This window comes from Petromyzon marinus, chromosome 39 (assembly GCF_048934315.1).
Source record: "Petromyzon marinus isolate PM22_M1 ecotype Great Lakes invasive population chromosome 39, UKy_Petmar_22M1.pri1.0, whole genome shotgun sequence".
Lineage (NCBI taxonomy): Eukaryota > Metazoa > Chordata > Hyperoartia > Petromyzontiformes > Petromyzontidae > Petromyzon > Petromyzon marinus.
The window spans coordinates 5,292,160-5,535,952 of NC_133705.1; the positions used below are offsets into that span (position 1 = coordinate 5,292,160).

At 51.9% G+C, this 243,793-nt stretch overlaps 6 protein-coding genes across 14 annotated transcripts; 3 read left to right on the forward strand and 3 right to left on the reverse strand.

Moving 5' to 3' along the window:
• Positions 1-19,824: 19,824 nt before the first annotated feature.
• On the forward strand, positions 19,825-53,905 carry LOC116950548 (procollagen-lysine,2-oxoglutarate 5-dioxygenase 1-like). The gene is made up of 19 exons (XM_032968416.2): positions 19,825-20,930; positions 22,989-23,089; positions 24,254-24,381; positions 25,039-25,220; positions 25,851-25,969; positions 26,648-26,711; positions 27,914-28,011; positions 28,461-28,565; positions 36,525-36,656; positions 36,902-37,023; positions 41,433-41,537; positions 44,142-44,267; positions 45,384-45,531; positions 45,963-46,076; positions 47,834-47,902; positions 50,706-50,810; positions 51,089-51,232; positions 52,050-52,175; positions 52,553-53,905. Exons 1-19 carry the CDS (start codon positions 20,816-20,818, stop codon positions 52,706-52,708), a joined length of 2,259 nt encoding a protein of 752 aa, XP_032824307.2. The 5' UTR covers positions 19,825-20,815; the 3' UTR covers positions 52,709-53,905.
• A 655-nt stretch (positions 53,906-54,560) lies between these two features.
• Positions 54,561-111,985, reverse strand: LOC116950549 (guanine nucleotide-binding protein G(I)/G(S)/G(T) subunit beta-1-like). Of its 7 annotated transcripts, none has more exons than XM_032968420.2 (10): positions 111,788-111,985; positions 80,020-80,150; positions 78,560-78,598; positions 76,098-76,204; positions 74,125-74,188; positions 70,180-70,342; positions 69,083-69,149; positions 67,839-68,040; positions 63,848-64,064; positions 54,561-62,856 (listed from the first exon to the last, which is right to left on the reverse strand). In XM_032968420.2, exons 2-10 carry the CDS (start codon positions 80,074-80,076, stop codon positions 62,750-62,752), a joined length of 1,023 nt encoding a protein of 340 aa, XP_032824311.1. In that variant the 5' UTR covers positions 80,077-80,150; positions 111,788-111,985; the 3' UTR covers positions 54,561-62,749. The 7 variants fall into 7 exon arrangements, with proteins under 7 accessions (XP_032824311.1, XP_032824308.1, XP_075928956.1 ...); XM_032968417.2 differs by lacking the exon at positions 74,125-74,188 and adding an exon at positions 72,816-72,879 and having other exon boundaries at positions 111,788-111,984; XM_076072841.1 differs by lacking the exons at positions 74,125-74,188; positions 111,788-111,985 and adding exons at positions 72,816-72,879; positions 106,667-106,877.
• Positions 111,986-123,035: 11,050 nt separating this feature from the next.
• LOC116950545 (actin-like protein 6A) lies at positions 123,036-138,798 on the forward strand. Its single transcript, XM_032968411.2, has 14 exons — positions 123,036-123,446; positions 124,942-125,018; positions 126,654-126,849; positions 127,979-128,079; positions 128,943-129,040; positions 129,822-129,916; positions 130,703-130,809; positions 131,474-131,563; positions 132,768-132,829; positions 133,018-133,132; positions 133,872-133,952; positions 134,745-134,840; positions 135,575-135,661; positions 136,489-138,798. Exons 1-14 carry the CDS (start codon positions 123,422-123,424, stop codon positions 136,567-136,569), a joined length of 1,311 nt encoding a protein of 436 aa, XP_032824302.1. The 5' UTR covers positions 123,036-123,421; the 3' UTR covers positions 136,570-138,798.
• Positions 138,799-139,277: 479 nt separating this feature from the next.
• On the reverse strand, positions 139,278-155,239 carry LOC116950547 (uncharacterized). Of its 2 annotated transcripts, none has more exons than XM_032968412.2 (8): positions 154,933-155,239; positions 148,642-148,866; positions 147,907-148,120; positions 147,217-147,288; positions 146,243-146,435; positions 144,288-144,373; positions 141,690-141,880; positions 139,278-140,361 (listed from the first exon to the last, which is right to left on the reverse strand). In XM_032968412.2, the coding sequence occupies exons 2-8, from the start codon at positions 148,777-148,779 to the stop codon at positions 140,245-140,247; spliced, it is 1,011 nt and encodes a 336-aa protein (XP_032824303.1). In that variant the 5' UTR covers positions 148,780-148,866; positions 154,933-155,239; the 3' UTR covers positions 139,278-140,244. The 2 variants fall into 2 exon arrangements, with proteins under 2 accessions (XP_032824303.1, XP_032824305.1); XM_032968414.2 differs by having other exon boundaries at positions 146,243-146,390; positions 154,933-155,234.
• A 9,700-nt stretch (positions 155,240-164,939) lies between these two features.
• TNK2 (tyrosine kinase non receptor 2) lies at positions 164,940-205,444 on the forward strand. Of its 2 annotated transcripts, XM_032968121.2 has the most exons (18): positions 164,940-165,518; positions 180,239-180,403; positions 181,167-181,237; positions 183,141-183,347; positions 184,195-184,347; positions 184,831-185,108; positions 186,893-187,019; positions 187,242-187,388; positions 187,526-187,620; positions 190,784-190,829; positions 191,738-191,886; positions 192,343-192,425; positions 194,048-194,092; positions 195,117-196,429; positions 196,689-197,105; positions 197,786-197,881; positions 199,427-199,554; positions 200,130-205,444. In XM_032968121.2, exons 1-18 carry the CDS (start codon positions 165,248-165,250, stop codon positions 200,134-200,136), a joined length of 3,798 nt encoding a protein of 1,265 aa, XP_032824012.1. In that variant the 5' UTR covers positions 164,940-165,247; the 3' UTR covers positions 200,137-205,444. The 2 variants fall into 2 exon arrangements, with proteins under 2 accessions (XP_032824012.1, XP_075928957.1); XM_076072842.1 differs by lacking the exon at positions 194,048-194,092.
• Positions 205,445-205,576: 132 nt separating this feature from the next.
• LOC116950544 (transient receptor potential cation channel subfamily V member 5-like) lies at positions 205,577-235,869 on the reverse strand. The gene is made up of 15 exons (XM_032968410.2): positions 234,722-235,869; positions 234,263-234,360; positions 232,096-232,218; positions 230,244-230,384; positions 229,885-229,983; positions 227,127-227,302; positions 224,784-224,930; positions 224,016-224,228; positions 220,461-220,547; positions 218,787-218,863; positions 217,230-217,395; positions 216,460-216,526; positions 215,094-215,362; positions 209,045-209,151; positions 205,577-208,505 (listed from the first exon to the last, which is right to left on the reverse strand). Exons 1-15 carry the CDS (start codon positions 234,928-234,930, stop codon positions 208,187-208,189), a joined length of 2,298 nt encoding a protein of 765 aa, XP_032824301.1. The 5' UTR covers positions 234,931-235,869; the 3' UTR covers positions 205,577-208,186.
• Between the last annotated feature and the right edge of the window lie 7,924 nt (positions 235,870-243,793).

The window sequence follows — 243,793 nt, forward strand, 5'->3', positions numbered from 1 at the left end:
TGCCTGCCGGAGGAACTCATCGATGGGACTTTGTCCAGATCTTTCAAGGATTTGTGAGCTCCTCACACAATCCAGCCTGGTTAAACCCAGGATTGCAGGCCAGCCTCAATGTTTCTGTTTTAAGCTCCTAAAGTTGGCTTAAAATTGTATGGGCGCAGAAAGCAAAGGTTCCCTGGGCCAACCGCAATGAGTTTGCAACATTGTGGGGAGGACGGAGGGTGGAAAATTAAGCAAGCAAAATCACAAGAGCCCTTCCAGACAATGGGCAACGAGGGACAATGGGTGGCCGGGGCCGCCGCCGCGGCACTTGTGGAAGGAGGCGGTGACAAGGGGGGCGGTAACCACAGGTAGGCGCACGATTGGTCGCGCGGGACAAATAGCCATCCCGGCCCTTTGAAGTGAGGGGATTAGGCCATGGCAGAAAGCAGGGACGTGCGGTCAGGGGAGGCAGGGGAGGCAGAGCCTCACCTGTCATGCTCCAATGAAAATAGCCGTTATGAAAAGTAAAAAAAAGATTAAATAAAATAAATATTAAGATTTTCCCACTGATCTTTGTTATGAATGTCATTTCTGTACGATTCCAATCATTTTTATTGTCAAAATCGCCAAATTTGCGGAGCTCCGCTGCAAATACAGGAAGAGACGAGAGGTGAGGCAGCGACGAGCTCAGCCTCCCCTCTGATTGCGCAACCCCTCAGTGACTGGATGGAGAGTGGGCAATAAGCGCGTGCCTGTTACTATCTCAGTATGTCACCAATGTAATGTTTCTAGACCCCTTCATTTCATATCCTTGCCTTCCATACTCCAGTTTACTTATTTCACGTATTATGTGTATAAAGATATTTAGGCTCGCTGGTCTCGTCATGAAACTGCAATGAAAAAGCACCGGGGGAGGCAGCTATCACATCTGCCTCACTGAGGGGGATGTGTCTAACACGCCCCCCTGCGTTAGGACACGCCCCCTCCGTGAGGCCACGCCCCCTCTGTGAGGCAACGCCCCCCTCAGTGTGTGAATCTGGCTCTGACACTAGCCAGTGCCTCCCCAGCCATTAACCTCACCGCACGTCACTGGCAGAAAGGAGGAAACAAGAGTGTGAGGGCGCAGGTAAGCGCACGATTGGCTGCGTGGTATGACGTCACCTGGGCCTTTGAAGTTCAGAGAATAAAAAGGGGGGCTCCGGACGATTTTCGGTCAGTTGTCTGCAACCTCCAGGCCGTCAAAACCCACTCCCTGCCGTCCCGCCTCCTCGAGCCGCTCGCAGCATCCGTGTGATGCCAGCGAGTGCTGCTACGAGGCAGTGATGGGTGAAGTTTTCTCGCGTCCTCCTCCCTCCGACTCTCGCAGCGTCCGTGCGATGCCGCGAGTCCGGCTTCGAGGTACGTGGTAGGACGTTCGTGTGACTGGGTTCATAGGCAGAGTTAGGCTAGGCTCTCCTCGCGAAATATGTAACCTCCAGGTAGTGTGTATTTGCGCCGTTAATAAACTTTAGTTCAGAGTATCGGTGCGGTGTGATTTCTGTGTGTGTGGGTAGAACCTCGGCGTGGTGTCTGCGATTTGTGTGTGGTGCGACTGCGCGGGGAGGCGGTGTGCGTGAGAGAGCGAGCGCGGGGCTGCAGCGTCGGCGCGGTGTTGGTAATTTGAGCGCGTGTGTGAGGCGCGCGTGTATTAAAACATACACGGCCGCCGACGCTCGCGCGTGTTGACGCGCGCGCGTGTGCAAAACGCGCGCCTGCAGTGTGCCGCGTGAGTAGATATGGCGGGGTGCGATAAACCCGCTCGCTCGGCGTTTACACAGCGTGTTTACACAGCGGCAATGGCATTAACGGCTAGGCACGCACGTGTATTCGTACAGCCCTTTAGCATTAGCCTTTGTGTGCTAGCAGATTAGGGCTTAACCACCCGGAGGGGCGCGCGCATATTCATACTGCCGCCGTTTCTTTTGATTAGCGCCGGCCTTTGTGTAAAACACGCGCCTGCAGGGGCGCGCGCGTGCACGCCACCGCGTTCGTTTTTGTGGTGGTGTACGTGGGCGTGTGGGAGATAACCCCGGGCGGTGGTGAGCCAGCCGAGTAGCGATATCCCTCAGAGAGGGCGCTGGCGCGGGGGTGGCCGATCACCCGATTGGCGGGGGCCCTGCGAGAGGCAGCCAACGAGGGGGAGTGGAGGGGGTGGACGTCGCGCCCCGCCCGCTCGCAGGGAGCAGGGAGGCGGGCGTCGGCACCCACACAGCCTCGCCTGCCGGAGGAGCTCATCAATGGGACTTTGTCCAGATCTTTCAAGGATTTGTGAGCTCCTCAAACAATCTGTCCTGGATAAACCCAGCACAGATCATAGGCAGGCCATCCTCAATGCTTCTAACCGGCGCAGATGTTCAATTAGGGGGGGGGGGGTCCACGTTTTACAAAGCGTAGAGAAGGGAGGGCATGTGACCGTAACCGAGAAGACCCGAAGCTTCGTGTGGAGTGAAAAACCGGGTAGCTTCCACACAGCAGTGTTACGCAGCCAAAGATAATGCCGCTCCACTGATTCGGAGTGAGACCTCTGCTGTCAAACCGGAGTCAGTTTAACACGTAGGCTTTCGCGACCAATATCCATAATACAGGTGTTTTGGGGGGTTAGAGCTGGTCATAAGCACACTGCCCACGTATACGACAGGATGCTAATGGGGATTTTTATGAAAGGCTTAGAATTGCTATATTTTTTTATTTATAATGTAACTTTGAATACGAAGGAGCATATGTAGAAATACTTTTTTTTTCATTAAAGTTAGTCGCAGTATTGAAGGGTTTGTATGTTTCTCAATAGCTTGCCTATTCATATGCCAATTAGGATCAATGGTATAATGATCAATGGTGTCAATTGGGGGTCAGTCTACCGACCGTTAATATTCACTCCATCTCTGTCTACATGCTATGAAGAAGGGCCGTTTCCCGAAACGTCACCTACTATTTACTTCTCATGTGTGAAAGGCCACACACACACACACCACTGCCAACGCAGCAACAGCAGCGCCACCAGATAATTCATTAGATGGTTTGTGGCCGGGCAAGGGGTTAATGGGCGTTTAGATTTCATAGAGTGGTTAGGCTATGCAAACTGGGCATTGCTTCTGCAGCCATTGGTTTTGTTAACATGGTTAGGGGGCTACGGTGGTTGGGTCCTCATGAGTCAGGCGCTGAGATTTGGTAAAGCGCACTGGCTATTGAATAAAGGGGGGGGGGGTGGTTCGTGGTTGAATGCACGCTTTGATTTTCTACAGCGGTTAGGTAATATTCTTTGTGTGTATTGCGCGTGTTGTAGTGGGGGGGGGGGCGGTGGTGCAGCGGTTAGCGCTACGCTGCGCTCACGAACCCGGCCACCCGAGTTCGATTCCCGCTCACGGCCACCAACGCCCGTGGCGATTGTCTGAACCGGTCTTGGGCCTCCCATAGGTCGACTCAGCCTCAAAACGAGTACCTGGTGCGGTGTGGAAAAACATCGCCACCGGGGAGACAAAGGTGGCCGGGCGTGGTTCTGACCCACCTACCCCCTCGTGTGCCGTGCCGGCCTTCATAGGTGCTCGCTAACAGCACTTGCCCCAACAGTCTGTTACAGGCTACACGAGGGATCTTTGTTAAGTTTGTTGTACTGTACTGCCCCCCCCCTCGCAACCTCCGATTAGCACGGTTGGTGGCTACGTACGGTGCGAAAGAAGTTCAGCACGTGTACGGTAAAGCACGGTAACAATCTTCTTTGGTTCTTTCGGTAAAGTCACGTAGAATGAGAATAAAATAATAAATTGATAAAATAAAATAACACAATAATATTCTCACGACGTTTCGGCCACAACACAAGCGGCCTTCATCAGGTGAAGGGGACGAGACTGTCTGGAGGACAGTGCTGGAGTGAGAAAGCCACGCTGAGATCACGACCTTTAAGCTGTGTGAGAAGAAACAAAGCGCCTTAGGTCGTGATCTCAGCGTGGCTTTCTCACTCCAGCGCTGTCCTCCAGACAGTCTCGTCCCCTTCACCTGATGAAGGCCGCTTGTGTTGTGGCCGAAACGTCGTGAGAATATTATTGTGTTATTTTATGTTATCAATTTATTGTTTTATTCTCATTCTACGTGACTTTACCGAAAGAACCAAAGAAGATGAATCCTTGCAGTCACGAAAGCATTAAATCCACGGTAACAATGTTGAACTAAATGCCCAATTTCTCGATCTGCTGTCCACGATGAGAGGGGCTTCAGCAGAGAGGCTGATGTCGTTTGTTGTTGCTGTTCTTCTGTTGGAGGAGCTCAGACCCCCCTGGGGGTTACATTCTGCGGTCCCTTGGCGCCGGCGAGATGGAACAGGGCGAAGTGCGGCGTTCGAACGGAATGAATCATCTGGCGGTGATGCCGCTGCCGCTACTGCTGTAACGATTGGCCACGTACGGTGCGAAAGAAGTTCAGCACACGTACGACAACGGGGCCGTCCATAAATGACGTCACGTGATTTTGGACGATTTTTTACCCCCTCCCCCCCCCTAGTCACACGGCGTCACAAAAAGTCAGACCCCCCCCCTCAAATATGACGTCACAAAGCTCTGCCCCCCCCCCCCAAAAAATATAAAACATGCTTCAAATCGATTTGAACTATTGTCATTGTAGTGCTATTTAATGTGCCGCTGCACTCGATGTTGTAGGAGAAAACATTTATTAAAAAGTCTATTGAATCAAGTAGAACGTGTTGTCTATATTTATTTAAAGTTGCGCATTTTGATGTGACGTCACATTTCTCAAACACCCCCCCCCTCGTCACACATCGTCACAAATGTGTGACCCCCCCCCCAGGTGCGTGACGTCATTATTTATGGACGGCCCCATAGGCACAATTCACAGAACAACTTAACGCAATCGGAAATAGCAGTCCGCGTGTGTGTGTGACCTTAGAATGAAACGTATATAACAGTTGACGTTTCAGGCGAAGTCCCTTCTTCATGGCACACAAGTTAAAACCGGTGTTTATTTACACATCCTGTCAGCTCCTCTAGAAGTGCATAATTTCAGTATTGGTTCAACACAAGCAAATTCTGGATTGGTTTCGACATGCAGTGTCTCATCAGCAGTCAAGTTTGATAGCACAGATTCTCGTGAACTATCAGATGTTTATTATTATTATAGGCAAGGACACTGATAGATACGGGTCCGATAACCCAAGACTCTACCCCCAACACACTCACCCTATGCCCATGACACTCATCATGTATCCCTGTGCCCCTAACACTCACCATGTGACCTTAACTAATTGTTTTAATAACTATTTTTGAACTAGCCTGCAATACACCCGTCTAATTTGACGGGTGTATTGCAGTGAAAATCAGACCGCGACGTGATATATTCATTGCATAAATGTGTGTGCAATTTGTAAGGCACAGAGATTTCATTTTCAGGTTATAATCCATTGTGCTTCATGACATCCTTTTTACTTTGATCTCAACAACGTCACGGAGATCACGTGACGTGGGGGTTCTGCCTTGAGGGTTGTCAGTTGACGCCGAGGGGAGGGGGGAGGAGGCGCCTCGCCCCCACCCCATGTGGAGTGACGTCACCAGTTTATGATTATTAATGAGGGGGGCTGTTGGATGTGGAGAGATGTCACCTGCTCATGATTATTAATGAGGGGGGAGGGTGCTCCATGTGGAGTGACGTCACATGCTCATGATTATTAATGAGGGGGGAGGGTGCTCCATATGGAGTGACGTCACATCCTCATGATTATTAATGAAGGGAGCTGAGCCGACGTGGAGTGACGTCACGCAAATTCGCTCTAAGTTTGAGGTTTTTTTATTGAAAGTGAGTCTAATAAATAATTTTACGCAGCAACAAAGTGGATTTGGTGTCTTTATTTAGTTCGTCAGCACTTGAGACAAGAAGTAAGCCTCATTTATGCTTCTACAATATGGTAAATTAGACATCTCTCGGTGATTTTCCAGATATTCCAATTTATTTCAACCCCAGCGACCGAAATCAGAAGAAAATAAACTGTCAGAGCAGTGAAATTGAACAAATTGAAGGTCAGTTATATATACAGTGCTAAAGTGACGTGAAGTGAAGAGTTTGATGACGTACTTTAGTGCAATATTCACTGACATTAAATTTCCACAAGATACAATTATACTCTGCGTATTTTTTTCATAAATATAACAGCTTCCGTCTGAGGATGGGAAAACAAGCTTGTACTCTATCAACTGGCTTGTCATTCACCCTATATGCCCCTAAAACTCACCCTATAACCCTACCACTCACGCTATAACCCTGCCACTCACCCTATAACCCTACCACTCACCCTATACCCCTAAACCTCACCCTATACCCCTAACACTCACCCTATAACCCTACCACTCATCCTATAACCCTACCACTCACCCTATAACCCTAACACTCACCCTATAACCCTACCACTCACCCTATAACCCTACCACTCACCCTATAATCCTACCACTCACCCTATAGCCCTAACAATCACCCTATAACCCTACCACTCACCCTATAGCCCTAACACCCTATAACCCTACCACTCACCCTATAACCCTACCACTCACCCTATAACCCTACCACTCACCCTATAACCCTAACACTCACCCTATAACCCTACCACTCACCCTATAACCCTACCACTCACCCTATACCCCTATCACTCACCCTATAGCCCTAACACCCTATAACCCTACCACTCACCCTATAACCCTACCACTCACCCTATAACCCTACCACTCACCCTATAACCCTACCACTCACCCTATAACCCTAACACTCACCCGATAACCCAACCACTCACCCTATAACCCTACCACTCACCCTATAACCCTACCACTCACCCTATACCCCTACCACTCAATCTAAACCCCACCACTCACCCTATAACCCTACCACTTACCCAATACCCCTACCACTCACCCTATAACTCCACCACTCACCCTATAACCCTACCACTCACCCTATACCCCTACCAGCCACCCTATAACCCCACCACTCACCCTATAACCCTACCACTCACCCTATAACCCTACCACTCCCCCTATAACCCTACCACTCACCCTATAACCCTACCACTCACCCTATAACCCTACCACTCACCCTATAACCCTACCACTCAGCCTATACCCCTACCACTCCCCCTATAACCCTACCACTCACCCTATAACCCTACCACTCACCCTATAACTCTACCACTCACCCTATAGCCCTAACACTCACCCTATACCCCTACCACTCACTCTATAACCCCACCACCCACCCTGTAACCCCACCATACACCCTATAACCCTACAACTCACCCTATAACCCTACCACTCAGCCTATACCCCTTCCACTCCCCCTATAACCCTACCACTCACCCTATAACCCTACCACTCACCCTATAACCCTACCACTCACCCTATAACACTACCACTCAGCCTATACCCCTACCACTCACCCTATAACCCTACCACTCACCCTAAAACCCTACCACTCCCCCTATAACCCTACCACTCACCCTATAACACTAACACTCACCCTATAACCCTACCCTCACCCTATAACCCCACCACTCACACTATAACCCTACCACTCACCCTATAACACTAACACTCACCCTATAACCCTACCACTCACCCTATAACCCCACCACTCACCCTATAACCCTGCCACTCACCCTATACCCCTACCACTCACCCTATAACCCTACCACTCCCCCTATACCCCTACCACTCACCCTATAACCCCACCATTCACCCTATAACCCTACCACTCAGCCTATACCCTTACCACCCACCCTATACCCCTACCACTCACCCAATACCCCTACCACTCACCCTATACCCCTACCACTCACCATATACCCCTACCACTCACCCTTTACATCTACCTCTCACCCTATAACCTTACCACCCACCCTATACCCCTACCACTCACCCTATACCCTACCACTCACCCTATACCCCTACCACTCTCCCTATACCCCTACCACTCACCCTATAACCCTACCACTTACCCTATAACCCTACCACTCACCCTATACCCCTACCATTCACCCTATAACCCTACCACTCACTCGATAACCCTACCACTCACCCTATAACCCTACCACTCAGCCTATACCCCTACCACTCCCCCTATAACCCTACCACTCACCCTATAACCCTACCACTCAGCCTATACCCCTACCACTTCCCCTATAACCCTACCACTCACCCTATAACCCTACCACTCACCCTATAACCCTACCACTTACCCTATAGCCCTAACACTCACCCTATACCCCTACCACTCACTCTATAACCCCACCACTCACCCTGTAACCCCACCATACACCCTATAACCCTACCACTCACCCTATACCCCTACCAGCCACCCTATAACCCTACCACTCACCCAATCCCCCTACCACTCACCATATAACCCCACCACTCACCCTATAACCCTATCACTCACCCTATACACCTAACACTAACCCTATAACCCTACCACTCACCCTATAACCCTACCACTCACCCTAAAACCCTACCACTCCCCCTATAACCCTACCACTCACCCTATAACACTAACACTCACCCAATAACCCTACCACTCACCCTATAACCCCACCACTCACCCTATAACCCTACCACTCACCCTATAACACTAACACTCACCCTATAACCTACCACTCACCCTATAACCCCACCACTCACCCTATAACCCTGCCACTCACCCTATACCCCTACCACTCACCCTATAACCCTACCACTCACCCCTACCACTCCCCCTATACCCCTACCACTCACCCTATAACCCCACCACTCCCCCTATACCCCTACCACTCACCCTATAACCCTACCACTCAGCCTCTACCCTTACCACCCACCCTATACCCCTACCACTCGCCCTATACCCCTACCACTCACCCTATACCCCTACCACTCACCCTATACCCCTACCACTCACCATATACCCCTACCACTCACCCTTTACCCCTACCTCTCACCCTATACCCTTACCACCCACCCTATACCCCTACCACTCACCCTATACCCCTACCACTCACCCTATACCCCTACCACTCACCCTATACCCCTACCACTCACCCTATAACCCTACCACTCACCCTATAACCCTACCACTCACCCTATACCCCTACCAGCCACCCTATAACCCTACCACTCACCCAATCCCCCTACCACTCACCCTATAACCCCACCACGCACCCTATCACTCACCCTATAACCCTGCCACTCACCCTATAACCCTACCACTCACCCTATACCCCTAACACTAACCCTATAACCCTACCACTCACCCTATAACCCTACCACTCATCCTAAAACCCTACCACTCCCCCTATAACCCTACCACTCACCCTATAACACTAACACTCACCCTATAACCCTACCACTCACCCTATAACCCCACCACTCACCCTATAACACTACCACTCACCCTATAACACTAACACTCAACCTATAACCCTAACACTCACCCTATAACCCCACCACTCACCCTATAACCCCACCACTCACCCTATAACACTACCACTCACCCTATAACACTAACACTCAACCTATAACCCTAACACTCACCCTATAACCCTACCACTCACCCTATAACCCTACCACTCACCCTATACACCTAACACTAACCCTATAACCCTACCACTCACCCTATAACCCTACCACTCACCCTAAAACCCTACCACTCCCCCTATAACCCTACCACTCACCCTATAACACTAACACTCACCCAATAACCCTACCACTCACCCTATAACCCCACCACTCACGCTATAACCCTACCACTCACCCTATAACACTAACACTCACCCTATAACCTACCACTCACCCTATAACCCCACCACTCACCCTATAACCCTGCCACTCACCCTATACCCCTACCACTCACCCTATAACCCTACCACTCACCCCTACCACTCCCCCTATACCCCTACCACTCACCCTATAACCCCACCACTCCCCCTATACCCCTACCACTCACCCTATAACCCTACCACTCAGCCTCTACCCTTACCACCCACCCTATACCCCTACCACTCGCCCTATACCCCTACCACTCACCCTATACCCCTACCACTCACCCTATACCCCTACCACTCACCATATACCCCTACCACTCACCCTTTACCCCTACCTCTCACCCTATACCCTTACCACCCACCCTATACCCCTACCACTCACCCTATACCCCTACCACTCACCCTATACCCTTACCACCCACCCTATACCCCTACCACTCACCCTATAACCCTACCACTCACCCTATAACCCTACCACTCACCCTATACCCCTACCAGCCACCCTATAACCCTACCACTCACCCAATCCCCCTACCACTCACCCTATAACCCCACCACGCACCCTATCACTCACCCTATAACCCTGCCACTCACCCTATAACCCTACCACTCACCCTATACCCCTAACACTAACCCTATAACCCTACCACTCACCCTATAACCCTACCACTCATCCTAAAACCCTACCACTCCCCCTATAACCCTACCACTCACCCTATAACACTAACACTCACCCTATAACCCTACCACTCACCCTATAACCCCACCACTCACCCTATAACACTACCACTCACTCTATAACACTAACACTCAACCTATAACCCTACCACTCACCCTATAACCCCCCCACTCACCCTATAACCCTACCTCTCACCCTATACCCCTACCACTCACCCTATAACCCTACCACTCAACCTATACCCCAACCACTCAGCCTATAACCCTACCACTCACCCTATACCCTACCACTCACCCTGTAACCCTACTACTCACCCTATAACCCTACCACTCACCCTATAACCCTACCACTCACCCTATAACCCTACCACTCCCCCTATAACCCTACCACTCACCCTATAACCCTACCACTCACCCGATAACCTTACCACTCACCCGATAAACCTACCACTCAGCCTATACCCCTACCACTCCCCCTATAACCCGACCACTCACCCTATAACCCTACCACTCACCCTATAACCCTACAACTCACCCTATAGCCCTAACACTCACCCTATACCCCTACCAGCCACCCTATAACCACTCACCCTATACCCCTACCAGCCACACTATAACCCTACCACTCACCCAATCCCCCTACCACTCACCCTATAACCCCGCCACTCACCCTATAACCCTATCGCTCACCCTATAACCCTGCCACTCACCCTATAAACCTACCACTCACCCTATACCCCTAACACTAACCCTATAACCCTACCACTCACCCTATACCCCTAGCACTCAGCCCATACCCCTTCCACTCCCCCTATAACCCTACCACTCACCCTATAACCCTACCACTCCCCCTATACCCCTACCACTCACCCTATAACCCCACCACTCACCCTATAACCCTACCACTCACCCAATACCCCTACCACTCACCCTACAACCCCACCATTCACCCTATAACCCTATCACTCACCCTATAACGCTGCCACTCACCCTATAACCCCACCACTCACCCAATAAAACTAACACTCACCCTATAACCATACCACCTACCCTATAACCCTAACACTCCCCCTATACCCCTACCACTCACCCTATAACCCCACCACTCACCCTATAACCCGACAACTCAGCCTATACCCTTACCACCCACCCTATACCCCTACCACTCACCCTATAACCCTACCACTCACCCTATAACCCTACCACTCACCCTATAACCCAACCACTCACCCTATAACCCTACCACTCACCCTATAACCCTACCACTCACCCTATATCCCCACCACTCACCCTATAACCCTACCACTCACCCTATACCCCTACCAGCCACCCTATAACCCTACCACTCACCCTATAACCCTACCACTCATTCTATAACCATACCACTCAGCCAATACCCCTACCACTCACCCTATAACCCTACCACTCACCCTATACCCCTACCACTCACCCTATAACCCTACCACTCACTCTATGCCCCTACCACTCACCCTATAACCCTACCACTTACCCTATAACCCTACCACTCACCCTATAACCCTACCACTCAGCCTATACCCCTTCCACTCCCCCTATAACCTTACCACTCACCCTATAACCCTACCACTCACCCTATAACCCTACCACTCACCTTATAACCCTACCACTCAGCCTATACCCCTACCACTCCCCCTATAACCCTACCACTCACCCTATAACCCTACCACTCTCACTATAACCCTACCACTCACCCTATAGCCCTAACACTCACCCTATACCCCTACCACTCACTCTATAACCCCACCACTCACCCTGTAACCCCACCATACACCCTATAACCCTACCACTCACCCTATACCCCTACCAGCCACCCTATAACCCTACCACTCACCCAATCCCCCTACCACTCACCCTATAACCCTGCCACTCACCCTATAACCCTACCACTCACCCTATACCCCTAACACTAACCCTATAACCCTACCACTCACCCTATAACCCTACCACTCACCCTAAAACCCTACCACTCCCCCTATAACCCTACCACTCACCCTATAACACTAACACTCACCCTATAACCCTACCACTCACCCTATAACCCCACCACTCACCCTATAACCCTACCACTCACCCTATAACACTATCACTCACCCTATAACCCTACCACTCACCCTATAACCCCACCACTCACCCAATAACCCTGCCACTCACCCTATACCCCTACCACTCACCCTATAACCCTACCACTCCCCCTATACCCCTACCACTCACCCTATAACTCCACCATTCACCCTATAACCCTACCACTCAGCCTATACCCTTACCACCCACCCTATACCCCTACCACTCACCCTATACCCCTACCACTCACCCTATACCCCTACCACTCACCATATACCCCTACCACTCACCTTTTACCCCTACCTCTCACCCTATACCCTTACCACCCACCCTATACCCCTACCACTCACCCTATACCCTACCACTCACCCTATACCCCTACCACTCTCCCTATACCCCTACCACTCACCCTATAACCCTACCACTCACCCTATAACCCTACCACTCACCCTATACCCCCTACTAGCCACCCTAGAACCCTACCACTCACCCGATAACCCTACCACTCACCCTATAACCCTACCACTCAGCCTATACCCTACCACTCCCCCTATAACCCTACCACTCACCCTATAACCCTACCACTCAGCCTATACCCCTACCACTTCCCCTATAACCCTACCACTCACCCTATAACCCTACCACTCACCCTATAACCCTACCACTTACCCTATAGCCCTAACACTCACCCTATACCCCTACCACTCACTCTATACCCCACCACTCACCCTATAACCCCCACTCACCCTATAACCCTATCACTCAACCTATAACCCTGCCACTCACCCTATAACCCTACCACTCACCCTATACCCCTAACACTAACCCTATAACCCTACCACTCACCCTTTAACCCTACCACTCACCCTAAAACCCTACCACTCCCCCTATAACCCTACCACTCACCCTATAACACAACACTCACCCTATAACACTAACACTCACCCTATAACCCTACCACTCACCCTATAAACCCCACCACTCACCCTATAACCCTGCCACTCACCCTATACCCCTACCACTCACCCTATAACCCTACCACTCACCCCTACCACTCCCCCTATACCCTACCACTCACCCTATAACCCCACCACTCCCCCTATACCCCTACCACTCACCCTATAACCCTACCACTCAGCCTCTACCCTTACCACCCACCCTATACCCCTACCACTCACCCTATACCCCTACCACTCACCCTATAACCCCTACCACTCACCCTATACCCCTACCACTCACCATATACCACTACCACTCACCCTTTACCCCTACCTCTCACCCTATACCCTTACCACCCACCCTATACCCCTACCACTCACGCTATACCCCTACCACTCACCCTATACCCCTACCACTCACCCTATACCCCTACCACTCACCCTATAACCCTACCACTCACACTATAACCCTACCACTCACCCTTATACCCTACCATCCACCCTACCACCCTACCACTCACCCGATAACCTACCACTCACCCTATAACCCTACCACTCAGCCTATACCCCTACCACTCCCCTATAACCCTACCACTCACCCTATAGCCCTAACACTCACCCTATACCCCTACCACTCACTCTATAACCCCACCACTCACCCTGTAACCCCACCATACACCCTATAACCCTACCACTCACCCCTATACCCCTACCAGCCACCCTATAACCCTACCACTCACCCAATCCCCCTACCACTCACCCTATAACCCTGCCACTCACCCTATAACCCTACCACTCACCCTATACCCCTAACACTAACCCTAAAACCCTACCACTCACCCTATAACCCTACCACTCACGCTAAAACCCTACCACTTCCCCTATAACCCTACCACTCACCCTATAACACTAACACTCACCCTATAACCCTACCACTCACCCTATAACCCCACCACTCACCCTATAACCCTACCACTCACCCTATAACACTAACACTCACCCTATAACCCTACCACTCACCCTATAACCCCACCACTCACCCTATAACCCTGCCACTCACCCTATACCCCTACCACTCACCCTATAACCCTACACCACTCCCCCTATACCCCTACCACTCACCCTATAACTCCACCATTCACCCTATAACCCTACCACTCAGCCTATACCCTTACCACCCACCCTATACCCCTACCACTCACCCTATACCCCTACCACTCACCCTATACCCCTACCACTCACCATATACCCCTACCACCACCTTTTACCCCTACCTCTCACCCTATACCCTTACCACCCACCCTATACCCCTACCACTCACCCTATACCCTACCACTCACCCTATACCCCTACCACTCTCCCTATACCCCTACCACTCACCCTATAACCCTACCACTCACCCTATAACCCTACCACTCACCCTATAAACCCCTACTAGCCACCCTATAACCCTACCACTCACCCGATAACCCTACCACTCACCCTATAACCCTACCACTCAGCCTATACCCCTACCACTCCCCCTATAACCCTACCACTCACCCTATTACCCTACCACTCAGCCTATACCCCTACCACTTCCCCTATAACCCTACCACTCACCCTATAACCCTACCACTCACCCTATAACCCTACCACTTACCCTATAGCCCTAACACTCACCCTATACCCCTACCCACTCACTCTATAACCCCACCACTCACCCTGTAACCCCAACATACACCCTATAACCCTACCACTCACCCTATACCCCTACCAGCCACCCTATAACCCTACCACTCACCCAATCCCCCTACCACTCACCCTATAACCCCACCACTCACCCTATAACCCTATCACTCACCCTATAACCTGCACTCACCCTATAACCCTACCACTCACCCTATACCCCTAACACTAACCCTATAACCCTACCACTCACCCTTTAACCCTACCACTCACCCTAAAACCCTACCACTCCCCCTATAACCCTACCACTCACCCTATAACACTAACACTCACCCTATAACCCTACCACTCACCCTAATAACCCCACCACACCCTATAACCCTACCACTCACCCTATAACACTAACACTCACCCTATAACCCTACCACTCACCCTATACCCCACCACTCACCCTATAACCCTGCCACTCACTCTATACCCTCTACCACTCACCCTATAACCCTACCACTCACCCCTACCACTCCCCCTATACCCCTACCACTCACCCTATAACCCCACCACTCCCCCTATACCCCTACCACTCACCCTATAACCCTACCACTCAGCCTCTACCCTTACCACCCACCCTATACCCCTACCACTCACCCTATACCCCTACCACTCACCCTATACCCCTACAACTCACCCTATACCCCTACCACTCACCATATACCCCTACCACTCACCCTTTACCCCTACCTCTCACCCTATACCCCTTACCACCCACCCTATACCCCTACCACTCACGCTATACCCCTACCACTCACCCTATACCCCTACCACTCACCCTATACCCCTACCACTCACCCTATAACCCTACCACTCACCCTATAACCCTACCACTCACCCTATACCCCTACCAGCCACCCTATAACCCTACCACTCACCCGATAACCCTACCACTCACCCTATAACCCTACCACTCAGCCTATACCCCTACCACTCCCCCTATAACCCTACCACTCACCCTATAACCCTACCACTCACCTATAACCCTACCACTCACCCTATAGCCCTAACACTCACCCTATACCCCTACCACTCACTCTATAACCCCACCACTCACCCTATAACCCCACCATACACCCTATAACCCTACTACTCACCCCTATAGCCCTGACACTCACCCTATACCCCTACCACTCACTCTATAACCCCACCACTCACCCTATAACCCCACCATACACCCTATAACCCTACCACTCACCCTATAATTCTACCACTCACCCTATAACCCTACCACTCACCCTATAGCCCTGACACTCACCCTATTCCCCTACCAGTCACTCTATAACCCCACCACTCACCCTATACCCCCACCATACACCCTATAACCCTACCACTCACCCTATACCCCTACCAGCCACCCTATAACCCTACCACTCACCCAATACCCCCACCACTCACCCTATAACCCTATCACTCACCCTATAACCCTGCCACTCACCCTATAACCCTACCACTCACCCTATACCCCCACCACTCACTCTATAACCCTACCACTCACCCTATAACCCTACCACTCCCCCTATACCCCTACCACTCACCCTATAACCCCACCACTCACCCTATACCCCTACCAGCCACCCTATAACCCTACCACTCACCCAATCCCCCTACCACTCACCCTATAACCCCACCACTCACCCTATAACCCTATCACTCACCCTATAACCCTGCCACTCACCCTATAACCCTACCACTCACCCTAAACCCCTAACACTAACCCTATAACCCTACCACTCACCCTTTAACCCTACCACTCACCCTACAACCCTACCACTCCCCCTATAACCCTACCACTCACCCTATAACACTAACACTCACCCTATAACCCTACCACTCACCCTATAACCCCACCACACACCCTATAACCCTACCACTCACCCTATAACACTAACACTCACCCTATAACCCTACCACTCACCCTATAACCCCACCACTCACCCTATAACCCTGCCACTCACCCTATACCCCTACCACTCACCCTATAACCCTACCACTCACCCCTACCACTCCCCCTATACCCCTACCACTCACCCTATAACCCCACCACTCCCCCTATACCCCTACCACTCACCCTATAACCCTACCACTCAGCCTCTACCCTTACCACCCACCCTATACCCCTACCACTCACCCTATACCCCTACCACTCACCCTATACCCCTACCACTCACCCTATACCCCTACCACTCACCATATACCCCTACCACTCACCCTTTACCCCTACCTCTCACCCTATACCCTTACCACCCACCCTATACCCCTACCACTCACGCTATACCCCTACCACTCACCATATACCCCTACCACTCACCCTATACCCCTACCACTCACCCTATAACCCTACCACTCACCCTATAACCCTACCACTCACCCTATACCCCTACCAGCCACCCTATAACCCTACCACTCACCCGATAACCCTACCACTCACCCTATAACCCTACCACTCAGCCTATACCCCTACCACTCCCCCTATAACCCTACCACTCACCCTATAACCCTACCACTCACCCTATAACCCTACCACTCACCCTATAGCCCTAACACTCACCCTATACCCCTACCACTCACTCTATAACCCCACCACTCACCCTATAACCCCACCATACACCCTATAACCCTACTACTCACCCTATAACCCTACCACTCACCCTATAACCCTACCACTCACCCTATAGCCCTGACACTCACCCTATACCCCTACCACTCACTCTATAACCCCACCACTCACCCTATAACCCCACCATACACCCTATAACCCTACCACTCACCCTATAACCCTACCACTCACCCTATAACCCTACCACTCACCCTATAGCCCTGACACTCACCCTATTCCCCTACCACTCACTCTATAACCCCACCACTCACCCTATAACCCCACCATACACCCTATAACCCTACCACTCACCCTATACCCCTACCAGCCACCCTATAACCCTACCACTCACCCAATACCCCCACCACTCACCCTATAACCCTATCACTCACCCTATAACCCTGCCACTCACCCTATAACCCTACCACTCACCCTATACCCCCACCACTCACTCTATAACCCTACCACTCACCCTATAACCCTACCACTCCCCCTATACCCCTACCACTCACCCTATAACCCCACCACTCACCCTATACCCCTACCACTCAGCCTATACCCTTACCACCCACCCTATACCCCTACCACTCACCCGATACCCGTAACAGTCACCCTATACTCCCTACCACCCTATAACCCTGCAACTCACCCTATAACCCTACCACTCACCCTATACCCCCACCACTCACCCTATAACCCTACCACTCACCCTATAACCCTGCCACTCACTCTATAACCCTACCACTCACCCTATACCCCCACCACTCACCCTATAACTTTACCACTCACCCCTACCACTCCCCCTATACCCCCTACCACTCACCCTATAACCCCACCACTCACCCTATACCCTACCACTCAGCCTATACCCCTAACAGTCACCCTATAACCCTACCACTCGCCCTATCACTCACCCTATACCCCACCACTCACCCTATACCCCGACCACTCACCCTATACCCTTACCACTCACCCTATACCCCTACCACTCACCCTATAACCCTACCACTCACCCTATACCCCTAACAGTCACCCTATACCTCTACCACTTACCCTATAACCCTACCACTCACCCTATACCCCTAACAGTCACCCTATAACCCTATCACTCACCCTATACCCCTAACAGTCACCCTATACCCCTACCACTCACCCTATACCCCTATCACTCACCCTATAATCCTACCACTCACCCTATCCCCCTACCACTCACCCTATACCCCTAGCAGTCACCCTGACCCCTACCACTCACCCTATACCCCTACCACTCACCCTATACCCCTACCACTCACCCTATACCCCTACCACTCCCCCTATAACCCTACCACTAACCTATACCCCTACCACTCACCCTATAACCCTACAACTCACCCTATACCCCTCACCCCGCATGGTGTGAGTGCTGCAGGGCGCTGCTGCCCCTCGCTCCCCCACGCTGCTAAATGGCGACCGCGAGGCCACGTGCCCTGGAATTTCCGCCAAAGATTAAAAAAACACAATCCTCAGCTCCTCCTCCCTTCTCTCCGAACGATATAGCATCCATGCTCTCCGTCTTCTCCACTCTCGATTACACCGTGGACTCTAAACACCCTCCCCACTCGTTCTCCACCCTCTCCACTCGTTCTCCACCCTCTCCACTTGTTCTCACCTCTCTCTCTTCTCTCCATCCCCCCCTCTCTCTTCTCTCCATCCCCCCTCTCTCTTCTCTCCATCCCCCCTCTCTCTCTCTCTATTCTCTCCATCCCCCCCCCTCTCTCTCTCTTCTCTCCATCCCTCCCTCTCTCTCTTCTCTCCATCCCCCCCTCTCTCTCTTCTCTTCATCCCCCCCTCTCTCTCTTCTCTCCATCCCTCCCTCTCAACTTGGCCGGGTTCACCAAGGCGCAGTGCGCTCACCACTGCGCCCCCCCCTCCCAAAAAAAGGAGTTTAAAAAATGACGAGGCGTGGCGGATCCCAGCTCCCTCCCTCCACCATTCCTCCCACCCCCAGCATTCCCCAACACCCCCCCCCCCTCCTGCTCAGCAGCAACAGACGGGAGTCTTTGAGTTGCAGAAACTTTTACTCCGCTCTACACACAGACCAGGGGTGTTCTCTCCCTGTACAGACTGGTCTCTGTCTCTGTACAGACTGGTCTCTCTCTCTCTCTCTGTACAGACTGGTCTCTCTCTCTCTCTCTCTGTGTACAGACTTGTATCTCTCTCTATACAGACTAGTCTCTCTCTCTGTACAGACTGGTCTCTCTCTCTGTACAGACTGGTCTCTCTGTCCAGACTAGTCTCTCTCTCTGTACAGACTGGTCTCACTCTCTGTACAGACTGGTCTGTCTCTCTCTAAAACTGAGCAGTGTCTCCGCAGACTGGTCAAAGTCTGGCTCATCTCTATATAGACCGATCTCTCTGTGTAACACGGAGCAGTATGTTTAACATGGACTAATCTCAATACTCCACTAGTCTCTCTAAATCTTACTTGATTGACCATTGGTGTCGAACCTATGTGCTCATTTGTTTGTGGCCGCAATTCCTGGGCCAGCCTCTACCGAGGACGAGTCTCATACTCGGAGCAGATCGTCCCACGGATCGCTGTGCAACCTGTGAAGAGTAAGGTGAGCAGGGAATTTTAGGCCCAATCCTGACCCTGTGTCGAACCAAGACGCTGCTCCTCCTCGAAGTCGTCTCCAACCAGAACCCATCTCAAGCTTTCAGATTTTCATCAACCAGGACCCGTGTCGAACTCGGCATCCAGTTTCATTTCTGGACTTGCCTCGCGCTTGGAACATCTTCAACCCGAACCCGTATCGAGACCCACAGCTCCCCGCGGTGACTTCTCGACCCTCTCTCGAGCTTGGACCTTTCTCAAACTCCCGCAGAAAGCATCAACCTAGACCCAATATCGAACTCAGATCCCAGTTCCTGCTCATCATCGGACCTGTCCCAAGACAGGACCAACCTTCAACACAAAAACCCAGGTGGCACCTGGAAGGTTCTACAAGGATCATGGGAAACATCCGCTTCAACACCACCACCACCACCACAGGCATCTTCTGCATCTACCGCTGCCGCCGTTTTCTCCTGCTGCTGCTGCTGCTTGGATCGGTATCAGCAGGACCAGGTAACTTGCAGTGTGGGGCGTTGGTGGATCACTCAGAGACGGGCACGCGAGTACCGTATGCAGCTGTGCACCCACGGGTTTAAGTTAGTCGGACGGGGTGTGGGGGGGGGCAGTGGAGCAAGTGGGTCATTGTCCAGCTGGGAGGCATTGTTGTTGTTGTATGCCCAGGTCGATATCGTGAAATATCAGAAGCTGCGCTCGGGTAGAGCCCGGATGGATTTTTTTTTTCTGAATGGGCGACCCGTACGTGCCACGCACGAGCAGGTCGCCAAATTGTTGTACAGTAATTCGATGCTTCCACGCCGCTGCCATGGTCAAGCATGGTCATATTTCCTCCACGAGCCACAAGGCGTCGGGAGGCCCTCAATCCAGCAGTGGATCGTGCAAGGATTGGGCGGTTCTGCCACGTGTGGAGATATTTGCGTAATGAAGTGTCCGGGCGTCCCAATGTCAGGAGAAGACGCAGGCCTAAAATTGCTTGCATCGGTCACTCCTTACACAGATACCCATCGACTTACACAGAGACCCATTGACTTACACAGAGACCCATAGACTTACACAGAGACCCATAGACTTACACAGATAACCCATAGACTTACACAGAGATCCACAGACTTACACAGATATCCATAGACTTACACAGAGACCCATAGACTCACACAGAGACCCATAGACTTACATAGGTCACTCCTTACATAGAGACCCATCGACTTACATAGAGACCCATAGACTTACACAGAGACCCATCGACTTACACAGAGACCCATAGACTTACACAGAGACCCATAGACTTACACAGAGACCCATAGACTCACACAGAGACCCATAAACTTACACAGAGACCCATAGACTTGCATAGGTCATTCCTTACATAGCGACCCATCGACTTACACAGAGACCCAAGGACTTACACAGAGACCCATAGACTTGCATAGGTCACTCCTTACATATAGATCCATAGACTTACACAGAGACCCATAGACTTACACAGAGACCCATTGACTTACACAGAGACCCATAGACTTACACAGAGACCCATAGACTTACACAGAGACCCATAGACTTACACAGAGACCCACAGACTTACACAGAGACCCACAGACTTACACAGAGACCCATAGACTTACACAGAGACCCATAGATTTACACAGAGACCCATAGACTTACACAGAGACCCACAGACTTACACAGAGACCCACAGGCTTACACAGAGACCCACAGACTTACACAGAGACCCATAGACTTACACAGAGACCCATAGACTTGCATAGGTCACTCCTTACGTAGCGACCCATCGACTTACACAGAGACCCAAGGACTTACACAGAGACCCATAGACTTGCATAGGTCACTCCTTACATAGAGACCCATAGACTTACACAGAGACCCATAGACTTACACAGAGACCCATTGACTTACACAGAGACCCATAGACTTACACAGAGACCCACAGACTTACACAGAGACCCACAGACTTACACAGAGACCCACAGACTTACACAGAAACCCACAGACTTACACAGAGACCCATAGACTTACACAGAGACCCATAGACTTACACAGAGACCCATAGACTTACACAGATACCCATAGACTTACACAGAGACCCATAGACTCACACAGAGACCCATAGACTTACACAGAGACCCATAGGCTTACACAGAGACCCATAGACTTGCATAGGTCACTCCTTACACAGAGATCCATTGACTTACAAGAGACCCATAGACTCAAACAGAGACCCATAGACTCACACAGAAACCCATAGATCCACAGAAACCCACTGGGGTAACACAGAGACCCATAGAGGCAGATGGAAAGGGAGATAGAACAGATGGAGGTGAGTCCACTCTTCCTCGTACCGCCTTCTCCTGGTGAGCCAGGGTACGGCTCCTCGGCGCTCACGCCACAGGGAGCATCGCTGCTGCCTCCACACTCCTGGGTTACCGGCGGCCACGTGCGTAGCCTCCACCACCACCACCCTCCGAATGATGACGGTGACGGCGACGATGATTGGCGAGTGTCTCTGAACACCCCCCCTCCCCCCTCTCAATACAGGTGAGGCGGGGGAGGTTTACCTGCTCACCGCGGCTCCGCGTGACACCGACGCGTTTCAGCGGTTCCTGCGCAGCGCACGGCACTTCAACTACACCGTCAAGGTGTGGCCGCGCACCTGGACACACAAAGGTCCCCCCGGTAGCCTTCGGCAGACCGTTGGGGCAAGTGCTGTGGGTGGCCAGCACCGCGCCCGGGCCCGCCGGTGTGACGTGTTGCACGCGCTGACACCAGGGACTCGCTTTTGAGGCTGAGTCGACCTAAGAGAGGCACGGGTTTTGTGTTTAGATATCCGTCGCCGGTGATTTGGCCGCGAGCGAGAATCGTTCCCGGGTCGACACTGGTTCTGTAGCGCAGTGCACTAATCACTGCGCCACCGCTCCCCGCGCGCGCGCGCGCACACACCTGTGCGAACGTGCACGTGCGACTTGATGGACACGTGGGCTTCATTGGGTTTGCATATCTGCATCTGCACGCTCACCTGTACGCTCACCTGTACGCTCACCTGCACGCTCACCTGTACACTCACCTACACACTCACCTGTACGCTCACCTGCACGCTCACCTATACACTCACCTGCACGCTCACCTGTACACTCACCTGCACACTCACCTACACACTCACCTGCACTCACCTGAACGCTCACCCGCACGCTCACCTGCACAGACATCCTGGTCTCTCGCGGTTGGCATGGGGCCCTGATTCAAGCAAATAATCACCCCCCCCCCCCTCCTTCTCATTTACCTCCTCCCGTTCCTCTATTAAAGCCTCACCTCTTCTCCAGTGCCCGTCCACTTCCTCTCCACCTCCCCTCGCTCGACCCCTCCACCCCTTCCCGTCCCTCCCCTATAGCCCTTTCGTGACCCACCCCCCCACCCCCACGTGCTCTCTGTAGCGGTCACTCATTGCACTGTCCCTGCCATCGAAATCGCTCGGTTTGCATTTCCCCCTTTAAAACCGCGTTGCAATTATAAGACCGCCCCCGCCCCTCCAGCCCATGGGCCCGAGTGCAGTTGCACCGCCTGCACACTCAGTGAGTGGCTACCCCCACACCGCCCCTACAGCCCATGGGCCCTGGTGCAGTTGCACTGCCTGCACACTCAGTGAGTGGCTACCCCCACACCGCCCCTACAGCCCATGGGCCCGGGTGCAGTTGCACCGCCTGCACACTCAGTGAGTGGCTACCCCCACACCGGCCCTATAGCCCATGGGCCCGGGTGCAGTTGCACCGCCTGCACACTCAGTGAGTGGCTACCCCCACACCCAGGCGCTGGGTGTGGAGTCGGAGGCGAGCGGGCCGCTGGGTGGGGGCCTCGCCCTGCCGCTCGTCAAGGAGGCGCTGCAGGGCGACCTGCGGCACCTGGGGGATGACTCGGTCGTCGTCGTCATGAGCAGGTGTGTGCAGGTGTGTGCAGGTGTGAGGAGGTGTGAGGAGGTGTGAGGAAGTGTGAGGAGGTGTGAGTAGGTGTGAGGAGGTGTGAGGAGGTGTGAGGAAGTGTGAGGAGGTGTGAGGAGGTGTGAGCAGGTGTGAGGAGGTGTGAGGAGGTGTGAGTAGGTGTGAGGAAGTGTGAGGAGGTGTGAGGAGGTGTGAGCAGGTGTGAGGAGGTGTGAGGAGGTGTGAGTAGGTGTGTGCAGGTGTGAGGAGGTGTGAGGAAGTGTGAGGAGGTGTGAGCAGGTGTGAGGAGGTGTGAGGAGGTGTGAGGAAGTGTGAGGAGGTGTGTGCAGGTGTGTGCAGGTGTGTGCAGGTGTGTGCAGGTGTGTGCAGGCGTGAGGCGGTGTGAGGAGGTGTGGATGCGTGTGACCTGTCTGCTGTTGCCATGATTTGCTGTGTGTACTGCTGACAGAGACCATGACGTGCTGTGTGTGTGTGCTGTGTGTGGTGCTGTGTGTGTGTGCTGTGTGTGTGTGTGCTGTGTGTGTGCTGTGTGTGTGCTGTGTGTACTACTGACAGAGACCATGACATGCTGTGTGTGTGTGTGCTGTGTGTGCTGTGTGCTGTGTGTGTGCTGTGTGTGGCGTGCTGTGTGTGTGCTATGTGTGTACTGCTGACAGAGACCATGACGTGCTGCTGGCGAGCGGGCCGGCGGAGCTGCTGGCGAAGTTCCGGCAGGCTCGCCACCGCCTCGTCTTCGCTGCCGAGTCCTTCGCTTGGCCGGACCAGGGACAGCAGGGCCAGGGCCTGCGGGACCACTACCCGGCCGTTCGCCACGGCAAGCGCTTCCTCAGCCACGGCGGTGGGTGTTCAATAGGCGCTCGCTAACACCTCCCACTCCCGGGCTATATGTCAACCGCTGGGGCCCCACCGAGCCGAAGCCGCTCTGCTTCGTGGCCCCGCGCGCCCAGCCACGGCGTGCCCAAACGATGAAGCTGATGCGGTACGGAAGGATGTGGAGCTGAGTGAACTTGCCGGTACCAACGGTGTCAAGGTCGATCTCTGTGGAGGAGGCTCGTGAAGGACGATGCTGCTGCTGCTGGGCAGTTGGAGGGAGTCGCCCACCGACAACAGCGGAGGGCAAGAGGAGCGACGCTCACGACAACGAGCGGAGCGCCAGGCGGCTAAAACGTAGCAAGTTGGCACAGGTGGTGCACCTGCCACCCATCGCAGTCAGTCGACTGGGTCTGTCCCGTGACCTCCTGCGAGCAGCGAGCCTTCCATACTTCACCTCGCCTGGCACAAGCGGTGAGGTGAAGTCACCGCCACCGAGTGCGTCGTGTTTTGCCGAGGGTCAGCAGCTCGGGTGAACGAATCCGTGGCGATGTTCGATGGTGGTGGTGGTGGTGGCGGTGGTGGAGGAGTCGACCGGGCCGCGAGGCATTCCTCCGCAATAATAGGTGCTCACTCACTGTGTGTGCGCCGTGGGTAGGGCTGGTGGGCACGGGCGCGGCCGTGCGGGCGCTGCTCGCTCTGTGGGATGGCGCCGGCGACACCGCCACCGACGAGAGGGACTTCTACACGCGCGTCTACCTCGACCCGGAGCTCAGGGTGCGCCCCGCGCACACCGCACTCCGCACTCTCACCCCTGACCTTTTGAGCGCACGGTCACGGTCATCGTCAAGAGCGCTCGCAGCAGCAGCAGCAGCAGTCGTAGCAACAGGGCTTGGCACCTTTATCTTTTGATGTTGGGAAAAAAAAAGTTTTGCCTGCTGGATGGCTGCCGCGCGGTCGGGGCAGGTGCGCGACGGGGACGTTCCACCCCGGCCGGCCGTGTATCCCACGCGGTGGGAGTTCATAATTACAAATTATAAGAATTTATTTATCCAGAAAAGCCGCACCGAGTCATAGGACAATTCTTTCGGGAGGGTCCTGCATTGGGATTTTTATTTTAAGATGTTTTCAGCCAACGGGTGTTCATACAAGTGGGAGGAAACCGAAAATCCATGCGAGCGAAGGGGCAACACTCGATCCCCGTACAGATGAAATAAACAAGGCGGTGATTGGTCCACTTGCCGTGCTGCCTTCTCCTGCCAGGGCAGGGTATAGGGCTCCCCCTGGACACCCACGGGATGGGAGTTTTTCAACATTTGCGCGGCGATCCTCAACGATTCTCGCGACGCCGGATTACAGGGCAGCCGCGTGCAGCGTCGCCACCGCTGCCCGGCCCATGCCAGTCGAGCAGCCCTCCCCCTCCCGCCCATGGCCGTGTCCTCCGTGTTGTTACAGGAGCAGCTGAACATCACTCTGGATCACCGCTGCCGAATTTTCCAGAACCTCCACGGCTCGCTCGGTGAGAGGCATGTAAAGACACTCCAGGCACGGGTGTGCCCATTTTTCCACTAGCACACCCGAGCCATGCCAGCACAGATGGTCCCTTGGCGGAGTGGGGGGGCTTTCCTCTAGGGCTGTTTGCCACGCCGTGCTGTGCCGCGCCACGACCACGAAACACCGTCGGCCTGGCGAGGAGAGACGTCCGAAACTGGCTCGAGGCCAAGCAGGGCCAGGGGGTGTGGTTAATGACGCGGTCGTCGGTATGTCGTCGTGGGGACGCGGCGTCACCGCGGCGTCTCCACGCGACTCGGTGTACGTGTGTGTGTGTCCGTATGTGTGTGTGTCCGTATGTGTGTGTGCGTGCGTGGGGAGTGGTAGCGTAGAGGTTAGCGCGCTCCATTACGAACCCGGCCACGCGGATTCGATTCCCGCTCACGGCCAACACCAGTGACGTTTACCTGAACCGGTCCTGGGTCTCCCCTAGGTCGACTCAGCCTCAGATGAGTACCTGGTGTGATGTTTAAGCATCGCCGCTGGGGAGACAAAGGCGGCCAGGCGTGTTGTTGGCCAACCATCCCCATGTGTGCCGTTCCAGCCTTCGTAAGGTGCTCTCTTCACAGCAGTAGCACAATCAGCACCATCACGGCCACCAGCAGCATCAGCAGCAGCAGCATCAGCTGCAGCATCATCGGTGCCAGTGGGGCAGCAGTCGTGTCATCATCATCATCAGCACCAAACGTCTGTAGAGACTATACGGGGGACCTTTGTCTTTGTAGCCCACACCTGTTCTGCTGGATGAGGAGGCGCAGGGAGTGGCGGTTCGTGAGGGCGACGCCAGCATCCAGACTCAGGTAGAAGTCGCAGCCAGGGTCGTCCCGACACACCGCCCTGCACGTAAAGACAAAGGTCCCCCGTGTCGCCTTCAACTAGACTGTTGGGGCAAGTGCCGTAAAGACAAAGGTCCCCCGTGTCGCATTCAACTAGACTGTTGGGGCAAGTGCCGTTAGCGGGCACCTACGAAGGCCGGCACGGCGCAGCTGCGAGAGGGTGGGTGGCCAGGACCACGCCCGGATGGCTTTGTCGGGTTCGAAGCGCGGCGTATTAACCGCGGCGCCACCGCCCCCCAAATACAAAGGTCCCCCGTATAGCCTTCAACAGGCTGTTGGGGCAAGTGCCGTTGTTGAAGGCTACGCGGGGGATCTTTGTCTGTCTGTGCTCCAGCCGAGGTCGTGCTCAAGTTCGAGACGGGCCGCGTGCGAGCTCGCAACATCGAGTACAACAGCCTGCCCGTCGTCGTTTTCGGCAGCGGTCAAACAAAGGTGAGACAAAGGTGGTGGTGGGGATGATCCCTGTCAAAATGTGTTGAGTGGTGGTGGGGGGTACCTTATGGAAGTGTGTTGAGGTGGTTTTACACGCAGTAGGTTGCTTTCGCGACCAATATCATCTATAATACAGGTGTTTTTGGGTTAGATCGTGTAAATAGAAACATATTTACGCGATATTTTTATATTTACGCGATCTAACCCCCCCCCCCCCCACAAAAAAAAAACCTGCATTATGTGTCGAGAATGTACGTACGAAGAACTTCTTTCGCACCGTACGTAGCCAAGCGTGCTAATCGACGCGGGGGCTGTACGAGTTACAATGCAAGCCGCCCGTGGCGCGTGACGCGCTCCGTGTCGTGAGAGGAGTGGCAGCTCTGTCACGAACACCGCTTGGCGTCGCCCTCATTACCGCCGCCGCCGCCGCCGCCTGTGAGCGTGGCCAGGCTCATCTGACGTACCTGGGCAACTACATCCCGGACGCGTGGTCCTATGAGAGCGGCTGCCGCGCCTGCCTGGAGGAGGAGCGTGACCTCGCCGCCGGAACGGAGGTACAGACGTGCGGGGAATTTTGTGCCGAGCCGACCTGGAGGGGAGACCCAGCCCGGATTGGAGCGGAGCGAGTGAAGCGAATGCAAGACCCTTTGTCTTCCGAGCCGCTCCGGGGGCCGTGGGTGACGCTGAGTTTTTTCTGTTTTGATTTAAAAGCGCAGCACGGTTTTGGTGGCTCGGCGCGGCACGGCAAACAGCCCCGGTGGACAGAGCGCACACCGGGGTGCCGTGTTGGGGCTCGCTCGCCGGCTTGGATGTGTCAGTGGGAAAAATATCACAACTTGCAGCAACAAAAAGAAGTCATCCAAATAAAACTACAGGCAATTTATGAGAGCCATTTGGATATTTATATAACATCATTCGCGGGCCATGCAAAATCATGAACTTAAAAAGTAGCCTGTTATATTTGGTTTAACATTTAATTAACTCACCCCTAATGTGATGGCTGGAACTGCTTCTCTTTGGCCAGGCGTGGTGATGATGTTAGCTGGTATTGACGATGATGTTGCTACTCGCAACTCCTTTTCCAGGTTTGCTCCTATGTTTATTGAATTTCGAGTTCCGCCTGCGGTTGCCTTGACAGGGCCACACCAAATGATTTCACGGGCCTCATACGGCCCGCGGGCCAGACGTTCCCCACCCCTGACCTAGGGTGACATCAATTTCCCAGGTTCAAATATTGCACCGTAACGTAGCCAACCACGCTAATCAGAGGTGCGGGGGAAGGACAACAAACTGTGGGTCTTTGGGTGAGTATATGGGTCTCTGTGTGAGTCTGTGGGTCTCTGTGTGAGTCTATGGGTCTGTGTGTGAGTCTATGGGTCTTTGTGTGAGTCTATGGGTTTTTGTGTGAGTCTATGTGTCTATGTGTGAGTCTATGGGTCTCTGTATGAGTCTATGGGTCTCTGTGTGAGTCTATGGGTCTATGTGTGAGTCTATGGGTCTTTGTGTTAGTCTATGGGTCTGTGTGTGAGTCTATGGGTTTCTGTGTGAGTCTATGTGTCTATGTGTGAGTCTATGGGTCTCTGTGTGAGTCTATGGGTCTTTGTGTGAGTCTATGGGTTTTTGTGTGAGTCTGTGTCTCTGTGTGAGCCTATGGGTCTCTGTGTGAGTCTATGGGTCTGTGTGTGAGTCTATGGGTCTCTGTGTGAGTCTATGGGTCTATGTCTGAGTCTATGGGTCTTTGTGTTAGTCTATGGGTCTGTGTGTGAGTCCATGGGTTTCTGTGTGAGTCTATGTGTCTATCTGTGAGTCTATGGGTCTCTGTGTGAGTCTATGGGTCTTTGTGTGAGTCTATGGGTTTTTGTGTGAGTCTATGTGTCTCTGTATGAGTCTATGGGTCTCTGTGTGAGTCTATGGGTCTCTGTGTGAGTCTATGGGTCTCTGTGTGAGTCTATGGGTTTTTGTGAGTCTGTGGGTCTCTGTGTGAGTGTATGTGTCTTTGTGTGAGTCTATGTATGCATGTCCAGTATATATCAGTTCTTAAGGAATTATTTTTTTCAATCTACATTTAAAAGTGCATAACAAATAATCTTTTGTGTGGCCAATGCCAGTGAATTATTGTATGTGATAACCCTTAGACGTCAGGGGGGTTCTCAAGTAATTAATTCTCATTAGGCATGTAAATAAATCAGTACGGCTGACGTTTTTGCTAATTAGGTGTACAAAGACAAAAATATCTCGTATAGCCTTTAACAAACTGTTGGGCGCAAGCGATATTATCGAGCACCTATGAACGGCCGGCATGGGACACAGTAGGGGTGGGTGGCCAGCACCACGCATGGCTGCCTTTGTCTCCCTAGTGGCCATGTTTACACATATCATTTAAGGCTAAGTCGACCTAGGAGAAGCCCAGGACCGGTTCAGATAATCATCACTGGTGTTACCGCGAGCGAGTATCGAACTGGGGTTTGCGTCCACGACCGCTCCCCGCATATCTCTGTGAATGTGTGCACACAAAGACAAAGATTCCCCATATAATCTTAACAGACTGTTGGCACAAGTGCTGTTAGCGAGCACCTATGAAGGCCAAGAGAGCGTACGAGGAGGTGGGTGGCCAGGACCACGCCCGGCCGCCTTTGCCTCCCCAGTGATGGCCTAGAGGTTAGTGCAGCGTAGCGCACTAACCTCTAGGCCACCGCTCCCTACACCACTGTGTGGGGAGACAATCACAGACAAACCCAGACAAACACAGGCACACACGTGGCGACCAGGTGGCGACCAGCTGCAGTAAAAACGAGCGCGGTAGAATTTTGGGGGTTTGAAACCAGAGACGCGCGGCAGCAACGACCGCAAGAATCTGATCGCTGGGACACATGGAAAGGATCAGAGAGAGAGGAAAAGTGGGTTTCATGGCCATCACAGAGACACAGTGACTGGGTTTCATGGCCATCACAGAGACACAGTGGCTGGGTTTCATGGCCATCACAGAGACACAGTGACTGGGTTTCATGGCCATCACAGAGACACAGTGACTGGGTTTCATGGCCATCACAGAGACACAGTGACTGGGTTTCATGGCCATCACAGAGAGACAGTGACTGGGTTTCATGGCCATCACAGAGACACAGTGACTGGGTTTCATGGCCATCACAGAGAGACAGTGACTGGGTTTCATGGCCATCATAGAGAGACAGTGACTGGATTTCATGGCCATCACAGAGAGACAGTGACTGGGTTTCATGGCCATCACAGAGACACAGTGCCTGGGTTTCATGGCCATCACACAGAGACACAGTGACTGGGTTTCATGGCCATCACAGAGACACAGTGACTGGGTTTCATGGCCATCACAGAGAGACAGTGACTGGGTTTCATGGCCATCCCAGAGAGACAGTGACTGGGTTTCATGACCATCACAGAGAGACAGTGACTGGGTTTCATGGCCATCACAGAGAGACAGTGACTGGGTTTCATGGCCATCACAGAGACACAGTGACTGGGTTTCATGGCCATCACAGAGACACAGTGACTGGGTTTCATGGCCATCACAGAGACAGTGACTGGGTTTCATGGCCATCACAGAGAGGCAGTGACTGGGTTTCATGGCCATCACAGAGAGACAGTGACTGGGTTTCATGGCCATCACAGAGATACAGTGACTGGGTTTCATGGCCATCACAGAGACACAGTGAATGGGTTTCATGGCCATCACAGAGACACAGTGACTGGGTTTCATGGCCATCACAGAGACACAGTGACTGGGTTTCATGGCGATCACAGAGAGACAGTGACTGGGTTTCATGGCCATCACAGAGAGACAGTGACTGGGTTTCATGGCCATCACAGAGATACAGTGACTGGGTTTCATGGCCATCACAGAGACACAGTGACTGGGTTTCATGGCCATCACAGAGAGACAGTGACTGGATTTCATGAAAATCACAGAGAGACAGTGACTGGGTTTCATGGCCATCACAGAGACACAGTGACTGGGTGTCATGGCCATCACAGAGACAGTGACTGGGTTTCATGGCCATCACAGAGACACAGTGACTGGGTTTCATGGCCATCATAGAGAGACAGTGACTGGATTTCATGGCCATCACAGAGAGACAGTGACTGGGTTTCATGGCCATCACAGAGACACAGTGACTGGGTTTCATGGCCTTCACAGAGACAGTGACAGGGTTTCATGGCCATCACAGAGACACAGTGACTGGGTTTCATGGCCATCACAGAGACACAGTGACTGGGTTTCATGGCCATCACAGAGACACAGTGACTGGGTTTCATGGCCATCACAGACACAGTGACTTGGTTTCATGGCCATCACAGAGAGACAGTGACTGGGTTTCATGGCCATCACAGAGACACAGTGACTGGGTTTCATGGCCATCACAGAGACACAGTGACTGAGTTTCATGGCCATAACAGAGACACAGTGACTGGGTTTCATGGCCATCACAGAGACACAGTGACTGGGTTTCATGGCCATCACAGACAGACAGTGACTGGGTTTCATGGCCATCACAGAGAGAGACAGTGACTAGGTTTCATGGCCATCACAGAGACACAGTGACTGGGTTTCATGGCCATCACAGAGACACAGTGACTGGGTTTCATGGCCATCACAGACAGACAGTGACTGGGTTTCATGGCCATTACAGAGATACAGTGACTGGGTTTCATGGCCATCTCAGAGACACAGTGACTGGGTTTCATGGCCATCACAGAGATACAGTGACTGGGTTTCATGGCCATCACAGAGACACAGTGACTGGGTTTCATGGCCATCACAGAGACACAGTGACTGGGTTTTATGGCCATCATAGAGACACAGTGACTGGGTTTCATGGCCATCACAGAGACACAGTGACTGGGTTTTATGGCCATCACAGAGACACAGTGACTGGGTTTCATGGCCATCACAGAGACACAGTGACTGCGTTTCATGGCTATCACAGAGACACAGTGACTGGGTTTCATGGCCATCACAGAGACACAGTGACTGGGTTTCATGGCCATCACAGAGACACAGTGACTGGGTTTCATGGCCATCACAGAGAGAGAGTGACTGGGTTTCATGGCCATCACAGAGATACAGTGACTTGGTTTCATGGCCATCACAGAGATACAGTGACTGGGTTTCATGGCCATCACACAGAGACACAGTGACTGGGTTTCATGGCCATCACACAGAGACACAGTGACTGGGTTTCATGGCCATCACAGAGATACAGTGACTGGGTTTCATGGCCATGACAGACAGACAGTGACTGGGTTTCATGGCCATCACAGAGATACAGTGACTGGGTTTCATGGCCATCACAGAGACACAGTGACTGGGTTTCATGGCCATCACAGAGATACAGTGACTGGGTTTCATGGCCATCACAGAGACACAGTGACTGGGTTTCATGGCCATCACAGAGACACAGTGACTGGGTTTTATGGCCATCACAGAGACACAGTGACTGGGTTTCATGGCCATCACAGAGACACAGTGACTCGGTTTTATGGCCATCACAGAGACACAGTGACTGGGTTTCATGGCCATCACAGAGACACAGTGACTGGGTTTCATGGCTATCACAGAGATGCAGTGACTGGGTTTCATGGCCATCACAGAGACACAGTGACTGGGTTTCATGGCCATCACAGAGATACAGTGACTGGGTTTCATGGCCATCACAGAGAGACAGTGACTGGGTTTCATGGCCATCACAGAGACACAGTGACTGGGTTTCATGGCCATCACAGAGACAGTGACTGGGTTTTATGGCCATCACAGAGACAGTGACTGGGTTTCATGGCCATCACAGAGACACAGTGACTGGGTTTCATGACCATCACAGAGAGAGAGTGACTGGGTTTCATGGCCATCACAGAGATACAGTGACTTGGTTTCATGGCCATCACAGAGATACAGTGACTGGGTTTCATGGCCATCACACAGAGACACAGTGACTGGGTTTCATGGCCATCACACAGAGACACAGTGACTGGGTTTCATGGCCATCACAGAGATACAGTGACTGGGTTTCATGGCCATCACAGACAGACAGTGACTGGGTTTCATGGCCATCACAGAGATACAGTGACTGGGTTTCATGGCCATCACAGAGACACAGTGACTGGGTTTCATGGCCATCACAGAGATACAGTGACTGGGTTTTATGGCCATCACAGAGACACAGTGACTGGGTTTCATGGCCATCACAGAGACACAGTGACTGGGTTTTATGGCCATCACAGAGACACAGTGACTGGGTTTCATGGCCATCACAGAGACACAGTGACTGGGTTTTATGGCCATCACAGAGACACAGTGACTGGGTTTCATGGCCATCACAGAGACATAGTGACTGGGTTTCATGGCTATCACAGAGACACAGTGACTGGGTTTCATGGCCATCACAGAGACACAGTGACTGGGTTTCATGGCCATCACGGAGATACAGTGACTGGGTTTCATGGCCATCACAGAGACACAGTGACTGGGTTTCATGGCCATCACAGAGACAGTGACTGGGTTTTATGGCCATCACAGAGACAGTGACTGGGTTTCATGGCCATCACAGAGACACAGTGACTGGGTTTCATAGCCATCACAGAGAGAGAGTGACTGGGTTTCATGGCCATCACAGAGATACAGTGACTTGGTTTCATGGCCATCACAGAGATACAGTGACTGGGTTTCATGGCCATCACAGAGAGACAGTGACTGGGTTTCATGGCCATCACAGAGACACAGTGACTGGGTTTCATGGCCATCACAGAGACAGTGACTGGGTTTCATGGCCATCACAGAGACACAGTGACTAGGTTTCATGGCCATCACAGAGACACAGTGACTGGGTTTCATGGCCATCACAGAGAGACAGTGACTGGGTTTTATGGCCATCACAGAGAGACAGTGACTGGGTTTTATGGCCATCACAGACAGACAGTGACTGGGTTTCATGGCCATCACAGAGACACAGTGACTGGGTTTTATGGCCATCACAGACAGACAGTGACTGGGTTTCATGGCCATCACAGAGACTTAGTGACTGGGATTCATGGCCATCACAGAGAGACAGTGACTATTAGCTACGAGCCTTTTGCCCGTCCAAGGACGGGTGTATTGCAGTAAATCTGAAACTTGCAAGCGAAATGCAGACCGCAACGTGATATTCATTGCATCCATTCGTGTTCAATTTGTAAAGCTGCAGTGACACAGACCTATTTCATTTAAAGATTATAATTGCTTGTTCATCATGACGTCCTTTTTACTTTGGTGTATCAACAGCGTTACGGAGATCGCGTGACGTGAGGGTTCTGCCTTCGTAGTGAGGGTTGTGAGTTGATGAGGAGGGGGGAGGAGGCGCCTCGCCCAATCTGGAGTGACGTCACCCGTTCATGATTTTTAATGGAAGGTGGGGGGGGGGGTGTCCATTCGGAGGTCGTCACCTGGTCATGATTATTAATGAGGAGGGGTGTGGGGGTGTCCATTTGGAGGACGTCACCTGGTCATGAATATTAATGAGGGGGGCTGGTCGATGTGGAGTGACGTTACGAGCGTTAAGGACAGACATTCCTGGGTGATTATGATAGGTATGGGCAATGTTAAGTCTTTGGACAATGTTAAGTCTATGGGCAATGTTAAGTCTACGGGCAATGTTAAGTCTATGGGCAATGTCAGTCTATGGGCAATGTCAGTCTATGGGCAATGTTAAGTCTAAGGGGAATGTAAGTTTATGGGCAATGTTAAGTCTATGGGCAATGTTAAGTTTTTCGGCAATGTAAGTCTATGGGCAATGTTAAGTCTATGGGTAATGTTAAGTCTATGGGCAATGTCAGTCTATGGGCAATGTTAAGTCTATGGGCAATGTTAAGTCTAAGGGCAATGTTAAGTCTATGGGCAAATGGTAAGTCTGTGGGAAAAGTAAATTTATGGGCAATGTAAGTCTATGGGCAATGTTAAGTCTATGGGCAATGTTAAGTCTATGGGCAATGTTAAGTTTATGGGCAATGTTAAGTCTATGGGCAATTTTAAGTCTATGGGTAATGTTAAGTCTGTGGGCAATGTTAAGTTTATGGGCAATGTTAAGTTTATGGGTAATGTTAAGTCTGTGGGGAATGTTAAGTCTATGGGCAATGTTAAGTCTATGGGTAATGTTAAGTCGATTGGCAATGTTAAGTCGATGGGCAATGTTAAGTCTATGGGCAATGTTAAGTCTATGGGGAATGTTAAGTCTATGGGCAATGTTAAGTCTATGGGCAATGTTAAGTCGATGGGCAATGTTAAGTCTATGGGTAATGTTAAGTCTGTGGGCAATGTTAAGTCTATGGGTAATGTTAAGTCTATGGGCAATGTTAAGTCTATGGGTAATGTTAAGTCTATGGGCAATGTTAAGTCTATGGGCAATGTTAAGTCTATGGGCAATGTTAAGTCTTTGGGTAATGTTAAGTCTCACTCACACTCACACACAATCTCACTCATTGTGTTGCAATGGTGGTGGTGGTGGTGCCAGGATCGTCTGCTGCCGCGCGTGCTCGTGGCGCTGTTCGTGGAGACGCCGGTTCCCTTCTTGCCCGACGCCCTGCAGCGGATACTCACGATGGCCTACCCGGCATCACGCGTCGCGCTGTTAGTGCACTGCACGGTGAGGGCGAACGTGGCTGGGCCGGTGGCCGTGATGGTGGCCGTGATGGTGGCCGTGATACTGCTGGTGATGATGATGATGACGCTACTGCTGTCACCCACTGCCCCCGATGATGATGCTGCTGCCGCTACTGATGCTGCTGGTGGCCGTGATGATGCTGATTATGCTACTGATGATGATGACTCTGCTGCTGCTGATGATGACGACGACGACGACGACGATGATGCTGGTGATGTTCCCTGCAGGTGAAGCATCACCAGGCCCAGGTGAGTCGTTTCCTCACAGACCACGGGGCTCAGTTTGAGTCGGCCCGTGTCCTGGACCAGACCTCTGCCCTTAGCCCCTCGGAGGCCAGAGAGAGCGCCGCGTGAGTAGCAGCAACATCATCAACAACAACAACATCAACAAGAACATCAACAACATCAACATCAACAATAACATCAACAAAACATCAACAACATCAACAACATCAACAACAGCATCATCAATAATATCAACAACATCAACAACATCATCATCAACAACATAAACAACATCAACAACATCAACAACAGCATCATCAATAACATCAACAACAATAGAAATAACAACATCAACAACATCAACAACATCATCAATAACATCAACAACAATAGAAATAACATCAACATCAACAACATCAACAACAGCATCATCAATAACATCAACAACAATAGAAATAACGTCAATAACATCAACAACATCAGCAACATCAGCAACATTAACAACAACATTATTGGAAATTGTATTACGGCCGGCAGGGTGACAGTGCAGTGGTGAAGAAGATCCTGGGTTCGATTCTGGCCCTAGGTTCCCTCTCTGTGCAGAGTTTGTCGGTCTCTTCCCTCTGTTCTGTAGAGTGTGCGTGAGTGTGAGTGAGTGTGAGTGTGCATGTGAGTGAGTGTGAGTGAGTGTGCATGTGAGTGAGTGTGAGTGAGTGTGAGTGAGTGTGAGTGTGATTGAGCGAGTGTGCGTGTGTGTGATTGAGTGTGAGTGAGTGTGCGTGAGTGTGTGTGATTGAGTGTGAGTGAGTGTGATTGAGTGAGTGTGCGTGAGTGTGAGTGTGTGAGTGTGAGTGTGCATGTGAGTGAGTGTGTGTGAGTGTGAGTGAGTGTGAGTGAGTGTGATTGAGTGAGTGTGCGTGTGTGTGATTGAGTGTGCGTGAGTGTGTGTGAGTGAGTGTGATTGAGTGAGTGTGCGTGAGTGTGAGTCAGTGTGTGAGTGTGAGTGTGCATGTGAGTGAGTGTGAGTGAGTGAGTGGAGTGTGAGTGTGAGTGAGTGTGTGTGAGTGTGAGTGAGTGTGAGTGAGTGTGATTGAGTGAGTGTGCGTGTGTGTGATTGAGTGTGCGTGAGTGTGTGTGAGTGTGTGTGAGTGAGTGAGTGGAGTGTGAGTGTGAGTGAGTGTGTGTGAGTGTGAGTGAGTGTGAGTGAGTGTGCGTGTGTGTGATTGAGTGTGCGTGAGTGTGTGTGAGTGAGTGTGAGTGAGTGAGTGAGTGTGAGTGAGTGTGTGTGTGTGAGTGTGAGTGAGTGTGAGTGTGCGTGAGTGAGTGAGTGTGTGTGAGTGTGTGTGAGTGAGTGTGATTGAGTGTGTGTGAGTGTGATTGAGTGTGCGTGAGTGTGAGTGAGTGTGATTGAGTGAGTGTGCGTGAGTGTGAGTGAGTGTGTGTGTGAGTGAGTCAGTGAGTGTGAGTGTGTGTGAGTGTGCGTGAGTGTGTGTGAGTGAGTGTGTGTGAGTGTGTGTGAGTGAGTGTGAGTGATTGTGCGTGAGTGTGATTGAGTGTGCGTGAGTGTGCGTGAGTGTGCGTGAGTGTGTGTGAGTGTGATTGAGTGTGCGTGAGTGTGAGTGAGTGTGCGTGAGTGAGTGTGAGTGTGCATGAGTGTGCATGAGTGTGATTGAGTGTGAGTGAGATTGTGAGTGTGATTGAGTGTGTGTGAGTGAGTGTGATTGAGTGTGAGTGAGATTGTGAGTGTGATTGAGTGTGCGTGATATTGTGAGTGAGTGAGTGTGATTGAGTGTGAGTGAGATTGTGAGTGTGAGTGAGATTGTGAGTGAGATTGTGAGGTGAGTGTGATTGAGTGTGAGTGAGATTGTGAGTGTGAGTGAGATTGTGAGTGAGATTGTGAGGGTGTGAGTCAGATTGTGAGGTGAGTGTGATTGAGTGTGAGTGAGATTGTGAGTGTGAGTGAGATTGTGAGGTGAGTGTGATTGAGTGTGAGTGAGATTGTGAGTGAGTGTGAGTGAGATTGTGAGTGAGATTGTGAGTGTGAGTGAGTGTGAGTGAGTGAGTGTGCGTGAGTGTGATTGAGTGTGCGTGTGTGGAGAGCGATAGTGTAGCGGTTAGCGCGCTGCGCTTTGAACCTGGCGACCCGGGTTCGATTCCCGCTCACGGCCAACATCAGTGACGATTAGCTGAACCGGTCCCGGGCCTCCCCTAGGTCGACTCAGCCTCAAATGAGTACCTGGTGCGGTGTGTAAACATTGCCACTAGGGAGACAAAGGCGGTCGGGCGTGGTGCAGGCCACCCACCCCCTCGTGTACCGTTCTGGCCTTTAAAGGTGCTCGCTAACAGCACTTGCCCCTACAGTCTTGTTAAGGCTATATGGGGGATCTTTTTTATCTTTGTGAGTGTGAGTGTGATTGAGTGAGACTGAGTGTGGCGTTTGTGCACAGACTGCCCTATATTACATCATAACAACAGTTTGGACCACTGGACGGGTTCCGCAGGATTGGAAGGATGCCGTGGTGGTCCCCCTCTTTAAGAAGGGAGACCGCACAGACTGTAACAACTACAGGGGCATCTCACTCCTCAGTGTGCCGGGAAAGGTCCTGGCAAGGATTATCCAACATCGCCTTGCCAGGCATGCTGAGGAGAGGCTTGCGGAGCCCCAATGCCGTTTCAAGAAAGGGCGGTCCTGCACAGATGCCATATTTTATGTCTAACTGCTACAGCAGAGGTGTAGGGAATTCCAGCAAGACCTACATCTCTGCTTTATTGACCTGGTCAAGGCCTATGATACCATCAATAGGCCTGGGCTCTGGGTTGTTCTTCTTGCTTTTGGAGTCCCTGACCCTCTGCTCACGATCATTAAGGACCTTCATGATGGTGAGCGGGCCCGGGTAAAACTACGTGGCCGGGAGTCAGAGCCATTCCCTGTACACCTTGGGGTGCGACAGAGATGTCCTCTTGCTCCCACATTATTTAACATCTATTTTGACCACGTAGTTCGTGAAGCCTTCAATAGCTGTACCGGGGGAATCTCCATTTGGTACAGATATAATGGAAGGCTGATCGATGTCCGGGTGCGGTCAAGGGATGGGGCTCCCTATTGCTCAACCACGTTATGTATGCCGATGATTTGGTAGTAGCTGCTCATTCAGAGGAGGAGTTGGAGACGCTGCTGCCGAGACTGGAGTGTGCCACTAAGAGATGGGGCCTTACCATCAGCACCAGCAAAACTAAGCACCTGCCTGGGTATTTTGTACCATCGGACACTCAATCACCACAAATCCCAATCGGTGATGGGGCAGTTGTGGAGAGAGTGGAGAGTTTCCCATACCTGGGCAGTGTGCTTATGACCGGCTCCAGTTTAACAGCAGAGGTCTCACTCCGAATCAGTCGAGCGGCAATATCTTTTCATCGGTTGCGTAACGCTGTGTGGAAGCGACCTGGTCTGTCGCTCCGCACTAAGCTTCAGGTCTTCTCGGCCATGGTCATTCCCTCCCTTCTCTACGCTTGCGAAACATGGACCCCCCTAATGGAACATCTTCGCCGGTTAGAAACATTTAGGCTAGCCTGCCTACGATCCATCCTGGGTTTAACCAGGCTGGATTGTGTGAGGAGCTCACAAATCCTTGAAAGATCTGGGCAAGGTCCCATCGGTGAGCTCCTCCGGCAGACAAAGCTGCGTTGGCTGGGTCATGTAGCCCGCATGCCCAGCCACCGCATGCTGAAACAGCTTTTGTTCGGCCGGATCGACGGGGCTAAACGGGCGTGGCACGGGCTAGAGAAGAGATGGAGTGACGTGGTACAAGAGGACGTGGAGCTGAGTGGACTTGCCGATGACTGGTACCAGCGGTGTCAAGATCGGCCTCTGTGGAGGAGGCTCGTGAAGGATGCTAATGGGCAGTTGGAGGCAGTCGCCCTCCAACAACAACGGAGGGCGGAGAAGCGAAGCTCACAACAACGAGCGGAGCGCCGGGTGGCTAAAGCACAGCAGGTTGGAACAGTAGGGGGCACAGGTGGTGCATCAGCCAGTCATCTCAGTCAGTCGACCCGTGGCACCTGGGTCTGCCCCGTGACCTCCTGCCAGCGGGCGTTCGACACTTCACGTGGCCTCAAGGTGCACATGGCCTGGCACAAGCATCGTGGTGACGTCACCGCCACTTAGTGGCGAATGGCGGTTGTTGTTGTGCGTGAGTGTGCGTGAGTGTGAGTGAGATTGAGTGTGATTGAGTCTGAGTCAGTGTGCGTGAGTGTGAGTGAGTGATTGAGTGTGATTGAGTGTGCGTGAGTGTGAGTGAGATTGAGTGAGATTGAGTGTGCGTGAGTGTGCGTGAGTGTGTGCGAGTGTGAGTTGTGGGGAAGCGGTAGTGTAGCGGTTAACGTACTGCACTACGAACCCGGCAACCCGAGTTCGATTCCCACTCGGTGATGATTATGTGAACCGGTACGGGCCTCCCCTCAGTTGCTCGCTAACGGCACTTGCCCCAACAGTCTAGTTGAAGGCGACACGGGGGACCTTTGTCTTTACGTGCAGGGCGGTGTGTCGGGACGACCCTGGCTGCGACTTCTACCTGAGTCTGGATGCTGGCGTCGCCCTCACGAACCGCCACTCCCTGCGCCTCCTCATCCAGCAGAACAGGTGTGGACCACAAAGACAAAGGTCCCCCGTATAGTCTCTACAGACGTTTGGTGCTGATGATGATGATGACACGACTGCTGCCCCACTGGCACCGATGATGCTGCAGCTGATGCTGCTGCTGCTGATGCTGCTGGTGGCCGTGATGGTGCTGATTGTGCTACTGATGATGAGTGCTGTGAAGAGAGAGCACTTTACGCAGGCCGGTACGGCGCACGAGGGGGTCGGTGACCAGCACCATCGCACCAGGCACTCATTTGAGGCCGAGTTGACCTGGGGACCGGTTCAGATAATCGTCATTGGCGTTGGTGGCCATGGGCAGGAATCAAACTCGGTTTCCTTGGTCCATCAGGCAACACGCTAACCGCTACACCACCGCTCCCCACCCACGCACAACAACCGCCCATTCGCTACTAAGGGGCGGTGACGTCACCACGGTGCCTGTGCCAGGCCAGGTGTACTTTTCAGGCCACGTGAAGTGTCGAACGCCCACTGGCAGGAGGTCACGGGGCACAACCCAGCAGGTGCCACGTGTCGACTGACTGAGACGACTGACCGATGCACCGCCTGTGCCCCCTACTGTGCCAACTCGCCGTGCTTTAGCCGCCCGGCGAGCATCGCTCCTCGTACGTGCACGGACAAACACCCCAAGTTCAGGACTCACGCGGGGGCTGGAACGCTGTTGCAGACGGGTGGAACGTCTCCGTGTGCGCGAGAGATGGAGGGAGCCAAATGTGGATGAGAGAAAATCCGCAGGTGCATGGCGGTTGGTCTGGCTCAGGAGGCACGGAGGACAGAAAGCATCGGAATCCACAGGGGACGATTGTCCCTGGGTGCGACTCCACAATTAGTGGCAGTGTAACACGCGGCACGCTTTCACGAGCAATGTCAGCCCTTATACAGATCACGTAAAAATATAAATGTGTCGTTAGGGGCCGTCCATAAATGACGTCACGCACCTGGGGGGTGGGGGTCAGACATTTGTGACGATGTATGACGAGGGGGGGTTTAGAAGTGTGACGTCACATCAAAATGCGCAACTTTAAATAAATGTAAACAACACGTTCTACTTAATTAAATAGACTTTTTAATAAATGTTTTCTCCTACAACAACAGAGTGCAGCGCCACATTGAATACGCACTACAATGACAATAGTTTAAAGCGATTTGAAGCACGTTTTTTTTTTAGAATGGAAATATGGTTGGGGGGGGGAGGCAGAGCTTTGTGACGTCATATTTGAGGGGGGGGTCTGACTTTTTGTGACGCCGTGTGACGAGGGGGGGGAGGGTAAAAAATCGTCCAAAATCGCGTGACGTCATTTATGGACGGCCCCTTAAACCCGCCACCACTCGACACAGCCATCTAGTAAGGTTTGTCACGTAAACGGAACGTGACCAATTCGTCACTAGTGCAGCACTACACCGGTGTGTTGGAGAGCCAAGCCACAACATTTACAACCCGAGTACGACGTTTCGCCAGTAATTACAACCAGCTTCATCAGGCAACAGGAGGACTTCCCCGCAAATCTGGCGGCCAGGGAATGGAACGCGCGCGGCAGGGACGCCCACCGTGGAGATGGAGCTACGACTTCGCCTCGTCTCTCCGTAGCCGAGCGGATTGGTGCACCGCGGGTACCGTGAGAGATGGGCGACTGCCTGAGCAGGGGGGTGGTGGTTGTCCGGTCGCTGGCCACCCACCCCCCTTCATGCAGCAGTGGATAAATTATGGTCGACGCCGCGTGTGTGTGCGCGCGCTCGTGGGGAGCGGTCGTGTAGCTCCGCACCCGGCGACCCGGGTTCGATTCCCGCTCACGGCCAACACCGGTGACGATTATCTGAACCGTTCCTGGGCCTCCACCTAGGTCGACTCAGCCTCAAATGAGTACTTGGTGCGGTGTAAACATCGCCACTAGGGAGACAAAGGCGGCCGGGCGTGGTGCTGGCCACCCACCCCCTCGTGTGCCGTGCCGGCCTTCATAGGCGCTGCTCGCTAACAGCACTTGTCCCGAGAGTCTGTTAAGGGGCCGTCCATAAATGACGTCACGCACCTGGGGGGGGGGGGGGGGGTCAGACATTTGTAACGATGTGTGACGAAGGGGGGGTGTGGGGTTGAGAAATGTGACGTCACATCAAAATGCGCAACTTTAAATATAGACAACACGTTCTACTTAATTAAATAGACTTTTTAATAAATGTTTTCTCCTACAACATCAGAGTGCAGCGCCACATTAAATACGCACTACAATGACAATAGTTTAAAGCGATTTGAAGCATGTTTTATGTTTGTGGGGGGGGGGGGGGTTAGAGCTTTGTGACGTCATATTTAAGGGGGGGTCTGACTATGACGCCGTGTGACGAGGGGAGGGGGGGTCAAAAATCGCCCAAAATCGCGTGACGTCATTTATGGACGACCCCTAAGGCTTTGTCGTGCCCTGGGGAGCGGTGGTGCAGCGGCAAGCGAACGCTACGGAGCCGAGTTCTACTGAAAAGGTCCGAGGTCTCCCCTGGGTGAATTGGGCCTCAAATGCGCACGTGGTGGTGGAGTTGTGTTCAACATCGCCGCTGGGCCGTTAAAGGAGCGGGGGTCCTTTGTCTTTGTGGGCGCAGGAAGGTGCTAGCCCCCCTCGTGTCCCGCACGGGGAAGCTGTGGTCCAACTTCTGGGGGGCTCGCGGCGAGGACGGCTTCTACGCTCGCTCCGAGGACTACGTGGACATCGTGGCCAGACACAGAGTGTGCGCTCACACGCACACACTCACACACACACACTCACTCACTCGCACACACTCACTCGCACGCACTCACACACACTCACTCACTCGCACACACTCACTCACTCGCACACACTCACGCACTCACTCACACGCATGCACTCGCACACACGCTCACATTCACATGCGCACGCACTCGCACACACATATACACACGCGCGCACGCTCACACGCGCACACTCATACGTGCGCAGGCTCACACGCGCGCAGGCTCACACACTCGTGCACACTCACACACGCACACACCCTCACACACGCACAGACTGACTCACAGGCTCACGTGCGTGCGTGCGCACACAGACAAAGATTTTCTCCCCCCCCCACCCCCGCGTAGCCTCAACAGGCTATTGGGGCAAGTGCTGTGAGCCAGCCTCAGGGCCTGTGATGGCCGAAACTGCGCTAGAGTGGGTGGCGTTGTCAGCGCAACGCCCGGCCGCCTTTGTCTCCCCAGTGGCGACGCTTACACACTCATTAGACGCTGAGTCGACCTAAGGGGAGGCCCAGGATCGGTTCAGATAACAGTCACTGCGGTTGGCCAATTAGCGGGAATCGAACGCGGGTCGCCAGGTTCGTCGCTCAGCGCACGAACTTCGGCTTTTTGCGTTTAGTTTGTCGTCCTACGCCCTGCACCTCCGATGAGCACGGTTGGCTGCGTAAGGTGCGAAAGAAGTTCTCCACGTACGTACAAATAACGGAAAGGCCTGCACCGGTTGGAATATTCGCCGCGGCTCATGGTCTGCGAGCGGAAATTGAACTCGGCCGAGAGCGATTCGGAGCGCAGTGCGCTCGCTAAAGACGCTGCACGACCACCACTCCCCAGCTTTGAAGGGCCGCGCGGCACACCTCCGAAGGGGTGGGCGACCACTTTTAACAAGTCCTGGGCCTCCTCTGGGTTGATTCAGGCTTCAAACGTGTACCTGGTGAGATGCGTAAACATCAGCGCTGGGGAGACAAAGGCGGCCGGGCGTGGTGCGGGCCACCCACCCCCTCGTGTGCCGTGCCGGCCTCGGTTGGTGCATGGCTCACGGCACTTGCCCCAACAGTCTGTGAAGGCTACACGGGGGATCTTTGTCTCGGCAGGGGCGTGTGGAGCGTTCCGCACGTGAGCACCGTGTACCTACTGCATGGCTCCGCGCTGCGGGGGGCTCTGGGCGCCCCCCTTTACTCGCAGGGACCGGGGTCCAGCCAGGACCACGAGCTCGCCTTCTCCCACAACCTGCGCAACCGCGTAACCACCACGCAACTACCACAACCACCACAACCACCATGCAACCACCGCATAACCACCACAACCACCACGCAACCACCACGCAACTATTGCACAACTACTGCACAACCACCACGCAACCACCACAACCACCACAGCCACCACACAACCACCACAACCACCACAACCACCACCACAACCACCACCACAACCACCACCACAACCACCACACAACCACCACAACCACCACCACAACCACCACAACCACCACGCAACTACTGCACAACCACTGCACAACCACCACCACGCAACCACCACGCAACTACTGCACAACCACTGCACAACCACCACAACCACCACGCAACTACTGCACCCTCAAACACTCGCTGATTCTTGATGTAATCGGATTGCAGCCCATCTCCACTTGTGATGCGTCTGGCTGTTGCCTGCAGGGGGTGTTCATGCACCTGACGAACAGGCATGAGTTTGGACACCTGCTGTCGCTTAGCAACCAGACCACCACTCACCTGCACAACGACCTGTGGCAGATGGAGGAGAACCCGCAGGTGAGACGCGGGTGACCGTGGCGGTCCCGTCGCGTACAAACGCAATGGTCCCCGCCGGCGTAGCGGGCTGCGCCTACCGAGCCTGGCACAGCGAGCACCTCCCGTGGCCGTGACCGTACCCGGCCGCCTTTGTCTCCTCAGTACTCACGTTTTTGTTCACACCGCACCAAGTACTGATTTAAGGTCGAGTTCACCTGGGGGGGGGGGGGTGGGGTTGGGGAAGATGATCGCAGCTCCCCTCGTCCCGTGACATTCCAGCTCGGTTTTTGGGCAAACGTCCCCGAAGCTGCAAGAGGAATTCCCTTGGGATGGGGCGGAGTCCCAGCATCCCCTCCTTCCCCCCACCAACAGCGAAAACTCGGCAGGGCTCCCCCTGAAAAAGAGTCCTGGGACTCGGTGCTGCCTTCGTGGGTAAACGGGCGCGGTTGTAACAATGATAATTACGCTGTGTAACAAAAACACAATTTGATCCTGGGTAGTAAGTGTTATTTCCTAATTGCTTATGCCTCAAAGGTACAGAAAACGGGTATTATTCCCCACAAACTTTGCTTTTGTGACCAGGACAGTGATATTTTTAAAAATTACCTATTTTCACTGAGAAAACGTGGTGTGTATTTGTGTCATTCCTTCACGTAAAGTCTTTGTCACAAAAGCAAAGTTTGTGGGGAATAATAATAGCCGTTTTCTATACTTTTGAGGCATGAGCGATTAGAAAATAACACACACTACCCAGGAACAATAATGGTATTACATAGTGTCATAATATTGATGAGCTATAATAATAGGTAATCGCTAACGGCACTGTGCAGGCTTCGAGGGCACTCTGTGTCGTCTGTCACTGCTGCCGTCTGGTCGCACCCACAGCCCCTGCCGGCCACACCACTGGCCCGCTCCCGCACCGCGCCGGCCTTAATAGGCGCTCGCTAACGGCGCTCGCCTCAACCGCTGGTGTCTGTTGACCATGGACGTGCCGTCAGGGGAGGCAGAGCCTCGCCTGTCATACGCCAATGAAAATAGCTGTTACGAAAAGTAAGAAAAAAATCAAATAAAGTAAATATTAAGATTGTTCCATTGATCTGTGTTATCAATGTAATTTCTGTACGATTTCAATCATTTTTATTGTCAATATCGCCAAATTTGCGGAGCTCCGCTGCAAATACAGGAAGAGACGAGAGGTGAGGCAGCGACGAGCTCAGCCTCCCCTCTGATTGCGCAACCCCTCAGTAACTGGATGGAGCGCGGGCAATAAGCGTGTGCCTGTTACTATCTCAGTATGCCACCAATGTAATGTTTGTAGACCCCTTCATTTCATGTCCTCGCTTTCCATACTCCAGGTAACTTATTTCACGTACGTGTATAAAGATATTTAGGCTCGCTGGTCTCGTCATGAAACTGCAATGATAAAGCACCAGGGGAGGCAGCTATCACATCTGCCTCACTGAGGGGGACGTGAGGACACGCCCCCCTCAGTGAGGCCACACCCCCTCCGTGAGGCCACGCCCCCCTCAGTGTGTGAATCTGGCTCTGACACTAGCCACTGCTGTTGACATGACGCCGTGATGATGATAAGGATGATGGTGACGATGACAATCATGAGGGTGGTGACGCTGACTGTGATGGTGATGTTAATTTGTCGATTCGAGCAATAACGACGACTACAATGACGGCGAGGATGATGATCGAGATGATGGTGATCATAACGGTGAAGTTGACGGTGGCGAGGATGATGATGATGATGTCGTTCCATCCCTGTGCAGGACTGGAAGGAGAGGTATATCCACGCGGACTACGACAAAATATTTGAAGAGCAGAGCATCGTCCAGAAGGTAACGAGGTGCAGGGCGTCTCCGGGGCAGGTTGGAACACGTGGCGAGGTGCATGCGCGTGTGTCGGTGTGTATGGGTCTGTGTGTGTCCATCAAAAAAGTAACCTGCAGCGCCACACCTATTACCATCATTAGGGGAAAAAACGGTGATCCAATCTCCAACCCCCAGGAACAGGTTTGCAGATTTGCTGAGCATTTCTGTGAGGTCCTGGGGGAGGGAAAATCCCTCAGCCAGGAAAACATCGTGGCACAAAGTGGGGATGATTCTGCTGAGGCTGCGGTGCCTCAAATATTGGAAGAAGTCACCCCCTGTGAGTGGCTGGCTGAGGTGCCATCTGTTGAGGAAGTACTGAAGGCGATCCGGAGTCTGAGACCAGGAAAGGCACCGGGCAGAGATGATCTCCCAAGCGAAATGTGAGGGAGGGTGGCGTTTGTGCACAGACTGCCCTACATGACATTATAACAACACTCTGGACCACTGGACGGGTTCCGCAGTATTGGAAGGGGGACCACACAGACTGTAACAGCTACAGGGGCATCTCACTCCTCAGTGTGCCGGGAAAGGTCCTGGCAAGGATTATTCAACATTTCCTTGCCAGGCACGCTGAGGAGAGGCTTGCGGAGCCCAAATGCGGTTTCAGGAAAGGGCGGTCCTGCACAGATGCCATATTTTCTGTCCGTCTGCCACAGCAGAGGTGTAGGAAATTCCAACAAGACCTACATCTCTGCTTTATTGACCTGGTCAAGGCCTATGATATCATCAGTAGGCCTGGGCTCTGGGTTGTTCGTCGTGCTTTTGGAGTCCCTGACCCTCTGCTCACGATCATTAAGGACCTTCATCATGGTGAGCAGGCCTGGGTAAAACTACGTGGCCGGGAGTCAGAGCCATTCCCTGTACACCTTGGGGTGCGACAGGGATGTCCTCTGGCTCCCACATTATGTAACATCTATTTTGACCACGTAGTTCGTGAAGCCTTCAATAGCTGTACCGGGGGAATCTCCATTTGGTACAGATATAATGGGAGGCTGATCGATGCCCGGGTGCGGTCAAGGGATGGCTCCCTATTGCTCAACCACGTTATGTATGCCGATGATTTGGTAAGAGCTGCTCATTCAGAGGAGGAGTTGGAGACGCTGCTGCTGAGACTGGAGCGTGTCACTAAGAGATGGGCCTTACCATCAGCCCCACCAAAACGAAGCACCTGCCTGGGTATTTTGTACCATCGGACACTCCACCCCCACAACTCCCAATCGGTGATGGGGCAGTTGTGTAGAGAGTGGAGAGTTTCCCATACCTGGGCAGTGTGCTTATGACCGGCTCCAGTTTAACAGCAGAGGTCTCACTCCGAATCAGTCGAGCGGCAATACCTTTCATCGGTTGCATAACGCTGTGTGGAAGCTACCTGGTCTGTCGCTCCGCACTAAGCTTCAGGTCTTCTCGGCCACAGTCATTCCCTCCCTTCTCGACGCTTGCGAAACGTGGACCCCCCTAATGGAACATCTTCGCCGGTTAGAAACATTTAGGCTCGCCTGCCTACGATCCATCCTGGGTTTAACCAGGCTGGATTGTGTGAGGAGCTCACAAATCATTGAAAGATCTGGGCAAGGTCCCATCGGTGAGCTCCTCCGGCAAGCAAGGCTGCTTTGGCTGGGTCATGTGGCCCGCATGCCCAGGAGGGGGCTAAACGGGCGCGGCACGGGCTAGAGAAGAGATGGAGTGATGTGGTACAGGAGGACGTGGAGCTGAGTGAACTTGCTGATGACCGGGACCAGCGGTGTCAAGATCGGCCTCTGTGGAGGAGGCTCGTGAAGGACGCTACTGGGCAGTTGGAGGCAGTCGCCCTCCAACAACAACGGAGGGCGGAGGAGCGACGCTCACAACAACGAGCGGAGCGCCGGGTGGCTAAAGCACAGCAGGTTGGCACAGTAGGGGGCACAGGTGGTGTATCAGCCAGCCATCTCAGTCATCTTAGTCGGTCGACCCGTGGCACCTGGGTCTGCCCCCTGACCTGCCAGCGGGCGTTCGACACTTCACGTGGCCTCAAGGTGCACATAGCCTGGCACAAGCGTCGTGGTGACGTCACCGCCACTTAGTGGCGAATGGCTGTTGTTGTTGTGTGTGTGTGAGTGTGTGTGTGTCGGTGTGTGTCGGTGTGTATGTGTTTGTGGGGAGCGGTAGTGTAGCGGTTAGCGCTACGCTGCGCTATGAACCTGGCGACCCGGGTTCGATTCCCGCTCACGGCCAACACCAGTGACGATTATCTGAACCGGTCCCGGGCCTCCCCTAGGTCGACTCAGCCTCAAATGAGTACCTGATCCGGTGTAAACATTGCCACTAGGGAGACAAAGGCGGTCGGGCGTGGTACTGGCCACCCACCCCCTCGTGTACTGTTCCGGCCTTCATAGGTGCTCGCTAACAGCACTTGCCCCTACAGTCTGTTAAGGCTATATGGGGGATCTTTGTCTTTTGTCTGTGTCTATGTGTGTGTCGGTGTGTGTGTCTGTGTGTGGGGAGCGGTAGTGTAGCGGTTAGCGCTACGCTGCGCATTGAACCCGGCGACCCGAGTTCGATTCCCACTCACGGGCAACACCGTCCTGGGCCTCCCCTAGGTCGACCCAGCCTCAAATGCGTACCTGCTGCGGTGTAAACATCGCCACTGGGGAGACAAAGGCGGTCGGCCATGGTTCTGGCAACCCACTCCCTCGTGTCCCATGCCGGCCTTTATAGGTGCTCGCTAACAGCGCTTGCCCCAACAGTCTGTTAAGACTACACGGGGGATCTTTGTCTTTGTGCGAGTGCGTAGCCGTGTGACGAGGTGTTCTGGTTCCCGCTCTTCTCGGACGCCGCGTGCGACCAAATAATCGAGGAGATGGAGAATCACGGAGAGTGGTCCGGGGGGAAACACGAGGTCGCTCGCACCACCAACACCACCGCACAACCACCGCACAACCACCACCACATCACCACAACGACGCCATCACAACCACACCTATCACCACGCCACCATCCCACCACCGCCACCACGGCAAAACCACCAAACAACCGCCACCACACCACCACCACCACACGCATCACCACGCCACTATCCCACCGCCACCATCACCACTGCCCAACCACCACCGTCATCACAAGCACCACCACGCCATCATCACCACCACCACCACGATGACGTTGTTGTTGTTGCAGGACAAACGCGTGGGAGGCTACGAGAGCGTGCCCACCGACGATATCCACATGGGGCAGATCGGCTTCCACGACCAGTGGCTCGCCTTCCTGCGCCGCTTCATCAAGCCCGTGGTCGAGAAGATGTACAAGGGCTACGTGACCGAGGCGAGGCCCGCGGCCACGCCGACGAGCTCCAAGGCGCCCGAAAGCCGCGTTTCCATTACAGTTGCCGCGCGGGGGAGGACGGAGGGGCATGCTGCACTGCTGATGAGCTATAGCAATGGTGGAGCCAGGAATAGTCCAGCTGTGTGTGTCTAGGAGGGGCATGCTGCACTGATGAGCTATAGCAATGGTGGAGCCAGGAATAGTCCAGCTGTGTGTGTGGCTAGGAGGGGCATGCTGCACTGATGAGCTATAGCAATGGTGGAGTCAGGAATAGTCCAGCTGTGTGTGTGGCTAGGAGGGGCATGCTGCACTGATGAGCTATAGCAATGGTGGAGCCAGGAATAGTCCAGCTGTGTGTGTGGCTAGGAGGGGCATGCTGCACTGATGAGCTTTAACAATGGTGAAGCCAGTAATAGTCCAGCTGTGTGTGTGGCTAGGAGAGGCATGCTGCACTGATGAGCTTTAACAATGGTGAAGCCAGTAAGAGTCCAGTTGTGTGTGAATAGGAGGGGCATGCTGTACTGATGAGTTCGAATGGTGGAGGCAGTAATAGTACAGCTGCGTGTGAATAGGAGAGGCATGATGCACTGATGAACTCTTAACAATGGTGAAGCCAGCATTGATTCAGTCGTTGCTCAGTGTATTAGGGCACCTCCACACTGATGCTCTCTAAGAAGAGCGAAGAAGTCAGTATTAATACAACAGTCGTTACGGAACATATCAGGGCCACTCTAAACTTAAGGCCGGTCAGAAAAAGACAGACGTGATGATTGGTAACGGAGCAGTGGCCATTGTGGTGTCGCTCTTTTGAATGCAGTCCCTGAGCGTGCTGAGCTTCGTGGTTCGCTATCGCCCCGATCGTCAGCCGTTCCTCCGGCCGCACCATGACGCGTCCACCTACACCATCAACATCGCCCTCAACACCGTCGGGGTCGACTACGAGGTACCGCGCCTCCACCACGCCTCGACCACGCCTCCACCACGCCTCCACCACGCCTCCACCACGCCTCCACCACGCCTCCACCACACCTCCACCACGCCTCCTCCACGCCTCCACCACACGGCGGCTACCAACACCGCACCTTGGGGTCTCCTGGTCTCTTCTTCCCCCCCCCGCCCGCTTTCCTCCAAATCTCCACGAGTCCTCCCCACGTCTTGTCTCATATTGTCCCTCTGGGTCTCCCCTTTCATGCCTCCGTACGTCTCCCCACTTCCTTCCCATGCCCCCCCCCCCCCAGCTCAACATCTCTCCCAATATCTCCATCTCATGTCCACCACCTCCCCCCCCCCTCTCCTCCTTTGTCCCCCGCGGTGCCGCAGGGTGGCGGGTGCCGGTTTCCCCGGCAGGAGTGCTCCATCACGGACTCCCGCAAGGGCTGGGCCCTCATGCACCCGGGCCGGCTCACGCACCTGCACGAGGGGCTGCCCACCACGAACGGCACGCGCTACATCGCCGTCAGCTTCGTAGACCCCTAGAGATCCCGCGATCCTGGGAGGCTCGAGCGGGACGCACCGGGAGCCATTCCCCACCGCGCGACCGGGAGCGGCGTCCCGCCCGACGCCACGTCCTCGTAGCGAACGAGTCGTTAATCCCACCCCGTGGCCCTGCTTGCCCCCTTCCCTACACCCCACCGAGCCAGATTCAGATGTCTTCTTCTTCTTGCGAGGGTAGCAGCGCGGCACGGTTTGGTTCCCGCTGGGCTCGGAAAACGGCCAGCGGGGAAAACCACTCCGGAGCACGCGAGGGTTCTGTGCTGGCTCGGCTCGAGTGTGCCAGTGGAAAAAAAAATAAGAGGCGTAACAATGAGCTGGCAGCCCCACCCTCAACCAGCCCTGCCCACTTTTACATCGTCACACCCACTCAGCCACCAGCACCATCCCCAGCAGGTGGATTTGCCAATGGCGCAGCCCACAGCTCAGAGGCCCCACCCACTAACTCAAGTAGCCCCGCCTTTTCCCTCACCATCACGAGTTGACCATGAAGCCATACTATTTTCTATCCAGGGACAAAATTCTGAATTTTACAAAACTTTAGGACAGACTTTAAAATTGGGACCTTCAGTCAAGCCAGGGCATGTTTTTAATATAAAATTATGGTGACGGTGCACAGGCCCCAAGATAGCAGGCTGGCAGCAACGTACAGCACTATTAACGTAGTACTGGAATGGATCTAAAAATAGTTGTACACGTTTCTTGAATTGAGCAAAGTTGTGAGAACTTGGGAAAGCAGATGACGGGAGGGAATGCCAAAGTGACGCAGTGGAACAAACCACGAAGACTCTGGCCCCGAAGCTCAAAACCCGAGGATAAGAGCCAGAAACGGCTGGCAACTGAAATCTACGTGCCTCCCGCTCAGCCTTCTTATAACGCTTGACATGTGGATTCTGGCTGCGAGCCAGTTAACCCACCCCCTCGCTTTCCCCAGCTGCTCGTGTCCAGCCGTCGCCTCCGAATTCTACGATGTCGTTCCGACTCACCCCTCCGCTTGTCTCCGTCTCCACCCTGGAGCCAACTCCGTCATATTTCGCCGTTTGTCGTCGTCGGTTCTCTCGCGACGCGCCCTGCCACCGCTCCCGGCTCCATCTCCTTCGTCGCTGGGCACGGCCACCGCGTGATGGCAGACGCGTGCTGCCCCCCGCTTCTTGAACGTTACAAATAAAAGGATAAGACTTTCTTGTGCAAGTTTGGGTGTCGATCCCTTGAGGGGAGGGGTGCTGGGAAGGGGTGGGGGGGCGACCCGGTGCTGGGGCTGGGCAGGGTTCAGTGCGGTTGTCGATAATTACAAGAACAAACTTTTTGGCGTTAGGTTTTATCAGCTGTGGCTTTTATAGTTCCACAGGCAATCGGCCATCCGCGATTTAAACCGGGTTCTCAAGCGCGGTGGTGTATCGGGTTTGATGGGTCTCGGCCCGATCGCCAACAACTGCACGAAAACCACTGTAAATAACCCGACTTCGCAACTGAAACGTTTACCGACTTTCATATCCGAGAATTACCGTACGGGATTGACGGTCACGCGACGAGTATCGCCGTCACGCGCAGGGCAGCGGTCAAGCGATGCTCTCCGTGTGTACGAAGCAGGGCTGGGGAAATCACTTCATGGGGCCTTTCAGGGGGTAGCTCGATCACATCCACTCCCGTGGACCGTTTCTCACAGAGCCGATTTCACTGGGAAATTACAGCCAGCATTCTCAGATGTTGGCCGCATCTCCGATCGGCGCTGCGAAAGAGGTTCACAGCGTACATTGGAAAGCTCGGCCGTTGCCAACGCTAGAATATTTTTTTCGAGCATTGACAGAATAACGGGATATGCACGGAGACGGCGCGCTCATGTGAAATGGCTTTATTACATCATTTTAGTTTCTTATTTAAATAACAACGGCGACACTGCACGCTACCGCACACGGCCACTCCCCTGGAGGGGTGGTGGTGGTGGGGGGATGGGGGTGGTCAGGACAGGGGAGAGCAGGGGGGAGGCTGGGCGAGCGACGACGCAGAGCAAAGTGAGAGACGCGGTGCGTGTGACGGAAAGAGCGTGTGGATGGAGAGACGGGTTTCGGAGTCGAGTGTGCACCGAAGGATCGCAGGGCGGATTTAGATCTACGGCTGCCACGAGGCAAGGGGGGGGGGTGCACGGTGATATCAAACAGGTCCTGTGGACCTCATCACAATCATCGTCACCGTCGTGAGGTTGGTGGGTGCGCGAGCCATCGCTTCAGGAGGCAAGGGGGGTGAGATACTCCCAACTCCACGGGGCGAAAGTGGACAGCCAAATGGAAGGTAAAAAGCAAACGAGTTCACGATTTTATCCGCGAAGACCTTGAGTGTTTAACCCTCCTACGTCTGCACGGTGAGGTTTGTGGAAACTCAAAACACTCTGAATGCAAGACCCTCCTCAAGCAAGCAACGTGGATACTCTGGGAAGCTTCCTGGGTATAAAGAGGCCATTGTTATAATGATCTTGGGATGTCACGGGATTTGGGACGTGTGAAAGAAGAGCTTCATCGCTCATCGGGGCTTTTGCAGCTGAAAAATTAAAACGTCTTGGTGTCCAAAATGAGAGAAAGCTGAGCACCAATAAAAAAACCCCCACAAGGGTTGGGGTAGGCGAGAGAGTTCGTGAGCAGGGAGTGAGACGGCGAATGTGTGAGGAGGGGACGGGACTACAGCTATTTTAGTATCGAGACAGAAAAACGGAACTCATCTTCTCCAAAATGTAAATACCACCGAGAGTAAAATGTTAAGGCGGCAGACCGTGAAGACCGAAGTGAAACTGAATCCATGCACAACAAGGCACAGGACCCACAAAGCGGGACTGTGGGATTCCAAAGCCCACCCCGCCTACCATCAAACACCTCTTCTTTACCATGGCACATCCGAGCAGGTGGGGGGGGGGGGGGGTTCCACTGGCTATTTTGTCGAGCCGAGCCAGAACCAGGCTGTGAAACTGAGGTCTCGCAATACATCTGTATTTGGCTTGGGGGGCCAAGCAGGGCCAGAGTAGCGGGGGGGTGGGGGGGGCGAAATATTTTCGGTCGTAGGTCGGTGTCGGTTTCACGTTGGACTTTTACCCACGACTCGACTCATCAATTGCCTTGCGTGGTAGGCGGCACGGCACGGTTCCGGGCAGTGGGGAAACAAACAAAAAACCACACCAAGCGGGTGCCTCCTGACCCGCGCCTGGCTCGGTTGTGCGGTCAGAAAAACCCCGAGGGTAAAACCAGAAATAAAGAGACACGAGAGTCCGTAGCCGTTAACGCACATTGTTCCGTTTTACAGAGCGAGACGGAAGAGCGAGTAAACAGAACCGAGCGACGTTCCCAGCGAAATGAAAAAAGGCATTTTTTTTTTAGTTTTAAAGCGAACATGGGGAAAGGGGGGGGTAGGAGGCGGGGTCGGGAGGGTGCCCACTCAACCAGAAGCCAGCCACACACTCAGACCGCTTCTACAGTACACACCAAAAAGCTACGTTAAAAAGTCGATTATATTCATATATTTATAAAAACCTGCAATAAATCACGAGTTATTCTTCTTTTAGGCGATTAACGTTTTGTCTTTTAAAGATGTTTTTGATTAAAAATGTTTAATTGTATTGAGCGTCGTTAAATGGTTTCCATTTCAAAGTTTACTTTATTTTTTTTTAAAAACAGGGAGGTTCGTGTTCATCTTTGTTCTCTTTTTGAACCTGGGAACGTTGATTCTGGGGGGTGGTTTTGGGGGGGGGGGTGTATATTTTAGGGCTGCCGAGTCAGTAGAGGACGCACGCACCACAGAACTGGGTGCGCATCAACAAACGGCGGGAGGGGTTGATCGTTACCGATCGGTAGAACGGTAAAAAAAAACCAACACCGGGTGAAGACCCAACCGCTGGACAACCCTAACACGTCAAAAACATCACCACGGGTCATTTCAAGTCTGCGTTGTGTGCAGGAAACAGCGTTCTACGGGTTTGAGACGAGAGTTGTAAGAGGTGTTCGCACCATCCAGACAACACGAGTTTCATTCGTCCCCCCCTCACCCCCATGTGTCCATTTAAACAAAAAGCACCCCCACTTATCTCAACTCTAGTAACTAATTCCTCCCGAGTTGTCGCCGTTTACAGCACACTACGACCGGGCACTCCACCACCACCACCACCAATCCTCTCCGCGTCCCCGTTGCACCACGGGGCTCCCCGATCATCAACCCGTAACGTTGCTGGGGAGGAGGAACGGCAAGCGGAGCAAACTCGGGGTAGGCAGGGAGGGAGGGGAAGGCAGCTGTTGGAAGTTTTAATGAAGGGTTTTCTATGGGCAACAGAAATAGCTGGGGGGGGGGGGGGGGGGTACAACAGGACATCGGCGATCCAAGGCAGGCACCAACACACGTGTGTGTATGTGTGTGTACAAAACAAAATACAACAATCTGGACACGGAATATCACGGGACGTTGACAACCCCCGTCGGGGCCTGGTAATGACTTGGCAACTGCCCGCACCCACCCACCTCCTTCCCATTAGAGATTAAGATTTCACGATCCTCGGTTGACGATTCGATAGGGGAAAAAAAATTGATTCTTTGCAGCTCATTTTTTATTTAACTCCCGTCGTTTGGTTTCTATCGGTTTCTCTGTTGGCGTCATTCATACGGGTTTTGTTCACGACATCAGCCCAAAGAATAAGATCAATCACCAAGGGCATATCGGCCGCGGATAACTTGCAATCATCGCAATGGTACCATCGGGGAGGGCCAGGATAGCCTTTAAAAATGAATCTGTAAATTGGTTGGCTTCGCATACTCGGAGTCCCCCATCAGTCTGCGATGTTATTTGCCCAACATAACTGCTTACAGGGTGCCATTTAATCGAATACGCCCGCACAAATGGTGTGTGTGTGAAGACCACAACCACCCACCACCGTCAGGAGGCAGTTCACCCAACCCCAAAGCAAAGCCGGGGAGGATTTGCTCGACCAAAACTACCGCCCCCCACCCTGCAGCAAGATGGGATACCACAACCCTGGGATGAAGAGTCACTCCGCTCGCCCTCCCAGGCCACCCCCAGCTCTACCTCGATGACATCACCAAGCCCAGCCCATCACCGCCCGTCCAGCAGCACGAGAGGGGACGGAGGAATAAGACTCCCCTCCCCCAAACTCCCCTGCCACGTGTCGTGCTGGGTGATGCATGAAGGGGGCGGTGGGAGCAATGTTTTGAGCGTTTCCCTTCTTAATGTTACCGCGGTTCTCCGGCTTTCTCCAAAAAAAAGATGTTTTAAAAGAGCACTACGCATTATAAAACATCGTTGGCGTCTTCACGATGGAGTTTAAAGTTTTACGTCGCTTAAGTTTAAAGGCTCCGTGAAGGCCCGAGGGGGGCCCCGTTGAAAAACGAAAGCAATTTCAAATTTAAAAAGGAGGGGGGAGGGCGAGGACCGTCGTTACAAACTCACCCCTTATGATGCCAACAGAATTCCACACCAGAGCTGCATGTCAATTAAAAAGTGGCCACACATTCCCCGCCCCCGCCCCAATAAAAGAGGAACCCTCAAGACAGGATCATCGTGACGACCTCGGCGGGTCAGGAGTCCCCCTTCACCTGGGGTTAAAGTAATAACCGGCGCGTTATTGTTACGGCAGGTGAACGAGGCAGGCCTGTGAACCGGCCCAACATTTTTGCGAACATAAAAAACAACGGTAAAAATCACAATTATAATTGTGAAGGCCTACCAAGAGAGATACCGCAATAACAAAACAAAATAGAGAGAAGGAATCGAGTCGATATATTTTACAGTTAAAATCCGTCACAGTAACAATAATCGAATGGTAATTATTCTACCAAAAGCAAAATGCACCCCCGTGCCCCATGAACCCGTCACCGCGTGGTGTTTAACCTATATACGAGTAGCAGTGATCATCAGCGTCGTCGTGAGCGCAAAATCACCGATTCTTGGTGCTGTGCGACTCTGGGGAGGGGGGGCTCTCTCGCTCGCTCTCCACCACGGCTCTGTTGTGGCTGGCACCTGTGGAGGGGGGCCGAGCGGCGCATATGTACACGTGGGTCGGTGGCGGGACACCGAGAGGCGTAACACCGGGCGTGCGCACCACGCCGCACGCGGGACGGCGTGTGGTCCGTCTCGGCACTACGGGAGCAGACAATGCCGGCCTCTGCCAGACGCACTCGTCCCTACCGTCTCCTCTTTAGAGGAGGGGGGGGAGGAAACACCCCTTAAGGCAGCATTGTTACAGCGCGGCTGCCAGAGAGGGGTGGGGGGGTCTCAAACTGATGTTGGGCGAGCGTGGTGGCTTCACCGTTGCCGGCCCGGCGGGCCAGGAGCCGTCGGTAACCGTGTGTCCGCAAGCTGTGCCGGGCCAACTGCAGTCAATCGACGCAGCAACTCACCTTGTCGACCATCCACGAGTGAACCTACAACCCTGCGTGGTCACTCTGCGGCGGGACTAAAGACGACGGTTGAACGTTTATTGGTCGTTTGTTCAGCGCCCTTGAAAAATTTGCTCGCCATGTCACAGCGCGATATATATTTTTTTTAATTGTCGTTATTATCACGACCGTCATGAGTTAAAAGGTAGCGCGACGGCGTTTACAGTCTGCCACGGGGGGGGGGGGGGGGGGAACAACAAATTGGTCCGCGGCTGGAATTTTCTGCTTCAGGGTGGCAACCGCAAAGTGGCATGTTGGCCCACCTCGATTCAGCGGACGACTCGACCCGCAGGCGATTTTGGCGACGAGAAATCAAAACGCATTTCAGATGAACGGCTGCGGTTTACAAAAAGAAAAGAAAATTAAGGCGAGAAAACCCCCGATGAAAAAGATAATAAACAACAAGCATTGCAGGCAACAATAAACTTAAGACACCCTCGAGAGTTTGGTTTTTTGTGGCACGTGCCTTGGCGAAGGGAAAATTACGACCGGTAAAAAAAAGGCACAAAATAAAAATACCCAAAAAAGGAAAACGCAAAAAAAAAACGAAAGTTAAATCGGTTAACGTGACGGCCAACATCAAAGGAGGAATTTCAACGCCCGGTGTGCGGGCGACGCAGCGTCGGCAGAAGTGACCCCCCCCCTCTCTCTCAACTCGCAAACGCCTCGCTGCCTCGTCGTGACTCCAACCTCGCATTCCGGGGATGCAGCAACCCCACCCCCACCACCACCAAAGGAGCCAGTACCGGCTGTCATTCGTTACAAGCGCTCCCTCTCTCCACAGAGTGGTGGTTTGGGGAAGCCTTTCCTGGGAAACAATCGGAACTTAAACATTTACCTTTGGTGGTGATCCCCCCCCCACCCCCCAACATCCACACTATAATCCCTTGCCTAGCGTGATCCAAAAACCGTGCGAGAAACACCGTGCGCATCCACACGGAGGGGAAGCCGGTCTCAGAGTGCGACGTTAAAATGAGAAATGCAGCGTTGTTGTTGTTGTTGCCAGCTCGACGAACCCCCCCCCCCCCCCCCCGAGTACCCCAATTAGTGCGGCAAAGATGCACGCGGTGATGCGACGGGTGAAGGCCGTTTTCGCAGTGGGTCGGCCTAAAAAACGGGGACGCCAGACGCAAGAAATTCAGTCGCATCCACTCTCCTGATATTGGCCAAACTTCTCCTACGAAGAACCCCTTCCCCCTCCTCCTGGAAGTCCCCGAGACTGAGTGGGGGGGGGGGGTTATTGAAGATAGGCAACTCTCAACTTTATTCTGATTATATCCAGGTTGCTGTGCAACCCCGTGTAAATAGACACGTGACAGATCCGCCGATTGAAACGGATTCTTAGGCTCACGGCACATGCAGTGATGTGTGTGCACGCGCGAGTCGACCGTTCCCATCCACACACACACACGTGTGATGATACTGTAACATGCCGGGTTTGTGGAAACCCTACAATCAATATCTTGCGCGACCACGTGGCAACTAAAGCCATAATCCAGGAGGCGGCGGTGAGCCGCTTACGCCGATAGATTTAATTTCAAACGGTGGAGAGACCGCACTTCGCGGTGCATCTTGGGCCGGAAATTCCATTTAAAAAAAAAAGAGGGCAAACTTCGTCTCCGTGTAAAACCTGAAGGGTTTGTCACTTCGGTAGATCCAGGTCACTTGCCAAACAAAGAGACAATATCCCCCCCCATCTCACCCGGTTAAACAAAAATCACGCCACCCCACCTCCACCCCCCCCCCGCCCACCAGCGATGACGAACAGAGACGCTACGGCACAACTCTCCCGCCCCCCGGTGCTGCCGTTTGCGAGCGCGGCCGGTTGCTTTCCCCACGGGGGGGACGCGCGCTCCATCGCTTCGAAGATGGGGGCCGCGAAAGCGACGAAGAACCCAACGACAAAGCGAACACCCGCCCCCCCCCCCCCCCATCAGGCGGGCAACGTCGCACGTGCACAGCCCACGAGTGATCTGCGATGGGAGGTGGGGGGCGGTGAGTCACAACCAGCACCCCCCCAGTCGGACGCATTCTGCAAAGAACCCCTCCGACAGTCCAGCGTGTAATCTAATCAATCCTGCCAACCTGCCGCCCCAGCTGAGCGGTTCAGCTCTCCTCTCCCACCATCAGTGAGCCCCCCCCCCTCCTCCCGCTTACCCTCGGTGGCACCTCCCCCCCACCCACCCCTGCTTTGCCCCCCACCCCCCCCCTAATCTACAGCGAAGAGTAAAAAGCTGGAATGTGGTTTCACGATCGTCGTCATCGTCGTCGTCCTACCGGCCTCACTCAACAAAAACCACCCCCCCCAAAGCGCTTCTCTCCTCCTCCTGCCGTAACGGGTTTCCAACAGTGTTGGCTGCGGAGCTGACGATACGTTTTCAAAAGTGGAAACTGCGTGTATTTGCGTATAATATACAGTAGAGCGGCGGACCACTGACTTGGGGAGATGTCACCCATCCCGCGAGCAGGGGAAAAAAAATAACAAAAACACGTGTCCCCGTGACGCCGGGGATGGGGGGCGGGTGATAGTTTGTTAGCGGCTCCCCCCCCCCTACTCCACTACTGCTGCTGCTGCCTGGGGCCCCCCCCATACCTGCAGACCCCTCCCCTCACCCCCCCAAGGACGCCCCCCACCCCAGCACTCGGTACCCCCAGGGCGAGCGCAAGGGAGGGGGGGGGACCCCACGGCCGCCACCGCCACAAGCTAAACAAACAGGCCGCAGCAGCAGCAGCCCCTCGCGCTGTTGCTATGAACAAACGAGCCAAGCAAGAGAATAATTTTAATGTGAAGTTTTACAGGGATGCTTGCTTTAGTCTGACCTTCGCCCCCAACTAGGGGCGACCTGTGACCCCACGAACACGATCAATTCCCCCCCCCCACCACGCCACCATGCCCCACCCCCCCCTGGCTAACGACAACGCTGTCAGCCACCTCCCCAACCCGCTTAGCGTAGCCCCCCCTCCCGGTCACCCTTCACGTCACGGGCGGGCAACGAGGCTTCGTTACCATCAGCTGACAAAACTACATGGGGGAGGGGGGACAGCGGAGGATCAGCGGGAGCCCTGGTTGGGCCCCACATCAAACGCACCACCCCTTCACCAACATCACCACCAGCAGCAGCTCTCAAGCCAATGCAACCATCTAGATCGTGAAGCTTCGTGACCACGTGCTTGGGCTGTGCCACCATTTACTACTGAGAGATGGGAGGGGGGGGGGGGGAAGGGCCAGGATGTGAATTGTTTAAAAGGAAGACAAAGTCAGTGACGCTAAGAAGCATGCGGCAGTGGTGGTGGTGGTGAGGGGAATAAGGTGGTGAGGGTGTGGGGTAGAGGCTGTGAACACTACACCCGAGTCACCACCACCACCCAACAGCGTGTCTTCTTGTCAGACTGTCGTCGTTGCGCACGCACGTTGATGTGCGAGTCGGGGGACACCAGAGGGGGGGGGGGGGGGGGAGGTGGCAAGGGATTGGAGAGAGGAGTGCATCACCCAACTCTAAAGTGACCGCATAAAACCTCGTCAATGTGAGCTGCAAGTGGTGATGTCGGTGGTGGTGGTAGTTGTGGTGATGGTGGTGGCGCACGGGGCTGTGTTGTGCTCTTAGTTCCAGATCTTGAGGAAGCTGTCCCAGGAACCAGTAGCCACCGCCATGCCATCCTCCGTCACTCCAAGGCACGACACGCGGTTATCATGTCCGGCCAGCACACCTGGTCGCGTGCGCACACGCAGGGAACAAAAATGTACAGAACCCCCTTTTAGCACGAAGGTCATCAGAAGGTCACCGCGTAAGTTCTCTCGGTGCTGGGCCGTGTGAGTGCGTGCGTGTCGAAAAATTTTGCCGCTTGAGCTTCCGCCACACTTTGACGTGGACACTGTGTTCGGGGGTTCACGACAGTGTTAATGTGTCGCGCATCGCTCTCTGGGGCACGGTGGGGGGGGGAGTGCCAGGCCAGCTTCAGAGTACAGTGAAAGTAAAAGGAAGCCGACTAGACGAGCACCGAATCTAAACTAGCAGGCCACCCTCCTTGGTCAATACCGCGATTCTATCGACCTTTAAAAAAATAAACCTCTGCGTCCGCCGCAGGGTGGACGTTAAAATATGCTGCGGTAATAAATAAGGATTAGGTCAAGTGTGCCGGTGTCATGGCCCAAATTATATTTATTTGCCAAGCAGTTGCATGGATTAGCAAAAAGCAACATCGCCCCCTACGGAGCAGACTCATGCCGACTTGCAAGCGAGTGCTCCCGTTCACCGGTGCCGCACAGCGACAGCTGCCCATTCAGTTGTCCCCCCACCCGCCCCTCCTCCTGGGCTAGAAATCTGACAAGGTGACTTCGGCCAGCAGAGCAAGCAACCCGCAAATCTGGAGGTCGCGAGTTCATATCCATGGTTGGTCGGTAGACCTCAGCCCAACATCCCTGTTGGGATTGATAAAACGAGTACCGCTTTGTGGGGTGGGAAGGCAACAACGGTTGTCTCGTGGATAGATCCAACTCCCCCCCCCCCCCCCTCACTAGCTCAGGGGATGAATGAAGCAGGCACGTGCACCGCCTTAATGCCCATGCGAGGAGGAAATCTCTGACTGGGTTAAAAAAAGGAAAAAGAACACCGCCGCAAGACATTCCGGCACGATTCCTGGCGCGATTTTTTTTAAAAACTGCCGATCATTCATCTGCGACGTCGGTGCTGTGTCGCACCTGCGCGCTCGGCCTTCATGGCGTCCCACACGTTGCAGTTGAAGTCGTCGTAGCCGGCGAGCAGCAGGCGCCCGCTGCGGGAGAAAGCCACGGAGGTGATTCCGCAGATGATGTTGTCGTGGGAGTACAGCACCAGCTCCTGGTCGGCGCGCAGGTCAAACAGGCGGCACGTGGCGTCGTCGGAGCCCGTCGCGAACGCGTTGCCGTTCGGGAAGAACTGCACCACACCACGCGCGCAACAAAAGGCAAAAGATCAACCCTCGCCCGCGTGCAGCCTGAACAGACTGCCGGGGCAAGTGCTGCTCGCGAGCACCTACGATGGCGACGGGGAAAAAAAAAAAGCACACGAGGGGGTTGGCGGCCAGCAGCACGCGACCGCACCTTTGTCTCCCCTGTGGCGATGTTTGCACATCGCACCAGGTACTCATTGAAGGCAGTAGACCTAAATGAGACCCAGGACAGGTTCAAATACATGTCGCACGCCGTTATCGGTTGCGAGCGGGAATTTCACTCGGGTCGCCGGGTGTGCAGAGCAGCGCCCTTAACCGCGATACTACGGCTCTCCAAGACGAAGAAACATAAGCACATCATGTGTCAACGCGATGATGGAGAATGTCAACGCAGTCCTTCCCCCAACTGCTAGGTTAGGGACTGTATGCATCGAACAACTTAACAAAATGTGGCCGAGCGCGGAACCAAAATTAAAAAGTGCCGTTGATACGTTCCATTCTTGTAGCCGTTTAGTGCGGTTAAGAGGCGACTTGCAGCTATGGATAATAATCAGCTCTGTGCCCTTGAGAAGCAGAAGGCCTCATGTGGTTGTGAGCCATGCGAGATGAAGCCATGGTGGGGGCTTTATCTGGCCCTAAAGCTGCAGACTGCCCCACTCATGAAATAAATAATATTAAATCTTTACTTAAAGCTTTCGTGACTGGAAGAATTCATATTCTTTGGGGTTTTCGGTAAAGTCACGTAGATAGAAGAAAAAATAATAAAAATATCACGTTTCGATCGCAACACAAGTCGTCGTTATCAGGAAGTCGGGTTAGCTTCTAAAGACAACTACTTATAAAGGTTTGAAATGGGCGTAGCCCAAATGTCAGCAGCCAATGCCAATGCCAGTGGTGAGCAGTGACTGCGGCGGTGGTGGGCTTTCCACCAATCAGAGCTGCCAGGCAAAAAATTAGCATGTCAATGCAAGATCGCCAAGACTCCTTCACGGCGAGTGCGCCAAGGTGGCTATGTTAACGTGAGAGATTAGCATTTAATGGAAGATCGTGAAGCAGTAGCCTCGAGGATGGCACGCGAGGTAGCTGTGTTAGTGATTTAATCTGTTTATGTAAAATAAATCAGAGAGCCGAAAAAAACAACTAACATCAGAAGGTGGTAGGCTGGGAACATCATCGCCAGTTATGACTTAAACTGGTTAATAACGTCCTTCCAATGATTGCACAGTTTGTGCCCATCTTCTCGGTTGAAATTGTGTCTGTTTATATATCTGGATGGCTTCATGAACGAATCTTTGCTGATAGCCAGTGGGTGTGCAGAGTACCTTCATATTGGAAAAATAAATTTCGTGTGTGCCCACAGCATTAAAACAATGATCAGCCACGGCTTAGGTATTGGTCCAACCGTGTTTCAGATCTGCCTCATGTTCACGAACACTGTCCAAGACATGTCGCTTAGTTTCCCCAGAGTAACTACTGCCGCAGACACAGCTTAGTTTGTAGACGCCGGGGTATTGCATGTCCTTCACAGATGGGATCAGATCACGAATATTATGTCCCGTGTTAAATCGAATCTGCATCTTGTGTTTGCTCATGATTTTGGAAATCTTTTTGGTGACCCTTGCTATGTATGGCAAGGTGATGGTTTTGATTGGGTCCTCAGATGGTTATTTGGTTCTTTCCCAACGGTTGGGGTGATAGCTTTACAGATTGTGTAGTCTGAATATCCATTAATCTTGAGGGCTTGGTGTACGTGTTCCAGTTCACTGGTTCGGTCGTGATGGTCAGAGATACATCGAGCTCTATGGTGTAGAGTTTTGATGAGGGAATTCTTCTGAGATGGATGGTGGTGGGAGTCAGGTTTTAGGTAGGCAACCATATGAGTGGCTTTCCTGTAGACAGTGTCCCATTGAGCCATCTGGTCTCTTTTTGATTAAAACATCCAAGAATGGTAAATTTGCCATCCTTTTCCACCTCCATGGTGAATTTGGTGGCTGGGTGTATGGAATTGATGTGGTTGAAGAAATGGCCCAGAGCTGGTAGGCCATGTAGCCAGATGATGAACGTGTCATCTACGTACCTCTTCCACAAGGATGGACGTAGGGTGGATGCCTGGATGGCATCTGTCTCAAGTTTCTCCATGTAAACATTGGCTACAACTGGAGATAAGGGCGAACCCATTGGGGTACCTTCAACTTGTTTGTAGAATGTTCCATTCCAGGTAAAGTAAGTGCTGGTGAAGCAGTGTGTCTAACCAGGGCCAGTACATTAGTATTCAGTCCTTGTTGGACCAAATCTTCAATGATTGCAATGGTGTCAGGCACAGGAACTTTGGTAAACAAAGAAACCACATCGAAACTGACAAGCAAATCACCTGGCGATAGTGAGATGTCTTTAATTAACAATACCAAGTGAGCTGAGTTACGTACAGCTGAAGCGGTACAGCTGAAGCAGCTGAAGCGGTCTTACCAGTGAATGGTTGTAAGGTCTCGGACAGAAATCGGGCCAGTTTGTAGGTGGGTGAGTTAATGGTGGAGACGATAGGACGAAGCGGTGTACACCTTCTTTATGGATTTTTGGTAAGCCATAAAATCTGGGTGGTCTAGCAGCAGAGGGTTTTAAGGAAAGCCGCTTGGTTGGTTCAATTAAAGATGTCGAATCAGTGATATTGTTGGTTTTCGCAACAAGGCAGTTGGTGCGATCTTTATTGATATGGTATAGCTACCATCATTAAGTAGGTCCTGAATGTTATTATTGGATGTGGTTTTTTCCATGACAGTGGCATTGCCCTTGTCGGCTGAGAGGATGACGATGTCATCTCTCTTTTTTAATTGAGAAAGCTCAAAGCGCTCATCTTTACTGATGTTGCTAATAGGTGTCTTAGCGTTTGAGGATTGCAGCAATTTCCGATCTTGCCACGTCTGCAGGAATGTGTCCCAAACCCTTAAGGGCTATGTCGACCTGGGCAATAATATCATCAACAGGGATGTTTTTAGGGGTGACTGCGAAATTCAACCCTTTAGCTAGAACCGATTTTAGGCTGTCGGAATTTGGATTGTTACTCTGATAACAATCTTGTCACCGTCTAACTTTTTAATGTGTGGATCTGGTTTCTTCTTGGAAAGGAGGTTGAACTTGGAAATCAGGTTATCTTTGCATTTAGCTGACATTCAGGTGGCTGAAGAGGCTGTCATGTTGTCTACATGTTTCCAATCAGACATTTTCTCTCAATGTTAAGTGCGATTTCAAGAGAGTTGTCAAAATTGTCCAGTTCAAATCGGAGCAATCTTATTCTCTGAGATCAGAGCTAGGCCAGCCCTGAACAAGATCCGTTTAGCATTAGGAGAAGTGACAGCAGCAGCAGTCAGTGTCAAGGCGATCGGTATTACCTTAGTGTTGCGGCATCTCTTCAGAAAAGTGAGCTACTCGATCAGATGAGCCTTCTTGTCTCGAAGTTTGTTAAAAGATCAAATAGTTGGTGTGGAAACCCTCCCCGCAGAGGCGGTTAAATCTTGACTTAAAGCTTACGCTTCGTGACTGCAGGAATTAATATTCTTTGGGTTTTTCGGTAAAGTAATAATATTAAAAACAGAGGCTCGCTTAATAGACTGGCTTGCCAGCTCAACCACTTAAAAATCGGGCCCTACGGGAAAGTTGCCGATTTAAGACTAAAGACTGTCCAGGGGATCGCGAGAGCGCCCGGTAACAATCGTCCGCCCCGCATGGGAACCGCCGTGGCCGTGACGGCGCCGCCGCCGACTCACGCAGATGGCGTTGATGTCGGACTCGTGCCCGGAGAAGGTCTGCCGGCACATGCCGTCGCGCACGTCCCACAGCTTGGCGGAGGCGTCGCAGGCGCCCGACACGAACGCGCGGCCGTCGGGGGCCAGGGCCAGGCTCATGACGTCGCCCGAATGGCCCACAAACGCCGTCGTCTGCTGCCCCGTCTCGATGTCCCACAGCGCGCTGGGGAGAGGGGGGGGGGGCGACGGTGGGGGAGAGGGGGCATATCGCGTGGGGAGAAAGGAGAGGGAGATGTGCAAGTTTCGTGCTGGTTAGAGGCTGACAATTTTGGAAATGCACAGGGCGATTCATTTATAGATACAGTCCCGGCTATTTCTTGCTCACACTGATGCTGCCGGAAAAGCCTTCCTGCTAGAAGAGAACTATAGATCCCTTCTAACAGAGTATTTTGGCATATTCTCTTACATGCTGGCCGGGCATCTTGGAAGGAGGTGACCAGTTACTCGCACGATTTTCCAAACGAAAACTGCATTGAGAAAATATGAAGAACGCATTTGGGAAATAAAGTCGACATTTCTGTGCATTCCGCTGTTATTTAAACATTTTGGCTCCCTAAAATGGACAATGACGTAGGCACACAATGGCCGCTTATCGAACAATGGTCGCCGGATCGTCGATGTCCAATAAAGAAGATGGCATGGAGCTGTATTTTTTTTACGTTCAGTACAACCGCGGCATTTTAACCAAGACGGCCTGCGGGATCTGAGCCATGAACCCTCTGCAAGCAAGGGGGCAGACGTGGTACCGCTGGGCCATGCCACTGCCCCCGACAACAACCAGCAGAGGGGCAGGCGGCTGAAAACACAGCGAGTTGAAACAAAGGGGAGTATAGGTGATGTATTTTCCAGCCATCCAAGTCAGTCAACTCATGGCACCTGGGTCTGTCCCGTGACCTCCTGCCAGCAGTGAGCCTTCCACACTTCACCCTAGTCTTCCACACTTCACCTGATGGCCTCTAAGTGCACCTAGCCTGGCACAAGCGCTGCAGTGAAGTCACTGTCACAGAGTAGCGAACGGCGGCAGCCGCTGTTGCCGTTGTTGTGTCATGTTGCCGAGGGTCAGCGGCTCGGGTGAACGAATCCGTAGCGATGTTTAGGCGGTGATGGCGATGGTCGTGGAGGGGGCAGGGGAAAGAGGGTTGTATTGAGGACACGATGGCGATCGAGCGATCGAGGGTCGACTCGTGCACAGCGCGGTCCCTCACCATGTGGTGTCGCCGGAGCTGGTCACGATGCGGTTGTCATCCAGGAAGCGGCAGCAAGACAGGTAACCTGGCGACGGGGGAACCCGAGTGCGTCAAGATTGCCGGCGACGGGAAACGATGCGCTTGAGAATGGATTTGTTCGATAGAGCCGCCCCCCTCCTTACGCCGGCGTGTTTCAGCGCAATTTACACACGGATCAGACTTAAATCTCATCGCACCGCCCCCTGCAGCCCACAGCGTAGCCCACGCAAGCTCTACGACACTCTGTCAGTGGCATGCGGACGACAAACCAAGCGCTATCCAGGCTCAAACTTGCTTAGCTTCCAAGATCGGACGAGGTCAGGTGCTGTACATTTGGAGTTTGCGTGTCTCTCTCTGTGGTCGCGTGGATTTGTTGCCGGGATCCTCCGGTTTTTCCCTCCCTATTAGAAACATGCATTTTGAGTATTTGACTGCTATAAATTTCCAATTGAAAAGCCACTTCATGGGGCTATAATTTGTGACAAGGTCGCTTCTGAAAAAGAGCTATATAAAGCTCAGTGGGCCTTATCTGGTAGGATAAAAAAAGGTTTAGTTTTAGTTTATTTAGTTATTGGCATATATCTGTGTATGAGCACTTGTGTTTAAGGCTGTCTTAGTGTGTATAGGCTCAGCGTGTACAAGTGTGTATATAGAATGGGTGGGTAAGGGTATAGACACATAGATGATGAGTATGTGTAGATGCTGTATGAGTGCGTATATAATATGGGCGTCTAGGCTGTGCGTGTATATGAATGTGTGTATGTACTGTATAGGGCTACGGTTAAGTGCGCTGCGCTGCTATGAACCTGGCAGCCGGAGTTTGATTCCCGCTCACGGGTCCTGGGCCTCCCCAGGGGTCGACTCGGTCTCAAATGAGTACCTAGTACGGTGTGTAAACATTGCCACTGGGGAGACAAAGATGGCCAGGCGTGGTGCTGGCCACCCACCCCCTCATGTGCAGTCCCGACCTTTATCAGGTGCTCATTAACAGCACTTGCCCCAACAATCTGTTAAGGCTACACAGGGGACCTTTGCCTTTGTCCACGACGAGCGAGTGTACCCGAGCGAGCACCCACCCGTGTGGCCGGGCAGCTCCCTGCTGACCCTCACGTTGCCCTCACGGGTCTTGAGGCTGTAGATGGAGCAGATGTTGTCGAGGCCGCCGCACGCCACGTAGTTACCGGAGGGCGCGTACGAGCAGGTCATCACCCAGGACGAGCGCAGGGGGATCGCATGTACCTGCGTGGGACGCACACGCGCGCAGGTTACAACAGGGGTACACACGCACAAGGGATAAACAGGGCACACACACACACAGGTTACAACAGTGGTACAGACGCACAAGGGATAAACAGGGCACACACACACAGGTTACAACAGTGGTACACACGCACAAGGGATAAACAGGGTACACACACACAGGTTACAACAGTGGTACACACGCACAAGGGATAAACAGGGTACACACACAGGTTACAACAATGGTACACACGCACAAGGGTTAAACAGGGTACACACACACAGGTTACAACAGTGGTACACACGCACAAGGGATAAACAGGGTACACACACACAGGTTACAACAGTGGTACACACGCACAAGGGATAAACAGGGTACACACACACACAGGTTACAACAGTGGTACACACGCACAAGGGATAAACAGGGTACACACACACACAGGTTACAACAGTGGTACACACGCACAAGGGATAAACAGGGTACACACACACAGGTTACAACAGTGGTACACACGCACAAGGGATAAACAGGGTACACACACACACAGGTTACAACAGTGGTACACACGCACAAGGGATAAACAGGGTACACACACACACAGGTTACAACAGTGGTACACACGCACAAGGGATAAACAGGGTACACACACACAGGTTACAACAGTGGTACACACGCACAAGGGTTAAACAGGGTACACACACACACACACAGGTTACAACAGTGGTACACACGCACAAGGGATAAACAGGGTACACACTCACACAGGTTACAACAGGGGTACACACGCACAAGGGATAAACAGGGTACACACACACACAGGTTACAACAGTGGTACAGACGCACAAGGGATAAACAGGGCACACACACAGGTTACAACAGTGGTACAGACGCACAAGGGATAAACAGGGCACACACACAGGTTACAACAGTGGTACACACGCACAAGGGATAAACAGGGTACACACACAGGTTACAACAGTGGTACACACGCACAAGGGTTAAACAGGGTACACACACACACAGGTTACAACAGTGGTACACACGCACAAGGGATAAACAGGGTACACACACACAGGTTACAACAGTGGTACACACGCACAAGGGATAAACAGGGTACACACTCACACAGGTTACAACAGGGGTACACACGCACAAGGGATAAACAGGGTACACACACACAGGTTACAACAGTGGTACAGACGCACAAGGGATAAACAGGGCACACACACACACAGGTTACAACAGTGGTACACACGCACAAGGGATAAACAGGGTACACACACAGGTAACAAAAGTGGTACACACGCACACACAAGGGTTAAAGAGGGGAATACACACACACGAAGGTTACAGAGGTACACAAGAACACACAGACAAGGCTTAAACAGGGGTATACACACACGCAGGTTACAACAAGGGGAACACACGCACACACAAGGGTTAAACAGGGGTATACAAGACAAATATCCCCCGTATAGCCTTAACAGTCTGTTGGGACAAGTGCTGTTAGCGAGCACCTATGAAGGCTAGAACGGCACACGTGGGGGTGGGTGGCCAACACCATTCCGGGCCGCCTTTGTCTCTCCAGCGGCGATGTTTAAACATCACACCAGGTACTCATTTGAGGCCGAGTTGACCTAAGGGAGGCCCAGGACCGGTTCATTTAATCGTGTCTGGTGTTGGCCGTGAGCGGGAATCGAACTCAGGTCACCAGGTTCCTGGCACAGTGCGTGAACCGCGACACTACCGCGCTAACTGCTACACTACAGGGATATACACGCACGGGTTAGAAAAGTACACACACATTACGGGTTACAAAAGGGATATACACACAGGCGGGTTACAGACAAGGGTTACAGACAGATATACACAGAAGGGTTGTGGACAAAACCTCAAGACAAAGATCCCCCGTATAGCCTTAACAGGCTGTTGGGGCAAGTGCTGTTAGCAACCACCTTCGAAGGCCGGCACGATACACGAGGGGGTGGGTGGTCGGCACAATGCCAGGCAACCTTTGTCTCCCTAGGTGATATTTACACACTGTGCTAGGTACTCATTTGAGGCTGACTCGACCTAGGGGAGGCCCAGGACTGGTTCTAATAATAGCCACTGGTGTTGGCCGTGAGTGGGAATCGAACCCGGGTTGTCAGGTTTGTAGCAGAGTGCGCTAACCACTACACTACCGCTCCCCTATATACACACACACAGTTATACACATACGGATGCAAACAGATTACGCACCCACGGGCACACACACAGTTCCATGCACATGAGTGTGGATACACGGATGCAACGGAATACATACCCACTGGTTAACATTTTTATACAACGACTTAAATCAAATGGTATCATTCAAGAGTTCCATTCGACATTTCAAAAGTTTAAAATCAACGGGCTATCATTTTTCACGCGCAACGAGCCGCCGGGGACGCGAGCGGGCAGGCGGGGCGCGCGGGCAGGAGAGCGTACCTTGTTGGTCGTGTAACTGTCCCATATGATGAGTTTGCCGTCCTGGGAGGCGCTCACTAACAGTCTACATGTGTAGCGTGCACATGCATGTGTGTCACCACGTGTATGCACGTGTGTTACGAGTGTGGCGCGTGTGTGGGATGAGAGTGGTGCGAGTGATGAGTGGGTACGTGCGAGTGTTCGGGGCACGTGTGCATATGGTTACGAGTGTGTGGTACGTAGCATGTGGTTATGGGTAGTGTGTGCGTGTACAGTTACGGGCATGTGGTACCATCGTTGTGTTTAAGTGTCATGATGAATTATGCGTAGTGAAAGAATGGAAATCGTGGATATGGTTTTGCATGATGAATATGTGTGGTCATATATAAAGAGTGTTGTGTACGCGTTGTGTTGGGCATGATGCATTTCATGTTGCGTGTCGTGTGTCATCCGCAAAGCAAGGTGCGTTTGCATGCAGCGATGAAAATGCACGCGCACAGACAAACACAAAAACAAAAAACACCAAAGATGGTTTAGACAAAAATGAAACAAACAAAAAAACAGCCAAGACCTCATGCAACGCAAAACCATTGCAGCTTAATCCTTTGGCGCGGAACTGAGATATAAAAAAAACATCAAGAATAAATGGTGCATGGCCAGGAGAGGGGGGTGATCTTAAACAAAACAAACAAACCTGAGATTAAACATGACAAAAAAATGAAAAGCGAGCGATTAGCACAAATACACGGCGATTCGTGGCACGCCCGCGCCATGCTGAAAATGGAAACAGACCACGACTCCCAAATGAGAAAGTGACAGCAAATAATAAAGGAACGACGGAGACGAACAAAAAAAAACGGATCGAGGAATGCGCGAAACGGAATCCAACACGATCTCCCATCCTGGGGTCAGGAGCGCATCAAGGAGACGTGCACAAGCGAAAAGGCAAAGACCAACAAAAGAAGGACACGGACACGCACAATGAGCACTGCCACTGACAGCGTACACACGATGGGTGAGGCACTCACGTGGATTCTTGCGCCATGTCGAGAACCGCGGTCGCTGGGCGAGACCGCCGGGGAAAACGCTAAAAACGTACCGGGAAGCTGCTTGGCCGGTTAACAAACGAACGCGATTTCGCCTCGACGACCGAAAAAATGTGCAGGAAGATGACGGTGAGATTTGACCTTCGACCTTCGAAGATGCTGGCCCTTTTCGCCTCCCGGCACGCCCCCCCAACCCCCCACCCCGTGCCTTCGACTTTGGAGAAAGATTTCATTTATAAAGATAAATGAAACCATAAAAGCAAACCTCGGGCAAAACACTCTACCTTGTTGGTAGTGTGCGAGTCCCATATAATTAGCTTGCCATCTTGGGAGGCACTCACAAGGTTTCTGGACACAGTGGGGAAAACATTTCAAATGCACGCACACGTTGCACGCGGTTATACTCGGCAACACCACCCACTGCGCCTTCGCGACATTCACACAATGGCTCTGAGGCTCATTTCAACCTGAAACAGAAAATGTTGACTCGACCACTGCTGTTATGATTACGGAGTGAGTGCGGGGAGTTAGCTTGGTCTACGGAGCAGCTTGAAGCAAGAGTAAAAGCAACTCAAGATCTCGCTCTCTCAGCAGCTGAAGCTCCATGCCATGTGAGGGTGGGGGGGGGGGAAGACTGCCAAGAGGAGATTCACAAAGAACCACGCAGCGCAGCAACGCCAACTAAACAAAAAAACAACACTTGCTCTCATCGCTCGGGGAAAAAAAACTTCAGGACAGGAAATGTGGAATACCTGTGCCATGCGACACTCACGCACACGCGCAACATGCTTGAATGGGGAAAAACAACCACACCAGTTATTAAAATTGGGTTTCGCTCACTCCACGCTTCATCAATTTCAGGCTGCCACTCGCCCGCTGGTCACTCTGCTCACAACGCTCAAGATGATACTGCAAAGTTTTTCACGGTCGTGCTGCACGCCTCTCCCGGTTTACGTTTTAAATAAATTTGCGTTGGTTGGCACGCGCAGCAGAACGCCACGTGGCGCGACCCGAGAAAAAACGAATGTGAAAACACTTGGGGCTCCCGAGAACGTAAACAACTCGTACCCTACACAAGACCAAGCAAGGTTGGCAGAAAATAAAAGTTGACTGACAACGCTCGATTACTGGGAATAATGGGGACGGGGTGGCCCCGATGAATTAAGTCAAACGAATTATGCAAAATATACAAATTGGGCTAAAATGATTGTTTACCCAATTAGAATAGGGGTGAAGTCGTCTTCCGTTTTAAAAAAATAGCTTCTTCAAGTAAATCGAATCACTTGCTTGCCGACGGCATATGCTGTAACGTGGGTGCTGAGACACTAACGAGCGAGGAGCAGCCAACAATTACACCAGCGCACGAATTAAATCGTACATTTACATTTTTTGCGAGCGTGATTAATCCACAAGTCACACCATGTTCCCCACGGATAACCGAGAGTCAGCTGTACAAGAGAAAAAAACAAGACCAGGTTTGACATACGGATTTAAATGTTGGGACTCTTAAAACCCAGGGAGGAGCAGAATATGTGCATCAGAGAGAGGAGGGTGGCGAGACGGATGAGGGATCACAAGACTGGATCGTTCGTATGTAGAATTCTACACACAGTACGTAGCCAACCGTGCTAATTGGAGGTGCGGGAGAAGGACAACAAACCAAAAACACGAGTTCTAAAGAAATTATTTTTAAATTTAGATCGGGCCACAAATGAAGGGATGACGAAGAAGGCAAGAGTGGCTGTGCCCATCTCACGATAAGTTGGGAGAAAGTGGACTCGGATGGTGAGAGACGGAGGACAAGTCGCTTACGTTTAGGTGTACCCATCTCAGACAAGCTGGAAGAAAGTCAACTCAGATGGCGAGGGGGGGAAATGTTACGAGGAGGTAAATCCATAACGGAAGGAACGTTGAACGAATATGGAAGCATCAGGTTGGAGAACAAAAGACAGGCCCCGACAAAGCGGTGGTTTTAAAGCTGTGAACAATGGTTAAGAACTGTGCAGTGGACGTGGAGATGATAACCCAGGACAGAAATAAGTAGCTAAAAGGGAGCAAGAGAGGCAGCGAGAAGACACGAAACCCTGGCCACAGGACACAGGGGCGGAGCAAGGTGCTCACATGCAAAGACAAAGATGCTCCCAAACGCAGCCTTTAACAGACTGTCGAGGCGTAAGTGCTGTTAAAGCGAGCGTCTACGAAGGCCGGCACGGCACACGCGCGCAGACACGCACACACGGGGGAGCGGCCGTGGCACCTCGAGTCGGAGCCCCAGTGCATGGCGTAGATCTTGGCCAGGTGTCCACGCAGCGTGCGTCGTGTCCGCATTTGGATTCGACCCACGGGATCCATGTTGGCCGTGATCTGGGAGGGGCGGGGTAAGGATCGAACACAGCCAGTCAGGCAGAGGCTCGCGTTTATTTTACTTAACCGGCCGAGAACTCAAAAGCGATCAGGACATTTGCAAGAGTGATGCAGGCGACAGGCAAGGCAAGGCTGCTTCGCTGTGTGACAAATCTCCCTCATGAACAAATGCAGTCGGGCTCTCTAAAACGTGGCAACCACTGCCAAGCCCTGACCCAACCTTGTGAAAATGGTCGACCGTCTAAACCCACCCGAATCGTGGCCTCCACCTCTGACTGGAGAACCAACAGCCCCACAACTTCAGGTCCCGCAGGTCACATTGGGGGGCCTCCATTACTTTGAAACGGGCTGCAAACAGTGTTTACCCATAACTGCGAACATCTTGGCCGCACTAACCCAGTACTTAGGGAGGGGGACTACTCCTTTTGACCCGGCAACAACAATGCTTCGTTTGAGCGTGAGCAAGCGAGGAGTTGCCCGCCCAAGTTATTTGCAAGTGCTCCTCGGCACCTTCTCAGACTATCCCACCACAACCACCACCTACACCACAGCCAGTAACAATCTGGTTAGGGGATTCCAGCAAGAAACCCATTCCAATCCCACAATTCCACTGCCGATAACTTCTGCAGGAATCACAATTATTCTTGAGTCTTTCGGTAAAGTCACGTAGATAGGTTCAAAGAAAATAACAAAAATTACAAAGTAAACTAAATTTCGATCGCAACACAAGCAATCGTCATCAAAAGAGATATTTTTTCTCCTGATGATGATTGCTTGTGTTGCGATCGAAACGTCATAGTTTTTTTGTTATTATCTTTGACCCTATCTATGGGACTTTACCGAAAGACCCAAGAATATTAATTCCTGCAGTCACGAAAGTCAGGAATCACAATACTTGAACGAAAACTGAACTTTTTTATTTTTATTTCACCAGCTAAGCTCTTTTTAAAAAGCGACCCGTCTCAACGAAGTGGCTTATAATGTGAAAGTTTATAGGAGCCAAATTCTCGAAAACGTATGTTTCTAAAATGTGGAGGGGAAAAAACGGGAGGACCTGGAGAAAAATCCACACGACCACAGGCGAAATATGCAAACTCCAAATATACAGGTGCCAGGGTTGGGATCGAAACTACGGTCTCATGCATACCAGGCCAGGGAGTTAACATTTCGCCACCGTGGCATCTCCTTCTTATGGGCAATTCCCATGTCAACGTCTCCAATCACCCGCATGGGATTCAAACATTAGAATAGTCGAGCATGGTCATCCAGTACCAACAACCAATGTCAATGGCAATACCGGCATCTCTATTCAAATCAAAGGGAAGTTCTAAGAGATTATCTTTAATTGGGCTGTCAAAAATAATTCCATTCACTTAAACGGAGATGCTGGTTTCAACCAGTGAAATAAAAAGAGATTCCCCAACAGCCTAGGAACCGTGCGTAGAATCCCATTTCTTACGATAGCGGTATCCGAGTCTCCATAAAAGAGAACGGGAATTGTAGCGGTGATTTCAAGGATCACCACTAGATGGCAAGCTTTGGCTCTTGCCTACCGAATATAATAGCTGGACACGAAGCAGATTCTAATTATGTATGCCGTTTGGAATGGTGAACGATTTCATTAAGCACAGTGCAATTCTGGGATAGGGATCGTGTGAATTGCCTGGCACCAACGCCTATCGCATGCATTGGCCACACTAAAACACAAAGACAAATCCCTCCCCCGTGTAGCCTTAACACCGTTGGGGCAAGTGCTGTTCGCAAGCACCAATGAAGGCCGACAGAGCGCACAGCACCACGCCTAGCCACCATCTCCGTAATGGCAACATTTCCGCATCGAGCACTCATTTGAGGTTGAGTCGACCTAAGAGATGCCCAGGACCGGTTTAAATATCGTTACTGGCGTTGGCCATGAACGGAAATTGAACTCAGGTCGCCGGATTCATTGCGCAACACGCGAACCGCTACACTACCACTCCCCACATCACCTACATCATTACAACCATCACAGCAATCAGCACCTCCATCCACACAACCATCACAGCAATCAGCCCAGTTATTACCATCACCACCACAACAGGTATCACCACCACATCAGCACTACTACCACCAGTTTTTACCGCAACCACCACCAGCAGTTATTACATTATCTCCACTTCCACTAGAGACATGACCCTCCTCCACAACATCATCTCTATCTGAAACAATCACTTCCAACAACACCAACAGTCATAACCTACCACCACCATCCAAATGAGCATGATAACATCATTTTTTCACTACCCATCGTTTCCACAACTTTCACCTCCAACACAATAAACCACAGCACCCCCCCATGTGGTGCGAGTTTGATACCTGGGTGAGGGTCGTGTCTCCACACGCCTTCCTCGCATCCTGCAGGAGAAGAGACGGGGTGGGGAGTTGAGAGGATCGGGTGATGAGAGGAGGGCAGAAAGTAGGCAGGCGACAAAGATGAAGACACTCAATGCAATTAATCATCGCTCTTTCACCATGTCACTACTATGTCGTTACCATGCTCATGCACCCCACCTTACTGGGCCTGAGAAGCCAAGCAGGATTGAGCCCAAAGAGCGGGAAAGTTTTCCCCCAACAGGTCAGCCAATGGGTGAACTCTAGGAATTTTTGTTTAAATGTAGCCAATTACTAGACTGGGTCTTCTGTGTACCGGAGTGTCTCAGTAACGGCCACCGAACCCATCTCCGTCTGCTGCGTGTTCATTCAGAATCCGTAAGTCCAGCCTGGTCACTGTCGGTAACAACTTCGGCCTGCCGTGGGTGGACAGCAGTCACTGTCATGCTGCTTAGTCATCAGCCACACAAAATAAAATGAAAGCGACGAGTTGACGAAAACAAATTTTGGTACTAAATGGAAGAAAAACCCAACGCGGAACGGAACGAATCACGATGTGCCGAGACGCCACTGTTGGGGGGAGGGCGGGGGGGAGTGGCTCTTAGGACTTGTACACACGGAGGGAGGAGAGGGTGAGGCGGCAGAGTGGGGGGAAGTAGGAGCAAAGCAACGGGGGGGGGGGGGCGGCGTGGCTCAGTGGGTACGTGCTAATAAGCCACATGAGGCCCAGCGGTGCAGACGCAAGCAATCGCTGGCAACGAGAAGGGGGCATCGAACAACACGGAGGAGATGAAGGGGCTATAATAATAATTTTGTATATTTGGTATTCGCGCTATTCTCATTGTGCAAGGCTGTCATGAAGGTGCTCGTTTCAAATATGTAGAACTTCTTTCGCACCGTACGTAGCCAACCGTGCTAAATTGTAGGTGCGGAATAGGTCTTCCAGTTTGAGGCGATGTCGCCATGCGATTTTACCACCTACTGTGCACCTCTTTTTGTACCGTCACGCCGGCGCACGTGGGCCCAGATCTTTTTGTTTGAATAACGTCACGGGATCTTCAACGTCCGCTGGTCGCGCTAGCGCGGTGCCGTTTCGCGGTTAAATTCACCGGCGGCATTAACCAGGGTAAGCCAGCCAGCCGCTGGGCTCGAACCGCAAACCTCTGCAACGAACTGCAAATGGCCCTACCGCTCAGTCACGTCGCCGCACACGCGTCATAGTGCCAGCGGCAATAAAACTGGCACTGAAAAAAAAAGATTCCCCCGTGTAGCCCCCCCACGGCCTGCTGATGCAAGTGCTTTTGGCGAGCACCTACGAAGGTCGCAATGGCGCACAAGAGGTTGTCGAGTGGCCGTCCGTTTCGCTCAAGAATGGCGACAATAGCAAACTAATATTTATTATTATTACAAGAAAACCACAACACCATGTGTGTGCGAGCATGCACCTTGATTTGATTCTTGAGCTGTTCTGCCTCCTGGCGGAGTTGGTCCAACTCGCTCATCGTCGCCACGGTTCTCTCCACAAGTCGTCACGGGTGTCACGCTCTCCTCAAAAGCTCGCCAAGTTCACTTCCTCCTGTGGGCGGGGAGACAAAGGCGGGCGGGGGGGGGGGGGACAAGGTAGACAAGGAGATTGACTGAACGATCGACAACCTGTAAAGGATAGTTTAACAGGTAGGCTTTCGCGACCAATTTTATCAATAAAGGTTTTTTGGGTTAGGTAGCATAGATGTGTCGTTAAACCCCCCACCACCCGACACAGCCAATTTGCAAGGTTTGTCACGCAAAGTGTCAATTGAGGGTTTACTCTCCAAAACACAGATGTGTTGCTGAAGTAGTAATTAATTGACATGTTTTGTTTACGTGACAAACCTTACGAATTGGCTGTCTTGGTGGTGGCGGGTTTAACACCACACTTATACTGTCAAGGATAACCAGGAAACAGCTCAGTTTTGCACTTTTGACCAAATCGTTCGGTCACGGCTAGCATCAGTGGCGAGTTGTCACCGCCCACTGGACAACCGCCATTCACCAATAAGTGGCGGTGACGTCACCACGACGCTTTTGCCAGGCTATGTGCACCTTGAGGCCACGTGAAGTGTCGAACGCCCGCTGGCAGGTCACGGGGCAGACCAGATGCCATGGGTCGACTGACAGATGACTGGCTGATACACCACCTGTGCCCCCTACTGTGCCAACTTGCTGTGCTTTAGCCACCCGGCACTCCGCTCATTGTTGGGAGCGTCGCTCCTCCGCCCTCCGTTGTTGTTGGAGGGCGACTGCCCCCAAATGCCCAGTAGCGTCCTTCACGAGCCTCCTCCACAGAGGCCGATCTTGACACTGCTGGTACCGGTCATCGGCAAGGTCACTCGGCTCCACATCCTCCTGTACCACATCACTCCATCTTTTCTCTAGCCCGTGCTGCGCTCGTTTAGCCTGCGATCCGGCCGAACAAAGCTGTTTAGGCATGCGGTGATTGGGCATGCGGGCTACATGACCCAGCCATCGCAGCCTTGCCTGCCGGAGGAGCTCACTCATGGGACTTGTCCAGATCTTTCAAGGATTTGTGAGCTCCTCACATAATCCAGTTTGGTTAAACCCAGGATGGATCGTAGACAGGCCAGCCTAAATGTTTCTAACTGGCGAAGATGTTCCATTTGGGGGGTCCACGTTTCGTAAGCGTAGAGAAGGGAGGGAATGACTGTGGCCGAGAAGACCTGAAGCTTCGTGCAGAACGACAGACCAGGTAGGTAGCTCCCACACAGCGTTACGCAACCGATGAAAAGATAATGCCGCTTGACTGATTCAGAGTGAAACCTCTGCTGTTAAACCGGAGCCGGTGATGAACACACTGCCCAGGTATGGGAAACTCTCCACTCTCTCCACAACTGCCCTATCACCAATTGGGAGTTGTGGGGGTGGAGTGTCCGATGGTACAAAATACCCAGGCAGATGCTTCGTTTTGGTGGGGCTGATGGTAAGGCCCCACACCTCTTAGTGGCAAGCTCCAGGTTCAGCAGCAGTGCCTCCATCTCCTCCTCTGAGTGAGCAGCAATTACCAGATCATCGGCATACATAACATGGTTGAGCAATAGAGAGCCATCCCTTGACCGCACCAGTGCAATCGATCAGCCTCCCATTGTATCTATACCTGATGGAAATTCCGAACAGTACAGCTATTGAAGGGTTCACGAACTATATGGTCGAAATAGATGTTAAATAATGTGGGAGCAAGAGGACATCCCTGTCTCACCCCAAGGTGAACAGGGAATAGCTCCGACTCCCGCCACGTAGTTTTACCCAGGCCCGTTCACCATCATGAAGGTCCTTAATGATCGTGAGCAGAGGGTCAGGGACTCCGAAAGCATGAAGAACAACCCAGAGCCCAGGCCTAGTGATGGTATCATAGGCCTTGACCAGGTCAATAAAGTAGAGATGTAGGTCTTGCTGGAATTCCCTACACCTCTGCTGTAGCAGACGGAAAATATGGCATTTGTGCAGGAGCGCCCTTTCCTGAAACCGCATTGGGGCTCCGCAAGCCTCTCCTCAGCGTGCCTAGCAAGGCAATGTTGAATAATCCTTGCTAGGACCTTTCCCGGCACACTGAGGAGCGAGATGCCCCTGTAGTTGTTACAGTCTGTGCGGTCCCCCTTCTTAAAGAGGGGGAACCACCAGGGCATCCTTCCAATCCTGCGGAACCTGTCCACGGGGTCTGATGGAATGCAGAGAGAGGGTTTTAGGCCATCGTCCAGCATGTGGAACACCGAAGGGCTGCAGACACATCACAAACATGGGCTCAGAATTCACTATGCCGCCGACTAGACCAACGATAAATTTACACAGAAGCTAAATTATCCAGAATTTGCGTATAAATCGGGGAGGTTTTTGAACTCCCTTAAAACCTAAAAACGTTCAAATTAAAAAAAATTGCACTGCCAAAGCTCAACGAGCGAACAGCGCGCAAAGCCACACGGAGCGGTTGTCATCCACGCTGCGTGGGAACGTGACGGTGCCAAGTGCAGCCCCAGCCTGAACAGTGGCTGCCACAGCATTGCAATGTGGGTTCCAGAATTGTCTTGTGATTTTCGGTGGTGTTACTGCCATCATTCACCTTTCTTGTATATTGCTTTTTAAATTTTTCCACAGTGTAAACCGGTCTCTTCCAAGACACGCCTGGCCATCGTGAACACCGTAATGCCAGATGTCGTCTGGACAGGGCTCTCTCACAACGCAGTTTCAAATCAAGATCTCTTCTGTAAATCGGCGGCGTGAGCAAGCAATTTCCAGGACTGCATCTCGTCCAATACGCAACGCAATATAAACACGGGACATTGCATGCCGTCAACGGGCGAGATGTGATCTTTGGTGAAAATTTAATGGCGGCTTCAAGAAAACCGTCACACCGGGGGTGCGCTACCCCGTCCTAAATTGGCTTCGTATTTCAAGGACTCGGCAAATAAGAATCATTATAACAGTGCACGGGATTGCGAGAAGCCCCGCTTGAAAAGACTAGCTCAACGGCGGCGCTGGGCCCAACCCCTCCTGGCGAAACTGCCCAGGTGTGTGCCCAGGGAGAGGAAGGTGCTTTTGTTTAGAGAGTCGTCACCATGGCAAAGGATAGGTGTGCTCATTAGGGTAATTAGCGAGTGCAGCTCCTAACGAGGGGTTTTGCCAGGGGGGTTAGGTGATGGCGTGAACGGTGCGTGTGTGACGGGGGGAAGGGGGGCACTGAAGGTGGCAGGGGGTCTACAAGCGAGACAACTGCTTGCAGGTAAGCACGCAGGTACACGTGGATACACGAGACACAAAGGCACACAAGCCGATACAGGTACCCAAGCTGACAGGTACAAGGGCTTACACACAAAGGCAGTGTAAGTACATAGGTGCACACACAGGTAAAGCATGGAGGCATAAATATGCACATCCAAAGTTACACGTGCAGGCATGCAGGAGTATGGAAGCCGACAGGTAAACGTACAGGTACACATCCAGAAACAGTTCCATACGCAATTAAACAAAGGTCATTATAGGCACATTGATGGATGGCTTTGCTGCTTCAGCTCATACCTGTATACGCACACACAAAAAAAGGTGGATACAATGTCCAGGCAGGTTGGCAGGCAAATACGCACGCAGATGTTTAATACAGGTGTACACACACATTGGTATGGGTGCGCAAGTGCAGGCACAGTTCGTGTGCGTCTCCCGAGAACGATCATTAACTGGCTGCCCAGAGGAACAGCAGCCAAGACAACCGCTGTCCGCCCTGCCCACCGCGCTCACACCCTGTCAGACTGGCCAGAAACGCAACCACTTCCCCCTTATTATTATTAGTCAGGAAAGCCTTGCAGAGTCTCATGACTGTTTTTCAGGAGGGTCCTGGCAAGTGTCGCACGACGGGTGGGGGGAGATAATTGTATTGCATATTCCAATTGAGTAATTTGCTGGTATTTTGTTGTTGTGTTATTTGGCAAATTTGAACAGTGATGCCCGGCACACAATGGCCTACTCTTGCGAATGACATAACGCGTCACGTGATCTTTTGATGTCCACCGTCAAACAGACTGTGCGCATTTTTACGGCGAATACACCCGCGGTATTATTCAGGCCAGCTACTAGATTCAAACCGTGAACTTCTGCAAACAAGCGGCGAACGGCGCTAAACCGCCGGACAGTCCCAGATCACCGCCACCAACGATTAATCCACTGCTGGACAAAGGCCTCTCCCCAAACAGTCACCATCACCCATTGTCCTGCAACAAAACAATCAATCCAGTGGCTACACCACTAGTTGGGTTTCATCGCAACATCCCCAAGCTCACACATGTGGCTGCAACTCTGTACTTGCGCGCGCCCGATTGAAAAAGTTCCTAATAGTAAAACACAAACGTTACGAATACAAAGCCAATTTATTTGCAATTGATCTTTGAAAGGGGTAATAGTCAATGTATTCTGGGTTGTTTACATGCATTTCCCTTCCAGTTCTGTCCTGCCCTCCCCACCCTCATCTCACACCACATGGTCTCGTTAAAAACCTGCCGTGTCTGTGGGCCACCTCAGACCGATCCATCCCCTGACTGTAGCGGTAGGGTGGCCGCAGTAGTAACAACTGTGCTTTCCAGCAAGAAGCGCCTGGGTTTAATTGCTGTCTGCCACTTTTCTGCGTAGAGTTTTGTATGTTCTCCGTGTTCTGCATGGGTTTCCTCCGGGTTCTCTAGTTACTGCCGCCACTCCACTTCCACCCATAGCTAAAAAAAAAACAATTTAACTGGTATTGGCCAAATATTTCAAATTACTCAATTGGGATTCATATAGCCACATTGTCCCAAACTTGACATCTTAGCAGGAGCTACAGTGAGGAAAAAAAGTATTTGATCCCCTGATGATTTTGTACGTTTGCCCACTGACAAAGAAATGATCAGTCTATAATTTTAATGGTAGGTTTTTGAACAGTGAGAGACAGAATAACAAAAAAATCCAGAAACACGCATGTCAAAAATGTTATACATTGATTTGCATTTTAATGAGGGAAATAAGTATTTGACCCCTCTGCAAAACATGACTTAGTACTTGGTGGCAAAGCCCTTGTTGCCAATCACAGAGGTCAGACGTTTTTTGTAGTTGGCCACCAGGTTTGCACACATCTCAGGAGGGATTTTGTCCCACTAATCTTTGCAGATCTTCTCCAAGTCATTAAGGTTTCGAGGCTGACGTTTGGCAACTCGAACCTTCAGCTCTCTCCACAGATTTTCTATGGGATTAAGATCTGGAGACTGGCTAGGCCACTCCAGGACCTTAATGTGCTTCTGCTTGAGCCACTCCTTTGTTGCCTTGGCCGTGTGTTTTGGGTTATTGTCATGCTGGAATACCCATCCACGACCCATTTTAAATGCCCTGGCCGAGCGAAGGAGGTTCTCACCCAAGATTTGACGGTACATGGCCCCGTCCATCGTCCCTTTGATGCGGTGAAGTTGTCCTGTCCCCTTAGCAGAAAAACACCCCCAAAGCATAATGTTTCCACCTCCATGTTTGACGGTGGGGATGGTGTTCTTGGGGTCATAGGCAGCATTCCTCCTCCTCCAAACACGGCGAGTTTAGTTGATGCCAAAGAGCTCCATTTTGGTTTCTTTTGACCACAACACTTTCACCAAGTTGTCCTCTGAATCATTCAGATGTTCATTGGCAAACTTCAGACGGGCATGTGCTTTCTTGAGCAGGGGGACCTTGCGGGCGCTGCAGGATTTCAGTCCTTCACAGCGTAGTGTTACCAATTGTTTTCTTGGTGACTATGGTCCCAGCTGCCTTGAGATCATTGACAAGATCCTCCCGTGTAGTTCTGGGCTGATTCCTCACCGTTCTCATGATCATTGCAACTCCACGAGGTGAGATCTTGCATGGAGCCCCAGGCCGAGGGAGATTGACAGTTCTTGTGTTTCTTCTATTTGCGAATAATCGCACCAACTGTTGTCACCTTCTCACCAAGCTGCTTGGCAATGGTCTTGTAGCCCATTCCAGCCTTGTGTAGGTCTACAATCTTGTCCCTGACATCCTTGGAGAGCTCTTTGGTCTTAGCCATGGTGGAAAGTTTGGAATCTGATTGATTGATTCTGTGGACAGGTGTCTTTTATACAGGTAACAAGCTGAGATTAGGAACACTCCCTTTCAGAGTGTGCTCCTAATCTCAGCTCGTTACCTGTATAAAAGACACCTGGGAGCCAGAAATCTTTCTGATTGAGAGGGGGTCAAATACTTATTTCCCTCATTAAAATGCAAATCAATTTTTGACATGTGTTTTTCTGGATTTTTTTGTTGTTATTCTGTCTCTCACTGTTCAAATAAACCTACCATTAAAATTATAGACTGATCATTTCTTTGTCAGTGGGCAAACGTACAAAATCAGCAGGAGATCAAATACTTTTTTCCCTCACTGTAACTGAAATTTTTTTGAAGTGAGGATTTAATGGGTAAATTGATCTGCAAATTCCCCAAATTGGCATTATACATGGCAATTGTTGCCTCGAAAAATGGCAGACTAATGCCCGCTGGAGGACAAGCACACATGAACACAACGCTCAGTCACATCAACTGGAGGAGGCCATTGCAGTGACAGAAACAATGGAGCATGCCGAAAGTCAGAAACAGAGTTATTATTACCGGTTAAAAAATATTTCCCCTCTTCTTGCCGATTAGTTGTTATTTGCATCAGCCTCAATGTAACATACAGCTCACACATTGTGCGACGAAAACAATAAATTCTTAAAAACACACACGTGCACACTTCAATGTGTTTATAGTGTGCGAAAGAATCGGAGTTATTGAATCTATAACGCCATTACAAACCTGGTTAACAGTCCCAGACCTGACGAGATCAGGGACTCGGAGGTTTTCATCACGAGACCAGGCGACGATGTTTATTGGAACTCAAGACAATGAGCCGCATGCCATCACTCCCGGCTGGAGAACAGCTCCGAGGGAGATGACGTCACCGAACAACTTGACATCACTTTGGACAGCCTATTTATGCACACCACGTGGGCTACGGAGCAAGACCTTCCTCTTAATTTCAAGAAATTAACACTAAGATGCGTTTTCATTTTCTCACGGGAACTTAACACAACCACCCAATCCCCCCCCACCCCCCCCCCCCCGTATAAACATTGTATCCACATTCGCGAACTCTACCTCGAGTAGATTTTAAAGACCAGAACTCTCACACAGAAGTGTCGAAGCCTTAACCCAATAAAAAAACCCTCGGAAAGAGCGCCGGTCTCAAAATTTTCGTCGCCTAGCCACAACCAAAGCCCACCTGCTGTAAGAAATTATCCCAAAGCCAGCGGTCGTCCGCCATCCTCTCACTGTCCTGCGGTGCAGCACCGGCACACGAGAGCCGACCGCTTATTTTTCAAAGGTGGACGTCCCTCTCAGCGGCACACCCCTCCCCCCCCCTTAGCTCCAGCCCGAGGAAACGTCAACGCCGTCCGATGTGCTCCCCGCCCCTCATCCTCCGGCTGCCACTCCTCCGTTAGTCCACCGGTCATCATCAACCCCTGGGAGATGTGTCCTTCCAAAGTCCGCCTTACTTTTCTTAACTGTTAATATGTAAATTTGTATTTGTCGCCTTTTCAAAATCGATATGATTCACAATTAATTTATTTTGGGTTTGACCATGTAGCTATAATGCCAATTTTTTAATTATAACTCTTCACCACCCAATACAGCCAATCAAATCAAATTGTCACGTGGGAAAATACTCATATTGATTTGGTTTATGAGCAAACCCAGAATGTTGAAGAGAGGAACATTTTACTATTTTAAATCAAGTGTAAACCGAGTATATTTTCTAATCCATATATCAAAAACTTCTCACATCACACCTGTGCTATCAAAAATGTAATTTTTTTCAGGAGTTCGAATAACACCAACAAGGCAAAAAAAATGTAATTTAACGTGAGGATTTTGCTCTGTCATTTTGTGACCGGGCCAAAACCGTCAACTCACTGCACTGGAGAATCCGGTTTAGAACATGAAAAATAAAAAAATTAAAATCGGGAAACCCAAGCCCCGATTAGGATCAAAAATGAAGAAATGTGCAGCGGTAGCCATGTCGGACACGTTCTAAAAGAAAGTTGGCTCAGATAGCCAGGGGAACACGTCCTCCGAGGGAGCAAAACCACAACACATGAAAAAAAGGCGATGAACAGAGCAAACCATGGGGTTTGGAGACAGAGGTAGGCCTAGAACAGGTGGTATAAGGGACTGAGGTAGACTTGGAGGCGATGGCCCAAGAACAAAATTAATGGAGACAGAGGATGTGGGAACACACAAGAGCACACGAGTGGGGAAACATGCACACCACTGTTACCAGTACCAGCACCGCAAACACCACCACCACCACCACAGGACCGCCTTTGTCTGCCCGCTGCTCGTGTATTAGACGCAGCACCAGGTACTCATTTTAAGAAAGCAGAGTCAACAAAGGAGAAGGCCCATAACTGGTTCCGATTATCACTCTCCACGAATGTTGACCGTAGCTGGGCGTTCAACTGAGGCTACTGGATTCGTAGCGCAGCGCACAAATCACTGTGCCAGCGCTCCCCACGGACACACACTTGCACACGCACGAATGCACACGAGCACACACATTGGCCGCACACCCACACGTGAGCGAGCGCCAGGTGTGTCTTTTGTGCGTCCACAAATCAATACTGCACGCAGTGAAAACTCGGAACCACAAAAAAGACAAACACGACCTGTCCAGCCACTTCCCGTGAACGAGAGGAAATCGGTGGAAGCTCTAACCAGGAGGTGCAGCCGGGTCATAACCGAGTGTTGCGGTACACATCCGTGGAACTTCCGAGGATGTCCACTGACCCTGCCCATAACCCATTCACTGGGAGAGGAGGATGAAATTAAAGCGGTGCAGGCGGCAGTAACAGTGTTTACTCAGCAATAATTATTGTCATTAGCGATCTCTTTCTCTCACACGGAACGACAGACTAGAGCAAAATAGTGTAACCTACAGAAAGCACAGTCTGCTTTCTCTTGACATGTCACTCAATCAACATCATCACCGATTATCAATCCACAGATGAATGTAGGCCCCCCCAAAGCCAGTGCCACCTACAGGCTGTACGTGCACAGCCACTGCCAGATGAACAGGCTCCCCATGTCACTGGCCACAGGAGTTACCTTTGACCATATTTCACCATCTGCGGTCGGTGTGGGTGGGTCAAGGTGGAGAGCACAGATGTGGCTGTACAGATGTACAGTACGACAATGGATTATGCTGGACTGCTGACAACATAGCCCCGCAGAAGCAGCAGCCTGCAACAACGGCCATTATTCTATTCGCGGTCGTCGCCTGTCCAAGCGCAAGCCATGCTTGACCTCCCGCTTGGCTTTCCAGAGACCAGGGTGCACTGCGGGCGAAGAGCATCAGGCACGACAAGAATGTGTATATGCTCCTTCCCTTGGAGGAATCGCACCAGTGCGGTCGGACAGGTTTCAACATTTTTTTTTTAGCCCCCCCCCCCAACCTCTCACCCCAGGCATTGTCTGCCCTCACAATCTCACGTGCCGGCAAAGGCAAGAATGCCGAACACCGTCACCGACATTATTACCTCTGTTCAATTCTATAGAAGTGGTAATCGTGGTAATGGTGATAACGAGGTCACGCTGGACAAGGGAAAGCTAACTGCCTTTCCAATGAACTATTAAAGCTAACCAAATTACAATTTGGTGATACAGCATTGGCGCACAAGTAAACACATTATTTGCTATGAAGGGCAATTGCCTGAAAATGCCACCTATTATATACCATTTTCTAATTTTAAAGGAACAAAGAATAGCCAAATGTGTCGAGTTTGTGAAATATCTAAGCTCATCGGTTAATATTCGTGGTTGCTCATAATTCAGGCAAACATGGTAACGATTATTAAAAAGACACCTAAAAGTCTTCAAAGACTTAAACAATCAAATATGATTTGCAATGGAGTAGCCAATCGAAGTTCCCACAGAATTGTGTTCGTTAGCGAAAAATCACAAACACGGGATTCGCGCCACTCAAGTTTCCTTCACCAACCCACGCCGATTGGCATGAAGTAGGGCCAAACAACCCTGCTGCCCAACACAGCGTGAGAGGGGCTGTGAGGGAGGGAGTGGGGGGGGGTGGCCTTTATCCAGCAGTAGATTGACAAAGGGCTGCAACATCAACGGACCAAACACGAGTTTCCATCATGCTTGCGAACGATTTTTGGTTTATCAGGACAAACTTATCACACACTTGTAGTGGAAACAGACAGCCACCGCCGAGTCGAGAAGTTCCTTTACAAGCAGACCCCGCACATTAGGATGTAAGGCCAATTCCTTTTTAAAAACTATCAGCAACGGCGCTGCTTGGTCATGTGTTTGTACAAGTTGAGCAACTTCCCGTTTCCCAAAAGAGGAATTGTTTCTGCTGAAACAGCGAGTGGTGTCAGTTTGCCGTGATTTCTGTCTTACTGTCACATAAGCGTCCCGATTAGAGGCCTCCGCGTGGGGGAGGGGGGGGATGGAATTTGTAACAATGTCTCCTCCTTTACGATTCACAGCGTTCGAAGCAAAATAGAATTACGTAGGTATTTATATCGACGACGTTTTAACTTTCATCTTGGTCAATCACGGTACTTTTTTTTCGGAAGTCTGTAGCAATATTTACGTGTCCAATTGATTTTTTTACATACTATTTCTAAATCGATTGAGCAGCACTTAGTCTAGCAGCTATGAAATGTCAATCGAAACCCAGTGCCAGCAGACAACGGCAGGAAAAACAGAAAAGCAAAACCCGTAGAGAATGTTTGTACAACGTTTCGCCACGGATGGCTTTTACCTAGAAACGCCAGGCAGACCTGCAGTGTTTGATGTGGCCACACCCTGCTGATGGCAAGCACACAAGACGAAAGAAGCAGATCGCTGGTTTGCTGCATCAAGGAAGCCATCAGGAGGATTTGCTGTACAAGCAAACGCAGCTCGAGTTAGACATTGATCCTTAAAAGCCGACTTGATAATATTTCTACTTGGTATGGAAATAGTTTAATCTTTTGATATATCACAGCCGTTAATGGATATTTTATTATTACTTTTTGAGGCAACCCACAAAGTTTTTCTGCATCCGGCACACCACATCTATTATTACCTGTTGATTTGTGGCTACTAGTCACGCTCCACCTACCCCACTCAACCAGCTATTTGGTCAAAGCTAACCAGTAAAAAATTACACGCTGTACACAGAACCAACAATGGACTTGTATTGGACGCAGATATATCCATAGAAACATGGCTTAATGTCAGCCGGGTTGGTGAACAAGGGGGAAAAAAAGATTCTGCACCCGTCACACAGCATTCAGAAACCTCCCGCTATGGCATACGACTACCGTACTTGTTAAGTACCACCTACTGCAGTCTAGCAGTAACGCAGGAAGAATTTGTTGAGAAATTAAGCCCCGATAGCCGTCCACTGCGTTTGTTCGAGTCGTGCCACACGTGGTTTGGCTTGACCGTCCAATGTTTCACTCCTCGCACTTGGAGCTTCTTCAATTCAGCACAAAAGCTCCCAGCATATGGAGTCAAACGGACGACACATGGAGATCCATCGGGGCCTTCATTTCTAAATATTTTTCTTCATGAAGAGAAGTGTGAAAAAGCTGAATAAGTGGCAAAGAAATCGCTCTGCACACAACATTCCTCGGCTCAAGTGAATAACTCAAATGTTAAACAGAAAAAGTCCAGTGGACAGCGATACCAAGGTTTAAAACACGCCGGACATCGTGCCGAACGTCACGCTGTAACGACCCCAGCACACATCGGAGAGCTGCACAGGACAACCACGGAAGCCTAAGCACGTAAACAAAGCCATATTTTACGAAAAGAAGAGCGACGCTTTACCCTCGCGGCGAGACTCCAGACACCGGGCGCAGACCCCCGTCGATTTTGTTTTGGCGACACCAGTGATCGCGGTCGGGAAGAACGCACGCAAAAAAAACAAAAAGCCTCGATACCGACAGCTCCTCGGCCACTTGTGGCGGCACCACTCCCAGCCGTAGCCCCTCCACTGCAACCACCACCACCACCACGGGGCTAACCACAGCCAACACCCAACCACCGCACGTACGTGTTACTATGCAACAAGCCGGTCTGTCCCTCTCTGCCATTACCTTCCCCCCCAAAGCATCATCCCCCCCCCCACAGCCTCTCTTCCTTTTTGCCTCCCATCCCCGATGCTCTCTGGTGTCCACGACCGACCACCAACCTCGTTACTCCCAAAGCACGCCGTCACAGCTCCCCCACACTGTGCTCTGCCCTCTAAAAATATCTCCCTCTCGTCTTGATCAGTGGCTTGGCCATCAAGCGAAGCAGGCGGTGCAACTGCACCGGAGAGCCGAGGGGGGGAGGGGGGAATACCGGTTTAAGTGCACTTTCCATTGCATTTAAGGGCTTTTCATCACAAAAAAACATAATAATTAGCAAGGTAATGTCATTCTTCTCCAAGCAATCCCAAGCAGGACCCTCCCGAACAAGAGTCTTGAGAGCAAGAGTGAAGCTTTCCCGCATAAAATGACAAACTGTTACTTGATTCTGTTGGCACAAGACAGTAATCGGCCATACACCGTACAGTACCACAGTGTTCGTGTGCCACAGCGAGGGCATGCGGGAGGGTTGCGGCCAACGCAGTACAGTGCAAGGCATGCACCACCAGATTGCCCCATCCCCACACACACACACAATTAAAATTGCCACAAATCGGGGTTCGCAATTCGATTAAACAATTTCGCTTTAACTTGGTTGTACAATCTCATTTGCACCGTCTGGCTCGTCGATTGCCGCCCATCTCGTATGCGACGGTCACTCAACACTCACTGCTTGCTCGTTTCGTCTTGTCTGTACAGGGGTCTCGCTCTCGTACGTTCTGCTTTGCAGGTTCCAGCCGCCCAAAAACTGACATTTCCATTACGTTCTCGTCAATATAAAAAAAACCTTCATTCACAATTACGCATTAAACGTGCGCCTAAAAAAATTCAATTTTAAAACGATAAATTAGTCACGCTGGTAGTGTAATTCTATACTCCCAGCGTCTATTCAACCAACCTGCATTGACCAGTGTGGTGAAGTATGCTCAACTAATCCCCCACGCACCACACAGACGTGTGGAGGGCCCCAATCCAGCAGTGGATTGACAAAAGAAATGGAATTTAAAACGTACAGTGCCTGCGAGAGAGCACAGTACAGTGCACAATGGCGGTAGTGGCCCAGAGCTGGGAGGGGTTGGAAGAGACCACCGGTGCCAGTGTCGTAGGGGTGCCAATTGAGGGGTTGGAAGAGACCATCGGTGCCAGTGTCGTAGGGGTGCCATTTGAGGGGTTGGAAGAGACCATCGGTGCCAGTATCGTAGGGTGCCAATTGAGCGGTTGGAAGAGACCATCGGTGCCAGTGTCGTAGGGGTGCCAATTGAGGGTTTGGAAGAGACCACCGATGCACCAAGTGTCGTAGGGGTGCCATTTGAGGGGTTGGAAGAGACCATTGGTGCCAGTGTCGTAGGGGTGCCAATTGAAGGTTTGGAAGAGACCAACGGTGCACCCAGTGTCGTAGGGGTGCCATTTGAGGGTTTGGAAGAGACCACCGGTGCACCCAGTGTCGTAGGGGTGCCATTTGAGGGTTTGGAAGAGACCACCGATGCCAATGTCGTAGGGTTGCCGTTTGAGGGTATGGAACAGACCAACGGTGCCAGTGTCGAAAGGGGTGCAAATTGCGCGGGAGTGTCGTGTTTATGCGGAAGAATCATATAGCGTTTTCAGTACGTTTAGCGTCATCGATAATCAAATGGATTTTGTATTCAAATGGTGATGGGTTTGCGACATGGTGCGTGCGTCTGTTGGAACGTACCACTCGGTTGACCGATGTGTCCCAACCCCTGCCGATGGCTGCCCGCCGGACCAATCGCAATGGAACGCGCCATGCGCCATTCGAACATTCGCGCGTGAGGATCGTTCCCAACATTTGATTCGACTCTCGGAATCAGAATATGTATTTGATACTGGAGGAAAACTCATTGGCGCTATAAAGCTCCCTTTCCTCACACGTGTCCAGTTAGTGCGGTTCAGAACGTTACAACAGAATATATAAAAACGCACGATAGGAGTGCGCAAAGCATTGGAAATGTAAGAAAAATTTTCATAATAAAGGGTTTTGGGTTTGATCGCGTAAGTATAAATGTGTCGTAACCATCCACAACCCGACACAGCCAGTAAAATTTGTCACGTAAACAACGCGCCAATTCGTTACTTCAGGAGTAATTCCACAACATTTGCAAAGCCTACGTGTTAGACTAAAAATATATAATACTTAAAATATACAAATTAAACTAAACTGTTTATTTTACCAGGTCATTGAGCTATGGGCTTATTTTGATTAAGGGACCTGGGCACAAATTACAGCTCTAATCTATATTTATTGCAGCATAATTACACTACATGTCACGACTCAGGATAATAGATATTTTTTTAAAGGATTACCGCCTCACGATAATCGATTAAACCCCCTAAACTGGAAGTCCGGGTCTTAAAGAGGGTTCTGGGGGGGGGGGGGGGTAATTAACGAATCAACCAAAACCATTTAATCGTTAACGTCGCCACTCACGACGACGATGGTTGCAAAGCACCGCTCGGGTTTAAGTTTAAGCAGCCGGGCAGCCGCGTCCCCTTGCACCGATTACATTGTCGGTAATAAACAGCACCAGCGTGACAAGCAAGCCGGCAGGGCCGGTCCATTAAGGGAGCCTCTCCGTTGTTTTGCGCGATGCGTGCACGCGCCACCACGTGCAAACTAAACACCCACGCTCGCATTCTGACGCACACCGCGCAGCATTCTTCATGGAAAGGCCCGCGGGCCATCGGTGGGGCCCCTGGTGGCCTTTAGTGCGGTGCCTGACGGTACGGCCCCCCCCGAGTGAAAACGGCCCCCAATCACCATCGTGCTGCTGTCAAACCCCAATGGTTTCAAATAATGTGTGTGGCGGGCCCTCACACTGATGATGTCTTATCGGCGAAAGTGCTCCCCCCCCTCCCTCTAAAAATGTGTGTGAAAGACACTGGCGTACATTAACATCCCACAAATACCCCCCTCCACTCCTAATGCATAAACAGAATGTTGGGGCAAGTGTTGCGAGGAAGCAGCACTGACGAAAGCGGGTACACGGCACACGAAGGGGGTAAGTGGCCAGCACCACGCCCGGCCGCCTTTGTCTCCCTAGTGGCGATTGTTTACACACCGCAACAGGTACTCATTTGAGGCCCAGTCGACCTTGGGAAGGCCCTGGACCAGGTCAAATATTTTCCACTTATTGATCGCGAGCGGGAATCGAACTCGGATCGCCGGGCTCATCGGACGCCCACCGTCCCACACAACACTAAGACCGCCACACCCCTGAACCCACCACCCTTGAGTGTTCACGCACACACCAATACCCCCATGGCTCACATTCTAACCTAAATTACACACACATGCACTTGTGTTTTTACGCTCAAACATCACACCCACACACACTCGCCGTCTTGGCACGCACGCGAACCAGGCGGGCCCCGCTGCTGGTAGCAAAATCAAGCAAAGAATAACTTTTTGGGGGGGTGGGGGGAAATAAAATGTTTAGGCAAATAATGTTGGTAATCTCATCCGACAAAAAAATAAACTGGCCATTGCCGTTGTGTAGGCGAGCTGTGTGCTCTAGACTGTGGAGAACGCTTAGGGGGGGGAGGGGTGTAGAACTTTGTCAAAGACGTGTGAAGTGTCCACCGGACGGACCGACATTACCCCAGACTCGGCAATCGGAAGTGAGCCAAGTGTCTCCCTAAAACAAAAAACTCCCCCAACAAAAAAAACAACCACCGTTCATCGCGAAAATGGCGGCGACGTCACCACCACCGCGCTTGTGCCACGCTTGGTGCACTTTGAGACCACGTGAAGTGTCTGAAGGCCCTCTGGGCAGGTCATGGAACAGATCCAGGTGCCATGGGTTGACCGACTAAGAACCCACCACCCACCACCGTCGTCAACATAACTATTAAGAGTTAAGTAAAACGCACTGGCTTGTACATGCAGCCCTTTCGTCACTTCACTCCTGGATAAGTGCCTCCCCCACACGAAGCGGGTCGTGTGCGTTGTGTATGTATACATGTTGAACTTCTTACGCACCGTACGTAGCCATTCCGTGATAATGGGTTGGCTACTCGGTTGGCTCCGTACAACTCTGGTCATTGCGAGTTTGTGAAGGATAAGGGGGGCTGGGGCATGGGTAGTAACCAAGGACAGTACAATGGATGTTGTTACTGCCCTATGCCGTAAACAATGCAGCCCCACAGCAGCCTGTGGCAACCCGCTTTGTGCGCATGAAGTACAGCCCCATGCAAACGCTTTCCAGGCTAAATCCCTGCTTACATTTGACAAACCCTGCTTAGGTGTGGTCCTCTGGTAGCGAAAAGGATGCCACGCTGTTAAAAAGGGGATAGTTTCCGTAGAAACAGCGAGAAGCCTGCGATCATCATCGCCACACTTGCACACCACGGATTTCACGGGTGCAGGTGGGGGGGGGGGCGAGATGGTGAGGGTGGAGGTGGTGAGGAAGGGAGCAAGGAGGGGAGTGAGAACGCGCAAAGAGGTAGCGAGGAACTGAAGCTGTTTACGGGGAATGAGGTGGTGAGGAAGGGAGCAACAAGGAGGGAGCGAGGTGAGGAGGGTGACAGTAGCGGGGAGGGAGCGAGGTGAGAGTGAGAGGAGAGGCGGCGATGAGGGGACGAGGAGGGAGCCGGTTGCTCCCCAGACAGCTCTGCTCTGGGAGGAAGGAATCGGACACCGGGGAGCGAGGAGGCATCGTTACCAAGGGCTGGATTGACGTCACGTGCCCGATGGGGAAAGCCTCGGAAACATCTGATAATAATCGCCTAACCCCATCCACTCCCCACGGACTCACCGAGCCATCTTCCCTGCCGCCGCCTGTCCCTCAACTCCCCCCACCACCACCACCGCCACCACCCCTCCCATCACACGGGGGGGGGGGGGGCTTACAGTAGCGCGTACAGTGGAACCACTTAACGCAGGCGAACAGTGTGGGCGGGTGCCGCTAACGAGCGAGACGGGCGTGCTGATGATGAGGAGGAGAGGGCGGCGAGTGGGGGGACCGGGAGGGCGTTCTGACGGTCCACGTAGGAGGAAGACGATCGTACACATAGGGACAACAACGCATCGCTCCGGTTCTCTTCAGCAGGACGTCGCACATACGTGCACGGCGGATAGACCCATCACACGCAACTCGCCACGCAAGACATCACCGGACCCATTACAAAAAGGAGACGCACATCGAGCACAAAGCCGAAATCGCACACACAAAAAAAATCACGGATGCGCACACGCACACCACGCATTTAAACACATTACCACGCACACCCTGCAAAAACCCTGTCGCTCAAGTTCTCACACAGGCTCATCACGGACATTGAACATGGGCCCATCACACACACAACCGTCAGACATATCAAAGGCTATTCGCAGACACCACAACACGCACACAAAACCGACCCAGGTCGCCCTTGCAATAGGAGGCAATGCTGTTTAATCCGTCTCAATGGTTTCATAGCCTCTCCCAGTTAATTAAATACAGGATATAAAAACGTCAATCGCATGCATCCATAGCACACACACACACCCATACCCATAAAAGAACACAACCGCACCCACACAACCATATACAGTACTGTACTCGATCCACATCATTTATCCGATAACAACCATCAATGATTTTTCGTCTTAATGGCTTCTTGCTCATCTAGTCCTGATAAACAACATTTACAGATGGTATCAAGCCACTGCCGAGTAATGGCCTGCTATTGACAGACATCAGTTGTGGGGAATGTTTGAGCATACTTCACCACGCTGGTCAGTGCGGGCTGGTGAAGGGGCGATCCAGGACCGGTTCAGATACTCACCACGGCTGTCAGCCGTGGCCAGGAATCAAACTAGGTCATTACCTTGTTTATGTTATTGGTTCGTGCTGACGCAAGTGGTATCGGTTCAAATGGTGAACCGAAACCACGAAAATTAAGGATATGAAAATCAGCACGATTAGACCAGTTCAATGATGGTAACACTTTTGCTTTTGATATACTGTAGCACCCTATAATGCTGGGGGAAGCGGGGTTTCACAAAAACCTTTTACATAACATCTCAGATATTTTTCAAGTGCACCCCCAGTGGCAGCTGCCCCAGTGGGCACAAGGAGACTCAGCGCAATCTGCCAAAATAAGGGGGAGGGGTGGGTGGCAATAATTGCTACATGCAAATCGCAATTGAGAAATTAAGATTGTTTTTGACCGATTCTGGCTCATCTGCTCTTGTACGGGCAGGTCCCACTCCCACCCTCACGCACCCACCTTCATGAGAGAAGTGCAGCCGCACAGAGAGCTCTCAAGGGACCTGTCGTAAGCCACACTAATCCAAGCAACCGTATTTTTCACCCCAATAGCCGCACGAACAGCCATAAACCAAATAAACACCAAAACAACCACACTAAAATCTAACAACATGAATGAATACAGAAGCCGAATGTAATTTTTTTCTCCTGGAGAAAAAACGTTTAACAATGAAGCTTTTTTTCAGAGATGTCCCGTCGGGATAACCAAACCACCTCGTAACCACATTATGAATCTTACTGAATGCACCAGTGCATAATCACATCATTACCCTCAACAATCACATCCGACACACTCATTAACCACACGAACAAAAATCATTGTAACCCAAAAACCGTAACCACAACGCCAACATCAATACATGATAACCAGACTACTCCAGACCCATATCATTAACCACAACAATCTTATCATTTTCCAAGATAACCAATTCATATAACACAATAACCTAATCATTCAACAGAAGCGGACTATACCACCAAACACATCAGTTACCAGAAGCACAATATAAAAAAAACCACCATACGACCCCATAACCACAATTTACAATTAACCACAATAACTGGACAGCCCAAAATCCACCATTAACCAGAATAACCGGGAAACCCAAGCAACCACAAACGAACCACCCCACCCACCACCGGCAACCACCCCCACCCACCACCGGCAACCACCCCCACGCACCACCGGCAACCACCCCACCCACCACCGGCAACCACCCCACCCACCACCGGCAACCACCCCACCCACCACCGGCAACCACCCCACCCACCACCGGCAACCACCCCACCCACCACCGGCAACCACCCCACCCACCACCGGCAACCACCCCACCCACCACCGACAACCACCCCACCCACCACCGACAACCACCCCACCCACCACCGACAACCACCCCACCCACCACCGACAACCACCCCACCCACCACCGACAACCACCCCACCCACCACCGACAACCACCCCACCCACCACCGGCAACCACCCCACCGACAACCACCCCACGCACCACCGGCAACCACCCCACGCACCACCGGCAACCACCCCACCCACCACCGGCAACAACCCCACCCACCACCGACAACCACCCCACCCACCACCAGCAACCACCACACCCACCACCGACAACCACCCCACCCACCACCGACAACCACCCCACCCACCACCGGCAACCACTACACCCCCACCACCGGCAACCACCACACCCCCACCAGCAGCAACCACCCCACCCACCACCACCAACTATCCGCAACCACCTCCAACCACCCGCAACCACCTCCAACCACCTCCAACCACCAGCAACCACCTCCAACCACCAGCAACCACCAGCAACCACCAGCAACCACCTCCAACCACCTCCAACCACCAGCAACCACCAGCAACCACCAGCAACCATCCCACCCACCAGCAACCAGCCCACCCACCACCACCAATCACCACACCCCCAGCTACCACCGCACCTCCCACCACCAGCAACCACCCCACCCCCCACTACCAACAACCCCCCCCTCACCAGCAACTCCCCCCACCACCAGCAACCCCCCCACCAGCAACCCCCCCACCACCAGCACCCCCCCCCCCACCACCACCAGCACCCCACCACCACCAGCACCCCCCCCCACCACCAGCACCCCCCAACACCAGCACCCCCCCAACACCAGCACCCCCCCAACACCAGCACCCACCAACACCAGGACCCCCACCACCAGAACCCCCACCACTAGCACCCCCACCAACACCTACCACCACCAGCAACCACCACCAGCAACCACAGCAATCATCAGTAACCACCACACCAGCAATCACCAGCAACCACCACACCAGCAATCACCAGCAACCAACTACCCCAGCCACCACCAACCAACTACCCCAGCCACCACCAGCAACCAACTTCCCCAGCCACCACCACCAACCAACAAACTACCCCAGCCTCCACTACCACACTACCCCAGCCGCCACCACCACCCAACCACTTACCCCAGCCACCACCACCACCAACCACTTACCCCAGCCACCACCACCACCAAGCAACTACCCCAGCCACCACCACCACCAAGCAACTACCCCAGCCACCACCACCAAGCAACTACCCCAGCCACCACCACCACCCACCAACTATCCCAGCCATCACCAGCAACCAACTACCCCAGCCACCACCACCACCACCAAGCAACTACCCCAGCCACCACCACCACCAACTACCCCAGCCACCACCACCACCCACCAACTATCCCAGCCATCACCAGCAACCAACTACCCCAGCCACCACCACCAACTACCCCAGCCACCACCACCAACTACCCCAGCCACCACCACCACCAACTACCCCAGCCACCACCACCACCCACCAACTATCCCAGCCATCACCAGCAACCAACTACCCCAGCCACCACTACCAACCACCCCACCAACCCCACACACCCACCAAATACCACCCCCACCAACAACCACCCACCACTCACCCCCAGCAACAACCACCAGCAACCACCCCACCGGCACCCATCCCACCCCACCCACCACCACACCCACCAACACCAACCACCGCACACACCAACCACCGCACCCACCAACCAACACCAACCACCCCACACACCAACCACCCCACCACCAACCACCCACCCCACCACCACTAACAGCAACCACAACCAACTACCCCAACCCACCAACCAACCACCCACCACCACCACCGACCACCACCACCAACCAACCACCACCACCAACCAACCACCACAACCAACCACCCACCACAACCAACCACCCACCACAACCAACCACCCACCACAACCAACCACCCACCACAACCACAATAACCGGACGACCCCAGCCACCCCCCACCCCGTAGCCGCGCATCCTCTGCTCACCGCTCCGCCGTGTCGCCTCCCGCGTCCCTCCCACTCCGCCGCGCTCTCTCTCTACCGCCGAGGTGAACAGCAGCAGTGTGGCCGCTCGCGGGGCTCATGGTGCGGGGCTGTGCGCCGCGTCCGCCATGTCAAACGCGACGGCGAAGAAGACGACGAGGAGGATGATTGGGACGAGGATGATGATGATGATGAGAGGAGACGACGATGACGAGGAGCAGGAGGACGACGAGGAAGATGGAGCCCGCTTACATTTCCCAGCGCGGATGGGCAAGCGCGCCGCGCCCATTGGCCCACGCAGTCACAAGCGGGCGTGAGCGCCGACACGGAGCCGTGCTCATTGGCCCGCCGGCGCGCACGTGACGGGCTCGCGGCCAACGGGCGCGGAAAGGCGCGCCCCGATGGCCCCCTTCGGCGCTTATCCGCTGTGGGGAATGAGGCCGCGCTCCATCACCCCACCACCACCACCACCCCCCGTGTGTTGAACCGTGTGTGTGTGTCTTGTACATCTGCCTGTATCTTGTAAGTCTGCTTGTCTCTTGTACGTGTGTCTGTGTGTTGTACATGTGTGTCTGTCTGTGTCTTGTACATGTGTGTCTGTCTGTGTCTTGTACATGTTGTCTGTCTGTCCTGTACATGTGTCTTGTTCATGTGTGTCTGTCTGTGTGTTGTACATGTGTCTGTCTGTGTGTTGTACATGTGTCTCTGTCTGTGTGTTGTACATGCGTCTCTGTCTGTGTGTTGTACATGTGTCTCTGTCTGTGTCTTGTTCATGTGTCTGTGTCTTGTACATGTCTGTCTGTGTCTTGTATGTGTGTCTGTGTCTTGTACATGTTGTCTGTCTGTCCTGTACATGTGTCTTGTTCACGTGTCTTGTTCATGTCTGTATGTGTTGTACATGTGTCTCTGTGTGTTGTACATGTGTCTGTGTCTTGTTCATGTGTCTGTCTGTGTCTTGTTCATGTGTCTCTGTCTGTGTCCTGTACATGTACATGTCTTGTACATGTTGTCTGTCTGTCCTGTACATGTGTCTCTGTGTGTCTTGGCAATGGGTCTGTCTATGTGTTGTACATGTGTCTCTGTGTGTTGTACATGTGTCTCTGTGTGTTGTACATGTGTCTCTGTCTGTGTCTTGTGCATGTGTCTCTGTCTGTGTCCTGTACATGTCTTGTACATGTTGTCTGTCTGTCCTGTACATGTGTCTTGTTCATGTGTTGTACATGTGTTGTTCATGTGTTCTACATGTGTTGTACATGTGTCTCTGTCTGTGTCTTGTTCATGTGTCTCTGTCTATGTCCTGTACATGTCTTGTACATGTTGTCTGTCTGTCCTGTACATGTGTCTCTGTGTGTCTTGTTCATGTGTCTCTGTCTGTGTGTTGTTCATGTGTCTCTGTCTGTGTGTTGTTCATGTGTCTCTGTCTGTGTCCTGTACATGTACATATCTTGTACAAGTTATCTGTCTGTCCTGTACATGTGTCTCTGTGTCTTGTTCATGTGTCTCTGTCTGTCTTGTTCATGTGTCTCTGTCTGTGTCTTGTTCATGTGTCTCTGTCTGTGTGTTGTTCATGTGTCTCTGTCTGTGTGTTGTTCATGTGTCTCTGAGTGTCTTGTTCATGTGTCTCTGTCTGTGTGTTGTTCATGTGTCTCTGTGTGTTGTTCATGTGTCTCTGTCTGTGTGTTGTTCATGTGTCTGTCTGTGTGTTGTTCATGTGTCTCTGTCTGTGTGTTGTTCATGTGTCTCTGTCTGTGTCTTGTTCATGTGTCTGTGTCTGTGTCCTGTACATATACATGTCTTGTACATGTTGTCTGTCTATCCTGTACATGTGTCTCTGAGTGTCTTGTTCATGTGTCTTGTTCATGTCTGTCTGTGTCTTGTTCATGTGTCTCTGTCTGTGTGTTGTTCATGTGTCTCTGTCTGTGTCCTGTACATGTCTTGTACATGTTGTCTGTCTGTCCTGTACATGTGTCTCTGTGTGTCTTGTTCATGTGTCTTGTCCATGTGTCTTGTACATGTGTCCTGTACATGTGTCCTGTACATGTGTCTGTCTGTGTGTTGTTCATGTGTCTCTGTCTGTGTCTTGTTCATGTGTCTTGTTCATGTGTTGTACATGTGTTGTACATGTGTCTCTGTCTGTCCTGTACATGTGTTGTACATGTGTCTCTGTCTGTGTCTTGTTCATGTGTCTCTGTCTGTGTCCTGTACATGTACATGTCTTGTACATGTTGTCTGTCTGTCCTGTACATGTGTCTCTGTGTGTCTTGTTCATGTGTCTTGTTCATGTGTCTGTCTGTGTGTTGTACATGTGTCTCTGTCTGTGTCTTGTTCATGTGTCTCTGTCTGTGTCCTGTACATGTGACTGTGTGTCTTGTTCATGTCTCTGTGTCCTGTACATGTCTCTGTCTGTGTCCTGTACATGTGTCTCTGTCTGTGTCTTGTTCATGTGTCTGTCTGTGTGTTGTTCATGTGTCTCTGTGTCCTGTACATGTGTCTCTGTCTGTGTCCTGTACATGTGTCTGTCTGTGCCCTGTTCATGTGTCTCTGTCTGTGTCTTGTACATGTGTCACTGTCTGTGTCTTGTACATGTGTCACTGTCTGTGTCTGTGTCTTGTACATGTGTCTGTATCTTGCACATCTGTCTGTCTTGTATCTACCTGTGTCTTGTATCTGTGCGTGTACCTGTGCGTGTGTGCGTCTTGGTATTTGTGCGTGTGTCTCTCTTGGTATCTGTGCGTGTGTCTTGGTATCTGTGCGCACGTGTGTGTCTTTGTATCTGTGTCTTGTAAATGTATGTGCGTGTGTCTTGTATCCGTGCGTCTGCCTTGTATCCGTGTATCAGATTCCCGCTCATGGTCAACACCAGTGACGATTTATCAACCGGTCCTGGGCCTCTCCTAGGTCGACTCGGCCTCAAACGAGTCCCTGGTGTGGTGTAACCATCACCACTGGGGAGTCAAAATCGACCAGGCGTGATGTTGGCCACCCACCCGCTCACGTGCTGTGGCGGCCTTCATAGGCGTTCGCTAACAGCACTTACCCCGACAGACTGTTAAGGCTATACAGGGGAGCTTTGTATTGTGTGAGAGATGTAGGGTCTAACCCGACCATCAAAACGAAAACGACACTTGGATCTCCAGTATTATTCACGCACACCCAGTCACTGTACTACCTACCTTTTGGGTTACTATACAGATAGCTATGGTGACAGCCTAGGGAGAACTTCATCCAGCAGTGGATTATGGCTGTCGATGACAAACGCATTAATCACGAATATATCTATAGTAGTCACTAAAGCAGGCACGACGGTGGCTGAGAGATGTTAACTCCATCGCCTGGTATACTGGAGGTCGTGGGTTCGATCCCAACCCTAAAAGCTGTATATTTAGAGTTTGGATGTTCTCTCCGTGGTCCAGTGCATTTTTCTTCGGGTCCTCCGGGTTTTCCCTCCACATTTAGAGATATGCGTTTAAGAGTATTTAGCTGCTATACATTTCCACATGATAAGCCACTTAGCTGGGAAATCATTTGTGGTCAGGTCGCTTTTGAAACAGAGCGAAATAGCTCAGTGTGCGTTAGCTGGTAAAATAAAAGATAGTTCAGTTTACGTATTAAAATATCCAGTCTCACGTTTCGGCTCCTCGCCTTCAGCAACCCACGCTGACCAGTATAGCGAAGGATGGTCAAACAACCCCCATGATCGACAGTGCGAGGAAGCCTTCATCCAGCAGTGGACTGATAAATGGCTGCTGTGCATGTGATTACATAAATGGTGCGATTGCACTCAGCCTATTCGCTATACAGGTAGTCTTATCTACAGATAGTAGTATTGAATCAATCACACACATTAGGTGGATCTGTAGCGCAGTAGTTAGCACACTGCACTGTGAAACCGGCGAACCCCAGTTTGATTCCCAGCCAAAGCGAACACGAGTGGTGAGTGAGGTCTGAACCGGTCCTGGTTCTCCCTTCAACCCATACTGACCAACGGGGAGAAGTATGGTCAAACAACCCCCATGACCGATAGGGTGTGAAGAGGCCCTCATCCAGCAGTCGACTTACATGTACTATTCACAAAATTATCTAAGACAACTCTACACATATACCCGTAAAATCACAGTCTGTACACCATACTATCCAGTCACTTTAGTCACTCAGGGGTAGAGCAAAAGGCTCGTGGCTCGTAATCGTATGGTTGCAAGTTCAAATCCTTGTCACGGGTTAACTCGTCCCATACTCATTCCAAGGGTGGATACGAGTTTGTAATTGTTTGGGGGAAGTCAAGTGGTTGTCCTATGGATACTCGTTCCTTATTGTGCAGTCACTTTACATACACACATACCCATATTATTCCACTTGTACATTAGCTATACAATGACAAGACAGACAAATACTATATTCACTGTACCATCATCTACAGTTACTACCCTATGGATTCATGTCACCAGTCTACAATATTCCATGGTTCACACTGTACACCACATGCCTTCAGGACAGAAAACAATGCCAAGCGCTCTTGCCAATAAACGACACTCAAATAACATCTGCCAACCCATCAGCATTTTTTACCATGCCCGACTGCTGATGAGCTTCTGAAGCATGAAACCAGCCCATTGTCTACTTAATTGTCGTTGGTTAAATAATACAAGCCTGGAAATACCATAGACCGATGGGACTCAGAATGATATGTTATATTCGTGTGGCTTTGCACAAACACACGCGATGCAATCACGCAACCAACTCACTTGGGGACCAGGTGTAGGCAGATGTGTGAAAAGGTCAGATATGGGAACATCAATCAAAAATGACAGTCAGGTGACAGGGCAAATAAAGCGCAAGTTTCTCTGAACACGGTGAAAGGCGGCGACGTGATTTCAAGTAAAACGAATGTACACGAGATTAAGAACACGTGACCGTATGTGACGGAGGTCCCATTTGTGAACGTCTACACTGAGTAACACCTATACACAGTGCACTGGTGTGCGGGAAAGGGGGGGTTTAATTGGCCATGGCGGCGATGTGAGATGTACTGGATATCAATGCAGATTGTATCGCTTCACACCACGATAAAATCCATAGGTTCACGTGACTGCAGACCCGGGTTGGGAAACCTTTTCTTTAACCGAGAGCTTAATATTATTTTTTGGGTTTTTAAACACCTTTGGCGAGCTACATGGTATGGTACCGTGTGCCAAACAAATAAACTGCCTTCAGGTTTAAAATGCTCCCCCCCCCCCCCCTCTCATACCCGGTTCGTACAGCTGAGAAGATGCTTGCAGCGATGGATAAACATCGGTCGCGGGGCCTTGTGAAGTGGTAGGCCTAATGTGGCCATGGGCCCTGTGAAATGATGCTGTGGGCAGGAAGTCCCCGAGACCTGCTATCACCTCGATTTAGTCACAAGGAACGCTCGGATGAATAGTTAAGTCGCTTAAACAACCAAAACCCTTAATTCATTGGCTGGTTGTTTATTTCGGGCCCTTTAAAAACAGTGGCCACGCCTCACTTCCAGCCTCCCGAAGGCAGGAAACCCCCTACAAACCACGCCCAGCGTGATGCAGCTGACAGCGATATTGACGTTACCAAGACCCCGCCCATCACCTCTCGTCCACACGTGGGAAGAGGCGATTCACATTTATTATTAAAGTCGGCGGAGCCGAGCGCTCGTCACAAAGCCTATAGAACCACACACTGTCTTGGCTGAAAGCCGCCCCCCCCCTTCTCCCGTGTTCGTAAAGGGTTCTAGCTACCCCACAAATGCTAGGAAACCCAGTGGCATTTATTTCACAGGCCACACTGTGGCTGAGGACCCAAAGTCTAAACCAGTCAGTTTTGTTCACAGAGGCCCAATGCTATTGGCAAACATAACTCCAGAATGGCCACAGGCTGATGCTTATTTTGTTTGCGGCGAGATAACCCTAGTGTATCAACCACACTTCTCCATGCCAATGCTTAACCTTTGTAAACATTACACAGTTTGTAAATTCAGTCGGCATCACAGGAAAAACATTCCCAAGTCCGACTCAAGTAAAGCCGGAAGTCGGAGCAAGTCGGAAAGGTTTCCAAAATTAGATAAAAGCAAAGACTGTCCCTACAAATACGTGGTAAGAAAAACAATGTTAGTTACTGCGGTCCGTAACCGTACCCCCCGAAACCCCGAAGCCATAACCCAAACGCTAACCCACGCCCATCATTATCACCAGCCGTGACCAATCCACTGCTAGATGACGACCTCCAAGGGTTACCCGCACCTCTCACGGTCTTGCGAAACAACAATCCACATGCAGGTGAACTGACATCAACGCTCCATCTCTCCTTTGGTGGGCGTCCTCCCGAATGCTTTCCAATGCTTGGCCATAACCCCCTAACATACACAAACTAAAGAGGGGTGGACATTCCTTCAGATTTCATCAACTGACACCTAAGGCAGGTCTGCGATTGGACGGAAAAATGGCCGAGGATTGGATAGAACTCGAGGAACAGTGGTGCCAAATATTGTTTTTTTTCCCCCTACATTTGCCGCTCTGGTCGTCAATTCTAAAAGAAAAACTACCGGAGCAGTGGTAGTGCGCAAATTAATCTTCGAGTGGTAGGCTATGCGCACTCGCAATTATAAAGTTATATACTTATCTGTTGTGTGTAATTCCGTGTACATGCTGCTGGACAGCACGTGCTCTACTAAGTCATTTCATATTTTACATTCATTAAAAACATGTGTTTCAAATGCAACAAAATAAACTCTTTAAATGCATCATAACATCTCTTTCGCATGATACAGCCAGTGAATCTCAAGCTTTGTAACCTCTGCTTCATGGCGATCGGGACTCGGATTACATCACACAACACATGCGCAGTGCTTTTTAAAATGTCATTCAACATTTACTTGCAATTATTTAGTCAATGGTTATTTTACGTATATCGTCCACGAAATTAGCCAAGTTAATCACGTGCAAATGTAATTTTACGTCCGCAATTTTTATCAATTAGTTTCAGTACACCCCAAATAACCGGAAATGCTTTCCCAATTAGTCTCTTTGAGAGGTTTTACTGCAGGTTTGATTTGTTCACACCACGGCATATTATATTTACACAGTCTCATCTGACCTGTCAAGGAATGGCTGGACTATATTCCTAATCTACTAAAGGAGGCGTTCAAGAAGCATGGTTTTCCTTGCCGTACCATATCCTTCTTTAACGCCAATCAATTGTGATTCCTAGTTCAACACGTAAGCTTTCGCGACCAATAACATCCATAATGTAGGTGTTTTGTTAGATTTCGTAAATATAATTGTGTCGTTAAACCTGCTACGACCCAACACAGCCAATTAGTAAGATTGTAAATGTTGTGGATTTTCTCTCCAACACACCGGTGTGCTATACAAGTAACGAATTGGCACGTTATGTTTACGTGAGAACCCTTACTTATTGGCTGTGACTCCTATACAAACCACAAATACAGTATGGGGCCATCCATTTAGTACGTACGCAAAAATCTGTCAAGACTTGACCCCTCACCCCTCCCTGCACGCACGTGGACGTACACGCTATAGAACGGCCGATATTTAATCCACGCAGAAACGATCAAGGATTCATAATATTAACGTGTTTTAGCAACAGATAGTCCACCGCCGGATTATATCTAACTAATTTGAAGGCCAATGCAGACAAATTATTTTCGAGGCTTCACCCCCCCCCCCCCCCGTTTCCTATGCGTACACTGTCAGTAGACCCCCATACGCAAGCGTACGCATTTGGGTTAACCCCCCCCTCCATGCGTATGTACTAAATGGATGGCCCCTATGGCCAAAGTTGGAACACTGTTGCCATCTAGGGTGGAGCACACTCAGTTCCTAACCTCGCTGTACCTGATATGATTCAATGTCGAACAGTTGGCTTGAAAGTTAAGTCGATTTTGTTTAAATCAGATGAGAACTCAACTGATGATCCAACACTCAGCGAGTCAATCGTCTCGTCACGGCCAGTCGCCTCCTTAGCACGCCACTCTATCCGTATCGTGGTTAGCGCGTCCCTGTCAACTTTTCTCGTTAATTTCTGAATAAATGCATTAACGCTTTATCCACTACAACTATGACAGTGCTGCTTGTTTCTGGCCGCTTGACGTTTTGGACCTATGCTCGGCAACCGTTCAAAAGCGTAGTGTATAGAGATTTACACCACTGTATATTCTGTAGATTCATATCCTTAGGATTCTACATTTCACTCCACGGTACATTCTATAAACACCACCTGTAGATATTTTACACATTACCACACGAGTACTATACTCGGACTCGCGCTTATATTCTATAACCGTTCACACAGTGGGTTCCGCAGATTGACATCAACGTTAATTATTACGTGGATTCACAACAGAAGTTTTTTTGGGGGGTTAAATCGCGTAAATATATCAATGTGTCGTTAAACCCGCCACCACCCGACACGGCCGATTAGTAAAGTTTGTCACGTAAATAAAACGTGCCAGTTCCTTACCAGTACAGCAATACCGATGCGTTGGAGAGTAATTCCACAACATTTACAATTCCAGTTTCAGTTTAACACGTAGGCTTTCGCGACGAGTATTATTCATAATAAAGGTTTTTGGGTTAGATCGCGTTATTTATAAATGTGTCGTCACCCTCCACCACCCGACACGGCCAATCAGCAAAAAAGTGTCACGTTGACAAACGACAAATAGTTCACTACTTTAGCCCACCGGTGTAAATGTTGTGGATTCACTCTTCAACACACCGCTGGGCTAAAGTAGTGAACAATTTTGTCTTTTGTCAACGTGACACTTTATTTGCTGACTGGCCGTGTCGGATGGTGGAGGGTTACGACACATTTCTAAAAAACGCGATCTAACCCAAACACCTTTATTATGAATTTACAATTCGAGTACGACGTTTCGCCAGTAATTACAACTAGCATCATCAGGCGACAGCCAGATTTAATTTGCGGATTTACCATCCAACACACCGGTGTTGCTGTACTAGTAAGGAACTGGCACGTTTTGTTTACGTGACAAACCTTACTCACTGGCAGTGTCGGGTGGTGGCGGGTTTAACGACACACTTATATTTACGCGATCAGCCACCCCCCCCCAAAAAAAACCTCTATTGTGGATAACATTGGTCGCGAAATCCCGCTACGTGTTAATAAACTACGTGGAATCACACTGCAGCTTCTGCACCGTGCGGATTCTACAGATTCACTCGCGTGTTGAGTAACAACGATCGCTCTATAAACCAGCGACCACGCCCCTGGGATTGATTTTAAATCAACTCAATCGCTTCATTATCACCGCGGTTACCATAGCAGTTAAGGTTAACGTAGCAGGGTTACAAGGAGTGAGCAAAAGGATGCCAAGGGCTGCTAATCAGCGGCTACGAGTGGCTGAAGGGGGGGGGGGAGGTTTAAAAGGTGGTTGTAACGGGTATGTAATAGCTACAGGTAACTTGATTGTAACCAGGTAATTAATAGTAACGAATGGGGGTTACAAACGCTTAGCAGGTGCGAAAACATTTGTAACGCTGGGGGGAGGGTAACGCGTGGCGATTGTGACAGGAGCTAAATCTTGGCTTAACATAAAGGGTATATCGTAGTAAAGCTGTCACACACATACACGGTATTCTGTAAAGGGAAATGAGTCTTTAGGTCCATACGGCGTACAGCCATTTAAATCCAGTCAACAACATTCGGTTTGCCAATGTTTGTGTTTCTCCCTTGTGATGGGACTTTGTAGGATGAACGCTGAGATGTACAGGGTGACCAATAAGGTCAGAATTGGTCACGTAAGGGGTTGACAGGTATGGTAGTGAGACACTGTGTAGTTAAGACACTTGGTAGTGCATAGCTGTTAACCCAACACGGTTTACCCCGTATTCGTGTACAGGGAAATGGAGTTCAGGCCCAGACGGCGTACAGCCGTTTCAACGCGGGCCAAGAAAATGTTTAAACTATTTTGTTTGTGTTTCTCCCTTGCGATGGGACTTTGTAGGATGAACGTTGAGATTCATACCGGGGTGCGGAGTGACCAATAAAGGTCTGAAATAAGGTAGGGCACTGATACGGCGGTTGTGGCAAGGTAACGAGCGGGTAACGCAAGGCATAACGAAGGCGCAGTGACGGAGACTACCGTCGAGATAACCGCACGGGTATCGACATGACGAAACGGTAACATCACGAAGAGGGGTGTGGGGGGGTAGTTAACGAGGTAATGGAGGAGTAGATAACGCGAGTGTGTGAGGGAGCGGCGAGAGGCACCGCGTTACCCTGGGGGTAGCGAGGGGGGTGGTGAAGGGCGAGCGGGCGGGGGTCGAAGACACCTCGCCCGCTCGATCGCCCCTCGCTCCTCGCTCGCTCAACTCACCCCGCGCTGCCGTGGCCGCGCGCCTGCCACGTTCCCCTGTCTCCGCGTCCCTCCGTCCTTCCTCCTCCTCCTCTGGCGTTGTCGTCGTCGTCGTCGTCTCCTCCGCCGCCTCCACCTCCTCGCCGCCTTCCCCTCAGCGCGAACGTGAACCGCGGAAAAAAGGCAACGCGGGGTCTCCCTCCTCCTTCCCCGACTTCCCCTCCCCCCCTTTCGCAATTCCTAGCCTGCTTGCGCGCCGGCCCTCGCGTTCGTTGGTCGGCGCGCGCCACGTGATGCCGATATTAGCGCCGTCGCATTGGTCGGACGCGACCGACCCGGTCCGCCGTGGCCAATCGCATGGGCCCCTTCGCGCCTAAGCGCTGTACGGAATTCAACGCAACTATTAATCAGAGGCTCCGCCCAACGGGTGGATTACTCGGATATGAGAAATGCCCCGAGGGCAAGAGGGTGCGTGACGTGGCTCATTGGATTGCATTGGGGTTCCGAGGGTCGTGACGCCTCCAAGGTGATTGCTGTTTATAAAGCTGAGCATCCCCCCCTCCACACCGCCGCCCTGTGTTTGTGTGGGGCCAAGCCCGTGCGGAGAAACCCCGTAGCGACACAGGGGTGGGGTGGGGAGGGGCCCCGTTGTTGCCACGGAGACGGGTGCGGTTTCATGGCGAATCACGCAGGCCTGGATCGATTAATCGCTTTTCTAAATATAATCGATTAACATGACTAAGTCAAACTGATTATAATCGTTATAGAAATCGTTTTTTTTTTAAACCGCGAGGGCCTCTCCTCGATTCCCCCCCCCCTCCCCACAGCCCCCTCCCCCTAGGGCCCCCTGACACAGACCCGCGTCTTGCGACTGCTCAGACCTCTTGCACGTTCTGTCGATTGAAGTCTTTTAGGACAGATGCAGCAGTGCCTCTGGAGCGTTACACATCGGAATGCTCCATCGTTCGCATCGACCCCACCTCCATACACCGTGTCAACCCCCGTAGGCTTGTGCGGGGGAATAATAAGGGTTTTGTCCCCTTTTTTTTTCTGGCAACAAAACTGAAACCTTTTTACGAGGATTCACGTCTGCATTAACCACAATACCTGCAGTCAAAATGCAAAAAAAACATACTATGATACTATATTATGCATTGTCCTTGAAACTGATTGGTCCACACCAAGGGACGGCTTTCTTTTGAGCCTCGACCCAATTGGTGCTACGACCAGATGACTCCAAAAGGCGTCAAAAGGCGTCATCTGGCCAGAAAAAAGGGGGGAAAACCCTATTATTGTTATATTTTGGTACGGGCAAAGGAGGTCTGATGATGTAGATTGTGCAGGGAAATTTAGTTTTCAGGCCCATGCGACGGACAGTCGTTTCATTGCGGGCAACAACATCAACAATTGATGTCTATTTGTTTGTGTTTCTCTCCTTGTGATGGGACTGTGTAGGATGAACGTTGAGATTTATAAGAGGCACGGGGTGACCAATAAAGGTCTCAATTGGTTTGTAATAAGGTAGGGAACTGATAAGGGGTTGACAGGTTTGGTAGTTAGACCCTGGTAGTGAGACACTGGTACAGAGACACTGCTAGTGAGACACTGGGTAGTTAGACACTAGGTAGTTACACAGTGGGTAGTGAGACACTGGGTAGTGAGACACTGGGTAGAGAGATACTGGTAGTGAGATACTGAGACACTGCGTAGTGAGACACTGGGTAGTTATACACTGCGTAGTGAGACACTGGCAGTTACACAGTGGGTAGTGAGACACTGGGTAGTTAGACACTGGTAGTGAGACATTGTTACAGATACACTGGGTAGTTAGACAGTGGGTAGTGAGACACTGGTAGTTAGACAGTGGGTATTGAGACACTGATAGTGAGACACTGGGTAGTTAGACAGTGGGCAGTGAGACACTGGTAGTTACACAGTGGGTAGTGAGACACTGGGTAGTGAGACACTGGGTAGTGAGACACTGGTAGTTACACAGTGGGTAGTGAGACACTGGGTAGTGAGACACTGGGTAGTTAAACACTGGGTAGTGAGACACTGGTAGTTAGACACTAGGTAGTGAGACACTGGGTAGTGAGACACTGGTAGTGAGACACTGGGTAGTTAGACACTGGGTAGTGAGATACTGGTAGTGAGATAATGGGGAGTTAGACGCTACGTAGTGAGACACTGGGTAGTTAGACACTGGGTAGTGAGACACTGGTAGTGAGACACTGGGTAGTTAGACACTGGGTAGTGAGACACTGGTAGTGAGACACTGGGTAGTTAGACACTGGTAGTGAGACACTGGGTAGTTAGACACTGGGTAGTGAGAAACTAGTAGTTAGACACTGGGTAGTGAGGCACTGCTAGTGAGATACTGGGTAGTTAGACAGTGGGTAGTGAGACACTGGGTAGTGAGACACTGGGTAGTGAGTCACTGCTAGTGAGACACTGGGTAGTTAGACAGTGGGTAGTGAGACACTGGTAGTGAGACACTGGGTAGTGAGACACTGGTAGTGAGACACTGGTAGTGAAACACTGGGTAGTTAGACACTGGGTAGTGAGACACTGGTTGTGAGACACTTGGTAGTTAGACACTGGGTAGTGAGACACTGGTAGTGAGACACTGGGTAGTGCGACATTGTTACAGAGACACTGGGTAGTGAGACACTGGGTAGTTAGACACTGCGTAGTGAGACACTGGTAGTGAGACACTGGTACAGATACACTGGATAGTGAGACACTGGATAGTCAGATACTGGGTAGTGAGACACTGGTTAGTGAGACACTGGGTAGTTAGACACTGGGTAGTGAGACACTGGGTAGTTAGACATTGGTAGTGAGACACTGGGTAGTTAGACACTGGGTAGTGAGACACTGCTAGTGAGACACTGGGTTGTGAGACACTGGGTAGTGAGATAGTGGGTAGTGAGACACTGGTAGTGAGACACTGGGTAGTTAGACACTGGTAGTGAGACACTGGGTAGTTAGACACTGGGTAGTGAGAAACTAGTAGTTAGACACTGGGTAGTGAGGCACTGCTAGTGAGATACTGGGTAGTTAGACAGTGGGTAGTGAGACACTGGGTAGTGAGACACTGGGTAGTGAGTCACTGCTAGTGAGACACTGGGTAGTTAGACAGTGGGTAGTGAGACACTGGTAGTGAGACACTGGGTAGTGAGACACTGGTAGTGAGACACTGGTAGTGAAACACTGGGTAGTTAGACACTGGGTAGTGAGACACTGGTTGTGAGACACTTGGTAGTTAGACACTGGGTAGTGAGACACTGGTAGTGAGACACTGGGTAGTGCGACATTGTTACAGAGACACTGGGTAGTGAGACACTGGGTAGTTAGACACTGCGTAGTGAGACACTGGTAGTGAGACACTGGTACAGATACACTGGATAGTGAGACACTGGATAGTGAGATACTGGGTAGTGAGACACTGGTTAGTGAGACACTGGGTAGTTAGACACTGGGTAGTGAGACACTGGGTAGTTAGACATTGGTAGTGAGACACTGGGTAGTTAGACACTGGGTAGTGAGACACTGCTAGTGAGACACTGGGTTGTGAGACACTGGGTAGTGAGATAGTGGGTAGTGAGACACTGGTAGTGAGACACTGGGTAGTTAGACACTGGTAGTGAGACACTGGGTAGTTAGACACTGGGTAGTGAGAAACTAGTAGTTAGACACTGGGTAGTGAGGCACTGCTAGTGAGATACTGGGTAGTTAGACAGTGGGTAGTGAGACACAGGGTAGTGAGACACTGGGTAGTGAGTCACTGCTAGTGAGATACTGGGTAGTTAGACAGTGGGTAGTGAGACACTGGTAGTGAGACACTGGGTAGTGAGACACTGGTAGTGAGACACTGGTAGTGAAACACTGGGTAGTTAGACACTGGGTAGTGAGACACTGGTTGTGAGACACTTGGTAGTTAGACACTGGGTAGTGAGACACTGGTAGTGAGACACTGGGTAGTGCGACATTGTTACAGAGACACTGGGTAGTGAGACACTGGGTAGTTAGACACTGCGTAGTGAGACACTGGTAGTGAGACACTGGTACAGATACACTGGATAGTGAGACACTGGATAGTGAGATACTGGGTAGTGAGACACTGGTTAGTGAGACACTGGGTAGTTAGACACTGGGTAGTGAGACACTGGGTAGTTAGACATTGGTAGTGAGACACTGGGTAGTTAGACACTGGGTAGTGAGACACTGCTAGTGAGACACTGGGTTGTGAGACACTGGGTAGTGAGATAGTGGGTAGTGAGACACTGGGTAGTGAGACAGTGGTAGTGAGACACTGCTAGTGAGACACTGGGTAGTGAGACACTGAGTTGTGAGACACTGGGTAGTGAGACACTGGTAGTGAGACAGTGGTAGTGAGACACTGCTAGTGAGGCACTGGGTAGTGAGACACTGCATGTCAGACACTGGGTAGTGAGACACTTGTAGTTAGACACTGGTAGTGAGACACTGGGTAGTTAGACACTGGGTAGTGAGACACTGGGTAGTTAGACACTGGGTAGTGAGACACTGGTAGTGATATACTGGTAGTGAGACACTGGGTAGTGCGACATTGTTACAGAGACACTGGTAGTGAGACACTGGTTAGTGAGACACTGGGTAGTGAGACACTGGGTAGTTAGACACTGGGTAGTGAGACACTGGGTAGTGAGACACTGCGTAGTTAGACACTACGTAGTGAGACACTGGGAAGTGAGACACTGGTAGTGAGACACTGGGTAGTTAGACACTGCGTAGTGAGACACTGGTAGTGAGACACTGGTACAGAGACACTGGGTAGTGAGACACTGGGTAGTGAGATACTGGGTAGTGAGACATTGGTACAGAGACACTGGGTAGTGAGACACTGGGTAGTGAGACACTGGTAGTGTGACACTGCGTAGTGAGACACTGGTACAGAGACACTGGGTAGTGAGACACTGGGTAGTGAGACATTGTTACAGAGACACTGGGTAGTGCATACCTGTTAACCCATACGGTTTACCCCGTATTCTTGTATAGGTAAATTTAATTGTCAGGTCCATACGGCATACAGCCTTTTCAATATGGGCAAAAAAATATATTTTCTCTGTTTGTGTCTCTTCCTTGTGATGGGACTTTGTAGGACGAGCTTTGAGATTTATAAGGGCACGTGGTGACCAATCAAGTCTTAATTGGTCTGTCAAAAAGTAGGGGGCCGTCCATAAATGACGTCACGCGATTTTGAACGATTTCCCCCCCCCCCCGTCACACGGCGTCACCAAAAGTCAGACCTCAAATATGACGTCACAAAGCTCTGCTCCCCCCCCCCCCCCCATATAAAAAAAACATGCTCCAAATCGCTTTAAACTATTGTCTGTCATTATTGCGTGTATTCAATGTGGCGCTGCACTCTGATGTTGTAGGAGAAAACATTTATTAAAAAGTCTATTTAATTAAGTAGAACGTGTCGTCTATATTTATTTAAAGTTGCGCATTTTGATGTGACGTCACATTTCTCACCCCCCCCCCCCCCTCTTCTTGGTTCTTTCGGTAAAGTCACGTAGAAGGGAAATAATATTTTTATTTTATTTTATTATGTTGTTTTTTTATTATTTTATTGTTTCCCTTCTACGTGACTTTACCGAAAGAACCAGGAAGATGCATCCCTGCAGTCACGAAAGCTTTAAATCGAAACCCCCCCCCCCCACCACTCGTCACACATCGTCACAAATGTCTGACCCCCCCCCCCACCCCCAGGTGCGTGACGTCATTTATGGACGGCCCCCAGGCACTGATAAGGGGTTGACAAATATGCACTTCTTCCTCTTCATACACCAACCCGGAAAATGCTCGTGATAGTCATCCTCCATACTTCTCGTTTAGTCCCGTATCTGAACTCGATTTTATCGCGTGAAATATCGTCAATGAAGACATCGTCGTCGTCATCATCATCCCCAGGAGAAGACGTGGCCGCCTGGATTCGCACGTGTGGCTCTGGCAGATCCCGCCTATAAACCCCTCACACACTTATTTCAACCTCTCCCTTATCAAAGGTACATTTACGATCGAGTGGAAATCCGCTCTTATTCACCTGGTATATAAAAATGGCTCCAAAGAAGACCCTAAACACATTCCTGCGGAGGGAGCTGGTAGGAACGTTGGGTTGCTCGGTCAATGGCCAGGGTCAACGGCGGCACCACGTGGTGCATTCAGCAAATATGCCCGACTGTGAGGGCGGGCACAAGCCGGCGTGAGTAGGTTAAACGTTGAGTTTTATAAGGGCACCACGGGGTGACCAGCCCCTCCCCACCCAGCCCCATCCCTCCCACCCCCCACCCAGCCCCACCCTCCCCACCCAGCCCCACCTTCCCCACCCTCCCCTCCCCACCTAGCCCCTCCCTCCCCACCCAGCCCCTCCCCACCCTCTCCTCCCCAACCAGCCCCTCCCTCCCCACCCAGCCCCTCCCCACCCTCCCCTCCCCACCTAGCCCCTCCCTCCCCACCCAGCCCCTCCCCACCCTCCCCTCTCCACTCAGCCCCACCCCTCCCATTTTTGTATGCACGACGGACGGACGGCCACAATAATCCCCTGTGGGCTGGTGTAACCAGGAGGTTCCTACCAGTATAATTATCGACCAATCTCTATCCTTTCACCAGTTGCTAAAATATTTCAAAACATACTTGAATCACAAATAAACTGCTACAACAAAAGTAACAATCTCTTTCACAGACCACTGTCTGGTTTTAGAGAGGATCACTGCACCACCACAGCAAAGGTGGATGCTATTACGCTTTCTCTTCAGTAACCTGGATAAAGGCCACTACTGCTTTTCACTTTTCCTTAACTTGTCAAAAGCCTTTGACACTGTTGACCATGATATTATACCCACAATCATTTTAGACAGTACAATAAAATGGTTGAAGCGCTACCTCTCAGATCGTTCTCAAAGGGTACATCGTGATACTATCTCATCCATAAAATAGCCAAGGGTGTTCCGTAAGATTCCGTGCTAGGTCCCATTCTGTTCTGTTATCATTATATTTAAACAATTTTGGACCAGTGTCTCACTACCCAGTGTCTTTGCTGATGACACTGTCATGCTAGTGTAATATCATTAATTTGGAGACGAGGGTTTGTAGAGGCACCTTCTCTATTGAACACACACTATCTCGCCTGCACATTCCCTGCAGTCGCTAGCATATACACGACACGAGCCGTCTAACACCAACGGCGCTGAACAGAGACAGCCAACAGGCTATCTAGCAGCGCAATGTCGAGCTCAGACCGCAGCGACGATGGCGACGAGACGATAGCAACGACGGCAGCCTCGAGCTACCGCTCTTGATTCCTTTTATGCTAACAGCCTCCATTCTCGAACCTACTAGCAGGTTCCAGGGGCTTCAAGATGGGGCCCTCCATGACCCTTGCCCCAGTTTATCTGCCCTGCCGACACACACACCGTGTATATGCTCGCCGGCGCGTGTTCTGTTTGTACACCGCAGTTGCCGCTGCTGGCCACCAGCCGGCGCTATTACACTACACAGTATCTAGTAAATATTCCAAAATAAGTCAAAGAGAATCTCCAACACGATTTTGGTTTAACTCAACATCAATTTTCATGACTAAATTACTCCTAAATCTTAAAAAATTAAGTTAATGGTGTTTTCCTCAAACAAAAATCCAGTTTCATTCTCTTCATCTATTACTGATATCAGAAACAACATCATTTAACAAACGGAGTGCTTAAAATACTTGGATTTGCTAACCGATTAAAAATTTACATTCCAATCCCATATTGATCATATCTCGATAAAAATCAAATCCAAATTTGGATTTATATATACAAACAAACATTATTTTCCCATTCGACTACGCCTGAAAATTAAGGAAGCTATCATTCTACCATTGTTTAGCTACGGTGATGCTTCTTACAGATCAGCTACTAATGAATCACTCAACAGACGAAACACGCTTTAGTATTCTGCTCTGCGATTTGCTCTGGATGTACAGTACCGAACCTACCATCGTGACCTCTACTTAAAATCCAATCTCACATCATTTGATGCAAGAAGACATCTACTTTGGGCCCTATTCATCCGTAAAATCCTCATTGGCAAATCTGCGTTATACTTAGATAATTCATGAACTCCATTGTCAAATACAAGAAACCTAAGACGTCCCATCTAATTGCCTTTTAACCATTCCAAGAATTGGAATTGGTGACAAAGGCTTTGCCTGTGTAGCACCGGGGCTTTGAAACAACCTTGTTTCCTCCCCTCAACATCATACATCTTCCTTCAAAAAATATTTTGGAGCAGAAAATTGGTGCTGGATACAGCCAAATGTGATTTGTAAATGTAATCTTTAATGTATCGCGAGTTCAATTTTAAGTTACAATTTGTTATGGAGGGACTGTGCAGTGCTTTGTTTTGGTGTGGTCTTGGACTGTTTTTGCTGTTGTTTTACTGCCTTTTCGAAGCTTGAGAACTGATGATGCAATTTGAACTTTTATACTTTTTCATTTAAGGGGCGCGACGGTGGTATGATGTCATCTTCCTCTCCTGGTGTACAGGAGGTCGGGAGCTCGATCTCCACCCTGACGTCTGTACATTTGGAGTTTGCATGTTCTCCCCGTGGACGAGTGGATTGTTTTATCCAGGTTCTCCAGTTTGCCCTCCATATCTATAAACATGCATTGATATTATTTAGATTATTTTGGTGCTTTAAATGTCCAAATGATGGGCCGCTTTGTTGAGCTATCATTTGTGGCCAGGTAACTTATGAATAATACGTTAATACCTCAATGAGCTTTGCTTGGTAGTATGGGGATGGTTTCGTGTTGTATTTGTTTGCGTTTGGGTCATTTGTTGACCTTTCTTATACTTTGCACCACTATCTGTTTTTTTTATGTTGGACATCTGTGAAAATAGAGCTTTATAGCACATCGGATTCCTCCAGTTTAAATAAATATTCTGATTAAAAAATATATTTTGTTATATACAAGTATTCTTTACACATTCCATCAGCCATACGACCTACTTGGGAGTGCATCATTTCAGCAGCATAGATTCAGTACAGTACAAGGCAACACTCGACATTCAGTATCTCATCAGCAGTCAGGCTCGCTTCAATCAACGCTGGTGGAAATCCACAAGATGTTAAATATTAAAACTCAACACATTCGTCAATAACACCACTGTGCGTGCACTTAAAACAAAGACATAATAGGATACGTTTATGATAATGTCCTTTCTTCAATTGATTTATTTCCCACGGAGAAGGGCATTGCCTGCAGTCGGAATGTTGGGAGTTAACATCCCGGTTGGGAGGTTGACTCAGCCCATCACCCCACCCCGCTGGGTCGATAAGATGGACACCAATTTGTGGTTTATCTTGTGGATAGACTCGCGCCCCTGCCGTCGGAACGTGGAGTTTCCACTACTGGCTCCGTACTGTAAAGGGCTGAGCAGCGTCTCAATGCTAATTCAAGCAGAACTCACTTCGACTTTGTAAACAGGATGTAATAATGCTGTCAACTTGTAACACGCCAGAGAGAGAGAGAGGACGACTTAGGTAGCAGCCACACAGTCAGCCGGTGCGAAGAACAATTCCCCAAGCTCTGCGATCCTATATATATTCATGTTATGCACGGTATGTTGAATTTCTTATGGTAGCCTATGTAGCCGACCGTTTCCTAATCGGTGTTATCAGCCAATGTAATAAGCGGTTGACATGTATTTCGCACAACCCGAAAGTGTAACCGATGAGCACCCTGTGACGCACGGTGGCCGCCCAATCCAATCCCCAACGAGGCTCAAACTCGATAATGGGACCTTTTTGCCGGTATCAAAGCATGAAAAGTAAGAATAGGTGTTACACCATAATAGACCATAACGAAGGCTGTTTCTGGTGTAGGCCAATCAGTTACAAAGACAATGTCTATATTTTGATTTAAAGCTTTCATGACTGCAGAGATTCATATTCTTGGTTCTTTCGGTAAAGTCACGTAGAAGGGAAACAATAAAATAATAATTAAAATAATAATATGTCTATGTTATCGAAGCGTGTTTGTTTGCACAAAATTGCGAATCGATACGGTTTAGCCGTATTCTCGTACAGGGGAATTTAGCTTTCAGATCCATACGGCGTACAGCCGTTTCAATACAGACAAACATTTTGTGTCGATGTGTTTGTGTTTATCCCTTGTGATGGGACTTTGTAGGATGAACGTTGAGATGTATCAGGGGCACGGGGTGACCAATAAGGTCTGAATTGGTCTGTAAAGGGTTGACAGGCGTGCTATACACTATACACTACTATAGACTACACTGTACACTACACTACTATCCACTACATTACTATATACTACACTATACACTACGCTACTATACAGTACGCTATACCAAACCTGTCAACCCATACCGTTTAGCCGTATTCTTATACAGGAAAATTGAATTTTCAGGTCCCAATACGGGCAAACATTTTGTGTCGATATGTTTGTGTTTCTCCCTTGTGATTGGACTTTGTAGGATGAACGTTGAGATGTATCAGGGCACGGGGGTGACCAATAGGGTGTGAATTGGTCAGTAATAAGGTAGGAAGCACCGATAAGGGGTTGACTGGGATGTTTGCATGTTCACCACAGTAACTGCGGTGTGGTTCATGCAGTACTTTGATTTCTTGCAAAAGGGTGTCTAGTTGGTGTTTGAACATCTTAGGGGCCGTCCATAAATGACGTCACGCACCTAGAGGGGGGGGGGGGGTCAGACATTTGTGACGATGTGTGACGAGGGGGGAGGGGGTTTGAGAAATGTGACGTCACATCAAAATGCGCAACTTTAAATCAATACAGACAACACGTTCTACTTAATTAAATAGACTTTTTAATAAATGTTTTCTCCTACAATATCAGAGTGCAGCGCCACATTAAATACGCGCTACAATGACAATAGTTTTAAGCGATTTGAAGCATGTTTTATTATGGGGGGGGGCAGAGCTTTGTGACGTCATATTTGAGGGGGGGTCTGACTGTTTGTGACGCCGTGTGACGAAGGGGGTGGGGTCTAAATTCGTCCAAAATCGCGTGACGTCATTTATGGACGGCCCCTTATTCACGGAGTCAATCCATCCACAGCTTCGCCGGATACCCAGAGACACGTGGGGTGGGCGCCAATGATCTGGCGATAGGAGGCGTGGAGAATCGATTACCCAGAATCGAGGTATTCTTTAAGAAAAATAAGCGGATCGATGCCCGCTATCGTTCGCCCGCGAGCACTTCGGGAATCTGTAGAATCGATTGTGTGACGCAGGAATCGATTCCCGTTTCCATTGTGCCCCCGTTCCACGCGCCGGTTTGCAGTACCTCCCGGTCCGCGTTCTTTACCGAATATATATAAAAAAAACACGAAATAATAAAAAAACGGTGGCTTTAACGCCGAGGCTAACAACTGTACTTTGTTTTTTTTACACACACACAAAAACACACATTTCGTTATTATTTTTGGTTTTGATGTTGATCGTTGTAAGTTGAAGAGACCTGAAGGCGAGTGCTAGGCCCGAAGTAGGCGCGCGGGGGTAACCCCTTCTCGGATAGAATCCCTGCCCGGCCGCGAGGTGCCTAGGTCGGCAGAGCTGCGCGGACCGAGTCGGTGATCATGAGCGGCGGAGTCTATGGCGGAGGTGAGTATTCTAGTCGGGGGTTTAACTTTTTCCACCCCCATTAACACCGACTCGCAATATTAAAGGTGCATTTAATTTATGTTTATAAGCTTCAGGCATTCAAACGGAATAACCTTAAATGTTGCCTTCAGCTCTGAGTCTCGGGCGTAAATAGCTAACTGTAAACATTCTAAGGGTGCCTTAAGATGACTCTTTTGAGCCACAGGCATCCGCACTTAGCCGTAAGGATGTAATAGTGCCTTCGTCTTGCTCTATGAGTATTATACTTTAATACAGTACTTTATACAGCCCTAGAGTGCGTGCCCAAGTCTGGCTTTGGTTAGCCACAGGCATTAAGGGTACCTTAGTTTTAGGTATTTGAGGCTCGGGGCATACATGCTGCATCGCAAGGATCGTACAGTTTGCTTAGTATGGCTCCCTTGCTCCGAGAATGAATGAACGAGTAGGCCTCGGAAATGTAAGGTAAAAGGTAAAAACAACGAGCCTACCTTTACCCTACCTTTTACCCTTACCCCATACAAATTACCCGATTACAGGGTAATTACTGGGGTACTACTACACATGAAAAAGGTTTATAACGGTAAATGCAAGGCAGAGCGCTTTAGTCATATAGAATACTCTCGAATATTCCAATTGTACACGCTTTCTTTAAACTCGCTCTGTCTGTTGTTGTATCCTCAAATCTTGTAACTCAATTTTAACCCACTTCCCAATGTGGTATCGACTGCAAACTTGGTATACTTATGTCATACTGATGACAATACTATATTCTATCATAAAAAATAAATATTTTTAAACATGATTTTTTATGTTATGTTTCGGCTTGGGTCTAATTGTCCACTGTCAACTGACGTTGGCTGTAATTGGCCACGGTCCCCCTTACGTTGTGGCAAGCTTCGGGGCCACTTCCTGGAGTTGTGAAGTTCTTCCATTAATAGTACGGTACATTTCATTAAAGCGTGTTAAACATTTTTTAAAAAAATATTACTTATTGAATAGAGGTCACGGACTGCGCCACGGAGCTTTTAGCGGTAAACAAGGCACCGTATTTACCGGGTAATAATTCGCGCTACCTTTACCCTACCGGGTAATTCTTCCGAGCTACCTTTACCCTACCCATTACCTTACCCCTTTTACCCGGTAACAATGGTAAATTACCTTACCGAGGCCTATGAACGAGTTAACGAACGAATCAACTCTTATACTTTTTAGTTCTTTCGGTAAAGTCACGTAGGTATAAAATAAAATAAATCACTACGTTTCGGGTGCAACACAAGAGTTCGTCATCAAGTGGGAAAGCATGGCCTGCTGCTGAGGCTTTCCCACCTGATGACGGACCCTTATGTTGCGCCCGAAACGTCGTGATTTATTTTATCTTATACCTACGTGACTTTACCGAAAGAACCAAAGAGTATGGATTCCTGCAGTCACGAAAGCTTCAAATCAAGATTTAATAAACTCTGGTTGTTGTTGTTGTTTTGCGTCGTGAACCCAGATGAGGTTGGGGCGCTGGTGTTCGACCTGGGATCGTACTCGGTGCGCACAGGATTTGCGGGCGAGGACTGCCCCAAGGTAGGCGCACGTGGGGGGCCCCGTGTGACGAACTCCACTCGCGCAGAGCGGCGGGCAAGGCGAGGAGGAAGGGAAGTGTATGCGCTTATTCGTGGATTCTGTATTTATCTCCAACGGGCGTTTGTGCTCGGAAGTAACGATGACCTGGATCATAGATATGGACATTAACGAAGCTACGGTGGCAAGGAGATGTTAACTACCTCGCATGGTATACAGGAGGTTGTGGGTTTGATCCCAACCCTGACGCCTGCTGCTGTATATTTCGAGTTTGCATGTCTCTCTCATCATCATCCCGGTAGCTAGGAGTTGTTAACTACTTCGTCTGGTATATACAGGAGGGCGTGGGTTATATCCCGACCCTGACACCTGCTACTGTATATTTGGAGTTTGCGTGTCTCTCCCCATGGTCGCATATATTTTTCTCCAGGTCCTGCGGTTTACCTTCCACATTTAGAATCAACAGCACGCGTTTAGAATATTTGGCTGCTATAAATTTCCACGCGATAAGCCACTTCTTTGTGGCCAGGTCGCTTCTGAAAAAGAGCTATACAGCTCCATGGGCCCGAGTTGGTAAAATAAAAAAATTGAAACAAAAATAATAATGCAAAGTGTTATGCAAGGAATGGAAAGTATGCTCCATCAACCATCTTCATCATCTCTCGGCAGTCCCACAATGCAGCAATCCATCTGATACCAGCACACGTGCTGATTTAATCGGCCAGTCTCCATAGTGGATGTATCTTTTACGTGCGATCCGTTGTTAGTCTCACCCATGGGCCGTCATCCCTACTAGCGACGTGTCCTGCCCATGTATTTTAGGACGGGAATTGCATGCAACTCACACGAATGTTGAAAGTAATGACCCTTCACCATGTGCGCATACAGAAGGGCCGTTGCCCGAAACGTCACCATATACAGTTCGTTCTCCTATAACGCTGTAGTTGCGGTCCCAAAGAACACCGCGTTATGGAAAAATCTCGTTATAAATGACTAGCTTTACTACCCGGCTTCGCCCGAGACTTGGATTCTTGTCTTGGATTAATACACGGCCTACGCGGAGGGTTGGGGGGGGGGATGCGTGACGTCAGCAGGCACACTGCGTAACGCTTCCGCATGCGGGTGACATCACAGATGTGACGTCACCGCTCACTTGCCGTGCAAAATATATCCATTATTGCATTGTGTACAGTCTGGAAGCTACCCACATGCCAAATTTCTAATTTGTTGCATGTTGGGAAGTATGCTAAACATTTCGAACAGACACACATATTCACAAATTTCCCTTTTATATATATCGGGTAAGGCACAGTCCGCGATAACACGTGATATGCGTACACAGGCTGAACAAACACAGAGGCGCGTGGGTAGCATCTAGAAGCGTCCAGCAGCATCCCGGCCTTGTGCAACGCTACGCCGAGGCAGCCGTGAAACCGCTTATTCCTACTCGTGCGACGTAGTTCTGTTCACTCAATCGCATTATATCCTGTTCCCTAATCCAATTCACGTCATGAAAACATGTGTTATAGCAGAACAGATTATATATGTAATTATGTATATATTTATTTTAAGGCCACGGTGCTTTTGACGAATGCGTTGAGTTTTTGACTCTGAACACCGCTGCCGTGCGCGGTGCAGGCCGACTTCCCGACCGCCCTCGGGATGATGCTGGAGCGGGAGGACGGCACGACGCCCATGGACGTGGACGGGCTGGAGCGCGTTGGTATGGAGAGCGGCCACGTTGGCGCCCGCAGGTCCTACCACATCGGGGTGAACGCGCTACACGTGGCGCGCGAGGGCATGGAGGTCACGTCACCGCTCAAGAACGGAATGAGTGAGCAGGCTGTGCGAGCGTGTGAATACAGAGAAAAAAGATCCCCCCCACACCTTTATAGCCTTAACAGACTGTTGGAGCAAGTGCTGTTAGCGAGCAGCACCTATGAAGGCCGGCACGGAACACGAGTGGGTGGGTGGCCAGCACCACGCCCAGCCGCCTTTATCTCACCAGTGGCGATGTTTACACACCTCGCTATGTCGTGATTTCAGGCCGAGTCGACCTAGGGGAGGCCCAGAACCAGTCCAGATAATCGTCACTGGTGTTGGCCATGAGCGGGTATTGAACGCGGGTCGCTGGGTTCATAGCACAGCGTGCTAACCGCTACACTACCGCTCCCCACGTGAACGCTAACACATGAACACACGCAGTGTCGCTCACAGACTCCTATGAGTGTCACCGCCATCACGATTAAGTTGTCATCATGGCCAAAGCTGTTGATGCCTCCACTCCTCGCCAGCGCTTCCTCCCTCTTTATCGTGTGATTATTGATGGCCGGAACAATTCACCAGGTTGTAGCCACGCCTTCCCAGTGTTTGCGAATTTCCATTGACCTGCTTGAGGCTCATTTGCCTTAAGTGATCAACAAATTACCCAGGGTCCCACTGCCCTGGAGTGGGTGCCATTTCCCGCAACTCCGATTAGCACGGTTGGCTACGTACAGGTGCGAAAGAAGTTAAACATACATACCATAGTGCAGGTGAAAAATCTCTTCAACTTGCTGCTTCTTTCCTCACGCCGCTCAATTCTGTTAACATCAACTACATTGTGGATTTCTTATGACCTCGCTTAATAAATAAAAAAACACCAACTCTCATCCGCTACACATTCACGAGCGCAGTTTTTTTGTCGATGCTTGCTGAACAAGGCCTATATACAGTACGTATACTGATGCGTGTGTGATCCTTTTGTTCATCCACTGCTGGATGAGGGCCCCCACCTCACAGTGGATCCCGGTCACGTAAAACAAAAATCCCCATGCGAGCGCTGTCGAGTTTTCAGAACCTGCTTAACTGTGGTGAGGGGGGGCACATTTTGGGTGATTTTATCAGATACTTAACCCTGCCTTGTGCTCGTCTGTGCGTGTGGGTGACGCCATGTGCTCGCGTGTACGTGTGCGGGTTCACAGTCGAAGACTGGGATTGCTTCCAGGCCATTCTGGATCACACGTACAAACGAAACATCAAGTCGGAACCTGACCTACACCCAGTGCTCATGTCCGAAGCTCCGGTAAGGATCCTTTATTCACAGCCCTTGCGACCCTCGGCCACCGTGGTGGATCCCACCTACATTCCACCATGGTGGACCCAACCTACATCCCCTCGGGATTTCTGTTCCTCGTACACGGTACACAACCTTTGTCAATCCACCGCTGTCGTGTGCCTAGCACGATGGCTACAATCCGTGAGGCAGCATTCCCACAGTTGGCATTTCTCAGTGGTCGTTTGCCGCGTGTGTGCGTGCACTTTGTGTGTGCGCGTGCATTCACGTTTATTGTTAAGTAGCAGCGTCATTCACGCAAATTGCATCTCTCACAATCGCTGAGGAACGACAGACAGCCAGGTGGTGGAAGACAGCCAGGCGGTCAACTGGTGCTAGCGATTGTCCAAGCTCTGCAGTTTTCTATTTATTGAGCTGTTTTTAGCCATACATGTGGGAGGAAACCCCATGTATGGTTAGCACTCTCTCTCATACAGAAGAGGGATAGATTATACTGATACGCACTTTTCTGTACCGCCTTCTCCTGGCAAGCCAGGGTATGGCTCCTCCTCGGTGCCCACGAGGAAAGGAAGTTGTGCAACATTCGTGCGAGCCACCAACCCTGGCTTCCTCCTTAGTGCTGGATTACAGGCCGCGTGCATAGCCACCACCAGGCCTGTCCATAGTGGGGTGCGGGGCCCCCTCGACGCCTTCAAACTAAAGTATTACGTCTGACACCATCGTGACGTTGAAGGCCCCCAAAGCGCGGGGCCTAGGGCAGTCGCCTCGATTCGCCGTATCCTAGGAACGGCTTTGGCCACTGCCGCCTGCATTGATGTGCATGTGTGTGCATGTGTGCATCTGTGCATACGTGCGTGTGTCCTGTGGCTCAGTGGAACGCGCGGGGAAAGCGGGAGAGGCTGACGGAGCTCATGTTCGAGCACTACAACATCCCCGCCTTCTTCCTGTGCAAGTCGGCGGTGCTCACCGCGTATCCTCGCACCTGCCAACGCCCGATAGCGCTCACAGATGGCAGTATTCGCAGATCTGTGCGCACACACACAAAACATTGCCCATACAGCCATAAAGCTTGCAGGGGGAATGTGCTGTTAGCATCTATTTGAGGGCTTATACAAATTGCGCTGTGGAAAATCTTCAGGCCAGCATTAGCGCATGAGGACGTGGTGTTGTGGCCAGCTTCACGCCTGACCACGTTTTCCCTCCCCGTTGTTGGTGTTTACTAGACCAGGAACAGGATTATCCAGCATGATGGTGGAGGGGGGTGGGTGAGGGGATCTGGCCCAAACAGAAACGTGGATCATGAAAAACGCACGTGAACCAGGCTGTAGAAACATTAAAATGTTAGCTCTGTAGGATGGCAGTGGCAATTCAGAACGTGTGATTTTTAAAGGACTCTGTTTACTTGCCGACTCGATCGCGGTCACATGGGTCAAACTGAGCAGCTGTTATGCTGTGATTTGGGATGGTGATGCAGGCCGGCGGTTGCGCGTTCGTCACTTGTTTGCAGAGGTTCACGGTTCTCCTACGGCTGGCTGCCCTGGTTATTAACCGTAACAGTTTGTCGACCAACCAGCTGGCTTGTCAGTCTCTGAGTAAGTCGGGTTGTCAGACGGTACCGTTGCTTGATCGGCGGGTCGGTCAGTTTATTGAGTTAGTCGGTTTTGACAGACACTCCTGTGACTTGACCGGTGGGTCGGGTCAGCTAATCGCTGGACAAGGTTCCAACCTCCTTGATTCGGTCGTGGCCACAGCTTCGCCAACGGGCGCTCCACGGCGCTGGTGCTCGACAGCGGAGCGACGCACACTACGGCGATCCCCGTGCACGATGGCTACGTGCTGCAGCAGGGTCGGTGTCTACGCACGCACAAAGACAAAGCTCCCCCCATGTAGCCTTCGACAGACCGTGCGAGCGCTGTTAGCGTGCGCCTACGTAGGCCGGCACAGCACTTGGCGGGTGGGCAGCAACAACGCCCTGCCACCTTTGTCTCCCTAGCGTTGATGTTTATGTGCCGCACCAGGTACTTAATTTAAGGCTGTGTTGACGTAGAGGCAGGTCCCAGGACCAGTTAAAATATTCGCCACGCACACAGTCATGCACTCGTACAAAAGACAAATACAAAGAACCCCCATATAGCTATTAACAGACTGTTAGGGCAAGTGCAGTTGGTGAGCACCTACACTCGTACAACAACAACACCCGCCATTCACCACGAAGTGGCGGTGACGTCACCACTGCATCTGTGCCAGGCCAGGTGCACTTTCAGGCCACGTGAAGTGTTGAAGGCTCGCTCACAGGCGGTCACGGGACAGGCCCATGTGCCATGGGTTGACTGACTGAGATGACTGGCAGATGCAGCAGCTGTGCCCCCTACTGTGCCAACTTGCTGTATTTTAGCCACCCGGTGCTCTGCTCGTTGTTGTGGGCATTGCTCCTCCGCCCTCCGTTGTTGTGAGAAGGCAACTGCCTCCAACTGCCCAGTAGCGTCCTTCGCGAGCCTCCTAAAAACAAATAATCACACACACATACGTTATGGCGATCCCTGTACACGATAGATACATGTCGACACGCTGACCCTGCTGTGTTCACGGTGCCATATGTGTGTGGTGTGATCTCTGTCCCTGCTGTACCCAGGCATTGTGAAGTCGCCCCTAGCTGGTGACTTCATCACCATGCAGTGCCGTGAGATGTTCCAGGAGATGAACATAGAAATTGTCCCTCCCTACATGATCGCCTCCAAGGTGTGGGTTCGACACTCGTCTACGGGTTCAATGTTAAGTCTGTGGGTTCAATGTTAAGTCTATGGGTTCAATGTTAAGTCTATGGGTTCAATGTTAAGTCTATGGGTTCAATGTTAAGTCTACAGGTTCAATGTTAAGTCTATGGGTTCAATGTTAAGTCTATGGGTTCAATGTTAAATCTATGGGTTCAATGTTAAGTCTACGGGTTCAATGTTAAGTCTATGGGTTCAATGTTAAGTCTGTGGGTTCAATGTTAAGTCTACGGGTTCAATGTTAAGTCTATGGGTTCAATGTTAAATCTATGGGTTCGACGCTAGTCTATGGTATTCAATGTTAAGTCTATGGGTGCTATCTGTAGCTAAGTTAATCTATGCATTCTGTGTTAGTCTATTGGTCTATGTTAGTCTGTGGTTGTCTATGGGTATACATTTTAACGTGTGGCTCACTGTGGCACGCGCGGGTCTCTGCGTCCTAGCTCCGTACGACTGCCATCTCGTTGCGCGGCTTTAAACGATCACTAATTCACCGTCGTTAGCGCTGAATTAAATGCTCCTGGGGGAAAAAAAAAATCACGCTTGTTGGAAAAACGTCGCAGCATCCTTGCACGCGCTCGCCCCTGATGTTTTTTCGCTGCTCGGTGTTGTGTCGACCGCACGTGCGGCAGGACGCGGTGCGAGAGGGCTCCCAGCCCAGCTGGAAGAAGAAGGAGAAGCTGCCGCAAGTGACACGCTCCTGGCACAACCACATGTGCAACGTGAGAGAGCGGCTGTGCAGTCACCTGCTAAATCGTCGTCGTCGTTGCAATTATCCAAACAGCGCGGCCGCTGTCGTAACACCGTTATCATCATCATTACCAACTTTAGCCATGATCGTTCCACGACTGAAAGAAACTACAAATTGTTCATGAACTATAGACTATTTTTCAGAAGCGACCTGCCCACAAAAATGATAGCTCAACGAGGTGGCTTACTGTGTGGAAACTTATGGCAGCCAAATACTCTTAAATGCGTGACGTTGATTCTAAATGTGGAGGGAAACACTGGAAGACCCGGAGAAATTTGCACATGACCACGGGGAGAGAAGCATGAAAACTCCAAAAAAACAGCAGCAGGCGTCAGGGTTGGGATCAAACCCACGACCTCCTGTATACCAGGCGAGGTAGTTAACATCCTAGCCACCGTGATGATGATGATGAGAGAGAGAGAGAGACACGCAAACTCCAAATATACAACAGCAGGCGTCAGGTTCGGGATCTAACCCACGACCTCCTGTAAAGCAGGCGAGGTAGTTAACATCTCATAGCCACCGTGGCGCCCAAAGGCACCCCCATCTCTCGTGGCCCCGCGATGCAATAACCCACCCAGCGGCTGCACCACGAGCTGTGATTTCATCGCTCCGTCTCCGCGGTGCACGTCTCTTTGTGGGCACGTTTGTCATTCTTATAACTGTCCGCAACGTTGTGTTCAGTGTACCATGCGTGTATGCTGTGTGCCGTGTGCGCGCGATGCGTGTTGTCTGTGCTTTGTGCGTCTCTGTATGCTGTGTTCGGCTGGATAGAGAGGGGGCCGAGTGGATTTGCGACAAGGTCGAGAGAAGACCAGTGATACGTGGTATGGAGCGGCGTGTGCGACGATGGACTGGGGATCACTCGCGTAGCGGTTTGTGCGCTGTGCGCTACAAACCTGGCTCCCCGAGTTCGATTCCCCTCCATGGCCACCAACACCAGTGACGATTATCTGAACTGGTCCTGGGCCTCCTCGTAGGTCGACTCGGCCTCAAATGAGTACCCGGTGCGGTGTGTAAACATCGCCACTGGGGTGACGAAGGCGGTCGGGGCATGGTGCTGGCCACCCACCCCCTCGTGTGCCGTGCCGGCCTTACTCGCGAACAGCACTTGCCCCAAAAAGTCTGTTAAAGCTATACGGGGATCTTTGTCTTGTGCTATGTGTGTGTGGCAGGAGGTGATCCAGGACTTCCAGGCGTCTGTGCTTCAGGTCTCCGACTCCTCCTACGATGACCAGTTCGTACCACATGTGCACGTACATGACGTACAACTCACCCCCCCCCCCCCCCCTTCCTCTCTCCTTCACTCTCCCCTGTTCCAGTTCTGCTGTTCCCCTCTCTCTCCTCCTGTCTTTCCACCTGTACGAAACCCCTCACTGGCGTGTATCTGTACGTGCGTACGCGTCTGTGGTGTGCTGTGTGCAGGGTGGCCGCTCAGATGCCCACTGTTCACTACGAGTTCCCGAACGGATACAACTGCGACTTTGGGCCAGAGAGGTTCAAGATCCCCGAGGGGCTGTTCGACCCCTCGCACGTGCGGGTAAGGGTTCGCGCGCCCCACTCGCTCGCGCACGTGTGCCGCACTCGGCCACACGAGTGAGTCTCGCCACTCGCGCTCGCCACATAACGTATCGCGCTGCCCTCGCCACTCTCACCACTCTCACCACACATAGCGCACTCACCACACCGCACGTGCTGTGCGCACCGCACGCGCCACGCGCATCACTCCGCATCGCACTCGCTATTTCGTCATGCTCACCACTCGCACCACGCACGTGGAACCACACTTGCCACTTGCACTAGGCGTGCCACCCACATCACACCGTACCACACTCGGCACAATCACCACACTCACCACGCTCGCCACATGTACCGCACTCACCGCTCGCACCACACAAAACACACCGCACTCATCACACTGCATTCACCACTCGCACCACACACACCACACCGCACTCACCACTCACGCACCACACCGCACTCACCACTCGCACCACACACACACCACACCACACTCACCACTCGCACCACACACACACACCACACCACACTCACCACACACACTACACCAGGCTGTCCACTCACGCCACGCACACCGCACGCCTGCTTGCGCTTCTCCCGCTGATCCCACTGAAACCCTCCGCTCCCAACCCTCGGTGGTTGTGATCGTGGCGTTTGCACTTGGCGACCCGTGTTGCCGTGTGCGGGAGGAGGGGGTGGTGATGGTGTCGGTGACGATGACTACGACGATGTTGGTGGTTCTGTCTTTGGTGCGGCAGGGCCTCACCGGCAACACGATGTTGGGCGTGAGCCACGTGGTGACCACCAGCGTGGGCATGTGCGACATCGACATCCGGCCCGTGAGTGCCTGCAGGCCGCTGCGGTCCTTCATCATACACGGCGCACCATGCAACACATCGCAAGCCTTCTCTCGGCCGTGTCGCACACCCACTTAGCCGCCTCTTTATCCAGCCAAACAGAAGCTGGATATGCCAACTCACTGTGATTTAGCCGCCCGGTACTCTGCTCGGCGTTGTGAGCGTCGCTCCTCCACCCTCCGTCATTGTTGGGAGGGCGACTGCCTCCAGCTGCCCAGTAGCATCCTTCACGTGCCTCCTCCATAGAGGCCGATCTTGACACCGCTGGTACCAGTCATCGGCAAATCCACTCGGCTCCACATCTTCCCGTATCACATCAGTCCTTCCCTTCTCCAGCCAGTGCCGTGCCTATTTAGCCCCCTCTATTTGACCAAACGGAAGCTACTTTCGCATGCGGTGGCTGGGCAAGCGGTCTACGTGACCTAACCAATGCAGCCTCACCTGCCAGAGGAGCTCGCAGATGGGGGGCTACTTGATCCAACACCTGAGGGAGGAGGTCACATAATGCATATGACTCACCGGACTTGCCTGCGTCCCTCTACGGATGTTTATCTGCAGTGGGGGTGTCGGCCCCCACCATTCCGTAGCCCCTGGCTGATCAGGAGGCAAGTCCACAATAGCTTGAGACTCAAGGCTACCCACCCTCCCACATCCTTTCCATACCGCACTACGAACATCACACCAGGCACATCACACCCCACGCATACCACACCACAGACGTCACACTTCACACGGGCGTGGTGGTGGTGGCGGCGGTATTTGCGGCGAGCGCAGGGTCTCTACGGCAGCGTGATGCTCGCTGGGGGCAACACTCTCCTGCCGAGCTTCACAGACCGCATCAACCGTGAGCTCTCACAGAAAACTCCGCCGGTGAGTCGACATACGCCAGTGACGCGCAGTCGCCGTTAACCATCGGCAGCATCGCTTACGCACAAGGAAGGGTGACCGCCACCGTCACAGCAACTAGCAAGGGCCAGTAGCATCAGTAGTATCACGACCACCCCCGCCCCCCCCCCCCCCCCCCCAATGGCCTGTGTGATGAATTGTGGGATTTTGATTATTTGTGGCTGCCCATATGTACATTGCGTTTGTGGATGTGTGTGTGACTGTGCATCTGCATGTGTGTGTCTGTAACTGTCTCTGTGTGTGTGGAGAGCTGTAGTGTAACAGTTAGCGCGCTGCACTACGAACTCGGCAACCCAAGTTTGATTCCCGCTCACCAGTGCCGATTATCCGAACAGGTCCTGGGTCTCACCTAGGTCGACTGAGCCTCAAATGAGTACCTGGTGCAGTGTGTAAACATCGTCACTGGGGAGACAAAGGTGGCCGGGCGTGGTGCTGGCCACCCACCCCCTCGTGTGCCGTGCCGGCCTTCATAGATGCACGGTAGCAGCGCTTTCCCCAATCGTCTGTCAATGCTATACGGGGGTCTTTGTCTCTGTGTCTTTGTGTCTGTAACTGTACCTTGACTTCCTGCCAAGTGAGCTTTCGACACCAGGCATGGCACAAGCGCCGTGGTGAAGTCACCGCCACTTAGTGGCCACTGCTGGTTGTTGTCTATATCTATGTGCGTCTTTGTGTTTGTCTGTGGATTTGGACCACAGAGCATGAGGCTGAAGTTGATCTCTAACACCAGCTCCGCCGAGCGAAGATTCAGCTCCTGGATTGGCGGCTCCATCCTCGCATCGCTGGTGTGTAACGCTCGCTCATCATTCAATCACTCGCTCTCGCTCACAGGTTCACAATCACACACACACACTCACAAACGCATTCAGTCCTGCTCACAAACATTCGCACGTTCCCTCTCACACTTCATCATCACGGTGGCTACGATATGTTAACTACCTTGCCTGGTCTACAGGAGGTCGTGAGTTTGATCCCCCCCACCCTGACGCCTGCTGTATATTTGGGGTTTGCATGTCCTTCCCATGGTCACGTGGATTTTTGTTCGGTTACTCTGGTTTTCCCTCCACATTTAGTCAGCATGCATTTAAAATATTTGGCTGATATACATTTCCACGTAATAATCCACTTCATTGAGATGTCATTTGTGGCCAGGTCACTTCTGAAAAAGAGCTACATAGCTCAGTGGGTCTTAAGTGGTAAAATAGAAACTGTTGAGTTTATAGTTTAGTTGACTATATGCTTGTTTTTTAGTGTATGTGTATATATATACACGTGCATCTGTACGTGTATATATATGTACGCATGCGCATGGGAGCGGTAGTGTAGCGCTCTGAACCCGGCCGCCAGAGTTCGATTCTCGCTCACGGCCAACACCGGTGACAATTATCTGAACCGGTTCTGGGCCTTCCCTAGGTCGACTCAGCCTCAAATGAGTACCTGGTGCGGTGTGTAAACATCGCCACTCGGGAGACAGAGGCGTCCGTGCATAGTGCTGGCTACCCACCCCCTTAGTGTGTCGTAACGGCCTTCATTCATAGGTGCTACGTGCTAACAGCACTTGCCCCAACAGTTTTAAGACTACCTGGGGGGATCGCTGTTTTTGCATGCGCAGGGCACGTTCCAGCAGATGTGGATCTCCAAGCAGGAGTACGAGGAGGGCGGGAAGCAATGCGTCGACAGGAAGTGCCCCTGAGGTGCATTTTCGACCCACGGGGGAACCCACCGACCTCCACTCAGCGACTCCTCCCACACTCGGCGACTCCTCCCACACTCGGCGACCCCTTCCACGCGTGGCGGCTCCACCTGCTCTGCCCAGTTACTCCACCCTCTCCACCCTGTGACCGCACACTTTAATGGTGGCTCCACCCACCCCCGTCATGTACTCTGTACAGTGACTCCTCTACTTATGAACACTTGACTTACGACCTATCCGTATGTCCATTTGCCTGTTCGGACCGAGATTCGTAAGTTTAATCGCCGCGCAATAGATGGCGGTGGTGGCATCTACGTTTGCAGAATATGAAGAACCAGTGGCATCTACAGGAGATTATATAACTTTTAAAGCCATTCCCTGTGTTTAGTGTACATGCCGTACAACATTTTTGGAATCGACAGGGGTAAAGTTGTATTTACGAACAAATCGTCTTCTGAACAAACCTCTGGAACCTAACTCATTCATAAGTCGAGGAGTCCCTGTATGTGTGTTTAACTTCTTTCCCACCGTACGTAGCCCCACCATGCTAATTGTAGGTGCGACTCCACCCCCTCTCAGCGACTCCACTCTCTTAAGAGGTGGAGCCTTGTCCTAAACTTGACTCGGATATCGCAGCGCGAGCGCTTTTACCCTGTAAATTTTACTGCGTTTCGTTTTCATCCCTCGACATTTGACTCTTCACCCAAACTGGGAAGGTCGCGGCAAAAGGCTTCGCGGCCTTCACGGCCACGTGCCTCTTCTACATAGACGTTAAAATCGGTCAGAATCGGAACCTTTATTTAGATCGTAGGAATCTGATGAGCTTATGAAGATATTTTTTGTCACAGATGCCCCGTAGCTGAAATGGGCGTTTATCGCGGTGGCTGGGAAGGTCAGCGCGGAGCTGGCGGTGACTGCTTGGATCATGGCCATTGAAGCTCTGCAAGCAATGTGGCCACCTCTTGGCAGCGTTTCTATTTCTTCAGCTTCGGCATTATTATTTGTTTGCCGTCAATCTCACGGGGCGCGGCGGTTGAAACGTCGGTCCAAGTTTCTCAAATCTCCCCCACCCCCGCTCCTACGCCTCTGTCTACCCAGCACTGTGCCACATTTATCCAAGATGCCTGGCCAGCGTGTGAAAGAGTAGGCCAAATACCCTTCAGAGCTCCCTCTGGTGCAGGCCGTGACGTGAGTGAGCGGGCAATTGCAGGGCCGCACCTTCACCACCCCCCACCCCCCGTCCCGCTCATCAGTTGTAACCGTCGGGTGTTTCGTTTTGAACCTAGGTCGACGCTCAGCCCTCTTTTTGCGTAGCTCTCCCCAAGTGCCTAGATCCACGTGCCGCTGCGTGCAACCAAAAGGGCTTCGACGTTTTTTGTTGTTGTTTACGCACGCTGCGGGCGGTGTCCCCCGTAACGGGCGCGCGCGTCTCCTCTCCTCCCGCCCTGCTTTAATCCACTTGGGGGAAAAAAAAACACGTTTCGTGACGAATCCTGCGAAGTGGAACTGTGGCGTAGCTTGGCCGACCTGGACCCTGATGCAAGACGTTGAATGGGGCCCCCCCCTCCTGTCAAACTTTTGAACCCCCACAATATTTGTAGGCAAATGCCTAGGCCCCTCCAGCCTGTGAGCCCTGGCGCAGTTGCACTGCCTGCACACTCAATAGCCACAACACTTGCTCGGTGCCTTCCTCCGTCTCTGGTAAGTCTCGCTATGGAATTGGCGTATCGTGGTTGGCATCAGCCCTAGGGCAACGAGTATAATGCCCCCCCCCCCCCCGGCCCAGTTTCATAGCTCAGCACCTGGGCCCCACCACCCGCACAATTGATAACTTCGCCACTTGTGTAGAATCTGCCGTGTGGCTGCACGACTGCTCCCCACACATGGACACACCCATACAAATGCAGACACACCCATAGAGATACAGACACAGCCATAAACACAACCGTGGTTGTTTCTCCACTGGTAACACATTGTGCTCGGGAGTAGTCAGTTCATGATGCTGTGATTGGCAGGAGGGTTGCAGGTAAATTGAACGTCTGCCTCCTGATTTCAAAGTGAGGAGGCAGGGCTGATGTAATGTTAACCGGACCGAAGTCGCACGTGAAACATCCTGGCCGTCTTTATTTTGTTGTTGGTTTTTGTAAGAATATAGTTCTAAGGTGCAAAAGAAATACCACCCCGTTTGCAAAGTTTTGTAATGTTCGAAATAAAACCCATCCTTAGAAATTGTGCGTGTTTTTAAAACTACGTGGAAAGTTGCCTTGCCCCCTGGGTGTTTGTCCTCAAAACCATTTTCGGAGACCAAATCGTGGCTAAAATCACTTTTAATGGCAAGAAAAATGTGCAAAACCTTGCGAGCCGTGACTTGAAAACTATACACGAGGAAGGGAACGAGAAGCTTGCAGAGCTCAGGATGAACACGTGATTATCAGGTCTGCAATATACAGGGCGAGTTTGAGAGCGCACGTTAGCTCGTGGCCAGTGGGGGCCCTTGCATCAACGTACCTCTTCACGCTTCACCACGCTCCGCCCCCCCTCAACGTCGCAATTGTTACAGCATATCTTGTCAAGACCGCGTCAGTCAAGCTGATCGAACTTTTAAACCGATATCGTGCCACATGTTTTCAAACGTCACCACACTTGCCATAGAGGTTTGAAAGCGCTGGCAGTGCATTTGGTAAGTAACAAGGAACCTGGAGCCGGACCGTAGTGTAACTTTTTAATAAACGCGGCATGGGAACTACCCCACCAATCAACGCAGGCAATTAAAATCACGTCGGGGATTGCTTTAGATTTGCACAAACACTTTATGCAAACGTTGCTTTTGGCCTTAACCCACTGTCCAAAAGGAATTGGGCCCAAGGTGAGAATGGGTGAAACAGGAATGGCCAACACCGCGAGAACAAACGCGGCGGAACGAGACCGTCCACATGAGCTGGAGGAAACCAGGCGGAACTCGGGACAGAACTGATGATGACGGTGGCGTGATCGACAGAGCAGCCTATATGCCGGGGCGTCTCGGCGCGCTTTCTGCTGCATCTCATCCCTGTGCACGCAAGGCGACTTGCCACCGGCGGGCATTAGTCCTGCCAGTACTGAGCGCAAAATCCCACTGGAGTAATTGCACGTAGAAGTTCTCGGAAGTTGGCAAATTATGGACCCCTGATGTGCACACGCAATGGCCTGCTCTTGCCAACGACGTCAGGGGATCTTCGACATGCACAGTGAAGCAACTTCACCGAGCAAACGAAATGGCACACACGTGGCAACATAAATGAGGTGGAAGAAATTGAAGTTTGTGCGGATGGGACAGGACGACAACGGAACAAGTCTGGCAGTGACGAGATGCAACGGAATGACGGCAAAGTACCTAGCGGGAGCAAGTGAAAGTACAGATTTGAATGAGACAGAGAACGCACGAGACGGTACAGATGGCGATGTTACACGAGGACGAAATAGTCGATGCTCAAACAGAATTGCGGCGATTCATCCAAGCGCAGAGGGTGAATCCGTCACTAAGTCTTTGAGGAAATTTCATAGCCGAGTCTCGCGACTTTCCAAGAGGGTTCTGCTCGAGGGTGTTTGGCAAACTCCCCGTCGACCCAAGGCAATGGCAGTGGCTGCTGTTTGCTGAGAATCTGCTGAGACGGCGTTGCAGTGGCGGCGGCATCTTCAGTCATCCAGAACTCGGACGGTGCTGTTCTCCTTGTCACCGCCCATCACCCTCTCGTGCTTGCGCCCGGCGCGAGCGGCAACGTGCAGCGCCTCACCGGAGCCTCCCTTGCGACCCTGGGTGGATACACACACACGCACGCACATTACTACTGCGCCATGTGCATTCCAAACGAGACTACTGGTCTCTTCAGTTCTCACCCAGTTAAACGTTACCACGTGTGTAGGTGTTCGCTGCTCAATAGATGAAAATATACCCGCTTACCACCGGCACATCCGACCCACGCTAGCGTGGGCCCGTCACGGTACGGGAGGTTTTCCCCACTGGCTATTTGCTGTGCCAAGCCGGAAACAAAACAACGTGACGAGCTGCTGGCCTCACAGGACACCCGAATCTGGCAAGGGAGGCCAAACAGGGCCAGGTCAGAATCAGAATATTTATTTGTACTGGAGGAATCCGATGAGCTATGAAAGCTCTTTTTCACAGATGTTCAGGAGGGGCGGGTAAGAATGTTACAACAAAAAACACGATAGTAGTGGAAAGAACAAGCAAGGTAAACAAATCACCCAAACATTCAAATAAAACTAAACCATGCCCATCCTACCAGGCAAAGCTCACTGAGGTATTAACTTATTTCCCAGAAGCGGCCTGGCCACAAATGATAGCTCAACAAAGTCGCCCATCATTTGAACATTTATATCAGCGAAATAATCGCAATGGATTCGACGTCAGTCGGCGCACTGCGAGGACACGGTGTCGCCTATGCGTGCCCTCGATTCGCCAATTGCTCGCAAACACGTCGGCGGCACGGCTTGGCTCCTGCAGTGGAAAAACAGCTGGGTGTCTCCTATGCCGCGCACGGCTGGCTCGGCTACGGCCCTGACACACGCTTGTGTGGTGCATTTGGGGGGAAAAAAGGCAATAGGGTCTTATAGGGAAAGAGCAAATAATGAAAATGATACGGATTAATTAATTCCCGGAGCACTTGTTTCAGGCTAATCATGATGACCTAGAGCGGCGGTTCTCAGAGTGCGGACCCCGGAACTACCAGGGATGGTCCGCAGGGCTGTGATGAAACGTAGATGGATCTGGACAATAATAACAATGCTTCAGACATTAATATTTAACTTATGATATTTAATTTAAAAATCAAGTTAGGTACACTGCCCTGATTAAAATACCCTAACCCTTAAGATCTAAATGCCCCTCCTTAGAAAAAAAAAACCTTACAGCTACATTTATTTTTTTCTTAATTTTCCGGCAATATTAACCATGTTGCATGGCTGGTATCTAGAGTGGGGGGGTGAGGGGGGGCTGTGTGAGTCCACGGAAATGTTTGCATCAGGCGATTAGTCCGCGGCCAAGCAAGTTTGGGAATCCGTGGCCTCGAGGCGACCCTTCCCCACCGCCTCGACATGACGACGCGGCACTGTGGGTTACTCGCCGTGACGGCCGGACGCTGGGGCTTGCCGGGAGAGTTGCGGTCACACAGGGAGACGAGGTAGAGAGGCGGGCGCGGGGTCACGAGGGTGAGGGGCGAGCGCGGGGTCACCGACGAGTGGACCCCAAGGACCCGGGGGCCCACGCGCTGCTTCAGCACCGGGCGCGACGGGGACACGGCCTTAAGTGGGCTCCCTGCTCACACACACATGGTCACACATAAAACAACACATGGTCATATATATAACACACAAGTGCACATGGTCATACATACAAGAACAATAACCACCATTTGCCACTAAGTGGCGGTGATGTGCACGTTAAGGCCACGTGAAGTGTTGAACGCCAGCTGGCAAGAGGTCATGGGACAGACCCAGGTGCCTTGGGTTGACCGACTGAGATGACTGGCCGATGCACCACCTGTGCCCCATACTGTGCCAACTTGCTGTGTTTTAGCCACCATGCACTCTGCTCGTTGTGAGTGTCGCTCCTCTCCCCTCTGCTGTTGCTGGAGGGCGACTGCCTCCAACTGCCCAGTGGCGTCCTTCACGAGCCTCCTCCACAGAGCCCAATCTTGACACGGCTGGTACCAGTCAATGGCAAGTCCACTCAGCTCCACATCCTCTCGCCCTACATTATTCCATCTTTTCTCTAGCCCATGCTGCACCCGTTTAGCCCCCTTGATCCGGCCGAACAAGAGCTGTTTAGGCATGTGGTGGCTGGGCATGCGGGCTACGTGACCCAGCCAAAGCAGCCTTGCCTGCCGGAGGAGCTCAACAATAAAACTGTCCAGATCTTTCGAGGATTTGTGAGCTCCTCACACAATTCAGCCTGGTCAAACCCAAGATGGATCGTAGGCAGGCCAGCCTAAATGTTTCCAACCGGTGAAGATGTTCTATTGGGGGGGGTCCATGTTTCTAAAGCATAAAGGAAGGGCAGGACCATGGCCGAGAAGACCCAAAGCTTCATGTGGAGGGACACACCAGGGAGCTTCCACACAGCGTTACGCAGCCAATGAAAAGATAATGCCACTCGACTAATTCGGAGTAAGACCTCTGCTGTCAAACCAGAGCTGGTCATAAGCACACTGACGAGGTATGGACAACCTCTCTACTCTCTGCACAACTACCCCACCAATGAGGAGTTGAGAAGGTGGAGTGTTTTATGACACAAAATACCCAGACAGGTGCTTAATTTTGGCGGGGCTGACGGTAAGGTCCCACCTCTTAGTAGCATGCTCCAGGTTCAGCAGCAGCACCTCCAACTCCTCTTCAGAGTGAGCAGCAATTACCAGATCATCAGCATACTAACATGGTTAACCAACAGAGAGCCATTCCTCGACCGCACCCAGGCATCGATCAGCCTCCCATTGTATCTGTACCAGATGGAAATTCCTCCAGTACAGCGATGGAAAGCTTCTCAAACTACGTGGTCGAAATAGATGTTAAATAATGTAGGTGCCAGAGGACATCCCTGTCGCACCCCAAGGTGTACAGGGAATGGCTCCGACTCCCGGCCACGTAGTTTTACCCGACCACCATCGTGAAGGTCCTTAATGGTTGTGGGCAGTTAGGGACTCCTAAAGCACGAATAACAACCCAGAGCCCAGGCCTACTGATGGTATCAAGGCCTTGACCAGGTCAATAAAGCAGAGATGTAGAACCTGTTGGAATTCTATACACCTCTGCTGTAGCAGACGGACAGAAAACATGACATCTGTGCAGGACCACCCTGGCATGAAACCACATTGGGGCTCCGCAAGCCTCTCCTCAGTGTACCTGGCAAGGCGATGTAGAATAATCCTTGCCAGTACCTTTCCCGGTACACTGAGGGAGATGCCCCTGTAGTTTTTAAAGTCTGTGCGGTCCCCCTTCTTAAAGAGGAGGACCATCAGGGCATCCTTCAAATCCTGCGGAACCCACCCAGTGGTCCAGACTTATTATGATGTCAGGTAGAGCAGTCTGCACAGAAACACCACCCTCCCTCAGCAGTTTGTGTGGGAGATCATCTCTGCCTGGCACTTTTCCTGGTCTCAGACTCTGGATTTCCTTCCGTACTTCAAAAAATGGCACTTCAGCCAGTCACTCATAGCGGGTTGATTACTTCTTACAATATTTGAGGCACAGCAGCCTCAGCAGAGTAATCCCCACTTTGCCCAATGATGTTTTCTGGGCTGAGGGATTTCCCCTCCTTCAAGACCTCACAGAAATGCTTAGCGAATCTGCAAACTTGTGTCTGGGAGTTGGAGATCACCTTTCTTTCCCTTACGTATGGCGATAGGCATGGCACTTCAAGTCACTTTTTTGATGGAATTAAACAGTGATTTGTGATCGCGAGCTACTCAGGCAGACTCCATCTCCTCAGCAACTCGAACGTGGGTCGCCGGGTTCATCGTGCAGGGCACTAACCGCTACACTACCACTCCGCAGTCAAATATACACAGTACAAAGACAAACATACAGGCACATGTACACATATCGTTTGTTGTGTGGTTAGGTGGTTATTTGTGTGGATGATTGCATGGTTGGGTGGTTAGCTGCGTGCGAGCGTGTGTGGTCAGAGAGTTGGCCGTGTGGTTGGCCGTGTGGGAGAGTGAACGCACCACAATAAATAGGCAACTCCGGTAGAACGTTGATAGCGGCCTCGCACAGCGGAGAGCACTGCGCTGGGACGGGCGGCGTTTCGTCACTGTGGAAGCAACGCGTACGCACGCGTGAAGAACAAAGGCGACGAAGAAAAAGCGTGCACACGCACCGATTCCGCAACACTTGTTGCTGCTGTTGTTTTTATTTTAACTCAACGTGAGCCCGGCTACAGAGCACCGATCACAGAACAAGAAGGGGGAGAGCACAGATCCCGCCAGCAGAAGCCCGAGATCGACACGGCGGGGCTGGGTGGAAGAGGCAGTGGTGTAGTGGTGACATCATCAGCTCAGGGTGGGTGCTGTCAATCAGTCAGCTGGCGCCCTAGTATTTGATTTGTCTCGCACGGTCGCACCTAGGCTAATATATATATCGCCGCGATACATAGCCTAATTAAGTTAAAATGAAATGTGAATGGAAGCACATTTTCATAAATAAAAAAATGTAAACAGCGTTTGAAATAAGTGTTATTGTTCCATTACACTTTTGTTGTTGTCAAGGGGGCCCCAACTCGTAACTCTGACCACCTGGGGGTGGGGTGGCAAGGTACCCCCTCTGCCCCTCCACACTCGTTATGCCACTGGGGCTCACTGCCCCATCCAGGTGAGGAGCCTCTAGCAGAGCAGTGACAGTTTACATGGGGGGAGGGAAAGCAACATGGAAGGGAGAAGATAACGAACTTAAAAGTGAAGACGGGAGAGGGGGAAGAGTGGGTGGGAGGCGGATTCTGCAACACCTTTTAACAAGCATTTACCCTCGACGGTGGTTAAAAAGCGATCGTTATTGAACGCGTATGTAGGGTGGAGAACAAGAGGAAAATTAAAAGTGTACCATTCAGGAAAGATGGAAGGAACCGGAAAGAGAGGAAGAGCTAACAGAGAATGGCTTGACGATGACACAAAGAGATTGGTGCCAGAAAGATGTGGCCACTCTTTGAGCACATTGGCACAAGACGAGAGAAAAGTGGAAACAAATGACGAAATGTGGAGTGGACACCTCCGAGCTATCTGCCCATGGATCATGATGATGAAGATTGAATTCAAGTTGCCGGGTTCGTGACAGTGCTCTATCCACTACGCCACCACTCCACCCGTACATGCAGATCCAAACAAAGACAAAATTCCCCCTATAAACCAACACAGGCTGTTGGGGTAAGCGCTGTGAGCAAGCACATGTGAAGGTCGTCACGGCTCACGAGAAGGCGGTGTGGTTAGCTCTAAGCCTGACAGTCTTTGTCTCCCCCGGTGGTAATATTTACACACCGCTCTAGCTATTCATTTAAGGCTGAGACAACTTAGGAGAGCCCCAAAGACCGGTTCAGATATTTACCACTGTTTTTGGTCATGAGTGGTAATTGAACTCGTGTCGCCGGTTTCGTAGCGAAGTGTGCTAACCACTATACCACCGGTCACCAAGTACGCAACATGCCAATGCTCGCGCGCACACATGCACGTGTACACGCACATGTACACATTTGCACACGCACACAAAAAACTAAAACAAAGATCCCTTGTATAGCCGTAACAGGTCCCCCTTGCAAAGAGGCTTTTAACTTAAAGGTCTTTTTTACCTGGTTAAATAAAGGTGAAATGAAATTAAAAAACAGACCGTTGGGGCAGGTGTGGCTAGCGAGCACCTGTGAAGGCCTGCACAGCACACGAGGGAGTGGGTAGCCAACACCACGCCCGGCCGCCTTTGTCTCCCCAGTGGCGATGTTTACACACCGCATCGGTTACTAATTTTGAGGCCGAGTCGAGCTAGGGGTGGCCCAGGACCGGTTCAGATACTCGTCACTGGTGGTGGCCGTGAGTAGGGATCGAACTCGGTTCGCCGGGTTCGTATCGTAGTGCGCTCACCGCTAAACTACCGCTCGCCACGTACACACGCGCACACTAACATGTACACGCACACGCACCTGGGGCTTGGTGGGGGAGCTTGGGGAGCAGCCGGGGGGTCCAGCGGTTCCTGCTCCCTCATGGACGGCACCACCGGCGGGGCGGCAGTGGAGGCGCGCAGAGCCACCTCCTCCAGTCTGTCGTCAGCCTTCCTGGGTGTATCGCTCTCTGGGTGTGGCAGGGTAAGCAGCGACGTGCACTGGAGTTCGTGCTCTGTTAAAATGAGGGGTTCGTCAGGTGGAATCGGTAACACTGACCGCGGAGGGCGTTGACGGTGATTGTGATGATAAAGATGATACAGCTGATGATGATGGATTATCATTTAGATACCGCAGCTGATGATGCTTCTGCAGCTATAGATGATGGATTAACGCGATGACACTGCTGATGATGCAGCTGCTCGTGATGTCGATGATATTCACAGTGCTAGAACAGTTGCTAACACTGTAGATGATGAAGATCTGTCATCTGCTGATACATTTGTCGATAATGATGCTGATGATGCACATGCATGGTTTTTACACCTGATGATGATTGCTTGTGTTGCAGTCGAAACGTCGTGAGAATTTTATTGTTTCATATTTTTATTATTTTATTGTTTCCCTTCTACGTGACTTTACCGAAAGAACCAAGAATATGAATCTCTGCAGTCACGAAAGCTTTAAATCAAAATTTGATGCACATGCTGTTGACATTGATGATGGTAATAGGCTCTCAATAACCCAGGAAAAACTCCAGTGAGTCAAAAGAATTTGTCATACTTTTAAACTCCTATCTTGCTTTCCCATTGAAGAATATTATCATCAATAAATTTAATAATTCTGAGGACAAACGCATTGTGGAAAAAATTACAGAATCCATGCGTTTGCACGATTTCTCTTCCATGTTTGTAAGCGCGTATATATGTTTGCATGTGTGGGAAACCGGAGTGCCCGGAGAAAACCCCATGCACAGGAGGGTGGGGAGAGTCTCTGGAACATCCGCAGCCAGGTACCTGGGGCCGAATCGGATGTGTTCAGACCGAGGAAGACGAGGTCCAGCTGCATGGCCAGGGCACTCGCTGCATCTGGAGGGACAGAAATGAACAAAGCCAACCGAGGTTTGTAGCGCATACTATACTATACACAAGTACACTCATCAGTAATAGGTTTTTACCCTTTTATCTGGCACTAAAACTGACACTTTTATACAAGGAATCATGTTTGCAATAACCACAACACAAGCAGTCAAAATGCAAACAAAAAGAGACAACTCTGATAATGATATGCACTGTCCTTGCAATCGATTGGTCCACACCCGAGACGGCTTTTCTTAGAGTCTAGTCTCCACTGGTGTTGGACCAGATGACGCCAAAAGGTGTACCTTTTGGTACGCCTTTAAGAAAAGCTGTCTCGGGTGTGGACCAATCAATTTCAAGGACAGTGCATATCATTATCAGAGTTGTCTCTTTTTGTTTGCATTTTGACTGCTTGTGTTGTGGTTACTGCAAACATGATCCCTTGTATAAAGGTGTCAGTTTTGGTGCCAGATAAAAGGGTAAAAACCTATTACTATATCTTGCTACTGGCAAAGGAGGTCTCATAATGTACACCCATCAGCCCACCACGCACACCCTTTGCACACAGACCTACTACATACGCACGCACACACTCTGCGCGCCGTGCCCCCAACACATGCGTCGTACGTTGTGTGTGCTTTTCAGGCTCCAGGCGTAGCGGCGTTCTGTCAAACTGCTGCGAGGGAGAGCGCGGGTCATTGATCGCCACCACCCGCCCCTCCTCCTTGGGTGCCGCCACCACCTCCTCCTCCTCCTCCTCCTCATAATCCTCCTCCTCCTCTCCCGTGTCTCCCACAGAGAGTCTCTCGGGGCGTCTCTTCTCCTCCGAGTTGCTCCCCACCTGACCGACAGCACACACAAAAACCGGCGACACCGCTCCGCTTTCTGGCAAAGGCAGGGGTCGGCAACAAAAATAAGAAGAGCCATTTTTTTTACAACTCGGTGAAAAATACCCCTTCAATGTTTCAAGAGCCGCAATGCTATATATGTAGAAGTTCTTTCGCACCATACGTAGCCAACCGTGCTAATCGGAGGTGCGGGGGATGGACAACAAACTAAACACACTAAAAAAGTGTGAATGCGAGACGGTAGTCCTTAATAAATAACGTCCCGAAGCAGTCCTTCAAAGAGCCGCATCAGGCTCCGGAGCCGCAGGTTGCCGACCCCTGGGCTAAGCGTTGAGAGCGCGAATGCAACAGCTCCTGTCCGTCCGTCTGTCCGGTGTTTGACATGCGGTTACCGGCAATGCCAAATAAATCCCGATTTTAACAACCCTATATATGCTGCTAGTCAACTACACCTCCCTTTGTTCCCTGCGAGTGCGACGTGAGTACCAGTGGCCTCCTCCCTCACGCCCCGTACCTCGATGGGTGTGCGCTCGATACCGCACGACGGGGAGCGTGGGTCCGCCAGCTGGCGCAGACGGCGCATGGCGGGCATGGCGATGGGTGTCTCGGGCACAGCAGCGGCGGCTCCGTCTTTGCTCTCGTGCAGACCCATGGCTCAGGCAGGGATGGGTGGAACCACTCCAAGGGATGAGAAGGACGGCCGCGGCGTCAACAGCAAGATTGATTTGCTTCACAGAGTCTTGTAGGAGACAGCAGAGAGAGAGACATTAATAGCTATGCTTTCATGGCCACTTAGCAAATTATTCTCTCGAGTTCAATTTGATCTCTCGCTGGGGCAGTTTAAACAATGGGCCAGTTTCTTAAATAGCACTCCCCCCATCATCCCTGTTCACCAAGCAGTTATTACTGGGTAATCCCACTTCCTCCAATACGTCCGGCCAATGTAGAAGAGGATAACATTTCCTCTTGAGCCCCATCTTGTGGAGGCCCCTTCTACCAGCAGTGACGTGAGTGAGAAATTGCTGGGCTGTACCTTAACCTGTTACTAACTCAGACATACATTCGTTACACTTTTAAAGACAGCAATAAGTAATAGTCTTACATATTAGAACGTGTATGCATTGTTTTGCGGGGCTGCGTGGGAATGAACAGCGCACAGTGGCGAGATCTTAACTACCTCGCCTGGTATTCAGGTTGTGGGTTCGATCCCGACCCTGACACCTATATATTTGGAGTTTGCATGTTCTCCCCGTGGTCGCTTGGATTTTTATCTGGGTCCTCCTGTTTTGCCCTTCACATTCAGAATCAACATGCATTTAGAGTATTTGGCTGCTACAAATTTCCACAGAAGCCATTTCGTTGAGCTAACATTTAGTTTGCTTTAAAAGAATCCGTAGTGGCAATGTGCCTGTACTTTAATGCTGCCACCAATGCACTCCCCACCTTCACCAACCTGCGCCGACGAGCTTGATTCTATTCTTGGGTATGGCAGGTGCAGGTATATGTTTAGGAGCTAAATGCCAATGTTTGTGGTCTGCTGGCCACGACGAGAGGGGCTTCAGGAGAGAGAGAGAGTTCGTGCAGTTTGGCTGTTCCTCCTCCGTTGAAAGAGCACAGACTACCACAGTGGCTTACTGTATGGTCCGTACTTTGTATTGCTTGGCCACAGTCGCTACTGTGGATTGTCCTTTAACATATCTCTTCCGTATCAATGTGGACCAATGTCTCTCTATGAATCTCTATGTATCTCTACGAGTACGTATGTACCCATGGGTCTCTGAGTTTCTATCTCTGTGTGTCTCTATGGATTTACTAAATGGTACAGTTTCGCTTGCATGAGCCACAAGCTCACATTCTGTGGTGAGATGTGGATGGTCAAAGAAACTTCAGTTTCCACACGGCCTGTGTTGTTAGGTCCTCATCCCGCAGTGGACAAATGATACCTAACGATTGCCTTACGTATTGTTGTCTCACATGATTATGAGTGAATTATCACAGCACTACGAGCATGTATCAGTACAGCTATGGGGCAATAAACCACTGTGGTCTGCGCACCTCACTACCTCGCCTGGAATGCAGGAGGTCGTGGGTTCGATCCCGACCCCGACGCCTGCTGCTGTATATCTGTAATCTGTGTGTCTCTCTCCCCATGGTCACGTGGATTTTTCTCTGAGTCCTCCTGTTTTTCCCTTCACATTCAGAATAAACATGCATTTAGAGTATTTGGCTGCTACAAGTTCAGAACAACAACTGTGTTCAGAACGCAGTTGTTGTTATCACGAGACGTTGTTCGCTGTTCACCTCGAGGCATAATGCTCTCATGGTGCATTGATCGCCTTTTGGCATTCTCTGGTCTGACACCGCTGGTGAGACGAGGTCACAGAGAAGGTTGTCTCTTCTAGATTTGAAGTTTTCCTGACCGCAAGGATCCATACTCTTTGGTTCTTTCGGAAAAGTCACGTAGATGAAAAATAAAAATAATGAAAATAATTATGATGTTATTTTCTTAGCTCTTTCGGTAAAGTCACGTTGAAGGGAAACAATAAAAAATATATAAAACAATAAAAATTCTCACGACGTTTCGACCATCAGGCATGTTCACCCGCATGTACACCACCTCTACACCGTTCATCATGCTAAGTCGGCCAATCAAATGCTAATTTTTATGCTAATTCCTTTGTCAAGGCACCTTGTTTCCTCGAAAGAGCTAAGAATATGAATTACTTCAGTCACGAAAGCTTTAAATCAAAATTTAACTGCCTCTACGGGGAGGGTGGGTTTCCACATAACTTTAAGATCCTTCAACAAACTCCGGGATAAGAAGGCTCAGCTGATCGAGTCTCTCACCTTTCTGAAGAGATGCCGCGACTCTGGGGTAATACCAATCGCATTTACACTAACCTCTGCTGCTGTAACTTCTTATGCGAAACGATTTCTTTTCAAAACTAGCTTAGCTCTTATCTCAGAAAAAATCAGACTTATACGCACCGAACTAGATCAGTTAGACAAGACACTCTACAAATCACACTTATCATTGACGGCATCAATGTCCACATCGGATTGGGAACATGTAGACAATATGACTGCCTCTTCAGCTGCTACTATGTCGACCAAATGTAAGGACAACCTGATTTCCAAATTTAACCTCCTCTTCAACAAAAGACCGGACCCACACACCAAAAAGTTAGACGTTAACAAAGTCGTAATTAATCGCAGTAACAGTTCTATTTCCGATGGTCTGAAATCCGTTTTAGCTAAAGGTCTAAACTTTGCAGTCACACCTAAACACATACCAGTTAATGATATAATTGCCCAAGTAGACGTTGCTCTCAGGGGCCTGGGTCACATCGCTGCAGACGTAGCAAGATCTGAAATCGCTGCAACCCTCAAAAACGCTAAGATGCCAGCTAGCAACCTCAGCAAAGATGAGCGTTTTGAATTATATAAATTAAAAAAGAGGGATGATATTGTAGTCCTCTCAGCTGACAAGGGCAATGCTACTGTCATCATGGATAAAATAGAATACAACAACAAAATTAAAGAATTACTCGACAATGGCAGTTATACAAAAATAAAAAGAGATCCCACCAACAGCCTCGTCACACAAACCAACAAAATAATAATTTCTGATTCAACCGCATTAATTGAGCAATCTAAACAGTTTTTGTTGAGACCTTCTGCTGCCAGGCCACCAAGATTATACGGCTTACCAAAAATACATAAAGTAGATACACCCCTTCGTCACATCGTCTCTACTATCAACTCCCCCACCTACAAACTGGCTCGTTTTGTCTGAAATCCTGCGTCCTTTCACTGGAAAAACCACCTCTGCGGTACAAAATTCTACTCACCTGGTATCGACAATCAAGGGTATTTCCCTGTCCCCAGACGACCTGCTTGTCAGTTTTGATGTAGTTTCCTTATTCACCAAGGTTCCTGTACCTGACACCATCGCAATCATTGAAGACTTGGTTCATCAAGGACTAAACACTGAGGTACCCCCCCTGGTGAGACACTGTTTAACCAATACATACTTCACTTGGAATGGAACTTTCTACAAACAAACTGAGGGCACCCCAATGGGCTCCCCCCTATCTCCGGTTATAGCTAACATTTTCATAGAGAAATCTGAGACTGACGCCATCCAGACTGCCACTCTGCGCCCAACCTTATGGAAGAGGTACGTGGATGACGCTTTTGTCATCTGGCCACATGGCCGGCCTGCTCTAGACCAATTCTTCGACCACATCAATTCCATACACCCAGCCATCAGATTTACCATGGAAGTCGAAAAAGATGGCAAGCTACCTTTTTTTGGATGTCCTAATTAAAAAGAGACCTGATGGTTCAATGAGCCACTCTGTCTACAGGAAAGCTACCCATACGGATGCTTATCTGAAACCGGATTCCCACCACCATCCATCACAGAAGAATTCTCTCATCAAGACTCTGTATCATAGAGCTCAATGCATATCCGACCAGGAACACATAGGCAGTGAACTCAAGCACGTACACCAAGCTCTTAAGGCTAATGGTTACTCCGACTATACAATCTGCAAAGCTATCACTCAAACCATGAAGAAGGACCCTCTTGAGGAGCCTTTCAAAACCATCACTTTACCCTACATTGCGGGGATCACAAAAAAGATCTCCAAAATCTTGAATAAACACAAGATCCAGGTCCGTTTCAACACATTACATAAAATCCGTGATCTGGCTCCGTCTGTAAAATATGTGATTCCGGACATACAGTACCCTGGTGTCTACAAACTAAGTTGCTTCTGTGGTAGTAGTTACATTGGAGAAACCAAACGGCATGTCTCGGACCGCATTCGTGAACACAAAGCAGACCTTAAACACGGTAGGACCAACACCTCGGCCGTGGCAGATCATTGTTATAATTCAGTAGGCTCACATGACATTGACTTTTCCAGACAGAGGTTCTTTGTAAGCCATCTGGCTACCATGAGAGATTCGTTCATGAGGCTATCCACATATACAAGCACAGAGACAATTGCAACCGAGAAGATGGATTCTGGCTTAGCAATCATTGGAAAGATTTGATTAACCATTTCAGGTCTTAATTGATTGTTCACGCTTACAGTGGCTTTCAGACAGCATACATAGATTTTTCGTCTCCTCCCTCCTCTTTTCAGAACACAGATGGACTAGTCCTTCTAAATAAACTGCCAAATCGCTGCGTGTGCCGCTAAAGTTTTTAATAAATAAATAACTACACCGTTTAAAAATAAATAAATTAATGCAAACCGACACACCTGATGACGACCGTTTGTGTTATGGTCGAAACGTCGTGATAATTTTTATTGTTTCATATATATACATTTTATTATTTTATTTTTTTCCTTCAACGTGACTTTACCGAAAGAGCTAAGAATATGACTTACTGCAGTCACGAAAGCTTTAAATAAAAAAAATAATGATGTTATGATGCTATAACATCATGCTAATCTCTCACATTAACATAGGCACTTCTGTACCCAGTTACCTAATTTCTCACATTAACATCACTAGACCCAACCACTTCTTTATGACCCTTGGGGCTACACCCATTTCAAACCTTTTAAAACAGTCTGCATCAGCAGCAGACCATGCTTTCCCACCTGATGACGGACGCTTGTGTTGCGCTCGAAACGTCGTGATTTAATTTAGTTATTTTCATTTAATTTTTCATCTACGTGACTTTACCGAAAGAACCAAAGAGTAAGGATGTCTCTGGTGTAGGGCAATCAGTTTCAAAGACAATGCAGATATTATTATCATCAGAACATGTTTTGTTTGAATGTCCACCACAAGTACAGACTTTATGCCTTGCGAAAGGTTTCCATTTCGTGTTTGAACATCTTAACACAACTCTTGTTGTCAGTTTAACACGTAGGAGGCTTTCGCGTCCAATATTATTAATAATTAAGTTTTTTGGGTTATAATACACTAACCCAACAAACTGTATTACCTCCTGTTGTATTGCCATAAAGGGTAAACACTTATTATTATATCTTGACTTAAAGCTTCCGTTACCGCAGGAATTCATATTCTTTGGGTCTTTCGGTAAAGCCACGTAGATAGCAAAATAATATTTATTTACTTTATTAATTTTTCTATCTACGTGGCTTCACCTAAAGACCCAAACAATACTGATTATTGTTATTAAAATTTTAGAGCTGTTGTTGTTCAGAACCTACCTTAAGCACATTATCGGATGACACTGCTACTACTGCTTCCCTTATGTTTCAGTTTCATTTATGTTGGTATAGCCCTGTGAGCCATTCGGCTCTTGAATCGGGTGCAACCGATTCAACAGACACAAAAACTAAAACATGAACAAGAAAACATCTTAAAGTGACTACGTGACCGTGCAAACAGAAAATCCAGGACAAAAACAGCAAAAATATTGCAGAAACAGCACCGTACACCAACGCTGTGTGAAATAATCCCAGTGGGATGCAAGTCAAACAACAACAAGACAACTTAGATTAAGGCCATCAGTCTAACTCCGTACTACAAACAAAACATGGCCAAACCAAAAAACGTTTTCGAAATCACCAAAATAAAGCCATAAAAGCAATGTAACAGTTGATCATAGGAACTGTGACCGAATTTTCACATTAAAAGACGTAAACAACATGTACCACCAAACCCTGCAGCCATAGCCTGGCAGTCGTGCACAAGTAGCAACAATAACAACAATACTCGACACGCGTCCGTCAGCACCCACTGTGGCGTCGATATGAAATGTAACAAATATAACAGGCGACGACGTTTCGGGCGAATGGCCCCCGTTGATTACCTTAAGCGTGGCTCAATTAGCGCCCGCGGCACGGACCGATCGCGGCTCTCACAGCGGGCGGGCGGGTGCTACAGGTCTCATTACCACGACGTTCCACTATATATGTGTGTATTGTTATAGAAAGAGAGATTATAATTGTAGAATAAAACTCTGTTTAACTTTAAGACCGGCGACAAGCTGAGACGATCCTGGCCTCCCGCAAATTCAAAACGTAGCGCCAACGGCTCTGACATCACCACCCCCACCACCAGCCAATCAGACGCGAGGACGGGAAGGGGGGGTCGCTACCGACGTTGCGATTGGTCGAGCGCAGTCGTGACATCTACAAGGTCAACTCCCCAGCCCACGGTGGCTCGGTAGTGACGTCATGCAATGAATATTAATCGCGTTGCGCGGTGGGGGCGCTCTCTCATTGGGCCCCTTTGAAATAACGCTCGCAGAGAGTGACGTCAAACCAAAGCGCGCGTCAGTTTGAACGCTGTAAAATGACGTCACGCTCCTCGTCGCTTTAATTGAGAATGGCGCGCGAGGACAAGTATGCGTCGGTTGACGTCACGTTATTTAAACGTCGCTTTAATTGCCACTTGTGCGCTTATATAAGTCAGGGTCGGGGACGTCACGTTATTTGAACTCTATAAATGACGTCACGCACCCCGTGGCTTTAATTGCCATTAGCACGCGATAGAGAAGTCGGCGTCGGTGACGTCGCGTAATTTAAATGCCATAAATGACGTCACGCACCCCGCTGCTATAAATTGCCACTAGCGTTTCTGCAAGTCAGATTGTTCTAAGTTAATTATTTGTCTAAAGTTGATTGTTCAAACAACTTCGACTTTACACGTAGGTTATTTATTAGCAAACAATTTCAGTGGTATCTAAATTTCGATTTAAAGCTTTCGTGACTGCAGGGATTCATATTCTTGGTTGTTTCGGTAAAGTCACGTCGAAGGGAAATAATAAAATATAAAACAATACAATTATCAAATCTTGCTGTGGTTTTCACACCTGATGATGATTGCTTGTGTTGCAATCGAAATGTCGTGAGAATTGTATTGTTTTATTTTTATGATTTTATTATTTCCCTTCTACGTGACTTTACCGAAAGAACCAAGAATATTCCTCATTCCAATTCAACTGCCATTCGCCACGAAGTGATGGTGACATGACCATGGCGCTTTGTGCCAGGCCAGGTGCATCTTGAGGCCACGTGAAGTGTCGAAGGCTCGCCGGCAGGAGGTCTTGGGACGGACCCAAGGTGCCATTGAGTCGGCTGACTGAGATGACCGGTTGATGCACCAGCTGTAACCCCTACTGCGCCAACTCGCTGTATTTTATCCGCCCGGCGCTCCACTCGTTGTTGTGAGCGTCGCTCCTCTTGCCCTCCGCTGTTGTTGGAGGGCGACTCCCTCCAACTGCCCAGCAGCAGCAGCAGCATCGTCCTTCACGAGCCTCCACAGATGCCGATCTTGACACCGCTGGTACCAGTCATTGGCAAGTCCACTCAGCTCCACATCCTCCTGTACCACATCAGCTCCATCTCTTCCCCAGCCCGTGTCGTGCCCGTTTGGCCCTCTCTATGCGGCCAAACAGAAGCTGCTTGGACATGCGGTGGCTGGGCATGCCGGGCTACGTGACCCAGCCAACAACCACACACACAACCCGTGGGGTTGGACAGATTGTTCCCATTTGCAGCGCCACACCCTCTGGAAATGACCTCCAGAAGCAATCCGGCACACTCGACTCCATCAGGAACATTTGAGTTACCACTCGGCAAACACACCTGAACACAACAACTAACTCACACATTCTTGGTTCTTTCGGTAAAGTCACGTTGAAGGGAAGCAATAAAATAATAAACTATATATATAAAAACAATAAAATTCTCACGACTTTACCGAAAGAACCAAGAATATGAATCACTGCAGTCACGAAAGCTTTAAATGAAAACTAACTCAGCCAAAACTTGCTTGAATAGTTTTTGTTAAAACATTTTAAACAAAGGTTGACAGCATGTAAAAATATGTATTTTTTTTCTCTCTCTCTCTCTCATAACTTAGAATGTTCTGATGTTATGTTGTGTTTTAAAATGTGCCGGAAAGGCGCCGCCGATGTAAACACAAATGAAATTGACTTGACAGCAACCATCCTACTGCGAGAAACTTGGCGGGAACCTCCGGGAAAAGTCATGAAAATCGGTGAGGGATCCCTTGGGGAAAGAAGCGTCACAAACACATAAATATCGCTGTACTCTGCTTCAACGTCTGTGCTCACTCACCAACGAACACTCAAAGCACCAAATGGTCAAATCAGCCCCTACAACTGCATGCCGGGCGCGAGACAGGCCCTCAGCCAGCAGTGGATTGACCATGGCTGATAATGTTGGTTATGGCTTGCAGGGGAAGCCCTCCCTCCAGAGGTGGGATTTCAAGGGCCGTACGTGGACACAGCGCACATGGAGTGCACGTGGAGTGTGTGTTGTTACGAACCCCGCTCACGGCCACCAACACCGGTGACGATTTTATCTGAACCGGTCCTGGGACTCACCTAGGTCGACTCGGCCTCAAATGATGTGTAAAACATCACCGCTGGGGAGACAAAGGCGGCCGGGCGTGACGCCGGCCACACCCACCCTCTCGTGTGGCGTCATAGGTGCTAGCTAACAGCACTTGCCCTCACAGCCTGTTAAAGGCTACACGGGGGTATCTTTATCTTTGTGCGAGTGAAAGTTGGCACAGTGGGAAGCACATGATGTGCGATCTGCCAGTCATCTCAGTCAGTTGACTCACCCTGCTCCGTCACGGCCTCCCGGCACCGTCAGAAGATCCAACCGATGATGGAAATTCACCAACCCGCACTGACCGGCGTGGTGAAGTATGGTCAAACCCCCCCCCCCCCCCTCCGATTCCAGAGCCGAATGGCTCACAGGGCTATAGCAAAATAAATCAACTGAAACTGGAAACTGAACGACACCCATACCAGACGAGCAATTACATCAGCTCGCGTGTCGGCGCGGCGTGCATTACCAACATCACAGGATTGTGAGAGGTAGCGGCAGGTTGGGGGGAGGCATTCTCTCAGCAGCGGATCGATTGATCACGGTTGAAGATGACGATATGACTTCGAAATACACAGCTGGAGGACACCTCTAACTTTCAGAGTGTAGGTCACTGTTCCCGCGGGTTCAAGAGAGACTACACTCAGCCCTGCGTGACAATGCGTGCGTGTGTGTGTCCGTGTGTGTGTCCGTGTGTGTATGTGTGTCCGTGCGTGTGTCACCCTTGTCGGGTGTGGGGAGCGGTAGTGTAGTGGTTAGCGCGCTGCGCTACGAACCCGGCGACCCGAGTTCGATTCCCGGTCACGGCAAACGCCGGTGACGATTATCTGGACCGGTCCCTGGGCCTCCCCTAGGTTTACTCAGCCTCAAATGACTCAAATAAGCACCTGGTTGCGGTGTGTAAACATCCTCACTAGGGAGACAAAGGCAGCCGGGCGTGGTGCAGGCCACCCACCCCCTCGTGTGCCGTGCCGGCCTTCAAAGGTGCTCGCTAGCAGCACTTGCCCCTACAGTCTGTTACAGGCTACACGGGGGATCTTTGTCTTTTTTTGTCACCGTTGCGAGTGGTGGCGCAGTGATTAGCACACTGCGCTACGAAACAACCCACCCAAGTTCGATTTCCGCTCACGACCAACCGGTCCTGGGCCTTCCCTATGTCGACTCAGCCTTAAATGGGTACCTGCTGCGGTGTGTAATAAGCAATAACACCGGGGAGACAAAGGCGGCCGGGCGTGGTTCTGGGAGCACCCACCCGCTCGTGTTGTTGCCTCAATATAGGTGCTCGCTCACAGCACTTGCCCCCAACAGCCTATTGGAGGCTACACGGGGGATCTTTGTCTTTTTCTTATTGTTTGGTGCGTCACTGCATCACGCACGCACCTTCCCCGAGCCACAGGAGCAACTCCCTTCATGCCTGAGCGCTGACACTGCGAGCCCTGAATAGGGCTTTGTTTATATATACGCTGCCATGTCACGCGATTTCACCGTCCGGGACCTTTCGGAAATCTGCCACTCCTCTTGCCCTCGTCTTTTGCCGCCCATTCGGAGGCACGGTCGAACCCAGCAGTGGATAGACCGTGGCTTCGTGATGATTCAGATCGTTGATTGACGGTCACATTTTCACCACGGCGACGACGATGTCACTGTCAGCAGTGGCATTTGGAAATGTGACTGGCGGTTCTCGTTGTCGTCGTCGTCATCATCATCATCAGCAGCAGCATGAGCCGTGATCCAAGCCCGTAGCCATGGAGTCAACATTGGGGGGGACCAAATCTTCCAAGGGGTCTGGGTCTGGGTGTCCCCCCCCCCCCCCAGAAAAAATATATCTAAATTTGAAAACGAATATCCTGCCTAAAATATTGAAAAGTTCACTAACACATAGGATGGACTATTTATTTATTTATTACAATATTGTCTAATAGTGTATTATACTACATTCTTTTTTTTACCTTTTCTTGTTTCATTGCATGTAATGGCAGAGATTAGGGATTAATAAAGTACAACCATAACCACAATCATATAAACAGAAATCTATTTTATAGAAATATATTGGGGGGGACATTTTGAGCATATTTGAATATTGTGGGGGGGGGGGGCGGGGGATGTGTCCCTCCCAATATATATTATATTTACGACCTTGCCGTGACCTATCTACTGCTGGATGAGCACCTCCACCCTCCTCCACCTTTGGGTTATTGCGATGCCGCAATCCGTGTCACGTCTTGAAAACGAGCTGATCTTATCGTCTCCACTGGGGGTGTGGGGCTGGGGGTGTGGCGATGGTGGCGTGTTCTCTCCTTTTGCCGCCAAGAGCCGAGCGGTAGCGCGTTTGCCGCTTGTTGATAAGTTTGTGGTTGAAAAAATGTAAAAAAAACTCGCGGCCGTTCTGGTAAATAACTGCGGGTGCTTTGAACAAACTGACCGCGGCGTCTCCTTCACAGTGGGGGCCTTTCACAGACCCCTCGACGTTTTTTGTGAATGAGTTGCAGGCCAAAATAAGACCTTATTGCCAGTATCAAAGTATGAAAAAAATAAGAGTAGTTTTTTTTTTTAATAAAACACGTGTTAAGATGTTCAAACGCCAAATGGAAACATTTTGCAAGGAATCAAGTCTGTATGAACCACACACATGTACTTGTGGCGAACATGCAACCAAGACATGCTCTGATAATATACGCATTGCCTAGTCTCACCAGTATCAGACCAGAGAACGCCAAAAGGCGAACAGCACAAAGACAATGCCACTTACAGGGAATGTTTCTCTCGGAGTGAGCAGCTACGAAATGGGACCTTTCTGCCAGCATCAAAGTATGAAAACATAATAATAGGTGTGACCCTTTCTGGCAATAAAACAAGAGGTGTCTTAAGATGTTCCAACAGCAAACAGAAACCTTTTGATAGCAAAACAAGTTAATGCGTGAACCACACGCACACCAATCAAGTTATTGCGTGAACCACACGCACACCAATCAAGTTATTGCGTGGACCACACGCACACCAATCAAGTTATTGCGTGGACCACACGCACACCAATCAAGTTATTGCGTGAACCACAGGCACAGGGTACTTGTGTTGAACACGCAATAGCAGGCCATTGTGCGCCGGTGTCACGGGTCCGAAATTTGACAAATCTGAAAACGACCCCACAAGTTACTCAATTGGGTAAAAAAAACTAAATCACGTAGCAACATCGCCCCCCCCCCTACTGGCTGTGGTTTTCACACCTGATGATTGCTTGTGTAGCAGTCGAAACGTCGTGAAAATTTTATTGTTTTATATTTTTTAAATTATTTTATTGTTTCCCTTCTACGTGACTTTACCGAAAGAACCAATAATATTTAACCCACGTGTCAAACATAGCGCCTGCGTCATCGCCGGCGCGTTATAAAATAATTGTGTGCGTACCTCACCCCCGTCTAAGCCACGATGTGTCCCTGACCAATGCCCTTGACACTGTATCCCAGACTTCCCAGTGTCATTTCTGGCTTGCATCTGTTCAGCCTTCCTTGCGGAATGCTCAATTCCATGGGGGTTTTCACCGTCCGTGTCTCTAGCCATGGACAGTGAACTTATCTTTAGTTTGTTGGCCTTCCCACGCACCTCCGACCAGCACGGTTGACTACGTACGGTGCGAAAGAAGTTCAAGATACACGCATACCTACAAAGCAGATGTGTAATATCTGTCAAATATGCAATTATATTCTTGTGTATGATGGCAATATGCTGAAGAGGGAGGGTGATATCTTCTGGCCACGGCGAGGGTGCTTCAGGAGAGAGTTCGTGTGGTTCTGATATTCCTCCTCTTCCGTTGAAGGAGCTCAGACTGCAGTGGTTTCACCATACGGTCCAATGCGCAATGATTGAAAATTTTCGGTTTACTGCTGCTTGCTATTATATATAACCACCATGACCCTTAGGGCGTGGGGAGGCCCTAATCATCCAGCAGTGCATGAATGACAAACATGGCTTAATTCATACTCTTTGGCTCTTTCGGTAAAGTCACGTAGATGAAAAAAACATGAAAAGAATGAAATGAAAATAACTAAAAGAAATCACGACGTTTCGGGCACAACACAAGCGTCCGTCATCAGGTGGGAAAGCATGGTCTGCTGCTGAAGCAGACTGTTTTAAAAGGTTTGAAATGGGTGTAGCCCCAAGGGTCATAAAGAAGTGGCTGGGTCTAGTGATTTTAATGTGACAAATTAGCATGTAACTGGGTACGGAAGTGGCTATGTTAATGTGAGAGATTAGCATGATGTTATAACATCCTAACATCATTATTATTTTCATTCTTGTTATTTTTATTTTTCATCTACGTAACTTTACCGAAAGAACCAAAGAGTATGGATCTTGCAGTCACGATAACTTCAAATCTAGAATGGCTTAATTCCTCTGGGAATATTTTACGGGCGACCCCCCCACCTCCGCCCAACCCCCCCCCCCACCACCAAACCTTCAAGCCACCGAAATATTTTCCGGAGAGTAGCCCCAGACAACTCCGGCTTTAGTGAAACCACTGGCTGTGCGTGCAGTGAGTGCGCTCTTTTCAAAAAATACCGAGCGCCTCTTGCTCAAACTCCTGCCATTCACAACTCTGGAGCAAGCCATCACATTTCACGCGCGCCAATTATTAGCGAGCTGTGTTGGCGACAGAGGTAATTATTGTTTTCTTGCTCAAAGAGCTTCAGTGAGCTTTAATCCGTTCCGTTATAACGTTGCGCTATATTTGTACAGAGTTGCCGAGCACAGGTGGCCAACGGCGAGCAACGTCAATCGGACGGCAACGAATAGCACCATCAAAGCTCTAATATGCATTTGGGGCTGTCCATAAATGACGTCACGCACCTAGGGGGGGTCAGACATTTGTGACGATGTGTGACGAGGGCGGGGGGGGGGGGTTGAGAAATGTGACGTCACATCAAAATGCGCAACTTTAAATAAATGTAGAATTGTTATAACAACACTCCTACAACATCAGTGCAGCGCCACATTAAATACGCACTGCGATGACAATAGTTTAAAGCGATTTGAAGCAAAATGGAAATATGGTTGGGGGGGGGGGGCAGAGCGTTGTGACGTCATATTTGAGGGGGGTCTGACTTTTTGCGACGCCGTGTGACGAGGGGGGGTGGGGTCAAAAATCGTCCAAAATCGCGTGACGTCATTTATGGACGGCCCCTCTGAGTAACTTAACGCGTTGATTGAATTGGCCAAAGTTATGATTATTATTGTTGTAAAAGAGCTTGGGGAAAGGAGACGACGATAATGATGATGATGGGACGGGAATTTCTCAGTGATCAGTGTGGGCAGAAGCAGAAAGGAAAGTGAGGTTTGGTGGGAGCCTTAGTAGGAGTGAATGAGTAGGTGGGTGGGTGGGTTGTTGTGACCTGCAGTGTGGTAAGTGGGTTGGTGGGTGGGAGCCTGAGTAGGAGTGAGTGAGTCAATCAGTGAGTGGGCGAGTGGGTGGGTAAGTGAGTGGATGAGAGAGTGGGTGGGTGGGTCGGTGAGTAAGTGAGTGGGTGAGTGAGTGGATAAGTGAGTCGGTGAGTGAGTGGGTAGGTGAGTTGTTGTGACCATAAGTGCGGTAGTGGATCTAGAGGTACATTGAGAACGTAAACAGTCCTACCATATGACAATACTGTTGTGTATATTGTATTCTTCACGGGTTTTATGTTCGCGTGCGACAGGTGTCGTGTTGCTTTGCCGTTACTTCCAGTGCTCATGAAGATTTACTCAAAAGTTATATTCGGCTGCAATTCGGTGGACGCTGTGAGCCTGGGAACTCCACAAATCAGCAATGATGCACGAGGCTGCCACTCACGACAAACAGCTCCGACGTCGTGGGTAAAATCGCTGTTCATTTAGAGCAGTGGTTCTTCACGTTCACTGCAGCCTTGCACCCGTTTGGTCCTTAATTGTTAAACAAAACAATGTACAATGTCAATAATAAATACAGAGGGTTTGATGAAACAAAGGAGCTTAATTTGTGTTTTGCGATTATTTACCTTTCTAAAATACGATCTGGCCATGTCCAGCACCCCCAGAAAGGGCATCACGCACCCCCAAGAGAGTGCGTGATACACCCAGCTTAATATAAATACACATTTAGATCGTTCTTTCGCATTTGGAGAATACAAAAACCACAATTGGGAGACTGTAACAGTCACAATAAACGAATGACACTATCATATTCGGTACCTTATAACAATCATAATTATTCCTGTGTTATGGTTGGTTACCCAGAAAAGACTCACCGGGTCTCGAGACTAATTTTTCAGAAGGTTCCTGCCAAGTTTTCGGAGTAGGAGGGAGGCGATTCTACTGCTGTTGTTATAATGCCAATTGAGTAATGTGGCAGGTAATTGTTTTTAAGCATTGGCAATGTGTTGGCCAGAACCGGTTCCATGTGCTTATATATAATCGTACGGTAAACTATGTTTATTTTACCAGGTAAGGCCCAATGAGCTATGTAGCTCATTTTCAGAAGCGACCTGGCCACAAATGATTTCCCAATGTAGTGGCATATCGAGTGTAAATGTGTTGCAGCCAAACACTGTGCAACGCATGTTTATAAATGTGAAGGAATAAACCGGAGGACCCGGAGAGAAAAATCCACGCGACCACGGTGTGAGAGAGAGAGAGAGAGCGACATGGAGTAGGAAGAGAGGGGGTAGAGAGAGAGGGGGGGCAGAGAGGGGGGTAGAGAGAGAGGGAAGAGGTAAGGAGAGCAGAGCAAGAAATCTTTTGTTAAATATTTCATTTAAAAAGGAGGGGGCGGGGGGGGGGGTTACATAAAGCAAAGCATAAAAAAACAAAAAAAACGAAATGATGAACGAAGCAAAGTGATCGTAAAAAGTGAGAGAGACACCGCAAACTTCAAATACACAGCAGCAGGCGTCAGGGTCGGGATGGAACCTACGACCTCCTGTATACCAGGCGAGGTAGTTAACATCTCCTAGCCACCGTGATGATGATGAGAGAGAGACACCGCAAACTTCAAATACACAGCAGCAGGCGTCAGGGTCGGGATGGAACCCACGACTTCCTGCATACCAGGCGAGGTAGTTAACATCTCATAGCCACCACGGCACTCTACGTCGTGTGGCAGCGCCGTAAAGTTCGATGAGACGCCAAGCAGCAGCAGCGGAGCATTGTGCGTGGAAAAGAAACTTCCTTTCAATCAGTGCACATTTAAAGGTGATGGAAGGGAGCAGGGTGCGGGGAGGGACGTGGTGGGGTGATGGGGGGGGGTGATGGGGGGGGGTGATGGGGGGGGTGATGGGGGGGGTGATGGGAGGGTGATGGGGGGGGTGATGGGGGGGGGTGATGGGGGGGAGGGGGTGATGGGGGGGGTGATGGGGGGTGATGGGAGGGGGGTGATGGGGGGGTGATGGGGGGGGTGATGGGAGGTGTTTGGAAGTCTTGAGACGATGGGATGATCAGAGGGGTAGATGGAGATGATGGGATACCACGTTGGTCCAACGTTTCCCACCACAAGTCCACAACCTTGGACCAACGTTGTCCCAACGTTTCCCACGACAAGCCAACAGCGTTGTCCCAACGTTGTCCCAACGTTTCCCACCACAAGCCAACAGCGTTGTCCCAACGTTGTCCCAACGTTTCCCACGACAAGCCAACAGCGTTGTCCCGTCTCCCTGGGCGGGCGCTGGGAGGGATCGTCGCGAGGGGAGGCGGCGGCGGCGATTGGAGGGATGAGAGGGGCCGCTGTGGGCAGCGCCGTGGGAGAGAGTTGGGGAGGTGATGGGCGAGAGAGGCGCGTGGTTATTCTCGCGTCGCGTCGCTGGGGGCAGCAGCAGCAGTAGCAGCAGGGGTAGCAGCAGCAGCGGCAGGAGCGAGCTGAGTGGTTGCGGCTACAGCGGCGGCGTCAGGGATGCTCGGGGCCTGGGGCCGCGTGGGCCTGAGCTGTGGGGAGACGCGGCCCGGGTGAAGCGGGGTCGGGACAAGGGGGCCGATCCCGACACGGGCCCCAGGGACCGGGACCAGCTGGGGCTGCTGGGCGGCGCGCGGCGCGGTGAGTGGAGGAGCCGAGGATCGCCCGGCCTGTGTGTCCTCAGCGTCTCCCTCGTCTCGCCCCTGTCCCCCTGTCTCCCCGTGTCCCCTGTCTCCCTCTCTCTTGTTTCGCTTTCCGACTCTCCCTCCCTGTCTCCCTCCCTGTCTCCTCCTTCCCAAACGTTACCCTCTCCACTGTCCCCGTGTCTCCCCTCTCACCCTGTCTCCCTCTCTTGTTTACATCTCTCCCCTGTCTCCTCCCCTCTCTCCCTCTCCCCCCCTGTCTCCCTGTCTCCCTCTCCCCTGTCTCCCTCTCCCCCCCCCTGTCTCCCTGTCTCCCTCTCCCCCCTGTCTCTCTCTCCCCATGTCTCTCTCCCCTGTCTCCCTGTCTCTCTCTCCTCTGTCTCCCTCTCCCCCTGTGTCCCTCTCCCCTGTCTCCCTCTCCCCCCTGTCTCCATCTCCCCTGTCTCCATCTCCCCTGTCTCCATCTCCCCTGTCTCCATCTCCCCTGTCTCCCTGTCTCCCTCTCCCCCCCTGTCTCCCTGTCTCTCTCTCCTCTGTCTCCCTCTCCCTTGTCTCCCTGTCTCTTATTTCGCTTTCCGACTCTCCCTCCCTGTCTCCCTACCTGTCTCCTCCTTCCCAAACGTTACCCTCTCCACTGTCCCCGTGTCTCCCCTCTCACCCTGTCTCCCTCTCTTGTTTACATCTCTCCCCTGTCTCCTCCCCTCTCTCCCTCCCCCCCTGTCTCCCTGTCTCTCTCTCCCCTGTCTCCCTCTCCCCCCTGTCTCCCTGTCTCCCTCTCCCCTGTCTCTCTCTCTCCTGTCTCCTCCCCTCTCTCCCTCTCCCCCCCTGTCTCCCTCTCCCCTGTCTCCCTCTCCCCCCTGTCTCCCTGTCTCCCTCTCCCCCCTGTCTCTCTCTCCCCCTGTCTCTCTCCCCTGTCTCCCTCTCCCCCTGTCTCCCTCTCCCCTGTCTCCCTCTCCCTTGTCTCCCTCTCCTTTGTCTCCCTCTCCACCCCTGTCTCCCTCTCCCCTGTCTCCCTGTCTCTCTCTCCCCTGTCTCCCTCTCCCCTGTCTCCCTCTCCCCTGTCTCCCCCCCCCCGTCTCCCTGTCTCCCTCTCCCCTGTCTCTCTCTCTCCCCTGTCTCCCTCTCCCCTATCTCCCTCTCCCCTGTCTCCCTGTCTCCCTCTCCCCTGTCTCCCTCTCCCCCCTGTCTCCCTGTCTCTCTCTCCCCTGTCTCCCTCTCCCCTGTCTCCCTCTCCCCTGTCTCCCTCTCCCCCCCCGTCTCCCTATCCCCTGTCTCCCTCTCCCCTGCCTCCCTCTCCCCCCCTGTCTCCCTCTCCCCTGTCTCTCTCTCCCCTGTCTCCCTCTCCCCTGTCTCCCTCTCCCCCTGTCTCCATGTCTCCCTCTCCCCTGTCTCTCTCTCTCCCCTGTCTCCCTCTCCCCTGCCTCCCTCTCCCCCCTGTCTCCCTGTCTCCCTCTCCCCTGTCTCCCTCTCCCCCCTGTCTCCCTGTCTCTCTCTCCCCTGTCTCCCTCTCCCCTGTCTCCCTCTCCCCTGTCTCCCTCTCCCCTGTCTCCCCCTCCCCTGTCTCCCTCTCCCCTGTCTCCCTCTCCCCTGTCTCCCTGTCTCCCCCTCCCCTGTCTCCCTCTCCCCTGTCTCCCTCTCCCCTGTCTCTCTCTCTCCCCTGTCTCCCTCTCCCCTGTCTCCCTCTCCCCTGTCTCCCTCTCCCCTGTCTCCCTCTCCCCCCTGTCTCCTTGTCTCCCTCTCCCCCCCCTGTCTCCCTATCCCCTGTCTCCCTCTCCCCTGCCTCCCTCTCCCCCCCTGTCTCCCTGTCTCCCTCTCCCCTGTCTCCTCCCTCTCCCCTGTCTCCCTCTCCCCTGTCTCCCTCTCCCCCCTGTCTCCCTGTCTCCCTCTCCCCTGTCTCTCTCTCTCCCCTGTCTCCCTCTCCCCTGTCTCCCTCTCCCCCCTGTCTCCCTGTCTCCCTCTCCCCCCTGTCTCCCTGTCTCCCTCTCCCCTGTCTCTCTCTCTCCCCTGTCTCCCTCTCCCCTGTCTCCCTCTCCCCCCTGTCTCCCTGTCTCCCTCTCCCCTGTCTCTCTCTCTCCCCTGTCTCCCTCTCCCCTGTCTCCCTGTCTCTCCCCTGTCTCCCTCTCCCCCCTGTCTCCCTCTGTCTCATCTTTCCCCCAAGTTCCCCTTCTCCCGCCTCCTTGCTCTCTCCATGACCACCCCTGGCCCCTGCTGTGGTCCTGTGATGGTGTCTCTGTCTGTGTGTCTCTTGAGTAAAATCTGGCAACAAGTGGGCAGCACCTCCTCAAAGTGCGCCTTGCCTGACACGTCGAGGTGCACATAGCCTGGCACAGGCACCGTGGTGACGTCACGGCGGCTGTAGCTGCTGTTACGTAAACGCGTCTGTGCTCTTGCTAATTCGGCGATTGCACTCACACTTCGCAGTAGCTTCTTACCCGTTCATTCGACAAAACCCAGTATAATGTACTAAACTAAACTATATATATTTTTATTGTTTCCAGGTAAGGCCCCCACTGAAGCTATTTTTCAGACGCGGCTTTGCTATCACAAACGATATCTCGACGAGGTGGCTTCTCGTCACGTGCAAATGTACAGCAGCAAGTTGCTTTAAACGCGTGACGTTGATGCTTAATGTGGAGGGGGAAAAAGCGCAGGACCCGGGAGAGAAATCCACGTGACCACACCGCAAACTCCAAATGCACAGGGCGCCAGGGTTGGGATCGAACCCACGACCTCCTGTATGCATGTTGAACTTCTTTCGCAACGTACGTAGCCATCCCTGCTCGTTGGAGGTGCGTGGGGACGGACAGGCGTGGTAGTTAACATCTCGCCTCCGTGACATCCGGCTCAGCAGTGTGGAATGGTCCATCCGCTTTGCCAATCCACCGGCACGTTGTGAAAGCCTTGGGGAGACGTTTGTCCGTACTTCGCCACACTGCTTCGTGCGGTTTTGTTTGGAGTTGTTGCGGCAGGGGAGACCCAGGAATGGTTCGGATGTCCCTCGCCACTGACGTTAGCCGTGGCTGGGAATGGAACCGAGGTCGCGTCGCCAGGCTTCGTGGAGCGCTGCGCTAACCGCCGTGCCACCGCTCCGCCGCCCTCTCACATTGCCCGACACTTGTGGAAGAATGTACAGGCTGACCCTAATCCTGACTATTAACCCTAAACACCCATAATCCCGCCCGGTAACCCTATCTAACCTCTAACCCTATCTTCTCAGCCAACCCCATATCTAACCACTGCCCCAAACAAGGCTCTATTCATATCCCCAATCATACACATGGCCTGTAACTCTTACCCTAATCCTTAGCAAGTCTCTAACCATATCACCAATAATACACATGGCCTGTAACTATGACCCTAAGCATGTCTGTAACTACAACCTCAAACAAGTCCCTAACCTCTAACCGTGACCAAGCCACTGACTCACAACTATGACGGGCGTCTAGACACCCGACTGTGGCCCTGTGTGGCTCCGGTGGACTGCACGAACGTGCCCAGCATTGTGTTGAAGCTGTCGTCACCAAACGCCCTCCACCCCTAGCGCTCGGCCCGATTGTGAATTGGGAGCTCTTCAAGTTGCCAGCCGACTCGTCAGCCACCGACTCTTTTCGCGGTTGTGTGCGGGGCTTACTTTTCCACCCAAGATTTCCCGGGTCGCTCGTGGAGTGGGGTGGGTGGCACGTGACTAGTAGCGGCCACAGACATAGCAAGAGGTGTGGGGGTGCAATGGGTGGACGCATTTTTTTAGTCTCTGGTACGGTGGCGAGATGTAACTGCCTCACCTGGTATACACGAGTTTGTGGGTTCGATCCCGACTTTAGTATACCTGGAGTTTGCGTGTTCTCCCCGTGGTCGTGTGGATTTTTCTCCGGGTCCTCCGGTTTTTCCCACCACATTTAGAAACACGCGTTTATGGTATTTGGCCGCTCGAATTTCCACGTGATAAGTCACATCGTTGAGCGGGTCGCTCGTGAAAAATAACTATACAGCTCGGTGGACTTGCAGCAGCCACAGCCATCGTGAGAGCTATACAGGATGGGGTGTGCCGGGTTCTGGAATTCAGCCCTGATTGTACGCAAAGCCTCCCAACGTGAAGGGAACGGACGGCTACTTAAGTTTATATTTTTAAGCCTTTGTTTTTTGGTGTTCCTGGATCGTGTCCGAACATGACACGCAGTGTGCGTTGTGTTTTGGCGGTGCGCGACTCGCTTTGTTGACGCGTTAAGGGGCTGGCCTTTGCTCTGCTCCCGGAACGAGTGGTGCGCTCCGGCCGGTTCGCTCGGAGCTAAGCAGGGCTGAGCCTGGGCTGCGCGTGAATTGGTGACTCCCAGTGCGTGCCTGGTTGTCATAGGCAGATGCAGACCTGTGCGGTGGGCAGCAGATGAGCCAGTGCAGCAAAACCCATTTTTGTGCTGTACTGTACTTCCATGCTTCCTCGACTTGTGCCTCTCCTGCCTTTGCCAACCCGCGCTGACCAGCCTGGTGAATTGTTCACATGTGGTCCTCCCCTCCTCCGATATTCTGGAGAGATCTTCTTCCCATGTTACGTCGCAGTCTTTCTTTTGTACTTCAGAGGTGACAGCTAGGCGAAGGGCAGTGATGGTGGCGGTGGTTGTGGTGGCGTTGGTGTTTTTGTTGGTGGTAGTGGTGACGGTGCTGTATTGGCGGTGGCGCTGGTGGTGCTACTGGCGGTGCTGGTGGAGCTAGTGTTGCTGGTGGTGCTGATCAGAACCACGTGTTTGTCCCTCTGCCAGTGTGGCGTGAACACTATTGGCCTTGTGGAGACGGGGGGGGGGGCAGCCACACCTCACCCTGACGCAAACCTGGGAACAAGGCGCCACTTATTTTGGGACAGGATTGCGCACACTTTCCTTAGCTTCGGTGGAACACATGGCCCATTCGTACAGGCAAACCGAGCTCGCCCACATGCCAGCAGTGTGCAAACAGCCGCTAGCATCTTCGTACACACCCTGATGGTAGTAGCGTTAAGCTAAGATTGCCACCACCACCTTCGCCAGCATCACCATTAGCACCAAAGACAAAGATCCCCCATATAACATTAACAGACTGTAGGGGAAAGTGCTGTTAGCGAGCACCTATGAAGGCCGGCACGGGACACGAGGGGGTGGGTGGCTTACATCACACGCCGCACCAGACTCACGCTTTGAAAGCTGAGTCGACCTAGGGAGCAGCTCAGAATAGATTACATTATGAAACCTCTTTCCGGAAACGGGTACCGTGGTCCGTGATCAAAATCAAGCGGCGAAGTGCACGCGCGTCTGCACTCCTCGCACTCGAAGACAAAGATCCCCCGTATAGCCTTAACAGACTGTAGGGGCAAGTGCTGTTAGCGAGCACCTATGAAGGCCGGTAACGGTACACGAGGGGGTGGGTGACCAGCACCACGCCCGACCGCCTTTGTCTCCCTAGTGGCAATGTTTACACACTGCACCAGGTACTCATTTGAGGCTGAGTCGACCTAGGGGAGGCCCGGGACCGGTTCAGATAATCGTCACTGGTGTTGGCCGTGAGCGGGAATCGAACCCATGTCGCCGGGTTCATAGCACAGCGCGCTAACCGCTACATTATCGCACTCCCACACTCCCACACACGCAACAGCAACAATAGCAGCAGCCTTGCGCCATGAAGTGGTGGTGACGTCACCAAGGCGCTTGTGCCAGACTAGGTGCGCCACGAGGCCACGTGAAGTGTCGACGATTCGCTGGCAGGAAGTCATGGGACGGACCCAGCAGGTGCCATGGGTTCACTGAAATAACTGGCAGATGCACCAGCAGCTGTGCTCCCCTGACCATGCCACCTCGCTGCGTTTTAGCTGCCCGACGCTCCGCTCGTTGTTGTGAGCGTCGCTCCTCTTTCCCTCCATTGTTGCTGGAGGGCGACTGCCTCCAACTGCCCAGCAGCAGCAGTGTCATTCACGAGCCTCCTCCATAGAGGCCGATCTCCACTCTGCCTGTAGCAGTCATCGGAAGTCCACTCAGCTCCTCATTCTTCTTCACCACGCCTTTTGGATTAAACACCTGCACACGTTAACACATGCACATCTACAAAGACAACAACCGCCATTCGCCACTAAGTGGTGGCGACGTCATCACGACGCTTGTGCCAGGCTATGTGCACCTTGAGGCCACGTGAAGTGTCGAACGCCCGCTGGCAGGAGGTCACGGGGCAGACCCAGGTGCCACGGGTTGACTAAGATGACTGAGATGACTGGCTGATGCACCACCTGTGCCCCCTACTGTGCCAACTTGCTGTGCTTTAGCCACCCGGCGCTCCGCTCGTTGTGAGCGTCGCTCCTCCGCCCTCTGTTGTTGTTGGTGGGCGACTGCCTCCAACTGCCCAGTAGCGTCCTTCACGAGCCTCCTCCACAGAGGTCGATGTTGACACCGCTGGTACTAGTCATCGGCAAGTCCACTCAGCTCCACGTCCTCCTGTACCACGTCACTCCATCTCTTCTCTAGCCCATGCTGCACTCGTTTAGCCCCCTCGATCCGACCGAACAAAAGCTGTTTGGGCATGCGGTGATTGGGCATGCGGGATACATGACCCAGCCAACGCAGCCTTGCCTGCCGGAGGAGCTCACCGATAGGACTGTGTCCAGATCTTTCGAGGATTTGTAAGCTCACACAATCCAGCCTGGTTAAACCCAGGATTGATCATAGGCAGGCCAGCCTAAATGTTTCTACCCGGCAAAGACGTTCTATTAGGGGGGTCCACGTTTCGCAAGCGTAGAGAAGGGAGGGAATGACCGTGGCCGAGAAGACCTGAATCTTCGTGCGGAGCGACGGACCTGGTAGCTTCCACACAGCGTTACGCAACCGATTAAAAGATAATGCCGCTCGATTGATTCGGAGTGAGACCTCTGCTGTTAAACCAGAGCCGGTCATGAGCACACTGCCCAGGTATGGGAAACTCTCCACTCTCTCCACAACTGCCCCATCACCGATTGGGAGTTGTGTGGGTGGAGTGCCCGATGGTACAAAATACCCAGGCAGGTGCTTAGTTTTGGTGGGGCTGATGGTAAGGCCCCACCTCTTAGTGGCACACTCCAGTTTCAGCAGCAGCGCCTCCAACTCCTCCTCTGAGTGAGCCACAATTACCAGGTCGTCGGTATACATAACGTGGTTTACCAATAGGGAGCCATCCCTTGGCCGCACCCGGGCATCGATCAGCCTCCCATTGTATCTGTACCAGATGGAAATTCCTCCGGTACAGTTACTGAAGGCTTCACGAACTACGTGGTCGAAATAGATGTGAAATAATGTTGGAGCCAGAGGAAATCCCTGTCGCACCCCATTGTGTACAGGGAATGGCTCTTGACTCCCAGCCACGTAGTTTTACCCAGGCCCGTTCACCATGATGAAGGTCCTTTATGATCGTGAGCAGAGGGTCAGGGACTCCAAAAGTATGAAGAACAACCCAGAGCCCAGGTCTACTGATGGTATCATAGGCCTTGACCAGGTCAATAAAGCATAGATGTAGGTCTTGTTGGAATTCCCTACATCTCTGCTGTAGCAGACAGACAGAAAATATGGAATCTGTGTAGGACCGCCCTTTCCTGAAACCGCATTGGGGCTCCGCAAGCCTCTCCTCAGCGTGCCTAGCAAGGCGATGTTGAATAATCCTTGCCAGGACCTTTCCTGGCACACTGAGGAGTGAGATGCCCCTGTAGTTGTTAAAGTCTGTGCGGTCCCCCTTCCCAAAGAGGGGGACCACCAGGGCACCCTTTCAATCCTGCGGAACCCGTCCAGTGGCGCAGACTGTTGTTATGATGTCATATAGGGCAGTCTGCGCACAAATGCCACCCTCCCTCAGCATTTCGCTTGGGAGATCATCTCTGCCCGGTGCCTTTCCTGGTCTCAGACTCTGGATCGCCTTCAGTACTTCCTCAACGGATGGTACCTCAGCCAGCCACTCACAGGGGGTGACTTCCTCCAATATTTGAGGCACCGCAGCCTCAGCAGGGTCATCCCCACTTTGTCCCACGATGTTATCCAGGCTGAGGGATTCCCCTTTCCCCTGGACCTCAGAAATGCTCAGCATATCTGCAAACCAGTTCCTGGGGGTCGTAGATTGGATCACCGTTCTTTCCCCTAATGATGGTAAGAGGTGTGGCGCTGCAGGTTACTTTTTTGATGGAGTAAAATAGGGATTTGTGATCGCGGGCCATTGAGGCAGACTCCATCTCCTCAGCAACTCGCGACCACCACCCATCCTTTTAGCGCCTCACGGCTCTCGGAACCTCCGAGCGAATGCTGCGGTAAGCCTCCTCATTTTCTGACGTGGAATGCTGTAGACGATTAGAGTGGGCCTGTCGCTTTTTCTCAGCTAGTCTGAACACCTCCTCTGTCAACCAGGGTCTCTGGGGAGGTCTGGACCGCGTACCCAAAGCAGCCATTGCAGCTGTATGAGTCACCTCGCCTATTTCCCCTCGACATCAGGAGGAGTGTGGGACGATGCCAACCCCAGCCGCAAGCGATGATGAAATTCTCTACAAACACACGCACACACTCACGCACATATATACGTGAAGCCTCAACTATCTGGTGGGGCGAGAGCTGTAAGCAAGCATTTATTAAGGCTATCAGGGCGCACACGAGGGGGTGGTGTGGCCAGCATTGTGTCCAGCCGCCTCTGTCTGACCATTGCTGATGATTACACACGCAGCAGGTACTCATTGAAGGCTGAGTCGACCTAGGGGAAGGCCCAACACCCGGTTCGCACGATTGCCGCTGACGTTAGCTGTGGCCGGGAGTGGAACTTCATCCGTGGCACAGCGCGTCAACCACTGCGCCTCCGCTCTTTGTGATGCATAAAGAGACACATTCACGCACGCACGCACAGACACGCAGACACAACGATCGCCTGTGTAGCCGTGCAGGCTCGTTACATAAGTCAGGGGCATCGGGGGTGCGTGCGGAGGAGGGGAAGCAGCATTGCTGCGCTGTAAACCTGGTCATCCGAGTTCGATTTCAGGCCAGGGCTAACATCAGCCAGCAGTGGGTGATGTCTGAACCAGTGCCGGACCATCTCCCCCCCTCCCCCATCTTCACCAACCTACACAAGACCCTACGCACAGCGTTTGGCGGGACAAGGATGAAGACAAAGTGCCTTCTTATTGCCCTGGGACAGACTTTTTGGGCAAGTGCTGTTCTGAGCACTAAACGAAGGCGGGCAAGGTACACGAGAGGATGGGTGACCAGCACCACACCCGACCACCTTTGTCTTCCCAATGGCAATGTTTACACACCATAGCAGATACTCATTTTATAATTGGTCGACCTCGTCGGAGGCCCTGAATATCGGTTCAGATAATTGTCGCCGGGACAACTACAAGAACAACAACGACCACCGTTTGCCACGATGTCGCGGTGACGTCACCACGGCGCTCGTGCCAAGCTAGGTGCACCTACACACACGTAGAAACGTCCACACATCCGCACACACGCACATACAATCATACCCCCATGTCACCTGATAGGATATTTTCATAAATCTACATGCTTGTGTAAGACATATACCCAGAGAGCTGATCAAACACATTCAGTCATTCTGGGCATGTTCCCATGAACTTCTCTTATTGATTCCTTCCCCGCTGTTGAGGACTCAGGCTGCCAGACACTGTTTCATCTCATCCACCACGCTGTGTTCAACCACACCACGTCACTGCAAGTCACAGCAACACACCCGCTCACTCGCTCGCTCGCCCTATCGCCGACTCAACAACAGCAGCAATCGCTTGGTGGTGAAAGACGTCACCACGACGCTTGTGTGTCAGTCCAGGTGCACTTTGAGGCCACGCAAAGTGTCGAAGGCTCCACTGGGAGAAGGTCAAGGGCCGGACCCAGATGCCATGAGTTGACTTGACTGGCAGATGGGTCGCTCCTCTCTGTCCTCTGCTGTCGTTGCCTCCAACTGCCCAGCAGCGTCCTTCACGAACCTCCACATCGGCCAATCTTGACACCGCTAGTACCAGTTATTGCCAAGTCCAATCAGCTCCACATCCTCCTGTACCACATCACTCCATCTCATCTCTAGCCCGTGCTTAGCATGCGGGCTACATGACCCAGCCAACGCAGCATTGCCTGCGGGAGGAGCTCGCTGATGGGGATGTGACCAGATCTTTCAAGGATCTGTGAGCTCCTCACACAATGCAGCCTGGTGAAAGCCAGGATGGATTGTAGGCAAGCCAGCCTGAACGATTCACTCACTCACTCCCAGTCATGCTCCCACTCACCACACTGCAGGTCACAACAACACAACAAAGACACAGATCCCCCGTATAGCCTGAACAAACTTTTGGGGGAAGTGCTGTTAGCGAGCACCTTCGAAGGCCGGCACCACACACAAGGGGGTGGGTAGCCAGCATCATTCTCGGCCGCCTTTGTCTCCCCAGTGGTGATGTTTACGCACTGCACCGGGTACTCATTTGAGTCTGAGTCGACCTGGGACCGGTTTAAATAATCGTCACTGCCCCTGACAACAACACACACACAAAGACAAAGAGAAGATAAATATCCCCCCTATAGCCTTTAACAGACTTTTGGGGCAAGTGCTTTTAGCGAGCTCCTATGAAAGCCGGCACGGCACATGAGGGAGTGGATGGCCACCACCATGCCCGGCCGCCTTTGTCTCCCTAGTGGCAATATTTATACACCGTACCAGGTACTCATTTGAGGCTGAGTCGACCTAGGGCAGGCCCAGGACCGGTTCAGGTAATCGTCACCGGTGTTGGCCATGAGCGGGAATCGAACTCGGGCCGCCGGGTTCATAGCACAGCGTAGTGCTAACCGCTACATTACCGCTCCTCATACTCGTGCTGCCACCCACCAACCCACTCAGCACACTCCAGGTCACGTGACTTCTCTTTCAGTTTCTTCCCTCGCACCGCTCCACCGTAGGATCCCCTCCCTTCGTCTCTCCCCCCCCCCCCACGTGCTCTTATCACGATCACCTCGCTCAATTCTAGGAAAAGCATAAACCCTTTATCGATTACAACTCTGATCGAGCTGTTTGTTGCTGGCCTGCTTATCGTTTTGGGCCTTTGGGCCTGCTGTTCTCAGCGGCCGGGCTAAAAACAAAAAAAAAACTTGAAGAGCTGGAGACAACTTTGAGAAATTGGCAGGACGTCTTAGAATATGAGGGATTTCCCACACTTTACCCCACCACACGCGACCTGCCGATTGACTAAGTGCGGCGATGTCTGTATGTTCGTCGAACTTATTTCTCACCGTACGTAGCCAACCGTGCTAATCAGAGGTGCGGGGGGAAGGACAACAAACTACCAAACACAAAAAGCAGTTCTAACGAAATGAGTCAATCTAGATGATGATGATGATTGAAAAGTGCACACAGCTCCCAGCGGCTTCCTCATTGGAAGGGGAAGAGCGTTCCAGACGGCCGCAGAAGCGCATCCGAAAGCGCCGCGCGATGTGGTGACCGCCGTCTTTGTTCGATGGTTCACCAAAAGCCGCCGCTGCGAGGAAGACCGGAGTTCTCCTGATGGTTTATGCTCCTTGAGATCAGCGAGGTATCTCGGTTCATTTGTGGCAAGCACTTTGCGTGTAATGAGGTGCCACCTTACAATGTATTCGTTCTGCAACCGAAAGCCATTGTGGCTCGGTGAGCACTCGATACATATGGAGGGCGGGGAGGAAGGGATGTAAGTAACGCTCACCCCCATCGTTTCGGCTGCCGCGACGGGAGATGGAATCGAACCGGCGACCTGTGGATGTCAAGTCCAGTGCGCGAACCCATAGCGCTGTGCGCTGTTGTGGCCATGCAGTCCAAACTGCGGACCGTACAGTAAGCCACCGTAGTCTGCGCTGCTTCAACGGCTGCAGGAGGAGGAACGGCACAACACTTCGCGAACTCTCTCCCGAGAGCCCTCGCGTCGTGGACAAGGCAGACCCCGACATTGGCGTCTATCTCCTGGACGTATTGTCACGTGCAGGAATAAGGAATAGTCCATGGGCAATGTTGGCCTACTGCCAATATTAAGTCCATGGGCAATGTTAATCCATGGGCCAGAGAGTAAATCACATTGGCGTTTAGCTGCTGGACACATTGCTCCTTGCCATCGTGCGCGGGGATCGATCGGTCTAACGGTGCAGTGAAACATTCCTGGGAAAGAAAAAAAAACTGTAAACACTGAAAGGTAGAAGTAACGCCGGGGCCATGGGAACTGGCAGAAATTCCATCGGAGGAGTCGCGGATCGTCACAACGGCGTCCGGGGGCTGAGTGCGCGCGTTGCCGCGTGTGGCCCGGCCACGGGGGCGTGGGGATGGCCCGGCCGCGAGTGGTGGCACGGCCGTGGCACTTCCTCGGCGCTGACGCAGGTGACACAGAGTCGCGGCGGTTCTCCTGCGTCGTGACGAGGCCGTGTGAAATGTCTCTGTTTGGTCGAATTTCTCACAGATTTTATGCCGGGGGGGGGGGGCAGGCAGGGGGAGGGGGGTCCCATCACATCACATTTAGAATCAACATCACGCGTTTAGAGCGTTTGGGCTGCTATAAATGTCTCCACGTGATAAGCCACTTCGTTTAGCCATCATTTGTGATGGCCAGGCCGCTTCTGAAAAATAGCCCTATAGCTCGGTGGGCCTTAGCTGGTTAAAATAAACAAAAAAACATTTTAATTTTACAGTTTACAGATGCCCCTCCGTCAGCACAAGGTGTGCGCTGCATCGGCCTACAATTGGACATCGTTCAGGTGGGGGAGTGCGGGCGGTGGTGGTGGGGAGAGAGGGGCAAGGGGGGTGGTGAATAACAGGCCACAACAACGACACGCACACACGCCGTGCTCTCCCTGTTGTGCCACGAAGTGTTGCCGGCCGCAGGTTTTCCCCGTCGTGGCTTTTCCCACCGGTGACTGCCGCGACAGCGCGGCGCAACAAACCGCGCCGCGGTGAGCCGCACGGGCGCGCCGCTAGGGAACCCGTCCGGCAGCGGCTACCCGTTTTCCCTACAGTCGTTCCGCCCCCCCCCCCCCTCGGTGGCGGAGCAGTGGGAATCGTTCAGAGAAGGGCCCCCCCGTACGCGCGTTTGGTGCCGTGTGGGAATTTGCCGGAACGTCACACCGTCTCGTATATACAGGCACTCCTTGACGTAAGCGATAGATGCGTTCCCTGGAAAAGTGCACGTTTTATCTCAAAATCGCGTAGGTCAAAAGCAATCTTCTCATAGGGAAAAATGGTTAAGGAGGGGCTTAGGGGATTTAACTCGAACTCGCAGTCATAATCGCCTATATTATCCTAGCCTATATCAATACAAGCACACGCAATATTATACTCGGTCATCAATTCTTAACGACCTGTGTTCTCTTGCTACAGTACCCTCTCATTAACCCCCTTCCTCTCCGGATGTCAGCCATCCGGCCACCTGCGTTCTTCATTATCACTTCACACTTCGTCATCGCCCCGCACCGGCTGCTGGCAACGCCATTGGTTCGCGGTGCCAGGCTAGGGGCGGGGCGTACGCCGCGCTGCTGGTGACGTTATTCCGAAAATCGCCTCGCGTACGTCAATAAAAGGTCTAAAATACATACGGAGCGTCGCCGCGTTACTCCAAAATGGCGTACCACAAAAGTGTGTGAACCGAGGGCTGCCTGTACCGGCACATCTCCACCGTCGGTACAATGCTCGGCTCGTGATGATCGCGCACAGCCCGGTGATGCGGTCTAATGTACATTCACAGAGCGTTGTCACTCGAGGCGCTCGGTGGCGTAGCTTACAAAAACGGTGACGCAGAATGGAGTGGTGTCGTTGACAGGGGCATGCTACATGGATTGAGGAATGAGTGACCGCGACAGAGGGGTAGTTAGGGATCACGGAAGGTTAGCGGAGGGACAAGAGGATGGAGTGGAGGGGCGAGAGGAGGGAAGAGGAAGAGAATGGATGATAGAGAAGAGGTGAGGCTTTAAGAGCGGAACGGAAGGAGGTTAGGCATGACACAGCCAATGCTAAATAAACTGTCTCCGCCTACTCTTCTACGCTAGTCTGATGCGCCGCTACCTCGCCAACGCGTTCTACTCCCGGCCAGATCCTGCAGCTGCTGCACAGGAGACACGCGGTGACCTCCAACATCTACGCTGACAGTGTCCCACCATAGACTCACATTCATTTCTTCTTTTGTATGGCTGATGTAAGATGCAGAGCATCAACTACATTTTCACATTGAGGTGGTCAAACCCAGATAATCGCGTCAGGAGCAGCGGAGCGTATCGCTGTAATGTCTTCTAGACTCGCATACAGACACACAGACTCGCACGGAGACCCACAAACTCACAGAGAGACCCACAGACTCGCACGGAGACCCGCAGACTCGCACGGAGAGCCGCAGACTCGCAAAAAGACCCACAGACTCGCACGGAGACCCACAGACTCGCACGGAGACCCACAAACTTGCACAGAGACCCACAGACTCGCCAAGAGACCCACAAATTCACACAGAGACCCTCAAGATCTGCTTCACAGTCTGCCACCGTTAAGTCTTCTATTCCCTTTGGTTGCTGGTCTCGTGGAGATCGCTCCAAGACAATCGGCCATCCTCCCCTCTCCCCCCACCCACTCCTGTACTTGCGCACGTCCACCCAGATGCTCTCGTGATGATATTCGACGTATGAATACAACAAAAAAACGCACGAATGCTGGGAGACGGAGCGTCGGGTCGTGACGATGTGTCCCTGTCGGCGTGCGTAGAGATGCTGCCGGACGAGAGCTCCGAGTGGCTGCACGAGCTTCTGCAGGAGGTGCAGCTGGAGCAGTTCTTCCTGCGCGTCCGCGACCAGCTCAACGTGACGCGCCCCGAACACTTCGACTACGTCAAGAGCGATGACCTGGAGAAGATCGGCATGGGCAAGCCGGGTGAGCCGCAGCGCGGCGCCGCCACCTCCCCGCGCTTGGGGAAAAAGAACGTGAACACATTTGTGAATATTTGGAGGGGGTAAAGGAAGCGGCGCTGCAATCAGTGACAAATTAAGCTAGTGCAGGGCCTGTGGCGTATGTTATAAAGGGGCCCTAAATAAAAATAAAACACGTAAATATTAAAACACGCATGTTTAACTCGCATAGTAAAGTAATTGTATTTTTTCATTTGCTATACAGCCAGATAATACGACAAATCGCTAACCTTAAACACCCAGTCGTTCATAAAAGTTGAAGGTGGTATAGTACTTTAGTAATAGAGCAAGTGCAGATTCACTGAATCGGAATTGATAGCTTGAAAGAGTATTGTGCGGGGCCCGTAGCATATGTAGCTACTTTTGCTACTTGTATAATCCGGAACTGTCTGCAATTTGCTCACTCACGCCGCTGCTGGCGGAAGGGGCCCTCCGCTCGAGGGAGCTCGAGAGTACCCCGCTAGCTAGAGGTTACTGTTGGCCTACTCTTCCATGGCGGAACGGACGTCACCGGCAAAAAAAATCGGGCGCCAACCCACGTTTTACCCCCCCTCCCCCCCCCCCCTTCTCACGCCACGCGGCCTGCCAGTCGACCAACCGCGGCGGAGTTTCTGTCGACCCTACGGTTTGTCCGCGGCGAACCGCTAGTGCCGCCGTGGCGCAAGTGGGTTTTAGTGGTGGTGGTGGCGGCGTGATGGTGGTGGTGGCGGCGTGCGCTGTGCCTGCAGGCCAGAGGCGTCTCTGGGAAGCTGTCAAGAGGCGGAGGACTTTGTACAAGCGCAAGACCTGGATGCCCAAGGTCTCCTCTCTTTTCGATGCTTTCCACGCTGAGGTTGAATGCCTGGACGAGTCGGCTGCCTCCTGTCCGTCCACCTGCTCGTCTGTGCGTCCGTTTGTCTGTCTGTAACTTGGCGGGCCGCGGCAACCCTCGCAAGAAGATGGCCCAATATGAACGCAGCTGCGCCATCGGGTGTCCTTGCCGTTAGCGGCTCGTCCTGTAGGCGGCCTCGCAAATTGATGAAAGGGTCGCCCGTAGCTCGGGAAGATAAAATGCGGCGATGGACAGCGGCAGGGCCGTCTCGGCGATGGCAATGACGTCAAACGCCGACCGCGCGTGCGCGCAGCCCAGTAGCATTGTTACGCGTTATGTAAACTCGCTATCGGCTGGGACGATATAACTCTGTTGATCACCATGATCGTCAGCCATGATGCAGGCGACCTGATGGCGGCAGTGGTAGTGATGCAGGTGACCTCCAGGTGGTGGCGATAACTCAAAACAATCGCCGCCACCAGCAGCAGGCCACCTGCACCACCAACAACAACAGCCGCCATTCGCCACTGAGTGACGGTGACGTCACCACAGCGCTTGTGCCAGGCTACATGCATTTGGAGGCCACATGAAGTACACCACCTGCAGTACACCTCCACCTGGTGAACTGCAGGTGTTGCAGGTGGTGTTGGTGGTGCAGGCGACATGGTGGTGCTACTGGTGGTGGTGTGGGGAGGGGTAGTGTAGTGGTTAGCGCGCTGCGCTACGGACTCGGCGATCCGAGTTCGATTTCCGCTCACTGCCAACACGAGTGACGATTATCTAAACCGGTTCTGGGCCTTTCCTGGGTCGACTCATCCTCAAATGAGTAACCTGGTGCGATATATAAATCTCGATATTAAGGAGACAAAGGCGGTTGGGAATAGTGCTGGCCACCCACCCCCTCGTGTACCGTTTGGCCTTTATAGTTGTTCGCTCACAGCACTTGCCCCAACAGTTTGTTCAAGGCGGTACGGGGGGATCTTTGTCTTTATTATTTTGGCGCTGGTGGTGGTGCCTGTGGTGGTGCTGGTGATGGTCGTGCTGGTGATGGTGGTGGTGCTGGTGATGGTGGTGGTGCTGGTGATGGAGGTAGTGCTGGTGGTGGTGCCCGTGGTGGTGCTGGTGATGGTCGTGCTGGTGATGGTGGTGGTGCTGGTGGTGGAGGTCGTGCTGGTGATGGTCGTGCTGGTGGTGGAGGTGGTGCTGGTGATGGTCGTGCTGGTGGTGGAGGTGGTGCTGGTGATGGAGGTCGTGCTGGTGATGGTCGTGCTGGTGATGGTCGTGCTGGTGATGGAGGTGGTGCTGGTGATGGAGGTCGTGCTGGTGATGGTCGTGCTGGTGATGGAGGTCGTGCTGGTGATGGAGGTCGTGCTGATGATGGTCGTGCTGGTGATGGAGGTCGTGCTGGTGATGGTCGTGCTGGTGATGGAGGTGGTGCTGGTAATGGAGGTCGTGCTGGTGATGGTGCTGGTAATGGTCGTGCTGGTGATGGAGGTGGTACTGGTGATGGCCGTGCTGGTGGTGGAGGTGGTGCTGGTGATGGTCGTGCTGGTGGTGGAGGTGGTGCTGGTGGTTTTGCTGTCAACCCCTTATCAGTGCCCTACCTTATTACAGACCAATTCAGGCCTCATTGGTCACCCCGTTCATCCTACAAAGTCCCATCACAAGGGAGAAACACAAACAAATAAACAATTTTTTTTGCCCGCATTGAAACGGTTGTACGCCGTATGGACCCGAAAACTCAATCCCCCTGTTCCAGAATACGGTGTAAACCGCGTGGGTTGACAGCTTTGTGGTGGTGGTACTGGTGGCGGTGCTGGCCGTGGCGGTGAAGCTGGTGGTGGCGATTGAGACCGCGTCGCCGACACCGGAGCGATTTGCCCGTCCGCAGGTGTTCATCGGCAAGCAGAGCGAGTGCCCGTCGCACCCGTCGCTCACCTTCCGCAAGGTGTCGCCCACGCCAGGGGGGCAGGAACCCCCTCCGCAGAGCCTCACGTGCCTCATCAACGAGAAGGAGCTGCGCCTGCTGGAGAAGCTGGGCGACGGCTCCTTTGGAGTCGTGCGGCGCGGGGAGTGGTGCTCGCCCTCGGGGCAGCTGGTGAGGACGACTGTCGCGGCGGCGGCGGCGGCGTCCATCGTGCCCGTCGTCCCCATCGCTCCCGTCACGCCTCTCGTGACCAGCGTGCCCATCTAGCTCATCCCGCCCATCGCCCCCATCGCGCCATCTCGCCAATTGTGTCCCGTAAAGCGCCCGCCTGCTCCCCCCGACGCTACCGGGCTGCACTGCGGTTGTTGTTGTTCTAATAATAACAATAGGAACATTATATTCTTGGTTCTTTCGGTAAAGTCATGTAGAAGGGAAACAATAAAATAATAAAATTATATTGTTTTATAATTTTATTGTTTCCCTTCTACGTGGCGACTTTACCGAAAGAACCAAGAATATGAATCCCTGCGGTCACGAAAGCTTTAAATAAATTTTTTATAGGGACATTGTTTTTCCAGGAGAACTACACTGAGTCATAGGAGGGTCCTGCCGCTGCTACATTTGGTGTTTATTTGCAAGATGTTTTCAGACGATTAATGAGGACGAGTCGTCGTGTTTATTATTCACGTGGGAGGAGGAAACCGGAGCGCCCGGAGAAAACCCCACGCCCTCGCGCAAAGCGGGCAACGCTCGATCCCCGTACAGACGCAAACACAAACCGGCGGCGATTAGTCCCATTTCTGTGCCGCCTTCTCCTGGCCAGCCAGCAGTACTGCGCCTCCTCGACGCCCACGGGTATAATAGGATTCTCACAACGACGTCCGCGCGGTGATCCCCACCAACCCTCGCTGCTGCCTCCACAGCGCCGAGGTTACGGGCAGCAGCCACGTGCAGCCGCAGCGGTGCTCGTAGTTGGTGCTGTCATCGTCGTCGTCATCGTCGTCGTCGTTGTGCGCAGGTTCCCGTGGCGGTGAAGTGCCTGAAGACCGACATGCTGAGCGCCCCCGAGGCGCTGGAGGACTTTGTCAAGGAGGTGAACACCATGCACATGCTGGACCACCCCAACCTGATCCGCCTCTACGGGGTCATCCTCACCTACCCCATGAAGATGGCAAGTGCTGCATCACCTCCCAACTCTCTCATCTCTGAAACCTCCCCCGTGTCGCCTCCCAACCGTCTCCCCGCAATGTCTCTCTCTCTCTGTCCCTCCATCACCTCTGCCCTCCCTGTTGGTGGTGGACCAACATCATGGTAGTGGTGACGGTGGTAATGGTGGCGGTGATGGTGGTGGTGGAATATCGTGGTGGTGGTGGTGGTGGCGATGGAGGAATGTGGTGGTGGAGCAGTAGTGGTGATGGTGGAACACTTGTGGTAGTGGGCCAGCGTGGTGGTGGTGGTTGTGGTGAAGGTGTTGATGGTAGTGGTGGACTACTGTGATGGAGCAGTATGCTGGTAGTGCAGGAGCAGCAGTGGTGATGGGGGACCACCGTGGTGACAGTCGTCGTGGTGGCTGTGGTGACGGCGCTGGTTGTGGTGATGGTGGTGTTGGAGCGCCGCGTCACGCCGCCTGTTCGTCGCTCCCGGTGCACGCCAGGTCACGGAGCTGGCGCCCCTCGGCTCGCTGCTGGACCGGCTACGGCGGAACCAGGGCCGCTTCCTGCTGTCGACGCTGTGCCGCTACGCCGTGCAGGTGGCCACGGGGATGAGCTACCTGGAGACGCGGCGCTACATCCACCGCGACCTCGCAGCGCGCAACATCCTCCTGGCCGCCAGCGACCTCGTCAAGATCGGCGACTTCGGCCTCATGAGGGCGCTGCCGCAGAACGACGACCACTACGTCATGTCCGAGCACCGCAAGGTGCCCTTCGCCTGGTGGGTGGCACCCCCACCAAACAACTCACGCCCCCTCCCCCCGGGGTCGGATCCGGCCGGTGGCGTATTTTTATTTCGGACGGCACGCGAGATTTATCCCCCGGGACCGTGAATTGACCTTGCTTTGCACAGATAATAATAATAATACGAATATATATGTACGCAGGTTTCCCCTCGCTTTGTGCGGTAGACGCGTTTGGGGAAAAAAAAATGGGGCACGCAAAGCGAAATCGCGTAGCGGTCACCCAACCCACAATGCACCGCACGAGGAGACAGCTGCCGGCCGAATGGCGCGCACAGTCCACGGTACGCATAGCCGCGCGTAGAGTGAATTAAAACCGCGTGAAGCAACGAATTGTGGGTAGAAGGAGGTTAGCCGCTTATATACAGTATACAGTGGTACCCCGGAGATGGAACTTAACTCGTTCCAGAAGGCCATTCGAACACCGATTTGTTCGAACACCGAATTAATTTTCCCCATAAGAATGAATGTAAATGACATTAATTGGCTCCAGACACAAGAAATCTCTCATTATAAAGCATTTTTACACGAAGTTTACAGTAATTACACGCACGAAATCATACAAAAAAACAAGAAACACAATAAATAAATGGAATAAATGAATAAATATATGGAATAAATGAACATTGAACTTCACTTTACCTGTAGTAAGGAGATTTGATGGCTCGAGTGGAAGGTGGTGAGGAGGCGGTAAAACCTTTGTCTGGGCAAGCGTCGTGCACGCTGCTGGCCATGCGCATCTAAGCCGTAGAGGTTCTTTCAAGTCACGCTTGCCCGTTCGACCTCCGAATTTCGTTCGGTTTCCCGGAGCACAAAATGTTCGGAGACATCGTTCGAACACCGATTTGTTCGAGTTCTGGTGCGTTCGATCTCCGAGGTTCTGCTGTACACGAAATCGCAGAAACCGAAACCGCAAAAAGGGAGGAAAACCTGCCTTTATTATTCTTCAGGAAAATTTTTTATTTCACCGGCATTCAAATGCACAGCCCACCCCAAGGGACACGTCCGGAGATTGACGCCAACCACCACAAGATGCGAACTGCAACATCGTCGTCATCGTCGTCGTTTGCGAACGCCGCACGACGGCGTTTGTAACCGTGAGCCGCTCCTCACTCGCCGAGGGGGCCTGCGGCTCGCTAGCCGCGTGGCCACAGGTGTCGGGCGAGCGAACCGAGCGCCCTTTAATGAACGACGGAACCGGGACGACGCATACCCTCGTCTCCACCGCTCTTCTGAGGATGTGGACGATGAATGAACGTTTCAAGCAGCGGAATTCGCGCTCGTCTAGCGTCGTCCGTGTTCGCGTTTTGTCTGTGCCACCCTTCCCCGCGCCCTCCCCTCCAACCCCCACATTGCCCCGGATAAGCGCGAGTTGACTTTGCTCGCAGGCTGCCGCGGGAGCTAGCACACAAGCCCTGTCGTTCATCCAGCAGCGGGTAGAGCCTGCGTTGGCCGCAGCTCTCCGACGCGTTCCCGGGTCGTACCGCGCGACGTTCGGCACGATGTCCGACGTTTCGCTCCGCGTGCCGGAAGCCTCTTCTGGAACTGAACCGAGCCGCTCACCTTCTCGCGTGATTGTAGAGCGTCGTAGCCTCTTGCCTCCGATTGGATGATCGACGGAGAAAGTGAACGCTTTAAATTCAGCCACCTGAAGACGCTGGCCACCTTCAGGCAGCGTAGCGCGGTGGCCTGTACACCCCCCCCCCCTCACTGCGCGTGCCACCCCCCTCCTCCTCACCCCATCTACCACCCTGGCCCCTAGGTGCGCCCCCGAGAGCCTCAAGACTCGCACGTTCTCGCACGCGAGCGACACGTGGATGTTCGGCATCACGCTTTGGGAAATGTTCACCTACGGCCAGGAGCCTTGGGTGGGCCTCAACGGTAGCCAGGTACCGCTACAGGCAGACACCCCATGCTCTCTCGCTCTCTCTCGCTCTCACTCTCTCGCCCTCCCTGTCGCTCTCGCTCTCGCTCATGCCAGAGTCCCTGGTGCGCTACTCGAGTCCCGGCAGCTATAATTTAATTGTCATGCCCGTAATACGATCGTATCGCATCGATGATCGCGACGCTATCGACGTTCACGCTGCGGCAATCGCACGGTGCCGCAACAGATCCTGCACAAGATCGACAAGGAGGGCGAGCGGCTGCCCAAGCCGGAGGACTGCCCGCAAGACATCTACAACGTGCTGCTGCAGTGCTGGGCCCACAGGCCTGGCGACCGTCCCACATTCATGGCCCTCAAGGACTTCCTCAAGGAGGCACGGCGGCTCACTCTCACCGCACACGGCTCACCCTCGCCGGGTAAAAGACGAGTAGTGATAATAACGACGTCAATAAATAGTGAAGATAACGTGGCTGCCCTTCGCCCACCCGTGTCCTCCTCTCCCCGCCCCAGGCCCAGCCCACAGAGATGCGGGCACTGCAGGATTTCCACGAAGCGGAGAAGCTTTCCATCCAGGTGAACGACGTCATCACGGTGCTGGAGGGGAGGTGCGCCCAACGCCTGTTCCTCCGCGTCATCGTGACGGCGCGCGGCACGCCAGCGGTCGCCACGGCTCGGCGTTGGATTATTCCGCGAGTCCGCCCGCCCGCCCGTCCGCCCGCGAGGACGGGCGGGCGCGACGGGGAGTCGGGGTGGCGGCACGGCTACGGTAGCGAGCGCGCCCTGCACCTCGCTCCAGAGGTTCGCGGTTGGAGGCCAGCGGCCAACCCCGGTTGATACTAACCGAGTGGGGTGACCAACGCCGGCCCGTCCGGCCGGCCGGCTCATAGCTGTGTGGTGGGAGCGGCTCATGGTCGCAAGGTCACCGAGAGGTCAGATGTCGGTTGGGGGCTGACTCAGTCCATCGTCCCTCTTGGGTAGGCAGAATGAGCCAAATGAGTACCACATCATGGAGGGGTGGGGGAGTTGGAAATCGACAGTGCTACAGATAGACTCGCCCCCGTCATAGGAACGTGGAATTTCCGCAAACCAGGTTTCAGGGATGTAAAGGGGACTTGAGCACCAACCTCACTGCTCAAAACCCGAGCAGCGGGAAACCACTTTAGGGAACTTTGAACCCAAAACATTCGCCGCCCGCTTCAATGCGGACGTCACAGATCCCGTGACTTTATTCCACCAAGAGGAGGAGGCCATTGTGAGCCGGCATCGCGTTCCAACTTTGACAATCATAACAATAATGCGACACAGCTGAAAACCTCTTATCAGTGCCTACCTTCAATTTTGATTTAAAGCTTTCGTGACTGCAGGAATTCATATTCTTGGTTCTTTCGGTAAAGTCACGTAGAAGGGAAACAATAAAATCATCAAATATAAAACAATAAAATTCTCACGACGTTTCGACTGCAACACAAGCAATCATCATCAGGTGTGAAAACCACAGCAAGAAAATTTGAAAAAAGTGGCGGTTTTGTTTTAACGTTAGCACCACGGAGAGCGATTTGGCAGTTTGTTCAGATGGACGAGGAGGGGGGAGACGATAATAATGGATGCGGTCTGAAAGCCACCGTAAGCGTGAACAATCAATTAAGACCCGAAATGGTTTATCAAATCCTTCCAATGATTGCTAAACCAGAATCCATCTTCTCGGTTGAAATTGTCTCTGTGCTTGTATATGTGGATAGCCTCATGAACGAATCTCTCATTGTAGCCAGATTGCTTGCAAAGAACCTCTGTCTTGGAGAAGTCAATGTCATGTGAGCCTACTGAATTATAACAGTGATCTGCCACGGCCGAGGTGTTGGTCCTACCGTGTTTTAGGTCTGCTTTGTGTTCACGGATGCGGTCCGAGACATGTCGTTTGGTTTCTCCAATGTAACTACTACCACAGAGGCAACTTAGTATGTAGACGCCAGGGTACTGTATGTCCGGAATCACATTTTTTACAGACCGAACCAGATCACGGATTTTATTGCAGACCAATTCCATGCCCTTATAAATCTCAACGTTCACCCTACAAAGTCCCATCGCAAGGAAGAAACGCAAACAAATGAAAATTTCCCTGTACAAGAATACGGGGTAAACCGTATCGGTTGATAGGTACGATGATAATGGATTTTATATCGCGTCGTTCACGACGCTGCACAAGATGGAAAAATCAATGAACAAAAAAAGAATATAGGATCTCGCAAGATGCCACGGTGGCGAGATGATAACTACCTCGCCTGGTATACAGGAAGTCGTGGGTTCGATCCTGACCCTGACGCCTGTATATATTGAGTTTGCGTGTCTCCCCGTGATTGCATGGATTTTTCTCCGGGTGTAATACATTACCGCGCGATAAGACACTTTGACGGGGCTACCGTTTGTGGCCAGGACGCTTCTGAAAAAAGAGCTGCACACCTCAGTGAGCCTTACCCGGTCAAATAAAATATTGTTGAGCGGTTTAGTAGTTTAACGACACAGAACGCGACCAAAACCAAGGTCAACTCAATGAAAGGCCGAAGTAAACGATCAGATTCATACTCTTTGGTTCTTTCGGTAAAGTCACGTAGGTGAAAAATATAAATAATGAAAATAATAACATGAAAATAACTCGTGATTTAATTTAGTTATTTTCATCATTTTTTCTCTCACCTATGTGACTTTACCGAAATAACCAAAGAGTATGCAGTCACGAAAACTTCAAACCTAGGATCAGATTCATCTTTTGTAAGGGGACTCGAGCAAGTGGAGGCGACTGAACTCGGCGTCTATGCTGAGCGGTGAGCACGTTCCTACGCCGCTGGAGCTGCGGACGCGGACGCGTGGCGCCCACCCCACAGCCTCGCCGATTGAGCGGCTCCCGTAGCGGAGGAATGAAGTACCCACGGACGGACGGGGCGCGGGCTGCAACGAGGGGGAGATCGAATTACCCTCAAACTACCCGGTCGGGTAAAACCGGCAGAGCAGCATTGCTGCAGACTGTTGGTCGCCTGTGAAACACCCCAGCAGTGCCTTCCTTCCTCCGTCTCTGCTGCGATGGCGTTTGCGCCGTGGGGAACGGACGCGAGCGGCAGGTGCCCTCGCCCGTCTGATTGACGTTGAGAGCGTCGCTCGCCCCGAACGCCTCGACAGCCCCACAGCGCCTTCCTCCAGTCACCTCTCGGCTCTCGGCCCCAATCCGATCGTCAGCCGCGGTGGGGGGATGTTAACTACCTCGCCTGGTATGCAGGAAGTCGTGGTTTTGATCCCGACCTTGACGCCTGCCGCTGTATATTTGGAGTTTGCGTGCCTCTCTCCCCGTGGTGGCGTGGAATTTTCTCCGGGTCCTCCGGTTTTTTACTCCACATTTAGAATCGGCGTCACGCGTTCAGAGTATTTGGCTGCTATACATTTCCACGCGATAAGCCACTGCGTTGAGCTGTCATTTGTGGCCAGGTCGCTTCTGAAGTAAATAGCTGTATAGCTCAGTGGGCCTTACCTGGGAAAATTTTAAGTTTAGTTTTATATTTTATAGATGTCCCCGTCAGCACAAGGTGTGCGCTGTGTGTACGTGTGTACGCATCGCTGTGCGAATTTGCGCGATGGAGCGTGCGAGTGTGTGAGTACGAATGAACGTGCCGTGCCGCCCTCAATAGGTGCTCGCGAACAGTACCTGCCCCTAGCGCCGCTCGCCGTGCTCGAACGGAGACCTTTGACCGCGCGCGTCCGTGCGTGCTTTTGTGCTTTCAGAGCTGAGAATTATTGGTGGCGTGGACAGAACAAGCGAACCCTGCAGGTGAGTCGGGGAAGAGCCCGAACCGGTGGTGTGGTTGGCATGAGCCCTGGCGCAAGGAATTAGATGCCCACCCCCCCCCCCCCCACCAATCTCCCGCCCCCCTCAAATTCCACCCCCCCACCAATCCCCCGCAACCCTCAAATTCACCCCTCACCAATCACCCACCCCCCTCAAATTCCACCCCCCCCACCAATCCCCCGCCCCCCTAAAATTCCACCCCCCCCCCCACCAATCACCCGCCTCCCTCAAATTCCACCCCCTCAAATTCCACCCCTCACCAATCACCCACCCCCCTCAAATTCTACCGCCACCCCACCAATCACCCGCCCCCCTCAAATTCCACCCCCCCACCAATCCCCCGCCCCCCTCAAATTCCACCCCCCCCCCACCAATCACCCACCCCCCTCAAATTCTACCCCCCACCAATCACCCGCCCCCCTCAAATTCCACCCCCCCACCAATCCCCCGCCCCCCTCAAATTCCACCCTCCCCCCCCCCCACCAATCACCCACCCCCCTCAAACTCTACCCACCCCCCGCCTTGTAGCCCAGTCGTCTCGGGTTCCTCGGTGCAGTTACACCGCCTGCACACCACGCGGTAGGTGCACCACTGACGAACGAAACTGGCGCGGCGAGAGAGGAGAGGCAGACGAGACGGGGGGGGGGGGGGGGGGTGTCGTGGAGTGAGAGCGACGGAGATGGAGTCAAATGGCAAGAGAGTGAAAGACGAGGTGACCACGACGGAGACCAGTTGGCTGTTTTTGTTATTTAGCTTTGTGTGGGTTCATTGGGATTTTAATCGGAGCCCGATCTTCGGTTCGCCCCAAATCTCCTGTGACGCTCCGGCCGCGACGTTCCGGCCGCGACGTTCCGGCCGCGACGCTGAAATCCTCGTGACGGGCCCCACAGGTGGGGCCCTTCCCGCGGAACGTGGTGACGGCCGTGGCCGGCCTCTCGGCCCACGACATCAGCCTCCCGCTCAAGAACAGCTTCATCCACACGGGGCATGGCGCCGTGCGGCCCGAGAACAGCTGGGGGCACCCCGACCGCATCGACGAGTACGCTCGCTCACCCTCGCTCACCCTCTCACCCTCTCACCCTCTTACCCTCGCTCACCCTCGACCACCCCTCACCCTTGCTCACCCTATCACCCTCAATCACCGTGTCACCCTCACTACAGCGACGAGTGCGTGAGATCAACACTGACCCTCACTCACCGCACTGACCCCCAGTTACCACACCAACAAGTGTGTGATCCTCTGTGTGTGTGTATGTGTGGGAGCGTGTGTGTATGCGTGCGTGTGTTTTCTACCTTAAATGAGTACCTTGCGTGGTGTGTAGTAAACGTCGCCACTGGGAAGACAAAGGACACCCGAGTGTGGTGCTGGCCACCCACCCCCACGTGCGCCGTGCCGGTCTTCATCGGTTGCCGCTCGCTCACAGCACTTGCCCCAACAGCCTGCTCAGACTATACTGGGGGGGATCTCCGTGTGTGTGTGTGTGTGCGTGCGTAGCCTGTACCTGGGCAACCCCATGGAGCCACCGGACGTGCTGCAGGGAGCCATGCTGCCCACCTCCCTGCCCGGCCGTGTCCGGAGTGAGTGCTGGGGGAGCCCCACACGCGGTCCCGCGATCTCCGCGGTGCACAGCGGTGCCCGGTGACGTGGGCCCCGCTCCGCACGGCAGGGCACGCGCGCCGGGCAACGCTCGCCAATCGCTCGCGGACCGCTCGTTCGCAGCTCACGAGCGGCTCGTTTACTGACGGCTCTCCGCACGCGGCCGTACGTTTCTGTGCCCGCGTGCATGCGTGCGTGCTCGGTGGAGTGTGCACGGGGGAGCGGGTAGCGTGGTGGTTGGCGCTACGCTGCGCTACGAACCCGGCGACCCGAGTTCGATTTCCGCTCACTGCTGACACCGGTGACAATTATCTGAATCGGTCCTGGGCCTCCCCTAGGTCGGCTCGGCCTCAAATGAGTACCTGGTACGGTGTGTAAACATCGCCACTGGGGAGACAAAAGCAGCCGGGCGTGTTGCTGGCCACCAACCCCCTTCGTGTGCCGTGTCGGCCTTCATAGGTGCTGCTCGCTAACAGCACTTGCCCCAACAGCCTGTTTAGGCTATACCGGGGGGGTCTTTGTCAGTGGGGTGTGCTCACCAATGGCTTACCGACCGCTCACCAGCAGCTCACCAATTGCTCAGTTAATTTCCTGTCAGTTCACTCACTACCAGCTAACTAACGCCTCGCTCGCCGTGTGTGTTTGTGTGTGTCGCACGCTCGCCGTGTGTGCGTGTGTCACACGCTCGCCGTGTGTCTCACACGCTCGCCGTGTGTGTTTGTGTGTGTGTCGCACGCTCGCCATGTGTGTGTGTCGCACGCTCGCTGTGTGTGTGTCTCGCACGCTCGCCGTGTGTGTGTGTCGCACGCTCGCCGTGTGTGTGCGTGTGCGTGGCACGCTCGCCGTGTGTGTCGCACGCTCGCTGTGTGTGTGTGTGTGTCTCGCACGCTCGCCGTGTGTGTTTGTGTGTGTTTGTGTGTGTGTCGCACGCTCGCCGTGTGTGTGTCTCGCACGCTCGCTGTGTGTGTGTGTCGCACGCTCGCCGTGTGTGTGCGTGTGCGTGGCACGCTCGCCGTGTGTGTCGCACGCTCGCTGTGTGTGTGTGTGTGTCTCGCACGCTCGCCGTGTGTGTTTGTGTGTGTTTGTGTGTGTGTCGCACGCTCGCCGTGTGTGTGTCTCGCACGCTCGCTGTGTGTGTGTGTCGCACGCTCGCTGTGTGTGTGTCTCGCACGCTCGCTGTGTGTGTGTGTGTCGCACGCTCGCTGTGTGTGTGTCTCGCACGCTCGCTGTGTGTGTGTCTCGCACGCTCGCTGTGTGTGTGTGTGTCGCACGCTCGCTGTGTGTGTGTCTCGCACGCTCGCTGTGTGTGTGTGTCGCACGCTCGCCGTGTGTGTGCGTGTGCGTGGCACGCTCGCCGTGTGTGCGTGGCACGCTCGCCGTGTGTGTCGCACGCTCGCCGTGTGTGTGTGTGTGTCTCGCACGCTCGCCGTGTGTGTGTGTTTGTGTGTGTTTGTGTGTGTGTCGCACGCTCTCTAACCGCTCACTAACGGCAGTGCGTTACATCACTGTGTTCCATTCCCCCCCCCCCCCCGTGTCGTTGCTCAACCTCTGTTCCTCCCCTTTTCTCTCTCTGTCTCCTTGCTGCTTTATGCTGCTGGGGTAGAGGAGCCCCCACCTCGCCCCCCACAGCCGGCCATCATGGGCAGCAGTAAGCACGGCGACGCGATAGCCACCGCTGTTATGACCGCCACCGCCACGACCGCTACCACCATCACCACCGCCACCACCGCCACCACGGCCACCACTACCGCTATCACCACCGCCACCACCGCCACCACCGCCACCACCATCACCACCGCCACCACCGCCGGCACCGCCGCTACTACTGCCACCGCCACCATCACCACCATGCTACCACCATGCCACCACCATGCCACCACCACCACCACCGCGACCACCACCACCTTTACCACCGCCACCACCGCTACCACTGCCGGCATCGCTACCACCACTGCTACCATCACCGCCGCCACCACCACCACCACCACATTCTGCCCCCCTCCCCCCCGTTAGTGTTGGGTATCCACGGCTATTGAAGGGCAAACCTGTTCCGTGGTGACCCGCATACTTGATCGGTCTTCCTATGATCGATACATCCCGGGTCTAACCAGGCTGGATCGCAGTTCAAGGAGCTCACAGACGCTTGAAAGTGCTGAAAGCAGTGCCCATTATCGGCAAGCTCCTCTGGCAGTCGATGCTGCGTTGGCTGGGTCACGTAGCCCGCATGCCCAGCCACGGCTTTCCCAAGGAGCTTCTGTTTGGCCGCATAGAGGGGGCTAAACGGGCGCGGCGTGGGCTGGAGAAGAGATGGAGCTGATGCGGTACGGGAGGATGTGGAGCTGAGTGGACTTGCCGCTGACCGGTACCAGCGGTGTCAAGATCGGCCTCTGTGGAGGAGGCTCGTGAAGGACGCTGCTCGGCAGCGTCCTTCATCCAGCAACAACTGAGGGTGGCACCTAGCCTGCCATAAGAGCCGTGAGGTCATCACCTCCACTTCGTGGTGAATGGTGACCATTGTGGGTGTATCTGCCTCTATCTGTTTACTTGTGCGCGAGCATCCTGTGTGTTAATACGTCATAGTGCCTGCTGCGTACTTGCGCGTGTTTTGCGCGAGAGCGTGTGACCGAGCCGCATGCCTTCGTGTTTGTGTCTGCGCGTCTGCGTGCGTGCAGGTCCACTGTACGACCCCGTGGCCGCGGAGGAAATCGGGGAGATCGTTCCCTCGGCCGCTCGCGATTCCGGCGGCGCTGGCGGCGGCGGGGGCTCCGTGCCGCCAGCGACAGGCGGAGGCGGCGGCGGTGGCGGCGGCGGCGAGTCCAGCGGAGCGCGCAAACTCAACCTCAGGAGGCTGGCGCTCCCGCGGCCGCACCGCGGCGCCGCGCGCCCCTCGGCTCGCGTGGCCGCGGTCCCTTCGGAGCGGTCGCGCGACCGCACGATGAGCGCCTTCTGCGAGGAGGTGTCGCTCATCGACCTGAGCGACGAGGGGCCGGCGCCGCCGCGCCCGCGCTCGGCGCTCCCCTCGCTGTCCGCAGGTTCGGGCTGCCTGCTGGGCAACTCGCCCCCCGCGAGCCCCACGCGCTCCCTGCCTCGCCCCCTGCACCCCATCTCCCTCTTGGGCCGGGAGCTCCGCTCGCCCGACGGCGCCCCTCCCTACGACTGCGTCCCCCACGAGGACGAGCGAGACGCCTGCCGCGGCGACGCGGGGTTCGCTCCCGACGGCCCCGCCGCGGGCTCCGGCCGGGGCTCCCCGTGGCCCCGCGACGGCCCGGCCTCGCCCGCGGCCCGCGGCGAGGCCAACCTGGCCTTCGAGGCCGAGGCGCCGGCTCGGCGCCCGCGCGACGACCGGGGGACGGGCGCCGGGGAGCGGGGGGGCGGGCCCGACCCGCGGCAGGCGGTGGAGCTCTTCGCCGAGCTGCAGAGGGAGTGCATGGCCAGCCTGGAGCTGCCCGCCAACCCGTGCCTGCTGCCGCCCTCCGTCTTCGCGGCCCGATCCTCGCTCTCCTCCACCCCGCGGCTCCCGCCCAGGGCACCCCTGGAGCCGGACGCGACGGCGCCCCGCGGGGGCGGCTGGGGCGGCCGCGCCTCCGCGGCGCCGCGCCTCCCCCCGCGAGAGTCCGCGTCGTCGCTCCCCGCGTCGTCGCTCCCCGCGTCGTCGCTCCCCGCGTCGTCGCTCCCCGCGTCGTCGCTCCCCGCGTCGTCGCTCCCCGCGTCGCGCACCCCGAGCCCCTGCGGATTCCCGGCGGGGCCGCCGGCGGACCGGCGCGGCAGCGTGAGCTCCGCGTCGTACCCTCGGCCTACCATCGGCGCGGGGGGAGTCGGGGGCGGCGGCGGCGGAGGCCTCGGCCTCTTCCTGCCGCTGTCGCGGTCGCACTCGGAGCTGAGCTGCGCGCGAGAGGGAACGACCCCCGACCTCTTCCCCGAGTCGCTCGGCGCTTCCGGAGCGCGAGGGCCCTGCATCCTGCCCATCATGCGCGACGGCAAGCAGGTGAGCGCCGGCCGAGCGGAGCCCTCGCGAGTCCCCGCGGCACGGCGCTCCGTGCGGTTCGCCGGCCACGCGCGCACGAGGGCCATTTCTTTTGTTCACGACGGGCCGGGAACGGTTCGACTCGCGCACGCGCGGTCCCGACACCCTCCCGGGGCGCGACGACGCGGCGGACGTAGATGACCGCCGGCTCGCGTCTCGCGTTATAACCCCTCGTCAGGCCGGCCGTCGTTTTTTAACGTCTCCGGCGTTGGCGCCGCAGGTGAGCTCCACGCACTACTACCTGCTCCCCGAGCAGCCCGGAGGCGTGCCGGGAGGAGGAGGAGGAGCGAGCGGCGTGGGCGCTGTCGGGGCGGCGGGCGAAGCGGGGGGCGCGTCGCACTTCCCGGGGGCCGGGGGGGGGCATCGCCACGGCGACGCCAGGAGGCCCGTCATGGCCGCCGTGCGGCCGCTCGGCATGGAGGAGCGGGGGGGCGGCGGCGGCGGCGGCGTGGTCGTCGCGACCCCGACGGTCGCGCCTCCTCCCGACGCGCGAGCCCTGAGGCTGGCGCTGCCGTCGGCGCGGGCGACCGCCGCGGGGGTCGGCGCCGTGGGACAGCGGGGCCAGCGGAGCGGCGGAGCGGGCGGCAGCTTCGGCGCCGCGGCGGATCCGCAGACGCCCCAGGACAAGATCGGCCAGGTGCCTGGCGGCCGGCCGCCTTCCGGCCACGGCCCTCCGTAGCCGTTTGCGACGCGCGGAACGTTCGATGGAGCAGCCCCGGCGGCAGCTGTCCCCTGTGTGGCACGAGGCGGCTCGGCACCGTGAGCAGGAATGTGTCGGCGTGTAGGGTGGGCGGGCCGATGTTGCAACGTCGTTTTCACCCATTCAAGTGATTTGCGCTGAAATTTTGGCAAAGTTTGGACCGTGACGCCGGCACGCGTGCCCTCCTCATCTTCACGTAACATCACCTGTTCACGGTTAATGCATCCGCAGTTTGAATCAGGGCGGCCGGCCACTGGAACTTCAAACCACAAACCTCTGCGACTCACCGCTCGTTCGTGCCGTGACGGCACCCCGCGGGCGGGATAGGTGCCTGGGCCCGAGGAATTTGTGCGTAGGCGTGCGTGGGTGCAGGCATGCATGTGTGCGTGCGGAATGGTGCTGCGGTGGTTAGCGCGCCGCGCTACGAAGCCGGAGACCCAAGTTCGATTCCCGGCCACGGCTAATATGGGTGGCGAGTGAATTCTGAACCGGTTCTTGGTCAACTCGGTTTTTTAATGAGTACCTGGTGCGGCTTGTGAACATCGCGGCCGGGCATGGCGTCGACCACAGCGGTATGTTAAAGTGTACACGGGGGATGTTTGTCTGCGTGCGTGCAGGTGCAGCTGCTGGTCCATGGAGTCACGACGGACGAGTGCCAGGCGGCGCTGCAGGCGCACCTGTGGGACGTGCCCCGTGCAGTGCACTACCTCAAGGTACGCGCGCACTGCCTGCGCGCGCCACCTCAACAGAGATTCCCCGTGTAGCCTTAGCGGACTGTCGGGGCAAGTGCTGTTAGCGAGGAGCTATGTAGGCCGGCACGGCGCACTAGGGGCTGGGCGGCCAGCACCACCCCCGCGTTGCCTCTGTCTCCCCAGTGGCGATGTTCACACACCGCACCGTGCACTCGTTTGACTGGTTCAGATAATCGTCATCGGCGTTGGCAGGAAGAAAAAAAAGCGTATGTTATGCGTGACATGCGAGCGAGCGTTCAGACGGTGCGACGGGTAGGGCCGCGTGACGCGCCGTGGCGACGATGCGGGCGGCAGGGTCGTGGCGGCAGCTTAGTGGTGACACTTGCGGCTCGCAGCAAGAAGGCCCTGAGTTAGATTCCCCTCTCGGGCTCCTTTCTGCGCGGAGTTTGTCATGTTCCCTACACTGTTGTGCGGAGTACGAGGGAGAGTGTCTGAGCGTGGGTGTGAGCGAGTGAGTGGCTGGGTCATGTAGTCCGCATGCCCAGCCACCGCATGACCAGCCACCGCATGACCAGCCACCGCATGCCCAGCCACCGCATGCCCAGCCACCGCATGCCCAGCCACCGCATGCCCAGCCACCGCATGCCCAAACAGCTTTTGTTCAGGCGGATAGAGGGAGCTAAACGGGTGCGGCACGGGCTAGAGAAGAGATTAACTTTTGCGATACGGGAGGATGTGGAGCTGAGTGGACTTGACGACGACCGGCACCAGCGGTGTCAAGATCGGCCTCTATGGAGGAGGCTCGTGAAGGACGCTGCTGGGCAGTTGGTGGCAGTCGCCCTCCAGCAACAACGGAGGGCGGAGGAGCGACGCTCGCAACAACGAGCGGAGCGCCAGGCGGCTAAAAGACAGAAAGTTGGCACAGTAGGGGACACAGGTGGTGCATCTGCCGGTCATCTCAGTCAGTCAACCCATGGTACTTGGGTCTGTTCCTTGACCTCCTGTTAGTGAGCGTTCGACACTTCACGTCGACTTGAAGTGCATCTGGCCTGGCATAGGCGCCGCTTCGTGGCGAATGGCGATTGTTGTTGTTGTTGTTGGAGTTTGTCTCTTCTCCCGTTTTTCTACATCGATTTCCTTCGAGTTCTCCAGTTTCCTCCCAATACCAGTTACAGTGAAACCTTGGATTGCGAGTAACTTGGTCTGCGAGTGTTTTGCAAGACGAGCAAATATTTTTAAGTAAATATTAATTTGATAAACGAGCGAGGGTCTTAGCAATACGAGCAGTGTACGTGTACGCTTTGTACTGCCGAGCGTCACGTGATCACAACTGATGTACGAGTGCTTTGGATTACAAACACGTTTCCGGAACGAATTATGCTCGCAATCCAAGGTGTTACTGTACCTGCAAGTGAAATGCACAGCAGCGGCAACATCGCCCCCTACTGCGAAAACTTGGCAGGACCCTCCTGAATAACCGTCTTAAGATTCAGTGAGAGTTTTGCTGGGTAAACCAGCGTAATAATAAATGATGACGACGATGATGTTGTTGGTACCACGTGTCAGGTGGAGCAGCTCTTCTGTCTGGGGTTGAAAAGCCGGGCCGAGTGCGAGCGAATCCTCGAGAAGTTCGACTGGAACCTGGAGCTGGCGAGCAGCTTCCTGCTCGGCCACTACAGCTCCCTGCGCTACCGGTACCTTGGAGCCCCACCCCACCCCTACCAACACACCCCCTCTGCCCCCCACTCCGCCCCCCGTGAGCCTCCTCCCCAGTAGCAGGGCCTCGTCGGACGCGAGACGCTCGTGGCTGGCGTGCTTGCATCAACCAATGATTCTCGCGTGCGACGTTCGTTTTTCGAGTCGCGCGTATTCTGCCCGCCGCTGGGGTTTTGCTCAGGATTAACGGAGGTGAACCGCGCAGTTGGGACGTGGGACAAGAAAAAAACAAGCGACGATCCAAAAGCACCGCAGAGAAGTCGGGCGCGGGGGGGGGGTGCGGTAGGAGGGGAAACCACTCGCACGCACGCACGGATTTAATATCGGATTTCCAATCAGATCATCCCGCAGCTCCAAGCCGCCACCACGAGGCCGGTCTCCCATCGAAGTGACTAAACCCGGCTCGAGCCTGCTTGGCTTCTCGGATTCGATACGGTCGGGCCCACGGGGGGCCGCGGGGCTCGCTGGGGACGGTCGGGCACGCCGGGAGCGACCTTGCCGTTGGCCGGGTTTGCCCGTGACGGCCGCGTGCGGTGCGTGCTGTGCTCCGCAGGCGCTGACGACTCCACCGGCGGTCCGAGCGGGGCCCAGGTGGCCGGGGTGAAGGGGGACACCGCCCCGCCGGGAGTGAAGGGGGCGGGCGTCCTGCTGACGCGAGGCCGGGCGGCGGAATTAATGTGCCGTCGTCGCCGTGTGGCGCGGCGGCGGCCGCTGCTGCTGCTGCTGCTGCTGCGGGGCATCCCGTATATTTATTTACTGTTTGTTTAAATATCCATGCCAGTTGGTGGGGAGAAGAGGAAAAAAATATTATTAGAGAATTATCCGTGTTGACCTTGTTGTTGTTCCAACAATTGCAATCGTTACACAATGTGCAGAAATGGATTCCTGTGGAGTTGACTCGGACCAACCCCGCGTCACCCACCAAGATGCCAGCACCACCGCCGCCATCATCAATGAAACCACGGTGGGGAAAGTCCGGCACGTCAAGGGACCGCGTCTCACACGGGCCCCAGATTTAATCTCACGCGGTCCCTGCCCACGTGAGAGGCCACCCCACACCCCCTTTATGAAACGGGCCGCAAAGGATATTAACCCCCCCCCCGGCTCTGTCATCCCAGTAATGCATGTGGATACGCCACGGTTAGTCGATCAGCAGGTTACGTGCGGTGGCGTAAAGTGTGTGGGTACTTTCAAGAGGTCTTGCCAGCATGCGAGAGTAGGCCAAAGTCCTCTCCACCAGGAGCGGCGTGAGCAGGCACTTGCAACGGCTGACGTTTTTCCCCGCCGTTGAGTTTCAACACCTCACCGAAGGTCAATCCTCTCGCCTCTGCTCGAGGCGACGCAACTGCAATGTGCCGCGCCGTGCTCTCTCGTCCCGCCATCGTCGCCGTCCGTGCGGTCGCCTCCATCCCCCGCGACGGTGGCGAGCGGCCACGCTGCGGCCGCCCGGGGAGACTGGGGTCTGGCGGACTCCGGTTTAGATCACCGGCAAGACGACGCTCCCGACCCACGGGCGAGCGACGTGGAAACTGCCGAGCCCCTTCGCTGACGAGCGCCGCCCGTGCCCCTTCTGGCTTTTGTGACGAGCCGCGCGCGTGCGTGGCAACTGGCGACTCTGTGCGTTTGTAGACAACCGGTAGTTTTGCTGCGGACGATGCGTCGATACGCCGCACGACGTGCGATCCACGTGTCGTCGGTCAGCGGCGGGCTGTACTTGCAACTCGCCGGTTCCATTTGATCTCCATCCGGCGGCGGCGGCGGCGGCGGCGGCAGTTGAAAACAACGGTGCAGGTTTCTTGTCAAAATAATCCCCGCCCCGCTCCACCGCTCCACATGCGTCTGTCTGCCCCGCAGTACGAGTGCGTGCTTTACCGCAGGTCACGTGTGGAGGGGTAACGGTGTGTGAGTACTCCCACCTATTCAAGGACGTCCGGCCAGTGTGGAAGAGTAGGCCAAATACCTCTCTGGGGAGGAGGCCCTTCTCTCACCAGCGATGTCAGCAAGTAATTACAGGGTTGCGCCTTTTATCTTTTTATTATTATTATCCCGAGATAAAATCGTATCGCCCGTTCATCAAAATATCATTGCTGATTAATTTTTATCATTTTGTTTTTATTTCCTGAAAAGGTATTCGTCAACAAGCACGATATCATACGTTACAAAATCAATTAACATCCTTGCGTGAAGTTAGCGCTGTCCAAAAGGCATCCCGGTGCACGTGGCAGCGTGGCGTTCACGATGCCATCGGTATGTTTATAGCACAGCCGTTCTTTTCGTGATTCACTCATATCGCGTGCGCAACTGACAGCTCGTGCTCTGCAAGCATTACACTTTGTAAAGTTGCCATGATTGTTCGGCCTATTGACCAGCCCTAGGTTGAGCGAAATGCAGCTGAGGAACATTGAAGTCAACTTCACATTCAGACTGGACGTGGGGCAAAATCACGACGACGGTGCTACGCGACCTTGCCCGGTGACGCCGACATGGCGACAGTCGTCACGGCCGAGATCGTCGTATCGTGGGAAATGACATCGCGGTAGGGGCGGGGGGCTGTGCCGGCTACGCCGCTGGCGCTGGCGTTAAAACCGGCAACTGCGGGAGGCTCGATCGGTCCCTGGATTCCCAAAACCCGCGGTGTGACCGGCCACGTCGCTCAGAACGCGCACCCCAACCCAACCCAACTCGGAAGCTCAGCGGGGTTGTTGGTCCCGGACGGCGCTCGGATGACGGAGTGACCGCCGGGCGCACCTGGGTTTGTGTTGCGCGGCCGTGGAGCTGCGCTGCCCGGTACCCAACGAGCATTGGGTCAACGTCGGGCCGACGTTGGGCACGTGGTTGGAACCGTTGGGCCCAACGTCGGCTCAACGTTGACGTGCGGTTGGAAACCGTTGGGGCCGACGTCGGGCACGTGGTTGGAACCATTGGCGCCAGCGTTGGCTCGGCGTTCCCACGCTCACTGGGTACGTGGCAGTCGCCGTTGTACCGCGCTTCTACGCTCCCACGCCTGCGGCCCTCCGCCTCCACCAACCTGCGTTGGGTGGCGGCGTGCCAAAATAACTAGCAGCGGCTTTAACCGGTTGCACGAAGCGCTGCCTCCCATGCGCCGCAATGACCTTGCGCGGGCAGTATTATTGGGCGCGTGAACGCGCGTGCAGGTGACCCCCTCGCCCCTCTCCCGTGTTGGAGGCGTCGTGGCGCGAGGGCCACCTCTGGTGCGCGGCGGCCCCCACAGCGGCCCCCACAGCGGCCCCCACAGCGGCCCCACAGTGGCCGAGCGCAGGACCGTGGTTTTGTTGCAGATGCGCGCGCGTGCAGGGCGGTATCGTAGGCCGGCGTGGAGGTGTCCATAATGTTTTGTTGGTGGACCGCCGCCGTCGTCGTCATCGTCGTCGTCGTTGTCGTCGTTCGGTGGTGGTGGTGGAAGAGTTGTAGAACGCGACGGCGTGGTCCGAGGTGGTGGTGGTGGTGTAGTGGTGGTGTAAGAGGTGCGGAACGAGGCTTCTTGAGGCACAGGCACGGCTGCTATCCTGTTACAGTCTCTGTCTAAAGAGGGCAAATTGAATCTGTTGGGGGGGGGGCATCTGTCCGTAGCGGGTGATGTAATGAATGTGTGTGCTGTGTGCAGGCGAGGTTTTTCTCAGTGTTAGTGGCCATGTGCTGTGTGTGTGTGCAATGTGTGTTTTGTGTGTGCTGTGTAGTGTATGCTGTGTTCATGCCGTGTGTGCTGCGTGTGTGAGTTAGAGCGGCAGCTCGGTGGTTGGTGCACCGCGCTACCAACCCGGCGGTCTGAGTTCAATTCCCGCTCGGTGACAGATATGTGAACCGGTCCTGGGCCTCTCCTAGGTCGACTCGGACTCTAATGAGTACCGCGCGTGTATACCTAAGCCAAGGGTGGGGAACTTCCGGCCCGCGGGCCGTATGAGGCCCGCGAAATCATTTGGTGTGGCCCTGCCAAGGCAACCGCAGGCGGGACTCGAAATTCAATAAATCTAGGTAGAGCAAACCTGGAAAAGCAGTCGCGAGTAGCAACATCGTCAATACCAGCTAACATCATCACACGCCTCGCCAAAGAGAAGCAGTTCCAGCCATCGCATTAGGGGTGAGTTAATGAAATGTTTGACGAAATATAACAGGCAAATGTTTAAGTTGATAATTTTGTATGGCCCGCAAATGATGATGTTATAAATATCCAAATGGCCCTTGGCACAAAAAAGATTCCCCACCCCTGACCTAAGCATTGGGGGGACAAAGGTGGCCGGGGGTGGTGTTGGCCACCCACCTCCTCGTGACCAGTGCCGGCCTAAATTGGGTGCCCACTAACAACATCTTCCGTTTAAGGCTACACGGGGGATCTTTGTCTTTGTACCAATGGCTGTGTGTCCCCTCTTCGTGTGCACGCTGCGCCGTGCAAGGTGTGTACGCCGGGTCATGCGTGTGGCACGCGTGTGTCGGCTGTGCTGTGTCTTGTATGCACCAAGTCCTGTGTGAGTGTTCGGTGTGCTCCTTGTTGTATGATTTCATTTCTCCGTCTGGCGTGTGTACCGTTATGTGTGTGCTCGGTGTGCTGTGTAGAATCTGAGTGGGTTGTTAAATCGGTGTGCTGTCTTGCGTGTACTGTGATGTATGCCGGTCTTAATAGGTGCTCGCCGACAGCACTTGCCCCAATGATCTGTTAAGGCTATACGGGCGACCTTTTGCCCTTTGCTGCTATCGACTGCCTGACTCCTGTTCCCGTGACCGCGGACGCTCGCGCGTGTGTGCACGTTGTGTGTGCGCGTGTGTGTGTGCGCGTGTGTGTGTACGCGTGTGCGTGCGTGTGTGTACGTGCGTGCGTTTTCGTGTACGTGTGTACGTGTGTGCACGTGTGTGTGCGTGTATGTGTGTACGTATGTGCATGTGTGTGTACGTATGTGCGTGCGTGTGTGTACGCGTGTGTGCACGTGTGTGCGTGCGTGTGTACGCGTGTGCGTGCGTGTGTGTACGTGCGTGCGTTTTCGTGTACGTGTGTACGCGTGTGTGCACGTGTGAGTGCGTGTATGTGTGTACGTATGTGCGTGCGTGTGTGTGCGTGCGTGCGTGTGCGTGTGCCCGTGCGGAAGGAAGGAAGCTTTTATGATGAAACGGTATTTATGAATTTTTATCTCGCTGGAAAAAGGTATTTTTATTCTTCTTCTTGTTGTTGACACGCGGGAATGTCGTGTGGGGTTGCTGTGAGCTCTTGCCGACGTTGATAGCCGAGTGCGTTGCTATCCCCGTCAGCATCATCGGGTTGTTGTTTGTTGTTAGTGCCGTCGTGCGGAATGACAGAGCCCTTGGCACAATGAACACGACAAAGGTCCCCCGTATAGCCCTGCAGACTGGTGGGGCAAGTGCTGTAAGCGAGTAGCGCCCATCAAAGTCGGCACGGGACACGAGAGGGCGCAGTGGCCGGGACCACTCCTGGGCCGCCTTTGTCTCTCCCCACCCCCACCGTGCCGACGTGTACACCAGGGGACTCGTTTAAGGCCGAGTCGACCAAAGAGTGGCCCAGGATCGGCTTCGATATTCGTCACCAAATGTTGGGCCAGTGAGCGATGTTTTGGCGAGCCCAGGTTCCATAGCGCAGGGTGTGCTAACCACTACATGACCGCTCCCCAGAGCACTTGCCCCAACAGCCTGTTTAGGCTACACGGGGGTGGATCTTTGACACAAACCGATTAACATTCCACGTTACAAACTTACAATGCAAATATAGTGGTGGCAAGAGATTTGAGATGAGCCCTCTCTTCGAGGTCACGTGTTCAAGGGGGTCGCGTAAATCGAAGAGGTCTCCTTCCCCCTCCGCCTTGTCTGCTCTGTTGTGTAAATAAAGCTGCGTCGTATCTGTCGGCTCGGTCTCTCGCTGGTTCACTGCCCTCCTGCCGACCTTGGGAATCCGCCGCGGCTCTCACGTGAAGCGCCGAGTCGTATTTTGTCTCGAGCAGGCGAGAACTCGGGAAGGCACGAGGGGTGGAGAGAGCTCGCTGCTGGAGCAAGGCGACTCAACATCTGTCCGGCTTGCAAATGGGCACCAGGCTGAAACATGTTTCTTTAAAACTGCTTTTTGTGTTTAGTTTATTGTCCTTCCCCCCCCCACGCCTCCGATTAGCGCTGTTGGCTACGTACGGTGTGAAAGAAGTACATACGGTGGGGGGGGGGGTCCCGTTCCACCAGCGGTGATCACTGCTGTGTGTATATTCCCCCGAGTCATTTGCGGTGTCATTTTCGAATTTGGCAATCGGTGCATGGTGCCATCGCCACCACCACCGCCGCCGCCGCCTGTGCCATCTCTCTCTGCCCAAACTCGGCTCAGGCTCCAAACCAGTCTGGAGGTCTCCTGTGTCACTTATACGGTGTGCTTCAAACATGTTTCAACACTTAGATGGGACTATTGTTTTTAATGGAAAGAGAACGGAAAATACACTGTTACCTGATAACAAATGTAATGTTAATTGCTTCAAAAAGTGTTCGCCATCATTGTCAAAGCATTCCTGGAATCCATATTCTTGGTTCTTTCGGTAAAGTCACGTAGAAGGGAAACAATAAAATAATAAAAATATAAAACAATAAAATTATCACGACGTTTCGACTGCATTCGTGAACACAAAGCAGACCTAAAACACGGTAGGACCAACACCTCGGCCGTGGCAGATCACTGTTATAATTCAGTAGGCTCACATGACATTAACTTCTCCAAGACAGAGGTTCTTTGCAAGCCATCTGGCTACCATGAGAGATTCGTTCATGAGGCTATCCACATATACAAACACAGACAATTTCAACCGAGAAGATGGATTCTGGCTTAGCAATCATTGGAAGGATTTGATAAACCATTTCGGGTCTTAATTGATTGATCACGCTTACGGTGGCTTTCAGACCGCATCCATTATTTTCGTCTCCCCCTCCTCTTTTCCGAACATAGATGGACTCGTCCATCTGAACAAACTGTCAAATCGCTCTCCGTGGTACTAACGTAAAAAAAAACCCGCCACTTTTTTCAAATTTTCTTGCTGTGGCTTTCACACCTGATGATTGCTTCTTGCGTTGCAGTCGAAACGTCGTGAGAATTTTATGTTTTTATTATTTTATTGTTTCCCTTCTACGTGGTGACTTTACCGAAAGAACCAAGAATATGAATCCCTGCAGTCACGAAAGCCTGAAATCAAAATTCATTCCTGGAATCTTCTCCAGGCTGCCTCCAGAGCTCGGAGGCAGCAGCACGTATCTCTGTGGTGTTGTTGCAAATTCTCAGAAGTGTTCACATCTTTTTTTAAGCACCCTGTAATTCTCCACTCCAACGACAGACACTGGTTATTTTGATATTCTGTGTATAATGTAATTCTGCGCCGAACCAGCAAAGAATATATCTAACAGAGAGGGGCCCTTGCCGATATCGCCCAAGGAGTTCGCCAGCATTGATGCAAGCAAACGCGGTCTCCTGCTTACGAGACACTGTGCGTTGAAACCGGCAACAGGGTGTTGCTTGCATTTAAATCAATGCTGCTGAAGTTACACACTCGCAGACGGCTACCGGGGGGCCGACGGGTTGTGTGCTGTGTAATTAAAAAAAAAGAAAAATAATCTGTGGTTCTTTCGGTAAAGTCACGTAGGTTGAAAAATAAAACAAAAATCACGACGTTTCGATCGTGGTCCTCAGGCGGAATTTTTTTTATCCAGCAGTGTTTTATTTTTCTACCTTCCGTGACCTTACCGAAAGAACCAAAGAGTATGGATTCCTGCAGTCACGAAAGCTTCAAATCAAGAAAAAAGCACTTAAATGTTTTTTTTGTTTACGTGGAGAGACGGTCGTGCGAAGCAGATGAATTCTCACTGCTTTATCAAACCCGATAGACGAGAAGTAACCTACAGTAGTACGCTACAAGAAGCCTAGCACCCCTGGTCACACTGATCAGAGCCTCGAGTCAAAAGTGGTTTCTCGCTCAGGCATCTCGGGATCGGTGCTCACCCACTGTTTAGAGCCCTGCGAGGCCAGTGGTGGAAATTCCACATTTATATGGCGGGGGTGAGTATATCCAGAGGTTCCACCACCGTTATTGACTTCGCCACACAGTTGTGCTCATTTTTACGGGCCCCCGGATGGAGGGAAGTAGGGATGATGATCCGAGTCAACCCAAAATGTGAACTTGCAACCTTGCGATTGCGAGCCGCTCGGTCAGCCCCCCGCCCCCCCGAGTCGCCGGGTGCTCGAGGGGAATGTTTCTGGCTGAGAGCAGCAGCACTCTGCCACTCACTCCATCACCGCGCTCAAGTCACTAATGTCACTCCCAAGGGCCACCTCGCGCTCGGGGCGACGCGCTCCTTACGCGCGTGCACGATGCCACGGCGTGCGTGCCTTCACGCGCAGTTGCCCGCCAAAAGGTTTCTGAAAGTCCTGTTCTGCCCCTCGGTCGGGACGAGGTTCCGCGCCGCGCCAGTCGACGCCTCCGGGCCGACCTTGCGGTGTCGGTCGACGCGCCCGACCCAGGCCAACCGCACAGCAGCGCGCACTCTGGGCAGGCGATTTCTGTTCCAACAATCGAGTGGTGGTTTCCCGCTTGGGGGGAGCGGGCCACGACGCCGCCGGGCCGGCGGTCAGATCTGATAGACGACCTCATGGCGCTGGTCCTGCGACGCCTGCGAGTCGGAGCGCCGGCTCGGGAACGCGCCGTCGCGCACGACCTCCCAGCCGCGGCCCGACGAGGTGCTGGTGACGACGATGGTGGGCGGCTGCAGCTGCTGGCTCTGCTGCTGGGGCTGCGGATTGGTGGGGGAGCGCGTGAAGTGGCCGCCGACGCCCCCCGCTCCCTCGGAGCCGCTTCCCACGTCCTCGGCGCTGCCCCCGCGCCCCTCGCTGAACGCCATGGCGTAGCGCTTCACCTTATGAATGGCGCGCTCGTTCCGATCCTCGATCCTGCGGCACGGCCAGCGGTCGCATTGGACACACGTCACATCTCATAACGTGTCGCGGTGCACTTGGCGCGGGTCGCGTACGACGGAATGCTCGGCACTACTCTGAAGGTTTCCATCGTGGACGTAATCAAGAGTTTGGTGTCACCTGGCTGAAGGGAGCAAAACGAAACCACCAGGATATTCGTCCAAACTGTTCCGGGTGTTGTCTCTCGGCCACCCGCGGCACCGCCAACAGTGGCCGCGCACGCGCCGGTGCCAACCGGCGCGGTGCACAAGGTATGGGTCGCGGTGCCAAGCGGCGCGGTGCACGAGGTGTGGGTTGGGGTGCACGAGGTGTGGACGCGGTGCCAAGCGGCGCGGTGCACGAGGTGTGGGTTGGGGTGCACGAGGTGTGGACGCGGTGCCAAGCGGCGCGGTGCACGAGGTGTGGGTTGCGGTGCACGAGGTATGGGTCGCGGTGCCAACCGGCGCGGTGCACGAGGTGTGGGTCGCGGTGTCAAGCGGCGCGGTGCACGAGGTGTGGGTCGCGGTGCCACCCACCGGAGGAACCGGCGGTCCCCCAGCCCGTACTCTTTGCCGCTCACGCCGGCGCGGAACCGCAGGCAGCGCGGGAGCCTCCGCTCCAGCAGGATGGTCGTGGCCGCCACCTGTGGGCGCGCGCGGAGAAAGAGAACGGAGTTGCCGGCGGGGCTCAGCGGCGCACCTCGCAGTAGCCGCCGCTACCGCCAGCTCAAGTCCCGATCCCCTTCCGGGGGTCACGCTGCCGCCACCGCTGCCGCCGCTGCTGCTGTGACCACCCTCCCTAGAATCTGTAAAACTAAGCTCATGAACTTTTTTTATCTTACCAAGTCAGGGCCCCACTGAGCTATGCAGCTCTTTTTCAGTAGCGACCTGGCCACAATTGATAGCTCAACGAAGTGGCCTATGATCATCATCACGTGGAAATGTATAGCAGCCAAATATCCTGAACGCGTGATGTTGTTGATTCTTAATGTGTAGGGAAAAACCGGAGGACCCGGAGAAAAATCCACGCGACCGCGGGGAGGGAGACACGCAGACTCCAAATATACAGCAGCAGGCGTCAGGGTCGGGATCGAATTCACGACCTCCTGTATATCAGGCGAGGTAGTTAACATTTTATAGCTACCGCGGTGCCCCAATACGGATCCAGAGGAACGCTGCTGCCAAAAAAAGTGGAACAACGCAGACGTCTGGAATAATAAACCATTCCTCATTCGAGAGCCAAATATCATCATCGCGCCTCCCGGCGTTGGAAGTTCCTCCTCTTCCTCAAATACACGTGTGTGTGTGTGACCTGTGTGTGTGTAACCTGTGTGTGTGTAACCTGTGTGTGTGTGAGTAACCTGTGTGTGTGTAACCTGTGTATGTGTGTGTAACCTGTGTATGTGTGTGTAACCTGTGTGTGTGTAACTTGTGTGTGTAACCTGTGTGTGTGAGTAACCTGTGTGTGTGTGAGTAACATGTGTGTGTGTAACCTGTGTATGTGTGTAACCTGTGTATGTGTGTGTAACCTGTGTGTGTGTAACTTGTGTGTGTAACCTGTGTGTGTGAGTAAACTGTGTGTGTGTGAGTAACCTGTGTGTGTACCTGTGTGTGTGTGAGTAACCTGTGTGTGTGTAACCTGTGTGTGTGAGTAACCTGTGTGTGTGTAACCTGTGTGTGTGTGAGTAACCTGTGTGTGTGAGTAACCTGTGTGTGTGTAACTTGTGTGTGTAACCTGTGTGTGTGAACTGTGTGTGTGTGTAACCTGTGTGTGGAACCTGTGTGTGGAAACTGTGTGTGAACTGTGTGTGTGACCTGTGTGTGTGTAACCTGTGTGTGTGTGTGTAACCTGTCTGAGTAACCTGTGTGTGTAACCTGTGTGTGTGTGTAACCTGTGTATGTGTGTGTAACTTCTGTGTGTAATCTGTGTGTGTAACTTGAGTGTGTGTGTGAACTGTGTGTGTGTAACCTGTGTGTGTGTGTGTGTAACTTGTGTGTGTGTGTGTAACCTGTGTGTGTGTAACCTGTGTGTGTGTGTAACCTATGTGTGTGTGTGTAACCTGTGTCTGAGTAATCTGTGTGTGTGTAACCTCTGTGTGTGTGTGTAACTTGAGTGTGTGTGTAACTTGAGTGTGTGTAACTTGAGTGTGTGTGTGTAACCTGTGTGTGTGTAACTTGAGTGTGTGTGTGTGTAACTAGAGTGTGTGTGTGTAACTTGATGTGTGTGTGTAACTTGTGTGTGTGTGTGTAACTTGAGTGTGTGTGTGTAACTTGTGTGTGTGTGAAACCTCTGTGCAAAACAACCCCCTACCTCCTCGCGGTGCCGGACGGGCAACTCTGTCGTGGACAGTGCCATGGGGGGAGGGCCAATTCCGATTGGCTCCTCCCCTCATGGCGTCTGTGTCCACCACAGTGGCTAAACGGGGGCTCTGGACGGGTGCGAGGGGCTGGTAACCCCTCCACCTTCAATTAATTACCACTAAACCACGAGTTAAACTGAAATATGTAACTAATAAGCTTGTGCCGGAGGCCCCGGGGGGCCAGGCGTCTATGACGTCTCCTGGCCAAACCCCAATTGGCGGAGCCAGGAGATTGAATCTCGACCCTCGGGGCTCCTCCAGAAACAACTAAAAGCCACTACGGATGGCCACGTGGAATGTTCGAACGCTCACTGCGGAGGAGAGGCTGCCACTCCTTTGTCGGGAGCTGGACCGGTACCGCCTGGATCTCTGTGGCATTCAGGAGGTCTGGTGGACCGGTTCTGGCTCCTGCCACCATGAGGGGTGGACAGTCCTCTACTCGGGGCAGCAGACTGCCAAATAACAAGGTGTGGCTCTTCTTTTGAACAAAAGAATGAAGGGGGCATGGGAGCGTGGCGGTGAGGTGTGGGAAGCTGTAAGCCCCAGGCTATTTTGGGCTCGCCTTCCCATCAACCGGAGGTGAGGAGTGGTGGTCGTGGTTACTTATGCCCCCACCGAAGACGAACATCCGTGGAGGGATGCAGGCAAAGCCGATTAGTCAGATGCCTTCTATGACCTCCTGTCACAGGTGCTGGCTAAAGTGGCACCTCGGGATAGAGTCATCATGTTGGGTGACTTCAATGCCCGAGTTGGTCATGATGCTGGCACCTGGTCTGGAGTGATTGGAGGGCATGGGCCAGATCAGCTCAATAACAACGGTAGGAGGCTGCTAGATTTTTGTGCAGCCCATGGGCTTGTAATTACCAACACGCTGTTCCGGCATCGGCGCATCCACACAACATCATGGATGCATGCCGGGTCCAAGCAAGAACATCTGCTGGACTACATAGTGACGGACCAGCGGATGCGAGCCCATGTCCTTGACACCAGGACCTACCGTGGAGCTGATCTGCCCTCTGACCATCGACTAGTCATCTGTAAGATGCGCCTGCCATTCTTCCACTCCGGTGGTGGGTGTACACCCAGGACCCCATTCCAACCTAAAGTGGCCTGGTCTCAGTTGATGAAAGTTGCAAGCGAGAATTTCATCATCGCTTGCGGCTGGGGTTGGGATTGTCCCCCACTCCTCCTGATGTCGAGGGTAAATGGGCGAGGTTTAGGACTGTGACTCATGCAGCTGCAATGGCTGCTTTGGGTACACGGTCCAGACCTCCCCAGAGACCCTGGCTGACAGAGGAGGTGTTCAGGATAGTTGAGAAAAAGCGACAGGCCCACTGTCATCGGCTACAGAATCCCACGTCAGAGGATGAGGAGGCTTACCGCAGCCTTCGCTCGGAGGTTCGGAGAGCCGTGAGACGCTGCAAGGATGGGTGGTGGTCGTGGGTTGCTGAGGAGATAGAGTCTGCCTCAGTGGCCCGCGATCACAAATCTCTATTTAACTCCATCAAAAAAGTAACCTGCAGCGCCACACCTATTACCATCATTAGGGGGGAAAACGGTGATCCAATCTCCGACCCCCAGGAACAGGTTTCAGATTTGCTGAGCATTTCTGTGAGGTCCTGGGGGAGGGGAAATCCCTCAGCCAGGAAAACATCGTGGCACAAAGTGGGGATGACCCTGCTGAGGTTGCGGTGCCTCAAATATTGGAAGAAGTCACCCCCTGTGAGTGGCTGGCTGAGGTGCCATCTGTTGAGGAAATACTGAAGGCGATCCAGAGTCTGAGACCAGGAAAGGCACCGGGCAGAGATGATCTCCCAAGCAAAATGCTAAGGGAGGGTGGCGTTTGTGCACAGACTGCCCTCTATGACATCATAACAACCGTCTGGACCACTGGACAGGTTCCGCAGGATTGGAAGGATGCCCTGGTGTTCCCCCTCTTTAAGAATGGCGACCGCACAAACTGTAACAACTACAGGGGCATCTCACTCCTCAGTGTGCCGGAAAAGGTCCTGGCAAGGATTATTCAACATTGCCTTGCCAGGCACACAGAGGAGAGGCTTGCGGAGCCTCAATGCGGTTTCAGGAAAGGGCGGTCCAGCACAGATGCCATATTTTCTGTCCGTCTGCTACAGCAAAGGTGTAGGGAATTCCAACAAGACCTACATCTCTGCTTTATTGACCTGGTCAAGGCCTATTATACCATCAGTAGGCCTGGGCTCTGGGTTGTTCCTCATGCTTTTGGAGCCCCTGACCCTCTGCTCACGATCATTAAGGACCTTCATGATGGTGAGCGGGCCCGGGTAAAACTACGTGGCCGGGAGTCAGAGCCATGCCCTGTACACCTTGGGGTGCGACAGGGATGTCCTCTGGCTCCCACATTATTTAACATCTATTTTGACCACGTAGTTCGTGAAGCCTTCAATAGCTGTACCGGGGGAATCTCCATTTGGTACAGATATAATGGGAGGCTGATCGATGCCCGGGTGCGGTCAAGGGATTGGCTCCCTATTGCTCAACCACGTTATATATGCCGATGATTTGGTAATAGCTGCTCATTCAGAGGAGGAGTTGGAGATGCTGCTGCTGAGACTGGAGCGTGCCACTAAGAGATGGGGCCTTACCATCAGCTCCACCAAAACTAAGCACCTGCCTGGGTATTTTGTACCATCGGACACTCCACCCTCACAACTCCCAATTGGTGATGTGGCAGTTGTGGAGAGAGTGGAGCGTTTCCCATACCTGGGCAGTGTGCATATGACCGGCTCCAGTTTAACATCAGAGGTCTCACTCCGAATCAGTCGAGCGGCAATATCTTTTCATCGGTTGTGTAACGCTGTATGGAAGCTACCTGGTCTGTCGCTCCGCACTAAGCTTCAAGTCTTCTCGACCACGGTCATTCCCTCCCTTCTCTACGCTTGCGAAACGTGGACCCCCTTAATGGAACAGCTTCGACCGGTTAGAAACATTTAGGCTGGCCTGCCTACGACCCATCCTGGGTTTAACCAGGCTGGATTGTGTGAGGAGCTCAAAAACCTTGAAATATCTGGGCAAGGTCCCATCGGTGAGCTCCTCCGGCAGTCAAGGCTGCGTTGGCTGGGTCATGTAGCCCGCATGCCCAGCCACTGCATGCTGAAACAGCTTTTGTTTGGCCGGATCGACGGGGCTAAATGGGCGCGGCACGGGCTAGAGAAAGATGGAGTGATGTGGTACAGGAGGACATGGAGCTGAGTGGACTTGCCGATGACTGGTACCAGCGGTGTCAAGATCAGCCTCTGTGGAGGAGGCTCGTGAAGCATGCTACTGGGCAGTTGGAGGCAGTCGCCCTCCAACAACAGAGGGCGGAGGAGCGACGCTCACAACAACGAGCGGAGCGCCGGGTGGCTAAAGCACAGCAGGTTGGCACAGTAGGGGGCACAGGTGGTGCATCAGCCAGTCATCTCGGTCATCTCAGTCAGTCGACCCGTGGAACCTGGATCTGCCCCGTGACCTCCTGCCAGGTGCACATGGCCTGGCACAAGCATCGTGGTGACGTCACTGCCACTTAGTGGCGAATGGCGGTTGTTGTTGTTGTGTGTGTTTGTAACTTGAGTGTGAGTGTGTAACTTGAGTGTGTGTGTGTGTGTGTATGTAACTTGAGTGTGTGTGTGTGAACTGTGTGTGTGCAACCTGTGTGTGTGAACTGTGTGTGTGTAACTTGAGTGTGTGTGTGTGTGTAATCTGTGTGTGTATATAACTTGAGTGTGTGTGTGTAACTTGAGTGTGTGTTACCTGTGTGTGTGTAACTTGAGTGTGTGTGTGACCTGTGTGTGTGTGTAACTTGTGTGTGTGTAACTTGAGTGTGTGTGTGTAACCTGTGTGTGTGTAACCTAAGGTGAGTGTGTAACTTGAGTATGTGTGTAACTTGAGTGTGTGTGTGTGTGAACTGTGTGTGTAACCTGTGTGTGTGAACTGTGTGTGTGTGTAACTTGAGTGTGTGTGTGTGTAACCTGTGTGTGTGTATATAACTTGAGTGTGTGTAACTTGAGTGTGTGTGTGTGTAACCTGTGTGTGTGTGTAACTTGTGTGTAACTTGAGTGTGTGTGTGTGTAACCTGTGTGTGTGTAACTTGAGCGTGTGTGTAACTTGAGTGTGTGTGTGTAACCTGTGTGTGTGTAACGTGTGTGTGTGTGTAACCTGTGTGTGTGTGTAACTTGTGTGTGTGTAACTTGAGTGTGTGTGTGTGTAACCTGTGTGTGCCACAACTGCTCCTTTTCCAATGCCATGCGCGAGTAGGTGCTGCGCATCACGGCGATCAGGAGGTTGATCATGAGGACGAACGCGAACAGCATGTAGAAGGTGTAAACCACTTTGATGAAATCGGAGAAGTTCAGGCGGACGTTAAACCAGTGGCTGACGAGGCCGAGGAAGAGCTGGTACATGGTGAACCACGCGGTGTAGAAGTCGCGCCACTGGTTCCAGTTGTCGGGCATGAGGATCTGGAAGGTCAAGTGGAACGCTGTGGGAAGGGACGAGGGGGGGGGGGGTTGGGCACGGATTCTCAGTGGGGGTGTCCACCTCGACACGCTTCTACAGCGTCAACGCTCTCCCAGGGTTGACAGCGCTGAGTGCGTGGCTCACATCGAGCGCGCAGGCGATGCAACTGGGTTGGGTCTCCCCACATGACAGAGGACCCAGGCGCCGTGCAATGAAGAGGGCAGGGGGGTGGAGATGGTGTGGGGGGTGGTGGTGTGGGGGGAGGTGGTGGTGGTGTGGGGGGTGGTGGTGTGGGGGGAGGTGGTGGTGGTGTGGGGGGGAGAGTAAAATTGGACAAGGGGGTGTCGTTTTATTCCTGGCGCTAGGATCCATGCCAACGTTGTGTTGACACAAGTGCAACAAACAGAATCAGAATCTGTATTTGCACTGCAGTGGGAATCCGATGAGCTATGAAGCTCTTTTTCACAGATAGGGGCACGGGGTAAGAACGTTACAACAACAAACATGACAGGAAACACGACAGGAGGGCAAAGTCCAAGGAAAGTAAACAAGCCAACGTGTTTGCAACTCAAGCAAACAGATGCGAAAGAACATTATGAGACCTCCTTTGCCAGTAACAAGATATAGTAATAGGTTTTACCCTTTTAACTGGCACAAAAAACTGACACCTTTATTCAAGGCATCATGTTTGCAATAACCACAACACAAGCAGTCAAAATGCAAACAAAAGAGACAACTCTGATAATAATATGCACTGTCCTTGAATTTGATTGGTCCACACCCGAGACGGCTTTTCTTAGAGCCTAGTCTCCAATGGTGTTGGACCAGAAGACGCCAAAAGGCGTACAACTCAAAAACAGCGAACTATCAGAGTATTGAGGGCTCGGGGTGAGCATTTACATTATGATACCTCCTTTGCCAGTAACAAGATATAGTAATAGGTTTTACATGATGCCTTGAATAAAGGTGTCAGTTTTTGTGCCAGTTAATAGGGTAAAACCTATTACTACATGCGAAAGAAGTTCAACGTATTATAGGGTGCATACATACACATGCACGGGTACGTGCGTACACAGACAGAGGTGGGGGGGGTAGCCGGAATAACGAAGGGCGTTGTACCGCAGGTGAAGCCCATGAGCACCATGAACATGAGCCAGCACACCCGGAACACGTCCAGGAACAGAACCTGCGGAGACAAAAGCGGAGACGGCGGCGGGAACAGCAGCGGCGGCGGAGGGCAGCACGGCGCGAATCGCGTCACACCCACTAGCGTCACACCGACTCGCGTCGCAGCCACTCGCGTCGCAGTCACTCGCGTCACAGCGACTCGCGTCACAGCCACTCGCGTCACAGCCACTCGCGTCACAGCCACTCGCGTCACAGCCACTCACGTCACACCGACTCGCGTCGCAGCCACTCGCGTCGCAGTCACTCGCGTCACAGCGACTCGCGTCACACCGACTCGCGTCGCAGCCACTCGCGTCGCAGTCACTCGCGTCACAGCGACTCGCGTCACAGCCACTCGCGTCACAGCCACTCACGTCACACCGACTCGCGTCGCAGCCACTCGCGTCGCAGTCACTCGCGTCACAGCGACTCGCGTCACACCGACTCGCGTCGCAGCCACTCGCGTCGCAGTCACTCGCGTCACAGCGACTCGCGTCACAGCGACTCGCGTCACAGCCACTCGCGTCACAGCCACTCACGTCACAGCGACTCGCGTCACAACGAATCGCGTCACAGCGACTCACGTCAAAGCCACTCGCGTCACAGCCACTCGCGTCACAGAGACTCGCGTCACAGCCACTCGCGTCACAGCCACTCGCGTCACAGCCACTCGCGTCATAGCACGTCGTGCCCCCGGGAGACTCCATGGCTTTGCGTCGCACCTTCTGTATGGTGACCATGAAGGGTCCCAGCATCTCGACGCCATGAGCGAAGAACAGCGTGTAGCACCAGCCGAGCACGAGCGCCAGCGACATGGGCACGGACTCCCCCTGGACGCCCGAGAGCCTCATGACGAAGAGCAGTCCCACGAGGCACGCGTAGCACACCCTGGGGGGTCCACGCGGCACCACCGTCGTCACGGAGCAGCGGTGGCGGCGGTACAACACCGCGACGCACAGCTTTGTGGGTGCACGTCCGATTAGCACGGTTCGCTACGTACGGGCATGCGAAGCACACCCTGGGGCCGCGCGCGAACACAGCCTCCGTGTCACTGAAACTAAACTGAAAACTCCTTCATTTTATTTTGCCAGATAAGGCCCACTGAGCTTCATAGCTTTTTTTTAAACAAGCGACCTAGCTCTCACAAATGATAGCTAGGTCGCTTATTTATCATCATGTGGAAATGTATAGCAACCGAAAACTCTGAACGCGTGATGTTGATTACTGAATGTGGAGGGGAAAAACCGGAGGACCCGGAGAAAAAAATCCACGCGGCCACGGGGAGAGAGAGACACGCAAACTCCAAATATACAGCAGCAGGCGTCATGGTCGGGATCGAGCTCATGACCAGCTGTGAACCAGGCAAAGGGAGCTAACATCTCGCCACCATGGCTACCCGCGGTGATGAGATGTTGACATTGAACCACTGCGAGCCCTTTGATATCGTCTCACAGAACAGAACGCAGCTTCAGGTTTCCGCTATGGCGCGTTTGGGTCCACAAATGGCAGCAGGGCCCACGGGCCGTAGCCACCCAGACGCTGGGCTATGGAGAGGCGGGAGAATTTGGAAAGGGGGACCCTGTTCCAATCCTTGCACCACCTTAGCCCCCGTAGCCCTGAAATTTGAATTTAATTAATGGGGACCAAGCACTGCAGGACCGGTCCTCAAGTGACATTAAATATATCTCATACGGCTGCACTGTGCAGGTGTAAAGATTCCACATTTCTGGGAGGCTCAACTGGGACACATAGTGAGCTATCTGTTAACTCCACCCACTTGTAATAACCACGAAGACAAAGAGCCCCCGTATAGCCTTCATCAGACTGTTGGGGCAAGTGCTGTTATCGAGCACCTATGAAGGAACGACACGGCGCACGAGGGGGTGGGTGGCCAGCACCAACGCCTTTGTTTTCTCTAGCGGTCAATAATCGTCACCGATGTTGGCCGTGAGCGGGAATCGAACTCGGGCCGCCGGGTTCGTAGCGCAGCGTAGCGCTAACCGCTACACCACCACTCCCCACGCCCACTCATCCACGAGGCCCTGCCCACACTGACGATGGACTCATCCGCTGGCCATAGCGTGATATCAGAAGATTTTAAACCGGGGACTTGATCCCAATTTTTACAAATAATTCAGGGATAACCGGGACATCCATTCTATGAAAATGAGCACTTGCTGAAGCCAATCCAGGACATTTAGTAGTTGCTCGGTGATCTGTGGGCAGTGTGGTTGCGATGGTTATGGAAGCATTTGGGGTTGAGTGTTGTGCGTCTTTACAGGATCATGTGGAAATGCCCGCCAGTCACGATGTTTCCAAAATATCGCGAGGCCCCGACACGAATGACATCCAGCATCTGTGGGGGAAGAGAGCGAAAGAGAAATGCAAATCATATTTTCGTTCCCTTTCAATTATTTATTTGCTGTAATTAATGTCACGCTGTCCATTTTTTTAAATTACTGGCATGCAGTGCCGGATTAAGCTAGTGCGGGGCCTGTAGCATATGTTAAAAAGGGTCCGTAAATAAAAAATTACATAAATATTAAACCACAAATTTGTACTTGCATAGTAAAGTAATTGTATTTTTTCATTTTCTACACAGCCAGATAATACAACAAATCGCTAACCTTAAACACCCAGTCGTTCATTAAAGTTGAAGGCAGTATAGTACTATAGTAATAGAGCAGAATCACTGAACGGAATTTATAGCTTGAAATAATTCAGCGCGGGGCCTTTGAAACTGCGGTGCCTATAGCACCGCACTTTTGCTACTAGGATAGCTACTTGTGCTACTAGGATAATCTGGCACTGCCCGTATGCATACCGCAGGTGTTCTTCATTGCGAGGGCCGTGGGCCACTGACGGCCCCTGGGTGGCCTTTAGTGCGTCTCCCCGCCCCCCACAATCCACAAATAGGGACAACACCCCACCCATCCTCATCATCGTGCTGTGAAACCCCCCAATGGTTTCAAATGTGTGGTGGCGGCCCTCGCACTGGTGATGTCTTATTGGCTAAAGTGCCCCCCCCCCTCCGCCCCCTCTGAACATGGGTGAATGAAACTGGCACACCGGAACAAACCGCCCCACTCTAATAATTATTTTTGGGAAAACACAAAACAAACATCCCCCGTGTCGTCCTAACAGATTGTTGGGACAAGTGCTGTTAGCGAGCAGCACTTATGAAAATCCGGCGGGCACAGCCTTCATTTAACACGGACCGTTGGCATAACATCGCCATGCGTAGTGAGCCTCTGCCGCCTTGTAAACACGAAATCCCTGAACGCCCGCACCCACACTGAATCCGCAACAATAACGGCCGCTGGTCACTACCAGGTGGCGTTGACGCCACCACGACGTTTGTGCCAGGCTAGGTGCACGTTAAGGCCACGATTTTTCATAATCATTATTTTTTTTAACTGTATAGAATAGTTTTATTTTTATGTTTAAGTAAGTGACAGCGCTTTGGGCCGGCAGATTTATTCCAGAAAGGCGCCACATGTTAGCCAAAAGTAAACTGACTTGTTCTATCACACACACGCACACAAGCACGCCTTGTGTTGTATCACACACACGCACACAAGCACGCCTTGTGTGTGTGTGTGTGATACACGTTGTATCCCTTGTGTGTGTGATACACGTTGTATTACACACACAAGCACTCCTTGTGTGTGTGTGTGATACACGTTGTATCACACACGCACACACAAGCACGCCTTGTGTGTGTGTGTGATGCACGTTGTATCACACGCACACACACACACAAGCACGCCTTGTGTGTGTGTGATACACGTTGTATCCCTTGTGTGTGTGATACACATTGTATCACACGCACGCCTTCTCGCTCCCCCACTACTTTCTGACCCCGCGCCCCTTCCTGGACATCTGTGAAATATGGAGCCCTGTAGCTCATCGCATTTCTCCTCCAGTCTAAATATTATGTGTGGGCCTCTCACCTCCAGCACGAGGATGAGAATAGCCCCGAGGATGCTGACGATCTCGCCCCCGAGTCGCACAAAGTCCTGCTGAGTCTGGTAGCTCTCCTGCACGGCCACGCCAAACAGCTTCCCGTCAGTTTTGCAGAGCATTGAGGCAACTTCTTCGGTGCCGTATCGAGACGTGGTGGTGCCCAGGGGAGAGAGTTTGCCCTTGCCACGACACTGGCACACTTCATTCACATGGCCCTTTCACAGAACAATACCCAGTAAACATGGAAGAAAGTTGGTTTGACGTTGGGCCAACGTTGGCACGTGGGGCTCTGGGTCAAAATAACCGCGTGAGCCTTCGTGATCGATATTACAATTCGTTCTTTTTAACTGCTTCAACGCACCGGCTGTGGGCTGAAGCGGTAACAAACTGACCACGTTTATTCACGTGGCAGCTTTATTAGTTAGCTGCGTCGGGTGTTGGAGGCTTTGCGACACACATTTGAACTTGGGCGGCAATCTTGACGCAAATGAAATACATTGTTTAAAATCACGTTTGCTGGTGAGTGGAACCTTTTCAAGACAGAGAGAGAGAGGCTGTCGCGACAAGTGATGTTAGCGAGCGCCTATTAATGTCGGGCATGGCACAAGAGGAGGGCGGTGTGGCCAGAACCATGCCCGGCCGCCTTTGTCTCCCCGGTGCTGATGTTTTTTGTTGTTGTTCTAAACGCAGCGCCCCAGGTGCTGAGTTGGCCCCGGGGAGGCCCAGGACCGGTTCAAATATTCGCCACTGATGTGAGTCGTGAGTTTGGGTGGCAGTTGTTACTTGTGTTCAAAGGGGAGTCCATTGAGTGCAGTCGTGTTGATGCGGTGGCAATCATTGTGGGATCGAATTTCAAACCCGTCAACCCATTACGTTTCAACCCCGTATTCTTTTATAGGGGAATTGCGTTTCCAAGTACATACGGCGTACAGCCGTTTCATTACGGGCCTTGTAGGATGAACGTTGAGATGTATAAGGGGCACGGGGGTGGTGACCAATAAGGTCTAAAGGTAGGGCACTGATAAGGGGTTGACAGCGATGGAATTTAATCACCGGAGGGTGAGGTTATTCCAGTGTTCTTCACTGACTTTCAGAAGAGGGCGGCGGCGGGGGGGGGGAGGGTGAGGGCACTTGCGCCAATAAGACATCATCAGTGTGAGGGTCACACACATTATTTGAAACCATTGGCGGTTTGGCAGCAGCACGATGCTGATGATGGGCGTTGTTTTCACATTTTGTGGGGGGCCGGACCATCAGGGGCCGCCAGTGGCCATGAAAGCCTCGCAATGAGTAAGAGCCACCGGGCTATTTGGGACGTTCTGAAGATTTGAACGCGCAACCGCCCACACATTTGTGTGCGACACACGCCGGCCGGCGTAGCGCATGCTGGCGCCAGCCAGCAAAACTTTTTCCTGTTGTTCGTTATTTTCTCTTAGTGGTCGTACGCAGCTACTCGCAATGTGGAGTGGTGTGATATTTTGTAAAGTTGTAGATTGTTATAGTTGGTGGGTGGTTGTTAAAATGTTGCCCTGCATTGAAAGGTTTGGAAGGTACACGTGCATATTGAATGAGACTGACTTTACCTTCGTAAAAAAAACTTACGTTTTGCATTTAATAACGCTTTCATATGCAATTTAATTGAATAATAGTCGTTATTGTTTTACATTGTAATGACGCGTTGTCAAGTAATTGCATGAGCAGATTTGTTCGAGTAAAGTTTACCTCAGCATTGTTTATGCGTTCGCTTGAGTTGAATCCAAGTTTAGTTTGGCGATATTTAGGTGATTTTACAAATTAACTTCATACGTTTTCATTTACCGAGTGAGAATAATGTATCACAAGTTAAACGATGTTTTTTCCCTCAGGATTAATATACACAGTGGCAAAGGTAAGGCTTTATCGGCCTTACAATTAATGAATTACAAATTGCTAAATAAATACGTTACGGTCATGGTTTACTGTGTTTGTTACAAAGTTTGTACAGGATTAATCAATTAAATGTCTGAGGAGGTGCCAGGCGTGCGCCTAATCAACGTCTATAAAATTAAACTTGTATAAGTTTAAATGTTTTACATTGTCTAACGGTGAATTAATTGCGAACTTAATTGTGAAAAGCGTCACTTTTTTCGAGGACTTTTGGCTGCTATGTAAAATGAAAAAAGATAGTGTAGTGCTTTGCGGTGAGACCGCATTAATGTTTGCAATATTGTAAGCATTACATTGAATAAGTTATAATGCAATTCGAAATAATTACGTTATTACAATGCGTTGCATGTATTAAAGCTTATGTTGAAAAACAAGCGTCAGGTTATTTTTTGTGTGTAGCTTATGTTGAAAAACAAGCGTCAGGTTATTTTTTGTGTCAAATTTTGCTCAGCGTTGTTGACATTAAAATTGTTTAATGATGAGTAGGTTAATGGTGGTATTAGATTGTCATGTGCACAGCTATGAGTCGTGTACGTAGGGTGTAGTTTTCATGGGTGTAGTAGGTAGTGTTGGTTATCACCAATATCAATAGCCGCCATTCGTAACCAAGTGACGGTGTCGTCACCACGGCGCCTGTGCCAGGCTAGGTGCACTTTGAGGCCACGTGAAGTGTCGAAGGCTCGCTGGCAGGGGGGTCACGGGACAGACCCAGCAGGTGCCATGGGTTCACTGACTGAGACGACTGGCAGATGCACCAGCTGTAACCCCCCACCCCTACTGTGCCAACTCGCTGTATTTTAGCCACCCGGCGCTCCGCTCGTTGTTGTGAGCGTCGCTCCTACGCCCTCCGTTGTTGTTGGAGGGCGACTGCCTCCGACTGCCCAGTAGCGGCGTCCTTCATGAGCCTCCTCCATAGAGGCCGATATTGACACTACAGGTGCCAGTAGTCGGCAAGTCCACTCAGGTTATCAGTGCAGTGTACACAGGGTGTCGTTGAAATGAGTGTAGTATTAGGTTGAAGATTATGAAGATTGTGCATGATGTATACCGAGTTGTTTTTATATATAGGAATGTGGTGTTGACAGAATGTAGTTTTTGAGGGGTCGATGTGCTATTAAACAAGGGCCATTTCCCCAAAACATCGCCTGGTATATACTTGATTAAGGCCACGGTGTTTTGTTATTTGTCCTTGTGTACCACTGCCAGTTAAGTACATTTAAACTTACATTTTTGTTTAACATTTTACCAGGTAAGGTCCACTGAGCTGTATAGCTCTTCAGAAGCGAACTGGTCACAAATGATAGCTCAACGAGGTGGCCTTATCGTGTGGAAATTTAAAGCAGCCAAATACTCGAAACGCGTTTCTGTTGATTCTAAATGTGGTGAGAAAAATCCACGCGACCACAGGGAGAGAGACACGCAGGCTCCAAATATACAGCAGCAGCAGGCGTCGGGGTCGGGGTCGGGATCGAACCCACGACCTCCTGCAGACCAGGCGAGGAAGTGAATGTCTAGCCACTGTGCAGTGTTGATAGGTAGCAACATGTGCGTGGGCATGAGGTGTCGCGAGTTAGGTTTAACGTGTTGGCAGCGAGTCTTGAGAAGGTGGCACGCACGGACAGGGGTTTCTGGACGAGGATGACGTCGTCGCGTGGGTCCGTGGCGTTGTCCGTGCGCATCATTAGGGGCCGGTAGATGCAGGCGAGCGAGAAGCTGGTGATGTAGACCATGTAGAGCATGGTCCACATGCGGAAATAGCGCCGCCCGTACCGCTTCCACTTGATGTTGATCAGCTCCTTCACGGGGGTCACCTCCAGGATCTGGCGAGCCTGAGGGGTGGCAAAGCATTTCGGCCCCGTCGTCAGCAAGTTGCCGGCGTTGTTGGACGTCTAGCCCAGCGCCGGCTCAGAAGCTCTATTTAGACTGGAAGAATCCCATGAGCTGTGAAGCTCGTTTTGTCCAGTAGGGGCGGGTCAGAGAGTTTCAGCAAGAAACGATACAAAAACCGATAGAACTGCAAAGTATGGGGAAGCCAAGCAAGTCACTCAAAAATAATAAATGTAAATAAAGTATAAAAGTACAAATTTCACAAACACATCACGTGAGCACGTGGCGGTCGGTGCCCCTCTGAGAAAGAAGCACAGTGGTGGTGCAAGGTGGTGGTGGCGGTGGTGGTGGCGGTGGTGGTGCAAGGTGGTGGTGGTGATGCAAGGTGGTGGTGGCGGTGGTGGTGCAAGGTGGTGGTGCAAGGTGGTGGTGGTGCAAGGTGGTGGTGGTGCAAGGTGGTGGTGGTGCAAGGTGGTGGTGGTGCAAGGTGGCGGTGGTGCAAGGTGGTGGTGGTGGTGCACGGTGGTGGTGGCGCAAGGCGGCGCGCTCCGTCAGACCTCGCGCTTGTGGCTCGTGGTGATGATCTCCAGCACCGAGCGATCGTCCTCCCATGAGTCGATCTCGTTGAGGTCATACAGGGTGGACGTCACGGTGCCCACCGACCACTGCACCACTCTGCGACGCTTCACCAGGTGCCGGAACATCTGCGGTGACAAGGAACATTCATCATACGTTGACCCCTACCTAACGCTCGTAGGCCACGCGCCTACTACGCAGTACAGCAGGGGTGGCCAACCTGTAACAGACCAACAGGCAAAAAGTACTTGTAAGTTCTGCAAACAGCCAAGGTTTTTTTAATATACGTTTTTATATATTTACAGTTTTCGACAAAGCACGGGAGACATTCATTTGCCTTTGTTACTGTGATAGTACGTTCTACGTCATGCCCCTTCGATAGGGCCGCATGTGGTGGATTAAAGCGCCGCATGCGGCTCGCGAGGCGAAAGTTGGCCATCGCTGCAGTACACTAAAATGTGGACTGACACAATCTATCCGATCTGTAGGGGATTAAGTGTTGCCCCCTCACATGTGTAGAGTTTTTTCCGGTTGTTCTGGTTTCCTCCCACATGTGCAAACACTAATTGGTTGAAAACATGTTCATATAGAGAGAGCTGCAGAGCCTGGTATGTAGGAGTTCGTGGGTTCGATCCCGACTCTGACACCTGCTGTATATTTGGAGTTTGCGTGGGTTTTTCTCCACGTCCTCCGGTTTTTCCCTCCACATTTAGAAACATCCATTTAGAGTATTTGGCTGCTGTACATTTCTACATGATAAGCCACTTCTTTGAGATGTCACTTGTGGCCAGGTGGCTTCTGAAAAAAGAGTTACACAGCTCAGTGGGCCTTACCTAGTAAAATAAAATGAAACTTGTTTAGTTTATAGCCTTACAGCTTATCCGCGGTTTCTCAACAATTGTAAGATGCAACTTGCATGAACAATGTTGGACGCAATTAATCATTAGATTAGATCATATCCATTCGTGACTCTGTGTCTGAAAAACATTGTACGTACTGTACTGGCTTCCATTCTGCATAGGCACACAATATCGTGCATTTAATACCTTATCTTCATCTTGTTCTCCCTACTGGTTTGGTGGGTTGTTCAGTGATGCTGTAGTCACAGGCACTGTGACTAGGTGGTTATCTGTATATTTATTGTATATCGGCCACTCCCTCCCCCACATTACTCTGGCTATCCGAGTTGCAATGCCCTATCTTTATGGAGTAAAGCCTCATTGAGTCTCAAGAGGGTTCTGCATTGGGACGTTTTAAAAATTGCTTTAAACCAGCCTCAAGATCTTCGTACTATTCTTTGCCTGTGACTGACCATTCTAATACTATAAACTGTTTTTATTTTTTTATTTTACCAGGTAAGGCCCCACTGATAGCCACCTGGCTATCACAAATGATAGCTCAACGAAGTGGCTTATCATCATGTGGAAATGTATAGCAGTCAAATACTCCAACTGCATGTTTCTAAATGTGGAGGGAAAAGCGGAGGACCCACAGACAAATCCACGCGACCACGGGGAGAACATGCACACTCCAAATATACAGGCGTCAGGGTCGGGATCGAATCTACGACTTCCTGTATACCAGGTGAGGAAATTAACATCTCACCACCGTGGCACCCCTGCAACTATGCCTTTAAAAAAATATATATATAGACCTCAATTTCTCAGTTTGTGCCCATGAAGCACACGTCTTGCTGTTGTATATAGTATCACCACATATGGTTGTATTGAGACATTCTGTTGGGATGCAAGCAGAAAGCAAATTGTTGTGAAACTACGAAAGACGTGATAAGGAGGAGAGAGAGGTACAAATAGATGCAGACGCTTAACCGGGGTGGCCCTAGACGGGCTGCCAGCACTTGGCGCCCTTGGTGAACCACGCAATTGACATAAATAAGCATACAAATAGACACGAATGTATATCCTCCTGTAAAAAGTTATTGTATTTACTGTGTCGTACTTACCACTCAAATGTAGAAGACTCTGCATGGGGTGATGTACGTAGTACCAACTACACTCTCGTTTTAACAACTTGTGTAACTGAAAGGCAGCTCTGTTCTTCACCTGAGGACGGCTGCTTGTGTTGTGGCCGAAACGTCGTGATAATTTTATTATGGAATTTTTTATTATTTTATTATTTCCCTTCTACGTGACTTTACCGAAAGAACCAATAATATAGCTATGGCAATATGAATTATGGCATTGGCTTGAAGAAAGCCTGCATCCAGCGGTATTTTTTTTTATCACGGCTGGCCATGATGATGCAAGGGGTGCGTTTTTGCGAAGGATGGTTTCAGGGTGACTGCGGGAGGATGAGGCTCTCACCACCACGTTGCCCTTGGCTGCAGCGAGCTTGAGGGGGGTGTAGCCTTTACGGTTGAGCACAGACTCCGGGCAAGGCTGGCCCTTGCCCCTCTGCGTGCTCGCCAGGATGAAGTCGTACATCTGGCAGGCGATGATGCGGTTCTTATGCAGCACCAGGGTATGGAGGACCGTATTGCCTGCATTGTGGGAGCACACAATGGGCGCATGGTGGTGGCGCATCAGCCGGTCCTCTCAGTCAGTCAACCCGTGGCACCTGGGTCTGTCCTTTGACCTCCTGCCAGCGGGCGTTCGACACTTCACGTGGCCTTAAAGTGCACTTAGCCTGGTACAAGCGCCGTGGCGAATGGAGGTTGTTGTTGGTGGCCGCGGCGGCGAGAAAACGAGACGCTTCTCGCCTCGCACGTGGAGGTGTGGAACACGGTGCCTGCGTGTTTGACCAAGTGTTGGGCTAAAGCTCCCGAATGTTCTGGTTTCGACTGGGACAGGCCAGCTATCAGAGGCTCTCCCCGGTATCACGAAACATTTGCAAAATAAAAGTCTGGAATTTTGTCCCGGTATGATATTTTCTGCCCTCACGCTTGACTTATCAGAATATTAATTTACTCGGGGTTGTTCGGGGGCACCTGTGGCGCCCCTCACAACCATTTATGGCCATCGGCCAGGAAAGTCATCAAAAAAATTACACGCTAACGACACATTCGTGCAAGCACCAGATGCTCCGTTTTGAAGTTTCAAAATGAAACATCTTTGAATTGTATTATGTTTTGATTTAGATAATTTTATTTCTTCATTAAAAGCTTATATCATTTTACATCTGGAAGACTCAATTGAAAAGGACATTTCGTGTGAATTTTCTCTCGTCGTTAAGTAGATGGCCTTGCTTCGGTTCGATGCGGACTTTCACCTGTTTGGGATTGCGGGATCGAGATTAGGTGACATAGAGCTGCTGGCCTTGCGAGAAGACCGCCGTCTGCAGATCGATTCCAACGTGATCGAACGTCTGTCCCTGCGCCTCCGTCGTTCATGCAGGGGGCGCGTAGATTTGCAGCGCCCCCTGCATGAAAACGACGGAAAATGCAGCGTTCATCACAGATAGATAAAGTAGTGCGCTTATATAAGAGTATACTGGAGGAATCCGATGAGCTATAAAAACTCTTTTTCACAGATGTCCAGTAGGGGTGGGTCAGAACGTTACAACAACAAACAGTACAACAACACGACAGGAGTGCAAAGTACAAGAAGGGTAAACACATCACCCAAACACAAACAAACACAACAACACACCATCCCCATCCTACTACGCAGAGCCCACCGAGGTGTTAGCTTATTTTTTACAAACGATCGCTCAACAAAGTGGCCCATGATTTGGAAACTTATAGCACCAAAATCTAGCAAAGGGCGGGACTACCTGGTAAGTGGACAGCATTGGAAGTGGAGTAGGTGGGTGGCCTATGAGCGAGACCATTCGTGTTGATTTTTTCCACGTCCTCCGGTTTTTCCCACCACATTTAGAAACATGCTTTTAGACCCTTTTAAACATTATTTTGCTGCTATAAATGTCCAAATGATAAGGCACTTTGATGAGCGATCATTTGTGGCAAGGTCACTTTAAAAAATAATAAGTTAATTCCTCAGTGGGCTTTGCCTGGTAGGATGGGGATGGTTTCGTTTTATTTGTAAGTGTTTGGGTGATTTCTAGATTTGAAGTTTTCGTGACTGCAAGGATCCATACTCTTTGGTTCTTTCGGTAAAGTCACGTAGGTAAAAAAAAAATAGAAATAAAATTCTCACGACGTTTCGATTGCAACACAAGCAATCATCATCAGGTGTGACAACCACAGAAATATATTTTTTACTGAAGTGGGAGAGATGCCGGAGTTAAAAGGGTTTATATAAGTCATATTTTTTCACCTACGTGACTTTACCGAAAGAACCAAAGAGTATGGATCCTTGCAGTCACGAAAAGTTATAATCTAGAAATCACCCAAACACTTACGAATAAAACGAAACCATCCCCATCCTACCAGGCAAAGCCCGCTGAGGTATTCACTTATTTTTTTAGAGTGACCTGGCCACAAATGCTCGCTCAACAAAGTGTCTTATCATTTGGACATTTATAGCAGCAAAATAATGTAAAAAACGGTCTAAACGCATCTTTCTAAATGTGGTGGGAAAAACCGGAGGACGTGGAAAAAAAATCAACACGAATGGTCTCGCTCACAGGCCACCCACCTACTCCACTTCCAATGCTGTCCACTTACCAGGTAGGCCCGCCCTTTGCTAGATTTTGGTGATATAAATGTCCAAATCATGGGGCCACTTTGTTGTGCGATCATTTGTGGCCAGGTCACTTCTGAAAAATAAGCTAACACCTCAGTGGGCTATGCGTGGTAGGATGGGGATGGTTTGTTGTTGTGTTTGTTTGTGTTTGTGTGATGTGTTTACCTTTCTTGTTCTTTGCACTCCTATTGTGTTTGTTGCCATCACGTTTTTACCCCATGCCCGACCAGACATCTTTGAAAAAGAGCTTTATAGCTCATCGCATTCCTCCTGCAGTACAAATACAGATTGTAGTTCTGTAAAAGTGGGCAGGGCTGATGGGGTAGAGGCTCGCCAGCACGCCATGTTTTCTTGATGAACATCCAAGGATTCTGGCCACTCAACGTTTTGAACGTCGCATTTTTAAGAAGGGGTTGGGGTCTAAGTGTCGAGTGCGGTCGGGGGACAAGGGCACTTCCAGGAGGTTGCAGCTTCTTACCTTGGGAGTCCTGCGCACATATCCTGGCCCCGTGCTTCAGGAGCAGTCGCACCATCTCGAGGTTCCCCGTGCTCGCGGCGAATGACAGCACGTACTCGCCTGGGGGGCACATAGCACACGCAGCGCATGCCGTGCAGTGACCACTCGTTATACAGAGTTCTAGAGGTAGGAATTTTGCAGGGACGGAGGATCCACGAACCGTGTGAATTTCCTGCCGACGGACAGCTAAAAACCACTGAAATTCCTCGCCACGGTCAACTCTGGTGCCACGGTGAATGCAGTTATCCGTTGTTGTACCGCGGCGGTATGTGCAATGCCGTCGTGGCATCGCGGCGAGCTTCGGTGCGCTGTGGGCGTACCGTAGTGAGCGTGGCTGCGGTGTTTGTCGGTGAAGTAGGTGCCGGTGGCACGCGGCGACACTGCATTTGCCCCACGCGCCAGGAGCTGTTTCGCCAGCTCCACGTTCTGGTTGAGCACGGAGGTGTGCAGCGCCGTCTGACCTGCGGGGACACACGGGGCCGTACGCGCATCGATGCGGAAGCAGACCTTTTCACTCGTCGGTACCACCTGACGTTGAAAGCCATCGGTGGTTCGTGGTTTTGGGAGGGGGGAGGGGGAATCTTTTGTAATAAACAGTGGGAAAGTGACACCGTTTTTTTTATAAATAGTCCACAGTTTATCGTTAAGCTTTACAAAACCCTTTCGCTTGCACGCAGGCTTGTGGATAACGAAGCCTTATTTGAAAACAACATCCTTACATAGAGAGAACAATTCGTTTTCATGAAGAGCTTACGAAACATTAAACTTACGCGAATGCAGCGTACTGTACCTATGGTACAAACAAATTGTGATTTTTTTTTAAATTATATATTGTAACATTTATCATGGGACCTTTTTGCCAGCATCAAAGCATGAAACATATGAATAGGGTTTACCCTTTCTGGCAATAAAACAGGTGTTAAAATGTTTCAGCAAAAAGGTATCCCATGCTATAGCTGCTCACCCCGAGCTATCAATCCTCCGATACGTGCATTGTCTTTGTGCTGTTCGCCTGTTGGCATTCTCTGGTCTAACACTGGTGGTGAGACTAAGCCACAAAGAAGACTGTCTCTGGTGTAGGCCAACCAGTTTCAAAGACAATGCATCATACATTATCAGAGTTTGTTTGCCCGTTCACCACAAGTATGCGTGGTTAATGCAGTACTTGATTCCTTGCATAAGGTATCAATTTGGTGTTTGAACATCTTAACACCTAAATTTTGATTTAAAGTTTTCGTGACTGCAGGGATTCATATTCTTGCTTGTGTTTCCCTTCTACGTGACTTTACCGAAAGAACCAAGAATATACTCTTTGGTTTTTTTTCGGTAAAGTCACGTAGGTAAAGTCAAATAAATGAAAACAACTAAATTAAATCACGACGTTTCAGAGGCAACACAAGCTTCCGTCTTCAGGTGGAACAGCCACAGCAAGAAGACGGAAGCTTGTGTTGCCTCCGAAACGTCGTGATTTAATTGAGTTGTTTTCATTTATTTTATTTTACCTACGTGACTTTACCGAAAAAAACAAAGAGTATGAAGCCTTGCAGTCATGAAAGCTTCAAATCTAGAACCAAGAATATCTTAACACCTGTTTTATTGTCAGAAAGGGTAACACCTATTCTTATTTTTCATATTGTAAAATTTCTATTTTCTTCTGTACAGCATATGGGCACCGTAGTGTAATCCCAACATCTGTATGGTGAAGGCTGGATAACAGATCCAAGTGGGATATTGTTTCTCAGAGTGAAGCATGGAGGGGATTTTTTGTTTCCTCGAGGTCGCTACAGGAGCCGTGAAGGTAGAAGCTCATGATTGTATGTACGTATGTTGAACTTCTTTCGCACCGTACGTGGTCAACCGTGCTAATCGGAGGTGCGGGAGGACAACAAACAAACCACAAAAAGCTGTAAAAATAATAAATTAGTGTTCATTCTAGCCGATTTAAACGTGCATAGATTCCAGTGGCTACCTAATATTGTAAGGAAGAGCATTCCAGACGGCTGCAGAAGCGCATCTGAAAGCGCGCGATGCATCGACCGTCTTTGTTCGATGGCCAGCCAAAAGCCGCTGCTGCTGCTGCGAGGATGCCCAGAGTTCGCGTTCTGATTTCCACGGTAGAGCGAGTAGTTCACCTTGCTGCTCTTTGGTCACCATGGTGGAGTGCGTGGTTACCCTGGTAGAGGTCGGAGGTCATGCGCTCGTTGATGAGCGTGGGCTCCGCGTCCAGGAGGGCGAGCGCCGCTCCCAGGTTCTCGCACTGCACGGCCACGTGGAGGGCCGTCTCTCCCAGCACCCCTACACCGTACCACACCGCACGTTTCACCACGCGTTACACCACACCGCAGCACACTGCGCCACACCACGCGTCACACCACGCGCATCACACCGCAGCACACTGCACCACACCACGCGTTACACCATGCGCACCACACCGCAACATGCGCTACACCACGCGCACCACACTGCGCGTTACACCACACCGCACGACACTGCGTGTTAAACGACACGCATTGCACCGCAGCACACCGCGCCGCGTGTTAGACCGCACGCGCCACACCATGCGTTACACCACATGCACCACATCGCACCACGCGTTACACCACGTGCACCACATCGCAGCACACCACACCACACGTGACACCACACTGCACCACACTGCACAACACCGCACGCACTACACCGCACCACGCGTTACACCACACGCACCACATCGCAGCACACCGCACCACACGTTACACCACACTGCACCACGCCACGGCCAACCGCACCACGCATTACAGCACACGCACTACACTGCACCACACCGCATCAGACATCACACCGCACCACACGTTACACCACACACACACACCACCCCACGGCAGACACCCCACGCGTTACACCCCGTGACGGGCACACGTGACGCGCTCGTCCCAATTCGGGGCACCACACACACAGGGCGGCGTGGCCTCCGCCGCCACCACATCGCGACGTCTGAGAACTCTCCCCGCTAGATTTCGCCCCCCAAGCCGTCACTGTTGTTCATCGGCCATGCCTGCTTGTGATAGCGATCGGCAGCGATGGCCCTCGTGGATCGTGGCCTTCAGAAGCAATTATGTTTTTTTGCCCACCGCCTTCCTTTCATTGTAAAAATGTCTTAACTGTAATTGAAATTTTTTTTAAATACAAATTTTCATTTTAAGTTGTTACCACAAACCAAAAAAAATAGCAACAACGCATGTTAAAAGTTCCATCTTGAACAGCATTTTGCCGGCAATGTAATCAGTTATAAAATACACTGCACCTTACGTCGTCTTTCCCTGTCTCTTGACGTTTCTCTGATAAGTCTTCATTAGTCCCTTTGTGTCTCTGGGTCTCTTTGTGTCTCTCCATGTCTGCTTTGTTACCTCTGCTGCCCGGTGTTGATGAATGTCTCATGCCTCTTCCATGTCCCTCCCACGCCTCTGTCTCTCTGTCTTCCCGTGTCCCTATTGCTCTCTGTGTCTCTCTGTCTTCACCGTGTCCCTATTGCTCTCTGTGTCTCTCTATCTCTCTGTCTTCACCGTGTCCCTATTGCTCTCTGTGTCTCTCTGTCTCTCTGTGTCTCTCTGTCTTCCCGTGTCCCTATTGCTCTCTGTGTCTCTCTGTCTTCACCGTGTCCCTATTGCTCTCCGTGTCTCTCTGTGTCTCTCTGTCTTCCCGTGTCCCTATTGCTCTCTGTGTCCCTCTGTCTCTCTGTCTTCACCGTGTCCCTATTGCTCTCTGTGTCTCTCTGTGTCTCTCTGTCTTCCCGTGTCCCTATTGCTCTCTGTGTCCCTCTGTCTCTCTGTCTTCACCGTGTCCCTATTGCTCTCTGTGTCTCTCTGTGTCTCTCTGTCTTCCCGTGTCCCTATTGCTCTCTGTGTCCCTCTGTCTCTCTGTCTTCACCGTGTCCCTATTGCTCTCTGTGTCTCTCTGTGTCTCTCTGTCTTCCCGTGTCCCTATTGCTCTCTGTGTCTCTCTGTCTTCACCGTGTCCCTATTGCTCTCTGTGTCTCTCTGTCTCTCTGTCTTCCCGTGTCCCTATTGCTCTCTCTGTCTCTCTCTGTCTCTCTGTGTCTCTGTCTTCACCGTGTCCCTATAGCTATCTGTGTCTCTCTGTCCCTCTGTCTTCACCGTGTCCATATTGCTCTCTGAGTCTCTCTGTCTTCCCGTGTCCATATTGCTCTCTGTGTCTCTCTGTCTTCATCGTGTCCCTATTGCTCTCTGTGTCTCTCTGTCTCTCTGTCTCTCTGTCTTCACCGTGTCCCTATTGCTATCTCTGTCTCTCTATCTTCCCGTGTCCCTATTGCTCTCTATGTCTCTCCTCGTGTGCCACTCACCGCGCTGCAGGAGGTCCGTGTCGCCCTGCTTGTGCAGCCTCTGGATGGCCTCCACGTCATTGTTCTTGGCGGCCGTGAACAGCGGGGTCTCCTGGATCCTGCGAGACGGAGCCGTAGGGAGCCACAGGATGGGCAGCGTGAGTGGGGGGGGGGTGAGACGGGAGGAACTTAATGATGCTCATGGAAATGTTCCACCAGCACAGATCGACGACGAGTATCGGAAAGGCCCTTTGACACGGCATGGGTCTGCACGGACAAGCGAGGGTGCGTCGACGAGTCCGAGCACCTGTGCTTGTCACCTGTCGACGCCTGCAACTCACCGGCACATCAATCGCCACTCGTATTGGAGCAGGTGACGAGGAGGAACTCCTTTCGACTACCAGACCAAATGGCGCAGCGGACGAGGTGCCGACGAGGACTGTTCGCCTCTTGGGAGCGCGACAGGCGGGCAGGACTCACCTCTTGTGCTGGAGCAGGTACAGTTCATCCTCGGCGTTCACCGCGTTCTGCTGCTGCAGGTTCAGTGCGCGGCTCAGGAGGCGACCCAGAAATCCACGCTCCAGCATCGCTGGGAAGGAGCTGCGCCCTGCCGCCCCCTTTCCTGCTTCTGGTCTTGCAAGTGGCCTCACGTCTCCTCGGGCGGACGTCTCAGGGGGCCCCAAAGACATCGAGGACTGCGCTGCGGCCGGTGAGCAACGATGACACGGAGGAGGAGCTTGAGGAGGAGGAGCTTGAGGAGGAGACAATGGGAGGAGGGAGGGGCGAACAGAGTTCGAGGCACGGCGAGGCACGGAGGCACCGTCCAGATTGTGCGCCGATTTACGATCGTGAAGATTTGGGTGATTATCTTGCAAAATGGGGTTGGGTTGAGGAGGTGGAAATGTGGCTGGACTCGTCAGGCGAGTGATTGCCGCCTCTCACTGGGATATATTAAAAACAAAAACCCCTACCTGTATTTTCACACGCGCACGCACGCAAACCGGTCTTGCCAGGGAGGTGACACGGGGCCACGGGGGCAGAGCGCGCACGAGGCCCGCGGGCACACGAGGGGCGATGCCGCTCAGGACGCAGCCGCTACCGCGTCTGCTGCCGCAACTAGAACGCGTTTGGTGGGGAGTTTCACGGGATCCGGTAAAAAAAACTAACAAAAAAATTTGAAGCGACATTGATTCGAATGTCATAATTTATCTTCCCCGTGTCGTGTCCGCTCAAGAGTGACAGCGGCGTTTCGTTGCTTTCGGCAAACTCCCACGGTTCGTGTCAATTCCATTCTCTTTCACGATGTCATTCTTGCTGCCTCCCGTGTTCGTGTTGGTTTTGTGGTTGTCATTGAGTTGCGAATCATCCGTGCAGAGTTGGATGTAAAGTTGCTCGTGTGTAACTCTCGGCCGAATTTCTGCAAAGTCAACTTTTAAACTCCTTGTCTTTGGTGCGATAGCGCAAGCGCGCTAATTGCTTCTGCGGAGTCACGTGGTCGTCATCATCATTGGGACAATAAATTAACATCGCTGAAATGTGTATCAACTGATAATAGTTTTTTCCCCCTTTTATCTGGCAACAAAACAGGTGTTAAGTTCTTCTTTGGTTCTTTCGGTAAAGTCACGTAGAATGAGAATAAAATAATAAATTGATAAAATAAAATAACACAATAATATTCTCACGACGTTTCGGCCACAACACAAGCGGCCTTCATCAGGTGAAGGGACGAGACTGTCTGGTAGGACAGCTTGTGTTGTGGCCGAAACGTCGTGAGAATATTATTGTGTTATTTTATTTTATCAATTTATTATTTTATTCTCATTCTACGTGACTTTACCGAAAGAACCAAAGAAGATGAATCATTGCAGTCACGAAAGCTTTAAATCGAGGTGTTAAGTTGCTAAAACACCAAACTGAAACCTCTTACAAGGAATCATGTCTGCATTAACCACAATTATTGTGGTCAAAATGCAAACAAAAAACACACTCTGTTAATATATAATATATGCATTGTCTTTGAAACTGATTGGCCCACACCAGAGACAGTGTACGCCTTTTGGCGTCCTCTGGTCGAACACCGTTTGAGACGAGGCTCAAAAGAAAGCTGTCTCTGGTGTGGACCAATCAGTTTCAAGGACAATGCATTTATTATCAGTGTGTTTTTTGTTTGCATTTTGGCCACAAGTATTGTGGTTAATGCAGACATGATTCCTTGGTAAAGGTTTCAGTTTAGTGTTTTAACAACTTAACACAGCTGTTTTGTTGCCAGATAAAAGGGGAAAATCCTATTATCATATTTTGGTACTGAACTATTGCAGCATAGGGATTTTTAATAAGTCTATTTTCCCATTTTTTGAAATTAAGCATTCACCTTGGTTAATTGCCATATATATATTCTTATATTTTACCTTAGTTCTCTAAAATGCCTGTTATTTGTTGATTTTAAATCGGCCCAGCAGACATTTCCTTAGTGGTCACCCCGTGCCCCTTATAAATCTCGATGTTCACCCTACAAAGTCCCATCACAAGGGAGAAACACAAACAAATAGACACATTTGATTATTTTTGCCCGTATTGAAGTGGCTGTACGCCGTATGGACCTGAAAAATCAATTTTCTTGTACAAGAATACGGAGCAAACCGTGTGGGTTGACGGCTATGGAATCCCTGGCAGGCTGCCTACGTGAAATGTGAGGACGAGGGTTCGAACCCCTTGCTCTCCACTGCATGTATTAAAGACGTGAGCCCTCATTGAGTTTGTTGATAAATTGTGCCCTTATATTCTTGGGTCTTTTGGTAAAGTCACGTAGATAGGTTCAAATGAAATAACAAAACACCTATCTACGTGACTTTACCGAAAGATCCAACAATATGAATTCCTGCAGTCACGAAAGCTTTAAGTCAAGATTTATGTGCCCTTGTTACGATTTAGTTCCTACATTGTTACGCATTAGTATCAATCTTTGTCGGTGTTACATCACGTCTCGGATGTGAACACGTGCTTGGAGAACCAATTCTAGAGGGCCTAAGGGAATACATCTGTTTTTTGCAATTGAGATATACGCTGCATGACCTTGCAGAGCATACAAGGCTAAGAATTAAAATGCAATCCAATGTGTAATGCACATAATAATAATTCCATTCATAGAGCGGCTTTTCATCAAGGATCTCAAAGCGATGTACAGGAAACAGCAGCAGACAGCATAAAAATGATTTTATCATAAATACATTTTTTGAAGCCATTTACTTAATTAACTTAAAGTTTAGTAAGCGAAAAGGTATAAATAGGTTTTAATACGCATTTTTGAAATGTTCACTGGCTCAAAGAGATCCCTGATATCTCGTGGATAGTACAATGCCGCATATCTGACTTAATGGAATGAGGTATGGATGGATATGCGAACCAGTGAGATATGTTAGCATGTAAATAAATCGGTTTTTTACCGTGCACAAATCGATCACTACACAACAGCAAAGTTCAGACTGCTGTCATCTTGGGGAAAATGCTTAGCGAGGTGACATGAATTACAAAACTGGAACTTTTACTACGCTGTTTGCAATATCGGCCTTCTTCAAGCAAAAACTCTAAAGAAATATGGAACGAGCGGTAATAAATGAACGGTAAATATCAGAATATGTATTTATACCGGAGGAATCCAATGAGCTATTTAATTAATGAGGGGACTTCCTCAAGGCTGTCGCTTTGTTTTTTTTAAACTCATCGCGGGCTCTTTTCTCGGAACTGGGTGGGCCACATAATTGGTCAGGACAGATACGTGACAGATTGGCGATGCATCGTGTCAGCAAATTCCTATCTAAATGGCATTCTCGCGTTGCGTTCCGCAGTAGACGTCTCCCCGTGTTGATTTTCACCATGAGTGCACTCTGTGTGTACTTGTTTCTCACTCTCTGCTGGAAACCCAGATGAGGAATTTTTTTTGTTACCTTTGATGAGTTTGAAGGCTCGGTAACAGTGCGAACGATGGGAAAAAAATAAGAAGAGGTTTTACTCTTTCTGGCAATAAAACGGGAGGTTAGAATAGGGGTTTCCCCCTTTTTTTGGCAACAAAACAGTTGTGTTAAGATATGGTTGGTTCTTTCGGTGAAGTCACGTCGAATGGAAATAATAAAATAATAAAAAATAAAACTATAAAATGTCAAACAACATTTTTTATTATTTTATTACTTCCCTTCTACGTGACTTTACCGAAAGAACCAAGAATATGAATCACTGCAGTCGCGGAAGCTTTAAATCGAAATTTAGGTGTTAAGATGTTAAAACACCAAACTGAAACCTTTTACAATAAATCATGTCTGTACGTTATAATTAACAAAACGATTTAGGTGCACAACGCATAGGATTTGATATATGGATGTAATTACCAGCGACACGTCTGAAGTAGTAACTAATTGGTGCGTTTTGTTTACGTGACAAATCCCTTACTGATTGACTTTGTCAGGTGGTGGAGGGTTACACAATATTTATACTTACGCGATCAAACCCAAAAACCTTTATTATGAATATTGGTCGCGAAAGCCTCCTACGTGTTAATCTGAAAGGCGGCTGACACCACAGCACGAACCACACGTTGCGGATTTACAGTGCATTGGACACCTATCTAAACCGCACGTTTCAATTAACAGTTTCTACAGCCCCTTGGAGTCTTCCTAAGCTCTGATACCCCTGTAGGAGAAGACAAAGGGGGGGGGGGGGGTGTGGGAGTGCCTATATGCCCTCATGAATGCTCTTAAGAGTCAATGTCCACGGGAGGAGCGATCTGAACGGGTTCCATGTTTGATGGTACGCTCCCTCCCTGCGCTTTAGTTTTGGACTAAGATGCAAGTTGCTCTGTGTTGATGTCAGATTTTAGTCTCAGGGCAAGCGAGGAGGTCATCACTGCGCAACGTCACGTGCACCCACGTGTGTCCCGTGAATCTGACAGGGCAGTGCCTTTCCTTCGTTGTGTTTCACGCCGTTGCTTTTTTGCTGCAAATCATCCAACCCAAAAGAGAGCTTAAAGGCCACTCTGATTTTCCCCACGTTTAAAATTCCTGCATGCTTTTATCAGAGCTCAAAATCTTTATTTTAGACTGCAGGAGGAATCCGATGAACTATGAAGCTCTTTTTGCACAGATGTCCGATAGGGGCACGGGGTCATAAAATAGAAGGGGAGCCACAAGGTTTGCTTGTGTGTGTGCGATAAAAACGCGGTGAGGTGGCACAATGTAGGTGGTGTCATCTGCCAGTCATCTCAGTCAGCCAACTCCTGGCACCTGGGGGTGGTCTGTCCCGTGACCTCCTGCCGCCAGCTAGCATACGACACATCTCAAGTCAAGTCAGTTTGTTTTTGATTAACATGTGGCGCCTTTCTGGAACAAATCTGCCAGCCAAAGCACCATCACATAATGAAATAGTTCTATACGGTAAAAAAACACATTTAATAATAATGAAAGCCAAGCGATAGAAAAAGCGATCGGAATGCAAAGTGAAGGAAATATGTAAGCAAGTCACTAAAAATAAACAAATAAAATATATATGAGAACATAGCAAAAGTGTATCAATTCCTACCGATTTTTCAACACTAAATGCAAGCTTGGGCAAGGCAGAAAAACAACAGCAGTCCCAGACCATAGCAATAAAACTACATAGTCCATCGATAAAATTCACACATTAAAATTGTTATTATGCCACTCAATGCCATAATACAATCTAAATACATACTGTAGTTTACAAATGTACCATTTCAGCAGATTTTAAATTAATTTTTAGCGTACACTGTTGCACATTGAAAATAAGTTTTTTTCATGCCTGCAATCTCACGGCTCGAACCTATTATTCGATAATAAAACCACTCATCAAAAGTTCATCATGAGGAAACATCAAGAAACGAGACCAATTGGTGGCCTTAAAGAACCTTTGCAATAAATTGCTTCGAGTCATCATCAATGCGAAACGAAGGGGAAACTGAATCGGCCTCATCCGATATCTGAAATGAATACAAAATCTCGCGCAGCACGTGAACAAATCACCTCGCATCTGGGGATTACACAATGGGTGATATCATCTCATGAAATCCGAGCAATAATATAGTACGCTTGGAATTTGAGAGATTTTTTTTTTTTGCCCGAGGTTCAGCAACTGGCCAAACGGATGATGTAAGTACATTTGGAAGGCAACTTTGTTAACTATGTGGAAATGACATTTGCTAAATGAACAGCGTTTTTCTAAATGTCTTTATCAATTTGTGACACTTGGTGTTATGGGTGTTTAGACCCCCCCCCCCCCACAGCAACATTTTTACACATGGCCAAGAGACGCGACGACATTTTTGTATAACAGTGCTTAAATTTTTACTTAAAACTTTCGTGACAGCAGGAATTCATATTCTATGGTTCTTTCGGTAAAGTCACGTAGAAGATAGAAACAAATAATAACAATAGAATAATAAAAATAAAGTGAATAAAAAATAATAAAAATATCACAACATTTCGATCGCAACACAAGCGGTCGTCATCAGGACCAGGGAGGTTAGCCTCTGAGGGCAAGCTGTTTATAAAGGTTTGGCGATGGGCGGGGCAGCTAATGTTAATGTCGGAGAGGGCTCCGACACCGGCAGTAGGTCTACACCAATCAGAGAGCTGTTTATAAAGGTTTAGCGATGGGCGGGGCAGCTAATGTTAATGTAGGAGAGGGCTCCGACACCGGTAGTAAGTCTACACCAATCAAACAGCTATTTATAAAGGTTTAGCAATGGGCGGGGCAGCTAATGTTAATGTTGGAGAAGGCTCCGACACCGGCAGTAAGTCTACACCAATCAAAGTGCTGTCTATAAAGGTTTAGAGATAGGCGGGGCAGCTAATGTTAATGTAGGAGAGGGCTCCAACACCGGCGGTAGGTCTACACCAATCAAAGCATTGCACCTCGCTCCACACACCCACACTGCTGACGGTGGAAGTTGACAAGAAAACACAAATCAAATCATGACCCAAAGTGGAGGGGTGTTGAGGTCCATGTCTTGATGGACACGGGAGCCTCGGCCACCATTATTTCCGATGTTATTTTAAAATTGTTGCCGATTTCTGCACGACAAGTGTGACCTGACATAAATGCTTGTTTTCGCGGCGAACGGTGGGAACATGGGCATTGTTGAACAAGTGGATGCCCGCATCGAAATTGGCAAGGTTGCTGTGGTCGGGCCTGTACTAATCTCAAAAACGCTGGCAGTACCCTGCCTTTTGGGTACCGATTTCCTAAAAAGAATGCCTATTAAGATCCGGGTCGATCAGGGTTGTGAAGAAATGCCGTCAGGTCGCAAATTGTTTTTTTTGGCGTCTCCGCTTGTGCATACGGCAGTGTGTGTCATTGTCCAAGCCCTTGTTAGGGACTCGGTGGAGATCCCGCCGGGCTCACAGATGCTTGTACCGTTACGTATCGCAAAGAGTTGAGAAATGTTGATCCGACGGCTGGAGTCCTTTTGACTCCATCGAATACGGCGACCCGTGAATTGGCGCTAGTAGGCGCACAGACGGTCGTTCGCTCCGACCAAGCTCTATTTTTACAAGTGCTTAACGTGGGTCCGGGTACGGTTGCGATTCAGGCGGGTACATGATTGGCTCATGCTACGACCACATTTTGTGAGAATGATGCCGTTGCGTCGGGAGGTGTGGTTGGTGCAGTAGAACAGACTGGATTTGTGAACGGGATGTGGGCAGAAGCGCTATGTCAGGATAATTCGCAGTTGTCTTCGGAGCAGCAAGGTGAATTGCGATCGCTCCTGTGTGAATTCTCTGACGTGTTCAGCAAAAGTGAATTTTATATTGGCCGTACCTCCCTGGTGCAACATCATATCGACACGGGGGAGGACAGCCCTATTCATCAGAACTCGTACCGATTGAGTCCACTAGAAAAGGAACGTGTGCAACGGGCGGTCGACATGTTGGCCACCGATATTATTTCTCCATCTACTAGCCCTTGGGGAGCTCCTGTCGTGCTTGTTAAGAAAAAGGACGGTAGTCTTAAGTATTGCATTGACTTCCGTAAATTGAACAAGGTTTCCGTAGCCGACGCATACCCACGTTTTTTTTCTACTCTCGACTTGTCATCGGGGTTTTGGCAGCTTCCCCTTGATGAGTCATCGAAGCCCAAAACCGCGTTCCGCACACCCCAGTGACTCTTCCAATTTAATTGCCTTCCGATGGGCTTGAATTCAGCTCCAGCCACCTTTCAACGATTCATGGAACTCGTCTTGACTGGCCTGTAGTGGGACTCGTGTCTCATTTATTTGGACGATGTCATTGTGTTCAGCAGCACTTTTGACGAGCATCTCTGGTGGCTGCGATCTGTTTTTGTTAGGATGCAATCAGCCAATTTGAAATTAAAATTGGTGAAATGTCATTTTCTGAAAAATTATGTGCACTATTTGGGTCACATTGGAGGAAGAGGCATTCCTGGCCCTTCGGGAGCGGTTGTCCGACGCGCCCACACTCGAGTATCCTGATTTCTCCCTGCCATTTATTCTTGACACAGACACTAGTGATACGGGCATAGGTGCCGTCCTGTCCCAGGTTAAGAACGGGGTTGAGAAAAAGGTCGTGTATGGCAGCCGCGTCCTGTCCCCTCACAGAACGGCATTATTGTGTTACTCGTAGAGAACTATTGGCCAAGGTCTATTTCATTTAACAGTACCGGCCTTACCTCTACGGCAGAGATTTAATTGTCCCCTGGAACACGCGGCCTTTCAGTACTCCTTGAAGGTTGAACAACCTTCTGGCCAACTTTCGCGTTGGCTCGAAATTCTGCTGGAATTCTCATTCTGCGTGATATATTGAAAAGGTGTTTGGCATTGCAACATGGACACCTTGTCCCATTTGCCTCCATCGTCTAATTGCCCATGTTCAACAGGTGCGGGCCGTCGTAAACCCTCGACGGTGAATTCGGCTACCGCCATAGCTGCTTTCAATGACACGGAGCCCGTTGGGGCGGTAGCACCTGCTGATAGCGTTTTGCACCTTCCGTGCTCTGAATGGGTTCATGAGCAGTTGGAAGATGATTCCCTGAAGGTCTTGCGGCGTCGCGCGGAATTGGAAAAATAAGCTCCTGCTCCTGTTGATGGGCCACGAATGGTCCTTCATGATGACCTGTTGATGTGGACGGTAGATATGTTAGACTGTTGTCGTGTCGTCGTCCCCACTGCTCTTCGAGTTGAATTGATTCGAGTGGTGAATGAGGATAAATTGTTGCATCTCGGTGTTCGGAAGACCTTGCTGATGCTGCAGCACGATTATTATTGACTGGGTATGTCAAGTGATGTGTACCAATTGGTCCAAGGCTGTACAGATTGTGTGTGTAGGAAACCGCCGCAGAGGAAGTCCCAGCCTCCACTGCAATCCATTTCAGTTTCACGGATTAACGAACTGGTGGCGCTCGATATCCTTGGGCCCTTCCCTGCCACTCCGAGAGGGAATAAGTTTCTCTTGGTGGGGGTTGAGTATTTCTCCCAATGGCCTATGGCTTGGCTGCTGCCTGACCAGTCGGCGGCTTCGATTGCTGAGG

Coding starts and splice junctions, on each gene's coding strand:
- LOC116950548 (XM_032968416.2), top strand. CDS start 20,816: ATGGGAAACATCCGCTTCAACACCACCACCACCACCACAGGCATCTTC. Junction 25,970..26,647: donor ACCTCGACCCGGAGCTCAGG/GTGCGCCCCGCG, acceptor GTGTTGTTACAG/GAGCAGCTGAACATCACTCT. Junction 41,538..44,141: donor CTCCTCATCCAGCAGAACAG/GTGTGGACCACA, acceptor TTGTGGGCGCAG/GAAGGTGCTAGCCCCCCTCG.
- LOC116950549 (XM_032968420.2), bottom strand. CDS start 80,076: ATGAGCGAGTTGGACCAACTCCGCCAGGAGGCAGAACAGCTCAAGAAT. Junction 76,205..78,559: donor GAGACACGACCCTCACCCAG/GTATCAAACTCG, acceptor CGCCCCTCCCAG/ATCACGGCCAACATGGATCC. Junction 70,343..74,124: donor ACTCGCACACTACCAACAAG/GTAGAGTGTTTT, acceptor CGTCCCACGCAG/GTACATGCGATCCCCCTGCG.
- LOC116950545 (XM_032968411.2), top strand. CDS start 123,422: ATGAGCGGCGGAGTCTATGGCGGAG. Junction 130,810..131,473: donor CCTACATGATCGCCTCCAAG/GTGTGGGTTCGA, acceptor CACGTGCGGCAG/GACGCGGTGCGAGAGGGCTC. Junction 133,953..134,744: donor GCGACATCGACATCCGGCCC/GTGAGTGCCTGC, acceptor CGGCGAGCGCAG/GGTCTCTACGGCAGCGTGAT.
- LOC116950547 (XM_032968412.2), bottom strand. CDS start 148,779: ATGGGTCTGCACGAGAGCAAAGACGGAGCCGCCGCTGCTGTGCCCGAG. Junction 148,121..148,641: donor TCGAGCGCACACCCATCGAG/GTACGGGGCGTG, acceptor GCTGTCGGTCAG/GTGGGGAGCAACTCGGAGGA. Junction 144,374..146,242: donor GCTCCCCCACCAAGCCCCAG/GTGCGTGTGCGT, acceptor TTGCTTCCACAG/TGACGAAACGCCGCCCGTCC.
- TNK2 (XM_032968121.2), top strand. CDS start 165,248: ATGGGCGAGAGAGGCGCGTGGTTATTCTCGCGTCGCGTCGCTGGGGGC. Junction 194,093..195,116: donor GCCGGCCATCATGGGCAGCA/GTAAGCACGGCG, acceptor GCGTGCGTGCAG/GTCCACTGTACGACCCCGTG. Junction 197,106..197,785: donor CCCAGGACAAGATCGGCCAG/GTGCCTGGCGGC, acceptor GCGTGCGTGCAG/GTGCAGCTGCTGGTCCATGG.
- LOC116950544 (XM_032968410.2), bottom strand. CDS start 234,930: ATGTCTTTGGGGCCCCCTGAGACGTCCGCCCGAGGAGACGTGAGGCCA. Junction 216,527..217,229: donor TCATGGTCACCATACAGAAG/GTGCGACGCAAA, acceptor TTGTCTCCGCAG/GTTCTGTTCCTGGACGTGTT. Junction 208,506..209,044: donor GGGGACCGCCGGTTCCTCCG/GTGGGTGGCACC, acceptor GCCGTGCCGCAG/GATCGAGGATCGGAACGAGC.